Raw genomic sequence first — 288,188 nt, 5'->3', positions numbered from 1 at the left:
CATCCTTATCATCCTTCCTTACATCTCTCTTATGTCTATAATGGGCTCATCAGTCAAAATTGAGGGGAACTCACTCACCGCTGTTTTTTAAAGAGACTGAAATAATTTTATGTAGATTTTAATATTAGTTTAGAATCCAGTTTATAACAGGATAAAACCAAAGGAACTTCTTTACCACAGACCAACAAAACCACAAAAAACAAACAGCAAAAAACAGGAACAAGATCAAAGTACATTCACCCGCAATCCGTTGACTATTTTCACCATTTTTTAAATTAAACAAAAGGCACAAACGGGCACGATTTTTTGTTGATATGAAATATGACATTCCATACTAAATACAAAATTAAAATTTTAAGACCTTCTCGATTTATTTTTTTTAAACTCCACATACTTTCCGATATGGCAAAAAATATGTTATTTTAAATTAATTTGTAAAATATTTTTTACATCATTAGTTTTAAAACTTTTTTTCCTAAAACGCTGATAACTACCTATATTCGATGTTTTAATTTTAAATAATACTTTTGATGAAAAAAAAACTAATTATTGTACTTCAAAAAAACAAAGACAACTTTTTTCCTTCTTCTTGCGAAAAGTCCACTGTGTAATTAAAAACTAAACACGTATGACTTTGAAATTTTCGGTGCTGAAGTAAATTTAGTGTTCTATAGAGTTTAAAAAACATTTAATTCCAAAAGACGAATTTCATTTTTCAATTAATCTCCGTGTTTGTGATTCACCCCTCTGCGCGTTGGTGGGACCCAGTATATTTAATCTTGGAACATCTTTCAACATTTTAACCAATGCATCCAAAAAAGTCACATTTTGGAGCGGTTTACGGGCTGGTGGCATCATTTTACGTACTGTAAATGGGTGCATTACCATGAGATGGTATCCACTTTTATATGCCTAAAATTCCAGAGCTTGATTTGCATACTGAACAAGACAAATTGGCATGAAATAACTTCTAAAAACAATGAGACATTTATTTCAGACTTAGGTGCAGAAACATACTTTTTTGGCATAACCCATAACTGACGTTTGTTTAATTTGGTCCTAAGTGTAAACTATGTAAGGTCACCTTAATTACTTTGTTCAGTTACGAAAACTCCAGCTGGTGACTTACGTCCGAAACAAATGTCGTCGTCGTTTATTGCAAGTCGGTGTTCTTAGCCCATCATGGTATAAAAAATACAGGTAGATGCGACAACGCTTGGAACATTGATATGTCAAAAAAATTTAAATGTCTTTTCAAATTTAGTAGAATTTATATGTTTTCTTCTACGACGTCATTCGGAGATTATTATAATACGCGTTTCCAAATTTTTGCAAATTTAAATATTTTTCATTCATATTTTCAATTCCAAAATTGGTTTGACAGTTCATTGTCCCAGCAGATGTATCGATACGTCTACCTATATTCTTCTACCATGGCCGCAATATTACGATTCACTGATATTTGTGAGGTTTTTAAGAAAATGTGACGACGACATAAACTTGTATTGACTCTGATTTTGTCGTTAGAATTTTTTGATGTCGAATAGTATTCGTTTGCTTTTTACAAAATAAAAATAAAAATGGAGAATCCCAAAATAAAAATAAATTGAAATCAATTTAATAAGTTATTGAAGATTTGGTAAAAAATCCGTCTCTTGCGAGGAGAATTTGCAGAGGTACCATTCCAAATGGCGTTAAGAAGCAATGGAAAGTGTTGCGAAAGTTCTAAACGCTCTTGGGTCACCAAAAAGGTCAAGTGGTAGATGGCAAAAGGTGAAATCATGGTAGAAGAATTCAAGTAGTCGCATTGTCACAGCTGCTGTGACAATGAACTGTCAAACCGATTTTGGAATTGAAATTCTGAATGAAAAATATTAAAATTTGTAAAATTGAACAGTGTTGGCTTGTTTGTTCGGGATACCGTAGTATTTTGTTGCAAAATGGTCAGGCTTTATCCTGACAGAGAGAAAGATGAAAATGTTTATAAGTGCGGTTGTAGATTTAGAAGACCTTCCAAAGAATTTTAGTTTTATTTAATTCTTTGGTTGCTCTTCTATTGTGCTTACGATCTCGTCACTTGGTAAAAATGTTTTTTGTCATAGAAGTTATTTTTAAAATAACTTCTGGGGATATCCCAGACAAAAAACAAGGGAACTGATGAGGATTGGTGGCTCTTTCCGAAACCTAGGTATTCCCTGCCTTACCCCCTGGTAAACATTACCATCGTTCTCCACTAATAAACAAACGTTGTTTTTATAAAAAAAACAACATAAAGGGATAAGCCTGACCATTTTGCAACAACATTTGTAAAATTGTTAAAATTCATATATAACAACCTCTGATTTGCGTCGTATAAAAAAATTTAAAAATCCACTTATTTTTCATAAAACATTTTAAAATTTTGACATATCACTGTTTCCAAGCGTTGATGCATCTACCCTATTCTTCAACCATGAGTGAATAAAATATTTTAGAACCTAAGCTGTTAGAGGTTAAAATGTAAAGTTAACAAGAAATGGTTAACACAAAGCCAAAAGTACGGCTACTGAATGCGCAATATTGAAGCTGCTGACCCTTAGTCCCTTGGAAGAAGCTGAGGCAATCTGCTCCAATTCCACAAACAAATTAATCTTGGGGTGTTGTTCAGAGAGTGCAATGTCAAAGCCAAAACCAGAATGCGAGCTTGTAAATATGGCATTTGAAACGGCTGACAATTTTGTTTTGGCAAATATGGTAGATAGTGAAGGTCGACAACTGGCAATCAGTCCTACGCGAAAATATCCTTTTGAATAGAGATACTGACCTTCTCCACAGGCAAAACACCAGGAAATTCCGTAGCTTAGGTTCAGTTTTTTTTTTTAGCTTCCGGCATTTCGAATTTTATCCATTGTGGAAAAGCTGTATTTTCCATTACATGCAGGGTCTCAGACAGTATCTTTGAAACGACTGGCTGAGATAGTCCCTAATTCAAATCATTCCCGTACACAGCCTGTACGATTCATGGACTAAAAAAAAAACAAAGTTGCTACCGATTTGATTGTAATGTTTTGCTTGATCGAGGAAAATGCTGCAACAAATATGAATTTAAAATGCTAATTATAGATATTTTTTGGGTGGTACCCAATTGTCCTTTTATTCCCTTTTGTGCCTTTTAAAATCAGCCTCTCTTAATGAGTGCCATTTAGGGTATTTTAACTTTTGTTGTCCATTAGATGTTCTAGTTCTTCCACCAAAGAAAAATTAAAGAATGCTCTTCGTTTTATTTTTTATCTCTTTTTTTTTCGTAGTTATATTCATTACGTTTATCTCTTTGGAGAACGTGTAGCTTTCAAAACTAATCTCAAATTAGCAATCGATTCTAATAAATTCCATTAATTCGTATTAATAACATCCTCTGCTAAACTTTTAATGATTTCCATAATATTTTAGATATTATCTAGATTTAATTTTATTTAATGCTGCTGGAACTGTATGCATTTCATTGGCTGCCTGGCGGATGATGGCTGGCTGCTGGCTTTGTTACTTCCACATGTGATATATTTTCAATTAGCGTGGCTGATATTTAGTTCCTTTTAATGAATGATGGACGGATGGATCGATGGATGGTTGAATGCTTCAAAAGGTACATAAATGTATGTTAATGCATTTTAAGTTCCATGTCCATTCACATTTACATAAGGACAGGCAAACATACACACACATGCATGCACATTTGTATAGTAGAGTGTGTGTGGTGTTTATAATGCACAAATGAAGGTCTGCATTTTCAAGCTTTTAAATTGTTGTTTTTTTTTTCGTTCTGTTGCCCTATGAAAATCTCTTTGATAATATCTGATAAATGTACGCTTTGAATGTATGAACCATGTATGTGTGTATGTATGTATGTATGTACATATCACATGTATGTCATCATCATACTTATAGATACATACGTACATATTTCAAATGTGTGTGTGTGTGTGTGCATCAAATGACTCCATTGCCATTATGACCAAATATCATAGATGGTTTCATTTAACTCAATGACAGCCACAGGATAGGTGTCGACGAATGCACCAAAGAGAACATATAGAACAGGTGTTTCTATATATACGAAATATGTATATTCCGATAAGTAAATGCCTTACCCCCTGGTAAACATTACCATAAACATTATTTATTTTTTTGTAAAAACAACAATAAAGGGATTAAGCCTGACCATTTTGCAACAACACAATACAAATAAATGGTATCCCGAACCAACAGGCAACACTGTTCTGTTTCCTTCATCGGAAAGACGTTATATTCCGTCTGTTCGGAATTCTTTTGAGAGAGACCTAGGTCTTTTTGGACCAAATCCGTTTTAGAACATTTGGAGTCGATCTAGCGATGTCCGTCCGTCCGTCTGTCTGGCAGGTGCGCACGATAACTCTCGAAGGGAGTATCCGATTTAGTCCAAACTTGGTACATCGTATATTTTTGTCAAACTTAGATCGAATTCAGAGATGGGCAATATCGGTCCACTCCTTTTGGTACCTTCCCCACAAAAGGTCAAAATTTTCAAAAAATATATATTTTTGCACACAAAGAGCAAGGATAATCCGATTTTGCTCCAATTTTGCAAAGCCTTATATTTGCGTTAGTACTAGGTCAGGTCTGAAAATGGACAATATCGGTCCACTCTATCAAGTATCGGTCCACTCTATCAAGTCTAAAAGGTCAACATTTTGAATAATTACAATTCTTATAAATGTGAGGTAAGAGTCCAATTGTCTTCAAATTTCACACATCCCAGTAATTATATTAACCCAAGGTCTGGTGTTAAGGTGGAATACAACGGTCCACTCCTTCTGGTACCTCGCCCACAAAGGGTCAAGTTTTGAATAACAAAAACGATCATAAATTCGAATAAAGCATCAGGTTCTGTTCAAATACATACATCCCAATATTTTTATTAATCCAAGGTCTGGTGTGAAGATGGGATATATCGGTCTATTTGCTCTGGTACCTCCCCTACACAGGGTCAAAATTTTGAATATCCATGAAGCTCATTAAACGGAAAAGTAACATCCGATTCCATTCAGACTTGACAAATTTCAATATTTCCATTAACACAAAATCTGTTATGAACCCCAGCTAGGGTTCAAGATGGTCAAAGCGAGATAAGCATCCAACTCTCTTCAATTTCAAACACTCCGTTATTTTGCTAACCCAAGATCTGTTGTGAAGATGGTATATATCTGCTAATCCGGCTGATACTATTTTACTTTTTTTATGCCTTGAGCCATAGGGCTACAAAGTCATAATGTTTTGGACCATAGGTCTCTTTGACGGCAACAGTTTTAGGATGCTTAGAGTCGATTGTACCAATTCCACATGTCCTTACGAGTGTTCTGTCTTCAGAGATTCCGTCCTAGTTGTGTGCATCGGTAACAATTTGGATTGAGTTGGATTGGCCAACTCTTTCCGGTATTTAAATAATTTACCTTATAAAGGGTAAAGAGGTTATCCGTTGGTTTAAAGTTTGAACAGCTCAATATTTGAATAAGAATTAGAACAGATAAAAAATAGACGAAATCGCTTCACCCATTTTGGCACTTCGTATATTTAAACAACCATAGATCTAGTGTCAATATGGGGCTCACTTCTGGTTTCCATTGTTTGCTGTATCTGATGTCCGGTATCAAATCGCATTGCTGGGGAGTGCATAATACGCATGTGAGGGAATTTAACACAAAATCGGATGAAACGTATATATGGGAGCTATAGGTATATCTGAACCGATTTTTCACCATTAGTTGAAGTAGTTGTTTCTGGGCTGAATTCCGTCGGAAGTGCCAAAATTCAGTCCATTTGGGCTGATATTGACCATTTGGTGCTCAATAAACCTGAAATCGAATCCAAATCTGAACCGATCTCGACAAAATTGTAGGTATTTATTTCTGAGTTGTATCTGATATCTGGTACCAAGGATCATTGTTGTTGAATGCATATTACGCATGTGAGGGGCTTAAAACCCCAAATTGGGGTGAAACAATTATATGGGAGCTATAGCTATATCTGGACCGATTTTCGCAAAATTGATGTACTTTCTTCTAGAATGAATTGAGTCGGATGTGCCAAAATGCAGGTCATTGGACTGTTATTGGCCATTTGGTGCTGAATAAATCTGATATCGGATAAAGATATATAGGAGATATATCCAAATCATCAGATGATTTGATATATCCAGAAATCACCAAATGATTAGATTCGATAAGATTTGACAGAGTTATTTTTGAGCTCTACAAGTTATATGGTATCAAATATCATCCTTGTGGAGTGCACATTACGCATCCCCAAATCGGATGAAATTTGATGTACTTTCTTCTAGACTGAATTAAGTCAGATGTGCTAAAATGCAGGTCATTTGGACTGATATTGGCCATTTGTTCCACAATTAACCCCAAATCGGTTGAAAATATATATGGGAGCTATATCTAAATTTGAAACCGATTCTGACCAATTTCAATAGGGTTTATCCTTGGGCCAAACAAATATTGTTTGGAAAATTTCATCTCAATCGGATAATAAATGTGACCTGCAGATTTTTTTCACAAAAATACATGGACGGATAGATGGACTGACATACATAAATCGACTCTGAAAGTGGTTCTATGAAGATCCTCAGAAGTAACTATGGGTCTATCTCACTCCCTTCTCCATGTTACAAACAAATGCACATACCACTTCGTGCTGTAGGATATAGAAATGAACTCTTTGAAATAATCTAAAATTTATGATGTACTTTGCTCTGACGATGTAGCGGGCATTTGCTAGTCTCTTATAAAACGAGTCGAGTACCCGTATATTGTCCATGCTTGGCTCGCGTAAAATCATTATTAGACTTAGGTCAGGAGCTAACTGGGCGGATGGGTAACCCCCACAGTCTTCTCAACAGCGAAGTTATACTGGTCCACTGACATAATGAGAAGTTCTACTGGTCCACTGGCGTAAGGAGTTCTCAGGGAATCAAGTGATTTTTGACTCATTAATTCCAGTAGTGCTTTTGAACCAGAGCCAGTAGCTATTTATTCTTATTTATATATGACAGGTTCTTAGCGTGAGCGAATCTAGTAAAGATCCTCCTTCAGCACTCACATGGCATTGAATTGATATTCTTCCTAAGTTTTATCAAAATCGAACTTTGATCAAAACCAAGTTTGTGGAGGTTTACATTTACCTTTATGGTTATGGTTGCACATGTGGAAATTCGACTTATATGGACACACAAACACACACACCGATGTGCATTTTGTAAACCTGCATTGAGGCAGCAGGATAATTGACAAATGTATGTGTGACAGTACATATGTATTTATATGTTTGTATGTAATCGTACAAATGTACTGCAGTATAAACAGTCAAAGACATATACACACACATATATATGTACTACATATGTATGTGAGTATGTGTGCATCATACAGAACTCATATGCGGAACGACACACATTAAGCAAACCTCAAACGTTGATGTATCTGTGGTATTTATTGCCAATTTTACTAACTTCACAACATGAAAATTGATTTTGCATTTTCGAATATTTCTCGTGTGTTTTTCTTTTTGTTGTTGTTTGTGTATGATGTTGTTTCTGTTGTTGTAGTTTGTGCACTGTTTGTTTTTCAAAATGCAAGAGAATTATTAAAACCGTAATCATGTTCATTGGGTTTTTGACTAGTTGTTCTGTGCCATAATGCCCAAGTTCATTTAATTGCGCTGGAATGCCAAGTGGAGTAACTAGTAAAGTAATTTTAATAAGAGAAAGAAATTGCAATTTAGAGAGCATAGACAAGAATTAGAATCTCTCGGAGTATACTTGCTTGGCAATTTTTACGCCTAAAGTATTTTCCGTACAAAACAAGTTAAATAGTATCAGCCGGTTTTGCCGACAGATGTATAACCTCAGCTAATATTCGATTATTTAAATATATTTTGACTTCTGTGAAGTAGATTCCGAAAGAATGGGTCAATATTGTCCACTTCGTATCGGACCTAAATAAAAATAATATAAATATTCCGACGTGTCAGGTTTGGACTACATATGTTACTTCCTTCACTTTATATGGTCGGACATCGCTAGATCGATTCCAAATGTCTTGAAACGGATTGGGTCTAAAGAGACCTAGGGTCTAAAATCGATATTTCGACTAGGCACTTTTTGGAATCAAATGATTTATACCCTCTCTAGCCACATGGCTGAGGGTAAATTCAGTTCAGATATGGCTATAGCTCCCATATATATGTTTCATCCGATATGGTGTTTAAGTCCCTCACATCCGTAATATGCATTCTACAACGATGATGTTTGGTGTCAGATATCAGATACACCTCAGAAATACCTTTGTCAAATTTTATCAAGATCAGCTCAGTTTTGGATATAGCTCCCATATATATCCTCAACCGATTTCGGGTTAATTGTGCACCAAATAGCAAATATCAGTACAAATGACCTGAATTTTGGCATATATAAACGAATTCAGTCTAGAAGCAAGACATTACATCTGGTGAAAAATGGTTAAGATGTAGCTATAGCTCCCATATATGCAGGGTGAGATGAAAAAACTGTAACCAACTTCAGACTGCTGTCATTTCTAAGCCACTCGTCCGACAGCTCGTCCAGTGTCATTATATTATTTACGAGCGTACAAAAGCGTTTTGGTGAGAACTTTTCAGAAAAAAAGTTATTTGGTGCGGAATTCAAGCGTGATAGTGTGATTCCTTTATATTTGGCTGGAAAACCACAATGAGGTTATCCTTAGAGCATTCCAGCATTAAAATATGAATAAATCCTTTGGGTCTCGTACCATCGCTCGTTACCGTTATACTGGTAACGTAGCCCAACGTCAAGGAAGTGGACGGAGAAAAACAGCAACATCAGAAGAAATGGTTCGAAAAGTAAAGAAGCGATTTAATCGAAACCCGCGCCGCAGTTGCCGAAAATGGCTCGTAAGCTGAACATATCGCAATATTCCATTCGGCAAATATCTAAAAATGAGCTCGGGATAAAGTCATTGAAATTCCAAAAAGTACAAGAACATACAACGCAGTAGAAAGAAAATAGACTCAAAAGAGTTAAAGAGTTGCTTCGCTTGGCCGAAAGTCGTGAACTGCCGAATTTGGTTTTCTCTGATGAAAAAACATTAATGCCGAATATTATCGCGAAAATATTCTGGAGGGTGTATTAACCAGACCTTGGACCTTACAACAGGACTCAGCACCATCGCACTCAGTACGCGCCACCCAGTAATGGTTACAAAATGAAGTTCCTCGCTTCATTTCCAGCGCACAATGGCCACCAAAATATCCGGGTACTAATCCGTTGGACTATTGTGTCTGGAGTATTTTGGAAAGCAAGATTGGCACTAAAAAATACGAAAGCGTCGATCACCTCAAGCAAGCGCTTCGCCGGGAATAGGCAAAATACCGCAGAGCAGCATTCGGGAGCTTGTGACGGTTTCATTGGCCGTTCGTGCCAAAGGTGATCATTTCGAACAAATCTAAACTTATTCTAAAATTTGATGCTATTTCCGACATTTTTCAATTTTTTTTTCATTCAATTAAATTTAAAAAAAATTGTAAAAATTATGGCGTTTGACTTTGTTGCAGTTTTTATCTCACCCTGTATATGGGAGCTATATCCAAATCTGAACCGATCTCTCATAAAGTTTGGCAAAGGCATTTCTGAGCTTTATTTGATATATTTCCCCAAATATCGTTGTTACAGAGTGCAGATTACGGCTGCAGAGGACAAAGACAGCAAATCGAATGAACGATATATATGGGAGCTATAGCTCCCATATAGTATGGTATTTTGCACATACAACCAAATTAGGCCTGAAAATAAGTATGGCAAATTTGATCGAAATAGGTTCAGATATAGCTATAGCTCCAATATATATTGTTCATCCGATTTGTTTTTTAGTCCTCCGCAGCTGTAATATGCACTCCGTAACAACAATATTTGGGGAAATATATTAAATACAGCTCAGAAATGTCTTGGCCAAATTTTATCGAGATCGGTTCAGATTTGGATATAGCTCCCATATATAACTTCGTCCGATTTACCTTTTATTGTCCACCAAACGTGTAATATTAGCCCAAATGGGATGGAATTTAGCACTTACAAACAAATTGAGTCTAGAATTTGGTGAAGATCGGTTCAAATTTGGTGAAGATCGGTTCAGATATGGCTATAGCTCCCATATATACTGTTCATCCGATTTGTTCTATTTGTTACCCACGGCCGTAATATGCACTCCGTAACAACGATATTCAGGAAAATATATAAAATACAGCTCAAAAATATCTTTGCCAAATTTTATCGAGATCGATTCCGATTCCGGTTCCCATATATATTTTTATCCGATTTCAAATTAATTGTGTACCAAATGGGCAATACAAGTTCGAGTTTAAAAAATACAAATGTTTCGGCATATTTAGTCCTTTGAACTTTAAATAATAATTATAATCATAGCGTGTATGATTGAATTCTCCCATAAAAACATTTAATTGTTATGCGCAGCTCTACTAAATTAGCAAAGTGGTGTAGGGTATCATAAAGTCAGCCCGCCCGACTTAAGGACTTTCTTTACTGGTTTTATTACTATAGTTTATGAACTGATTTCCATAGTCAATGTTTTTCCTACATTTGTTTCCTCGACCTCCATTGTCAAAATAAACTCAAATTTGCCAAATGATATAATTGCTATTATTATTGTTATTCACTGCATAATCACATTTGTTCTGCCAATTAACATTAATCACCGAACGTCCAGCAAATCAAGAACCGGTGCACCCAGCACCTGTTAAATCGAACATTTTTTTAATTAAATTCCTTTTTTTATTTAGGAAATAAACCAATTTGTCCGACACACGACACATTTATGGGTTCTTCGTGGCCAGTAACTGAATCGTAGGGATTTATGGACGATCTCTTAATCATAATTCACAACAAACAAATAACCAACAACAATTAGCGCCGGTCAAAGAAGAAGTCCAAGTCCAATTCCAACCAAAAAAAAAGAAACTCTGCAACAAAAAGAAGACATTCTTTAAAAATAACATTTTCATTAAAAACAACAACAAAAAACATTCATTCTTGTGGTGACCGCCGACACCAATGTCAGTTGGCCGAACGGACAGTTGATAAGTCCGACTGTCGCTCGGTCGATAACAGCACACTTGAATGAATTTCATGTGGATAAACAGGCAGGGAGACAGCCACACCGACTGACGGTTGGTTGAATGGACCGACCAAAAGAAATCTTCGACTTTCGGTCTTGCTAGCCCCACGACTAGCTGACTGGTCGGCTGTCAGTCAGTCTGTCCTTCTTTTACGCTTGGCATATGTTTACCTGGTCATGAAGTACAACTTTGCAAAATATTGACGAAGATGTTGACAAGGATGAAGGTAGTCGTCTTATTTTATATGAGAGTGTCCATGTGTGTGTGTGCAAAAAAGTAAAAAATATGAAATCTCGTCTCCTTCCATGCAGAACTCTTTCCATGCCAACAGCGAACCCACTAATCCACTCATTTAGGTCGAAAACGAAATCAGCCAACATCAAGTCAAGTTTATTCTTTACTTATGTTAATAATCAGCATTATGCCGATGATTAGAGAGATTCCATCCGCATACGAAACAATCTCGAAACGCACGAATATTCGATTGGGGTGAACAAAAGGGGGAACCTTTTATTTTATTTTTATTATCCTAATTTTCGAACTTTGGCCTCATCGAAAAGTCGATTTTTCGATCGTATCTAATCCGCTAAAAAACGATTTTAATTTTTACACCCTCAGGGTTACGCCTTTTCCCGCTAAAGTCTTCTAAAATCGATTTTAGATTTTTGTTGTCGACTTCAGCTAACAGCAGACCAGTTTAATTTTTCGTCTTTTTGGGGGAATTGTTATTCAAAATTGGAATTGGATATTCAAAATTTTGACCATTTGTGGGGGAGATTCCAGAAGGAGTGGACCGATATATTCCATCTTTACACCAGATCCAGCACTGATGTAAATATTAGGATTTGCAAAGTTGGAGCAAAATCGGGATAACCTTTCTCTTTCTGTGCAGTAAATATATTTTTTGAAAATTTCGACCTTTTGTGGGGGAGGTACCAGAAGGTGTGGATATATTCCGACTCTCAATCAATCGATATTCCGACTCTCAATCAATCCAAATGTAATGTGGGCTTCGCTTTGGCAATGTTTAGGATGATTTAAAGGTAATCGAAAGCTCTGGTGAATAGATGTCGAACATTGAGAAGATGTAGATAATTGGGATGTTCGATATCGATGTTTGTCGATTTGAAGGCAATAGGAAAGTCTACCAAATGTTGGGGGTTATTAACGAGTTGTATGCAATCGAAGATTATGATGATGTTGGGGTTGTAGATGATTTGAAGGTTATTGGGAACTCCGATGAATTTATCGCAGATATTCGGTTCGTGTATGATAGATAGTTGCGCGTTGATTCGGTTCACAGCTGTTACGTTAGTGCTCAATGGATTGTTAACCGAAAATTGTTGTATAGCTGTTCGAAGACACATTGTATTGGCGATGGGAGAATAGTGGATCGAGTTATGCTACGGTCTACTCCAGATTACTGGTGGAACGGTGAGACGAATTCCCTGTTGGATCGGTGAAATCACGCGACGCTACTGTTGGAACTGTGGACCGTGTGCATATCAGGACACTCAAATTAATGAAAGTCAGCTCCAATTTTTTTTCTAGCTAGCCATTATGCTATACGGAAGACAGACAGCAAACCTTTAAGGCAAGCTCCCTGTAGACCTACCTATCACACAACGAACTCATCAGTATGTGTGACAAGAACCATTAGGTATTTGAGGACTTAATTTCAAATTTCTGCTAAGAACAGTTACATGTACAGGGTGAGATAAAAAAAAACTGCAACAAAGTCAAACACCATAATTTTTACATTTCTTTTAAATTTTATTGAATGAAAGAAAAAAATGTCGGAAATAGCATTAAATTTTGGAATAAGTTTAGATTTGTTAGAATTGGTCACCTTTGACATGAATTATGGCCTTAAAACGGCCAATGCTCTGTGGTATTTTGGCCCATTCCCTGCGAAGCGCTTGCTTGAGGTGATCGACACTTTGGTATTTTTTAGTGCCAATCTTGCTTTCCAAAATACTCCAGACACAATAGTCTAACGGATTGGTATCCGTAGATTTTGGTGGCCATTGTGGGCTGGAAAAGAAGGGAGGAACCTTATTTTGTAACCATTCTTGGGTGGCGCGTGCTGAGTGCGATGGTGCTAAGTCCTGTTGGAATATCCAAGGTCTTCTGGCAAAATGTTTGTGTGCCTAGGGCTTTAATACACCCTCCAAAATATTTTCACGATAATATTAGGCATTTGTTCTGATGCCACGGTCGATTAATACGAGCGGAGAGCGGCCATCGGCTGTTATGGCGGCCCACTCCATCACCATGGCTGGCGCTTGAGTTCTGATGGCCAACCGAACGTGTGCATTTTCAGCTGACCTCTTTGGCAAGTAAACACGATAATTTTGTTATTTACAAACTACTGGACAACGAATGTTTTCTCATCGGAGAAAACCAAATTCGGCAGTTCACGACGTTCGGCCAAGCGAAGTAACTGTTTAGCTATTTTGAGACTATTTTCTTTCTGTTGCGGTGTAAGTTCTTGCACTTTGTAGAATTTCAATGGCTTTACGCCGAGCTCATTTTTTAATATTTGCCGAATGGAATATTGCGATTTGTTCAGCTCACGAGCCATTTTTCGGCCATTGCGACGCGGGTTTCGATCAAGTCATTTCTCTACTTTTCGAATCATTTTTGCTGATGTTGCTGTTTTCTTCCGTCCACTTCCTTGACGTCGGAATACGCTACCAGTATCGCGGTAACAAGCGATGGTACGAGACACAAAAGATTTATTCACATTTAAATGCTGGAGTGCTCTGACGATAGCCACTTGTGGTTTTCCAGCCAAATATAAAGAAATCACACTATCACGCTTGAATTCCATCACGAATAATTTTTTTCTGGAAAATACTCGCTAAAATGCTTTTTACGCTTGTACAAAATATAATGAGCTGTCACTGGAATAAATTTAACAGCTGGCGGACGAGTGGCTTAGAACTGACAGCAGTCTGAAGTTAGTAGCAGTTTTTTATCTCATCCGTATATGACTATTTTTACAGACTACAGTCATCGGCTGGCTTCTCCGTAAAAGAACGTTTTTTTTCTCATTTTAACCTTTTTTGGCTGATTTTCTTCTTTTAATTTTTTTTTTTTTTTTGATATTTTAGTATTGTTTTTTTTCTCATATTTTCCTCTTTAATTCCTATTTTTATACCCTCCACCATACTATGGAGGGTATATTAATTTTGTCATTCCGTTTGTAACTCCTCGAAATATTCATGTCAGACCCAACAAAGTATATATATTCTTGATCAGTGTAAAATTCTAAGACGATTTAGCCATGTCCGTCTGTCTGTCTGTGTGTCTGTCTGTCTGTCTGTCTGTCTGTCCGTCTGTCTGTCTGTCTGTATGTCTGTTGTAATCACGCTATCTTTCGAACAAATTGAGATAGAAGGCTAAAATTTTGCACACATGTATTTTTTCCCAGGTTATGTTCGTAAATGGGCCATGTAGGTCCAAGTTATCATATAGCCCCCATATAACGGTACCTCCCGATATTCGGTATTTTGATGATTTTAGCGACATTATTCACCGGAATTGTTTCAAATTTGGCATTTGAAGTTTGTAATGGATGCTACAGCCTAAGACAGAAAATTATCTGTGCAGGTCCACGTCTTCCTGTAGCCCCCATATAACGGTACCCCCCGATATCCGGTTTTTTGATGATTTTAACGACATTGTTTACCGGAATCGTTTCAAATTTGGTATTTGAAGTTCGTAATGGATACTTCATCCAAAGTCAAAGAATGAGCCATGTAGGTCGACGTCTTCATATAGCCCCCATATAACGGTATCCCCCGATATTCGGTATTTTGATGATTTCAGCGACATTATTTACAGGGATTGTTTCAAATTTCGCATGCGAAGTTCGTAATGGATACTTCAGCCCATGCCAGAAAATTGTCTGTGCAAGTCCACGTCTTCGTATAGCCCCCATATAATGGTACCCCCCATATTCGGTATTTTGACGATTTTAGCTACATTATAAACAGATTTTTCTTCAAGTTTCGCATTTAAATATTGTAATAATTTATGACAAAAGTTGCCTATGCAGGCCCACGTCGTCGTATAAACACTCTATTTTCTATTTTTAAGATTTTAAAAGAATTTTTAACGGGTTTTATTTTTTGGAAATTGCCAAATTTGTACCAAATGGTGGAGGGTATTAAAACTTCGGCCCGGCCGAACTTACAGCTTTTTTACTTGTTAATCATTTAAAAATTCACCCCACTCTAATACACCGAAGATTTACATACTTAGTGACATTTTTGGTTCAACTTTTTAGTTGTGATCATATGGAGTGTTGCGAACGGGCGCGTTTTTCTTAAGCTCCTTAATAAATTGCGATTAACAATGGAAAAACAAATTAATTTATCAATAAAATAATACAAATTACAATAAAATCTAAAATGAATTAAAGTTGTTGGTGAAAATTCCAAAAAATATTAAAGCAAATTAGAGAAATGGGAGCGATTAACAACTTAATATGTATAATAATCTCTTCCTTCCATTATCCATAGCCAAGGCTCCGGTGTCAGTGTGTTTGTGTGAAAGTGCCAATGGAGTTCAGAGAACCTTAATGAGTGAGGATTATGAGTTATAACTCAAAACGGTTGATAATTATCAAAAGATCCTATCTCCTGAGAGAGATAGAGAGAGAAATTGCGGTTCAATAAAAAAATATAAAGAGAGAGAGAGAGAATGAAAAAAATTCAAGTGAAATTGGTTATGCCGCCAAAAGTTTGTGAAGAATTGAATGTTTGGATAATTAATATTTTATATCGAAAGTTAAAAAAAAATAATTATGTAAATCCTGACCAATATCCACATATAATGTTTATATTTTAAATATTATATAAAAATTACTGCATATGGGAGGGAGAGAGTTCCTCCTACAATTCCACATTTCAATGGAATAATAAATACCATAGGAAAATATTTAGTGAAGTTTTAATTAAAAATCAATGAGATATTGAAAAATTAAAGTGCTAGATCGGAAAATTGATGTTAATGAATCGAAAAATAGTGTTCCACTACTTTAAAAGCATAAAATAAGAGAATGTAAATTCTGTATATGTATCGAAGTTAAACTAAATGTTTAATATGAGTAAGAAATGGAATGGAATAAAATAAAATCAATAAAATATAATAAGTAATATATGTAAATTGCTTTTAGTAATATTTATTACAACATAAAATGGTATTGAAAATTTTAAACTGATTTCATAAGAAAAGATTACAACCACTTCGGCTGGAAATGGTATCAAGGATCATCCAACCATATGGCCGTCGGTACTCCATATGTTTTTATGTCAAAACTATATTGGAACTATTATCAGAACAAGTAAATAACATTAAGTTCGGCCGGGTCAAACTTTTTATACTCTTCACCATTGGATAATTTAAACATTTTTATATAAAAGTATCTGAATCAAACGTGTTCCACCGTAAATATTACAAATACCTGTAAGACCGTTGGTATAATGCTGTTTAACCATAAAGCGGGTGAGCCCATTATATGGGGGCCATACCAAAACGGGAACAATTTTATACTTCAAGGATTGTCACCCACCAAATCTTTTTAAATACCAAATTTGAAACAATTTCTTGGATAAATGTGACTAGGATTATCAAAATACCGAATATCGCTGGGTATCATTATATGTGCGCTAAACGAAAACTTGATACTATGTTCCGTCACAGTAGCTAGAACCCATTTCGAACCACAAATACCAATCTTTGGACAAATCCATCGAAAAATGTGGCAAATATCGGGAGGTACCATTATATGGAGGCTATACCAAAACGTGGACCTATACATAATATGTTCCGCCTCCGGAACTAGAACCCATTACGAACTAAAAATACCAATTTTTAGGCAAATCCGTGGAAAAAATGTGGCAAGCGTCATCAAAATTCCGAATATTGAGAGGTACCATTATGTGGGGTACCGTTTTTACTCAGTTGTGTGTTTGATCTACAGGACTTTTGGTATTGAAAATGAGCTATATAGGTCCACGTTTTGGTATAGCCCCCATATAACAGTATATCCCTACATTCGGTTCAACAAAATTGTTTATATTTCGTATTTGTAGTTTGGTGCTACTGTCTATAACAGAAAATTGAATATACGAGTCCGCCACTTCGTATAGCCCCCATGTAACGGTACCTCTCAATATTCAGTATTTTGGTGATTTTAGCGACATTATTCACCGGAATTTATTCAAATGTCGTAATGGGTACTACAACCTGTGATAATAAATTCGGCATGTAGGTCCACGTCTATCTCCATATATCGGCACCTCCCCATATTCGGTATTTTGATGTTTTTACGATATTTTTCACCGGATTTTATTAAGCTTCGTATTTGAATATTGTAATGGACTATGGACAGGACCACGTCTTCGTATAGAAGATTACGATAACTCCCTATATTCGGTATTTTTTATAATTTTTAACGTATTTTTTATATCCTCAGCTATATGGCTAGAGAGAGTGTATACCATTTAATACGGTCAAAACGTGCCTCATCAAAATACCGGTTTTAGACCCTAGGTCTCTTTGGACCAAATTCGTTTCAGGACATTTAGAATCAATCTCGCGATGTCCGGACGTCTGTCTGTCTGGCTGGTGCATACGATAGCTCTCAAAGAAAGTATTCGATTTGACCCCAACTTGGTACATCGTAATATTATTATCAAAATTAAATCGGGTTCGGAGATGGACAATATCGATCGACTCCTTCTGGAGGAAATTAAAAAAAAAAAAAAACAATCAAAAAATATTTTCTGTACAGAAAGAGAAAGAATAATTCGATTTTTCTCCAGCTTTGCAAATCCTAATATTTCCATCAATGCTAGGTGAGGTGTGAAAATTGACAATATCGGTTTACTCCATCAAGTACCTACCCCACAAACGGTCAACATTTTGAATAATTGTAACTCTTATAAAATGTGATGTAAGAGTCCGACTTTTTAAAATTTCACACATCCCAATATTTTGTATTAACCCAAGGTCTGGTGTTAAGATGGAATATATCGGTACGCTCCTTCTGGTACCTCCCTCACAAAAGGTCGAAATTTTCAAAAAATATTTTTTGCACAGAAAGTGAAAGGATAATCCGATTTTGCTCCAACTTTGCAAATAATTATATTTACGTCAGTGCTGCGTCAAAAATGGATAATATCAGCCCACTCCATCAAGTACCTCCCCCACAAACGGTCAAAATTTTGAATAATTGTAACTCTTATAAAATGTGATGCAAGTGTCCGATTGTTTTCAAATTACACACATCACCATATTTTTATTAACACAAGATCTGGTGTGAAGATGGGATATATCGGTCCACTCCTTCTGGTACCTCCCCCACAAAAGGTCGAAAATTTTGAATATTTATTAAGACCATTAAACGCGAAATTACCATCCGATTCCATTTAGACTTGGCATAACTGAATATTTTCATCAACGCAAGATATGTTATAATGATGGTAGAGATCAGAATACTCCTTCTGATACCTCCCCCAGAAAGGGTGAACGTTTTGAATAACCAAAACGATCATACAATCCGAAAAAAAGCATCCAGTTCTTTTCAAATTATCACAATATTTTTATTAGCCCAAGGTCTGGTGTGAAGATGGTATATATCGGTCTACTCCTTCTGGAACCTCCTCCACAAAGGGTCAATTTTTTTTAATATTCATGAAGATCATAAAATGAAAATGAAATGAACCTCCGATTCGATTCAGACTTGGTACACAAGATCTTTTGTAAAGATGATATATATCTGCCAGCCCCTTCGTGTTCCTTACCCACAAAGGGTCACAATTTCCAATTTGTATATCTGTCATAACTTGCGAAACAAGTCGGCGATTCTTTACAATTTGCTATATTTAAATACTTCTCTTAACAAGAAATCTGATATAAATAAGTCTGTTCACTTTTCTTGAGTTGGCAAAAATTATTGCGATGTACTAAGTTTAGACGAAATCGGATACTCACTTCGGTCTTGTAATGATCTTAATGCGAAATTTCTAATTTTTTTAGTAAGAGTTTGCAAAACCCCTGCCTTTTCGCCGACGTTGATTCGAAATTCTGCCAAGTTGTCAATGCGATGTAGTCAAAACCAATTTTCCGACGGTCAAAATGTATGATTTTAAATTGTGTGAATTTATCCAATGTTAGATCAATATAAATACAGGTCAGTATATGAAACAGATTTTTTGACCAATTTACAATCAACGAGTTTGATCTGCCATGGGGTCGAATTTTCGTTGGATTTTTGAAGTCAGTCAATTATTATTGTTAATAGTTTCCAGCCTCAACTGGTCCATGTCCTTCACGAAAAAACAGTGTTTTAAAGCAGGTTAGCGATGCCCTGACGTTCCACAAAAGCGATCAGTCACAAATGTTAGTTTTATTTCCCAAAATGATTAGGCCTCAAATTACATTGCGACATGTTAATTTGAACGGCCAGGCGACACCACCACCAACAACAATAACAACAACAACACAATGTCCGAAACTAAAATAAATTCATTTGTTCTCCGTTTCAAAATACACTTTGGAATAAATTTGTCGGTGCTCGGGGACCAGTCGTCTGTCCGACCAACATTATATTCCGCATAAAAATACATAGCAAATAGGTCTGGTGGCTGGTGACACCCCAAGGTGTTGGCAGTCATTTGGAAACTGCAAATCAACACAGAACAGTGAAAAAACAACAACAAAAACGGCAAATTCAGAACCGAAAGAGGCCAGCCAGCGTGGAATAGATTTTCAGCAACATTCGTTTTGTTGAAGGAAAAAAGGCACTGGCTGACACTGGAACTGGGTGCATGAATGAATGAACGAACGGGCGAAGAATTCAACAAACAGACAGAGAGACAAACGAACGAGCGAACGACTGAATTAAAGGACAAATGTCGTTGTTGTGGATATCTGCTCAAAAAAGGGTAGATGAAACAAAAGGGGCGTTTAATTGCATACTCTCGTGTCGTTGTTGTTGTTCTACGTGTGTGTGTGTTTTTGTCGATGCTACTCTTATGGTTGCAGTCTTCAACAAAACGGGGGAAAAACAATGCCGAATTTACCATACGAGTCGCCATGCATGCATTCCCTGCGTTTGTGCGTTGGTTTGGCCAGCAAAAAAATCCATCATTGAATGTTGGACTGCCTGCCTGGCTGGCATTTGTTTGTGGTCTACAAAAGTCGATCGGATTTTCTCAGTCGACCGTATGTTGGTATATTTGTTGTTGTTGCTGTTCATACCAAAATGTTGCCGGTGTTTTGTTGCAATCGAGTCAGTCCCAGTTTTAAACACCATCCATTGTGAAAACGCCCTCTCCTTATGTTTGAATTCGTAGTGACAATAAAAACAAGAATTGTGAGAGGGGTGGTATGGTAATTGGGGAACAGGACCACAAGGTGGTCAGGGTATTATGTCTTTGTGGATTTGTTTGTAACAGGCAAAAGGAAACGAGATAGACCTATAGTTCCTTTTGATGATCTGCATAGAATCACATTCTGAGTCGATTATGCATGTTCGTGCGTCTGTCCATTTATTTTGTAAACAAAGTACAGTTCGCATTTGTTACCCAATCCAGGTGAAATTTTGCACAAATCATTTGTTTGGCCCAAGGATGAACCCTATTGAAATTGGAGATAATCGGTAAAAAATTTTTATTAATTAGATATAGCTGCTCTTCGTCCGATTTGCCTTTTATTGTGCATCAAACGTGTAATATCAGCCCGAATAGTATGGAATTTTGCACATACAACCAAATTAGGTCTGAAAATAAGTATGCCAAATCTGATCAAAATCGGTTCAGATATAGTTATAGCTCCAATATATATTGTTCATTCGATTTGTTAATTTAGTCCTCTGCAGCCGTAATATGCACTCTGTAACAACAATATTTGGGGAAAAATATATCAAATGCAGCTCAGAAATACCTTTGTTAAATTTTATCGAGATCGGTTTAGATTTGGATATAGCTCCCATATATAACTTCGTCCGATTTACCTTTTATTGTGCACCAAACGTCTAATATTTGCCCAAATGGAATGAAATTTGGCACTTACGACCGAATTGAGTCTAGAAGCTATTACGTCAAATTTGATCGGTTCAGATATAGCTATAGCTCCCATATATTTTGTTCATCCGATTTGTTATATTTGTTACCCACATCCGTAATATGCACTCCAATGATAACAATGATACAATGATATTCAGGGAAATATATGAAATACAACTCAGAAATATCTTTGCCAAATTTTATAAAGATCGGTTCAGATTTTGATATAGCTCCCATATATATCAAATGGGCAATACAAGTCCGAATTTAAAAGATACAAATGCTTCGGCATATTAAGTCTTTTGAACTTTAAATTATAATATGATTGAATTCTCCCATAAAAACTTTTAATTGTTATGTGGAGCTCTACTAAATTAGCAAAGTGGTGAAGGGTATCATAAAGTCGGCTCCGCCCGACTTTAAGACTTTCTTTACTGGTTACAACTAAATATGGCTGAAAGGTCATGGTAAAATAGATTTCACTCAAAAATGCAGGTACATTTATACTGCCATTATAGGAAGGCTCCAAAAGCTCCTTTTTCGTGATTATAGTTACAACGTTCAGAGTACGACTTCAGATTAAAGGGTGAGATGAAAAACCTACAACCAACTTCAGACTGATGTCATTTCTAAGCCAGTCGTCCGACAGCTGTTAAAATTATTCCAGTGACAGCTCATTATATTGTTTTGAAGCGTACAAAAGCATTTTGGTAAGAATTTTCCAGAAAAAAAAGTTATTCGTGATGGATTTCAAGCGTGATAGTGTGATTTCTTTATACTTGGCTGGAAAACCACAAGTGGCTATCGTTAGAGCACTCCAGCATTTAAATGTGAATAAATCTTTTGTGTCTCGTATCATCGCTCGTTACCGTGATATTGGTAGCGTAGCCCGAGGCGAAGGAAGTGGACGGAAGAAAACTGCAGCATTAGCAGAAATGTTTCGAAAAGTAAAAAAGCGACTTTATCGAAACCCGTGTCGCAGTAGCCGAAAAATGGCTCGTGAGCTGAATATATCGCAATATTCCATTCGACAAATATATTGAAATGAGCTCGGGGTAAAGCCAATGAAATTCCAAAAAGTTCAAGAACTTACACCGCAACAGAAAGAAAATAAACTCAAAATAGCTAAAGAGTTGCTTCGCTTAGCCGAAAGTAGAGAACTGCCGAATTTGGTTTTCTCCGATGAGAAAACATTCGTTGTCCAGCAGTTTGTAAACAAACAAAATGATCGTGTTTACTTGCCAAAGAGGTCAGCTGAAAATGTGCACCTTCGGTTGGCCACCAGAACTCAAGCTCCGGCCATGGTGATGGTGTAGGCCACCAAAACAGCCGATGGTCGCTCTCCGCTCGTATTAATCGACCGTGGCATCAGAATAAATGCCGATTATTATCGCGAAAATATTCTGGAGGGTGTATTAAAGCCTTGGGCATACAGACTGCACTCGGCACTCGCCACCCAAGAATGGTTACAAAATGAGGTTCCTAGCTTCATTTCAACAATGCCACAATGCCTACTAAAATCTCCGAATACCAATCCGTTGGATTATTGTGTCTGGAGTATTTTGGAAAGCAAGCTTGGCATTAAAAAATACCAAAGCGCTTCGCCGGGAATTGTCCAAAATAGCGCAGAGCAACATTGGCCATTTGAAGGCCATAATTCGTGCCAAAGGTGATCAATTCGAACAAATCTAAACGTTTCCTAAAATTTGATGCTATTTCCGACAATCTTTGCTTTCATTCAATAAAATTTAAAAAAAAATGTAAGAATTGTGGCGTTTGACTTTGTTGCAGTTTTTTTTCTCACCCTGTAGTTTATTGGGTTTATGAAGCACTTTAATACTTCAAACCAAACTTGAATTGCACAGAAATTTAGCACTGATATCTGGTGAAATAATGTAGTTATATTACTTTTTCGTAAAATTCATTTATATTCACAACAACTAATATATTTTAAGTTTTCATTTCCCCTTAATTATTTGTGTCTACCTCGTACAAACACGAACATTTGTGCATTTTTCTTCCTCTCTCTCTCCCTCTCACTCTCCCCCCCTCGTTCCGCACTGGTCTTGTAATCATTTGCAATTATTTTGTTGTCCAATAATTACTATTGTATCTTATGCCCACATATTTCCATTCAAATGCCGGGCATGTTCAATTGTGCGTGTTTGTTTCTTGTTTCGATATTTCCAAATATTTATCAAAAAAGTGGTACAAGCAACCCCTGGCAACTAACTACCCTTCGTGTGTTGAGACAGAGAGAGAGAGAGAGATGTGCACCCCATCCCCTTTACGCTACGTTGTATTGTTTGCCGTTTGTCGGCGGGTGACAGAATCCTCTTGACTTAATGAGGCTTTTTACTCTGATCGATTTTCAATTGATGTTAACACTTGTATTGTGTGTGTGTGTGTGCGTGTGAGGGTGTGAGGAATTTGGAACACCAGAAAAGTGGGTGATAACCTGCTGTTTCCTGTTAGCAAGCCCAGGCGGGTATCGCTAATGAGGAGGGCAGAATCCAAGCAAGTGTGGCATGAGCTTTTGATGTCTAATGTATTTCTTATTTAGTGGGTATTAAATGTATTTTAGAGATTTCCTTTGTGCGTTTGTTTGTCTGTTGTTTTTGTGTTGCAACATTGGCGAAAGGATTTGATATTAATGTTGTTGTTAATATATTTATGATATCAGGATGCTGTTGTAGCTAATTGTGCATTTTGTAAGCTTTGTAGGATCCTTTGGATGCATAATATAATTAGAGGTAAATATGGGAAATTTGAGACCTTTAGATATTGGTATTATCGATTTTTGCACAAAGGTCAATACATTTTTTGTTTTCCACCGACTTCTTTAACATTTATTTGGTGATATGAGCGTAGCCATATGATTAACTTTTACTACTACAAATAAATAGATTTTCATGAACATCAAAGTGGAGACAGATTCCTAAAAGTTTAATAGGTTGAATCCTAAAAAATATTAAAATTAAGAGAGCCAAAAAATATTAAATAAAAAAAATAAAAATTTAAAAAAAAAACTAGTAAAGAAAGTCTTAAAGTCGGACGGGGCCGACTTTATGATACCCTACACCACTTTGCTAATTTAGTAGAGCTCCACATAACAATTAAAAGTTTTTATGGGAGAATTCAATCATACACGCTATGATTGCAATTATAATTTATAGTTCAAATGACTAAATATGCCGAAGCATTTGTATCTTTTAAATTCGGACTTGTATTGCCCATTTGGTGCAAAATTAATTTCAAAAATCAGATAAAGATATATATCTCGATAAAATTTGGCAAAGATATTTCTGCTGTATTTGATATATTTCCCTGAATATCGTTGTTACGGAGTGCATATTACGGATGTGGGTAACAAATACAACAAATCGGATGAACAGTATATATGGGAGTTCTAGCTATATCTGAACCGATCTTCACCAAATTTGACGTACTAGCTTCTAGACTCAATTCGGTCGTATGTACCAAATTCCATCCCATTTGGGCAAATATTAGACGTTTGGTGCACAATAAAAGGTGCATCGGACGATCTTATATATGGGAGATATATCCAAATCTGAACCGATCTCGATAAAATTTAGCAAAGGTATTTCTTAGCTTTAATTGTTATTCTTCCCCAAATTACAGAGTGCATATTACGGCTGCGGAGGACAAAAATAACAAATCGGATGAACAATAATTATGGGAGCTATAGCTATATCTGAACCGATTTCGATCAAATTTGGTATACTTATTTTCAGGCCCAATTTGGTTTTATGTGCAAAATTTCATACATTTCGGGCTGATATTACATGTTTGGTGCACAATAAAAGGCAAATCGGACGAAGATATATATGGGAGCTATATCTAAATGTTTACCGATTATCTCCAATTTCAATAGGGTTCGTACTTGGGCCAAACAAATGATTTGTGAAAAATTTCATCTGGATCGGGCAATAAATACCAACTGTACTTTGTTTACAAAAATACATGGACAGACAGACGGACGGACATGCGTAAATCAACTTAGAATGTGATTCTATGCAGATCATCAAAAGAAACTATGGGTCTATCTCGTTTCCTTTTGCCTGTTACAAACAAATGCACAAAGACATAACACCACCTGGTGATGTAAGGCATAAAAATTAACTTCGGCCGGGCCGAACTTTTAATATCCTCCTCCATTGGGTAATTAAAACATTTTCATATAAAAGTATCTGAATCAAACGTGTTACACTTTAAACTACAAATACCAGTTAGACCGTTTGGATAATGCCGTTAAACTTTTCAAAAAAACCATAAAGTGGGCGAGGCTGCTGTATGGGGGCCATACCAATACGGGAACCTCCATAGATAATTTTATACTTCAAGGATTTCCTTAGTATTCCAAATTTGTAACAATTTTGTGGTTAAATGTGACATCGATACCGAGTATCGATGAGTATCGTTATATGTGCGCTATAGGAAAACGTGGTCCTAAATTTTCAATGTTCTTCCGCCGGAGCTAGAACCCATTATGAACTACAAATGCCAAATCCGTGGAAAAATGAGGCAAAAATCATTAAAACACCGCCGAATATAGTGATGTACTGTTATATGGGGGCCATACAGGGTGGGATAAAAAAAACTGCAACAAAGTCAAATGCCATAATTTTTACATTTCTTTTTTAATTTTATTGAATGAAAGCAAAAAATGTCGCAAATAGCATCAAATTTTAGAAAAGGTTTAGATTTAATCGAATTGGTCACCTTCGGCATGAATTATGGCCTTCAAACGGCTAATGAAACCGTCACACGCTGCCCGAATGTCGTTCTGCTGTATTTTGGTCCATTCCCGGCGAAGCGCTTGTTTGAAGTGATCGACATTTTGGTAGATTTTGGTGGTCATGGTGCTCTGGAAATAAAGCGAGGAACCTCATTTTGTAACAATTCTTGGGTGGCGCGTGCTGAGTGCGATGGTGCTGAGTCCTGTTGGAATGTCCAAAGTCTGCGGACAAAATATTTGCGTGCCCAAGGCTGTAATACACCATCCAGCATATTTTCGCTATAATATCGGCAAATCTTCTGATGCCACGTGTCGATCGATACGAGCGGAGGGCGACCATCGACTGTTATGGTGGCCCACACCATCACCGAACTCATTTTCCAATATTTGCCGAACGGAATATTGTGATATGTTCAGCTTACGAGCCATTTTTCGGCCACTGCGACGCGGGTTTCGATCAAGTCGTTTCTTTTCTTTTGGAACTATTTTTGCTGATGTTGCTGATTTCTTCCGTCAACTTCCTTGACGTCGGGCTACGCTGCCAGTATCACGGTAACGAGCGATGGTACGAGACACAAAAGATTTATTCACATTTAAATGCTGGAGTGCTCTAACGAGAGCCACTCGTGGTTTTTCAGCCAAATATAAAGAAATCACATTATCACGCTTGAATTACATCAGCAGTCTGAAGTTGCTTGCAGTTTTTTCATCTTACCCTGTATGGCCATAAAGCGGTAACGAAGGGTTTTAGGTGTTTTGAAGATTTTAGCCATACCATCCAGCTGTCATAGGAAAATAAAATATTTAAATAAAAGTATGTTAATTCAAACGTGTTCCGCTTGAAGCTGCATGTTCCGCCACTGCAGCTTGAACCCATTACGAATAACAAATAACAATTTTAAGACAAATTCGTGGAAAAATGTGACAAAAATCGTCAAAATACCGGTACAGCCATACTTCGGCTATACAAAAACGTGGATTTACACATACAATGTTCCGCCACCATAGCTTGAACCCACTATGACCTAAAAATATCAATTTGTTGACAAATCCGACAAAAAACGTGGCGAAAATCATCAAAATACTGAATATCGGGAGGTACCGTTATATGGGGGCTATGCCAAAACGTGGATCTATACATACTATGTTCCGCCACAGAAGCTAGAACCTATTACGAACTACAAATAACAATTTTTGAACAACTCCGTGAAAAAATGTGGCAAAAATCATCAAAACACCGACTATTGGGAGGTACCGCTATATGGAGGCTAAACCAAAACGTGGACCGATATATCTGATTTTCAATACCAACCATCCTGCACAAATCCATAAATATTCATTAGGCTAGGTTTATATCAATTATTTTCCTGTCACGAGAGAGAGAGATACCATCGTACCCTTCGGATTGGAACATATGAATGATAATTATATGTTCCGACCAAGATTATATCCTTGAAGGACATTGCTTTTCAACATGTTCCATGTTCCACTTAAACTAAAAGATATTTTCATCAGAAATAAACAAAAAAATATAATTATAGTATTTAGTAAAGCAAATTCATTAGGGTTGTCGTTCTGATGGACGAGGCTGAGTGGTTGTTGGGTGTGGGTATGGTATGGGTGGTTATTTAACGCTGAAGATTTCCAAAAAAGCAAAAACAACAAATTCTCCCCATTAATTTTTCAATTATGCAACATTCAAAGCAATCCAGTCAAGGACCATTGTGACAACAGTAACAACAACGACAACACCGCCAAATGGGAACACTTGTGTCAGAGAACGAGAATAATCAAGTGCACGCCGTAGTCCTGCCAGGGCTACAAACCTCAACTGTTTTGCCACCCAGCGTAGCACAGTTTGATGGCAAACTTCCCAGTTCTCCGCCAATGCAATGGCTGGCCGTCATCGCATCTTTGCCCCTTGGTGGTTAATGGGACGAAAATGCTTGAGGCGCACATATGTCAACTTTTTATTTAGATTTTCCTCTCGGCCGGGTAGCTGGCTGATGCTTTCAAGCGATATTCTAGTTTCGTGTTTTTCAATTTAGTTGGGTGTGTTTGTGTGTGGTCGCCTTGCTCTTGAGTTTAAAATGACACAACATCGCCAGCCAGCCAGCCCGCAGTCACTGACAAAGCTATGGCAGTTTCAAACAACATTTTGAAATAGAAAAAAGCAACAGCAGCAACAACAACGTCACTTGAAACTTGAAATCGGAAACTTTTCGTTCTTTTTTTCCCCCGCTACGAAATGTCCTCTTATCAAAATCATATAATTTGAATGTAATTTGCAACTGCTGGCTTGACTGACTGACTGTCGGAATAGGTTGGTTGGTTGGTGGGTGGTTGGTTGGATGGATGGTTGGTTGTCTGGCAGGATGGCTGCAAGACGAAAAGACTTACTTGTCTGTTTGATGAACTTTTTTTTGGGTATCTCCTGCTTCTTGCCAGTCTTAGCTGATGTGCCCATTCGCAGAAAGCACCGAAAAAAGTTTCAAGGATAAATGGAATTTCAGTTAATATTTAATGCAGAAAAAGAATGCCCAACATGGAATAGGGGGAATGGGATGCAGCATGGAACAGTGTCTTGAGTAGCAGTTTAACACAAGCTTTTCAAAATTATTCCAACTGTTTGTGTTAGACGTCTTTGATATTCAAAATGCAAAAATTACTCAATTTGACAACTTTTTTAAATCAAAACTTCATGCATCGCACTACATTTTCAGATTTTCAAGGTTTTATATATTATTCTCGCATTACGGCGAGAGGGTATACATCATTTGATACGGCCAAAACGTGCCTCAACGAAATAACGGTTTTAGACCTAAGGCCTCTTTAGATCAAATCCGTTTCAGGAAGTTTGGCGTCGAGCCAGCGATCGAAAATTTGCGCATATCACATATAAAGTATAGGAAGTAGACGATATAGTGCCAATATGGCATATTATAATATTTATTTCAAACTTAGGTCAAATACGGATTATATAATATTGGCCAACTGTTTCGGAACCTCCCCAATAAATAGGGCAAAAAGTTTGAATAATCATAACTCAAGACTGGGGGTACACATTTGTTAGCAAAATCGACTGATAGGGTAAGTGCGCCTAAGTTCGGCATGTCCCAGTAGTCGGCAGTTTTGAAATTTAAACTTAAATAACTAAAAATGGAATCGACCAAATAATGAAATAATTGCAAAAAACGTCAGCAGTGTTCTCTGCTCTCTTTCTGTAAAAAAAAAAAACAATGAGCTCCGATCATTTATTACGAGAGAATAACGGATTTCGTCAGTGAGTGTCTTCCAACGCGTGCGATAGTGCTTGTTTGTAAAGAAAAAATTAGTGGTGGCGTCAACTTAATAATCGATTTTTAGAATCAGAAATATTTTATAATAGTAAATAACAGTTTAAAGATCATTTTATAACTTAAAAAACATACATAATCAAGCATTTTTATCTTATATTATTTAATGCCGACATTACGAACAGAAAAAAAGAGATTTGCCAGTAGTCGGCAGGGGGTGCCTATTACGAGAAAAATATCATTTTTGACCTATTTCACCAAAACTTGAGAAAAGTATTAAAAAATAATCCAAAAACTACTCAAATAAAAAAATTGTTTTGAGTCGGCAGTTGCTTTTATTTGTGCTTTTTGACCAACTTTTCTAAATTAAGTGGCATTTAAAAAAAATGTTGGTTATCTAAAGGAAAAAGATCAATTCACAAATTCCAAATATAAGAAAGGTACTTTTTTATTTAATCTCATTTTTATTTTAATTGAAAATCCATACTATTCTTGTTTTTCTACCTATATTTGGTTTATAATGATAATTAAATAAAACACTATTTAAAATCGAAATTAGTTAATTACAGCATTTTTTATACTATTTGAAATAAAAAAATATACAAAATAATGGCAAATAGACATGCCGAGCATTGGTAAATGGTGCCGACTACTGGCAAAAAACTACTATTTTGGTAAAATTGCAAATTTTGCCAATTTAATAAAAACAAATTTAATTGTTGTTTATTATTTCGAAAACTAAACAAAATATGGAATCTGAACAACTTTATTTTTCTGCAATTGAAAGATTTCACTCAGAATGTCGAAAAATTGAAATATTAAAAAGCCTAAAAATGCCGACTACTGGTACACTTACCCTACTTCTTAACTTGTTTTAATACTAATTTGTAAAACCATTCCAAATCTCAATCCTAGACACCATCAGTTATCGTAATATCAAATTTCAAGGTTCCAGCCCTATCAAATACCAAACTTAGCACCATTTAGTACTTTTCGTACAAATATAGTACGTATTTCTAAAACCACCTCCATATTAAAAAACCAACAGAGACATCGATATCTAATTTTAGAATTTTATCTCTATCTCTTTACCCAATACAAAACTATTTTTTGTTTTACAATTATAGCAAACAATTTTTAAACCATTTCCATGTTTTACCACAGATACCAACAGAGACATCAATATCAAATGTCAGCTCTATTCCTTCATCCAATTGTACTTTTCGTACAATTATAGTACACATATCCGAAACCACTACCATATGTCCAGGCTACACATGAACAGCGACCCTCATACTAAATTTCAGATTTAGAGCACTGCTCACCCAATACCAAATTGTACCAAATATATATTTAGTACTTTTCGTGCAACCAACTTCAGCTGTTCCGATAGCTGTTAAAATTTTGCAGGAAAAAAGTTATTCGTGATGGAATTCAAGCGTGATAGTGTGATTTCTTTATATTTGGCTGGAAAACCACAAGTGGCAGTCGTTAGAGCACTACAGCATTTAAATGTGAATAAATCTTTTGTGTCTCATACCATCGCTCGTTAGCGTGATACTGGTAGAGTATCCCGACGTCAAGGAAGTGGATGGAAGAAAACAGCAAAATCGGCAGAAATGGTTGATCGAAATCCGCGTCGCAGTGGTTGTCTGAAGTATTTCTTAGTCTTTCTTTCCAAGGATTGTGGATTTTGAAAAGTAAAGAATAGGTTTTTAAAAATATTTTTCCAGTACATACTTCCAGCCTGTAAATCAAAGTACAATTCAAGGACTTTTCTTTGAGTAGCTCTTTATCAAAAATCGTGGTTTTCTCAGTGACTTCCTGGAATAAAGTGTTAGACTTTTAAGAAATATTTATTTCTGGCCAAAAATCCAGAACTTTTCAAGGTTTTCCTGTTAAAAAAATACAGTTTTCAAGGACTACCTCACAAATGATTACGGGTTCTCATGATTTTCAAGGATATCATGCCTTGTTAGAATATTTTTCAAAATCGTCTTAGGACTTCAAGTCTATAAATCGAGGCTTTTGGTGGTCTTCTTTTTCAGATTCTTTTAAATCGTTTATAGGATATTCCAGTAATAAATGGACGATTTTTTAAAAATATTTTTTAGGCATAAATCCCGGACATTTTCATAGAACTTTTCAAGGACTTCGTAGTTAAACTATAAAACTTAGATTTTTTAACCAATAATTAATAATCCTCAAGTGAAGTGATAAACCCTATCTTATATATCCCCCAATGAGGATGATACTTGCTTCGAACTTAGAGAATTGTTATATTATTATTATTATTATTATTATTATTATTATTATTATTATTATTATTATTATATATATTTTATAATATTTCGAAACCGAAAGGAACTAATATATCGGAGGTATATCCTCCTCTTAATCAATTTATACTTAATTTGCGTTTGAATAAATAAAAAGCAAATCGGAGGAACTGGAAAAAGCAAACCGAACAAAGTTATATATGGAAGCTATATCTACGTGTTGACCAATGATTAGCAATTTCAACAGGGTTCATCCTTTGGCCAAACAAATGATTTGTTCAAAATTTCATCACGATCTGACGATAAAATGCGACCTGTGCGTTGTTTGCAAAAATACTTGGACAGACGGTTGTACGGACATGCATAAATCGACTCAGAACCCGTCATTTACAGTAATACAACCGATCCTTTCAGAAAACAGAAAGATAACCCAAACAACAGGCCCTCAAAATAGACACCCTTAAAATATAGGAAATCCATTCTCCCCCTACTGTTCATCGATTCTAAGCACTGTGGCCAAAATAAGCTCCTAGAAATGTTGAAGTTCAAATGGAAATGGGAAGTTGATAACAGTTTTGTATGTGCTGTGTTCTCGAGCTAGTGAGCCAACCAGCGAGCGAGCAATGCTTTTTTTTTGCACTCGACTTTTTCCATCCTTGCTTCATTCCTAGATTCCTTGGTTTATAAATTTAGCTCTTCTTACGGCTTTGATGTTTAAATTCATGGCAGACAAAGAGGGAAAACAGCGGCGACAAAAACAACAAATGTTAACATACTTTGCCAGTATTTCATATATTTCAATGTATGAATGTATGTTTGTGTTGTTGTTGTTGTTGTTGCTGTGTGTGTGTGAGTATTTTTTGTCGTTGTTGTAACAGGATATCAAAGTTTTTGTAACGTTATCTATCTATCCCGTTGGCATAATTGAATCAAACAACAATTTTGTTGTCATTTTAAAGTTTTTTTTTTTTCGTTTCGTTGAGACTTAAATTTTGTTCCTCTTTTTGGAGCGGGAGAACTGTGACACAAAACAAAAACCCAATTCATTGGAAAACTGAAAAGCGAATGTCGCAATGTTGGCTGAAAGATGGATAAAAAAAAAAGTTAATAGCTTTACATGTCAGCTCTGGTAATGTGATACGAAGCATTAATGCTGCTCTAAAATCCTAAAACAAATCTAAATTTCAAAAACAAAAATATTTTTGTAATTTTCTATCCCATTAAGATGTATGTATGTATGTGTGTGTGCGTTAAATTTTCAAAACAAAAATGTTAAATGTAACATGTAATTTTGGTACCATGCATTTCAAATCTGTCCAATTACAAGGTGGGAATCACAACGTATGCTTTACCTTCTGCGCCTATTAATAAAAGTAGGAAACGGCTGAACAATATCTTTAGGGCATAAATATCCTTAATGAGTTTATCAAAATCCAATGCTCATAATTTTTATAAAATGCGGAAAAATTCACCGATTTTTATCAACCTTTAAATATTTCTCGGTAAACATTTTGAAAAAGAAGTAGAACTCTTAAAATGTAAAGGGTGAGATGAAAAAAACTGCAACCAACTTCAGACTACTGTCATTTCTAAGCCACTCGTCCGACAGGTGTCAAAAATATTCCAGTTACAGCTCATTATATTGTTTACAAGCGAACAAAAGCATTTTGGTAAGAATTTTCCAGAAAAAAAAAATTATTCGTGATGGAATTAAAGCGCGATAGTGCGATTTCTTTATATTTGGCTGGAAAACAGAAAACCACAAGTGGCTATCGTTAGAGCACTCCAGCATTTAAATGTGAATAAATCTTTTGTGTCTCGTTACCGTGATACTGGTAGCGTAGCCCGATGTCAAGGAAGTGGACGGAAGAAAACAGCAACATCAGCAGAAATGGTTCGAAAAGTTAAGAAGCGACTTAATCGAAACCGGCGTCGGAGTAGCCGAAAAATGGCTCGTGAGCTGAACATATCGCAATATTCCATTCGGCAAATATTAAAAAATTAACTCTGGGTAAAACCATTGAAGTTGCAAAAAAGGCAAGAACCTTCACCGCAACAGAAAGAAAAAAGACTCAAAAGAGCTAAAGAGTTGCTTCGCTTGGCCGAAAGTGTTGAACTGGCGAATTTGGTTTTCTCCGATGAGAAAACATTCGTTGTCCAGGAGTTGGTAAACAAACAAAATGATCGTGTTTACTTGCCAAAGAGGTCAGCTGAAAATGTACACCTTCGGTTGGCCACCAGAACTCAAGCGCCGGCCATGGTGATGGTGTGGGCCGCCATAACAGCCGATGGTCGCACTCCGCTCGTATTAATCAACCATGGCATCAGAATAAAAACCGAATATTATCGCGAAAATATTCTGGAGGATGTATTAAAGCCTTAGGCATGCATACATTTTGGCCGCAGACCTTCGACATTCCAACAGGATTCAGCACCATCGCACTCAGCACGCGCCACCCAAGAATTGTTACAAAATGAGGTTCCTCGCTTCATTTCCAGTGCATAATGGCCACCAAAATCTCCAAATACCGATTCGTTGGACCGGGAATGGGCCAAAATACCGCAGAGCAACATTCGGGCAGCTTTGACGGTTCCAATGGCCGTTTGAAGGCCATAATTTGTGCCAAAGGTGACCAATTCGAACAAATCTAAACTTATTCAAATATTTGATGCTACTTCCGACATCTTTTGCTTTCATTCAATAAAATTTAAAAAAAAAATGAGAAAATTATGGGGTTTGACTTTGTTGCAGTATTTGTACCAATTAGAACTTTTCGTACCCTCCAAATTTGAATTCCAATAAAAAAACAACTTATATTCACTCTCTACACCAAACTAGACTCTCTCATCAAAACTTCAAGGTCATAACTGTTACTGATGGCAATGTTGTGCCATTTTGTACCCTTTAGTACATATTGTTCCCTTAACAAACGGATTTTCTAAAATCCAAGCTTATTTCACACCATTGCAGCAAGAGTATACATCGTCATAACGCTTAATATCAATATTTTACTTTTTAATAAATTTCATACCCTTAAAGTATAAATTTTAAAATTCCATCCGCATATGACCGTCACAAAAATTGTTAAAACCCTTATCTTACCGGTCACTTGATAAGAGTGCCGCATCATAGTACCTTTTTGTACCTTTCTACCACTAAAATACAATTTTCTAAAAATCCCGCTCTATCTTATCCCTTCTTACCCTACCAGTGATCCTGATTCCAAATTTTCGAATTCAAAATTTTAATGGTAAATGTATTAGTCTTTGGCTTCAGAACCACATTTTAGTATATTTATATATTTACTATTAAGTATTTAATGCTGTTTAGTTTAAATTTTTACCACATGCTGCAGATTATGACCCTTCACACCAAAAGTGATAGCACGATTAACTAAAGGATTCTAGTTGTTCTCATTCATATTTACTACCCTTCTTTTGTATCACCAAATTGTCAAAACTCTTTTTTGGCTCCAGAACCACATTTTAGTGTTAAGTACAAATTAGTACTTATTACTTTTTTACTATTTAGTATTTTATTTTAAATTACCAAAGTTACGGCCGATATCCTACACATCAGATAAATTGAAGAGTTTTAGGTATTTAGTACATTAAATATATTTTAGTACCAAAAATGTATGATTTTTAAGAACGATTTCAGCAGAAAAAGCGGAGAAAAACCACATTATCTAATATCCCGCATTGTTGGTGGCCTGCATGAACCTTTTTTAGTAGGACTCTCCAGAATCTCCATTATATTTTAAGTTTCTAGCCCCAACCGTTTCTTCTGGTTGCCAGTCACATGTCAAATGTTTACGTCACATGGGCGCCACGCTATGATTTTGAAAGACATTTTTATTACGGAATTCGAATGAGTGGAAAAAAAGTTCACTGGAGAATATAAGTATCTTCATTCCCCATGGAATAGGTATCGGTCCGATGAACAAACAATTAGTACTTGTGTTTTGCATAAAATACAGGGTTCGCCAAATAACTTAAAAAAATCCTTAAAAAATTACTAAATATTTTCTCAAAATTCTTTTTTTTTATTTGAAAGTTCAATCTTCGCATTCAAATGACCACGTCAGCTGGTCATGGCCTACACATTCAGTCCATTTTTTAGCACATTATCGATTGTGTGCAGCTGTATTTCAGCAATGGGTTCACGAATATAGTCTTTTAAAGCGTCAATTGTCTCTGGTTTGTCAGCGTAACCTTTATCTCCAACGGCACCCCACACACAATAGTCCAACGGTGTCAAATCGCAGCTCAGAGATGGTCAACTCTGCGCCTTTTTAAAAACAGGGCACGAAAATTCGACCGTGTGGCACATAACGCCGTCCTGTTTAAACCAAATGTTGCCAATATCCTTCTCTTCAATTTTTGTGAACAAAACGGCCTTTGCTCATTTTCGAAGAAAAATGGGCAAATTATGTCTCTGCATCCGAACAAAACAGTGACTCTTTTTGGGTGCATCGGCTTGTCAATGTATGTGTGCGGGGGTTCTGTACCTCAAGTGCGACAATTTACCTTGTTTAAACACGGAGCTGGCGGTGCTTCTATTATTCCAAAATCCATACCAAATTTTCGCACACATTTTGCAACCATAATTGCGACCATAATGTAACAATATTTCCGAGCATTGTTCAAGCGTATATCCAACTGGAACTAATTATTTTCAAATCAGAAACGAGTGAAGTGTTATTAATCATGAAATTAGCGCTCTTTATTTTAGAATATATTTTAGAACACTTTGGCGTTGGGCGCCACGCTGCAGTTTTGAAATAATTTTGTAACCTTAGTCATATGGCTACAAAGGGTTTATATAATTTGATTCCGCGAAAACATTCCTTATCGAAATAACGATTTTAGACCCTTGGTCTCATTGGGCCAAATCAGTTTCAGGACATTTGGAGTCGATCTAAGGGTGTCCGTCCATCTGTCTGGCTGGCTAGTGCGTACAATAACTCTCGAAGGGACTATCCGATTTGGTCCAAACTTGGTGCATCGAAATATTATTGTCAAATTCGGAGATGGGCAATATAGGTTCCGATACGTCCCCCACAAAAGTTCAAAATTTTCAAAGAAAATAATGTACCTGTACCTGTAAGGGACACCCAATTTTGTGCAAATTTTGCAAATCGTAATATTTACATCAGTGCTAGGTCAGGTTCGAAATCGGAAACCATCAAGTACCTGCCCCACAAAAGGTCAACATTTGGAATAATTATAACTCTTATAAAATGGGATAATAAGAATCCGATTGTCTTAAAGTTTCGTACATCTCAATATTTTTCCTAATACAAGAACTGGTGTAAAGATGGGATGTATCGGACCACTCCATCTGGTACCTCCCCCACAAATAGTTTCAAAATTGTGTATACTTATATCTCTCATAACTTGCGAAATAAGTCAAGTATGCTTTTCAATCTTGGTAAATCTAAATACCGCTCTCAACCATATATCTGATTTGAATATGGAATCTCTCGCCTAACTCCTTCTGGTAACTCCCCCCCCAAAAAAATCAACATTTTGATTATGAATTTTTAGGTAATTCTTTTAGAAAATATAATTTTTCCCGGTTGGGTGTTCAACCTATTTCCTCCTTAATTTAAATCCCAGCTTTTACGGAAAATTTTGAAAACACAAATTTTACAAATCATGAATAAATAATAATATTACAACTTTAGGCACTCCAACTTTTCTACGAAATCTTTAACATCTTTGCAAGGTGTAGACCTACAAACCAATTTTTGTCTTCTAACAAAAAATAAGCTCTTACTCTAGTGAAAAAGTCGCCATCCATTCTTTGGTTAATAGTCATAAGTAGATGGATGACTAGCTAGGAGTATGGTTGTAGGGGTGTATGTGTTTGTGCGGAGAGAAGGGGAGGCGAACATGTAATTGTTTTCCAGACCAGAAGTAAATATCATTCGGTTGTTTCCTTTTCTCATTATGATTATTTTTTTTCCAAAGAGAAGACATAAAAACATTAAGGATAAAATGAAGAGAAAAAAAGAAAATGGCACAGACACACACACACTCCCGTACTTGGACCCAGGCAGTCAGCCATCCAGCCAGCCAACTAGCTAGCCGACCAGCCAGCCAGCCAGCCATACGCACTCAAGGATGGATGGATGGATACTTTCTACAAATGGATTGATGTTAAAACGTAATGGGCGTTTTGATGCTTCCACCATTTTTTCAGTTGTTTTACTGCTGTCATGGGGGACACGGAGAGAGTGAGAGTCAAACGGGTGTCGGTTGGGGGGAAGGGAAATTGAAACGGAAGGACAAACGCATTGTAAAATACATTTGATGTTGGCTGTTTTTTTTTTCTTTTTTGTTATTCTTTTGTTTTTGTTGTGTCGACAAACCGGAAAGACCTCATCGACTTAAAGAGGAAAAACAAGAGAATGGGAAAAAGAGGGAGAACAAGAAGAGAAAAAATAATGCCAAGCAAAAAACACAACAATTTTAAAAGAAGCTTTTAGCGGTAAATAATGAAAAGTTAAAAAGCCACATCAATCTTGTGGAGCAAACGCACACACACACACACACATAGAAAGAGATACACAAACATAAGTACACTCTCCGTTTTAATGGAGACACACACACACTCTCGTACTATTACTTATTTACAGATCCCTCCATACATTATTATTTAAGTATGTATTTTTTGCTGGTGCTGTTGTTGTTGTCCTTTTTACCTTTTTTTGCCCTCCACGCATTGCTGTCGCCGTCGTCGTCCTTATCATTGTTGTTATTGCTGTTGTTTATTTACAATTTACTTTGGGTTTCGTTATTGCTCTTCACGTTTAGCTATTACAACCTTTTTATTAAACCAGGTCTTCTGTTGTCGTTTTTTTGCTTCTTAGCCAAATGCTTTTTAGCTCATCTGCGGTACTCTTGTCATTGGACGATATCCTTAAAAGTGGTCCTTGGCGTTTGTGTGTGTGTTTTTTTTTTTCAATTTAGTTCTAGTCAATTTCAGAGGGGGGTTTCCCTTCCTATCCTCATGTCATGTTAATGCCCACAACCGTTTTCCCCCTCCCCCCATTTTCATAAACAAAGTTGTGGCAAACATTATATTGATATCTTCGTCCTGGCTGTCATCGCTTCTCACATCGAAATCCATTTTTATGATTTTGTTTATGCTTTTCCTTTTTGGTATTGTTGTTGTTGCTGTCGTTGGCTGAGTGGTTAATAGTTTTCTAATAGAAAACCTTGATAGTTTTAGTGCGGCTGCTAAGCTGCTTAAAAATGTTAATGAAAATCGATGAGGTTTTCGGTGCAGACAGCAAACACATACATGGGCACATCCGTAATAACGAGAGGCAGAAGGATAATGTGGATTTTTTACTTAACAAAAGGTCACTTTTATTGTTAGGATGTTAAAAAATAAGTTAAAAAGTATCGGTCGGGTTTGCCGACAGATGTATACCCTCAGCCAATGTTCGGTTATTTAAATGTATTTTGACCTCTGAATACAGCCAAAGAGAATACAGCCTTCATTTCAAGAAGTTGGAAATTTTCCTGGAAATTGACTAGAGTCCTTCAACTTCAAACAATCGCAAATATCTCGGAAACTAACAGACTTAGGACTCTGGGAATGGTTCCATTGTGTCGAGGAACATTCTGATGATTATTCAAATTGTTGACCCTCTATGGAGTAGGTTCCGAAGGAATGGGCCAATATTTTCCATTTCGTTTCGGACCTAAATAAATATGATATAAATATTACGACGTGCCAGGTTTGGGCTATATTGGTAACTACCTTCACTTCAATTTTAGAAAATGTTAAAATATGAGTGAGACGACCGAAGTATTCCATTTTCATACTTCATATAATACAGACAAAAATATTGGTATGGGAAAAATTACAAAAGAATCGAACATTTATATCCATTTTTATGCGAAATCATACATTTCGTTGAATTCCATATTCATATCAGATTTTTGGTTAAGAGAAATATTTAGGTAGAGCAAGTTGCAAAGAATCACTGACTTGTATCGCAAGTAATGATAGATAAAAGTATTGAAATTGTTCATCCTTTGTGGGTGAGGTACCAGAGGGGGTTCGCAGATATATATATATCAGAACAGATCATGTGTTAGCAAAAATATTTGTATGTGTGAAATTTTAAGGGAGTTGGATGCTTATTTCACCTTCTTTCAGCATTTTGTTTTTCAAAATCTTGAACCCTATATGGTGGAGGTACCAGAAGCAATGGACCGATCTCTACTATCTTTATAACAGGTCTTGTGTTGATTGAAATATTGAGAGTCTGGAATGGAATCGCTTTTATGAGTTTCATGGATATTCAAAATTTTGAGCGTTTGTGGGGGTGGTACCAGAAGGACTGGACCGACTTACCCTATCTTCACAAGAGATCTTGTGTTAGCAAAAATGTTTGCATGTGTGAAATATAAAAAGAACCTGATGCTTATTTCGGATTTTATAAACGTTTTGGTTACTCAAAACTTTGACTCTTTGAGGGGGAGGTATCAGAAGGAATGGTCCAAAATATTCCATCTTACTACCAGATCTTGAGTTCATAAAAATAGTAGGATGTGTGTAATTTGATAATCGGACTCGTACATTTATTCAAAATTTTGACCCTTCGTGGAGTGGACCTATATTATCCATTTTTGCGCCTGACCTAGAACTGACGCAAATATGATTGCAAAATTAGAGCAAAATTATATGCTTCCCTTTCTGTGCAGAAAATATATATATTTTATTATACATATTATACATTTTATAAGAGTTGTAATTATTTAAAATTTTGAAAATTTGACCTTTTGATATTGTCCATTTTGCGCATCTGACCTAGCGCTGACACAAATATAAGGATTCGTAAAGTTGGAGCAAAATCGAATTATTCTCTCTCTTTCTGTGCAGTAAATTATTTTCTTTGAAAATGTTCACATTTTGTTGGGAGGTACCAGAAAGAGTTGCCCGATATTGCCCATCTTCGAACTCGATCTAAGTTTGACAATAATATTACGATGTACCAAGTTTGGGACAAATCGGATACTCCCTTTGACAGTTATCGTGGGCACCTGCCAGCCAGGCAGACAAACGGATGGAAGGACATCTTTAGATCGACTTCAAATGTCCTGAAACGGATTTGGTCCAAAGAGACCTAGGGTCTATGACCGTTATTTCGATGAGGCACGTTTTGGCCGTAAAAATTATATATATCCACTGTAGCAAAATGGCTGAGGGTATAAAAACGGGATTTGAAAATTCGTATTGGTACTATTACGTATTAAAGTTAGAACTTTACAATTTGTAAGGGGTTTGTTTTCGAAAATCAGACATGTTTAATAGCAAGTAAAAACGAGTAAGAATATTTCAGCATTTCACTATCTGTTTATGTATACCCTTTTTGGGGGATATACCAAAAAATAGGACCCAACTTTACACTAGATATTATCTACATATGTAAAAGAGTAGTAAAATACCTAACTGACTGAGGTTTGATCGAAACCTGCGTCGCAGTGGCCGAAAAGTGGCTCGTGAGCTGAATATATCGCAATATTTCATTCGGCAAATATTGAAAAATGAGCTCGGGGTAAAACCATTGAAATTCTAAAAAGTGCAAGAACTTACACCGCAACAGGAAGAAAATAGACTAAAAAGAGCTAAAGAGTTGCTTCGCATGGCCGAAAGTGGTGAACTGCCGAATTCGGTTTTTTCCGATGAGAGAACATTCGTTGTCCACCAGAACCAATCCGTTGGCCTATTGGGTCTGGAGTATTTTGGAAAGCAAAGTTGGCACTAAAAAATACCAAAGTATCGATCACCTCAAGCAAGCGCTTCGCCGGTAATGGGCCAAAATACCGCAGAGCAACATTCGGGCAGCGTGTGATGGTTTCATTGGCCGTTTGAAGGCCATAATTCGTGCCAAGGGTGACCAATTCGAACAAATCTTAATGTACAAAATACTTTGTACATACTTTTGAGTGCGATTGAGGCGCTGGGAAAATGTAGCAATAAAAAATAAATGTTCTAAAATTAAATATTTCCCAGCCGCCATAAAACATCACATGTGAAGAATTCGGTGATTTTGTACGCTGACGCATACGATAATGTGAGAGATAATAAAGGTTATGACCCACACGGACAGATATCGATGCGCTCAGTAGATGTGCAAGACCACTTGAATGAAATGACAAGTAGCCCTGCAATGTTCTCCATTCAATATTAGAATAGATAAGAACAATTGTGTGGCTGCGACTACCTTAAGTTAGATTAGTTTCAGTAGTACTTAAGAAAAATATTTTCATAATAAAATCAGAATTGAATCAACAGCCAAATCTTTCGGTTGGTGTTCTCTTCTCATTCACTTAACTTATTCTAAAAAAAATATGGCGTTTGACTTTGTTCTCACCCTGTATAGATAGATAGATCAAAAAATTGACATAGCCATAAGGCTGAGAGCATGACCAGCAAGTAGAGGATACAAGTCTGGCGCGGCCAACCCTATATCGCTATGCAAATATGCAGAGCGGAGCTACCCATAAAAAAGTTAAGACTACGGACGGAGTCGTATGGTCCTCTATAATAAATAGATTATGTTACAACGTTAAGAAGTACATATCAAAATTTGGGTTCATTCATCTCTACTTTTAATAACAAATGATTGATGCTTTGTCAAAGAGACCAATATGACGTTTCAATTACACGAAATACACATACATACAAATCTAAATATCATTATTATTCTTTTTATACCCTCCACCAAAAAAGGTATGGAGGGTATATTAACTTTGTCATTCCGTTTGTAACTCATCGAAATAATCATTTTAGACCCAACAAAGTATATATATTCTTGATCAGCGTAAAATTCTAAGACGATTTAGCCATGTCCGTCCGTCTGTTGTAATCACGCTACAGATCTCTCTTTTGTCTGCAGGCAGGTCAAGTTCGAAGATGGGCTATATCGGTCCACGATAGCGTATAGCCCCCATATAACGGTACCCCCCGATATTGGGTATTTTGATGATTTTACCCACATTTTTCAACGGAATTGTCTGAAAATCCACACAAGGAGTTCCTTGTGGGTACTTTATACCTCGGCAGAGAATTATCTATATAGGTCCACGATATCGTATAGCCCCCATGTAACGGTACCCCCCGATATTCGGTATTTTGAAGATTTTACCCACATTTTTCAACGGAATTGTCTGAAAATCCACACAAGGAGTTCCTTGTGGGTACTTTATATTTCGGCAGAGAATTATCTATATAGGTCCACAATATCGTATAGCCCCCATATAACGGTACCCCCCGATATTCGGTATTTTGATGATTTTACACACATTTTTCAACGGAATTGTCTGAAAATCCACACAAGGAGTTCCTTGTGGGTACTTTATACCTCGGCAGAGAATTATCTATATAGGTCCACAATATCGTATAGCCCCCATATAACGGTACCCCCCGATATTCGGTATTTTGATGATTTTACACACATTTTTCAACGGAATTGTCTGAAAATCCACACAAGGAGTTCCTTGTGGGTACTTTATACCTCGGCAGAGAATTATCTATATAGGTCCACAATATCGTATAGCCCCCATATAACGGTACCCCCCGATATTTGGTTTTTGATGATTTCACCCACATTTTTCAACGGAATTGTCTGAAAATGAAGTGTCTATATAGGTCCACGATATCGTATATCCCCCATATAACTGTAACCTCCGATATTCGGTATTTTGATGATTTTACACACATTTTTCAACGATGATGAACGATGAACGATGATTTGATGATGTTAGCCACGCTTTTCAATGGAATTGTCTTAAAATCAACACAAGTAGTTCCTTGTGAGTACATCACCCCCCGGCAGAGAATTATTTATATAGATCCACGATATTGTATAGCCCTCATATAACGGTACCCCCGATGTTCGGTATTTTGATGTTTTTAGCCATATTTTTCAACGGAATGGTCACAAGGGGTTCATTGTAAAAAAAAAAATAATATATTCAGCAAAATTAACATTGCCCGGAATTAATGTGGAATCGTTTATAAATTAAAAAATGTTAATCGTTGGAATGAAATATTTTTTTTTTTTCACAAATTACTTAAGAGATCTCTTCAATTATTTAAAAACTAATTCAACATTTTAAATGTGAACTAATTTTTAAAACCTTGTGCCGTTTAGGGGAATTAATTTCATGTTTTTCCCTCGTTGTTGTTTTCGGTTTTAATTATTCCTCTTCTATTTGGGAGTGAATGAATGAATTCAGTCAGTCAGTCAGTCCCCCCTGGTGTGTTTTCAAATATAGAATTCTTTTTCATTTCGGTTGTTATTGTTGTTGCTGTTGTTTGCGTTTTGTCGTTTGTTAATTTATTCGCATTGTAGTTAAATTTGAATTTTTTATTCTCTTCAGTTGTGTGTGAGTGTTTTTTAGACTTGAGTATTTATTTTTTTGAAGCTCATTTTTTTAAGAGCGTCTACATACAAAGTAACACGCATGTAAATACAAATGATGAGGGGTCCATATACGTATACATACATATGTATGCGTAGAGCAGGGGAATGTATGAAGCAACAGTGCTTCAAGTGGTAAATCGACAAATTTACAAAAATTTATGACAGTAGCACTTACAATATAGTAAATTCATTGGATGGATATAGGGTGAGATAAAAAAACTACAATAAAGTCACACGCCATAATTTTTACATTTTTCTTAAATTTTATTGAATGAAAGCAAAAAAAATCGTAAATAGCATCACATTTTAAAATAAGTTTAGATTTGTTCGAATTGGTCACCTTCGGCACGAGTTATGGCCTTCAAACGGCCAATGAAACCGTCACACGCTGCCCGAATGTTGCTCTGCGGTATTTTGGCCTATTCCCGGCGAAGAGCTTGCTTGAGGTGATCGACACTTATTTTTTAGTGCCAACCTTGTTTCCAAAATACTCCAGACACAATAGTCCAACGGACTGGTATCCGGAGATTTTGGTGGCCATTGTGCACTGGAAATGAAGCGAGGAACCTCATTTTGTAACCAATCTTGGGTGGCGCGTGCTAAGTGCGATCGTGCCGAGTCCTGTTGGAATGTCCAAGGTCTTGCGTGCCCAAGGCTTTAATACACCCTCCAAAATATTTTCGCGAAAATATTCGGCATTTATTCTGATGCCACAGTCGATTAATATGAGCGGAGAACGACATTTGGCTGTTATGGCGGGCGGCCCACACCATCACCATGACCGGCGCTTGAGTTCTGGTGGCCAACCGAAGGTGCACATTTTCAGCTGACCTCTTTGGCAAGTAAACACGATCATTTTGTTTGTTTACCAACTGCTGGACAACGAATGTTTTCTCATCGGAGAAAACTAAATTCCGCAGTTCACAATTTTCGGCCAAGCGAAGCAACTCTTTAGCTCTTTTGAGTCTATTTTCTTTCAATTGCGGTGTAAGTTCTTGCACTTTTTGGAATTTCATTGGCTTCACCCCGAGCTCATTTTTCAATATTTGCCGAATGGACGAGCCAATTTTCGGCCACTGCGACGCGGATTTCGATCAAGTCGCTTCTTTACTTTTCGAACCACTTCTGCTAATGTTGCTGTTTTCTTCCGTCCACTTCCTTTACGTCGGGCTACGCTACCAGTATCGCGGTAACAAGCGATGGTACGAGACACAAAAGATTTATTCACATTTAAATGCTGGAGTGCTCTAACGATAGCCACTTGTGGTTTTCCAGTCAAATATCAAGAAATCACACTATCACGCTTGAATTCCATCACGAATAACTTTTTTCTGGAAAATTCTCACCAAAATGCTTTTGTACGATTGTAAACAAAATAATGAGCTGTCACTGGAATAATTTTAACAACTATCGGACGAGTGGCTTAGAAATGATAGCAGTCTGATATTGATTGCAGTTTTTTCATCTCACCCTGTATATATTCATGATCAGCATAAAATTCTAAGTCGATTTAACAATGTCCAACTGTCTGTTTAAATCACGATACAGCCCACATTATTTGACGTAGAGCTTCAAAATTGGGCACCACAATTTGTTTTGTGTCTAGGATGGTTGGTATTGAAGTATCTCGGTCCACGTTTTGGTATATCCCCACAAATAACATTACCTCCCGATATTCGGTGTTTCAATGATTTTTGCCACATTTTTTTAGGATTTGTTAAAAAATTGGCATTTGTAGTTCATTGGGTTCTAGCTCCGATGGCAGAACATTAAATATTTAGATCTACGTTTTCCTATAGCGCACATATATACCCATCGACATTAGGTTTTTTCGAGAATCCTAATCACATTTTTTCATGAAATTGTTTCAAATTTGGTATTTAAGAAGATTTGGTGGATGACAATGCTTGAAGTATAAAATTGCCTATATAGCTTTCCGTTGTGGTATGGCCCCCACACAACGACCTCACCCACTTTATGGTTTTTTGAAAAGTTTAACAGTATTGTTTCGGTCTTATTGGTTTGAATTCGTTTAAATTCAGATAATTTTATATATAAATAATTTTAATTTATAATTTTATATATATTTTTTTACCCAATGATGGGTAAAAAAATTTAATTTTTTTACTTGTTGAAATTTATTTTTATCCCTTCACCCCCTGCCAAATTTATTACCATTTGGCACTTTTCATACAATTATAGTACACATTTCCTACACCACCTCCATGTGAACAGTCTACATATGAACAGCCCTAACACAAAATTTTAAACCGCAAACACTATTTCTTCACCCAATACCAAATTGTACCAAATATAGTAGTATTTCGAATTTCTCTTGCATTTGTAGTACACATTTCCAATTTCAAATTAATGCGAATTTGCAAAAACCCAGCAAACAACCTGAACATATTCTCAAACCCGCTTTTAATCTTCTAATGTTTTTTAAATCAATGCGATCCACTTGTCCATCGCCTTTAGCCTTGTAGCTGCAATGACTGTCTTAAACCTTATCTGAATTTCAATTTGAGAAATATAAAGATCCTGAAACCACTGTACGATGTATGAATGTATGTTAATATCAACTGTGAAACCAAGCGGATAAAAATATGTATGTATTATGTTTTTGTTTTCTGGAAACACATAAAATTTTACAAACCAAACAAAAACGAATATATCCTTAAAATGGTTTATAACAAAACGAAGGAACTTCTTATGCCTTTCATCATGTGAAAACTTCAATTAAACTTGAAATCGCAGAATGCATGAAAATACTAAATATTATTGTAAGATAGAACAAGTAAAAAAGCTGTAAGTTCAGCCGGGCCGAACTTTGAATACCCTCCACCATTTGGAACGAATTTGGCAATTCTCAAAAACATTAAAATCCGTTAAAACTTCTGTTAGAATCTTAAAAATCCCGAATGTAGCTATTATATTAGGGTCTATCCATAGTGGTTATAAAACATGAATCTGCACAGACAAATTTCTGTCATAGGCTGTAATATCCATTACGAACTTCAAATGCGAAATTTGAAACAATTCCGGTAAAAATGTCGCTAAAGTCATGAAAATACCGAATATCGGGGGTACTGTTATATGGAGGCTATACTAAGGCGTGAACCTGCACAGACAATTTTCTGTCATATGTTGTAGCACCCGTTACGAACTTCAAATACAAAATTTGAAACAATTCCGGTAAATAGTGTCGCTAAAATCATCAAAATACCGAATATCGGGAGGTACCGTTATATGGGGGCTTTACGAAGACGTGGACCTGCACAGACAATTTTATGTCATAGGCTATAGTATTCATTACGAACTTCAAATACCAAATTTGAAATAGTTCCGGAAAATATTGTCGCTAAAATCATAAAAATACCAAATATCGGGAGGTACTATTATATGGGGGCTATACCAAAACGTGGACCTGCACGGACAATTTTCTGTCATAGGTGGTATAATCCAATACGAACATCAAATACCAAATTTGAAACAACTCCGGTAAATAATGTCGTTAAAATCATCAAAATACCGAATATCGGGAGGTACCGTTATATGGGGGCTATACGAAGACGTGGACCTACATGGCCCATTTTTAATACCAAAAGTCCTGCAGACATAGTACACATATGAGTAAAATTGTATCAACCTACTTCATTTCGTTCCGAAGCTAGAGTGATTTCCACAGACGGATAGACGGACGGATAGACGGACGGATATTGATAAATCGACATAGAATTTTATGCTGATCAAGAATATATACACTTTGTGGGGTCTAAAATGTATATTTCGAGGTATCACAAACTGAATGACAAACTTAATATGCCCTCCATACTATGGTGGAGGGTATAAAAAATCTAAAAAATGTCATCGAAATATGTAGGACATTCAAAATGCTAGTACTTAGAGGATATCATTATATGGAAGTTTATTCGAACCCTTATTCGAACATTCGCCAATTTTTGCGAGGCTGCGTTTAACCTTTTATGATTCCAAAATATCAAATTGAAACTTCGTATTTACCGCTATATGGGGCTTATGTGCAAGTGCAAACCGATTTTAAAATATTTTCGTAGATCGAATTCATTCAATGAGACCCCAATTTGCCCAATAATAGCCAATTGGTTAGAAAATTGGAGCTGAAAAAACTTATAAACCTAATATCAAGAGCTACAGCTATATAAAGGCTATACCAAATAGTCGATCCACACTGAACTTTATCTGTGGGAATGGTGGGTTAATATAGCCAAAATGCCATATTCAACAAATTTGGTTGAAGATGCGTCTTAAACTCTAAATGTCAAATTTAAGCTCATTCAATTGTTAAAAAATACCGAAAATCAGGAGATATCGTAATATGAGCGCAATATCTAGACATAAGACAGCATAACACATTTTTAATACCAAACAACCAAATTTCTCTTAAAAAAAAATATTGTGATCTCTATATTCATTTAAACAAAAAACAAGTCGACAGACAGAAAAACAGTCGGACAGAGATAATTCTACTCAGGATTTTATGCAGCCTATGAGGGGTCTAAAGCGAATATTTCAAATTGTTGTGCAAGTAATAACATATTAAATATATACCTCTCTACAACCTCCTGATCAAAAGATATAAAATAACACATAACAACATAAAAAAAGTATGAAGAGGACAAAATGTCGAGCTACGACGACAATACAATACCCTACTTCATTACAGATATTAAGTAGAGCTACCCGTAACAAGTGAACAATTACAATGGGAACTAGCAAGTGCCCGATACTGCGTTAGTGAAAAATGTACCCTAATATTTAGATTCTTTCCAAAATTTCCGTTTGAAAAAAAAATCAAAACTTAATATATCATATTAAATTTTCGGACTTTCAAGGTTTTATATTCTATTCAAGTTATTCCTTTTTCCGGAAGAAAAAAGGAAAATGTTTACGTTTTACACCAAAAAGCCGTCAAAATAGTTCATTTTGAAGTTTATTGCACAATGGTTCCCCATCCAATTATTCTGTCCAAGACTTAAGTAACATCTTCATATGTAGACCCTAGAAATCAACAGTGAACTCAATATCAAGTTTCAGAATTTCAATACCTAATTTAGAAACATTTTGTATGCATATCCAAAACCATCTACATCTCTCCATCCTAGACCACCATCAGTGATACAAAGGTAGTACCATTTAGTACTTTTCGAACAATTATGGTATACCTTTTCAAAACCACCTCCATATCTCAATCGCAGATACCAACATAGACCTCAATATTAGATTTGAATCTTCCAGCCCTATTCCTTCATCCAAAACCAAATATAGTACCATTCAGAACTTTTTGTACAATTATTGTACACATTTCCACAACCACCTCTTTATCATAAACCTACCAACGACAGGGACTTTGATACACAATTTCAAAATTCCAGCTTCATCCGTTCAATTCGGCAAATATTGAAAGAAAATATACTCAAAAGCGCTAATGAGTTGCTTCGCTTGGCCGAAAGTGGTGAACTGCCGAGCAAACATACGTTGTCCAGTAGTTTGTAAACAAACAAAATGATCGTGTTTACTTGCCAAAGAGGTCAGCTGAAAATGTGCACCTTCGGTTGGCCACCAGAACTCAAGCGCCGGCCAAGGTGATGGTGTGGGCCGCCATAACAGTAGATAGTCGATCCCGTTCGTATTAATCGACCGTGGCATCAGAATAAATTCCTAATATTATCGCGAAAATATATTGGAGGGTGTATTAAAGCCTTGGGCACGCAAACATTTTGACCGCAGGCTTTGGACATTCCAACAGGACTCAGTACCATCGCCCTCAGCACGCGCCACCCAAGAATGGTTACAAAATGAGGTTCCTCGCTTCATTTTCAGCGCACAATGGCCACCACAATCTCGGGTTACCATTCCGTTGGGCTATGGTGTCTGGCGTATTTTGGAAAGCAAGGTTGACACTAAAAAATACCAAAGTGTCGATCACTTCAAGCGCTTCGACGATAATGGGCCAAAATACCGCAGAGCAACATTCAGGCAGCGTGTGACGGTTTCATTGGCCGTTTGAAGGCCATAATTCGTGCCAAAGGTGACCAATTCGAACAAATCTAAAGTTATTCTAAAATTTTATGCCATAACAGTCGATGGTCGTTCTCTGCTCGTATTAATCGACTGTGGCATCAGAATAACTACCGAATATTATATTAAAGCCTTGGGCACGCAAAAATTTTGGCCGCAGACCTTGGACATTCCAACAGAACTCAGCACCGTCGCACTCAGCACGCGCCACTCAAGAATTGTTACAAAATGAGGTTCCTCGCTTCATTTCTAGCACACAATGGCCACCAAAATCTCCGGATACCAATCCGTTGGACTATTGTGTCTGGAGTATTTTGAAAAGCAATGTTGACACTAAAAAGTACCAAAGTGTCGATCACTTCAAGCAAGCGCTTCGCCGTGAATGGACCAAAACAACGCAGATCAACATTCGGGCAGCGTGTGACGGTTTCATTGGCCGTTTGAAGGCCATAATTCGTGCCAAAGGTGACCAATTCGAACAAATCTAAACTTATTCTAAAATTTGATGCTATTTCCGACATTTTTTATTTTCCTCCAAAAAAATTTAAAATTATGGCGTTTGACTTTGTTGAAGGTTTTTCATCTCACCCTGTAGCTCTGGTATAGTTCCCATATACCTCCAGGTATTCGGTATTTTGATTATTTAAATTCGTATTTCGTAATGGATACTACAGCCAATGACAAAAAAATTGTATATGCAGGTCCAGGTTTTCGTATAGACCCCATATTATGGCAGTAAGCAGTAGCTTTTTTACTTGCTAGAATTAAATTATTTTCCTAAAAATGTTGACCTTTTGTGGGGGAGGTACCAGAAGGAGCAGAGCGATATTTCCCACTGCCGAACTTGATCTAAGTTGATAATAATACTACGCACAAGTTTAAGCCAAATCGAATATTCCTTCCGAGAGTTATCGTGCACATCAACCAAACAGACGGACGGACCGACAGACACCTAATTATTTTATACGATGACCATTCAAAATAGAGGGCTCCTGCCCTATCCTAAATCCCTAAACCCACGCAAAATAATGCTTCCATTGGTTTATGCTACTTAAAAATCAGCAAAAATGGGTTTTTGCTTCATTTCATTCCCTTAATATTAAGCGATCATCTCCCCCAACAACAGGCTTCTATTCTGACCCTAAAGTCAACTACGTGCTAATGTCGTGGGGATCGGACCATAATTGTGACCTGTAGCATGATTACAAATGTACATGTACAGACGTGCGGACGGATGCATATAACTAATTGGTCTCATCTTGGCGATATACGAAGATTGTTATATAATATTTTGAGGTGTTACAAACTTTTTGACCCAATCAAAACTTATTCATAAAATCATTTTTTTATTTTTTTTTTTTTTTTTTTTTTTTTTTGAAAATCGAGTGCAGGTTCGACTGCGTGGCACCTGGTGCCGTCCTGTTCAAACCAAATGTTGCCAATAGCCTTCCCTTCAATTTTTGTGAACAAAAATTCATTCAACATGGCCCGATAACGTAACAGCCACTCCCTGCGTATTTTCAAAGAAAATACCCCAATTATGCCTTTGGATGAAAATCCGCACCAAAAAATCACTCGATTTCACTTGACATCCGCTTTTCTAAGTATGCATGCGGGTTTCACGAAATAAGCAATAGATGAAAGAAACGTTAGGGCGAGCTTAATGATCTGAAATTTGCAGTGAAAAGGAAAGCCAGATAGACACTATCACACACTCGCTCAATATATACTACTTTCCAGAGAACGTCCCTTGTAAGAAATCATCCACACCAAATATGCCTGATGAGCCGCTTTACCAACAGCGAAACGCGTAGCATAGTGGTGAGTGTGTGATAGTGTCTATCTGGCTTTCCTTTTCACTGCAAATTTCAGATCATTAAGCTCGTCTCGAAAGAGAAAACAAACACATAAATCATATGATCTTCGCCTTAACAAGGCAAAACTCAAAAACGTTAGATTTGTGGACCCTTTAGAACACGAGATGTGATATAACTTGGACTACCTGTCATTTTTTATAAATTTCCTTTCACCTATACTAGTTTGTTTAGAAGTTGGAGTGATTACGAACGATAGGTGATGAAGAATTTATGGAGCTTGAAGTGAAAATTTTGAACAGTAAACCCTCTTTTGATTTAAGTTATTGTACTCTCCCAAAAAAAAGAACCACCATGATGGAGGATATAAAAAGATGAACATTTTCCGTTTGGTGAATGCATTGGAAATGTCATTTCTTTAGGCAGCGCTGAAATTTTGTTTGTTTCTGTTATGGGTACAATGTGCCAAAGAGAGTTGTACATACAAATATATATATATATATATACATGCATGTATGTATGAATGTACACACAATTGTCATGCCACTATTACGAGAAAAAAAAACAGACACAAAACTTCAATGGCAACAACATTGTGCGGCAGTGTGGAATACAACGAAACGAATGACAAATTAAGATGGAATACAAACGAAATGAATAAACGCATCAGAACCAAAAAAAAAACACTAGTCCTCAAAATACCGCCAACAGCAACAACAACAATGATGATGATGATGACGATGATATGGCCCCCGAGTACACCCACCAACAACCATGGCTCAATACCAATGCACTGCACTACACACAACACCCACGCACACACACACACACTCATTGCAACAATAATGGTCTCGTATTGTTTTAAGGATTACATTAAATGCTCTTGCAAAACGTTTTCAGAGTTCCAACCATCCATCCATCCAGTCAGCCAGCCATCCATCTGTCATTACCATCCACAACGCTGCCGTCGCCATGACATTTCCAGAGCAGAATAGGGAAAAAACGATGATGTCTTTTCGGTCATCTTTTCAACAATTCAGAGTGTGTCAGGCACACACGCACACACACAATGGTATAAACAACGAATCAATGATTTGCACTGCGCAAACTCGTTGCATGTTCACGAGGGATTTATTTTTGTTTTCTTTACTCTCTTTTGATTGGTAGATGATCTCTCGAAGGGGTTTAGCCGTGTGTTAGAAGAGTACAGCTAGTGAGTATGCGTGTGCTGGCAGCAATACTGCAGTTAAATATTTGTACTGTACAAACAATGTTGAAGCTAATATGGTGTTATGGCGTCCAGTTATTTTCAAACTGTTCAATGGGGAAAAAGAACTCACCTGCAGTCACTCTAACAAAACAGATATTTACATTTTTCTGTGTTTTCTATTCGTAATTAATTCTGTAACTTACACCAAATATTGTCTAATCGATATTATAATAATGTCCCGTTTCATTGCATCTATGTAGGTATTAAAAGAAACAAAAGTGCAAATTCGACGGCTTGTAGATAAAAGGCGAATATAAATACCAATATCATGGCAATTCCCGTTTGAATAGATTTTTAAGATTCCAGCCTAACTTGACCTTTCCCAAAACAAATAGAAAAGTGCATAGACGTGAATATTTTTAATTCTTCGGTTATGCCTGTCAATGATTACGATCTATTTTTGTATTGGGATCTCTGCTGGTGAATAGTGTTAGGACAAAGAGTTGGGTTTTTGGAAATGCGTTCAGCAAGCTTACTAAATTTGGTCTGATTTGAACAGATACTACTTTAAATCTGAAATTTGGCATTAGGATCACATTCGTGTGATTTTTGTTTATACCTGACAGGGAGAGATTGAAAAACGTACAATAAAATACGAAAAGTACTAAATAGTATTAACTTGTTTGGTGTTTGGGGAAGGAATAGAACTGAAAATCTGAAATTTGATGTGAGAGTCTTTGATATTATGTAGGATAGACAAAGTAAAGGGTTCTCGTGTACGTGTACCAAAAAGTACCTAAATGCACTAAGTTGGAACCTAAATGCACTAGTTGGTGTTAAAATCTTGAAGTTTGGTATGAGAATGAAATTTTTGAAAAATGAGCTGAGGTTGTGGTTTTTAGAATCTATGCTAAGTGTAAGAACTGTACTAAATGGTACTAAGGTCTCTGCTGGTGGGTTGGGTTAAGATAAAGATTTGGGTTTAAAAATGCAATCAACAATGCGTACAAAAGGTAATAAATGGTACCAAATTTAGTATTGCCAGAACGGACACTACTTGAAATCTGAACGGACACTACTTGAAATCTGAAATTGTGTAGGATAGACAAAATCAAGGGGTTTTTGAAATTCTAATAGTACGTGTACCAAAAAGTACTTGGTACAATTTGAAATAGTGGAAAAATCTTGAAACTAGGCATGAGAATAAAATTGTTGGAAATTAGGTTGATGTTAGAAGGTGGTTTCGGAGATGTGTACTAAGTTCAAGAACTGTACTAAATGGTACTAAATTCGGTACAATTTCGATTTGGATGAAGAAAAAAAGCTGGCAATTTGAAATGTTGGTGGCAGGTTTGTGATAAAGAGGTTGTTTTAAAATCGTGTACTGCAAGTTTACGAAAAGTACTAAATAGTGCAATTTGGTATTTGGTAAAGAGATTGCTTGAAATCCGAAATTTGGTATTACGTTCTTGTGTAGCCTAGACATATGGAGGTGGTTTCAGAAATGTATACCATAATTGTACGAAAAGTACTTAATGTTAACGTACTTGGTATTGGGTGAAGGGATAGAGAAACAATTCTGGAATTTGGTGCTATTTGTGTTTGTGATTTGGCGGTTGTTTGGAAATGTGTCCTGTATTTCTACGAAGAATACTAAATGGTACTACATTTTGTATTGGGGAAGGAATAGGGCTGAAATTCTCAAATTTGATATCAAATTAAACTAGATTTGGTTTTGAGTGAAGGGTTAGAGCTGGAATCCAGATATTTGATATAGATTTCAGTGTTGATATCTGTAGTAAAGATGTGAAGTTGATTTTGGAAATGTGAACTAATAAAGCTGAAAATTTTGTATTGGAGTTCCTGTTGGTGGTTGGCTTGTGGTAAGTAGGTGGTTTGAAAATGTGTACTACAAGAGCACGTAAAGTACTAAATAGTACTACAGTTGGTACAATTTGGTATTGGATTAACAGTTAATGCGTGAAATCTGAAATTTGGTATTGGGGTCGCTGTTCATATGTAGCCTGGACATATGGAGGTGCTTTCGGAAATGTATACTATAATGGTACGAAAAGTGCTAAATGGTACTATGTTTGGAATTTGGTGAAGGGAAAAAGCTGAAATCCTCAAATTTGATATTGAGGTATCTGGAAATGGGGTATGGAGGCGAAAAGTAATAAGTGATACTAAATTTGGTATTGGTTGAAGGAATAGAGTCGGAATCCTGAAATTCGATATATGACTATGAACGAACGAAAAGTGCTAAATTTTACAAAATGCACTGTTGGGCGTTGAAATAGAGCTGAAATTCTGCAATTTGATATTGTGGTCATAACTGTTGGTTCTTAGGGTTTACATATGGTGTCGTTCAAATAATTTTGGACAGAAAAATTTGATGTGGGCCCATTGTGCTATGGTTTTCTAGTAGCCTTCTCGGCAAACTTCAAATAAAAGAATTTGAAGACTTTTTGGTGTAAAACTTAATCATTTTCCTATTAATCTTTTCGAAAAAGGAAAGACTTGGATGATATATGAATCCTTGAGAGTCGGAAAAATTTTGTACGATGTATGAGTTTAATTAAAAATCTTGTCAAACAAAGAATTCAACCATTTTGACTACTAACAAGTAAAAAAGCAGTGAGTTCGGTCGGACTTTGAATACCCTCTACCATTTGGAACGAATTTGACAATTTTCAAAAAATAAAATCCGTTAAAAATTCTGTTAAAATCTTAAAAATGCGGTATGTAGCCGTTATATTAGTGTCTATACGACGACGTGGACCTGCATAGGCAACTTTGTCACTAGCCATTAAAATATTCAAATGCGAAGCTTGAAAAAAAATCGGTAAATAATGTAACTATAGGTAGGTACCGTTATATGGTGGCTATATGAAAACGTGGACCTTGTAGTTCGCATTACGAACTCTAAATACGAAATTTGAAACTATTCGGGTAAATAATGACGCTAAAATCATCAAATACCGAATATTGGAAGGTACCGTTATATAAGGCTATACGAAGACGTAGGCCTGGACAGACAATTTTCTTTCATAGGCTCTATTATCCATTACGAACTTCAAATGCCAAATTTGAAACAATTTCGATAAATAATGTCGCTAAAATCATCAAAATACCGAATATCGGGAGGTACCGTTATATGGTGGCTATATGAAATCGTGGACCTATATGACTCACGGCAAAATAAATATGTGTGCAAAATTTTAGCCTTCTATCTCAATTCGTTCGAAAGATAGCGTGATTACAACAAACAGGCAGACACACAGACGGATGGACATCGCTAAATCGACATAGAATTTTACGCTGACAAAGAATATATATACTTTGTTGGGTCTGACTTGAGTATTTTGAGGTGTTACTAACGGAATGACAAATTTAATATACCCTCCAGAGTGTGGTGGAGGGTATAAAAAGGCTTAACACGAACTGTTGGAACGAATATAACATCATAAGGTGGACTTTTCGCTGGCGAAGTATCGGTCACTTGCTAGTATTTATATAAAACGTAGGTCAGCACTGCTTCTCGTAAATTCCCCCAAAAGGTTAAAATGTTGAACAATTCAAACTCTACACCCTTTTCAGGTGTAATTCAAAATATTTTTATTGTAATTTGAGAATTCGATTTGAAATTTGAATCATTCGGATTGTAATTTGAATTATTCCATTTGTTCGAATTGTTTTAATTAAAAAATCGAAACTATTTGAATTACAATTGGAATAGTTCGAAACATAAATGGAGTCATTCGAACTACAATTCCAATAATTGAATTACAAATGAAAATCTCAAATTACAAATGAAATGTTACGAATTAAATCAAAAATTATTCGAATTACAACAAAAAAAGGTGTAGTATAATGAGGAATCAGTTTCAGATTTTCTGCAAACTTCGAGGGTATATATCTGATGTAACACAAACTAAAACATCCTAACATTATTCGACCTCTTTTGGCTATAATAAAGTACGGCAACTCGCTGCAAAGAAGGTCAGACTTTTCGAAGGTTACTTCTGATTTTTATACACTACACCACAAGGTGGTCAGGGTATTATGACTTTGCGCATTTGTTTGTAACAGGCAAAAGAAAACGAGATAGTTCCTTTTGATGATCTGCATAGAATCACATTCTGAGTCGATTTATGCATGTCCGTCCGTCTGTCCATGTATTTTTTTAAACAAAGTACAGTTCGCATTTATTACCCGATCCAGATGAAATTTTGCACAAATCATTTGTTTGGCCCAAGGACAAGCCCTATTATAAATTGGAGATAATCGGTAAAAATTTAGATATATCTCCCATATATAACTTCGTCCGATTTGCCTTTTATTGTGCACCAAAGGTGTAATATCAGCCCGAATAGTATGGAATTTTGCATATACAACCAAATTAGGCCTGAAAATAAGTATGCCAAATTTGATCGAAATCGGTTCAGATATAGCTATAGCTCCCATATATATTGTTCATCCGATTTGTTATTTTAGTCCTCCGCAGCCGTAATATGCACTCTGTAACAACAATATTTGGAAAATTATATCAAATACAGCTCAGAAATACCTTTGCTAAATTTTATCGAGATCGGTTTGGATTTGGAAATATCTCCCATATATATAACTTCGTCCGATTTACCTTTTATTGTACACCAAACGTCTAATATTTACCCAAATGGGATGAAATTTGGCACATACTACCGAATTGAGTCCGGAAGCTATTATGTCAAATTTGGTGAGGATCGGTTCAGATATAGCTATAGCTCCCATATATATTGTTCATCCGATTTGTTATATTTGTTACCCGCAGCCGTAATATGCACTCCGTAACAACAATATTTGGGGAAATATATGAAATACAGCTCAAAAATATGTTTGCCAAATTTTATCAAGATCGGTTCAGATTTGGATATAGCTCCCACGTATATATCAAATGGGCAATACAGGTCCGAATTTCAAAGATACAAATGCTTCCGCATATTTAGTCTTTGGAACTTTAAATTATAATTATTTCATATCGTGCATGATTAAATTCTCCCATAAAAATTTTTAATTGTTATGTGGAGCTCTACTAAATTAGCAAAGTGGTGAAGGGTATCATAAAGTCCGCTCCGCCCGACTTTAAGACTTTCTTTAATGATTTGGTATTTGTAAAGGTACGTTTTCATTAAACTTTTCGATATTATGTCACCATCCGGCTTTCAAAAACAATCGTATTGGTATTTTTGATTGTTAGAAAAAAATTTCAAAATTAATCGGAATAGTGTCTTTTGGAAAAGCGCTGGATGTGACACCTATTTCGGGTTTTTTTCTATGGAGGATAAAACAATTTTCATCCAAGTCTGTATCACGTCTATGTTTTATTTATATCCCAGAGCCTGAAAGCTGGAAAATCATTGAAAATAACTAGCAAAAATTAATCATCATTCCTCGTATCAAATTTAAGGCCATTAAATTAAAAAAGTTAACTTTTTTTACCAAACAAACAAAAAAGATAAGAATACCTACCTATTTTCATTAAAAAGAACTTCAAACGATTTAAGCGAACAGAAAAAAAAAACAAAACAAAAAAAAACAGAAACACACTTCAATCCTTACAACTGCCTGCTTGGCTGACTGACTGACCGTTCGTTGTCTGAACGTTAGCACGCTATGCTAATTTAAAGAGAATATAATACTTCTTACACAATTCTATTACTTTCACTGGTGGACGCCACCAAAAAAAAATCGAAAAAGCAAAAAACAAAAAAGATTAAATCGAGATGCTGGCAATTTACAAGTTGAATAACATTCATTGCCGCCTTCCCTCCAATTTTGTTTTGCATGGCAGCGACATCAAGCCAAGGTATAGACAGACAGGCATACATACACGTATAGAACTTACCCCAACTTCCTTTCACTCCGTCGTGGGCTCCACTACAAAGTTGCAAAAGAAGAAAATTTAAATTGCGAACATGTGGTGGCTGTTCAGCCTGACTGCCGTGTTGGCTGCCTAGCTGGCTGGCGGACTGGTTGGTTGGTTGGCCTGCAAACTGATCGAAGAGATTTACGTATACACACACACAACCATGCATACATCTTTGACGTTGTCCTCGTCATCGACATCATCATCGCCATCACCATCGCCATAGCCAGCATCAAACAAACGGAAAAAGTGTGTCAGACATTTTATATTAACATTCAATAGTATTTTCCGCTTGTACGCATTCTTGTTGTTGGCACTTGTCTTTTTGCTGGCAAAAAAGTTCTCCTATATGCAGCTCACACACCTTCGCACATCTGCATACATATAAAAGGGAGTCCCTTCGTTTACGTGCTTGCAATATCGAATACAATTTTGACATTTTGCTATTTACACAGAATACAAATACACAAAAACGACAGAGTTGCCGGGCGAATATATTTTTCATAAATTTGGTCGAAATATTTGTAGAGCGCAAATACAATGGCAAAATTAAAAGGTAAGATGTTCGTCAGTGAAAACGTCCCCCTTAAAATTGTAGATTTATTCCAACTGTTTGTGTTAGGCCTTTTTATGCCCTACACCACAAGGTAATCAGGGTATTATGTCTTTGTGCATTTGTTTGTAACATACAAAAGAAAACGAGTTAGACCCATAGTTACTTTTGAGGATCTCCATAGAATCACATTCTGTGTCGATTTATGCATGTTCGTCCGTATGTCCTCCTGTCTGTCCATGTATTTTTGTAAACAAAGTACAGGTCGCATTTATTGTCCGATCCAGATGAAATTTTGCACAAGTCGTTTGTTTGACGCAAGGACGAACCCTATTGAAATTGGAGATAATCTGTCAAAATTTAGATACAGCTTGTTGCGTTCATCCTCATTGTAAAATTTTTGTAATGTGCAATTTAATGCACCGAACGTGCTGAACGCCAGCCAAAAAAGAGAACCGGATACGCAGGGCGGCCGGCTAAATTTTAAAAAGTGATGCCAAGTTTCATGTTGTTTATTGTACAACATGAGAGACGTGTTGCAAAAATACAACACTGGGGATAATAGCGGGTAGGTAGAACACCTGATAAAGGTAAATAATAAATGTCAGGGAAATTGTGGGAAAATCTTGGAAAAGAGGGAAAGTTTGGTTGAGCGTCCTTGGTGGCCGTATATAAAGCACAGAGAGGGCGAAAAGCGCCATTATTTCAAAGTGGTGTGGAACAGAAACAGTTCAGTCAATTTTTAAATGTTTTTTTGTGAATATAAAAAGGAAATACTGAATTGGCAGTTACAATTTGTGTGTTTTATTGTTTTATTTGTGTGGCGTATCTAAACAATTTGTAAGTGTTGATTTGTAAGTGGTGTTATGTCGGATGTGTTGTGTTAAGTTTTTGTGTTCTATTTAGGAATAACGCCGCGCATAAATCCACAATTGGACAACGCCATCCGACTTGGACGAAAAAGAAGCGGGCATCCCCAACAATTATTTTTGTATCGCCAGGTGCGGCACAGGGGTTCCAGGCAACGAAAAGGTTCTGGAAACGGCCAAAAGACCTGGGAAACTGCCAGTGGATAGCCCTTGGAACAGGCAACAGTACCAATCCGGGAAGCTAACCAGTAGATCCCACCTAAAAATCTGTAAAAAGAAGATAAAAAGTTGCCTAAGTATGCCGTTGTGAAGGTAATGTAATTCAAAATTTAAGTTACTTACCAAAGAAAAGAAAGAAAGCCAAATCCCGCTGAAAAAAGTCATATGAAGTTCCTTTTCCTTTGACGGAAACACCACTGAAAAAAGAAAAAATATGAAATTCATCAATTAATCCGAATTTGACAAAAAAAAAAGAACCTATAAAAAATATTTGTTTGTTAGTGTGTAGTTTAGTATATAAGTTAAACGTATTGTTTGTAGTTAGATAAATAGTGCTTAAGATACAAATGTGAGGAAAATTAATGCCCATTAAATCTTATTTTTAGTGAGTGTAGGGTTGCCTCAAAATTTTACAGCTAGAAAATTTCGATTTTTCTGTTTGGGACAAGGATTTGAAATGCCCAAAAGATTTGTCTAAGTGAGCTCCTTTAGGCAGAAATTTAAAGTACTTGTATTGGCCAAAATTGGCGCTTCTAGCAGGGTAATAAAAAAAAGGTAATCTGAGTATTGACTCACAATTTTTGTTTTTCGTTCGGGTGTTAATAATCCAGTTTTTTTTATGAGTTCGTGTTGAAATTAGTTTTAAGAGAACGATAATGATTCTAATAAATAAGCTTAATGTCTAATTGTCTAAAGAAATAATATGTTGTGCTAAATTTTGTTTGTGAGAGAGGAGGTTAGGCGTTGTAAGTGAGTGTGTGTGGCTTTTTGGGGCCCTTTTTACATTTTTTTTTTTTGAGTGTATTTGGACTAAAGGGTCAAGGATGGGTGGGCATAGTGGGGGAGCAATAATATCAAGCTCCTGTGTCATAGGTGTATGTTGTGTATGTTTGTTTTCAGATTTTCTGTGTTTGTGTTTATTCCAGTACAATTCTTTAAGTGTTCATTCCCTAGGGTTGATGGTGGCAGGGTTGAGAACCCCCTGGATTAACCGCTCCCTCCTGAGCTAGTGCGGAACCCCACCATAACGCCGAGTAGGCAGAATGTAACAAGCTCCCATATATATCTTCATCTGATTTGCCTTGTATTGTGCAGCAAACGTGTAATATCAGCACATTTAATGCACAATTTTATCAAAGTCGGTTCATATATAGCAATAGCTCCCATATATATTGTTCATCCGATTTGATGTTTTTGCTCTCCGCGGCCGTAATATGCACTCTGCAACAACGATATTTGGGGAATATCTCAGAAAATACCTTCTCAGAAATACCTTTGCCAAATTTTATCGAGATAGTTTCCTGTATCCAAGTTCCCATATTTGCTTTTTATTGTGCACCAAGCGTGTAATATAGGCCAAAATGGGATGGGATTTGACAATTACGACCAAACTCAGCCTAGAAACTAGTATGTAAAATTTAGTGAAAATCGGTTCAAATATAGCAATAGCTCCTATGTATATTGTTCGTCCGATTTTTTATATTTTTTATTTGTTATATGAAGCTCTACCAAATGTTCAAAGGGGTGTAGGTTATCATAAAGTCGACCTCGCCCGACTTTAAGACTTTCTTTACTGGTTAGTACTCAAAATGCACAATTTGTACAGTTTATAAAGATTTTTAAATCAAATATTCTTACATCGCACTAAAATTTTCAAACTTTCAAGGTTTTATATATTATTCAGATTTTTTTGTTTTTCGGAAAGATTAATAGAAAAATGTTTACCTTAGACACCAAAAAGTTTTCTAAATATTTAATTTTTAAGTTAATTGAGGAGAATATTTTTGTAAAACCATTGCACAATGGACCCACATCCAATTTTTCTGTTCATAACTATTTCGACGTCTCCATATGTAAACCCTAGATTCCAAGAGTGACCTCAACATTACCTCCATTCCTTAACCAATTACTAAATTTAGTAGCATTAGCTACACATATGCAAAACAATCCGCATCTCCATCTTAGACAACAGTGATCCAAAATTAATACCTCACCAGACACCAATAATGACATCTATACCAAATTTCAAGATTTCAGCACCATTTAGTATTTTTCGTACAATTATAGTACATATTTCCAAAATCTCAATTCCAGATGCCAACGGAGACATCAATATCTAATTTGAGGATTCATTTAGTACTTCGCGTACATACATAGTACACATTTCGAAACCACCTCCAGATCTCCATCCCAGATACCAACAAAGACCTCAATATCGAATTTCGGGATACCAGCTCCATCCTTTCACCCAATAACAATTTTAGTACCACTTAGTACTTTTAAAACAACTATAGTACATCTTTTCAAAACCAACTCCATATGTCAATCACAGGTACCAAGGCGGGCATTTATATCCAATTTGAGAATTCCGGCTCTATCGCTTCATCCAATACCAAATTTAGTACTATTTAGTACTTTTCGTACAAATATCGGATAAATTTCCAAACCGCCGCCAAACCTAAACATAGATCGCATCAGTAATCTTAATATAACCTTTCTAAATTTTATCTCTATCCCTTCGCCCAATACCAAATATAGTAGCTTTCTGTACTTTTGGTACATTTATCTACACATTTCCAAAACCAACTCCATATCCCAATTCCAGACACCAACAGTGACATCTATATCAAATTTCGGGATTCCACTTCTATACATTCACTCAATGCCAAATTTAGTAAAATTTTGTACTTTTCCTAAAAATATCGATATCGCCATCAAAATCGACAATGCGACTATTTTGGTTGGACCTATGTTCTACGCGCTATTTAGGTATAGGGAAGGGTTCAGAAATGCATCCGTTAATAATATTTCGATGGCGGATTTTAAAATAACAAGGGGAATTTGCCACCTAAATGGCGCCCAATAAGGTAGTTTAGGTCTCTGAAGTTGTTGAAAGCGGAAACCACCAAAAATTGATTTGAATATAGATAGCATTGAGGAAGGATCTGAAAATCGATTAGTTAATAATCTTTGTACAAAATGTACCTGGCTAGTGGCGATAGAATACCCAGTAAGAATCTGGGAACAGATGAATTAAGGATAAATAATCTCTACAATAATATTTTCACGATAATCGCCCTTCAATTGGCGCCTGATGATATAGTAATGATCTCTAAATATAATACAGATCTCCGAAATCTTCATTAGATACAATCAATACTAAAAATGAGTTTGAATAATTTTAAGCCGGATTTGCTGTAAATTGGCAGTCTGTGTTCCCAGTATGTAGGAAACGTCCTTGCATAGAACCGTCTATTTATGTCAGAAATTTGGTATAGTCCCCACATAACTGTACCTTCAGATATTCGGTATGTTGATGATTTGTGTTAAACTTTTCTCTGCAATTGTTTCAAATTTGGTATTTGGAGCTTGTAACGGGTACAACACTGATGATAGAAAATTACCTTACAGGTCCACATCTTCATATAACTCCCATATAACTGCACTTATATTTGGTGTTTTGACAATTTTTTAAACACCAGAATTATTTCAATATCGAAATTCAAATTCGCATTGGGCCCAGCTGGCTGTGAAAAAACATTGCCCTACAAATGCACGTCTTCGTGTAGCCCACACATAACGATGCTTCCCACTATTCGATATTTCGAGGAATTTCGCTACATTTAGTAACAGAATTATCCGAAGGTTGGTGTTTGGATCTCGTAACTGGCACCACTTCTCTGACAGATAATTGACTGTAAAGTCAACGTTTTCATATAACCTAATTGCACAATCCTTCTATATTTTGACCCGAAACTTAGCTACTTTTTTACTTGTTAGACAATATTTCTTTTTTTGGAATGATACAAAAACGCAGCCGATAAAGCCTTCAACTGACGATCGATGTCACAGCAAAGATCTCTCAAATGAGTCCGAAAATCTAAAAATGGGTTCGAGACTATTTTACATTAAATTGGGATGATTCGGATGATATGGAAGGATTTAAAATAACTGAGGTAATAACATTTATGCTGAATGTACTTCGGAAGCAGAAGTTGTTGAAAACATTTAAGCTGATAATCAATTCGAACCTCAGTCGGCAAAAAACTAATATTGATGTGCAGTATACCTCAAAAGTGGCTTGCAAAATGTTGTGCCAAACGGTCATTAATTGTACTCGGACACATAGCTAGATCCACTCAAATAAAATACGGAAAAATCCCCTAAATAACTTCAATTTGATTTTGAATATAAAAAGACGCCGCCGTCAGATTCAGGAAAAAGGCCCTGACTCTAAAACCAAGAAATATAATCCTATTAAATCTTTACTATTCAATGAATTCATTGACAATTTAATGCCCAATAAAATCAGGCGACGGCAACACTGTTTACCACACACACAAGCACCTACTTTGTATGACTGAGGGAGAAAAAAAACGACAATAATAATGTTGAAGAACCATAAAAAAACCAGAGAAATCAATCATTTGTTTTGGTCATGCTTTCTAGCAGAGAGACAAGTGTGCGGCAGCAACAACAAACACGCACACACAAACATACATTTTAACTGTGCAAACAAAGTTGTTATTGTAATAAAGCCCGTCCAGTAGCAGTAAAACAAAACGCAAATAAACAGGGACACACACTCACACATTGTATGGAGAACAGTTAGGCATGGCATGTTCTCTTTTACTCCTCAAGAGTTTTTTCACAGTTTATGGAGAATGTATGGTGTGTGTGCAAGAGAGAGAGAAAAATTAAATCACTTGATGTGTGCTTTGTGTGAGAACGAAAGAGCAATTGAATTCATTGCAGTGGCGAATGCGTGTGAAAGAAACAGCAAACGAAGTTGATAAAACCGATTACTTGGTAACCGCTCGTTTGTTTCAAATGGGGGGTTGTTTAGTGTTTTTGTCTCGTTTTTTTCTGTGGCATGAAAATAAAACATCCTTGTGTTTGCAAGGGATGCTGAAGATGCCATCGAATACATCTCCCCTCTTTTCCCTCCCACCCACCTTCTTCCACCACCTTTCCTCCCTTCCGCTTTAAACAAAACCTAACGAAATGAAATGATGATAATAACCATAAGCAAATCCGGTCGTCGTTCTGTTGCCACCACCACCGTCGCCACCACATTAGTTAGAAAAAAACCGTTAACATTCTCTGCCACTGCCACTGCCGCCGCCACTGTCTCTGTCAACGTCGACATCAAAGTTTTCGCTGAGACGTTGGTTTTCATGATCCTTAATTTGGTTATGTTTTATATCATGCTCTACTCTTGGCCTGCATATCATTTCAAATCAGATCGAACGCGTCGACAACGAGGACAGACGTAGCTTATCAAAACTCACGTTTTTCCTCGATTATTGCGAAGTCTTTGTTATTTCTTTTGCGCCTTTTAAAAAGGGAAAATTAATTAAATTATTTTAGATTTTAAACGTTGCATTTTAAAGTTTCGTGGCCAAACTCAAAGTTTAACCCAGTATTGCGGGAGAATAGAATCTGCAATCCTCTGCCACGGGGACACGCAGACGTTGACGTAGCCGGGCATCTCGTTTTGGTTTTTTGCTCCCCTCCCCGAAAACAATTTTCCACAGCAGACAGACATTGTCGTTGCCATCGCCATTGCCATCGTTTGGGCCACGTCCGAAGTTGGCATATGTTGAACTTTGTGTATGTATGTTTTCTGTAACTTTCTATGTGTGCGTGTGTGTATGTGTGTGTCTCTGTGCGCCTTGGTACTATTCCGAATATTCCTTTGCCGCAGTCTATCATCATTAGTTGACGCTGGATCGAGTTAAATGAAAAACGCAAATTTCATTATTCGCCAAACAGTCGTCGGTGTCATCGTATTTATTATTGTTGTTGGAGTTTTCCTTGATTAAAATTAACTCACCAGCAGCCAAGCCCAGCCAAGTCAAGCCAAGTGTATTGAAGTCAAGTCAAGTTATCCTGCCAAGTAGTCCCATTTCTATGCACCTTGAAATCGTGTTTGTTTTCTTTTCTGTGGACCGATTCATTGACACGCGTCGCAGTTAATTCCGATTTGCCAAAGAAAACAAAAAAACCAAAATCCGTAACGGAGTTTCAAAACTTGGTCTCGGTCGTTCGCTGGATACGTGCATTGAACGGAAATTAAATTTTCTATTATTTTTGTAAACATTAGAAAGTGCCAACGTAAACTCCACTCGAAATCGTGGAAAAAAAAAACAAAACTAATTATTCAAGCCAAGAAAAGTGAAAATATTCCAAAAAAAAAAGAAAAATTTTAAAATAAAATAAGTGTCTGAATCAAAAAAATAGTGTGTTGAAAAAAACCCAGATTTTATCCTTCCAAACAGCCAACACATAAATCGCTACAACGAAATCTCCCACACCGCATCACCTAACCTCAGCTATTAACGACCTCAACGCGGACAGTGTCAAATACTTCCCATTGGATTATCCTGGTGACTTTTTCAAAACGTATATCGATTCGAGATTTTACGCCGGCCACAAATTGGATTTCAAACAACAAAATTGTGCCGGCGGCCCGGGTTCTGGTGGTGGAGTCGTCGGCAATAACAACAACAGCCATCCAACAGCGGCGGCCACAAATCATTTGTCCGCCTCAGCGTCGGCACCGTTGCACGGTCTAGCGGCCCATACGGCGGCCCATCAGTCGCATCACTCCCTCTTGAATACCCATCACGCATTACAACAACATCACCAACAACAGCAGCAGCAACAACAACAACAGCAGCAACAACATCAAACCACACCATCACCTTCCATACAATCCAATCAACAGCAACAACAACAATTGCACTCCAGTGCAGCGGCCTCAAATAATCCCACATCTCTGGGTTCGCTGAACCCCTCCATTGCCACCAACGGTAGCGGTAATCCGCCGGGAGCCGGCAACAGTTCACCTGCAACAGCCGGTATCCATCCCACCCAGGATACCCACTCCTCGTCGTCGGTACCACCCGTTGCAACCTCACTGAGTGCTCCCTCCCTGCCGCACATAGCACCCACTTCCCTGGGTCTCAGTCCCCAATCCTCGGCCGATTCCCAGCAATTTAACATCTTCCCTGCCATCTTTAGTCGACAATTGAATTTTTCGGCCGCCGCTGCCGCCGGAGGCTGTGGCCAGGGAAAACTCACCATGGATGAGCTACGACCGAATCTAGTCGGTGGCCTTTTGGGCCTGCAACAGGGTCTGCTGGAGGATCATGCCGCCAGCATGCAACATGGTGGCGGTGTGCCCCAGGACACCAAGTTCATGTCCTTTCAAGATAATCGCCTAATGGGCATTGGTTCCTCACACGAAAATCGCCTTCTGGGACTAAGCTCTTCGGTACAAGACAGCCGCTCGCCCGCCGCCACCACCTCCATTGACAAGAATCCCCTCAATCATCAGCGGAAGTGCAGCAGTACTCCGGAGGATTTTAGTTCATTGTATTCCGGATTACCCACACCTGGCATTGATTCGTCGTCGCATCATCACACACCCGCTCATACGCCGCCAACAAGGCTGTCGGACCACACGATATCTGGTAATTATGCCTCTATCCTCAAACTTAATTCATTCATTTATTCTTTTAATCCTTTCATTTGTCCACGTGGAATTTGCCAAAATGACCATCGGCTTCTGAATGGTTTTTAATCCCAGCATCAGCTTCTAAATGCTCCCCTGGAAGGCTGTTAATCCGTTCAGGCATCTAATTACAATAGTTTGCATTCTCTTCTTGCTTTTCTTTTGTGGTTAACTCTCTTTATCCCGAAAAACATATGCCTTCCCTTCAATGCTCCCATAGAAGCGTGTGCGTGTGAGTCTGTGTGTTTGTTTGTTTATCCATAATAAAGTGGGCACACGCTTCAAGGATTATGGCGAGTGCCAATATTTGTATGACTTTTGTCGTTTTATGTGTTTTGATGAGTCAATTGTTTGTTGACATTTGACACTTAATTGTTTTGCGTGACAATGACGGCAAAAAAGGTGTTAAATGAGAGAATGGAGAGCAATTAGCAAATGCTGGTCTCACAGTTGACAATTCAGTTTTAGGTAAATTAAATAGGTTACTATATGGGTTGGTGGATCTCAAGGGCTCCTTAATATGAAAATATAAGTATAAACCTAGTACGATAGACGCGAGAAAACTTAGAGAAATTATCATTTCGAATTTATCTCTCGCACCCACAAAACTTCCATTGTTTTTTTAAGCTATCTTCTGACCCGAAATCAAAGTGGAATTCTAAGCTTATTTAACCAGTTTCACTCATCTCTTGTAGTTAGGATACTCTCCAAAAAAGAAAAATAAAACTAAAATACTCCTTCCAACTTTCCAGGGCGCACGAGTAAATATTTACCCGGCGGGTAGCGCCCAATATCATAGAAAAACTTTGAATTGATCCTATGTACCATTTATTAGAAAAGATTGTGAAATGAATTCAATAACAGTATTTCCATGAACTCTCCATGTGAACATCTTGAATTTAACTAAGTGACGTTTTTAAAATTGACGAAAGCATTTTTATTTTGTTTGATACAACAACAGCTGAATACTGATAGAATCCTCTGTATCATTAGGGATCTGATTTTCGAATTGGTACCTAGAAATCTTTGGGGGGCTATCACCCTCTAAGAAAACTATGGGTAGCCCAATAGCATAGGAAAACTTAATGCAATTGTCAAGAAATTAAATTGATCCTATTTACCATTTATTAGAAAGAATTCTGGTACGAATCATATAAGAATACTTTATGGTTTACCTTATGGAAGTTGATGGAAGCATTTTTGTTTGATGCAATGACAACTGAATCACTAAGGATCAGATTTTCGAATTGGTGCCTGCGGAATAGACCTGTGGAGGGCTATCACTCTCTAAGAGTACGCTGGGTAGTCTTGAATGGGCGCATTGTATCACGACCCGGGTGCAATGGTTGGAGCCGTCAAGGTGAAAATCATGTGAAACTCCCTCGACTTCATATAAGTGGCGCCCGATAAGTGGCGCTCATCTTCATACGAAGTGCCATTGAAATCTTGGGAAAAAGTCTTTGTTTGGTATTCTGATAATTGGTTCTACCCTTTATATTATATATTGAAAATGATTCAGAAATATATTCAATTATAGAATTTTCATTGAAATCACGCTTTAGATGGCGTCCAATTGTAAAAGGATTCAGAAATTAATATGAAAATAACATTTGCACAATATATAGAAAGCCTAGGCCTTTTTTTTTGTAAAACTGACTCCAATATTTCAACGGAAAGTGGTGGACGAACTTTGGTAATTGGAAAGCAGTCACAAAAGATTGAGGTAAACATGTTCGTGCTAATATACATAAAAAGTAGCGCCCAACTGTATTGGAAGTACATTTGAAATTTTGGGAAAACTTTTTTGTTTGGTACAACCACTACTGAAAATTGGTTTGATAGTCTCGCAAATGTGGAGCCCAATTGTATATCAATGGCCGCTGGAAATGTGGAGAACATTTTTGTTTGGCATATTCTCAGTGAATAATTGATTCGAAACTTCTTCTTATCACTTTCGGACTTATTTATTATCGAATTATTCGATAATAATATTTCCCCGGAAATCACCTTTCAAGTGGCGCCCAACTGTTTAGCGTCTGGAATTATAGGGAAATTTTTTAGTTTGGCGTCACCACAGCTGATAATTATCTATTATATTATTTATCGGAAATGACTAAGAAATATATTCAATAATAAAATGTTCATAGAAATTACGCTTTAGGTGGCGCCCAATGGAAAATTTCTCTAAAGTTGTGGTAAGGGAGGATTCAGAAATTAAAATGAAGATAACATTTGAACGTGAAAAATTGCACACAATTATATACAATCATAATCATAATTGTGCGGAGTGTACCTGTAAGTGGATCCCATGTGTATAGGGAGTACTTGGAAACTTTGGGAAACCCATTTTGTTTTGTACAACCACTGCTTAAAATTAGTTCCATAGTCTCTGAAATGTGGCGCCCAATTGTATATTAATGGCCTCTGGAATTGTGGTAACATTTTTTGGCCTATCCTCAGTGTATAATTGATTCGAAACTTCCTATCACCTTGTGACTTATATATTATTGTATTCGATAATAATATTTCCCCGGAAATCACCTTTTAAGTGGCGCCCAACTGTTTAGCCTCTAAAATTGTGCGGACATTTTTAGTTTTAGAAATTAATATTAATGATATAATATTTGAACGTGAAAAGTGCACGCAATTGTATAGAAAGCTTGGGGAACGTTTTTTGTTTAATGGAAATTCGAGTTAAAAACTGACTCCAATATTTCAACGGGAAGTGGCGCCAGATCTTTGGTAATAATGAGAAGCATTGATTGAGGCAATCATATTCGTGCAGATATATATGAAAAGTGGCTCCCAACGGTGTCTTTTTTTGGTTTAGTACAACACCTGCTGAATATTGAAATTTTGCGCCCAGTAACATATCAATGACCTCTGGAATTGTGGGGAACATTTATGTTTGATCTATCCCCAGTGAATTTCAAATTGATTCGAACCTTCAAATTACTTTCTTACTTAATGTGTCAGTAATAAACAGCTTGCCATCATGGCTAGGCATACTAATGTCAAATTATAAGAAAAAACGACAGCAGGATTCGAGTGAGGCTCTGGCATCCCTTTATGATATTTCCCAAACTTTGCCTTGCGAAGACTTCATGAGTTAGTTTGGTCCAACCAGCACTCAAAATTAATTCGTATCTACATATCTGATTTCTATATTATTATAAAAAACTAGATGATCATTGTTCCGTAGAAATTGCCCTTCAATTGCCGCCCGGTAGTTATCATACTATCGTCTCCGAAATTGTGTGTAAAATCTTTGTTCGATACAACCAAAGCTTAAAATTGGTTCGAACCTAATTGGGAATAATTCGTCTAACAAAGAAGTATTCAGAAATTATTAAGGGAATATTTGTGAGAAATATAAGTTAGAAGTGGCGCCCAATTTCATATCAAAGGCATTAGAAACAGTGGGGAAAACCACAACTGAGAAGTTATTCAAGTTAGGATGCTAATATAGTTACGACGGACGTTTTCTGTAGTTTGTTAAAAGAAAATTCAAATCTGTCTAGCCCGCCTTCTTTTTCTTTCCGACAAGAAATAATATTTTCTTTACAAGTAATGTGTTATTTTTATACCGGAAGATCTGTCGACAAATATCTCCATAGAGTTTCATTCATGGTAGAATTAAGAAGTAAAACTCAATTCAAATAATTATATACAGTTCTGCATTTTCTATAATTTACCTTGTCAAATATCACTGAGTAGAAAACAGGTTCCCATCTCCGATTTGTGTATATACAATGGATTTATAAAAATAAATGAGATGATGTCAAATTAACATTTTTGAAAAAAATTGTGATTGCTTGATTTGGCATTCTTAATTCTACAATGGTTTGATTCAGTTTGATGTTGAAAAGTTACATCAAAAGACTGATCAAAGTTATTTTTGGAAATTCAGTCGTCTGAGATAGTTGTTATATATTTTGTGAGATTCTGTAGGCTCAGTCTTACCGGTTTATATATATGCATTACATTTCCTTCAATGCATATAGTAGAATATTCATAATTGCACTGAGGGCTTTCGTATGACAAGTACTCAATGCCCGGTCACCCCATGGCCTTCGAGATCCTTAAAGGAATCCATATGGGAGTTACCTTTCAAATAAATAAGTTAAGAATACTGTTTCGAACACTCCTGGGCGTTAAAGTACAAGTTTACCCGCCTTGTGGCGCCCAATTGCATAGAAACTTCCACGAACATCATCGTTGCTCGCCATTTTCAAATTCCACACTACCGAAAATTGTAGAAAACTTGTTTCGCTAAATAGAGACAGATCACTTAAGAAACCATTTAATTATTTTTTGTCAAAATGTTGAGGTCGTGGTGCAACACAAAGGCATGTTATTATTTTTAAAACCACACCACTGTGATAAGAATTGCTATTTCGATTATATTATATTAGTGCGTTGGTAATTATATGCAGCCTAATAAATAGAGAAACCTCAGAAGATCCTAGAATTATTAATTTTCGTTGCCAGTGACCGGTTAGCACCGCATTAGTCTTGGGCTAATCAGGAACTTTGTATGTTTAAAGTTGTAATGTGGCTATGCAAATTTTGATATTTTACAAGTGTCAGTCTTGTCCAATCTGAGCTCTGCTTGTGAAAGATAGTATTTGAAGATATCACCTTTAGCTACAGCCGGCTTTGGAAGCTAGTTAGTTCGCCTTTTCTTTATCAAAGGACCTTATGACCTGGGTTCCAAGTTATAACTATTATGGTTAGACGACCTAGCCGAGCAGGTTCTTCTTTACTTTCTTTTCCTAGCTTTGATGTGACAATATTTGAATTCAATACTAGGAGCGCAGTTTGACTGTCGACAACAATTTCCATTGAATCTGGTTTTATGACCATTATCTCCCTGGAAAATACTGCAGTCTTTAGATAGCTTTGTGGATCTACATATGTTTGCTTCTTCCGACTAGACACCAGGGCTGACTCCATAGTTCATCTGTCTCTCCACACTATCCCCTTCTTGCCAAAAAAATAAAATTGAATCTCTGGTTTTATATTTAATTCTACAACATTGTCAGATATAGCTCGAAACATTTTATTTCATATTCGAGAATTCTTTTTGTAATTCGTAACATTCCATTTTAATTTCGAATTATTTAATTTGAAATTAGTTTTTTATATTTGTAAATTCCAATTATCTTATTTAAAATTCGAATTATTCCATTTGTAATTTCAATTACTCCACTTGAAATTCGAATAAAATCGGTAACATTTTTTGAATTGGTTTCATATCTGCTTTTTGCAATAACAAATAAAAGAATTCCAATTACATGTAAATAATTCAAATGGAATAATCCAAAAAATGAAAAATTCAAATTAAAAATGAATTATTTCGAATTTTAAAATACGATTTTAAATATACGAATTACAAATGGAATTCTCGAATTACAAATGACAAAGTTCCGCTTTCAAAAAAATAATCTATTAACATATTTTGAATAGTTTTTTTTTCTTATTTGTTCTATCAAAGTTATGCGTTCAGCACTTTCACCAAAATTGTGATAACAAATAACAAAAAGAAATGCAAACATGTAACATAGTTAAAGCAAGTTACTGTAGAAGTTTCAACCGTTTTTGAAAAAGTCTTATACACCGAATAAAACTAATTCATTGTAATGGCGCCCAACGTATGTATTAATGTTCCATAGTTTGCTAACGAACTAGTTCAAAAAACAATTCATTGAAAAGAGCATATAAACTAGGACACAGAGAGAAAAGATAATCCGATTTTGTTCCAACTTTGCAAATCCTAATATTTGCATCAGTGATAGGTCATGTGCGAAAATCAACAATATCGACTTACTCCATCAAGTGTCAAAATTTTGAATAATTATTATATTAATCCAAGGTCTGGTGTGAAGATGGAACATATCGGTCCATTCCCGTTGGTACCTACCCCACAAAGGGTCAAAATTTTGAATAACCAAAACCATTATAGATTATAGAATCCGAAATAAGCATCCGGTTCTCTATATATTTCACACATCCCATTATTTCTACTAAAACTAGATCTGATATGAAGATGGGATATTTCGGTCCACTCCTTCTGGTACCTTCCCACAAAGGGTTAGAATTTGGAATATCCACGAATATCGTAAAACGAGAAATAAGCATCTGATTCTCTTCAAATTTCAAACATCTCAATACTTCTACTAACAAAAGATCTGCTGTGAAAATGAGATATATCGGTCCACTCCTTCTGGTACCTCCACCACAAAGGGTCACAATTTTCAATATCCATTAAACTTATAAAACGCTAAATTAACATCCGATTCCATTCAGACTTGGTTCACCTCAATATTTCCGACAACACCAGATCTGTTGTAAAGATGGTAGAGATCGCACCATTTCTTTTCGTTCCTCCTCCACATAGGGTTCAAAATTTTTGAAAAACAAAACGTTAAAAAAACCGAAATAAGTATCCAGCTCTCTTCAAATTTCATTCATACAAACATTTTTGCTAACGGAAGATCTGTTTTGAAGATGATATATAACTGCGAACCGCTTCCTGTACCTCACCCTAAAAGTGTCACAATTTTTAATATTTTTATCAGCGATTCTTTACAATTTGCTATATCTAAATATTTCTCTCAACCAGAAACCTGAGATGAATATGGAATTTATCATTTCGTAAAAAATTGGATATAAATGTTCGATTTTCTTATAATTTTGCCCATACCGATATTTCTTTCTGTATTAGATGGAGTATAAAAATGGAATACTTCGATCGACTATATCTGGTACCTCACTGACATTTTAACATTTTCTAAATATTATCACATTTAGGTTTAAATGCTTTTAATGTCGAATACACAAAAGTGGCGCCCAATATAGCATTTAACAATTCTTGTCTATATATTTTTTTCCTCAAAAAGTACGACTATTTTTAAAACTCTTTCTACTTCTAATGGCAAACAAATTCCTTAGAATATCATAAATGTCCTCGTTTATGGAAAAATTCCCAAAAATAATTTTCTCGTTATTGCAAAATGCCAGCTGACAAAATCAAGGTTAAAATCCTGAATTTTAATTGGAATAAAAATGTTACCTCGATTAATGAAAATATTTGCATAAATTATCCCAAATGTGACCTACACGAGCCACCAAAGATCTAAGTGCAAATTGAGTGTCTGTCTGTCCGTTCGTCCGTCCATCTGTCTGTCTGCTAGTTCTGTCAGCAGTCAATTTTTATGCTTTTCATTCATGCCAACACCATCTTGACAAGGCACATTTTAACCTGTGCGCAGGACAAGTCTGTTGCTGTTGTTTTTGTTCGTTCATGTTCCAGACGAAAATATGGAGAAGAAAAGAAAGCAGAAGAAGAAGTAGATATCCTGCCAAAAATAAGTATAACAAACAAATGATGCCACTTTGGCTGCCTGCGTAGCAAAAATATTAAATAGTGAATTCGCCGAAGACCAGTGGCGAACATGAAGAGCCCATTCCCGGCATTCCCTTGCCAATCTTGTGGCCGCCATTGAGGTTGGTTAGTCCTAATTATTCATAATGTGTCCCGATTTTTTGCGTGTTTTGATGTTGTAATTAATGCAGGGTCAGTCGCCGCTTGAAGGTGACTCTTAAATGCCGAATGAATGAATAATAAGTTTGTTTAAATACATTTAGGTGAGACCGAGTCAACAAGGTAAGGATATTGAATAACACGGTTATGTTGTTAAATACCCTGAAAGTAGTTATGGAAATGCTACTTCGACGGTACACCGTGATAAGGTTATGGCAAATTTCACTTTTATTTAATATATTCGGAAATTTTCCAACTGAATATCATCATCCATCCTCACATTCCCATAATTACATTTCAACTCTCTCTCTCTCCCCCCCTCTCTCAACCTAATTTGCCTAATTTCTTATCATGTATAAATATTCATGCATATGTATGTTTGCCTCTCTCTCTCTCTTTGCATGTGTGCCGCAGCGGAAGGTGCTTTTAAGAAACTGAAACCTGAACCAAGCACGGGCCTTTCATCCGTTTCCAGCGGCATAACATCACCAGGAAGTGGTCTATCATCGTTAAGTCACCATGCCGGCCATACTCCAACCACAGCATCATGTCCAACGCCAGCGAGACGAAGACATCGAACGACATTCACACAGGTCAGTACTTTTGTTAATAACTAAATGACGTCACGTCACTTCAACTCTTGGCTGGATGCATGCCGCACATGTGGCCACGTACAGAGCATATGAGTTTTGAAATCGACATCTGACTTGAGAAGTGTAGAAAACTTCCGTCAACTTAGATTCCCTAAATAACTATCAGGGCGATATGTGTGCCTTAAGTTTTCCGTGTATACATGTACAGGTGATTGTGTGTGCGTGGGTATTTTGCATGGATCGTGTAATTGAAGTAGGAGACATGTGAAATGTGTGAGGAATATAGATAAGCTATTTAAATTATTAACGGATTAAATTTAAAGGAAGAGAAAATAGGTCTTGGAAAAAAATAAAAGATCCAACTTCAACGGAAAACACCCAACGATATTTAAAATATCCAACCGTTAGTAATTGTAAAAATATTTAAAAAAAAACCATCTTGGAAACCATTTTAGACCTCAAAAAATATTTCTTTAAATCAGTACCGAAATGAAACTGAGTCAACCGAACACATTTATTCTTTTATGAAAAAGACAGCCGAAGACTTAATTTTCTAAACCTGTCTTATTTAAAAAAAATCTAGAAATTTTTCCTTAAATTTCCGCAATAGCATTCCAAGCATGGCAGAAAATACAGGTAGATGTATCAACACCGGCGGACATTAATATGTCAACATTTTGTATACAGGGTGAGAGTGAGCAAAAAATGTCAGAAATAGCATCAAATTTTAGAAAAAGTTTTCTTTTGTTCGAATTGGTCACCTTTGGCACGAATTATGGTCTTCAAATGGCCAATGAAACCGTCACACGCTGACCGAATGTTGCTGTGCGGTATTTTGGCCCGTTCCCGGCGAAGCGCTTGCTTGAGGTGATCGACACTTTGGTATTTAATGCCATTCTTGCTTTCCAAAATACTCCAGACACAATAGTCCAAAGGATTAGATTCCGAATATTTTGGTGGCCATTGTGCGCTGGAAATGAAGCGAAGAACCCCATTTTGTAACCACTCTTGGGTTGGGGCGTGCTGAATGCGATGTTACTGAGTCCTATTGGAATGTCCAAGGTCTGCGGCCAAAATGCTTGCGTGCCCAAGGCTTTAATACAACCTCCAGAATATTTTCGCGATAATATTTGGCATTTATTCTGATGCCACGGTCAATTAATACGAGCGGAGAGCGACCATCGGCTGTTATGGCGGGCGGCCCACACCATCACCATGTCCGGCGCTTGACTTCTGGTGGCCAACCGAAGGTGCACATTTTCAGCTGACCTCTTTGGCAAGTAAACACGATCATTTTGTTTGTTTACAAACTGCTGGACAACGAATATTTTCTCTTCAGAAAAAACCAAAATTTGGCAGTTCAGCACTTTCGGCCAAGCAATTCGAAGCTACTCTTTAGCTCTTATGAGTCTATTTTCTTTCTGTTGCGGTGTGAGTCCTTGCACTTTTTGACTTTTCCCCGAGCTCATTTTTCAATATTTGCCGAATGGAATATTGCGATATGTTCAGCTCACGAGCCATTTTTCAGCCACAGCGACGCGGGTTTCGATGAAGTCGCTTCTTTACTTGTCGAGCCATTTCTGCTGATGTTGCTGTTTTCTTCCGTCCACTTTCTTGACGTCGGGCTACGCTACCAGTATCACGGTAACGAGCGATGGTACGAGAGACAAAAGAGTTATTCACATTTAAATGCCGGAGTGCTCTAACGATAGCCACTTGTGGTTTTCCAGCCAAAAATGTAAATAAATCCCACTATCACGCTTGAATTCCATCACGAATAACTTTTTTTCTGGAAAATTCTCACCAAAATGCTTTTGTACGCTTGTAAACAATACAATGAGCTGTCACTGGAATAATTTTAACAGGTGTCGGACGAGTGCCTTAGAAATGACAGCAGTCTGAAGATGGTTGCAGGTTTTTCATCTCACCCTGTATATCATTTGATACGACCAAAGCGTGCTTAGTCGAAACAACGGATTTAGACCCTAGGTCTCTTTGGACCAAATCCATTTTAGCTCATTTAGAGTCAATCTAGCAATGACCGTCCGTCCACCCGTCTGTCTGGCTGGTGCAGAACTTTCGAAGGGTGTATTCGATTTGATCCATACTTGATACTTAGATCAAGTTCGGAGATGGGCAATACCGATTATCTTCAAATTACACACATCACATTCTTTATAAACCGAAGGTCTAGTGTGAAGATGGAATATATCGGTCCACTCCTTCTGGTACCTCCACCACAAAGGGTCAAAATTTTGAATATCTATGAAGCTCATAAAACATGTAATTCCTTCTGACCATTTCTTCCGGCACCTACCCCACAAAGGGCCAAAGTTTTGAATAACCAAAATGATCATAAAATCCGAAATAAGCACCCGGTTCTTTTCAAATTACACACATCGCAATATTTTTATTAATCCAAGGTCTGGTGTGATGCTGGGGTATATAGGTCCACTCCTTCTGATATCTCCCCCACAAAGAGTCAAATGAAGCTAATAAAACTTGGCACATCTGAATATTTCCATCAACACAAGATCTGTTATGAAGATCGTAGAAATCGGACCATTCCTTCTGGTACCTCCCCCACAAAGGTCAACGTTTTGAATAACAACAACGATCATAAAATCCCAATATTTTTATTAATCCAAGGTCTAGTGTGAAGATGGAATATATCAGACCACTTCTTCTGGTACCTTCCCCACAAAGGGTCAACATTTTGAATATCCATGAAGCTCATAAAACGGGAAATTAAAATCCGATTCCACTCAGACTTGGTACATCTTAATGTTTTCATCAGCACAAGATCTATTATAAATATGGCGCAGATCGGACCTTTTCTTCTGGTACCTCCTTCGCATAGGGTTCAAGATTTTTGAAAAACAAAACGCATAGAGAGCGAAGTAAGCATCCAACTCTTTTCAAATTTCACACATACAACACAAGATATGTTGTGAAGATGATAGATGTCTGCAAACCCCTTTTGGTACCTCACCCACAAATAGTCACAATTTCTAATACTTATATCTGTCATAATTTGCGAAACAAGTCGGCGATTCTTTACAAATTGCTATCTAAATATTTCTCTTAACCAGAAACCTGAGACGAATATGGAATTTATGATTTCGCATAAAATTCGATATAACTGTTTGATTTTCCTGTCATTTTGCCCATACCAATATTTATATCTGTATTCGATGAAGTATGAACATGAAATACTTCGGTCCGCTATATCTGTTACCTTGCGCATATTCCCACATTTTCCAAAAATTTGCATATATCTCATATAAAGTATACGGAGTAGTCGATGTGGTCCAAATCTGCCATATTGTAATATTTATATCAGTCTTAGGTCAGATACGAATTGGTCAATATTGTCCACCGGCTTCGTAACTGCCCCCAATAAAGGTTTAACAGTTTTAATAATCATAACTCAAGGCTGGGGATATATATCTGTCGGAAAACCGACTGATACTATTTTACTTCTTTTCTTTTAAAAAGTCCTCCATCAAAACCAGCTCATTACCAAATTTTATGTCAATATGCCATATTAAAGTCAACTAACCATTTTGTTTTAGCCTTACTTCACATTATAACATAACTATTTCATCATTTTTCTCTTCTCTTTTTAAATTTCAGGAACAATTAGCCGAATTAGAAGCAGCTTTTGCCAAATCGCATTATCCCGACATCTATTGCCGAGAGGAATTGGCGAGAACGACAAAATTGAATGAGGCAAGAATACAAGTAAGTCAAAACATCCTTTTTTCAATTTTCCAGCATTTGAGCTGAAGGAATAAAAATCGTAGCAATTTAAAAAAAAAAAAAGTCCAACAAATGGTCACATTCAACAAAATATCAGATTCCTTGCTAATGATGGGTGAACTGTAACCGATTAACAAACGAGCCTTGTTTTGTCGAGGCATGGCAAAGGGGTGTCGCTGTAAAGTGCATTTGTCAACAACAATGGAAACTAAATACTTCTTTAGTATTCCGCAGCATCAGCAGTAACAGCAGCAAAAACAAAACAATACAAACAATTCCTAATCGACTTTTATCAGTCCCAAGGGTGGTCATGGTGGTGTTGGTGGTGCTGGAATCCCCTCTGGCATTCCTTTTTTTACAAAAAAAAAGAAAACAATTCCAGCATTCACTTGGCTTTCATGTGTGCGTTTTCCCCGAGTACTGCTGCAGTATCTTGTTGTGCTTTTCTCTTTCTCTTTTTTTTTTCTTTTGCAATGCCCATTCAATTCAGTCCGACGGGGGAGGTGGTGTCCTGGCAGTGGGTTGCTCATGTTAAAAGTCCCTTTGCAGTCGGTAATTAATTTATAGTTTTATCTGAAATTCAAACATACTTTGGCGACAAATAAGCCAACTTTGTCGTCACATACTTATTGTCAGATTAGAAGCGAGCACTCAACACTGGGGCAACACCAATAGCACCACCACCACACCACCTCTGCAAATGAGATGGAATGGCATTGTGCTGCTCTTTGCCCTCTCTATCCCCGCAGCTCTAACGTTTCGGATTAGAGGGGAGATTGTTGTTGAGGATGATGGTTATGTTTTTTTTTTTCTAGGACTAGTTTATCGGTTGGCTTTTGCGGTGTACAATTACAGACAGAAATGACAAATGACAGCAAATAGGAATACATCTCCTTTGTGTTATATATGCAGTTTGTAGGGAGACAGTGGTTTGAGTGCCATAATGTCATCTGACAATGTAAGCAAAACTAGGAAGGTACTACAATTTTGGAAAATAAAAACCATTAAAGGTGGGAACACATAGAAAAAAATTTCAAGGCTCTATCAGACCATATGTTTTTTACATATCTAGTATCAAATTTTCTATGTATAGAAGTTGCACACATCGTGTGATCCATGGACGACATTTCCGTGGACCTAGTCACTTATAAAGTATTATAATTTTTTTATAAAATACAATATAATCACAATGTAACCAAATGAAAAAAAAAAACATGTGCATGTGTGTAATAACGAGAATTATGAGTCATATGTAAAATGACAATTTTGACATACAAACAGAAATACACATGGATAATAAAAGTGAGAAACATATAGGGTAAGATAAAAAACTGCAACAAAATCAAACGCCATAAAAAATGTCGGAAATAGCATCAAATTTTAGAATAAGTTTAGATTTGTTCGAATTGGTCACCTTTGGCACGAATTATGGCCTTCAAACAACCAATGAAACCGTCACACGCTGCCCAAATGTTGCTCTGCGGTATTTTGGCCCATTCCCGGTGAAACCCTTGCTTGAGGTAATCGAAACTTTGGTATTTTTTAGTGCCAACCTTGCTTTCCAAAATACTCCAGACACAAGAGTCCAACGAATTGGTATCCAGAGATTTTGGTGGACTTTGTGCGCTGGAAATGAAGCGAGGAACCTCATTTTGTAACCATTGTTGGGTGACGCGTGCTGAGTACGATGGTGTTGTGTCCTGTTGGAATGTCCAAAGTCTGCGGCCAGAATCTTTGCGTGCCCAAGGCTTTAGTACACCCTCCAGAATTTTTTTTCGCGATAATATTCGGCATTTATTCTGATGCCACGGTCGATTAATACGAGCGGAGAGCGACCATCGGCTGTTATGGCGGCCCATTCCAACACCATGGCCGGCGCTTCAGTTCTGGTGGGCAACCGAAAGTGCACATTTTCAGCTGACCTCTTTGGCATTTTGTTTGTCTACAAACTGCTGGACAACGAACGTTTTTTCATCGGAGAAAACCAAATTCGGCAGTTCACCACTTTCGGCTAAGCGAAGCAACTCTTTAGCTCTTTTGAGACTATTTTCTTTCTGTTGCGGTGTAAGTTCTTGCATTTTTTGGAATTGCAATGGCTTTACCCCGAGCTCATTTTTTCAATATTTGCCGAATGGAATATTGCGATATGTTCAGCTCACGAGCCATTTTCGGCCACTGTGACGCGTGCTTCGATCAAGTCGCTTCTTTACTTTTCGAACCATTTCTGCGGATGTTGCTGTTTTCTTCTGTTCACTTTCTTGACGGCGGTCTACGCTACCACGGTAACGAGCGATGGTACGAGACACAAAAGATTTTTTCACATTTAAATACTGGAGTGCTCTAACGCTTGTGCTCTTGTATGCATGTAAACAATGTAATGAGCTGTCACTGGAATAAATTTAACAGCTGTCGGACGAGTGACTTGGAAATGACAGCTGTCTGAAGTTGGTTGCATTTTGTTTCATATTACCCTGTATGTAAACGCTTTATCGTCTGATAGCAGCTTTGGAGGTTCAAGTCATCGTCTAGTATCTTCGGAAAAGAACAAGTAAAATAGTATCAGTCGGTTTTGCCGAAAGAAATTGAAATATTATTACTGAAACTGCTGACCCTTAATTTGTCGTGGTTGCGAAGCAGTTGACCAATATTGACCAATTCGTATTTGACCTAAGACTGATATAAATATTGCAATGTGTCAGATTTGGACTATATCGGCTACTTCCTTCACTTTATATGAGATATGTACAATTTTTTGGAAAATATGGAAATATGCTTGAGCTAACAGATATAGCGGACCATTTCATACTTTTTCATTTCAATTCTGGTTAAGAGAAATATTTAGATATAGAAAATTGTAAAGAATCGCCAACTTGTTTCGCAAGTTATGACAGATATATGGATTGAACATTGTGACCCTTTGTAATTGAGGTACCAGGATCTTGCTTTAGCAAAAATGTTTGCATGCGTGAGATTTGAAGAGAGTTGGCTTATTTCGCTTTCTTTGAGCGTTTTGTTCTTAAAAATCTTGAACCTAATGTGGAAGAGGTACAAGAAAAACGGTTCGATCTCTACCATCTTTATAACAGATCTTGTGTTGAAGGAAATATTGCGATGCGCCAAGTCTGAATGGAATCGGATGTTAATTTTGTGGTATATGAGACTTCATGAATATTCAAAATTTTGACCCTTTGTTGGAAAGGGCCGATATATTCCATTTCTAGCACTGATGCAAATATTAGGATTTGCAAAGTTTGAACAAAATCAGATTATACGTTTTCTTCCTATGCGGTAAATTATTTTCTATGAAAATTTCGACATTTTGTGGAGGAGATACCACAAGGATGGACCGATATTGTCCATCTCCGAACTCGATCTAAGTTTAACTATAAAATTACGATGTACCAAGTTTGGATCAAATCGGATACTCTACTACTACTCGGATACTCTACTATTAGAGAGTTATCGTGCGCACCAGCCAGCCAGACCGACGGACGGACGGACATCGCTAAATCGACTTCAAATGTCCGGAAACGGATTTGTTCCAAAGAGACCTAGGGTCTAAAACCGTTATTTCGATAAGGCTTGATACGTGCAAATACGAAATCTCAAACAATTTCGGTGGGTATTGTACCCTAAAATCGTCAAAATACCGAATATGGGGAGTTACTGACATATGGGGCCTATAAGGAAACCTGGGCCTGCATAGACAATTTTCTGTCACAGACTGTAGTACCTATTAGGAACTTCAAATACGAAATGTGAAACAACTCCAGTGAATAATGTAGCAAAAAACATCAAAATACCGAATATATGGAGATACCGATATATGGGGCCTATACGAAAGCCTGGACCTGCATAGACAATTTTCTGTCATAGGCTGTAGTGCCCATTACGCACTCTAAATACGAAATTTGAAACAACTCCGGTGAATAATGTCGCTTAAATCATTAAAATACCGAATAGTGGGAGGTACCGTTATATGGAGGCTATACGAAGACGTACAATTTTCTGTCATAAATACGAAATTTGAAACCATTCCGGTTAATAATGTCCCTAAAATCGTCAAAATATTAAATATCGGGGAGTACAGTTGTATGTGGGCTATACAATGTCGTGGACCTATATGGACTTTCTCTTTCAGGGGGGCAAAGTGCTTAGAAAGAACTTCTGGTATGGATTTGTAGACAATTCAATTTCCTTGAACAATTTTGCTACAATCATCAAAATACCGAACATCGGTAGTACCATAATATGGAGGCTATACGATACCATGGGCCGATATAGCCCATCTTCGAACTTGCCCTGCCTGTAGACAAAAGACTGGTCTGCGCAAAATTTAAGCTTCTTATCTTTATTCGCTTTGCCTCTAGCATGATTACAACAGACGGGCAAACGGGAGGGAGAATTTTACGCTGATCAAGAATATATATACTTTGTTAGGTCTATAATTATTATTTTGATGAGTTACAAATGGAAAGACGGACTTAATATGCCCTTCATACTAATATGATAGAAAACCACTATGCCAACACATTTACTAAATATTTCGATCTTCTAACCACTGTTCTGTGATAAGATATCACAACTTGTTCAATTGATTTCAAAGCCCCCTGTTCTACATACATAGTGTCGGCTCGTCCTTTTTCAAACAGATGTATATTCCTAGTTTTTGACATTGCAATTCCACACCCAAACCAAATGACATCCTCATTGAAGCGTAAAAGCCACAACAAGAAAAGGAAAATTGCAATACAATTGTCCTCTCGGCCTATCGAGGAAGAAACAAAAAAAAGGAAACAAGCTTACAAGCATTCATCATCACACATCATCCCCGCACTAGCAGCGGAGTAAATTAAAATGTAATCATGACAGAGGAGGCCTCGCTCGCTCTCTCTCCACTCCTCAATTTACTGTCAAATTACAGGGGTTGTCACTTGATTCGGCAAACCTACCGTATGTTTGAATATCGCAACACTCTATTAAGGACAAATTATTTGAACATTTGTTATAAAAATATGTTTTATGCTCATTAAAGTGATTTGAAAACGTGAGGGGAAGGGGAAAAATGGAAAATTATTTTCAAATATTTCAACAAATATAGATTCATAAATGGAAAGGGTGTTGACAGCCACCAGTCAAGAGTAAGCAGTTTGGTGTCAACTCTGTTCCATTTTCGTTCAAGGAAAGGGGGGTGGTGATGATGGCAAGGTTTTCTTTTGATATCAGATGGCGATATGATCTCCGATTATAGTGTTGTGATAAGATTACAGCCATTTGTACTTTTGTGCCTAATTATCTCCCCACCCCTTGAATCTGGTGGCATTATAGATTATGTGTGTATTATTATCATTGAGGATAAATGTCACTAGTTGTCAAAGGTATCATCAGGTTGTGATAATAACAAGTGTTTTAGGGATTTGTAGAAAAGGAGGCGTAAGTCTAAGAAATTCAAAATCAGGTCCAGAATGGCCTTGAAAAAATTCTGAAAAAATAGAGATGTTGAACATTTTTGTTATTATGTTATTATTGGCGACAAGAGTCTGAAGACTGAAGAAGCAGGGAAACGAATGGCGTTGCCATATGAGAAAAAAATGTAAGCTGTGTTCAATGGTACAATACTAGCCTTTTAATCAACTCTGTGTTAAAGAGGCATTTAGTGGTCTGTGTACCATTAAATAAATATAAATGACGATTATTGTAAATTTGAGGAAAATGAAGATTTTTTTTACGAAAACGTCTTGCGGAGCCCCCAGATACTAAATCCCAAGCAAAAACGAGTAAAATAGTATCAGTAGGTTTTGCAGACAGATGTATACCCCCAGCCTTGAGTTATGATTATTCAAACTGTTGATCCTTTAGGTGGGAGGCTCGGAAACAGTTGCCCAATATTATAACGTACCATTTGAGCTATATCGACTACTTCCTATACTTTATATGAGAAATGTTCAAATTTTTGGAAATGTGGGAATATGCGTGAGTTAACAGATATAGCGGACCGAAGTATTCCATATTTTTACCCTCCACCATAGTAAGAAGGATATATTAAGTTTGTCGTTCCGTTTATAACACCTCGAAATATACATTTTAAACCCCACAGAAAATTGTCTGTGCAGGTCCACGTCTTCGTATAGCCTCCATATAACGGTACCTCCCGATATTCGGTATTTTGATGATTTTAGCATAATGGCTTATGACAAAAGTTACCTATGCAGATCCATGTCGTCGTATAGACCATAATATAAAATTTACATTCGGTATTTTATGATTTTAACAGAATTTATAACGGATTTTATTGTTTTTGAGAATTGCCAAATTCGCTACAAATGGTGGATGGTATTCAAAATGTGCACTATTTGAAAATAATCGAACATTTATATCCAAGTTGATGCAAAATCATAAATTTCGATAAATCTAATATTTATATCAGATTTCTGGTTAAGAGCAATATTTAGATATAGCAAGTTGTAACCCTTTGTGAGTGGGTCATCTTCACAACAGAAAATATTTAATTGTGTGAAATTCGAAGAAAATTAGATTCACTTTCTTTGAACGTTTTATTTAAATCTTGAACCCTATGTGGGAGAGGTACCACAAGAAATGGTCCGATCTCTATCATCATAATAACAGATCTTGAGTTGGTAGGAATATTGAGATGATGGAAGTGTGAGATGTGAATGGAATCGGATGTTAAACTTGCGTTGTATAGTCTTCATGAATACTCAAAATTTTGACACTTTGTGGAGGAGATACCAGTGGGAGTGAACCAATATATCCCATTTTCACACCAGACCTTGAGTAATTAAAAATATTGTGATATGTGTAATTTGAAGACATTCGGACTCTTAAATCACATTTTATAAGAGTTATAATTATTCAAAACTTTGACCTTCTGTGCGGGAGGTACCAGAAAAAAATGGTCCGATCTCTACCATCTATTATAAAAGATCTTTCGCTGATAGAGATATTAAGATGTGTCAAGTCTGAATGGAATCGGAAGTTAATTCCGCGTTTTATGAGCTTTATGAATATTAAACATTTTAACCCCTTGTGAGGGAGGTACCAAAAGGACCGATATACTTCATCTTCACACCAGACCTTGGGTTTATAATAACATTGTGATGTGTGTAGTTTGAAGGCAATCGGACTCTTACATCACATTTTATAAGAGTTATAATTATTCAAAATTTTGACCCTTTGTGGGGGAGGTACTTGATGGATGGATGAACCGATATTGTCCATTTTTCGCACCTGACATAGCACTGATGCAAATGTTAAGATATGCAAAATTGGAGCAAAATTGAATGATCCTTTCTCTTTCTGTACAGTAAAATATTTTTATACCCTTCACCATAGTATGGGGGGTATTTTAAGTTTGCCATTCCGTTTGTAACTCCTCGAAATATGTATTTTAGACGCCACAAAGGATATATATATTCCTGATCAGTATAAAATTCTATGTCGATTCATCGGAATTGTTTCAAATTTAGTATTTGATGTTCGTAGTGGATGCTACAGCCTATGATGCAGGTCCACGTCTTCGTATAGCCCCCATATAACGGTACCTCCTGATATTCGGTATTTTGATGATTTCAGCTACATTCTCAGATTTTTTTAAGTTTCGCATTTGAACATTGTAATGGCTTATGACAAAAGTTACCTATGCAGATCCATGTCGTCGTATAGACCCTAATCTAACAGCTACATGCAGTATTTTTAAGATTTTAACATAATTTTTAACGGAATTTATTGTCTTGAGAATTGCCAAATTCGTTCCAAATGATGGAGGGTATTCCATGTTTGGTCCGGCTTACAGCTTTTTTTTATTATACCCTCCACCTTGGAAAGGAGGTGGAGGGTATAATATAGGCCCCATAATGTAAATATATTCATAATCAGCATAAAATTCTATGTCGATTTCACGATGTCCGTCTGTCTGTCTGTCTGTTGAAATCGCGATACAGGCCACATTATTTGACGTAGAGCGTCAAAATTTAGCAAAATAATTTGTATTGTGTCTAGGATGGTTGGTATTGAAAATGACATATATCCGTCCACGTCTAAAAATTGGTATTTGTTGGTCATAGTGGGTTCCAGGTGCGGTGGCGAAACATTGCATGTATAGGTCCACGTTATGGTATAGCGCCCATATAACGATACCTCCCGATATTCGATGTTTTGATGAATTATAATATACAATTAACCTATAATATACAATTGTATAAAAGCAATATTGCTGAGGGTATAATAAAACACAAAAGGAATTACACGTGGATTTCCAATAAAAGAAATTTTTCCCATTCAGCATACCCCTCTATTAAAAGAGACTTGACTCAAGTAAACTTACCTAGTGTATATTTGGACTATAGACTTTAACGAAGTCCTCTTTACGAGGTTTTAAAGACGACTTGAAATGAGCCCTAAAAGTCGACTTAAAGAGGTCTTTACAAACAAATTGAGATTAGAGAAAAGTTTTTTTTTCTTGACTCCATAAAAGGAATCCCTAAAGTTGAGAGGACATAGAATGTTTTTTTGAGTCATCAACTGGATTTTTCGCTGAGGAACAAAAGAATTTTAGGCTGACTTTAGTTGTGTTCCAGTACTTTTTTAGTAGTAAAACTAGCAGAAGAGAGAACAGTTCGAAATGTCATTCTCAATAAGGTGTGCTCAAAAAATAAGGGAACGGAAAATTAGCAGAAATGCGATAAAATGTCAAAATTCAAAATTCCAAGAGTAAACAGTCCAAATCGGACTGGTGAAACCTTACTGAAACGGACGCCAAAATTTAAAAAAATTAGTATTGAAGACGATACGTTAAAATTAATAATCTATAATAATAATTAATAATCTGATTCATCATTCAGCCAGTCCTCTTCACTACTGGAATCATCCAAAAGTGCTCCATATTTTCTCTTTTTGTTTTTTTGCACTACAAATATTAGTTTTTCCTTTAGTTGATCATTTCTTTATTTTTGTTATGACGCGGGAACATTGAAATGTATCAATACATTTTTCAACCTTGTTAGCCCTGCCAATTAAATGTCAAATTTACAATATGCACATTTCTGCTCGGCCAAATTCATGTAGCTAAAACAAGCAGAAATGTGCACCACTCAGCGCCATTTTTTTCTCGAGAGAGCTGCAAGTTTTGCTAGTTTTTGCAGTACGGGAACGCGTTGTAGCAGAATTAGTACTAATTAGTACTAATTTGTAGGTTCTGGAACACAACTTTAGTTCGATTTTGGCCCTACGCATTATTGTTCTTTTCCGAAGGAGTCGAGGACTTAAGCCAGTCAAAAAAGTGTTTTATGTATTCTCACCTTTACAGGATTACTCGGAGATGCTCTGTTCCAGAACCTGCAAGAATCTACTATTTTTTCAATTTTTTTTTTAGTATAATAAGGGAAAATCGATTATCGTCGTAAAAACTTTTACATTCTTGCAATTCTGAAACAGATCAGGTTTGTTATAAAAAAAACCATAAATAGCAAACCCAAAATCCTACTCGGTATTGGAAAATTTTTCAATTTTCGAAAATTTCCATTTAAAATGGCTTTAATGCGAAGTGGAAAATTAATGAATATCTTGTTCTATGCTTAATATATATATATATATGTACATTAAATATATATTTCGCTAAATTGATGTACATTTGTATGCACATACACACACACATACACATCCACACACAGATAGAACAGACACTGATGTATGGAATTTCTGTGAGCAGCATCAAATGGATCCTTAATTGAGTTACTCCGCCCACATTGCATGACTTGGTGCGGTACAAGGATATTACACACATACACAAACAAACGTACGTACGGACGTACACACATACATACATATGGAAGATGATAACAAACAAAAATGAAATGAAAATGGTAAAGTAAAATAAACATGTTTTTTTCTCGCAACTACGCCATTCTCCGACCAACCAAACAACCAACCACTACGAACAGGCATTCAGTCAGTCAGCCATTGCCACCCTCATTTCACAGTTTCAGAGGCTTGTACCCCATTCCTCCACCAAACTCCCACACACATTCACATCCACCATCATTAGTTTGGAGCAGCAAAACAAAACACAACCAAAGGCATGGCAATGGCGGCAACAGCCACCAACCACGTAAAATGAACCACTATTTCAGCTGGTGATGGCAACGTGCTGACGTCGTGTAGCTTGAAAAATAAACCCAAACATTCCATGGCTAGTATAAAATAATGAAGGTCTCCCCCAAATAAATATCACAGCTACCCTCTTGGAAGATGTTCCAACAACTAATGGGCGGGGAGCTCTTCGTAACAATCCCCCCTCTAACCTAACCAAAAATGAAATAGAACTTCTTATGATTCAGATGATGCCCCGCAACAAAGTAGACAAAAAGAAAAAACACGAAAAAACATGAAAGAAAATATACAATCCTGCCACTTGAATAACCAAAACACATACACAATTATAGAAACAATGGATGTAACGGAAAGTGGGGTTATGGTACACGGAGGAAAATTGAAAATTAGAGAAAAAAAACAGACAGCCAAAAGGAAGACTTGGAGGATATCAAAATGGGAGGCTCACATCCAACAAAAATTTTGGACGGACGGAAAGACGGACCCCCAATCTTATTACAGGTGGAAGCTGTTTAAGAGAAGTCTGTAAAGCTTACAAAAGAGAAGTCATTCGACTGCGCCCAAAAGTCATATTTCTAGACGACCAGAATGAAGTATTTCAAGACCAAAATAAAACATGTTTAGTTATTTGAAGTAGATCATACCATCTATCAACATTCGGCTTTAGAGCAGTTATAGTTTGGTTTCAGAGGGAACTAATATATAGCGGGGCATATCCAATTCTAATATATTAAAAAAAATATATCGGAGCCGAGTTCCACAAAATGGAAACGTACATTCCGAAATTCACTCCATTTGGGCTGATATTCGCCATTATTTGCACAATTAACCCGAAATCGGTTTAAGATATATATGGGAGCTATATCCAAATCTTAGCCGATATTGATAAAATTTGGCAATGGTATTTCCGAGCTCTATAAGATATCTGGTATAGAAAATAGGGCTCGCTGTGATCGAAAAATTGCATAGGTACTTTACTCATGCATTTCACAACTGAAATGTTTTCCATGTGTCACACGATGTGTGACTTCTACATATGGTGAATTTGACACCACATATGTAAAACTCTTGTCGTCTGATAGCAGCTGCATTAACCACTCAAACTTCTAGCTCAATACAAGGTTGGTGAGCAGATGATTGCTTGACTGGTTGGTTAGTTGAATAATAATATGAAATATTTGTTTTATTATTTTTTGCCATCTTTTCGATAATCCCATTCCTTCTTCTTTGCCTTGTCAGCCGCCCTCGAATTTTATTTTTCCAAAAATGTTATATATTTTTCTTTGTATATTATATACACATACACCTTCTTTGTTCAAGGATTTGTACGTTCGTGTGTGTATAGCGTACGCATACATAGTTGTAGACAAAAATAATGATGCTTAAATGAAATTGTAAACTCCTCAACTTTAAGGGTCTTCTTTTTCGTACCATTCCTATTTTTCCATCTTAGTCGTGTATCTTCTTTTTTCATCGCCTTCGGGCATTTTGCCTTTCGCCTTGCCTTCAAATGGTAAAATTATTTTTTTAAGGTTTTCATCTTTTGCTTATTTTTTGTTTCTTCATAACTCCCCCAACCACCCTCTTGCTGTCATCTCGATGTCCTTAAAGGATGTCTTTCCTTTCTTACCAGTACCACGAAAAATATAATTTTTAAGGATAGAAAGAAATAAAAAAAAAACGCAATCATCTTACAGAACCGTTATGCTGAACGTCTATCCCCAACTAGAAACGTCTTAGGAAAAAAATACATTATTATTTTTCTTTTGATGAAATGAGGTAATTTCAAAGAGAAGAGGGGGCAGATTTCTATTTAAGGATATTTGCTTTAAAGGCTTAAAGCTTACATAAGAAACGTAAATTATTAGCCTGCGAAATAATATCAGATTTAAGCTTAAAATCCGTAGCTGGTAGAAAAAAACTTAAGGTGAGAATACATAAAACGCTTTTTTGACTTGTTTAAGTCATCGGCTGGAGCATAGGGTCAAAATCGAACTTAGTCAACCTAAAACCGCTTTGTTTTTCTACGAAGAAGCCAGCCGATGACTGAAGCCTGTCAAAAAAGCGTATTATTTCTTCTCACCTTTACTCTTTTCTCTATTATCACACGAAAGAGAAAAAACTTATAGTACGTTATAAGTCACATTAATCGTCATATGCTCTAATGTAAACGTAATATTAGTCTTTAAACATAACCATTGTAGAAGAATACAAGTAGATGCATCAACACCTGGGAAACGTTGATATGTCAAAAAATTATAAATCCTTGTTCGAAAGTAAGTAGATTTATATATGTTTTCCCATACGCGACTCCAATCGGAGGTTGTTATGATATGCATTTTTACAAATTTTAATAGCTTTTCATTCACAAATTACAATTTAAAAATTTGTTTTCTGGGACAATGAACTGTCAAACCAATTTCGAAATTTCAAATTTTTAGTGAAAAATTATTCAAATTTTTAAGAATTGTTGATAAATGCATATTATAGCAACCTCCCATTGGTGTCATATAAGAAAACTCAAAAAAATATACTTATTTAAAAAAAATAAAATTGTTGACATTTCAATGTTTCCAAGCGTTTATGCATCTACCTGTATTCTCCATCATGCCTTGGTGCGTATACGTCGTCGTACAAGAATACACGTAGTTGCATCGACACAGCTGCTGGGACAATGAACTGTCAAACCGATTTTGAAATTGAAATTTTTTAATGAAAAATTATTCAAATTGGTAAAAATATAAATAAAAATCTACTTATATTCGAAAAACATTTTAAAAATTTTAACATATCAATGATCTCAAGCATTGATACATCTACCTGTATTCTTCTACTATGGTAGAATAATATCCACTGGATTTAAGAATATGATTTACGCGAAGTATACGCCATGGTAGAAGAATACAGGTAGTCGCATCGACACAGCTGCTGGGACAATGAACTGTCAAACCAATATTGGAATTAAAAATTTTGAATGAAAAATTATTGAAATTTGTAAAACTTCTTGAAAAAAAAAAACGCTTATATAAATATAAATAAAAATCCACTTATATTTGTAAAAAAAACTTAAAAATTTTTACATATCAAAGTTCCCAAGCATCTACCATGGTATACGTCAAATAATATCCACTGGATTTATGAATACGATATACGTGAAGTATTCGCCATGTAGTCTAAACGTACCTTAAGAAGTTTCTCAAATCAGGTGAAATGTCAAAATTTGTTTACTGTTTGTTTATCTTTCGTACCATGGTAGAAGAATACAGGTTTGATAACATTGATATGTCAAAAAATATATATTTTCTTTCAAATATAAGTAGATTTTTATATGTTTTTTTATACGACACCATTCGGAGGTTATCAAATTATTATTAGGTTATTCAAATTTAAATAATTTTTCATTTAACATTTTCAATTCCGAAATTGGTTTGACAGTTCATAGTCCCAGCAGCTGTGTCGATGCGTCTACCTATATTTTTCTACCATGTTTCGTACTGTAATTCAAACCACAATAAGAGTTTCGACAACTCATCCAGATGATCAGCTGGGGCAAATCCACTACCTATTAAAGCTGCAATCAAGCGATACATTTGTATATATGTGTACTTCCGTGTGTATCTCAAAATTGCAATTTTACATATGACTTATTTTTCTTGCTATCACACACTTGCATATGTTTCTCATTTCCTTTGGAAACATTGTGATTATATTGTATTTTCTAAAAAATATAATTCTTTATGGATGACTTTGTACCTTAAATTTAATTTTCTACATATTAACAATTTGACACTACATATGTAAAACCCTTAATTGTACCATGGGCTATTTATTAGAAATAGCTGATCTCTCTTCCATTTGTCAAAATAGAGAAATGCTATTTTGAATATGAACAAAATATTTCATTAGATTAATATGACATCGCAACCAATAAAACCACAACTTTCTTAGTGTTGTCCGCGGTCTCTGCGTCGGGCGTCAATGAAACGGACTTGTTTCGCAAATTGTGCATCAAAAAAATAAACGAAGATTCAACTATTTTTTTGGGTACACTCACAGCAGTTTTATTTGGTGGTTACAATGTAACATGTTAGAATGAAGTTCGCTGAATGAGTATAGCTTTATTCTCTGTTAACGCTTACAGCATTCTTATCTGATGGTTGCAAAGCAACATGTTAGAATGGAGATCGCTGAATGAGTGATTTATTCAAAATTATTCTTTCTCAGCTTGTTTGAAAAGCGAAACTGTAGCCTAGAACACAGTTATTTAATAACGTAAAAGCTAAGTTGTCTATAATAGTACTAATTCAAATGGAATTCAAGGTTGCATTATTTGTGATTATATATCATGGTAGAAGAATATAGGTAGACGCGTCGACTCAGCTGCTGGGACAATGAACTGTCAAACCAATTTTGGAATTGAAAATGTTGAATGAAAAATTATTTAAATTTGTAAAAATTGTTAAAAACGTGATTTATAATAGCCTCCTAATGACATAGTATAAGAAAACATATAAAAATCTCCTTATATTTGAAAAAACACTTAAATTTTTTTGACATATCAATGCTCACAAGCGTTGATGCATCTACCTGTATTCTTCTGCCATATATTGTAACTAAGGGTATGTTTACATTAGTTTTTGTAACGGATAGATAATGAGAATTAATACGTACATATAAAAAAAATACAACGGGTTGCTTAAAACTTTATTAATCAACTAGGTTTTAATAAAACACGTCAATTATACAAATAATAAATCCAATTGATTTTTTCCTGAATATTTTTTAACATTTGACATTTACTTCATTACAGGTTTGGTTTCAAAATCGTCGCGCCAAATACCGCAAACAAGAAAAGCAATTACAAAAAGCATTGGCACCATCTGTGATCCCCTCATGCAATGGCATGATGAGAAATATCCAAGGCTACAGTGTATCACGTGGCTATCAACCATATCCTCATCATAATTCAATAAATCGTTATCCTCAGGTACTACTTCTTTCATACTGACAATTTTACGTGTCAAGTTCAAGCATATTCAATTTATTAAATCTCAATATTTTTTAGGATCTTTTCCAAATGGGAGCCTCATCATATCCGGGTATGTCACAGCCATTCTCAATGGCGCACGGTACCAATATGGGTTCCGTTGGAGTTCGTCAAGATTCAATGGGTATGTATTGATATTTGATTAAGAGCTTGTTTACACGAGCAGAATCCACCGTTTTATTAATTTTCCTGCTTGTCCAGTAAGGAAAGTAAGTCTATTTTATTTAATTTTGTAAAAGAAGGGTTAAAAGTAAACAGAAAGATTCCCTATAAAAGTCCACAAAAAAATCCGCTGATTCATGAAAAAAAAAACGTTTCTGTAATTTTTTTAAAATTGAAAAATATAATGAGTCAAAAAAGAAGAATTATCCATTTTGAAACTTTGTCCTCCAAAAACAAAACAATTAGGTTTGATTTTTATTTTTATTTTTTGTAAACAATATGTTTTCAGATAGATTAACAAAAATAAATCACCTGATAATCAAAAACAGCTGATTGTCTCAAAAAAAAGGGTTGTCAGAAGAAATTTGTCCCGTAAGAATTTGCAAATTCTCTCAAATGTCTATTCCATAATGCATACGACAAAAATTATCCACTGAATTTATAAATACGATTTACGTGACGTACACGATATGAAATTATAATTTGAAATCGTATGGATCTAGTAATATAAACCATCCTAGAAGAATACAGGTAGTCGTATCGAACTGCTGGGACATTGAACTGTCAAACCAATTTTGAATTAAAAATTTATTCAACCTTGTTTAAATTGTTAAATCATAACAACCTCCAGTTGGTGTACTTTAAGAAAACTTATAAAAATCTGATTTTTTTTAAAAAGAAAAAAAAAAAAAACATTAAAAAAATTAACATATCAATGTCCTGAGGGTGGAAATACATAAAGCGCATATTTGGCTGGCTTCTTCGTAGATGAACAAAGAAGTTTTAGGTTGGCTTAGTTCGATTTCACCTACATTTTCGAAGAAGCAACCGATGACTTAAGCCAGCCAGGTAAGCGCTTTATGAACTCCCACCTTAAGTGTTGATGCATGTACCTTTTTTTACCATGTTCTAAACTTGCTCCAATCCACTCTAAAGGTGAGAACACATAAAACGCTTTTCTGACTGGCTTCTTGGTAGAGGAACAAAGGAGTTTTAGGTTGACTTAGTTCGATTTTGGCCCTATGCTCCTTTGTTCTTTTCCAAAGAAGCCAGCCGATGACTTAAGCCTGTCATAAAGCGTTTTATGTATTTTCACCTTAAATCCCCGAAATACACTATAGTTGTTCACATATATATTTTGCGATGACGTAAAAATATGAGAGAAATTTTGACAGTTGACTCGATGTTGTTAAAGATAAAATTGTTAATGGTTTCTTTGCTAAAAGTACATTAATAATAAAACATTTAAGGCTCTATCAGATGATATGTTTTTTTACATATGTAGTGTCAAATTGTCCATACGTAGAGATTGGACGACATTTCTGTCGGACACCATTCTCATCGGAAAAATGTAATATAATCAAAAGTGTTGCTTGTTTATTCTATTATATTTTTTTATAAAATACAACAATCAAAAAAATAAAATAAAAACATATGCAAGTGTGAGATAGCAAGATTTATGAGTCATATGTAAAATGACAATGTTGACATACACACGGAATTACACATGGATAATAAAAGTGACGGCACATATGTAAAGCCCTTATCGTCCGATAGCAGCTTTCGTCAGATTTTCAATAATACTGTTGGCATTTGGAAATCAGTTAATAATGATTGTGGTCATGCTCATGGCCATGGTCCATTCAATAGGTACTCCAAATAACACAAAAAAAAAGAATTTGCTGCCTTGCCTTTCTTGCAGCTTACCATCCATGGTAGAAGAATACAGGTAGACGCATCGGCACAGCTGATGTGACAGTAAACTTTCAAACCAATTTTGGAACTGAAAATTATGAAATTTTTCGAGTTTGTAAAAATTGTTGTAAAGCGTATATTACAATAACCTCTGATTGACATCGTATAACATATAACAATCTACTTATATTTAAAAAAAAAAAAAAAACATTTTAAATTTTTTGACATATCAATAATGTTCTAAAGCGTTGTTGCATCTACCTGTATTGTTCTACCATGTTACCATCTAGACTTATTGTGATTGGAATCACAGTACAAAAGTTAAATAGAAACAAAATGTAAACAAATTTTGACATTTCGTCTGATCTTGTATAACATGTTATTATTGCGCCATGGCACTCCATTTACGGCAGCTGATCATCCAATGAAATTGCCTCTCAAATCCAATGGATTTCACTTGACTTATGCGCAAGGGAATTGAAATCCATTGGATTTAAGTAGTCTGAACGTCTCAACAAAAAGGGCAATCACTCCCACAAATGGCCACAGTTGCATTTACTTTAGTGCGGGACCCAATAAGACGACAACTCTTCAAATGACATCAGTGAATAAACTAAATATGTACAGATTTGAGATATTATTCATATTTTTCCGAATCACTCTAATACACTGATTCAGGTTAGCTTATCAAACTTTTGCGACGGTAGCTTAAGAAGAAAAAAATTATTGGCTGCTCCTTAAGAAACGGAAATTATGCAATTACTGTGAAGATGTTGTATAACTTATATACATTTCCTATAGTTAAAGGCATGAGAAATACTCACACGAAAGAGAGGAAACGGGGAAGCTGGTAAATTATTACAGGCACCTTTAAGGAGTCTGTCAAGATGTTGGATGGCAAGACAAAAACTATTACACATACCTATATTGGCGAACTTATACATGCATATATATTTTTGCAAGAATATTACTACGACGACGACGAGACCCTAGCAACCCAATATGAGACAGTTAATAACATTGTACGAAGAAGGAGGAAATAAATTGATGTAATCGAAAAAAAAAGAAACAGGAGTCTAAGTAAATATTAAATAAAGAATAAATTAAGAAACTGAAATTAAAGAGGAAATAACAACATAACCGTCCTTAGTAATATATGTATAATAAATCCGGAAATCTTATCATATGGATAGTTAATAACTCATATAATCGCAGGGGGTTATCATGAATTCCAAGAATTTAGGAGCACCAAGGAAACCGACACTAAGCATAAAAAACATGTAACCCATGTGTTCCATTGTCAGATTTATTGTTATGGGTCCAAATAGCAGGGTCAACGATTTGCATGTAAACGTACTTTTATCAAGCGTTAGTGTCATGGCAGAATAATATAGGTAGACTCGTCGACACAGCTGCTGGGACAATGAACTGTCAAACCAATTTTAAATTGAAAATGTTGAATGAAAATTTATTTAAATTTATAAAATTTGTTGAAAAATGCGAATTATAATAACCTCTGAATGTCGTCGTATAAGAAAACATATAAAAATCTACTTATATTTAAAAATTTTTGGCATATCAATGTCCCCAACCGTTGATGCATCTACTTGTATTCTTCTGCCATGGTTAGTGTGGAAATAAATAAAACCCATATTTGGCTGGCTTAAGTCATCGGCTGGCTTCTTCGTAGATGAACAAAGGAGATTTAGATTAACTTAGTTCGATTTTGGCCCTAGGCTCCTTTGTTCATTTCCGAAGAAACCAGCCAAATAAGCGCTTTACGTATTCCCACCTTTATTTACGTAGAGTAGTTTATCATGGTAGAAGAATACAGGTAGTCGCATCGACACAGCTGCTGGAACAATGAACTGTCAAATCAATTTTAAAATTGAAATTTTTGAATGAAAAATTAATGAGATTTGTAAAAAATTGTTGAAAAATGTATATCATAACAACCCCCGATTTGTGTCGTATAAGAAAATATAAAAAAATCTACTTATTTTTGTTAAAACATTTTAAAATATTTGACATATCAATGTCCCCAAGCGTTAATGCATCTACCTGTATTATTTTACCATGCCATGGCCTATCTATTGAGACATCCAATTAGATCAGCTGATTTCATCCCCATTTTCCATGGTAAAAGAATACAGGTAGCTGCATAAACGCTTGGAATATTGATATGTCAACAATTTTTCATCAAAAATAATTAGCATTCATTTCAAATTAGCATTCCCAGCTCTGCATGTTCTGTAATTTACCTTGGATTTTGACAATGAGATGTTGTCAAATGTATAAATTTGAAAAAAGTTGTAAACATATGATTACATGACTTTACCTTCTTAGTTCTACCATGATAGGTAAATTCGTATGTTTTCCTACAGGACGCCAATCGGAGGTTGTTATAATTTGCATTTTTTAATAAATTTGAATAATTTTGATTCAAAAATTGAAATTCCAATTTTTTTTTTGACATTTCATTGTCCCAGCAGCTGTTTCGATGCGGCTATCTGTATTTTTCTTCCATGACGTATACGTTACGTAAATGGTATTCATAAATCTAGTGTATATTCGAATTTGCATTTGAAATCGAGTTGATTTCGTAAATCTAAACATACTTTTATGCAGATAATAGATCATGGTAGAAGAATACAGGTAGATGCAATGGGAACATTGATATGTAAATTTTTTTTTTTTTTTTCAAAACGAAATAGATTTTTATAAGTTTTCTTATACGACGCCTATCGGAGGTTATTATAGTACGTGTTTTTCAACAATTTTTACAAATTGAAATAAATTTTCATTCAACATTTTCAATTCCAAAATTAGTTTGACAGTTCATTCAATATAAATTTTTTCATTCAACATAAATACTTATTTTCTTCTTCTTCCTTTCATTTCAGGCATGTCACCCGAAGATGAATGGTATAACAAAAGTTTATCAGCGTTACGCATGAACAGCTCACATCATCCGAACCTTTCTGCACCAATGCTTCAGTACCAAACATAATCGAAAACATTTGACGATTTCTTTTAAAATGTAAAATATTATTGAAGAACCAGAAGAAGAAGAAGAGAAAAAACCTAACCAAAAAATTTGTTGCGCACATTCAAAGTTACTACCGCTGGACCCACACAACTGAGAATATTTTACAATTTAAAAGAGATGCGTCAATGCCAAAACGGCTATGCCACGAAAAAAAAAATACAGAAGAAGTAAAAGCTTGAATTTTCCTTCGATCAAGCCACAGCAAGAAAATAATATTTATAAATATCCTCAACAAGAAACAAACAAAAACAAAAAAAAAAATACATAAAACTAAGAATTAAAATTTTATTGTTAATAATATCGTAATAGAAGTAATAAAATTAATTATTATTATTATTACAATAATATCTAATCTTAAGACTATGAACAAATTGTAATGTAAAATTTAAAGCAAAAACAAAAAAAAAACACAAAAACTTTGTAACTTCAATAGCATTCAAAAGTTGTTTCCTAAACAAAATAATATTTCACAACAACTCTCTTCTAAACTCTTAAGAAAAACATGTAATTATTATTTTTGTAAATATTTTAATGTTTCTATATCACAACAACAACAAAAAACGAAAGAAAAACAAAAACACATCTGTAGTAGTAATGGACCCCAATGGTGAATACAACCATGGCAGTGTAAACAACATTGCATTACCATGAGATCACTGCTGCAGACTGCATCTAAATTGGTACAATAGCTACAAAATGGAACTGTAACATTGTGACACCAGTGATCCAAGGGAAATGCAAATGTCAATATTTTGCCCAAAGTTCGAAAATATAACAGTTCACAATTTGAATATTCAATAGAGATAGAATCCTCAATTTGTTTTAATTTCTAATAAAATGTATTAAATATATCTAAAAAAATCGTTAAGTTGTTTTCTTTCAACAATTTTTACAAATTTTAATAATTTTTCATTCAAAATTTTCAATTCCAAAATAAGTTTGACTTTGTGCATTTGTTTGTAACATGGAGAAGGAAGAGAGATAGACCCATAGTTACTTCTGAGGATTTCAATAGAATCACTTTCTGAGTTGATTTATGCATGTCAGTCCGTCTGTCCATGTATACTTGTGAACAAAATGCAGGTCGCATTTATTATCCGATTGAGATGAAATTTTCCAAACAACATTTGTTTGGCCCAAGGACGAACCCTATTGAAATTGGAGATAATCGGTAAACATTTAGATATAGCTCCCATATATATCTTCTGATTTGCCTTTTATTGTGCACCGAACGTGTAATATCAGCCCAAATAGTATGAAAATTTTGCACAAACGACCAAATTAGGCCTGAAAATAAGTATGCCAAATTTGATCGGTTTGATTTGATTGATTTGATTTGATCGGTTCAGATATAGTTATAGCTTCCATATATATTGCTTATCCGATTTGTTATTTTTGTCCTCCGCAGCCGTAATATGCACTCTGTAACAACAATATTTGGGGAAATATATCAAATGCAGCTCAGAAATATCTTTGCTAAATTTTATCGAGATCGGTTCAAATTTGGATATAGCTCCCATATATAACTTCGTCCGATTTACCTTTTATTGTACCCACAGGCGTAATATGCACTCCGTAACAACGATATTCAGGGAAATATATCAAATACAGCTCAAAAATATCTTTGCCAAATCTTATCGAGATCGGTTCAGATTTGGATATAGCTCCCATATATATCTTTATCCGATTTCAAATTAATTTTGCACCAAATGGGCAATACAAGTCCGAATTTAAAAGATACAATTGCTTCGGCATATTTAGTCCTTTGAACTTTAAATAATAATTATAATCATAGCGTGTATGATTAAATTCTCCCATAAAAACTTTTAATTGTTATGTGGAGCTCTACTAAATTAGCAAAGTGGTGTAGAGTATCATAAAGTCGGCTCTGTCGTGAGCTGTTACTCACTCTATGGATTGTAGACACAAACCATTTGCTCAAAATGCATCAAAGACAAGTAAAATGGTAAAGACTAGACAAAAACATCACTTTTTTATCTATCGGAAAGATGTAATAGCAAAGACCTAAAATCGAAAGACTAGACAAAATGCATTCTGACCAAATGGTTGGTGTCTATACTATCTAGATAACAGCTCATGACAGGACAATGTTAATATAAAAAACACATTTATAGAAAAAAATGACAAACAAAAGTTTGAAAAATTCAAAAATCGGGTTTCAAAATTATATTCTATAGACTTTCCCAATTATTGCATATTGCCTAAGCGGTTTTAATCGCTTAACATTGCTAACTATGTTGTTACGATATCATAACAACAGAAGTATTTTTACAGGGTTGCCATATCTTGACTCTGGCTTGTCCCATCTTTATACTTCTATGTCTTTGGTAATAGCCGGCCCATGTCTGTACAAGTATAAAGATAGAAAAATACAGAGTCCAAATGTGGCAACCCTGTGAAAACACCAATGTTATGCGATTTAAACGGCTTAGGCAATATGCAATTAATTTGGAAAGTCTTTGGAATAGAATTTTGAAACTCAATTTTTGGTTTTTTCAAACGTTTGTTTGCCATTTTTTCTATAAATCTGTTTTTTTATATGTCATGAACTGTTATCTAGATAGTATTGACACAAACCAATTGCTCAGAATGCATTTTGTCTAGTCTTTACCATTATAGGTCTTTGAACATAGTTCTCAATGTTATATTGATTTAAACTGCTAAAGCAATATGCAGTTTTTTAGGAAATGTTTATGGAATAGAATAGAATTTTGAAACCACATTTTTGGATTTTTCAAACTTTTATTTGTCATTCCTTTCTGTAATTTATAGTAACATCTGTCATGAGCTGTTACGTTATGTTTTGTGGACACAAACCATTTGCTCAAAATGCATTTTGTCTAGTCTTTAGCATTTTAGGTCTTTGGAAGAAGTTCCGGTGAAAAGTGGAGCTAAAATCACCAAAATACAGAATATAAGAATCCGATAATCCGAAATTTTCTTTCATTAGAGGTGTCATCCATTACGAACTCTAAATACCAAATTTGATGCAATTCCAATGAAAAATGTGAAACTCAAAATATCGAATATAGGGGGTTATATGAGGACTATACCTAAACATGGATTATGGGAATAAAAACTACCAATTTATTGCAAATTTTGTGGGAAATTTTGATCGAAACTGCCAAAACACCTTAAATCTGGCGTACAGTTATATGGGAACCATATCAAAATAAGGACCTATATGCCGCTCCTATATGCTCCACCTTGAAAAGGAGAGTATATTAACTTTGTCATTCCGTTTGTAACATCCCTAAATATTCGTCGTAGACCCCATAAAGTATATATATTCATGATCAGCATAAAATTCTAAGTCGATTTAACGATGTCCATCTGTCCGTTTGCCTGTTGAAATCATAATACAGTCCACATTATTTCACGCAGCTTCAAAATTTTTCAGAACAATTTGTACTGTGTCTAGGATGGTTGGTATTGAAAAGGAGATATGTCGGTCTACGTTTTGTTATAGCCGCCATACCTCCCGATATTCGGTATCTTGATGATTTTTACCAAAATTTTCCACGGATTTGTCTAAAAATTGGTATTTGTAATTCATAATGGGTTCTAGCTCCTGTGGCGAAACATTGCATGTATAAGTTTACGTTTTGTTGTTGCAAAATGGTCAGGCATAATCCCTTTATTGTTGTTTTTATAAAAACAACGTTTTTTTATTAGTAGCAAACGATGGCAATTTTTACCAGGGGGTAAGACCAATCCTCATCAGTTCGGTTTACGTTTTTGTATAGGGCTCCATATAACAGTACTTCCCGATATTTGGTATTTTGATGATTTTTGCAACATTTTTCCTCGAATTTGTCTAAGAATTGGTATTTGTAGTTCGTAATGGGTTGTAGCTTCTGGCGGAACATTTTGATATAGCCCCTATATAACGGCACCTCCCGATATTCCTTATTTTTATTATATTTACCATTTATTTTCACGGATTTGTCAAAAAATTGGTATTTGTGGCAGAACATTTAGTATTTAGGTCCACGTTTTTCTATAGCGCACATATAACGATTTCCGCCGATATTAGGCATTTTGATAATCCTAGTCACATTTACACACGAAATTGTTTCAAATTTGGTATTTTAGAAGATTTGGTAGATGACAACCCTTGAAGTATAGTCTAGTCCAAGGTAGATCTAACAGGTAACCGCATAGGCGAATTGCTACAACAAAGCAACTTTTGTGGTCCCCTCAAATGTCAAAATTGGCATCTAAGGCGAAAAAAATTAGATTCGCCATGACATTTGAAGGTTGCGGCAAATTTGTTTCAACCAATCAGAAACGAGGTGTTTGTTTACATTTTATTTTGTGTGCCTCTCGTCGTAAACGAACGTCGCAATAAATTTTTTATTGTAAAACAAATAAGAGTAAAATAAGTATTTATTGTAGTATTGCGATATTTTTTAAACCAAGAAACTTATAATGACTATCTTTTACTGGTTTAAACTGAAAGTTTTCCGGAAATGCAAATGACAAGAGTCGAATTCTTGCACTACTTCCCGTGATGTGCTTTGGGAATCTTAGATGTTGAGGCTAACTTAATTCTTAAAGCTGCACTCCATTCTAACCTCCTTCTTTCATTTTCTTTTATTTTTTTTACTGGTTTCACTCTTAACTTGCTCTTAAATTATTTGAAATATTATAAAAATGTACTTTTAGGGAAGACAACATAAACAAATTTGTTGTTGCGTTCATTTAGGGCGAATTCTTCATTACAACAATTTGTTTTGACATTTAATGGTGCCGTCAGCTGGGCTGATGCGATTACCTTGTACATCTACCTTGGTCTAGTCTATAATATGGCAACCCTGTGAAAATACGTCTGTTGTTACGATATCATAAACACATAGCTACAAATGTTAACTGATTTAAACCGCTGAGGCAATATGTAAATTTTTGGAAGGTCTAAATTTTAAGACCAAAATATTGAATTTTTCAAATTTTTAGTTATTCTTTTCTGTAATTGTGGTTTTTATAATAACATGTCTCTGCCATGAGCTGTTACTCTATGTATTGTAGACACAAACCATTTGCTCAAAATGCATTTTGTCTATTCTTTACCATTTTAGGACTTTGTCTTTACCATTTTAGGTCTTTGTATCAAAGACATAGAAGTATAAAGATGGGACAAGCCAGAGTCAAGATATGGCAACCCTGTAAAAATACTTCTGTTGTTATGATATCGTAACAACATAGTTAGCAATGTTAAGCGATTAAAACCGCTTAGGCAATATGCAATAATTGGGAAAGTCTATAGAATATAATTTTGAAACCCGATTTTTGAATTTTTCAAACTTTTGTTTGTCATTTTTTTCTATAAATGTGTTTTTTATATTAACATTGTCCTGTCATGAGCTGTTATCTAGATAGTATAGACAACAACCATTTGGTCAGAATGCATTTTGTCTAGTCTTTACCATTTTAGGTCTTTGTTTGTATAAGGTTCCCGTTTTGGTATGGCAACCATATAAAAGCTCCACCCCTTTATGGTTTTTTGAAAAGATTAACTGCATTATCCAAATAGTCTTACTGGTATTTGTAGTTTAAAGTGGAACACGTTTGAATTCAAATATTTTTATATAAAAATGTTTTCATTACTCAATGGTTGGGGTAGTATTAAAAGTTCGGCACGGCCGAACTTACTGTTTTTATACCCTACACCACATAGTGGTAAGGGTATTATGTCTTTGTGCATTTGTTTGTAACATGGAGAAGAAAGCGAGATAGACCCATAGTTATTTTTGAGGATCTCCATATAATCACTTTCTGAGTTGATTTTTGCATGTCAGTCCGTCCGTCCGTCTGTCCATGTATACTTGTGAATAAAATGCAGGTCGCATTTATTATCCGATTAAGATGAAATTTTGCACAAATCATTTGTTTGGCCCAAGGACGAACCCTATTGAAATTGGAGATAATCGGTAAAAATTTAGATATAACTCAAATATATATCTTCGTCCGATTTGCCTTTTATTGTGCACTAAACGTGTAATATCCGCCCGAATAGTATAGAATTTTGCACATACAAACAAATCAGGCCTGAAAATAAGTATACCAAATTTGATCGAAATCGGTTCAGATATAGCAATAGCTCCCACATATATTGTTCATCCGATTTGTTATTTTTGTCCTCCGCAGCCGTAATATGCACTCTGTAACAACAATATTTGGGGAAATATATCAAATGCAGCTCAGAAATACCTTTGCTAAATTTTATCGAGATCGGTTCAAATTTGGATATAGCTCCCATATATAACTTCGTCCGATTTACCTTTTATTGTGCACCAAATGTCTAATATTTGCCCAAATTGGATGGAATTTGGCACATACGACCGAATTGGGTCTAAAAGCTAGTATGCCAAATATATTGTTCATCCGATTTGTTGTAATTGTTACCCACAGCCATAATATGCACCCCGTAACAACGATATTCAGGGAAATATATCAAATATAGCTCAGATATATGTTTGCCAAATTTTATTGAGATCGGTTCAGATTTGGATATAAATTAATTTTGCACCAAATCGGCAATACAAGTCCGAATTTAAAAGATACAAATGCTTCGGCACATTTCGTCTTTTGAACTTTTAATTATAATTATAATCATTGCGTGTATGATTGAATTCTCCCATAAAAACTTTTAATTGTTATGTGGAACTCTGCAAAATTAGCAAAGTATCATAAAGTCGGCCCGCCCGACTTTAGGACTTTCTTTACTGGTTTTTAAATGTTAACTTTATAATTTCAACAGATTTTTGGCAAGGCCATTATCCCGATGTCAGTGGGTTTGCTTTTGTTACTAGTTGGTGCTAGAGGGCTCTAAATGTTGCTTATGAGCATACTATTAGACAGCCAGCGTAATCGTTAATTTGAATAACAAATTATTCCTTCGACATTTTTATGCAATATTAAACAACACGATAGAAAATAATACAAAAAAATAATAAATTATTTTTTAAGTCCAATAACATATTTCAAGATATTTTTGAGGCTTACTCCTTTGTTTTACATCACCTTTAACTTTGCGAATCAATCCAACCAAAAATAAAATGACAGGTTTTGTTTTGTTTAGGTGAAAATAAGAGATAACACCATTTGTATTTATTTATTTTTATATATTAAACTCAATTCACAGGTATTTTAGTGAATATTTTTTTTTAATTCTGCCTTCTGCATTCTTTTTCGTATTTATATTTGTTTACGTTTTAACTGTTGTAGCAGCAAACCATAAGGGGAATTTTGGAGTATATAATTTATATATATATATATATATATATATATATATATATATATATATATATATATATATATACATATATATATATATATATATATATATATATATATATATATATATATATATGGTTCATAGAAAAGATATATAATAGTACGAATAATTAATTATGTGTTAATGAAAAATAACATAATTCTCATTTAAGGGATTGAGAGGGGGAGAATTAAAATGAATTTTATTAATTTCTCCTTTAAATATTACTTATCATATTTTTTATTAAAACAAAGGAAAATACAAAAGTTATATAAAATGTATGTATTTAAAATAAAAGTAATAACAGGAAAGAACACAAGTAGTTATAATATGTATAAAAAAACTTAAAAGGAAGAAAAACTAAAAGTTTATTTCATTGATCATGCCAAAATTTGTGTTAAACCGCCAATGAAGATCTACATCATTGACATGTAATTTTAGGGATTTGTTGTATTCTGTTTTTTTTTTTTTTTTTTTGAGACTGAGAAAAAGATCTTGATATTATATATATTTAATAATTTTGGGCCGTTTTCAAATTTAGGAAAAAAATTTCTTTGTGTTATATGCCGAATGAAGGGGTGTTCTCATATTTAATTGTCCATATTTGAGTTTTTTTTTTTGTATTTTGATCCAGCAATTTAGCGCTTCCTTTCTTAAATTAAAGAACACATTATCCATGTTGTAATTTTTATGAAACGATGTCTGTTTTATATCTAACGTATTGAAATTTAGTATTGGAAAAAAATTAAATAAATTTATTTGAAAATCTATACAGGACTGGATTTAGGAAATTCCTGATTAGAAACACTCAGCGCCATCTTTTTGGCTGGTGGTGGCTGTGGCACTACTTCGGGTTGGTCAGCATCTAAATCAATCTGAAAAAAAGTATAAAAATATAAATGGATGTTGAAATGTTTATAAAAATGTCAACGATTTATAACAAAAGAAAATTTAACAAAATAACTTCCCTGAAAAGTACCTACATTTAGACTAAAAAAAACTCAATGGTTTGTACAGGGCGAGATTAAAAAACTGCAATCAACTTCAGACTACTGTCGTTTCTAAGCCACTCGTCCGACAGCTGTTTTAAAATTATTCCAGTGACAGCTCATTATATTGTTTACATGCGTACAAAAGGATTTTGGTGAGAATTTCCCAGAAAAAAAGTTATTCGAAATGAAATTTAAGAGTGATAGTGTGATTTCTTTATATTTGGCTGGAAAACCGAAAACCACAAGTGGCTATCGTTAGAGCACTCCAGCATTTAAATGTGAATAAATCTTTTGTGTCTCGTGCCATCGCTCGTTACCGTGATACTGGGAGCGTAGTCCGACGTCAAGGAAGTGGACGGAAGAAAACAGCAACATCAGCAGAAATGGTTCAAAAAGTAAAGAAGCGACTTGATCAAAACCCGCGTCGCAGTGGTCCAAAAATGGTCGTGAGCTGAACATATAGCAATATTCCATTCGGCAAATATTGAAAAATTACCTCGGGGTAAAGCCATTGAAATTCCAAAAAGTGCAAGAACTTACACCGCAACAGAAAGAAAATAGACTCAAATGAGCTAGCAAGTTGCTTCGCTTGGCCGAAAGTGGTGAACTGTCGAATTTGGTTTTCTCTTTGGCACCCAAACATTTTGGCCGCAGACCTTGAACATTCCAACAGGACATCACCATCGCACTCAGCAATTACGTTTATGAAAAGCAGGATGAATCTTCACGTCATTGGTACTCTGGTGTCCCCTGTTGTATTTCTCAGGTCGGCTATCTAAATATGTCTCCATCACCAACCACGGACCATTCACACTCATTACAAGAGATCTACAATTTTGTTTTGCACCATTAGTATTTAACTTGACTGTAACCTCAAAACCCGAGGGACACCTGATTGGGATTCGAATTTACTTTTTGAGATTGTTGAAAACGTTTATTGTGGGAAAAGTTTATATTTTGTCCGATGGACCCTGCGAAAATGATTGTTCTTATTTCTGTTATCGACATTCCAAAAATATCCCATTAGATCACCTCAATACTTATTCAGATTTAATCACACATACAGAGCTGTGATGAAGCCTGAACTAGGATGCTAACCATAATTCAAGAGAGTATCGCACTTTTAAAAATCCAGGAAATAAAATAGACCAAATACGGAGTTTTTTTTTCTGATTTTGCAGTTGATCTTCTGGTTACAATTATGGGTCGATTGACAACACCTGGTTAGAGTTTTGGACTGGGTAGAATGACCATAATTTTGGTTCAGCTTTGAATTCTAACCCATGGTTTCTACTAATACGAAGTCCGACTCCAATGTTTTAAAATTAACAATAAAACCTGAAAACATACTTCACCTTTAAACCAAAATTAATTGATTAATCTTACCTCCATTATAACATTATCCTTGGGCATATTGCCAACACTTAGGCTACTTTCACATTTACGCTCATCCGATGTGGTTATTGTGGAAATAGTCGATTTAGATATGGCCGTCTCACTTGAGGTAGTATTATCGGATTCGTCAATAACACTTGGTGGCAAATTGGCTTTCTTCGTTGCAATTTGTGAGACTTCATCTTTTATTGTGGCCGATGACAAATTATTATTGCTGCCACCATCTGCTCCAGTCACATTCGCTGGAACATTTGCACTCGAAGATGCCGACGATGTGGTGGTAATTGTCGAACTAGCCGATGAAGCAGCATTTGCTTGATTTGTAGAGTTAGACGTAGCACTGGCTGCAATATGTTCTTTTTCGGCTTCGTGTTTCTTAATCAATTGATCCAAATTATAACGACGACGATTGTTCAAATAAAATGTACGAACAAGAGCTTCAGTTTTGGTACCCAACGTTTCGGCAATGACCTGAAATATCATCATCATCGTCAAAATTATGATTATAGAAAATGTGTTAAGTTTTTAGTCGCCGCCATCTAGACTCACCTGAAAGTCTTTGCCATATTTTCGCACACCATTGATGGCCAATAAAATTTCATCGTTTGTCCAGCGCGCATTAATACGATTTGCATTTTCCGTTGGACGTATATCATCCAAATTATCGGAATTTTTACGTTTCAAAGCTGAGATATTCTGCTTATTTAATTGAACCTAAAAGCAATAGTTTCATATTTTTTTGGTTTGATTACATGTTGCTCCAAGATACCCATAAACTTATATACTCATGAAGGATACATGGGATGAATGATGATGATGATGAATGAAAATGGTGATAAAATTTATTTTACGAATGAACGATTGCTGACAGAAACTAATGTTACATCACATCCTTAATGTGCGCTTTATCCTCCAAAGATAACATACAAATTCTAGTAGATTCCATTTATTAAAATAACAAAAGTTTAATCTACATACGTCTTGAAAGTTAAGATACTTCGTCTGTATTCCGACAGATTTATACCCTCAGAATTTGATTTCTTGTTGTATATCCATACCCACACATTCCAGCATCATAAGATACTTCGGAATCCGTACATTTTAGGTGTCTTCGTCAATATTGCAGATAAAAATATTTTGGTCGAAAGCAAGTCATTTTTTTAATTTGATAAAAACTCCCTTTAAACGGAATCGTAGCAAATCAAAATATTCTACGAAATAATTTGTCATAAAATTCTACTTTAGTCTCTAAAAGACATCAAGAGAAATATACTCTCACCTATACGCCAGGAATACATATTTATAAAAAAATACACAATTTAGGTTGAAGCCGTAATTCGTGTGAGTTTGCGCAAAAATCTCCAACAAATCATCATCTATGAAGGAATGGCAAGACACCAAAGAAAATAAATCTCTACAGGGTGAGATGAAAAAACTGCAACAAAATTCAGACTGCTGTCATTTCATAGCTGTTAAAATTATCACAGTGACAGCCAACGTACGAAAATAAATGCTATCAAACGTTTGCAATCGTTTCGTTCTGCATTTTTTCGAAGTACCAAAGGTGAAGCCAAATGGTGACCAATTCGGAAAAATCTAAATCTAAATTTATTCTAAAATTTGATGCCATTTTCCGATATTTTTTGCTTTCTTTCAACAAAATTAAAACCAGTAAAGAAAGTCCTAAAGCCGTGCGGGGCCGACTTTATGATACCCTACACCACTTTGCTAATTTAGTAGAGCTCCACATAACACTGAACCGATCTTCACCAAATTTGGCATACTAGCTTCTAGACTCAATTCGGCCGTATGTACCCATTTGGGCAAATACTAGTCTTTTGGTGCACAATAAAAGGTAAATCGGACGAAGTTATATATGAGAGCTATATCCAAATCTGAACCGATCTCGATAATATTTAGCAAAGGTGTTTGTTACAGAGTGCATATTACGGCTGCGGAGAACAAAAATAACAAATCGGATGAAAAATATATATGGGAGCTATAGCTATATCTGAACCGATTTCGATCAAATTTTTCGTACTTATTTTCAGGCCTAATTTGGTTGTATGTGCAAAATTCCATACTATTCGGGCTGATATTACACGTTTGGTGCACAATAAAAGGCAAATCGGACGAAGATATATATGGGAGCTATATCTAAATTTTTACCGATTATCTCCAATTTCAATAGGGTTCGTCCTTCGGTCAAACAAATGATTTGTGCAAAATATCATCTGGATCGGGCAAAAATTGCGAACTGTATTTTGTTTACAAAAATGCATGGGCAGACGGACGGACGGACATGCATAAATCGACTCAGAATGTGATTCTATGCAGATCATCAAAAGGGACTATGGGTCTATCTCGTTTCCTTTTGCCTGTTACAAACAAATGCACAAAGACATAATACCCTCACCACTTTGTGGTGTAGGGTATAAAAAATGTAAAAATTATAGCGTTTGACTTGGTTGCAGTTTTTTATCTCACCCTGTATTTCGATAAAAAGAGAGTGAGGACACACATGCAACATAAAAATCAGTGATATTTAGTAGATATCAATTCAGATTAAGATATAGCTCTCATATATATGTTCCATTCGATTTCAAATTTAAACCGCATCCAATCCCTAGTTCGCATTCAATACAGCCTAGTTGGTACGATTTACTTTACACAAATTTACAATAAAAACGTATAGACATAAAGTTGTGCATAGTGATGCAGAATACTATATAGTCGAGCGAAAACAATGGAGTACCACTATAGCATAACCAAAATTATATTGTTTCGCCATTTTAAGGGAAGAAAACTCATTGGAGTAGCGACTTTACATTCACTTTTTGGATATTTGTGGATAAATTGATACAGGCCCTTAATTTTTGGGAGCATATAATATCTTCATTTTAATATCATTTTTTAAATGAAGCGGATGTTCCCCTAATGGATTTTCATGTTTGTTAGTATGTATATATGTGTTAGCTTAAAAAAAACAATAAAACTATAATAAAAACAATAAACAATACAGCTACGTTATATTGCAAAATAACAAAAATCTTACTTGACTCAAAAGGGAAACAATTTCACGATCGATATTTGCCAATAGCTCATCCTGGTTATCGTTTGCACTGGCCAATGCGACAATATCATCATGATTGATATACATGCCACGCGGAGGTTTGCGTTTGTGACGATCTGCATTACGATCGCGAGATCTTTTGCCGAAAAATGGTCCAGATGTGGGACGTTTATTGCCGGTGCGTCTAGAGAATGTTAAGTTATCATGGGGGGAGGGGGGAAGGAGGTATGAATATTAAAAAATTGGTTTAATAAAAAAACTTTAGCCAATCATACCTCCAATGATGATGACAACTAAAACACATTTTACCATGTGGCGAATTGTGTAGCACATTACAGGCTACACCACAATTTGAACAATAACCACCGCCACCAATGACACTGCCACCGCCCACTATGGAAGATGTTGCATTTGTTGTTGCGGCAATGCCATTTGAATAAATCGAATCGGAATTTGTAATGATGGACGGTGTTGTTTGAGATTGATGTTTATTGTTATTGTTGTTGCTGCTGTTGTTGTTATTATTATTGTTGTTGTTGGCGGCATTTGAAAACTGATTTTCTACATCAAGACCACCACCACCGCCACCATCATGTATTAAACTCGAATCGTTTGTTTGCTCATATAAAATTCCTGCATGGCTTGACAATGTTTGATCCTAAATTATTCGGTTTGCAGCAAAACCAATGGAGAGAGAGAGAGGGCGGGCGAGCGAGCGACACACACACAACACAGCGGAAAAGAGACAAGAGAGAGAATAAGAAAAAACATAAGATTTTGCTTGATTTTTTGTTTTGTTTTGGTTTTTTAAAATTACTACTTAATTTCTTTGCTACAACAATAAAATTTAGAAACTCTTATGAATACAACATTCATGAAAAATAGATTTGGAGAAAAAAAAAACAATTAATTACACAATAGTGGGTGTGTGGTGGTGATCAAACAAAATTTATGTAATTTCTTTTTTTTTCAATTGTAGATTCAATACAACACCTTGTGTGTGTTTCATATTTAAAAACGGCCGCCAACAACTCTCTTCCAGCGCAATGGGTGGGACGGGACTCTAACCCCCACCGGATATAGAAAATTACCTTCTTTTAAGGAATAGTCGAGGTCAAAATTTTCAAGTAAAAGTAAAAATTTAGCCCTTCAAGTAAAATTGTTTTTTGCAATATAGACGACGACGAAAATAGAATATAACAAATAGCAACTATTTGCAAAAAAATATATATGTTTATAAAAAGAGCGATAAGAATATGAATGAGACGATCGATGTGAACAAGAAAGTTAGTAACAATGATTTAAGGACACTGAGTATTTTTTGTGTAGTAAAATGCAATTCAAGATAATATCTTTAATGAAGTTTCTATTTTTTTGTTGGGGGACAAAAAGCAAGTGGCACAAATCGTTTATATTTAAAGTGGAAGCGAATTAGCTACGGAAAAATTATCGTGTGTTTTACAAACTACTAAAAAGGCAAGACCGAATGGCGACATATGATATTTGCCACAAAGAAATGTCCATCTGCATTTGGTGGTATTGTTTTATTGGATAGCAGAAAACCATAAATAATTTAAAATTTGAATTAAAATTAAAATTTGTATTTTAGGACACACTAAAAAGGCAAGATCGAAAGGCGACATATGACATTTACCATAAAGAGATTTCCATCTGTGTTTGATGGTATTGTTTTTTTTTTTTTTTTTGGATGGCAGAAAACCATATATATTTTAAAATTTTTAAAAATTTGAATAAACAGTTGCAGGCGTCATGCCATCTCGTATCCAAAACGGCTTGAAAGCCAACGAACTCTAGTTAACACTTGGGCTCGTCATAAATCATAGGATTTGGTTGATGATCTCAGCTGAACCATATTTTAAGACACACGGAAATGCAATATGAAAGACTGCAAATTAAAGCGTTAACGGCAGTTCCATGGTGGCCAAAGAGGTCATCAAGGCTTGATGCGATGTCAGAAAAAGTAAAAAGTTCATTCTAGTTGGCTATATGAGACCATTTGAAAGTCTTCTGTCTATGTCTATCTAATGTCTTTTAATTTGCAGAAGTCCTTTGGAAGGTATTGTATCTATAGTAGGCTTCTTGGAGGTATTCTATCTATAGAAAACCTGCTTCTGCAGGTCTTAAGTTAATAGAAGATCCGCATTCTAAAGATGAACTTTTGAATGGCTTCTGCCTATAGAAGATACTGTGAAGATCTGCAGTATACAGAAAACTTTTTAAATGTCTAGAAGACATTCTAAAGATCTAAAATCTATAGAATACCATTTAAAGGTCTTCTGTCTTCTATAGAAGAGCTCTCTATAGAAGAGCTCTCTATAGAAGACCCCTTGAAGTTCTTCCGTATAAAGAAGACCTTTTGGAGGTCGTCCATATATAGATGAACTTTTGAAGGTCTTCTGTCTGTAGAAGATATGATGAAGCTTTACAGTGTAAAGAAGACCTTTTAAAGCTCTAAAGTCTATAGAATACCCCTTGCAGGTCTTCTCTCTGTAGAAGACCTTCTGAAATTCTTCCGTATCACAAAAAGACCTTCTAGAGGTCTTCCAAATATAAGACCTTTGAAAAGGTCTTCTGCCTATGGAAAATACTGTGAAGGCCTTCTGTATATAACATTTCTAAGAGCTATTACTCTTTTTGAATTTTTAAAATTGTTGACAATCTGGTCTCTTTAGAAGATCCTTTGATGGTGTTCTGTCTATAGAAGATACGGTGAAGGTCTGCAGTCTATAGTTCTGTAGATAGAAGACCTCTTGAAGGTCTTCTATCTGAAGAAGACTTTATAAAATTTTTCCAAATCAAAAAGACCTTTTAGAGGTCGTCTTCCATATATAGAGGACCTTTTAGAGGTTCTCCAAATATAAAAGACCTTTAAAAAGGTCTTCTGTCTTTTGGAAAATACTGTGAAGGCCGCCTTCTGTTTATAACATTTCTATGAGCCATTACTCTATTTAAAATTTAAAAATTGTTGAAAATCTGGAAGAAGTTCCGCCGGGATAATGTGGTGTTCTTTTAGAAAACTGTGTGATATTACCACAGAATATGTTTGTGTGCTACCGCTTCGGAAGTCTCTGGTTAAAAGAAAGGAACTTGGAATCCTTGAATTTCATTTGGTTTCTGCTTTGGCGAAAAACAATGCTCCAGACATGGTAAAAGTAGTTCCACAAACACTTGTCAGCCACACTTGCCATTTGTTTATTATAATTAAATTAAAGCATTATTAATTGTACTTCATCAAAGATATATTGCATTGCATACAACAAGCCTTAAAATATGAACATGTTATGGAAAAACAAAAATAATTTTAAAACAGTGAATTTTTTTTCCGACTTCACTTCTGTTTGCAGTTATATTTGTTTCTTTTTTTTGCGATTCTGTATTCTTACCCAAAGGTTTCGTTTGTTTGTTTTATATGCCAATTATTATTCTTTAATACTGACTTTCATTCTATCTTCTATGGGTATTTTTTGTGGGTAGGTGGTAGAAGAAAAGGTTGTATTAAAAAAAGAAACACATGAATTTTGTTTAATCTTCACGCAGACAAAACATGGATTTTTGTTTTTTCTTTTATTATTTTTTTTCTTCTTCATCTTCTTCTTATGATTTTGGTTGATATGAGTTTATATTATTAGATTATAGTAATTTTGTTTTGTTTTTTCTTTTCTGCTACTTTTTGAGACGTTTCATTGTTGTTTTGCAGATGTTTATGTTAGTTAATAATAATAATCAAATAAAAGAAAACATTTATATAAACAGTCTTGTACTAAAATCTAGTTTTAATTTAAAATAGCTTATAATTAATTTCAGAATTTCGTTTAAAAAAAATAGAGCAGTGTGGAACAATAATTATACTATATACTATAAATGATGAGTTTGATGCTTGCTTAAATAATGAAAAATATAGTATTACGTCATTGTTACATTCATCAAGGACCACCACACCACAGTAGGTGGCCACCATATTGTGGTGGTGAATGGTTACATAAATTATTTTTTTAAAAACTAAATCTGTTGTGTAATTGAAATGGAAAATTGAATATAATATTAGATGATTATCAATAGGAACCAACAGCGGCAGCAAAAACAAATGTTTATGGCATTTTTATTCATTTGAATTTAGCCACAAAAAGCTTCATCGTTTAATATTATATTCAATTTTGTGAAAAGTAAAGTTTTTGGTTTTTTGTTTTTTAGGAAAATAGCCAAATGTTGGTGCGGCACAACAATAGTATTTCTTAATTATTTTAGGGGCTGTCGTGAAAGGGACTTCAGAAAAATCGACAAGACTAGCATTGTTGACATTACAAACTGTCACGCACTCGGGCGTCTAAAATCCATACCCAAGAAAAATTGTGCTCAATTTGATTAGGGTATAAAAATTAGAGGTAATTACCAGACCTCCAAAAATTTGTAAATTTGGGCTTACTGGCCGACATTTTGTAGGTGGTCATGGACCTAACGAAAATAATTAAAATATATAATGAAACAATAGAATGTCTCAAGAGAATCAATACCACTAATCCCTCCCTAATTCTTTAAAAAGAGTTTTGCCAAAATTTGGACTAAGCGGCTGGACCATTTGAGGCGCAGCTGCGGTCAACATTTGCATGAAATAATCTTTAAAAATTAAATTATGTGGAGCATACTATCAAATTCAATTTTCTTAAACAGTCATCAAAAATCACGGTACTATAGCTCTCAAAAAAAACATACTAGGTTCTTAACAAACCACTTACATATCGCATTTCACAGGAATTCCTAAATGTTTCCTGCAACTTAGTTGGTGACCGAGAATAATATACCTCCATATTATTCTCGGTTCGGTAAATAGTTTATTTTAAATGTTTTTTCTCCAACTTAGTTTGTGACCGAGAATAATATCCGTATTAATCTCGATTCGGTAAATAGTTAATTTTAAGTTCGGGACCGGCAATTTAACGCCGTTTTGGATATTTTCTGCGGGACTATTTCAAATAACCGGGTATTTCACTCACGAAGAAATTACTTTCCCCTAATCAGATTAAAAATGGCCGCCTAATGATCCGAGCATAGACCCTTAACTCAACTTGCTCCAGATGGCACCAAATGCCACACAGCACGCATAGCTAGGGACTAATTGAGGGACCGGTTCGGTAAAAAGTTTATTTTACGTTCGGGACGGGCATTTTAACGCCTTCTGGTTATTTTCTATGGGGCTATGCCAAAGCTCATGTCTATACAGACAAAACCGCTTCAATTGATGCATTGGAAAGCAGACATTTAATCGAAAGATACCGACCGTAATGTTGGAAAGAATATGGACTAAGCAAATGGACCTGCATAAACGTAATTTGAAACTACTCCGTTGAATAATGACGCTAAAATCATCAAAATTCCGAGTATTGGAAGGTACCGTTATATGGGGGCTATATTAAGACGTGGACCTGCATAGACAATTTTCTGTCATTGGCGGAACTATCCGTTTTGAACATCAAATACCAAATTTGAAATAATTCCGGTGAATTATTTCGCCAAAATCATCAAAATGCCGAATATCGGAAGGTACCGTTATATGGGGGCTATATGAAGACGTGGACCTGAACAGCCAATTTTCTGTCATAGGCTGTAGTATCCGTTACGAATTTCAAATACCAAATTTGAAACAATTCCGGTGAATAATGTCGCCAAAATCATCAAAATGCCGAATATCGGGAGGTTCCGTTATATGGGGGCTATATGAAGACGTGGACCTGCACAGACAATTTTCTGTCATGGACTGTAATGCCCTTTACAAACTTCAAATACCAAATTTGAAACAATTCCGGTGAATTATGTCGTCAAAATCATCAAAATCCGAATATCGGTATAAGGTACCGTTATATGGGAGCTATATGAAAACGTGGACCTACATGGCCCATTTACGAACTTAACCTCCCTACTGGTAAACTATGCATGTGTGAAAAATTTAGCCTTCTATCTCAATTCGTTCGAAGATAGCGACATTACAACAGACAGACGGACATCGCTAAATCGACTTAGAATTTTACGCTGATCAAGAATATATATACTTTGTTGTTGAGTCTGACATGAATATTTACCCTCCATGGAGGAGGGTATAAAAACACAAATATGCCAAAGAATGACAAATAAAAGTTTGAATAATCCAACAATTTGGTTTTTAAAATTCTATCAAATACCTAAAATGGTAGACTAGACAAAATGCATTTCGAGCAAAAGGCTTGTCTCTACAATACATAGAGTGTTAATGTAAAAACCACAATTACAGAATCGTATGACAAATAAAAGTTTGAAAAGTCCAAAAATGTGGTTCCAAAGTTCTAGCGGTTTAAATCAGTTAACCTTTTGTAACTATGATGTTATGCTATCGTAACAACAGAGGTATTTTCACAGGGTTGCCATATATTGACTCTGTCTTGTCCCATCTTTATACTTCTATGTCTTTGATTCTATTCCATAGACCTTCCCAATTAATTGCATATTGCCTTAGACGTTTAAATCAGTTATCAGCAACAGAGTTTTTTTTTCACAGGGTTGTCATATTTTGCCTCTGTCTTATCCCATCTTTATACTTCTATGTCTTGGAAGGAATATGAACATTGGTGTTAACCAAACTTCATATAGTTATAGGTATTCACTTCAAGTTTACATTGTTTAGAAATATATTTTATCACGTTGTGCCATTTAAATAAACATTTCAAATTTACAATTTAGCTATTTTCTAGAAAACAAAAATTACAAATAATATGTTGCGTGTTTAAATAAATAAAGAAAAAATAAAGAAAAATCGAATTTTCTTTTCCAAGAAAAATAAACTAAAACATGTTTGCACTTATAATATAACTTTATGGAGAATTTGTTTATGTATAATTTTTACAAGTTGTGTTGTTATGTTAAACATTTTTTTCGCTCAAATTTGAAGACATACTTGATTATTTTAATAAAAGGTATACAAATATTGTTTGTTTTGTTTTTTTAACATAAAAATGGAACAATGCGCCAAATAAAATTAATATTCAATTGAAATTTTGTTTTTTGAAAAATCAATTTACAATTGCCATTTCATAGTCCATTTAAATGTATTAATGATTTGTTTTTTTAGAAATATAAATAAATTTGAATTTTTATACTCAATAATGTTTTTTTTCTTTTATTTCTTTTTTGTATAAGAGTATGTGAGTTTAAATTATTATTTTTGTTATATAATAGCCACAGTATATAATACAAATAAACACATTTTTAAATTTATTTGGTTTTTGTTTTATATACTCTTTTTTATTATAATTTGTTCCAAAAAAAATATATATTTATTTAAAAGAAAATAAGGAAAATTGTGTCTAATTAAAAAAAAAAGCTGAGAAATAAAATGTGTGATGGATGGTTTGTTTTCTTTTGTTATTATTTTAATGTTTTCTTCAAAACACTACACCTACATTTAAGCCACAACGTAACTATTTTTATTTTTTTAAAAGCCAAATTACGAGTTAGGTTTTTGTTTGTTGGGAAAAATATAAAAATAAAAAGATATCAAAAAATCATTAAATAACTAAACTCTGCAATCAAGTGTAAATCATTAGAAGAAAAACAAACAAAATAAAGCACGTGTTTAATGTAAACGAAATCGAAATTGAAATTGAAAATAATCATGAATGAGTTACGTACGTACTATTGTTTTTTGTTTTTTTTTTATTAAATACATATATACTATATTATAATATATACCTAATTCTAACTAATAATTACCTTGTCATCATTGTCGGATTCTTCATTACTGCCATTATCACTGCCATTTTCTGAAGAACCTTCTTTGCTAGCCTTAACTTTTTCCTGGCGATCCATGACACTCTGACGATGTCGTGTCTTTTTCCAGGAATAATAATATTTCACCAGGCTAGCAATGGACTTGTCAGGCAACTGTAAATAGAATATATTAATAATTTCAATGAGTCAGAGGAGAGAGTTATATGCCTACCATTTGACGGATACGATGAAAACTTTTGCCATGGAATTGAAATGCTTGCTCAAATAACACTTTATCTTCGACGGTCCATTCGTCGGGAAATGGTGTGAAATTTGACAAATCCATAACTGCTCTTTCAAGATCGTGTTTGTGCCAGAAGAGCATTCCCAATGCCTGTTCTCCATTATAACCATATTTCTCTTTGGCAACTGATATATATTCTTCGACTGTAAAGAAAAAAAAAATAAAAAAAATTCAAAATGGGTTTGAGCAGATAATACTTTCAATAAAAGAATACATACAGGGTGAGATAAAAAAAAACTGCAACTAAGTCAAACGCCATAATTTTTTTTTTTAAATTTTACTGAATGAAAGCAAAAATGTCAGAAATAGCATCAAATGTTTAGATTTGTTCGAATTGGTCAACTTTGGCACTAATTATGACCTTCAAACGGCCAATGAAACCGTCACACGCTGCCCGAATGTTGCTCTGCGGTATTTTGGTCCACTCCCGGCGAAACGCTTGCTTGAAGTGGTCGACACTTTGTTATTTTTTAGTGTCAACCTTGCTTTCCAAAATACTTCAGACACAATAGTCCAACGGATTGGTATCCGGAGATTTTGGTGGCCATTGTGCGCTGGAAATGAAGCGAGGAGCCTCATTTTGTAACCATTCTTGGGTGGCGCGTGCTGAGTGCGATGGTGCTGAGTCCTGTTGGAATGTTCAAGGTCTGCGGCCAAAATGTTTGCGTGCCCAAGGCTTTAATACACCCTCCAGAATATTTTCGCGATAATATTCGGCATTCGGCAAAAAGCGACCATCGGCTATTATGGCGGCCCACACCATCACCATGGCCGGTGCTTGAGTTCTGGTGGCCAACGGAAGGTGCACATTTTCACCTGACCTCTTTGGCAAGTAAACACGATAATTTTGTTTGTTTACAAACTGCTGGACAATGAATGTTTTCTCATCGGAGAAAACCAAATTCAATAGTTCACCACTTTCGGCCAAGCGAAGCAACTCTTTAGCTCTTTTGAGTCTATTTTCTTTCTGATGCGATGTAAGTGCTTGCACATTTTAGAATTTCAATGGCTTAACCCCGAGCTAATTTTTCAATATTTGGCGAATGGAATATTGCGATATGTTCAGCTAACGAGCCATTTTTCGGCCACTGCGACGCGGGTTTCGATCAAGTCGCTTCTTTACTTTTCGAACCATTTCTGCTGATGTTGCTGTTTTCTTCCGTCCACTTCCTTGACGTCGGGCTACGCTACCAGTATGACGGTGACGAGCGATGGTACGAGACACAAACGATTTATTCACATTTAAATGCTGGAGTGCTCTAACGATAGCCACTTGTGGTTTCCCAGCCAGATATAAAGAAATCACACCATTATGCTTGAATCCCATCCCGAATAACTTTTTTACAGGAAAATTCTTAAATGTTTTTATGCGCTTGTAAAAAATATAAAAAGCTCTCACTGAAATAATTTCAACAGCTCTAGTACGAGTGGCTTAGAAATGACAGCAGTCTGAAATTGGTTACAGTTTTTTCATCTCACCCTGCATAAAGGGTTATTTTTTAAGCTATTATCTTTTTGACAACACTGGTTTATACAGCCCATGCCTGTTTCGTATTTTGTTTCACTATCAAACATCTTCAGTTTTAGCCATGACTGGTCTTGTAAAACATGAATCGTCTCAGAAACGAACAACGCTTGCAAATAATTGAATTTTATCATCAAAATGTGTGCTCTGTTAAGACAGTTTTTCGCACACTTCTTCAATTTTATGATGAAGCTCATCTAAAGATGTCTGTCCGTCTGTCTGTCCACAGGAATCACGATACAGCCCACATTACTTAACGTAGAGCTTCAAAATTTAGCAGAACAATTTGTATGGTGTCTAGGATGGTTGGTATTGAATATGAGATATATCGTCTAAAAATTGGTATTTGTAGTTCACAATTCTAGCTACGGTGGCGGAAGATAGTATATATAAGACCAAATTTTGATATAGCCGCCACGTAACGGTACCCCCTATTACTCGGTATTTTGAGGATTTTTGCCAGATTCTTCCATGGATTTGTCTAAAAATTGGTATTTATAGGCCATAATAGGTTCTAGCTGCGGTTTCGAAACATTGTATTTATAGGTCCACATTTTGGTATAGCCCACATATAACGGTATCTCCTAGTATTCGGTATTTTGATGATTTTTGCCCCATTTTCCCACGGATTTGTCTAAAAATTGGTATTTGTAGTTCGTAATGGGTTCTAGCGGCGGCAGAACATTGAATATATAGTTCCACGTTTTCCACATTTTTGATAATCCTAGTTTTCAAATTTCGTATGAAGATGTGGTAGATGACAATCCTTGAAGTATAAAATTGTCTATAGAGATTCTCGTTTTGATATGAACCCCCATACAACGGCCTCACCCACTTTATGGTTTTTTTTGAAAAGTTTAACAGCATTGCCCAAACGGTCTTACTGGTATTTGTACTTTAAAGTGGAACACGTTTGGATTCAGATACTTTTATATAAAAATGTTTCTTTACCCAACGGGAAAGTGTAATAAAAGTTCGGCCAGGCCAGAACTTAATTTTTTTACTCGTTTATGAATGGAAGGGTTCCTAACGACCAGTTTTTGCCTATCGATTTCAGCAGCAATATAGTGTGTTTTTTAATGTTTTCTAATCTCAAAATGATGACACCCTCTAGTGGAGAACACCCAGCAATGCTCTCGAGGTATTAACCCTAACAGGACTTGTTTGCATAATTCTCGAAATGGTGTCTGGAATATTTTCATTATCTATCAGAACTAGCATGGTATCTGCTACATCTTTTTAACAAGACCTTCAATACCTCAAGTAGTCCGTTTATCATCAGAAGCCATTGATCCATTTTATAAAATCATGAATTTTGATCCAACACAAAATCATACATATTCATTTTCTTCTGGCAATATTATGTAATAAAACGTTACCATTTTAGTAATAAATATGGATCACAATGCTTCCGGATCTTTGCTCAATTCTTAAGTAATTACTATTTCTACTCACGTTTTGTGTCTGGAATCTCTTTTGTAGGGGACCACACCAGCAAAGCGCGATCATTAAGGCATTCAGGTTTACGCTCTTGTTCAGGTATTAAAGGAGGACACACAGCTTGGTAATCGCGGCCAACACGAATTTTTTCTATCAAAGACAACGATATATGAAAAAATGATCGTATATTTTACATATGTTGTTCCTACCTTCATATTCGCTTTGTTTAGTTTTGGATTTTCCATTACGTTTTATAGCTAGAAATAATGAGAAATCGTTATGAGCCAAGGGCAAAAAGAGGTTTTTTTTTTTATCAAATTAATTACAATTGTCATCATCCGATGATGTCTCCGGTGTTCCAGTTCCACCCGGTGCTGCTGTACCACTGGCACTTCCCGAACTGGCACCATGACCATTTGGACTGGGACCACGGGATCTTCTTCCGTTGCGTACTAACTCCGAATTTCTTTCAGCCAGTACCATTTTTGTATTTTTAATCGTTTGTCACTTTCTCCTTTGCCGAGAAAATTATGAATCACTATGCTGCCGTTCCGCACGCAAAATATAGTTAATCAATTGTTTGTTTCTTTGAATGCCAACAACAACCCAAAGCCCAAAGGATATGTGCGAGGCAAAGTTTCAACACACAATGCCTCTTGGAATATTCAACTGAAATATAAAGCATACAAATATTTATTAGTTCGATAAATTTCAAATCAAATTATTATAGAAATTTCGAAAAAAAAAAATTACACATCCAAAATATTATTCCATATCCCTGAATAACCCACCAACAATCGCCAGAGTGCAGCGCTACTCTAGACAGACAACTTGAATGAAAATGAGAAATTCAGCGTTTGCTACGCAGCAGCAAGCCAAAGTCTTTTTGACACAGAGCACTTTTGTGCAAACGACCGTATACCGTAGAAACGTTGCCGCTGAGCTGTCCCTTCGTAGAATCAAAAAAATCAAAGTTAATTTGTCAAGTAAAAAATTCACTTTTGATTTAGTTCGCTGACAGAAGATTCATTAATTCGCTAAATAATAATTATTGCTCAGCAAATTCACACAAAAATCATTAATGCATTTTCACCAAAAAAAAATAATTTTTTTACTTTGTATTGACCATTAAGTAATTTCATACACTTCAAGTCTTCGATTATGTTCGACTAATCATATCACATTACAATAGTTATTCTTCACCTTTAATGCGTTTAACTATATTTAAAACGTATAAAAAGACTGCAACTATTCCTGAATTTTACACTCAACTGGCATCTAGCCTTTAAGAGTTTACACTTCAACAACAGCAGAATGCTGGGTAATGAATGGGCAGGTAACAAAAAAAAACACAATAAACCCCCAGAGTTGATTTCGATTTTCTCTGCTGAATTACTTATACAGCGCACTTTGTGCAAACGACCATACTTTTCCGCAAAACCTCTTCGTTTGTCATTCTCAGAGCAATTTAACAAAGTTACCAAAAATTATTGATACAATTTTTACAACAAACTTACTCTATAGGATACTAATACACTTTTGCATTTAATTCAATGACAATTATTTATCAATTTTTTCACTTTTCCCCCCAAACACATTCGAAGGAATGAATACAAGTCTTTGCGTTCTATTCACAGTGATTTGTTGACACAATTTCAAACTGTGATGCATGTTTCGTAAGCATTCATTTGTCACGTATTCAGCTGTTCAACTGGGGATGTGTTCAATAGTACAAATGCTGCACGAGTAATCGCTTTGTAAATGCGGTTACTCGATGCATCAATATGAAAAAAGATAACAATGCAATAGATTTTAAAATTTTAAAGTGAAATATCCGTGCTTGGAATAAGAAGATAACATCAAACAAATATATTTTCAAAATTACGCTCAAGGCCTATATAGAGGCCAGTACTGGAATTCTCTAACCTTAACAAAAGTTGGTCTCTTCCAGAAATACAAAAATGTAAAAATTTTTATTGCGATAACCGATATTTCCTTTATGAAATCCAAAAAATTCAAAACTAGTACCATGAACTGGTAGATCCTTGCATGGCACAATAAGAAGGTAGAACAGCTTATTAGGTTTAAACAAAATTTGACATTCTTCCTCATTTTTGAAATTAGTTAAAAAAGCTAAAAGAGCCTGGATTTTCTTTAAAGACGTGATTCAATATTTCAATACTATTAATATTCCTATTGTGCGCTACGTGCGTTCTTGTCAATGATTTTGAAAATGTTTTGTTTTAATTATTTTAAGCAATTACTACAAAAAAGGCCAGCTGGTAAATTGACGTTTCGTGTTTATTTGTTATTTGTGGTCGGAGCTATGAATTTCAAGAGTTGAAAGTTAAGCTGAGAATGCATAAAACGTTTTTTTGACTGGCTGGCTTCTTCGGAAAATAACAAAGAAGCATAGAGCTAAAATCGAACTAAGTCAACCTAAAACTCCTTTATTCCTCTACGAAGAAGCCAGTCAAATATGCACTTTATGTATTTCCAACCTATAAAAAGCTTGAAGTCATGGCTTGGCATATTAATGTCAAATTATAATGCAAAACGACGGCAGGACTTTACTGCGACTCTGTAATCCTTCAAGCTTCATATGTACTTGCATCTTAAGCTGTTTAAACAAGCATGGTAGAAGAATACAGGTGGATGTATCAATGCTTGGGAAGATTGATATGTAAAAAATTATTATTTTTTTAGAATACAGGTAGATGTAGCAATGCTTGGGAAGATTGATATGTAAAAAATTATTATTCTTTTAGAAATTAGGAGATTTGTAAAAGTTTTCCTATACGACGTCAATCGGAGATTGTTTGATATGCATTTTTGTTAACAATTTTAACATATTTGAATACTTTTTCATTCAAAAAATTCAGTTCCAAAATTGTTTGCGATGCGATAACCTGTATTATTCTGCCAGGAAGGAAAGTTAGTAATCGCCTTTGTTTATTTTCCTCATTCCTTCCTCATTCTTTTTTTCATTCTAAATTTGAATTTTACCCGCCATTGTTATGCCAGCTGTTGCTGCGCGTTGCCTCTTCCACTTTCTATACATTCGTGAATTCATTGTGTTGCTCCTTCCTTCATTCGCTATTCTCTGTGTGTTAGGTGGATTGGTGTATTTATGTATGATAGTTGTTAATGTGTTTGTGTGCAAAATGCACAGAAAGCACAGCGTGGCAACTCTATTTCTTTATTTGAATTTAGCCGCCGCCGCGTCTTTTTTGTTCTTTTATTTAATCCTACAATTATATCCATAAATAAGAAAAAACGAACTTATTGTTAAATCTTGTTTGTGTTATTACTAAAATTCGTCATAAATTGTCATTAAAGTCGCGTATTGGGTTGAGGAGGAACGTCCTTCGGACACAATTGGTGGTACAGCGAAGCAACAAGAGATTCTTATCACAAAACTTTATTGGTGAAAATATAACTTATTGTAGTTAGCAGTGTCTTTCCAATTTGCCCATCAAAAATGAATTTCGATGAGGCAAAAGAGAATATACAACCCTTGGCACAGGGACGAAACGCAAGTATATTGCAAGCTTCCCTTAGAGTGGAATCTGCTCAGGAATTAATGGCCCAAAGACATGAATTGGAAAGAGAGATACACAATTACACTGGCGATGATCCCCTTAGTGCGTGGTATAACTACATCGAGTGGATAGAGCAGAGTTTTCCATCGGGTGGTAAAGAATCTGGATTACAAGAGGTTTTGGCCAAATGTTTGTCGCGATTTGAAAGCGAAGAAAAATATAACCAAGATCGACGCATGATCAAGCTCTACATTAAATATGTAAGTTATCGTATAACTTTTCATTGATTCAAACAACATAACTACTGCTGTTACTATTTACAGATTGATAACCACAAAGATCCCGCCGAATGCTATCAGCAGTTATTTAATGCTGGCATTGGAACAATGGTTTCCGATTTGTATATTGCATGGGCCTATTGTTATGATCTTGTCAATAACACACGTAAAGCTGATGAAATATTTCGCCGCGGTATTGCTTGTCGGGCCCAGCCCTTGGAAGAACTACAAGAGGCACATCAGCATTTCGGTTTCACTGTGGCCCAACGTTTGATGTACAAGGATGATGATAATGTTCAAGAAGAGACTAATCGGCAGATACAGGAACGTCGTCAGGCATTATCATCGTTGAGAGGACATCGCCGCAAACAAATGGTTGGTAGTGTAAGAACAGGAACAGCCATTAAAAGTATTGTGCCAGGAACAGTTAAGGTAAGAATTCAAAGGAAGAAAAAGAAAAAAACCCTGTTTATGTGTTTCAAGAAATTCTCTAATTTAATTATGCATTTTAGACCGAGGCCGCAAATTCGTCGGCTCGAGGTAATGTCCGTGTCCAAGTATTCAAAGATGAAAATGTAAGCCCCAACTTAGTAGTTACGGATCCATCTACTGAATCAGCTGCTGATACAACATCGAAAGATGATGGAAAATCGGTGGTGCGCTCTATTATAGACGCACAACGAGAACAAGAAAATCTCAAGGAGCCTGGTCCCTGGAATAAGCCACATGCAAAAGGGAAACTTTTTTCCAAAAAAGTACCAACGAATGAATTAGGCTTTGAGATACACGAAGATGAGGGAATTAAAGACGAAGATAAAGAAGACGATCAGCTATTGCCTATAAAAATATCATTTGAGGAATCCAAGTTTGACAAACCTATTAAATTGCCGCAAAACTTTTGTTCTCGAAATAGACCCAATCACGATTGGATAGTCCCCGTAACGACTGAAGAGCGTCCAGACAAAAATGTTCTACCACTATACAATAAGTGTAAAATGTATCCTCGTCCGAATGTCGAGTTTCAACCAGAAGAACTGAAGGCTTATGCGTTCTTTAAAAAACGAAACATAGAGAATTCGTTTGTGACCAAACGTGATAAATTCTGGGGCCGTGGTCCACTCTATAATGTACGGCAATTTCCTCATTTTGCCAAGCAATCTAAGCCTCAGGAACCAAGTCCCATGGATGATTTTTTTGCACCGCCAATCATGCCAAATATATTGGTGCCGTACAAGGAAATCTATAACGTGGAAGAAAAGATTGAACGTTCATTCGAAGAAATTCTGGCTCAAAGAATTCGGCGCAATGAAACCATTATTCAAACAGCAGATATGGAGGAAACCATTTGCGCAACTAGCGAAAAAATACAAAGACGTAAAAGCTTTTTCCCCATGCGCAAATCGATTGCTCCCTGTCCCAATAGAGGAGGAGCTGGAAGAAAATATTCTATAATGCCAAGTATTGCAGCGGAAGAAGATGAGGACAGTTGTGAGGCTAAGAAGCAGGATAATCAGGGTGCAGAAAAATGTTTGCCCATCTTTGAAAATTGCGAAGATATACAGTTTCCTAAAATACTTTCCAAGTTGCATGCTACTAAGGAACCATCTACAGAGATGATTTCCAAAACAGAATTACCCAAAATTTTCTCAAAAATCCAGAGTCATCAGGAGGAGTCTGCATCAAAACCTGTTAGTGTAGAATCACAATTACCCCAACAAAATTATGGAAATCCCGATTCAAAAGATATAGCTAAGAAAGCTGTTATGGCTGACTGTATGGAAAAACCAACAAGTGCAGATGCAAAACCCCCACCAACCATACGTATTTTTGAAGATTCGGTTAAACTGCCAGAAGCAGCTAAAGTTTCTAATATTGTCGACAAACCAAAAGCAGAAGAACTGACTTCAAAACCGGTAGAACGATTTGAAATCTACCAGGAAGAAACTAGTTTCATTAGCCCTGTCCCAAAGACGTTGCCATTAGAGGCTGAAACGACAGAAGGTTTTCAATTTAAAACCCCTTTGCCTCCTTCAACAACAGCAAGTCAACCCAAGTCAAATAAACTACCATTTGAGATTTTCGAAGACAATGGTACTGCATCTGCACGCAAATCTCCCGATATGGCCTGTGGTTCTGGAGGTTTCTTTGATGCTGACGAAACTTGCTCAACACAAACTTTCAATATATTCCTTAAAGCTCAAAGTGTTAGTACGCCCAAAATGAAACCGGAACCTCAGAGAATTTTCGGCAATGTATTGAAGGAAACGGCACCTCCACCGGCGTCAGCTGCTCAGGCTGTACCAAATGAGGAGGAAGCAAAACACGTTAATGTAGGTGGTGCTGCTATAGCTTTACCTGAGATTACGAACGATGAAAATTCGCCAGCCCCCGCTACTCTGTTCTCCCCGCAACGTAAACAACTATCAACCATTTTGGAAACATCAGAACATGGAACTACACAAAGTACCCATACGACCGGAGCAACTACAAAGTCAACAATTAGTTCCCCAGAATTAGATCAGGAATCCCAGGCGCAAGCTATGGCCAATACGCAGCACCAACCTACACTTGATACTGTCAAGGAACGTACAATAGAAGATTCTATATCACCAACACCTCCCCAGGGTCCCAGTTCCTCGGACAATATTAAAAAAGTCGAAAAACAGCAAATTATTGCCGCAGAAAAGGAGCCAACAGGTCGTGGACTAGAATTCTCAATTTTCGAAGACACTGCCATTGACCGAAGTGTGGGACAAAAGAAACTGGCTGACCAAGAGAAGGCACAGTCAAGGCCGTTGGCTACTCCGGGAGTTGCGAGACATGAATCGTCGGTACAAAAAAGCGGTCGAGGAATGGGTCCATTGAACTTTTCCATATTTGAAGATAGCATGGATAGAAATAGTAAAAAGCAAAATGTCGGAGATTTTTCTCGGCTAGAAGAAAGGGAAGACACCGATGCGGGCTATGTTGTTAAACCAGTACGTTTCCAGGATGATAAAACTGAAACTATATCTAAAATGTTATTGGCGCCACAGAATCCAATTAAATTCCAGGAAGACAAAACGGAAACTATAACGAAAATGTTGATGGCGCCACCTCAAGTAGTAAAATTTCAGGAGGACAAGACCGAAACCATTTCCAAAATGTTATTGGCTCCCCCAGCACCCGTCAGATTTGAAGAAGACAAAACAGAAACCATTACAAAGTTCATGCTGGCTCCGCCTCAACCGTCAAAAATGCCCGAGGTTGAGCTGTTGCCAAATTTATCAATGAAAGACAACAGTTTGGCTGCATCCAAAAGCCAAGATAACTTCTTTGAATTCTTTACTCAGTCGCCGCCAAAGGCCTCTAAAGGCGGGCCTAGTAAGAAGCTGGAGAAGCCTTTAATGGGACAGCTGCGTATGGCAGCAGATAGTATGACACCTGTAGCACAGAATCCGAAACGTGTTTGCGATATGGAAACCCCAGATCAATTAAAACAAAAATCCAAACCCTTGGGGTTGTTTAAGGAGTCAAAACCCAGCAAAAGTGTTTTGCGAGATTCATTTATTCCAGATTTCAGCTTGACTGACGACTCTGCGCCACCAACAAAACCGCAACAAACAAAAATTGCTAAACCCAAATCCGTGCTGAGGGACACTTTTATACCGGACTTTTCACTAATTGAAGATAGTCAACCACAGCAGAAAACATCCCAACAAAAAGTCACAAATGATTCATTTTTGCCAGACTTGTCACATATTCCTGAAACTCAACAACAGGGCCACGACTCCATAATACCAGATTCTCAGCCCATGCAGACCTCAAGTAGCAGTCGATTAAAACAAAATTCTCTTAAGCCGACAATGCAATCATTTTTGCCTACTTTTGCCGATGAATCCATGGTACCCGACTCACAGCCAACCGAAAACTCTTCCATGCGAAGGAAACAACAAAATTCAATGAAATCTTCGTATGTCTCTGATTACCAAATGGTCACCGAGAAACAGCCTTTATCTAATTCGGGAGAAGGCCAACCGGCATCTATGAGGAACATACTTACCGACACATTTATGAAAGACTTTTCAGAAATCAAGGAACCACCACCCATGCCGATGGATGTTAATGAAATGACTCTAATACAACCAAGTAAAAATAACACCACACTAAAGCTTCTAGAGGAAACAATAAGCCATAAACCTAGTGAATCCATAAATCGGCCATTGAGCGGCAATGTGAAATCAGCTGCATCTGGCTCAGGTGAAAAATTAAGTTTCTTGGCCTCTAATCCCACCATTCAAACCTCAACCATGGAAAACAAAAAATCCTCTGGCAACAATGAAAAATATTTTGAATTAAATGCCGAGACGGAAATGTTTGGCACCAACATTAGCATGATTAAAAACTCTACATGGCTACCAAATCATGGTCCAATGTCGTCGAGGAATTTATCACATATTCAAGAAGACTCTTTACACATTAAAGCAGAGGAGTTATCAGCCGAGACTTCGTCTAAAACAAATTCACGCACACTGATCAAGGACGTATCTAGGACACAGACATCGATGTCGTCACAGCGCAACGATGCGGGAGCAAGAGAAATGCCTCCCCCACCACCAGCTATCCAAAGCAGTATGATGGATTTACCTAAACCAAAATTAAGCTTTCTTGACAACACCTCCAAAAATATAATGACTGGTGGTGGTATATCACGTTTTAGTATCGATGTCAGCCAATCCGAATGGGCTGCCATACAGGCCCAAAAACAAAAGCAACCTACAAATTCAACCAGCATCAGTACACGTCATATCGAGGAACGCAATGAGAACGATGACGACGATGATTACGGTGAAATGAGTATTTACTATAAACAAACACCCAAAACTCCCAAGGCACAAGTTCATGTATGGGAAGTGGCCGAAGATGATGAAGCCTTTAAAACGCCCAGCAACAATCGTTACATGCATGCCGATACAGATCTTAATCAAACTCAACATTTAATTGAAAATATATGCGAAGATCCGCATGTTAATCCGTTCAAAGTGGACCTGATCAATGCCTTTCTGGAGCAAATACACTTCTCCACCTATATACAGGAGTTGACGCACTGCATGATGGTCCGTAGTATACATCGTTTAAAGCCTTCGTCGAAATTCAAAATTAATAGCGTGGAATTTGAAGTTATGAAACTGATAGGTGAAGGTGCATATGGTGCGGTGTTTTGGTAAGTTGAAAGATTATCCTATCCTATGTGTGGTTAATTATTTGTGTTGTTTGTTCGACTTTGTGGATCAGTCCTGTTTTTGGTTTCGACCTCTTGTAATATATTCAAAAAAGTTAAGGATTACAAGAAAATTGTAGAAATTGGGAGTAGGGAGAAGCATTTTCCGATACCATCGCGAATTTAGTTTTCTGACATCACATTGTATTTAGAAACTGAAAAAGGTAACATAAGTAAATCGTTCAGAATATCGAGATGTCATATATTTACCATGCAAATAGTACAAAAAATATGCCAATAGTAATCGTTTCGGAATGGGCCCAAGACCAGAGCTACCACTTGCATTCTTCACTGCATAGGTCTATATCAAAACGAAGTCTTATGTAAGAATGCTCTTCAACTTTGAATTAATTTTGACATTTAATTATACCCTCAGCCATATGGCTAGAGAGGGAGGGTATATATCATTTGATACGACCAAAAAGTGCCTCATCGAAATAATGGTTTTAGACCCTAGGTCTCTCTGAACCCAATCCGTTTCAGAACATTTGGAGTCGATCCAGCGATATCCGTCCGTCTGGCTGGCTCGAAGGGAGTATCCGATTTGAACCAAACTTGGTACATCGTAGATTTATTGTCAAACTTGTATCGAGTTCGGAGATGGGCAATATCGGTCTACTACTTCTGGTGCTTCCCACACAAAATGTCAACATTTTCAAAGAAAATAATTTACTGATTTACTGCACAGAAAGAGAAAGTATAATTCGACTTTGCTCCAACTTTGCAAATCCTAATATTTGCATCAGTGCTTGGTCAGGTGCGAAAATGGGCGATATCAGTCCACTCCATCAAGTACATCCCCCAAAAAGAGTAAAAATTTTGAATAATTATAAATATTATAAAATGTGATGTAAGTTTCCGATTGTCTTCAAATTACACACATCACAATATTTTTGTTAGTCCCAGGTCTGTTGTGAAGGTGGAATATATCGGTCCACTCCTTCTGAAGCTCATAACACACGAAATTGACATCCGATTCCATTCAGACTTGGCACATCGCAATGCTTCCATAAACACAAGATCTGTTATAAAAATGGCAGAGATTGGACCATTCCTTCTGGTACCAACCCCACCAGGATTCAAAGTTTTAAATAACCAAAGCGATCATAAAATAAGAATCCGGTTTTCTTCAAATTACACACATCAAAATATTTTTACTAAACCAAGGTCTGGTGTGAAGATGGAATATATCGGTCTACTCTATCTGGTACCTCCCCCACAAAGGGTCAACATTTTTAAGTATCCATGAAGCTCGAAATTCACAACCGATTCCATTCATTTCTATGTTTCCGTAAACACAAGATGGTAGAGACTGGGCCATTCCTTCTTGTACCTACCCCACAAAGGGTCATAGTTTTGAATAACCAAAACGTTTATAAAATCAGGTTCTCTTTGTATTTCACACATTTTATTATTTCTACTAACACAAGATCTGCTGTGAAGATGGGATATATCGGTCCACTCCTTCTGGTGCCTCCCCCCATAAAGGGTGAACATTTTGATGAGCATCCATGAAGCTCATAAAACGCGAAATTAACATGAGAATACACTCAGGCATGGTACATTTCGCTATTTCCATCAATACAAGATCTGTTATAAAGATGGTACAGATCGGACCATTTCTTCTGGTATCTCCCCCACAAAGGGTTAGCGTTTTGAATAACCAAAGTGATCATAAAATGCGAAATAAGCTTCCTGTTCTCTTCAAATTACACACATCATTGTATGAAAATGGGATATTATTCGGTCCACTTCTTCTGGTATCTCCCCCACACAAGGTTTTGAAAAATAAAACGCTCAAAGAAAGCAAAATAAGCATCCACCTCTCTTCAAATTTCACACTTCCAAATATTGTTGCTAAGGCAAGATCTGTTGTGAAGATGATGTATATTTGCAAACCCCTTTTGGTACCTCACCCATAAGGGGTCACAATTTCCAATATTTATATCAGTCATAACTTGCGAAACAAGTCGGCGATTCTTTACAACTTGCTATATCTAAATATTTCTCTTAACCAGAAATCTGATATAAATATGCAGTTTATAGAATTTTATGATTTCGCATAATATTTGATATAAATGTTCGATTTCCTTTAATTTTTGCTCATATTTTTATCTGTATTAGATGAAGTATAAAAAATGGAATACTTCGGCCCGACAACAACAACATTTTCCAAAAATTTGCACATATCTCATATAAAGTATAGGTATAAAGTATAAGATTTATATCAGTCTGATGTTAGATACGAATTGGGCAACTGCTTCGGAACTTCCCCCATAAAGGATCAACAGTTTGAATAATCATAACTCAAGGCTGGGGTTATACATCTGTCGGCAAAGCCGACTTATACTATTTTACTTTTTTCTTTTTATATATCATCATTAAAACTGAGAGATCCACGCCAATAAAGGAGTAAAACTAAGGAAGGATCTGCTTTATATAGGAATATTTAAATAATTTTTATTTTTTGTTTATTTACATTGATTCTAAGTTATCGTTCCATTATGCACATAAACAAAATTATTCTTTCCTATCTTTTAGTGGCAAAGAAACAGTCGGAGGCAAACGTTGTGCAATGAAACAAGAAAATCCGGCAAACCTATGGGAATTTTATATATGCCTTGAAATACACGATCGCATATTGGTCGATGAAATGGTAAAATGCAAAACAAAAAAAATGCAGATTATTTCTTAATTATTTTTTTTTTTAACAGCTGCCAGCTTATATGAACATAGATTACGCTTTAATTGGCAACAATTCCAGTATACTTATATCACAATTTTCACCGTACGGATCTCTTATAACGGTTTGCAACAAAATCAAAAAACACACCATGAAAAACGTGGACGAATATGTGGTGATGCTGATGGCCAATGAGCTATTGGAAATAATAGATCACTTGCATGCTGTCAATATTATACATGCCGATATCAAAGCGGATAACTTCTTGCTAATGAACAAGTAATATTTTTTTTTATTTGATAAACTTAAATCAGACGTCGTTAAGTCCTTTTTTATTTACAGATTACAATACCCCAGCAAGGAACGCTGTATACAGCTAATTGACTTTGGAGTCTCCATAGATATGAAACGTTTCAAAAAGGGTCAAACATTTTCCTTCATACACAACGACAACAGCTTCAAATGTATCGAGATGCGTGAACAGCGTCCATGGACCTATCAATTGGATTTGTATGGTTTGGCAGGTGTGTTGCATGTACTGCTCTTTGGAAAATACATGGATGTTGAGAAAAAGACTAATGGCATTTGGATGCATAAGACCCATGTACCACGGTATTTCAACAGGAACCTTTGGGATGCCATCTTTAAGGCCCTACTGAATATACGTGATTGTAATTCAATGCCCAATCTGCAGAACTTGCGAGCAATGTTAAAGGAGGAAATTGTCGAAAAGGAAAAATATGTTCTAAGAATGGTGAATGAATTCAATCGAGCATTAGCTTGATGTAGCTAATGTTCACTAGCAATCCTAAATGAATGTTGTGTCATCATGTCAGGAAAAAATATCTTAAATTAATTTCGCGTTTTTTTCGAATGTTTTACTTATTTTAGAAAACATTGTTTGAAAACAATTTTAGCTTTTATGTTATTATTTTATAAAGTACCATTTAGAAGCACGCAATTAACTAAGTATTTACAATAAATTATTTTTAACAACAAAATTTGTAATTACACCCACCATAAGCTTTGGGTCAGATTTCGTCAAGGAGATGAGACCATATTTTCTTAGAGACATTACATCCCTTCGAATCAGCCAATTCTGATTGTATTACTTGGAACGTGACATAGTGGTGACTTCACTGAGCTATCAATTTCTAGATCTACCGACTCAGATCCGCTTCTGACCAATTCATCTGCTGATTCATTGCCAGATATGTTACAATGACAGACGACTTAAACTTTTGTAGACTATTTCTGCATACCAGAACTGCCATAGATTTAATTGTAACCAGATTAAGAGCCTTTAAGGCCGCCTGACTATCGACATATATGACCATTGGTCCATTCAATTAATTGATTCTGTTTTCCAGCAGCTCCATTGCTTTCCTGATAGCACTGATTTCTGCCTGAAACACGCTGCAGGATCTCCGGATATTCAAGCATTCACAGCTCCCATTCCACTTATAGTTGATTATGCAACGTTTCAAACTTGACCGGAGGGAAGTTCTCTCCACATCCTCAAACAGTGTGGCGTATCAAATACCTTTGATAGTTCAAGGTTTACCAACACTGTTCTATGACTCGGCTTGTTCTGGCTTCCTCTTATACTGGGGAGGGTTAAAGTCTCAAGTGTTCTTGCTACTGGCGACAAAAGTCTGTATATAACGGATGACATTTGCAACATCACCCCATCATAAACTGAGGCGTTGCCTCCTCGGCGGGAAGAGATCTGATGCGACGTGGCACTCTTCCCTTCGCCCTACCTCTCTTGGGGTGCTCGACACATTGTCGGTTAAAATATTTAGCGCACCTATTCGAATTAGTCTCCATTGCGTCGTTAAAAGGTCCTATCATATTTCTTTTTCAGAGTTCGATAGCGATTTAACAGCTTACTCACATCGGTTCCAATGTTGCAACACTTCAGATGGTCTAAACACTTACCTCTTATGCTCCTGTAACAATCGGTTGATTTGCACTGTCAGTTTACGGTTCCGGGATCAGTAGGGTTGAAACGACGGAGATAATCACGCTCACTTCCTAATCCCGCTGCCTCTGCTGGGAAATTTTCTCGGATATTCGACCAGCAGGTATATAGCGAGCGTCTGCAGCTACCCGAACATCAGAAGGGTTGGGCAATTCTCTGAAGCGACGGTTGGTGAATTCTCTGAATTCTGGTCAGTGAGCTTTTCCATGTTTAAGGAAAGTCCGGCGTTCAAAGGATATAAAATAGGGCGATCTTTTTATGGAGACGATTATCGGGAGATAGTCTGAGCCAAGAGAAATTACGGGTTGCCAAGTCACGTCATTTATCAGGCCGGGTGACCAATGGTTAAATCTGGCGAACTGTGACACTCTTCTCTTACCCTCGTTTACCGCGCAAAATGTGGAGCAGTCAATCTGCTTTGCCAACACTGATCCCCTCTGATCATTACCTAGGACGGAATGCCCCAACTCATGGTGGGCATTGAAATCCCCTAGTACCAGGCGGGTATTGCCTGGTACTAGGACTAGGACCGACGAGACATTCCGGACTATGCTGCTTCCAATGCAGAAAAATAGACAAACACAAACATGTATATACTTGATTGGCAGCCGCGTGCCGAAACTAGAATGTCGTTGTTTGGGATCAATCCGGTATGGTAGAACCCGCTGCCGTGGGATTGACTATGCACTATGATTAAGTTTGGTGAACTGTGACACTCTCCTCACAATTCCACGCAGCGGGTATTGACCCGAGACAAGAAAATCCCATCTTCGGCTAGCGTCTGCCACCCTAGGGTATACATTAAAGTATACATGCTCGTGTTTGTTTAGAATCAGTTTTCATGCTTGCCGTGTGGATTCGGGGTAGTCGTGGAGCCGACAAATTTTCACCTCGTGAATCATCGGGTAGACCCTGCTAAAGATGAGAAATGTTAATAGCGCGAGAGAGCATATAAAGAAGAGGATACTAGAAATCATTCCAGAATACTAATATATTCTCTTTAGATTTGGAACTTGGTAGGTCAGCTGCCCATCCAATTCCGAGTCAATTCTAAAGCCAAGATAATGACAAGTATCTCTGCCTTGATTCAACTTTTTATGGGAAGTAGACCCGCCCCAGTCTTCATATTTTTAGAAGTGAATGCTTTCAAGGCCAATATAAAAAGGTCATACAGGATGTGAAGTTAGACATAAGTCTCCCCTTGCCCTCAAAACTTGTTTTGCTAGAAATTTGTCATCAAATGTTGAACCGATTTCACCTTGGTTCCATTCTTATTCATTCTGGTCATATACTTCTCATCCTCTTTATACCATCCGGATGTGTTCTCTGCGTTATCCAAACCCCATTTCACATGTATAGTTTGAGTCTTATGTCCGGGTTTAATGCTTCTTTCCTTATTTGTAACAATACAAAGAAAAGTCTAGATCGACTTATGTTTAGTTTTCTCAAGAAATCTGAGATTTATTTGTACGGCATAAAGTTAAGGAACGGAATTGAGGAATTTTATTATGGGGCTCATTCAGTTTTTACTATTTACATGGACTATATGTGACATTTTGACATCTACTGTATACAGTAGTTCTTAAATTTCGTAATTTTTCATCTACCGACTTTTCCGTTTCTTTGGTAATTTCTGCTTGAATTTTCTTCTCAGCAGCACACATTAAACGCTCTTTTATATAATTGTCCACGTCAAAATCGACTTTTATGGGCTGACTATAGTCGGCTCGACGAGTTGAAGCCGAGTCCAAGGCTTTTATTATTAAGCTGAGCAGAGCATGTGACAGCCTGTGGTAAACTTCATATTCATTGCCCTCGCTGGTGTTATAGTAAATTGCAGCTTGACTACTCGGTTGGACTCCAAGGGCCAATAAAATGTTACAGAATATGCCACGCTGCATGCGAGCATATGGATCCACAAGTGTGGCTGGAATACGCATTGTAGTTGCCAATTTTGCAATAAAATCGCCAAACTTGTTGACAACAACATTTAAGTATTGCAAGCGAGATTGACGCTCCAATTTGCTTAGCATGTTATAGTATATTTCTTGTTTCCTTTTTTGTATGTCGCCCCTTTGTGTATCTTTGGCTTTCTGTTGGCGTATGCATTTTTCCAATTCCCTGTAATAGACAATATTAAAAACAAAGAAACCTCTCAGCATAGACTAATATTACTCCGTAGTAATTGTACAAAATTTGTCAGCTAAATGTTTTAAACGTTGGCCTCGTTCAGGGGGCTCAACAACATTTGCAAACTCCTCAGCTGTTTGGATGATATTCGTCTTCTTTGGTCTGGCCAAATTCTCCGTATATGGACTTGCGTTGGGTGCTTTAACTGGCATATAAGACATTCTATCGACATAGGATTTTAATTTATTCATATTTTCATTATAACGATGTTCTTCAAATGTCTGGTCATCAGTCGGGTCATCTTCCTCTGAAGAGGATGGCAAAGGTTGATCCCACTCATTGACCATGTTATACAATATATAATTTTGAATATTTCCCTTGGCGTACAAAATGTTGAGAACTGTTTGAAAATTCTAAAATAAATTTACAAACATTTCAAGGCCTTTTTTATTTATTTATTTTAATACACATCCAGTGTTCTGGTATTTCAAAACTATCAGGTACATGTTGTTCATATTCTTGTTTATAGGGTATATGCCAATGATCTTGGACCTTGTGGGCACATATAAGATACCTTATAGGCTCTTTTACAAGTATTTTTCCAGTTTCGGTTTGTGTTATCAGCGAATACTGATGTTCTTGCTGCCATCGTCGAAATATGAGCTTCAGATCTGGTCCCAGCAAGTGGGCATGTTGTCTCATGAAATCCCGTGAAAAGAAATCTGTTGTTTGGCCACTCTTTAATGTGGCATACAACATGAATGGATCATCTTGAGATCTATATGTATATGGAGGTAAGATGGGGTTTTATTTATATGAATGTGTACGATACGAGAAGATGTATGTGAACTTACAGATCATTTGCCAGAAATACAGCTGCATTATTTTTTACATATTGCATTGCCTTTTGGGGCCATTTATTCATATGATTTCTTCCCAAAACTAAAACATGTTTGTTTCTGTTCTTAAAATACTTGACAACAGATGCTAACTGAAAAGAGGAGAAAACTCAGTCATTATGTGTACCCAAAATAATTCCTACTCACCAAATTTGCTAAGGCTTGAGGTGGCTTTTTGCTACCCATGGAATAGGCCACATTCAGACCATCAATAACACAATCATATGGTCCAGTCCTTTCAATATATTCAGTGAAACGTTTCAACTCCTCTGGTGTGGATTTTTGAAAAACATCCTTTCGTATTAGCACTTTTTCCAAAAAGACATCTTGCAATCTATGAAAGTCTACATCGGATAACGACACGTTTTCCAAGTGAAGACCGCACGAACCACATTTGCCCTGACGTTTCAGATTTGTCAGTGTGCAAGAGAACAATTTATGGTGCTTGCTGGCCAACTCATTGATTGCATTTGCCGTCTTTGTGGTTATAACCACATCGTGCGTTTTCAAGAATATAAAGAATTTATCCAATTCCCCCGGCAGTGTTTTCAAATCTTTGGCAATTATATCGAGGTACGTTAGAAAGACTTCACATTTAGGCTGTTTACGTTCGTCTAGCATTTGATGCAATAACTTCCACCCAAGTTCTATATCTTGCATTTTAAATGCTTTCATTGTCATTTCATTCAATACCGGCAGACTTGGTGCTGCTGTTAACTTCATCATTTCCATTAGCTCAAGGCCATCCCTCCAGTGGGTGGTGCCAACCAATCCCAGAATAAGATTCTCACAGGATAAAGAATCCAGCACCTCATGTTTTCTACGGATATTTCGATAAATCTCCAATATTTCATTCTGTTCCTCCAGCGTTAAGCAATCCTCATTTCCGCCCCTTGCATGATAAACGCTATTGTAAATACGTAACAATTTACCCAAAGTGGCATCATTCGGTTCAACACCATTAGCCCTCAAATGGCTGAGATAGCTTTTGGCCAGTGTCAACTGTGCCGATTCATTGCATATGCCCACAATAATTGCATCTACATTATTTCGATTAATATGTTTGTAGTTTTTAATTAATAAATCCTTTAAATTTTGCCACTCCAAATTTGTTAGTTCGGAACGATTTTTGAAGAAAGTTCCTTTGACTTCAGCCAATTGGTCAACTTTGACAATCACATTTGGCTTTCTGAAATTGCTTGCGCCACGTACGGCCGTGGTCTGGAAGACACTTTTATTAAAGAGTAAGCTGTATCGTAAAAACCTACTCATAACTTTCATAACTTAGTAAATAAATAAATTTTATTATAAACTAACTTGAGTGTTTATTTTGAGGTTAGAGCCATGGCGCTCTCAACTCAGCTGTTCAACATCTAAATGTCAAGATTTGTTTACATTTTTTGTATTTGTTTATCATTGGCATGACTAGCCAGGGATGTCATGTAGGGTGAATTTTCGCCAAAAGTGGCGATTTTTAATTCCTTTGGTAAATTAATTTTATTTTTTTTAACATGGCGATTTTTTTAGTCGCATCGATACAGCTGCTGGGACAATGTTTGAAAGAACGTAAATTGTGGGACGCGCATTATAGATATTAACTTGTTTTGCCTTGGATTTTTTTAAGAACAAACGTAAATTTTGAACCATTTAGATCATATCCTTGAAATAAATCCAGACCTTTAATTTATTTGTTCATATAAAAAATAAGGAAAAATAATAAATAAATGATAATAATTTGTTGCATATAATTTTGGTTTGTCCATCAAGCTCTGTTGGGTTTCTGGCCATTACCATATTCCAGGCAACGAGATTGCAGACGAATTGGCTAGGCTAGGATCCGAATCAGCTATCATTGAAGTTCAGAACTCGGTCAAACCACTCCTGTGCCACTTATTTCAGGTAATTCATAGACTTTACTCTGAGATATATTAGAATCATGGTAGAAGAATACAGGTAAATGCATCAACGCTTGAAAACATTGATATGTCAACAATTTTTAAATGTTTTGTCAATAATAAGTAGACTTTTAAATGTTTTCTTATACACAATTTTTACAAATATAAATAATTTTTCATTCAACATTTTCAATTCCAAAATTGGTTTGACAGTTCATTGTCCCACCAGCTGTGTCAATGCGTCTATTCTTTTCCATGCTCAAAGACACCACATGCAACAAATAGATGGAAACCTATTTTTTATCTAGTGAAATTTGACAAGGTAAATTACAGAAAATGCAGATATGGGTATGCTTATTTGAAATGACTTTACTAACTTAATTTGACCATGATTTGTTTACAAAACAACATATTATTTTGTAGCTGATGTTACAGCATAATTCTTTCTGAGAATATTTTTTCAGTAAGATTTTGCAAACTCTCAGTAACTCTAATGCCAAAATGTCTCTCTCACTTCGCTCTCAGTTACGGAACTTTTGGATAAACGAACTGTTTTCAGTTAAATTTTGTAGATATTATCGAGTAAACGAACACTCCTAATGTGAACGAGAAACCACTATTGTGATTGAAAACCCCTAATGCTACCAATTTGTTTACGTTTTCATATGTACGTACCGTTTGACAATTTAGCATAGATTAGAACAGCTGTTTGGAACATCAAACATTGCGCCATGGTAGTTAGTGCGTTTGTTTGTGATCAGTAACAAACATTTGCCAAAGGAAGTCGAGAGTGCTAATTTTAAGAACAATAAACAAAAACATTTGGTGCATTGGGGCCAGGCAAACATCGCGAAAGAAACAGATTTCCAAAGAGTCGTAATGTGTCAATTGTAAATAAATAACAGAACAAAGACATGAACTCGTTGCGTAACTTCTTTAGTTCGCGTACACTAAACTACCTCAGGCAAAATGGACAAAATGCCCTCATTAACATCACACAACCGGTGGACAATGCAGCCCCCACTAATCCACCGACTGGTGCTGAAGTGAAGAAAATCGATCAAAACAGACCCAAAGAACCGCTGCTAATACCAAAAACGATTCTGGATGCCACCATCTTTACGGGAAAAAAGCTTCCAGCATGTTCTTCGGGATCAATCTCACCAACAACCCTTAAGCAATACCGTCGGATGTCACGCAAAATCGACATAGTCTACCGTTGTAAAATTTGTAATACCCGCAACAGCAAGAAAGTCTCCGAGGAGGCATACAAAAGTGGTGTTGTTATCCTGCAATGTGATGGCTGTTCTGTTAACCATTTGATCATCGATAATGTGGGATGGTTTACGAATACCAAGGGCAAGACATTTGATGAGGTGCTGGCCGAAAATAGCAACAGTGTCAAAGTCATTAGAGTTAATGAAAAGGGTGAATTAATTTAGTTTGGAAAAATGGAACAAGAAATAAAGTTATGTACTTATTTAAGTTTTAATATTTTTCTCGGTTGTTATAAATGTTGAACATAATATTTGGTTCGTTTATTTGAACTTTTGTATATTTTCGAATATATTTTCGTTGTTTTTTAAGTTACTCATTGGTAAAACAATTGTTTGTTTTTTTATTTTTTGTACAAATGCAAAATGTTTTTAAATACCTGTTTGAAAATTAAACAAAAAAGAATTTTATCAAGTGATCATGATATTTGTGTGTGTTTCATTTTTAAGTTTCTGAGAATTGGTACACCCCTTGCCGCGTAAATTAGCCATAAATACGCGTGGCACTTCTCACCCACTTTTGTTTTATCATTTTTTGTTGTTGGTTGGTGCGTGAGGCCACGACAGACAAAAAATAAAATTTGCTTATCATAACGAGTTATACGAAAAGAAGTTTTTGTTTATACCTAAAGGTACTTTTTTATAATCAGTAGTTGGAAACTGTGACGTCACATTAACATTGTGAAATCTAGTTCTTGACTATATAAATAGCTTCTTGTTGTAAACAAGACAAACACAATTGCGTTTTAAAATAATTTGAGTTTTTATGACTACCCTTTATAGGTTAAGAAAGCGTATTATCGGTATTGATAGTGATTGCTTTTGACCTTACCAAATTAAAATTGATTTGTTAAGATGGCATAACGGAGGTTTCGATTGCTACAGGCTATACGAGGACAAAAAAGAAGTAGGGGCGATTGGACATCTACTATGCTGTCAGGCAAGAGACATAGTCTGTTCATTAGGTGGAAGATAGAAATTCTAAAGTTCATCTCAGACGTATATCCCATAATTAGGTTGGATGGTTTGCTAAAAGCATATGTCCAGGCAAAACTTCATATTACTAGATCATTCTATCCCTTCTTTTCTTCTCAGTTTATATCTTTCTTATCACCACTAATTCTTCCCAGGATGAATAACTCTCATCTTGTCTCTTCTCAAGACCAATTTCCATATCTCTCATTATACTCTTCAATGCTTTTAGTCTACTAATCTCTATTTATCTTGATATAATAGTAATTTAAGCAAGTTATGGTACTCTGTAATTGCTTAAATTTTCAGCATAATATGGACAATTTTTATACCCTCAGCCATATGGCTACAGAGGGTGTATATCATTTGATACGGCGAAAACGTGCCTCATCGGAATAACGGTTTTAGACCCTAGGTCTCTTTGGGCCAAATACGTTTAAGGAAATTTTAAGTCGATCTAGCGATGTCCGTCTGGCTGGCTGGTGCGCACGACAACTCTCGAAGGAAGTATCCGATTTCGCCCAAATTTGGTACATCTAAATATTATTGTCAAACTTAGATTAATTTCGGAGATGGGCAATATCGGTCCACTCCTTTTGGCCTACCCCACAAAAGGTCGAAATTTTCAAAAAAAATATATTTTCGGCATAGAAAGAGAAACGATAATCCGATTTTGCTCCAACTTTGCAAATCCTAATCCAATATCGGTCCACTCCATCAAGTAACTCCCCCACAAATAGTCAACATTTTGAATAATTACAACTCTTATAAAATGTGATGTAAGGGTCCGATTGCCTTCAAATTTCACACAGCCAAATATTTTTATTAACCAAAGGTCTGCTGTTAAGATGGAATATATCGATCCGCTCCATCTGGTATGTTCCCCACAATGGGGCATTATCAATGAAGCTAATTAAACGCGAAATTAACATCCGATTCCATTTGCACATCTCTCAACACTGGATCTGTTATAGAAGCGGTAGAGAATGGACCATTTCTTCTGGTACCTCCCCCACAAAGGGTCAACGTTTTGAATAACCAAAACGTTTATAAAATCCAAAATAAGCTTCAGGTTCCCTTTATATTTCACACATCCCACACATCGGAACACTGTTTGTGGTACCTCCCCCATAAATTCTCAAAATTTTGAATATCCATATCCATAAAAAGCGAAATTAATATCCGATTGCATTCCAGACTTGGTACATCTCAATATTTCCATCAACACAAGATCTGTTATAAATATGTTAGAGATCGGACCATTTCTTTTGCAACCTGTCCCACATAGGGTTCAAGATTTTTAAAAACGTAGACCTGCATGCCGAATTTTTTGTCGCAGGATGTAGTAGGCATTACGAAATTTGAATAAATTCCGGTGAATAATGTCGCCAAATTCATCAACACACTGAATATTGGGAGGTATCGTTACATGGGGGCCATACGACGTCGTGGATCCGCATATTCAATTTTCTGTAATAGACAAAAGCATCAAGAGCGAACTAAAAATACGAAAAATTAAACAATTTTGGTGAATAATGTCGCTAAAATATACAAGGAGGTACTGTTATATGGGGGCTATACCAAGAACGTGGACAAAATTTTGTCAACCTACTTCAATTGGCTCGGAAGCTAGAGTGATTTTCACTGACGGACAGACATCGCTAAATCGACTTAGAATTTTATGCTGACTAAGAATATATACTCTGTAGGGTCTAAAATGTATGTTTCGTGGTGTTACAAACGGTATGACAAACTTAATATACCAATCCATATTATAGTAAAGGGTACCATGGCTGATAGTATACATCTCTCGGCAAAACCGACTGATTTTTTAACTTGTTTTAATAAAGACTAATTCAGAGGGTTTTGAACCTTCTGTGTAATGACAGTTTCTAGAAGACATTAATGCACAAGGCCGAGATATAGAAGCAAGAAGAAGACGAAAAGGTTTATAGAAAGATGAATAGTTCGATTGTCTGCCTAGCCAGAGAGTGTCTTTGGCAAACTTGAGTCTTTTGTTGGATATGGACATGGGACATCTGTTTTGTGGCTTTTCAATCGTCTTTATCTCTTCTTCATCTTCACATAGTCTACAGTAGTCAGGAACAGTGACCAGTCACTACGTCTACCACGATTCTACGAAATGCTAGAAGAGAGCTTCTTTTTCTTCTCGATATTACCGGTCAGATGGCCTTAAATACCCTGCAATTGGTTTCCAAGTGGCAGTTTCTTCGATGAGATATTTTTGAAGCAGCTGACATAATTGCTTCTTATTTGTAATTTAACAGTTTTATCATTCTACTAGGAACCCTCCTCGAGCTAATCATCAGCCACTTCATTCCCCACTATTTTGCTATGTCCTGGAACCTAACAAAGCTAATTGAGACCACGTGTTTTAAGAAGGGCTTACTTGCAGTCATGAGTGGCTCTCGATTTAATGGCTCATGACTTGTTAGCATTAAGAGCCGTCTGACTATTGACATATATGCTATTGCAAAGTTCTTTTACCATTTTGGCCGCCTTCTTGATGGTAAGAATCTCCGCCTGAATAACGCTGCAGTTGTTATTAAGCTCATATCAATCTTTAATCATTGGGTTAGGGCCTTTATCAGCCCAGTAGAGGTTTATATATTTTTTCCATTTGAGATGTATTTTGACAAGCCCTCACAATAATGATGTACGAACATTATGCAACAATTTAAAACAATCTATCCAATCAAGGCGAAGTTTTACACCGAACAGAAAAAAAGTTCTGAGATTTTGTTGAAATCAGTTCATATTCAGATACACCTTCAACATACAGGATGAGATGAAAAAACCTCAACCAACTTCAGACTGCTGTCATTTCTAAGCTGTTCCTAACTGTTAAAATTATTCCAGTGACAGCTCATTATATGGCTTGGTGAGAATTTTCCAGAAAGAAAGTTATTCGTGATGGAATTAAAGCGTGATAATGTGATTTTTTAAATTTGGCTGGAAAACCACAAGTGGCTTTCGTTAGAGCACTCCAGCATTTAAATGTGAATAACTTTTTTGTGTCTCGTGCCATCGCTCGTCACCGAGATACTGGTAGCGTAGCCCGACGTCAAGTAAGTGGACGAAAGAAAACAGCAAGATCAGCAGAAAAGCTTCGAAAAGTAAAGAAGTGATGACTTGATCGAAACCCGCGTTGCAATGGCCGAAAAATGGCTCGTGAGCTGAACATATTGCAATATTCCCTTCGGCAAATATTGAAAAATGAGATCGGGGTAAAGCCATTGAAATTCCAAAAAGTGCAAGAACTTACATCGAAACAGAAAGAAAATAGACTCAAAAGAGAGAGTTGCTTCTTTCGCTTGGCCGAAAGTAGTGAACTGCCGAATTTGGTTTTCTTCGATGAGAAAACATTCGATGTTCAACAGTTTGTAAACAAACAAAATGATCGTGTTTACTTGCCAAAGAGGTCAGCTTAAAATGTGCACCTTCGGTTGGCCACCAGAACTCAAGCGCCGGCCATGGCGATGGTGTGGGCCGCCTGGAGCGTGTATTAAAAATGTATTAAACATTTTGGCCGCAGACCTTGGACATTCCAATAGGACTCAGCACCATCACACTCAGCACACGCCACACAAGAATGATTACAAAATGAGGTTCCTCACTTCATTTCCAGTGCACAATGACCACCAAAATCTGCGGATACCAATCCGTTGGACTATTGTGTCTGGAGTATTTTGAAAAGGAAGTTGGCACTACAAATACCAAAGGGTCGATTGCCTCAAGCAAACTGGGCCCAAATACCGCAGAGCAACATACGAGCATGGTGTGACGGTTTCATTGAAGGCCATAATTCGAGCCAAAGGTGACCAATTCGAATAAATCTAAACTTGTTCTAAAATTTGATGATATTTCCGAGATTTTTTGCTTTCGTTTAAAACTATTTAAAAAAATGTAAAAATTATGGCGTTTGACTTTGCTATAGTTTTTTTTTATCTCAACCTGTTTGTTTGTAATGGAAACCATTTCGACTCGTTGTGGAATTAATCGTGATTGAATTTTGAGAATATAATATCATAAGCGCGGTCTACCAAAGAAATATCTATTTGTCATCAAGAGTTTGTCAAACTCTGTTGTGTCCCTGGACACTGCCACATATCTGGCAAAGAATCTGCTGATGAATTGGCCAGACGGTGATCTGAGTCTGAAGATCTAGAGATTGAGAGCTCAGTGAAGCCACCCCTATGTCACTTCTTCCAAGTACTTCATAAGCATTCAGCAAAACTGGCTAAGATTTGGCCGGTGAACTCTGAAAGGAGATCAAGGCCACTCATATCCATGGCGAAGTCGGACTTGAAGCTTGTGGTGGGCCTAATTACAGGACACTGCAACATAAAGTGGGGGTTGACGATACTGAATACTGCAGCCTTTGTCAGGACGAGGAGGAAACTGAGACGGTGGAGTACTTACTCTGCCAGTGCCCAACTCTTATCGGTGTGATACAGAGGCTACTGGGTAAGCAAATTCTTCCCGACTTGTCCTCCCTCTTCGAAACCGAGCCAGCGGTCATTCTTCCGTTAGTCCGAAGACTAAAATGGCTAAGGACGAAAGATGATTGCACCGTGGATACCAACCTACTAACTTCTCTATTCCTATCTTCAAATTCTCGCTACTTCACTATTCGTTTCCTTCCCTTTCATTACATTGTTCTTCCATCTTCCCTAAAGTAGCATGATCAATAGGTCACCGAGAGTTCTTCGTTTGTAATTCAACAGGTCCTCCTAATGCAATTCGACAAATCGCATATTTTATATTAAAATCAAACACTTGTTTGTTTGTAAAGGTAAAATTAAAATTTGATTTATTGTCGCATGGATACAAAACTTGGTACATTTCAAAATAAAATAAAGAATTCATTTTGTAGATGGATAGAGCATGGTTTCATTAATAAATCAATTGTTAAAAATAAATGGTTAAAATATACATAAAAGTTTTTAATATATTATATATATATACCAAGTAATGAGAATATACATTTTAATACCTTTTTAAAAGGTAAACCTGTAAAAAAATTAAAAAAAAATAATGGAAAAAAACAAATATTAATAAAATTCAGCATACCGTCAGTCAGTATAGAATAGATTTGTGCGATGTAGATTTGTACATTTTAGTGTCTTTTGGGGGTTGACATTTGTACTTTTATTTACTTGTTGCCATTAGACCAAGACACTTCAATAGGTTCGGCGAACATAGCATGGGCAGTTCATCGAGATGTACTGTTTGGACACATTTGAAAAACACTTGATTAAGTTGTACGAGATTACTGTTGCTACTGTTCAATAGCTCGGTAGCCATTTCCTCTAGTACAGGTATGCGAAAATGGTATTGTTGATTGTCCATCGTAAAGCCTTCAATGTAATCGGAAAACATTGCCCAACCTGTCTTCATTATAATTGCGACCAGCGCATCTATGACCGGTGTCGACCGATCTCGACTACGTTTCAGCATAAGGCGACAGGCATTTGAGGGACTTAGACCACATTTAACCAAGGCATCGAAGAGTACAATTAGATTTTCTGCTTGTTCCGGATAACGTTCGCAATCGTTTACCATTTTCAGGAGCACCATGCGATTGTTGCGTTGTGTGTAAATGTTGCAAAATAAAATGAAAAATTGTCGATATAATTTGTGATGGTTATAGGCAAATGAATATGCCACATTTAGATCGGAGACATTCATGCCATTTAGACTATTGAATACCGTGTCTAGGTCATTCATTTGATGTGACATTTTACAGAGCAATGGTGGGTGGTGACATAAATTCTCGAGATGTGGCAGACAGGTTATGCCAAAAATTGCCGCTACTTCCTTTATGCCGTATGAAGAGCAATGCTGTCGATTGGAATTTTGAATATGTACTTGTCCCTGTGTACAACTAGGCAGCTCTTTACTGGCTAGTATGGCAGGCACATTGTTGAAAGTACATCTAAATATTGGTTGTTTTGTTGTGGCTGTTGTAACAGGGTTTCCCTGTTCTGGGACAGGATTTTCCTTACTTGTCATTACTTTTGGTTCACTATCAAGTTTTCTCTTTGTTACATCTGTTTTGTCCTTCGATTTTATTATGGCATAAAAATCTCTAATGTGTATGCTATTGTCCTTGATCAAAGGAATTCTTTCCAAGTGTACAATGGGATGCAAATGCGCGTCAGGTATCCTATTATTATTGTCATTATGAATTTTGGTTTTGTTGACTGCTTTTAATTTTTTCGGTATTTTGAAATGTTTAAATATCTCGACTGAGGCTGAATTTGGATTATCATTTATTTTCAAAATATTGTCTAAATTTGGAAATTTAGGTACCTCTGTTGAACGTTGAACATTGGAAAAGTCTGTCGGAGTTGATGTTGTTGGGGAGATTTTAGGTAACTCTTCATTTGTCACCTTTGTTGGCTGGCTAACACTAATGTCGTCTCCTAACGATAAAGATGATGAGTTTTGAAATCGATCCTCATTTGGCGAGCTAATAAAAAATATTACATTTATTAATGCTTGTTATTGTCAATAAGTTTTGTGGTTATTATTTTTTTTATTTTGTTAGTATTTAATTTAATTCAAATTAATTTAATTGCTACACCTAAAACATCAAAAAAAACAAGGTCTTACTCAAAACCACAAGATGATGTGTCCAGCACAAGAGCATCCAAATCTTCATCGTCAGCCTCAAAATTTAATGCATCCTCTTCTTCAAGTTTACATTCGAGTTCCAGTAGAGACATTTGTAATTCTGGTGGCTTATTGTTGGCAGCCTCTAGAAAATATTTACTTATTTAAAAGGTGTTCTAATATATATGCAGGGTGAGATGAAAAAACTGCAACCAACTACAGACTGCTATCATTTCTAAGTCACTCGTCCAGTGACAGCTCATAATATTGTTTACAAGCGTACAAAAGCATTTTGGTGAGAATATTCCAGAAAAAAACTTATTCGTGTTGGAATTCAAGCGTGATAGTGTGATTTCTTTATATTTGGCTGGAAAACCACAAGTCGCTATCGTTAGAGAACTCCAGCATTTAAATCGTTACCGTGACACTGGTAGCGTAGCCTGACGTCAAGGAAGTGAACGGAAGAAAACAGCAACATCAGCAGAAATGGTTCGAAAAGTAAAGAAGCGACTTGATCGAAAACCGCGTCGCAGAAAAATTGCTCGTGAGCTGAACATAGCGCAATATTCCACTCGGCAATTAGTGAAAAATGGGCTCGGGGTTAAGCCATTGAAATTCCAAAAAGTGCAAAAACTTACACCGCAACAGAAAGAAAATAGACTCAAAAGAGCTAGAGTTGCTTCGCTTGGCCGAAAGTGGGTAAACTGGCGAATTTGGGCTTTTCCGATGAGAAAACATCCGATGTCCAGCAGTTTGTAAACAAACGAAATGATCGTGTTAACTTGTTAACTTGTTAACTTTCCTGTGGATTGCTGACCTCCTGAAACAATATATTTGTTTTTATTAATTATTTCATATTTGTTTTTATTAATTATTATCCCATACCTTGAGGACATCTTTATCTGCATCCTTCATGTCTGTAGCAGTCTTTTCAGCCACTGTTTCTTTAGTTGCTTTGTCTTCTTCTGACGGATTTTCGTTATCCTTTATTAAAAAAAGATGCTATTTTATTTGTATTCCAGATACATACATAGTATGAAGGGTGTATTAAGTTCGTCATTCCGTTTGTAACTAATCGAAATAATAGTTTTAGATCCAACAAGGTATATATATTCTTGATGTGAAATTCTTAGACGATTTAGCCCTGTCCATCCGTCCGTCCGTCTGTTGTAATCCTAGCGTGATTCAAAACGAATTAAAATATGAAGCTAAAATAAAATTGTAAATTGTCTGAAAATCCACACTTTATCCCCTGGTAGAGAATTCTTCTATTATAGGTCCACGATATCGTATAGCCCTCATACAACGGGAAACCCCCGATATTCGGTGTTTGGATGATTTCAGACAAAATTTCCAATGGATTTGTCTTAAAATCCTCAAAACGGGTTCATTCTGAGTACTTTACCCCCTAGAAGAGGATTGCCTACATAGGTCCACGTTTTAATATAGCCCCCATATAACGGTATCCCCCAGATATTCGGTATTTTCATGATTTTTGCGACATTATTCACCGGGGAAATGTTTCAAATGTCGTATTTGAAGTGGGGAATCGTTACTACAGCCTATAACAAAAATTAATTATGCAGGACCGTGTCTTCGTACAGCCCCCATATAACAGTTTTCATTTGAGCGGTATTTTTCGACGGAATTTTTGTGAAAATTTTCAAATTTCTTTCATATGGTATGGAGGGTATAAAAAGTTCGGCCTGGTCGAACTTAACTGATTTTTTACTTGTTGATTATCTTACCGTTCGAAGACTTCGATCAGAATGTATTGTTTCCGCCTCCTCCTCTTCTTTATTAGCGCTCCTACCCTCATCCGTTGTTGCTGTTGTTGTTGTTGTGGAAGTCAATGGTTCTACATCGAGTAATTGCTTAAATATTTCTCTGGTCGATTCGTCTGTAAAATTATAATCATCACCCAAACTGCAGTTGAGAAAACTTGATGAATCCTCAGGCATTGAGGCATATGTGGAATCATTGTTAGTTACAATAATGATGTACGAACATTATGCAACAATTTAAAACAATCTATCCAATCAAGGCGAAGTTTTACACCGAACAGAAAAAAAGTTCTGAGATTTTGTTGAAATCAGTTCATATTCAGATACACCTTCAACATACAGGATGAGATGAAAAAACCTCAACCAACTTCAGACTGCTGTCATTTCTAAGCTGTTCCTAACTGTTAAAATTATTCCAGTGACAGCTCATTATATGGCTTGGTGAGAATTTTCCAGAAAGAAAGTTATTCGTGATGGAATTAAAGCGTGATAATGTGATTTTTTAAATTTGGCTGGAAAACCACAAGTGGCTTTCGTTAGAGCACTCCAGCATTTAAATGTGAATAACTTTTTTGTGTCTCGTGCCATCGCTCGTCACCGAGATACTGGTAGCGTAGCCCGACGTCAAGTAAGTGGACGAAAGAAAACAGCAAGATCAGCAGAAAAGCTTCGAAAAGTAAAGAAGTGATGACTTGATCGAAACCCGCGTTGCAATGGCCGAAAAATGGCTCGTGAGCTGAACATATTGCAATATTCCCTTCGGCAAATATTGAAAAATGAGATCGGGGTAAAGCCATTGAAATTCCAAAAAGTGCAAGAACTTACATCGAAACAGAAAGAAAATAGACTCAAAAGAGAGAGTTGATTCTTTCGCTTGGCCGAAAGTAGTGAACTGCCGAATTTGGTTTTCTTCGATGAGAAAACATTCGATGTTCAACAGTTTGTAAACAAACAAAATGATCGTGTTTACTTGCCAAAGAGGTCAGCTTAAAATGTGCACCTTCGGTTGGCCACCAGAACTCAAGCGCCGGCCATGGCGATGGTGTGGGCCGCCTGGAGCGTGTATTAAAAATGTATTAAACATTTTGGCCGCAGACCTTGGACATTCCAATAGGACTCAGCACCATCACACTCAGCACACGCCACACAAGAATGATTACAAAATGAGGTTCCTCACTTCATTTCCAGTGCACAATGACCACCAAAATCTGCGGATACCAATCCGTTGGACTATTGTGTCTGGAGTATTTTGAAAAGGAAGTTGGCACTACAAATACCAAAGGGTCGATTGCCTCAAGCAAACTGGGCCCAAATACCGCAGAGCAACATACGAGCATGGTGTGACGGTTTCATTGAAGGCCATAATTCGAGCCAAAGGTGACCAATTCGAATAAATCTAAACTTGTTCTAAAATTTGATGATATTTCCGAGATTTTTTGCTTTCGTTTAAAACTATTTAAAAAAATGTAAAAATTATGGCGTTTGACTTTGCTATAGTTTTTTTTTATCTCAACCTGTTTGTTTGTAATGGAAACCATTTCGACTCGTTGTGGAATTAATCGTGATTGAATTTTGAGAATATAATATCATAAGCGCGGTCTACCAAAGAAATATCTATTTGTCATCAAGAGTTTGTCAAACTCTGTTGTGTCCCTGGACACTGCCACATATCTGGCAAAGAATCTGCTGATGAATTGGCCAGACGGTGATCTGAGTCTGAAGATCTAGAGATTGAGAGCTCAGTGAAGCCACCCCTATGTCACTTCTTCCAAGTACTTCATAAGCATTCAGCAAAACTGGCTAAGATTTGGCCGGTGAACTCTGAAAGGAGATCAAGGCCACTCATATCCATGGCGAAGTCGGACTTGAAGCTTGTGGTGGGCCTAATTACAGGACACTGCAACATAAAGTGGGGGTTGACGATACTGAATACTGCAGCCTTTGTCAGGACGAGGAGGAAACTGAGACGGTGGAGTACTTACTCTGCCAGTGCCCAACTCTTATCGGTGTGATACAGAGGCTACTGGGTAAGCAAATTCTTCCCGACTTGTCCTCCCTCTTCGAAACCGAGCCAGCGGTCATTCTTCCGTTAGTCCGAAGACTAAAATGGCTAAGGACGAAAGATGATTGCACCGTGGATACCAACCTACTAACTTCTCTATTCCTATCTTCAAATTCTCGCTACTTCACTATTCGTTTCCTTCCCTTTCATTACATTGTTCTTCCATCTTCCCTAAAGTAGGATGATCAATAGGTCACCGAGAGTTCTTCGTTTGTAATTCAACAGGTCCTCCTAATGCAATTCGACAAATCGCATATTTTATATTAAAATCAAACACTTGTTTGTTTGTAAAGGTAAAATTAAAATTTGATTTATTGTCGCATGGATACAAAACTTGGTACATTTCAAAATAAAATAAAGAATTCATTTTGTAGATGGATAGAGCATGGTTTCATTAATAAATCAATTGTTAAAAATAAATGGTTAAAATATACATAAAAGTTTTTAATATATTATATATATATACCAAGTAATGAGAATATACATTTTAATACCTTTTTAAAAGGTAAACCTGTAAAAAAATTAAAAAAAAATAATGGAAAAAAACAAATATTAATAAAATTCAGCATACCGTCAGTCAGTATAGAATAGATTTGTGCGATGTAGATTTGTACATTTTAGTGTCTTTTGGGGGTTGACATTTGTACTTTTATTTACTTGTTGCCATTAGACCAAGACACTTCAATAGGTTCGGCGAACATAGCATGGGCAGTTCATCGAGATGTACTGTTTGGACACATTTGAAAAACACTTGATTAAGTTGTACGAGATTACTGTTGCTACTGTTCAATAGCTCGGTAGCCATTTCCTCTAGTACAGGTATGCGAAAATGGTATTGTTGATTGTCCATCGTAAAGCCTTCAATGTAATCGGAAAACATTGCCCAACCTGTCTTCATTATAATTGCGACCAGCGCATCTATGACCGGTGTCGACCGATCTCGACTACGTTTCAGCATAAGGCGACAGGCATTTGAGGGACTTAGACCACATTTAACCAAGGCATCGAAGAGTACAATTAGATTTTCTGCTTGTTCCGGATAACGTTCGCAATCGTTTACCATTTTCAGGAGCACCATGCGATTGTTGCGTTGTGTGTAAATGTTGCAAAATAAAATGAAAAATTGTCGATATAATTTGTGATGGTTATAGGCAAATGAATATGCCACATTTAGATCGGAGACATTCATGCCATTTAGACTATTGAATACCGTGTCTAGGTCATTCATTTGATGTGACATTTTACAGAGCAATGGTGGGTGGTGACATAAATTCTCGAGATGTGGCAGACAGGTTATGCCAAAAATTGCCGCTACTTCCTTTATGCCGTATGAAGAGCAATGCTGTCGATTGGAATTTTGAATATGTACTTGTCCCTGTGTACAACTAGGCAGCTCTTTACTGGCTAGTATGGCAGGCACATTGTTGAAAGTACATCTAAATATTGGTTGTTTTGTTGTGGCTGTTGTAACAGGGTTTCCCTGTTCTGGGACAGGATTTTCCTTACTTGTCATTACTTTTGGTTCACTATCAAGTTTTCTCTTTGTTACATCTGTTTTGTCCTTCGATTTTATTATGGCATAAAAATCTCTAATGTGTATGCTATTGTCCTTGATCAAAGGAATTCTTTCCAAGTGTACAATGGGATGCAAATGCGCGTCAGGTATCCTATTATTATTGTCATTATGAATTTTGGTTTTGTTGACTGCTTTTAATTTTTTCGGTATTTTGAAATGTTTAAATATCTCGACTGAGGCTGAATTTGGATTATCATTTATTTTCAAAATATTGTCTAAATTTGGAAATTTAGGTACCTCTGTTGAACGTTGAACATTGGAAAAGTCTGTCGGAGTTGATGTTGTTGGGGAGATTTTAGGTAACTCTTCATTTGTCACCTTTGTTGGCTGGCTAACACTAATGTCGTCTCCTAACGATAAAGATGATGAGTTTTGAAATCGATCCTCATTTGGCGAGCTAATAAAAAATATTACATTTATTAATGCTTGTTATTGTCAATAAGTTTTGTGGTTATTATTTTTTTTATTTTGTTAGTATTTAATTTAATTCAAATTAATTTAATTGCTACACCTAAAACATCAAAAAAAACAAGGTCTTACTCAAAACCACAAGATGATGTGTCCAGCACAAGAGCATCCAAATCTTCATCGTCAGCCTCAAAATTTAATGCATCCTCTTCTTCAAGTTTACATTCGAGTTCCAGTAGAGACATTTGTAATTCTGGTGGCTTATTGTTGGCAGCCTCTAGAAAATATTTACTTATTTAAAAGGTGTTCTAATATATATGCAGGGTGAGATGAAAAAACTGCAACCAACTACAGACTGCTATCATTTCTAAGTCACTCGTCCAGTGACAGCTCATAATATTGTTTACAAGCGTACAAAAGCATTTTGGTGAGAATATTCCAGAAAAAAACTTATTCGTGTTGGAATTCAAGCGTGATAGTGTGATTTCTTTATATTTGGCTGGAAAACCACAAGTCGCTATCGTTAGAGAACTCCAGCATTTAAATCGTTACCGTGACACTGGTAGCGTAGCCTGACGTCAAGGAAGTGAACGGAAGAAAACAGCAACATCAGCAGAAATGGTTCGAAAAGTAAAGAAGCGACTTGATCGAAAACCGCGTCGCAGAAAAATTGCTCGTGAGCTGAACATAGCGCAATATTCCACTCGGCAATTAGTGAAAAATGGGCTCGGGGTTAAGCCATTGAAATTCCAAAAAGTGCAAAAACTTACACCGCAACAGAAAGAAAATAGACTCAAAAGAGCTAGAGTTGCTTCGCTTGGCCGAAAGTGGGTAAACTGGCGAATTTGGGCTTTTCCGATGAGAAAACATCCGATGTCCAGCAGTTTGTAAACAAACGAAATGATCGTGTTAACTTGTTAACTTGTTAACTTTCCTGTGGATTGCTGACCTCCTGAAACAATATATTTGTTTTTATTAATTATTTCATATTTGTTTTTATTAATTATTATCCCATACCTTGAGGACATCTTTATCTGCATCCTTCATGTCTGTAGCAGTCTTTTCAGCCACTGTTTCTTTAGTTGCTTTGTCTTCTTCTGACGGATTTTCGTTATCCTTTATTAAAAAAAGATGCTATTTTATTTGTATTCCAGATACATACATAGTATGAAGGGTGTATTAAGTTCGTCATTCCGTTTGTAACTAATCGAAATAATAGTTTTAGATCCAACAAGGTATATATATTCTTGATGTGAAATTCTTAGACGATTTAGCCCTGTCCATCCGTCCGTCCGTCTGTTGTAATCCTAGCGTGATTCAAAACGAATTAAAATATGAAGCTAAAATAAAATTGTAAATTGTCTGAAAATCCACACTTTATCCCCTGGTAGAGAATTCTTCTATTATAGGTCCACGATATCGTATAGCCCTCATACAACGGGAAACCCCCGATATTCGGTGTTTGGATGATTTCAGACAAAATTTCCAATGGATTTGTCTTAAAATCCTCAAAACGGGTTCATTCTGAGTACTTTACCCCCTAGAAGAGGATTGCCTACATAGGTCCACGTTTTAATATAGCCCCCATATAACGGTATCCCCCAGATATTCGGTATTTTCATGATTTTTGCGACATTATTCACCGGGGAAATGTTTCAAATGTCGTATTTGAAGTGGGGAATCGTTACTACAGCCTATAACAAAAATTAATTATGCAGGACCGTGTCTTCGTACAGCCCCCATATAACAGTTTTCATTTGAGCGGTATTTTTCGACGGAATTTTTGTGAAAATTTTCAAATTTCTTTCATATGGTATGGAGGGTATAAAAAGTTCGGCCTGGTCGAACTTAACTGATTTTTTACTTGTTGATTATCTTACCGTTCGAAGACTTCGATCAGAATGTATTGTTTCCGCCTCCTCCTCTTCTTTATTAGCGCTCCTACCCTCATCCGTTGTTGCTGTTGTTGTTGTTGTGGAAGTCAATGGTTCTACATCGAGTAATTGCTTAAATATTTCTCTGGTCGATTCGTCTGTAAAATTATAATCATCACCCAAACTGCAGTTGAGAAAACTTGATGAATCCTCAGGCATTGAGGCATATGTGGAATCATTGTTAGTTACAATAATGATGTACGAACATTATGCAACAATTTAAAACAATCTATCCAATCAAGGCGAAGTTTTACACCGAACAGAAAAAAAGTTCTGAGATTTTGTTGAAATCAGTTCATATTCAGATACACCTTCAACATACAGGATGAGATGAAAAAACCTCAACCAACTTCAGACTGCTGTCATTTCTAAGCTGTTCCTAACTGTTAAAATTATTCCAGTGACAGCTCATTATATGGCTTGGTGAGAATTTTCCAGAAAGAAAGTTATTCGTGATGGAATTAAAGCGTGATAATGTGATTTTTTAAATTTGGCTGGAAAACCACAAGTGGCTTTCGTTAGAGCACTCCAGCATTTAAATGTGAATAACTTTTTTGTGTCTCGTGCCATCGCTCGTCACCGAGATACTGGTAGCGTAGCCCGACGTCAAGTAAGTGGACGAAAGAAAACAGCAAGATCAGCAGAAAAGCTTCGAAAAGTAAAGAAGTGATGACTTGATCGAAACCCGCGTTGCAATGGCCGAAAAATGGCTCGTGAGCTGAACATATTGCAATATTCCCTTCGGCAAATATTGAAAAATGAGATCGGGGTAAAGCCATTGAAATTCCAAAAAGTGCAAGAACTTACATCGAAACAGAAAGAAAATAGACTCAAAAGAGAGAGTTGATTCTTTCGCTTGGCCGAAAGTAGTGAACTGCCGAATTTGGTTTTCTTCGATGAGAAAACATTCGATGTTCAACAGTTTGTAAACAAACAAAATGATCGTGTTTACTTGCCAAAGAGGTCAGCTTAAAATGTGCACCTTCGGTTGGCCACCAGAACTCAAGCGCCGGCCATGGCGATGGTGTGGGCCGCCTGGAGCGTGTATTAAAAATGTATTAAACATTTTGGCCGCAGACCTTGGACATTCCAATAGGACTCAGCACCATCACACTCAGCACACGCCACACAAGAATGATTACAAAATGAGGTTCCTCACTTCATTTCCAGTGCACAATGACCACCAAAATCTGCGGATACCAATCCGTTGGACTATTGTGTCTGGAGTATTTTGAAAAGGAAGTTGGCACTACAAATACCAAAGGGTCGATTGCCTCAAGCAAACTGGGCCCAAATACCGCAGAGCAACATACGAGCATGGTGTGACGGTTTCATTGAAGGCCATAATTCGAGCCAAAGGTGACCAATTCGAATAAATCTAAACTTGTTCTAAAATTTGATGATATTTCCGAGATTTTTTGCTTTCGTTTAAAACTATTTAAAAAAATGTAAAAATTATGGCGTTTGACTTTGCTATAGTTTTTTTTTATCTCAACCTGTTTGTTTGTAATGGAAACCATTTCGACTCGTTGTGGAATTAATCGTGATTGAATTTTGAGAATATAATATCATAAGCGCGGTCTACCAAAGAAATATCTATTTGTCATCAAGAGTTTGTCAAACTCTGTTGTGTCCCTGGACACTGCCACATATCTGGCAAAGAATCTGCTGATGAATTGGCCAGACGGTGATCTGAGTCTGAAGATCTAGAGATTGAGAGATCAGTGAAGCCACCCCTATGTCACTTCTTCCAAGTACTTCATAAGCATTCAGCAAAACTGGCTAAGATTTGGCCGGTGAACTCTGAAAGGAGATCAAGGCCACTCATATCCATGGCGAAGTCGGACTTGAAGCTTGTGGTGGGCCTAATTACAGGACACTGCAACATAAAGTGGGGGTTGACGATACTGAATACTGCAGCCTTTGTCAGGACGAGGAGGAAACTGAGACGGTGGAGTACTTACTCTGCCAGTGCCCAACTCTTATCGGTGTGATACAGAGGCTACTGGGTAAGCAAATTCTTCCCGACTTGTCCTCCCTCTTCGAAACCGAGCCAGCGGTCATTCTTCCGTTAGTCCGAAGACTAAAATGGCTAAGGACGAAAGATGATTGCACCGTGGATACCAACCTACTAACTTCTCTATTCCTATCTTCAAATTCTCGCTACTTCACTATTCGTTTCCTTCCCTTTCATTACATTGTTCTTCCATCTTCCCTAAAGTAGGATGATCAATAGGTCACCGAGAGTTCTTCGTTTGTAATTCAACAGGTCCTCCTAATGCAATTCGACAAATCGCATATTTTATATTAAAATCAAACACTTGTTTGTTTGTAAAGGTAAAATTAAAATTTGATTTATTGTCGCATGGATACAAAACTTGGTACATTTCAAAATAAAATAAAGAATTCATTTTGTAGATGGATAGAGCATGGTTTCATTAATAAATCAATTGTTAAAAATAAATGGTTAAAATATACATAAAAGTTTTTAATATATTATATATATATACCAAGTAATGAGAATATACATTTTAATACCTTTTTAAAAGGTAAACCTGTAAAAAAATTAAAAAAAAATAATGGAAAAAAACAAATATTAATAAAATTCAGCATACCGTCAGTCAGTATAGAATAGATTTGTGCGATGTAGATTTGTACATTTTAGTGTCTTTTGGGGGTTGACATTTGTACTTTTATTTACTTGTTGCCATTAGACCAAGACACTTCAATAGGTTCGGCGAACATAGCATGGGCAGTTCATCGAGATGTACTGTTTGGACACATTTGAAAAACACTTGATTAAGTTGTACGAGATTACTGTTGCTACTGTTCAATAGCTCGGTAGCCATTTCCTCTAGTACAGGTATGCGAAAATGGTATTGTTGATTGTCCATCGTAAAGCCTTCAATGTAATCGGAAAACATTGCCCAACCTGTCTTCATTATAATTGCGACCAGCGCATCTATGACCGGTGTCGACCGATCTCGACTACGTTTCAGCATAAGGCGACAGGCATTTGAGGGACTTAGACCACATTTAACCAAGGCATCGAAGAGTACAATTAGATTTTCTGCTTGTTCCGGATAACGTTCGCAATCGTTTACCATTTTCAGGAGCACCATGCGATTGTTGCGTTGTGTGTAAATGTTGCAAAATAAAATGAAAAATTGTCGATATAATTTGTGATGGTTATAGGCAAATGAATATGCCACATTTAGATCGGAGACATTCATGCCATTTAGACTATTGAATACCGTGTCTAGGTCATTCATTTGATGTGACATTTTACAGAGCAATGGTGGGTGGTGACATAAATTCTCGAGATGTGGCAGACAGGTTATGCCAAAAATTGCCGCTACTTCCTTTATGCCGTATGAAGAGCAATGCTGTCGATTGGAATTTTGAATATGTACTTGTCCCTGTGTACAACTAGGCAGCTCTTTACTGGCTAGTATGGCAGGCACATTGTTGAAAGTACATCTAAATATTGGTTGTTTTGTTGTGGCTGTTGTAACAGGGTTTCCCTGTTCTGGGACAGGATTTTCCTTACTTGTCATTACTTTTGGTTCACTATCAAGTTTTCTCTTTGTTACATCTGTTTTGTCCTTCGATTTTATTATGGCATAAAAATCTCTAATGTGTATGCTATTGTCCTTGATCAAAGGAATTCTTTCCAAGTGTACAATGGGATGCAAATGCGCGTCAGGTATCCTATTATTATTGTCATTATGAATTTTGGTTTTGTTGACTGCTTTTAATTTTTTCGGTATTTTGAAATGTTTAAATATCTCGACTGAGGCTGAATTTGGATTATCATTTATTTTCAAAATATTGTCTAAATTTGGAAATTTAGGTACCTCTGTTGAACGTTGAACATTGGAAAAGTCTGTCGGAGTTGATGTTGTTGGGGAGATTTTAGGTAACTCTTCATTTGTCACCTTTGTTGGCTGGCTAACACTAATGTCGTCTCCTAACGATAAAGATGATGAGTTTTGAAATCGATCCTCATTTGGCGAGCTAATAAAAAATATTACATTTATTAATGCTTGTTATTGTCAATAAGTTTTGTGGTTATTATTTTTTTTATTTTGTTAGTATTTAATTTAATTCAAATTAATTTAATTGCTACACCTAAAACATCAAAAAAACAAGGTCTTACTCAAAACCACAAGATGATGTGTCCAGCACAAGAGCATCCAAATCTTCATCGTCAGCCTCAAAATTTAATGCATCCTCTTCTTCAAGTTTACATTCGAGTTCCAGTAGAGACATTTGTAATTCTGGTGGCTTATTGTTGGCAGCCTCTAGAAAATATTTACTTATTTAAAAGGTGTTCTAATATATATGCAGGGTGAGATGAAAAAACTGCAACCAACTACAGACTGCTATCATTTTTAAGTCACTCGTCCAGTGACAGCTCATAATATTGTTTACAAGCGTACAAAAGCATTTTGGTGAGAATATTCCAGAAAAAAACTTATTCGTGTTGGAATTCAAGCGTGATAGTGTGATTTCTTTATATTTGGCTGGAAAACCACAAGTCGCTATCGTTAGAGAACTCCAGCATTTAAATCGTTACCGTGACACTGGTAGCGTAGCCTGACGTCAAGGAAGTGAACGGAAGAAAACAGCAACATCAGCAGAAATGGTTCGAAAAGTAAAGAAGCGACTTGATCGAAAACCGCGTCGCAGAAAAATTGCTCGTGAGCTGAACATAGCGCAATATTCCACTCGGCAATTAGTGAAAAATGGGCTCGGGGTTAAGCCATTGAAATTCCAAAAAGTGCAAAAACTTACACCGCAACAGAAAGAAAATAGACTCAAAAGAGCTAGAGTTGCTTCGCTTGGCCGAAAGTGGGTAAACTGGCGAATTTGGGCTTTTCCGATGAGAAAACATCCGATGTCCAGCAGTTTGTAAACAAACGAAATGATCGTGTTAACTTGCCAAAAAGGTCAGCTGAAAATGTGCACATTTGATTGGCCGCCAGAACTCAAGCGCCGGCCTTAGTGATGGAGTGGGCTGCCATAACAGGCGATGATCGCTCTCCACTCGTATTAATCGACCGTGGCATCAGAATAAATGCCGAATATTATCGCGAAAATATTCTGGAGGGTGTATTAAAGTCTTGGTCACACAAACATTTTGGCCGCAGAACTTGGACATCCCAACAGAACTCAACACCATCGCACTCAGCAAGCGCCACCCAAGAATGATTACAAAATGAGATTCCTCGCTTCATTTCCAGAGAACAATGGCCAACAAAATCTCCGGATACCAATCCGTTGGACTATTGTGTCTGGAGTATTTTGGAAAGCAAGGTTGGCACTGAAGAATATCAAAGTGTCGATCACCTCAAGCAAGCGCTTTGCCGGGAATGGGCCAAAATACCGCAGAGCAACATTCGGTCAGCGCGTGACGATTTCATTGACCGTTTGAGGGCTATAATTCGTGCCAAAGGTGACCAATTTGAACAAATCTAAACTTATTCTAAAATTTGATGCTATTTCCGACAAATTTTGCTTTCATTCAAACAAAATTTAAAAAAATGTAAAAATTATGGCGTTTGACTTTGTTGCAGTTTTTTTTATCTCACCCTGCAATTCCCCCTAGCATTGTAGAACCATTAATCTGAATACTCTTTTTGATTAAACTCAATATTTATGTGGTGGCATTTACTTACTTTCCTCATTTTCGAATTTTCCATTATTTTCCAATTCTTTCGATTTCCCTACAAAGTTATCTTTCTGCAATCCATTTTCCTTGGAGATATTCTCATCATCAATGTGAAGTTTTTCATCAATATGTTCAGGAATTGAGTGTTCGGTTCCAATCTCATCTTCACTTTCGGATATTTCTAATGTTGGAAATGTATCACTACTATCTTTCTCAAACGAATTAAGCCGATCACAAATTTCAATTTTACAGATGAGATCAGCGGGTTGTTCTTGGCAGTTTTTTTCATGTGATGATTCATACAATGGTTCCTGATGAGATTTTCTGTCCACGTTATCGCTTTCATTTGTATATGGGTAATCAAACTTTATGTTTTCATCACCATTTTGGTTTAAAGTGTTTACTGGAATTGCATCAACCTTCTGTTGTTGTTCATGAAACGACGAAATATTCTCCTTATCTTTATCGGTGTTAATAGTTTGTTTTTGTTGCTGCTGCTCGTTAGAATGAAAATTGTTTACGATACTTTGAATTTTATTGGCCGATGCCACAGGTTCGGACTCTTTGTGTTCTGTCTGAGGCTCAGGTATATTCTCGAGATTTAATGGTTTACAAAGATCAATAATAATATTTTCCTCTGTTATATTCAAGCAATCCATCATTTCAACATCTTCTTCGCCATCATCATTTCCGGTTTGTCGTGGTAAACAATTGTCATTGGTCAGTTTGTTTAAATTTAAGGAGACAGCCGGTTGGTCTATTTCTTGAGTTACGTTGCAAATATTAAAAGAAGGATCATCGACATCATCGTGTTTCAACTGAATTGTGTTGTCTATGTTGTCATTTGAACAATTGTTGTTATTGTCCTGTGCTATATCCAACATTGAATCCAAAGATTTGCTTATATCCTTTGATTTTTCTGCACTAGTATTTTGCAATGAAGCCGTCGTATTGTTGTTGGATTTTTTCACATTTTCTTTTAGGGATTTTATTATATCTGTTGTTTTGGTCGTATCGTTACACTTCGTTGTTGTTTCACAGGTTTCATTTTTGATTTTCTTATTGGACTGCATTTTGTTAGGCTCCTCCTGCTCCTCCCCTGCGCTTTCCATGTCTTTAGTATTACAATGGATATCTGGGTGTTCTGGTATTGTAATAACAATGATATTATTAGTTTCATTATGCTTAATCTCTTCACAAATGCTAAACATTCGAGGTTTGGCTTTGTTAATGAACTTCGTGGTCGCATTAACAACTACTCCACCATCAGCATCTTTCTTGTGACTTGTGGACAATTCTTTACATGCTTCTTGCACAACTTTTTTCTCCTGCGTAAATTTATTTTCTTCATCATCAATTGAACACAACGATTTCGAATTATCCTGAATACTAGGTGATATATCTGATTTATTTGTATTCAATTCTTTGATGCAAATTTCGTTTCGACATTCTGTAAAAGTAGTAGCTCTGTGTTCGGTTTGCTTTTTCAAATTTATGGGCGCTGTATCAATATTCTTAGATAAATCTAATTTTACTTTGCCTTCATTCTTGTCATTGAAAATGCTTTCGTTTTCCCCTCCGGAAGTAATGGTTATGGTAATTTGCTCTCTTTGCATTTTCGCGAGTTTGGGTGATGAATCTGCCGCACTTGTTACAGTAATACGACGCTTACGTATTTTCCCCGCACAATTTATGATACTTGAAGTGCTCATATTAAGTCCGGTATTTTTTGGAGATGGAAATTGTTCCTTTTCCATTGCAACTTCTGGCTCTTTCTGTCTCTGGTTCTTTTCCTGTGGATTGCTGACCTCCTGAAACAATATATTTGTTTTTATTAATTATTTCATATTTGTTTTTATTAATTATTATCCCATACCTTGAGGACATCTTTATCTGCATCCTTCATGTCTGTAGCAGTCTTTTCAGCCACTGTTTCTTTAGTTGCTTTGTCTTCTTCTGACGGATTTTCGTTATCCTTTATTAAAAAAAGATGCTATTTTATTTGTATTCCAGATACATACATAGTATGAAGGGTGTATTAAGTTCGTCATTCCGTTTGTAACTAATCGAAATAATAGTTTTAGATCCAACAAGGTATATATATTCTTGATGTGAAATTCTTAGACGATTTAGCCCTGTCCATCCGTCCGTCCGTCTGTTGTAATCCTAGCGTGATTCAAAACGAATTAAAATATGAAGCTAAAATAAAATTGTAAATTGTCTGAAAATCCACACTTTATCCCCTGGTAGAGAATTCTTCTATTATAGGTCCACGATATCGTATAGCCCTCATACAACGGGAAACCCCCAATATTCGGTGTTTGGATGATTTCAGACAAAATTTCCAATGGATTTGTCTTAAAATCCTCAAAACGGGTTCATTCTGAGTACTTTACCCCCTAGAAGAGGATTGCCTACATAGGTCCACGTTTTAATATAGCCCCCATATAACGGTATCCCCCAGATATTCGGTATTTTCATGATTTTTGCGACATTATTCACCGGGGAAATGTTTCAAATGTCGTATTTGAAGTGGGGAATCGTTACTACAGCCTATAACAAAAATTAATTATGCAGGACCGTGTCTTCGTACAGCCCCCATATAACAGTTTTCATTTGAGCGGTATTTTTCGACGGAATTTTTGTGAAAATTTTCAAATTTCTTTCATATGGTATGGAGGGTATAAAAAGTTCGGCCTGGTCGAACTTAACTGATTTTTTACTTGTTGATTATCTTACCGTTCGAAGACTTCGATCAGAATGTATTGTTTCCGCCTCCTCCTCTTCTTTATTAGTCCTCCCACCCTCATCCGTTGTTGTTATTGGTGTTGTTGCGGAAGTCAATGGTTCTACATCGAGTAATTGCTTAAATATTTCTCTGGTCGATTCGTCTGTAAAATTATAATCATCACCCAAACTGCAGTTGAGAAAACTTGATGAATCCTCAGGCATTGAGGCATATGTGGAATCATTAGTTGGTAGTACCGACGAGGTTTCTGTAACATAAAAACAGTATATTGAATAAATACATCAATTAATTATTCTCAAAATCACAATCACTTACCTTTTAACATATTATTTTCGCCGACATCGTCTATGGTGTCCAGCAACGGCATGTCCAGAGCAGCTTTAAATGAACTATTTTCATTTCCCTCGGGCAATTGATCGAGGCCCAAATCAAAGTCACTTGTTTCGATAAGGCGTCGTATAAATTCATCATCCTGGCCATTATCAACCTCAGTACAACATTGAGTTTCAGTTAGAATACCATATTCCTGATCACACGAACTTGTCGAATTATTTTGATTTGCATTTATGGATAGATCTAAAGGTGAATCGTCATTTTCATTTTCAGCCATAATTGCCATTGGACAACCAAACGAGACATCTGCATGAACAATGACATTGTTGTGAACGCTTGAGATTGGGTTGGATGAAAATTGTGAGCTTGTTTTGATCGATAAATCGAGAATTTCGGAAGATTTGTGAGCCGGTGGTGGTATTGATTCATTCCTTGCTGTTGCATTTGTTGATGTCGGTAGGGGTTGTAGTGCTGTTGTAATAAAGCCCTCAGTCATAACCGGCAGCACAATGGAATTATCCAATGTGTTATGTTGTCGAAATGGTGTAATAATTGGCAAATTTATGCCCGCAACACGTGCCTGTGGAAAAAAACCAAATGGACAATTTAACGTTTATCTAATAAATATGCAAGACAAAAAAGACTGCCAAAAATTGGATATTGCAATCACAACAAGGAAAAAAGCTGTAAGTTCGGCCGGGCCGAACATTGAATACCCTCCACCATTTGGAACGAACTTGGTAATTCTCAAAAATAATAAAATCCGTTAAAAATTCTGTCTACAGGACGACATGGGCCTGCATAGGTAACAAAACTTAAAAAATTGATAATAAAGTAGCTAAAATCATCCAAAGTGCCCAATGTCGGGAGGTACCGTTGTACGGGGACTATACGAAGACAATTTTTTGTATTAGGCTGTAGTATCCATAACGAACTTCAAATACCAAATTTGAAACAATTCCGGTGAATAATGTCGCTAAAATCATCAAAATACCGAATATTGGGAGGTATCGTTATATGGGGACTCTACGAGGACGTGGACCTGCACAGACAATTTTCTGTCTAAGGCTGTAGTACCCATTACGAACTTCAAATACGAAATTTGAAACAATTTCGGTGAATAATGTCGCTAAAATTCTCAAAATACCGAGTATCATGAGGTACCAATATATGGGAGCTATGCGAAGCTGTGGACCTGCACAGACAGGTTTCCGTCTTTGGCTGTAGTATCTATTACGAATTTCAAAAACAAAATTTGAAACAATTCCGGTGAATAATTTCGCTAAAATCATCAAAATACCGAATATCGGGAGGTACCGTTATATGGGGGTTATACCAAAACGTCGACCTACATGGCCCATTGTCAATACCAAAAGTCCTTCAGACATAACATACATTTGAGCAAAATTTTGTCAATCTACTTCAATTCGTTCGGAAGCTAGAGTGATTTCCACAGACGGACGGTCATCGTTTAATCGTCTAAGAATTTTATGCTGATCTAGAATATATATAGTTTGTGGGGTCTAAAATGTATATTTCAAGATGTTACAAACGGAATGATAAACTTAATATACCCTCCCATAGAATGATGGAGGGTATAAATAAAAATAGTTAACCTTTTATTGTCCTTTAAATTACTACGCAACTCTCACTTCTGCAAGACCAAAGATTTCCAATTAATTTTCCACCATGAGAATATGAGGCGCTCCCAAAATGGCACGCTAATCAATCACATCTGGATCGACTGCAATCCACTTTGATACGGCAGCCCCCATTCTCATCTTTACAAAAATTACGCACTGGATATGCAAAGCCATACCCCACTGAAGCATTCAACCATTCACATGAACTACAGAGACAAAGCAAAAAAGCTATGCCTAGTCCAATCAATTGAACGGCAATGCTGCAATGCGTCCGCACACAGAACAATGTTCTGTGATCTTTTGCATATTAGTAAGTGCAAAGACGAGCGCCCTTTTTGAAGTAATCAGCCAGCAAACTGAACTACTTTAGTATATACTTCAACAAAGTGATTCGGAATTAAATGCAAAATCGTAAAGTGAAGAAAGTGACGACAAACACCGAAGTAAACATTTCTGGTGCAAACGAGTGAAAAAATAAACACAGCAATATGGCACACATACACACACACACACATTGCCACCAATACCAATTTGTTTTGGGTGAATCGATGACGAGTTGTACTGTTCACACATGCAACAACAAAAACAACTACCTGTACTTTTGTTGTTATATGTCACTGAACAGTGGTGTCATAGCAGAATCCTAGTTTATATGGACATATAACGAGGAAAAAATTAAAAAAAATAATTTGAGACTAACAAAATAGGATTGATTTTTTCATAACCTCCACCTTGAAAAGGAGGTATATTAACTTTGCCATTCCGTTTGTAACATCCCTAAATATTCGTCGTAGACCCCATAAAGTATATATATCCATAATCAGCATAAAATTCTAAGTTGATCTAACTATGTCCGTCTGTATATCTGCCCGTCTGTCTATCTGTCTGTATTTGACGTAGAGCTTCAAAATTTGGCGGAACAATTTGTATTGTGTCTAGGATGGTTGGTAATGAAAATGAGATATATCGGTCCACGTTTTTGTATAGCCCTCATGTAACGGTACCTCCCGATATTCGGTATTTTAATGATTTTTGCCACATTTTTTTACGGATTTGTCTAAAAATTGGTATTTTTAGGTCATAATGGATTCTAGCTTCGGTGGTGAAACATTGTATATATAGGTCCACATTTTGGTATAGCCGCCATATAATGGTACCTCCCGATATTCGGTATTTTGATGATTTTTGCCACATTTTTCGATGGATTTTGTATAAAAATTGGTAGTTGTAGGTCATAATGGTTTCTAGCTCCGGTGGCGAAACATTGTTTATATAGGTCCACGTTTTTGTATATCCCCCATATGGTATTTTCATGATTTTTTGCCACATTTTTCCATGGATTTTGTCTAAAAATTGGTAGTTGTAGGTTATAATGGATTCTAGCTCCCGTGGCAGAACATTGAAAATTTAGGTCCACGTTTTCCTATAGCGCACATATTACGATATTCACCGATATTCGGTATTAGGTGGTATTTAAGAAAATTTGGTAGATGACAATCCTTGAAGTATAAAATTGTCTATAGAGGTTCCCGTTTTGGTATTGCCCCACAGTCTCACCCACTTTATGGTTTTTTGAAAAGTTTAACAGTATTATCCAAACGGCCATACTAAACGGCCAAAGCTAGAATATTGAAATGTTGCGTAGGCGTATGATACGGATGGGTTTTTGGAAAGATAAAAAGTACTAAAATGTACTAAAAATGTAATACTTTGGAAAAACGGAATGAGCTAGAATTTGGAATGAGAGTCACTGATGGAGTGCAGGATAGATGTACCAACTTACGAATTTGAAGGTTACGAAAAGTTCTAAAATGGTACTCAACTTCTAAAACGGTACCCGTTTGTTATCATGTATACGGATAGAGCTAAAAAATTGAAATTTGATATGAGAATTAAGGTAAGAAAGTAAGTTTGATATTTAAAATGTGTACTAAGTGTGCGAACTGGTACAAAATTTGTTAAGGGTGAACAATTGAAGCTGGAATTTTTAAACTTTTTTTCATTTAAACACAACAGGTACCTTTATTCGTGACAATAGAAGAGAGTATTTAAACACAATATAAAGAGAGGATAAAATTTAACACCACCTCGTTACTTAACAGTTAAAAAAATGTTGCCAAACTGAACAATTTGCACATTTTGAGAACTAACCTGTAAGGAAAAGTCAAAAGTCGTGTGGGGCCGACTATATGATACCCTACACCACTATGCATAATTAGTAGAGCTCCCGTAACAAAAGAATTTATTTGAAGCAGATCATTCACCAACCAACATTTGGCTTTAGAGCAATTACAGTTTGGTTTCAGAGGGAACTAATACATGGGAGGCATGTCCAATTCTGAATCAATTTTCACTAAATATGAAGAGATATTTGGCTATTTGGTCCATAATTAATCCGAAATCGGTTGAAGATATATATGAGAACTATATGCAAATTTGAACCGATCTTGATAAAATTTGGCACAGGTGTTTCTGGGCTGTATCTGATATCTGGTACCAGATATCATTGTTGTCGAATGCATATATTACTAATGTGAGGGACTTAAACATCAAATCGAATGTAACATATAAATGGGAGCTATAGCTATATCTGAACCGATTTTCATAAATCTCATGTACTTGCTTCTAGACTGAATTCGGTAGGATGTACCAAAATTCAGGTCATTTGGACTTATATTGGCCATTTTGGTGCACAATTAACCTGAAATCGGTTAAAGATATATATGGAGATACATTCAAATCTGATCCGATTATCACCAATTTCAATAGGTTCGTCCTTGGACCAAAGAAATATTGTTTACAAAATTTTAACTCAATCGGGTATTAAATGAGACCTGCATTTTGTTCATAAGAATACATGGACAGACGGACATACAGAGGGACCGACATACATAAATCGAATCAGAAAGTGATTCTATGAGGATCCTCAAAAGTAATTATAGCTCTAACTCGCTTCCTTCTCTTTGCTACAAACAAATGCACAAAGAAAGGTAAAGGTATTACCAACTCAACTTGCCAACGTTCATTTAAAACAAGGATACTGCAGGATACAATTTTGTTATGGCTAAACTAAAATGACCACTTCATACCAAACGGCACTGTTTTCCAAAAATTAAGGATTATCAATTAAAGATAGGAGTTTTTGAAACACTTTTGAACACACAAGTGGCAATAGTAAACTCTATAATCACAGTTGCTTTGTAATTGAGACCATCAATCACTCCTAAATTCGGCTTATATGTTATTCTTGATAAATTACCGCAAACTCAAATACTTTCCAAAAAAAAAAAGCTTTTTTCAACAAACTAGTTACTATAAATTCATATAACCCATTTAACAATATACAAAGAAAATTTAATAATATTCAACTTACCGACTCATCGTAGGAAATATTTAAATTATTCGTTGGCAACTGAGAACCAGCAGTTGCCAAGTTTACATCTGTTGTCAACAATTGACATGGATCACCGCTCTGCCAATTCCCATGTAAATAGTACATAACCGGGCTCGGTTCATGCTGTTGATCGACAAGTTCGAAATTTTGCGTTGTTGAAGACACTAAAGGTTGTGATCTTGTCGAAGATCCGGCCGGAGTCTGTGAACCACGCATATCGCATTCATTTCCAAAACTTTCCACATATGCGGCTAAATTGCTCTTTGTCGGTGGTTGTGAGAAATATTGTTGGGTCTTTGGTTTACGACCACGTTTCTTGGGTGGTTGCTTTTCTTTGATGGCTTTGTTTGACGATTTCGTATAACGACGTTTTGCTGATTTTTCATTGTCAAACCCCAAGAACTCCGGTTGCGAGTGAGTGCTGGTATGTGGCAAGACACTGTAATTATCAATTATTTCGTTATTAATATTTTCCAAAGCATTTGTTGCTCTCCATGTCTCCTCCTCGCTACCAGTTGTACCGATTACATCGTTAATTAACTGCGACAATTCAGCTTCTTCTCTCTCTCGTTGGTCACTGCCACTGTCCGTGATACTTGTCACCATGGAGATGGATGGCCTTCGCTTGTAGGATCTTTTTTTCTTACTGTGTGGTGGCGGGGGATGTAAGGATTTCTGCAGAATTCTTTCTTTAGCAGCCTGTGCACGTGCATCAATAACCCTGCGCGTTATTTCAAGTTCACTGAAATTTATTTCGTGAAAATCCGAATTAAAAAGTGATGGGATTTTCAAATGGAAAGTTCGTGATGATGTGCCTTGTTCGGAGAATACATTCTCCTGTTCGCAATGATGAATTATCCCAGACGTAGAAACCGTTGAATCTTCCCTAAGGTTTTTGTGGTGGTGATTACCTTTCCTGTGGAAACTCACACTGTTATTTGAATGGTAACTTCTCTTTGATTTCGCCGGTGATATATATTTGGACGATCGTTTGCGTTTCCGCGGCGTTCTACGCAAAGAAAGCGGAACGTCTTCGTATTTGTCAAAAAGGTAACCTCGCTCGCTAGATTCATCCCTAATTCGTTTTGCGTTTCCGTTATGATGCCGTGATCTGCGAATTATAAGAGATTCATCGTCATCACTTGAACCCCTCTGTATCTCCTCTTTTATTTCTTCATCGCTTGCTTTTGTTTGACTTTTGTTTTCGTCGTCATCTTCTTTTAAAAAACGTTTGAGGTGGTAAATTTGTTGCTTCACTCTTTCCTCCCACTTATCATAAAGGGGCTCCATATGCTCAATTTGTACCACTGCCTCGCCCAGCAGTTGGTCCTCCATACGCTTACGCAGAACTGACAATTTCTCTGGTTTATATTTTAAAGTTGGATTGAGTAGCACGATTTGTTCCAGCAAACGCTCTGAATTAATACCAGAATTTGTATTGTCCATCTTATAGAAAACCCTTTGGATTTCAGTACTTTTTTATGTTATGTTATATTTAATAATTGTCAAAGGCACAAATGAATTGTTTAATCGTTTGATAGATAAATGTCTGTTTTAAAGAAAACCCATTATAATTTAAAGTTTTCGCAAAATTTAATAATAAAATAGGACGCTAGGAAAATAACCAAATTAAAATAATCAATGCGGAGGAATTCGAAATCCCGTTAGAATTTGTGCACGCGTATCCAACTATTTGCAATTCTGTGTGGCAACTCACAGCAACAGCCGGTCGACCTGAACAAATGCGTCAATGCGAACGTATAACGCAATATCATAGTACGTTCATATCATGGCTCAATAAGAAAGTTTGCTCAACAAAATTGAATTTGAAATACACAATTTCAAATTATTTTTCTGTTTATTCAAAACAATACACACACAAATACAAACTGTGTATATGTTTTGACAGAGTAGAGGCACCCAAAGAAAAAAATTGTATTTAGGGAGTAGCTTTGTTCTTACTTCTGTAATTATGTCATGGGTGTATCCATGGTAAAATAATGAGGTAGAACACCTTCGTAAAGCTACAGAAATACAGCCCTGAGGCTATACACGCTTCCTGTCAAACTCATTCAAAATTATATGCAACAAGTTGTTATTTGGCTGGCTTCTTCGTAGAGGAACGAATGAGTTTTAGGTTGACTTAGATCGATTTTGGCCCTAGGCTCATTTGTTCCTTTCCAAAGAAGCTAGTCGATGACTTAAACCAGCCAGATAAGCTCTTTATGTATTCCCACATTAAGGGTGGAAGCCAGCCGCTTTATGTATTCAAATCTTTATTCTTTTTTGAACTTGTCTTCAAGGCAATTATTTTCTGCAATTTTCTTTTTCATCCTTGTCTTTTCTGACATTTTTAATTAAATTTTTGTATGAAAATAAAAACATTCGGACTTTTAAAGACAAGAATTTTTTTATTTATATCTTTTATATTACCAGTTTCTGGCTACAAAAACGAGGTTCAAAAAACATAAAAGTAACAGCCTTGGGTTTTTTAAAATTTTAACATACATTTTATTATTTAACAAATTAAAGCTTTTAACAACATTGTATCACAACACATGTCAAGTTATATTACACTGTTCACATATTAAAATACTGTCTATAACAAATTTATGCATTTACTTCATAATACACAACAGTCTGTTCATGGGCATTATAGTAATCATAAATTGTAATTGGAGCCGGTTTTAATTTATCCACAGCATGAGATTTGTCTGCTAAAATATCTAACGAAACGGGTTCTCCAGTACAAAGTTGTTCAAAATAGACAACTATAACGGTATCATCGTTTTTAGTTTCTACCCTTTGAAAGCGAGAAACTTTACGAATTGGTTCTAAGCTATCATTGTGTGTGGTATATCCTGAGGGCAAAGCAATTTCCATGACAACCATATTTGAACTTTTCACATCATCCGATTGCGATTTATATTCAGCGATGATATTCATTGACAGTTGACCTGGAGCTGATGATGATGCGTTGACGGTGTATTCAAGTGCAAAACTGGGCTTGGTGTTTTGAGTATTGATATTATATTGATAGGATAATTGTATCAATGCAGATCCTTCACCATCACCGCTAACGCAAACTTGTCGAGTCGATTTGGGTAACTAGAGGAGAAGTAGACATAACGAAAAAGTCAATAAACATATGGCGAAATGGGCTATAATTGAGTTTCTAACATACCAAATGACTTTGTAAAATTAGCGAATTCTCTTGGTCGACACTGAAACTGCCCGATGCGGTTTCAATTCCCTGCTCATCAACACCTTGGAATTTAATCATGGCGTGCCCATTACCGGCTGCAGCATATTTTTCTGCAAATGCCACCAATGCTTTGAGACCAACAACTGTGTCCTGTGTAGAGTCGAAACCTCCCAAATTATTGCGTTGACCTATCAACCATTTGAGAATGGGTAAAAGCTTTCCTGGTTCTGTTTCTGTCTCCAATAGAGATTGCAAGATGTACGCTGTCACCTCGATGTCATTGTTGTTATATTTCAAAGAGTTGGACCACCATTTTAAATTACTGCCAAATTGCGATTTACTTTGTATTTTGTCAATGATACTTGATGCCAGAGGATGATTTACTTTTTGGAATACCAATAGTATGAGGGACAGCGAATAAATATTGTCTTCTTTTGCCACATTCTCCGCAAGATATTTTACAGATTTGTCGATTTGGGGCTTATACTTCAGGGCATAATCCTATAAGCAATGAAAAAAATTAGACCATTCTTACGTATTTTTGGGGGCTATTCTCACTTACCTTATCTTCTAGGAATGCTAGCAATATAAAAGCGGACACTCCCAACTCATTCTGATTCGAAGAATGAAACAATCGACCCGTCTGGGGAAATTGGCCATTATCCTTTTGCGTTCCCAATAAATACTCTAAGGCATCATCAATAATTTTACTGTCGATTGTCATGAACTTGCGAGCCTGGATAAACGAACGGGCCACATAGGCTGTTAACCAGCTGTTCGATTCACTGGAGCCCTCGCCAAAAGCACTGTACGAACCATTCTTATGCTTATAGGTTAGTTCCCTTTGAAAGCCAGTCTCCATATAGTTTTTGGCTTTTTGTACCAGCGATGGCATGTCACGACCGGTGGCCTTCAAATACTCCAACACCAAAATATTTGGTACGAAATTTATCATATTTTGCTCGCCACAACCGAACGGCATGCGTACCAATTTATCGATATTTTTAATGGTGGGTCCCAAAATATCTCCCACAACCATAAATTCCAAATATTCCGAATCCAATACGACCTCCTTGGGAATATTGGCTTTCAATTTATGCTCCACAGCCTGTCCGTTTGGTATGGTCATGAAATGACATTGATTTTCATATTTTGTCACACCCTCCGGTTCTACTTTCAATTTTTGATGCATTGCATCTCCGGCCAGCGGCGTAAGGGCTTTGATTTTTAACATAATATCGCCAACAACTTTTGGTTTAATTGAAAATGTTAGGGTTTCGGCCCCATTCGAAGGTACAACTACTTTCTTTGTAAGTGTGTTTGCACTCGAATCTTCCATAAAATCATATTCGTTGTCGTCATTTTCCATAGTAACTTCTGTTTCCAAATCATGTTCCATGTAATTGAATACCACTATGGGTATGGCAATAATTTCTCCTCGTTTAATTGAGTACGGTAGGTTAGTGCTTAGAAAGAATGGCTGAAAGACACGTATTTTGGTTGCTTCTTCTGTCAAACAGAATCCGGTTTTATTATTTATTGCAAATCCAGTAATAACCCATGAAGTAATCGTATCGGGAATCTTTTTGCTAAAGCTTGCCGTACCATTAGCATCAGTGCTGAAAATGAAATGTATTATTTTGGGGGGTGCGGTGTTAAACGATTCTGACTAAAATATTCAAACTACCTCTCTATGTTGTCAAATATCCAGTTTTCAACAAAATCTTTTCGTATTTTTGGAGGTTCAATGAATGCGCAAGTTTCCTCAATAGCTTGAGCCTTTAAAGACCTTTGCATAAGCATGGGTGCTGCTCCAAAAAGTCCTCCCCGAGCTTGTCCGCCAAATGCCATGGCTGGTGCTGCCGAAAAGCAAGTTGCATACATAGGAGGAGGGGCTAGAGAAATAATAAAAGTTTGTTATTTTCTAGAAGTCATTCCATTACTTTAGATTGACAGTACTTACGTGGCTTCGGTAGTGAGGCATTTGTCAGTGTAACAAATCCCGAACTGAAACCAGGAGTGTCCCACGAATGAAATGAGAAACAACCAGGCTTTGAGGAGATTTCATAACAATTTAAATCGCTCAAAATCTGGTTTTTATCGAAATCATTGCCGGTCTGCAGTAACAAGACGCTCTGATCAACACCCAAAAGCCCAATAAAAGAGTCTGGATCACTTTTGATACTTAAATTGATGACATCACTTGCTTTTGCTTGTTCTGGGGCCATAATTTCAAGCTAAAATTTTGAAAATATATAAAATTACTTTTCAATATACAATTAAATCGGAATTCTCACCTTATTCTCGAACATGTTGCAAACATTTATTGTGGTCTCATCGAAACGCAATTCTCCATTTTCAATGAAATAAATGAATATTTTTGCGCTCGGCATCATGTCGAATGTTGCCTTCAGATGTAGGGCATACTCGTATTTGTTTTCCCCCTCGACATGGATATATTTATGCTGAATGATTCTTCCACGAGCCTTTATTGTATAGACCAAATAAGATAAAGGACTTTTAGATTTAACAGCCAGCGTGAATTCTTCGTGAAGTTTGGGACTATTGGCAAAGTAATGGGTTAGTTAAAAATCGAAGAAGAAGTTGAATTATATTTTTATACTCACTCCTTAGTCAGAGGGCATATTTCAAATAGCTTAGTCGAATTTATTGTTGACGCTGAAGACTCTGAGGATAAATCTTTCCCAATTTCAAATCCGGAACAATGCTGAGTTTCTTCTTCAAACATGATCCGCACATTGTCATAGTAGCCTTTTTTCGATAATTTCAATTTGAATACAGCAATGCCACATTCATTGATATCACTTTCGAAAATCAAATCCGCTCCCGAACCACCGCCGTAAAAAGGTCTCCGGAAACAACCCCGAACTACATTTCCATTATTCTGCCCAATCATTAGTTTAGCAGTCGATTTTGCATTGGATACTGGCAAGCCATTAAGCCGTTTAACTATGGCCTTAATTTCAAAATACTTATCAACTTCGTATTCCCCTTGAATGTCCGGTGTGGTAATGGTAAAACGTGAACGCCTCACTCTAATGGTCGTCGATGTGCTCTGTTGCAAATCGGTAAGCTCTTCAGTCATGGTGGCCTCAACATTAATTTCAGGCATATATTGATCCAAATAATTTTCCAATTTTAAGTCGTCCATTAGACTGAACTCAACCTGACCTTTGCCAATAATGTTGAGGCTTTTCTCCACTTTTTCCAGCTGGCCATCTCCAAAATTTGATTTAAAGTTAACAGCCACTGTTGCCTTACCCTTGACTGGCTTGCCGTACGTGTATTTGGAACGAACTACAATTTTCACCACCTTATCCAAAATTGCAACCTCTTTGTCTGTTTCAATTTCTATCGTAAACTTGGGCAGAACATATTTGGCAACTTCAAAGTGCTTTTTGGTTTTATCTTTGTTTTCCGCACCAGCTGTTATATCAATATACCAATTTCCCAATACTGGCTGTTCGGACAATTGGAATTTTCCACTGTGCACACCTTTGACGAACTCTATATCCTTGATGTATTTGATTTGGTTGTCCGCGCCATCGCGTATGCCAAAATTAAGAGGTTCCTTGAGTTTGGCTGGTCTGAGATTTTCATCCAAGGCCAGAATTCGATATTGCACTAGATCGCCGGGTTTATACATGGCTTTGTCGGTTTGTATATACACTTTTGGTTTGTTGTAAGCCACACCCAAAGTCTCCGATTTTTTGAAAATGAGACCAGCCACTCCTTCTGTGTGTAATTCATATTTGCCTTCTTCCAAAAATGCGGGAATATTAAAATTTACAATTTCCGAGGTTGATGGTTGGACCTCAATGGTTTTGATGTCCGTATAAGAAGGACCTAATATACCGATTTTAATGCGGGCAGCTTCTTTAATTTCATCAATGGTTATGGTGACCGAATAATCCATGTCCGCCTGTATTGTGGCGGGTGCAACAATTGTGTAGAATCTGAAAAAAAGATGTCAAAGAAAAAAATAGTCAAATTTAGATAAGTTTTGAGTTTGTTTTTTATTATTAAGGGTCGCAGGGTAATTGCATGTTTTAGAGTGTAAAAAGGAGACAACTTGGTATTCGCCACTCCCACTGCCGCAACTTTTGTTTAAGTATCATTCTTCATAAATAATCTCAAGTTATAGATAATTAAGATACAAATTGAATTCGACCCATAGCGTGAATGAACAAGGCGTAGCCCAACGTCAAGGAAGTGGACGGAAGAAAACAGCAACATTTGCAGAAATGGTTCGAAAAGTAAAGAAGCGACTTGATCGAACCCCGCGTTGCAGTGGCCGAAAAATGGCTCGTGACCGCAATACTCCATTCGGCAAATATTGAAAAATCAAGTCGGAGTAAAGCCATTAAAATTCCAAAAAGTGCAAGAACTTACACCGCAACAGAAACAAAATAGACTCAAAAGAGCTAAAGATTTGCTTCGCTTGGCCGAAAGTGGTGAACTGCCGAATTAGGTTTTCTCCGATGAGAAAACATTCGTTGTCCAGCAGTTGGTAAACAAACAAAATGATCGGTCAGCTGAAAATGTGCACCATCGTGATGACGTGGGCTGACATAACAGCCGATGCTCGCTCCCCGCTCGTATTAATCGACCGTGAGTGGCATAGGAATAAATGCGGAATATTGTCGCGAAAATATTCTGGAGGGTGTATTAAAGCCTTGAGCACGCAAACATTTTGGCCGCAGACCTTCCAACAGGACTCAGCACCATCGCACACAAGAATAATTACAAAATGAGGTTCCTCGCTTCATTTCCAGCGCACAATGGCCACCAAAATCTCCGGATACTAATCCGTTGTACTATTGTGTTTGGAGTATTTTGGAAAACAAGGTTGGCATTAAAAAATACCAAAGTGTCTATCACCTCAAGCAAGCGCTTCGCCGGAAATGGGCCAAAATAACGCAGAGCAACATTCGGGCGGCGTGTGACGGTTTCATTGGCCGTTTGAAGGCTACAATTCGTGCCAAAGGTAATCAATTCGAACAAATCTAAACTTATTCTAAAATTTGATGCTATTTCCGACATTTTTTGCTTCCATGCAATAGAATTTAAAAACAAGAATGTAAAAATTATGGCGTTTGACTTTGTTGCAATTTTTTATCTCACCCTGTCGATTGATAAGTTTTTGTAAATAGCGGATCTACAATACAAGAAATGAAAATTCCAAAATTTGGCAAATTTAAATGAAAAATACCTGAATTCGAAGTTATCCTCACATGGGGACTATTCCAAAATGTGGACCGATATGACCCATTTTCTTTACCAATGGTCCTGGATGTAATCCAAAGATCTCTATCCCAACAAATAATTTTAACTTTTAAAACATAAATTTTGAATGTAATTTTCATAAAAACTATTGTACCTAGATATATGGCTTATCCTGAGATTAATAGTGAAATTTCGTGTCCGTTCGTCTGTTCCTCTGTCCGTCTGTGGAAATCACTCTAGCTTCCGAACGAAACGAAGTAAGTTGATAAAATTCTGTTCAAATGTCTGCAGGACTTTTGATATTGAAAATGTCCGTGCAGGCCCATGCCTTCGTATAGCCCCCATATAACGGCACCTCTCGATATTCGGTATTTTGATGATTTTAGCGACGTTATTCACCGGAGTTGTTTCAAACTTGGTATTTGAAATTCGTAATGGATAATGCAGCCTATGACAGAAAATTGTATATGCAGGTCCACGTTTTTGGTGATTTTAGCTACATTATCTCCGGTTTTTTTTTTCAAGTTTCGCATTTGGATATTGTAATGGCTTGTGACAAAACTTGCCTATGCAGGTCCACGTCGTCGTATAGAGCCTAATTAACGGCTACATTCGGTATTTTTAAGATTCTAACAGAATTTTAAACAGATTTTATTTTTTATTTATTTATTTTTTTTGAAAATTGCCAAATTCGTTCCAAATGGTGAAATGGCCCGGCCGTACTGACAGCTTTTTTACTTGTTTTTTTGATACAATAGAAATGGAGATTTCTGTTCTTGGCGTTGAACAAGATATAGACTTTTGACGTCTTCTATGTAGTAAAATCTTATGACAAATAATATTTTAAAATACTTCGATTTGCTACGATCCCATTTTTTTAAAATGGACAAAAAGACCTCTTTGTTGACACGCTTGAGGGTTAAAATTTTCGAGCAAAATATTCCTCGTATTTTTATCTGCAATATTGCGGAAGACGCTATGTACCAAAAATGCACAGATTTTAAGGAATCCTAATCCGAAAATTTCAAAAAGTGGGGGAAAATTCCCCCCTCTATTTTGGTTACTTTTCGACAGCGTAATTTACAGTGCAGAGCTGGATATGCTTATTTGAAATGAGACTAAATTCAAATAATGGTAACGTGAAAAACTGTGAATGTTCGGAACTTGAAAAAGTTAATTATGGAAGGTTTTCAGCAGTCAATTCCATTGCTAATGCATTACAGGATTTGAGAGTCGATTTCATGTACGCACATGCAATTGACAGTTCAAATCCACCCAATTTTGGTAAATTGTAAACGTAATTTTATTTTCGCTGTGAGGATGCAACAACACATGGTAGAAGAATACAGGTAGATGTATCAAGGCTTGGGAACATTGATATGTCAAAATTTTTTGAAATTCTTTTCAAATACGAGTCATTCGGAGGTTATTATTCTTAATTCGGAGGTTATCTTTCTTATACGACGTCATTCGGAGGTTATTATAAACGCGTTTTTCAACAATTTTTACAAATTGAAATAAATTTTCATTAAACATTTTCAATTCCAAAATTGGTTTGACAGTTTATTGTCCCAGCAGCTGTGTCGATGCGTCTACCTATATTCTTCTACCATGGATGTGATGATTTCATGTACGCACAGACAATTAAACAGTTTAAATGCACTCAATTTTGGTATGTGTTAATGTAATTTTATTTTCGCTGCGGGGATGCACCCAGGTGAATGAATACTTTATACCGTGTTTACACTATATTATTTTTGCAACTTTTACAATTTCGAAACGTAAAGGAAGGAACGTAACGCTTATTTCCACCCAGTAAAAAAATAAATACATGTTTTATATATATACTAATAACTATCATGAAACAATTAAAATTAATTTCAAAAGTAATTTTAAATGCCACGTATAATAAAGATATTGAAATATAAAATTTATTATTATCTATTATGGTGAAATACCATTAACAATATCTGATGATATCAAGTAAGTAGTAAGTAAGTAATCGATTTATTGAGACTAATTTCATTTCGATAACAAGATATGTACAGAGAATGATTAGCTTAATTTAGAACTATTATTGTCTTATTCTAACACGTATGTATTGTGAGATGCTACTTGCAAAAGAGACATGTTAAAGTTATATATGTATAGAAACATGTACGAAAATGATTAAAGGCTTGCTCCCGGCCTGAACATTTGCTGACAGCGCTTCTGACGGCTGTCAAATAAATATTCTCTTAAAACTAAATAACAAAAACAATTCGAATGTGTCTGCTTTGCAATGGTAAACAGAGCGTTTACAATTATAAACATAAACAATTGTAAATAAATATAATAAATGAGTGATTAAAGTGTATATAGTAAAATAAGATAAATCACAGCGAATTCCAATTAAGCATAATTTGGATATTATAAAATATAAAAATTAATTTATCACAGTTATAACGAATTCTCACATGTGGAGACAACTCTAAGTTTTAAAAAATATTTTTTTTTGATTGTTAACCCCTATGGGTACCTGGTGTAGCTTTTATATAAAAATGTGGTGTTGTATTGCCTGGAACGGGCTCTATGTTTTCATTCAAGATTCCAATTGTTGACAGATACTGCGACGATGACCAAGAAATGTTTTTATCTCTGTCATAGATTTCATTCATCAATACGTTGTCGTGGTTGGGGAGTTTCTCAACGAATCTCTTTTGGATGTTTAGGGCGTATAGACAGATTGGTTCTATTCCTGAATTGCTATATATGTAAGTATTGGATAACATTTTCGTGGGATTTTTATATTTCTTATTTATGCATTTCCGTAGGATTTTTCGTTCGAAGATCTCCAATTCCTTCATGACCGATGGCGAGATGGAAAACCAAATTGGAAATCCATACAGCAGAATTGGACGAATGGCTGCCTTGTATAGTAGGAGTTTAGTCTTTTGTGGTAAGTACTTATTGTTAAATAAAAATGAAAATTGTCCAACTACTTTATTTGCTCTTTCTATGGTAGATCGAACGTGTGAATTAAATTTAAGCAGCATATTAAATGTTACTCCAAGGTACTGCATGTTTGCTTTAAAAGGGATTTCCACACCTTCTAACGCCGTTCGTAGCAGCTTACTTTCCGGTACCACATGTTTTGGACATTTTCCCGATGCGTTCCTTATGCAGATAGCTTGAGACTTGGCAGCATTAATGCATATACCCCATTTTTTATAATATTGGTGTATTATAAATAAGTGCTCCTCTACGTGACGTAGTGCATACTCCGGTGAAGCATTATGTGCATAAATTAGACAATCGTCAGCATAGAGAATTGCTTTTGAATGAGATGTTGAGTGAGGAAAGTCATTTAGAAATGTGTTGAACAGAAAAGGTGCTAAGACACTCCCTTGAGGAACCCCACTGTTAACTGAACCTTGGATTGACTTGTCGTTTCTTATTTGTACAAAGAATTTACGATCGGAAAGGTAATTTTGTATTATTTTGATTAAAAATGGGTCCACACCCAGTTCAATGAGTTTATATACAATTGTTTTGTGGCACACGGAGTCAAAGGCTTTTTCTATGTCCAAGGATATGGCTACAGTACTGATACGGTTTTTCAAATTTGCTGTAGTGTCGTTGTGGAACTTTAAAAGCGCGTGCTGTGTTGAATGCTTTCGTTGGAAACCAAATTGAAAGTTAGATATATGATTTGTAATGAACTCATTTTCTATTTTTTCTTTTAGGACATGTTCAAAGATTTTACCGAGATTTGATAAGAGAGAGATCGGACGATAATCAGCAACACTTTCGCTATTGGCCTTTTTTTGGACTGGAACAATTTTTGCTAGCTTCCACATTTTGGGAAAGTAGCCATTATTGATGGAGTTATTACAAATGCATGTTATAATTCGCAGAGCAGTTTCAGGAAATTTGCGCATAACAAAATTTGAGATTCCATCAACTCCACTTGACTTTTTATTATTGGCCTTTTGCATAATTTCTTTGATTTTTTCAGGATTGGCGAAATGGTAATTATCTGTATTTGATATTGAGTTGAACTGTCTGTCGAATGAATATATACTTGGAGATATGGATGTGAGACAAGAAGAAATTCTAGATTGAAGAATATCCGTTGGAAGTCCAGTTATAGTTTCTTGAAAGGAAGACGTATAGTACTGGTGGAAATGATTTGCAATTTCAGAATTATTAAAAACAGTGGTGTTATTGACCTGCAATTGCTGGCAGAACGGGGATTTCTTTCTGCCGCTGAACTTATAAATCTCTTTAAAAGCAGATGGGCCAGGTTTAATATCTTGAAGACGATTGTTGAATGTGTCAGCTTGTTCGATGCTTATTGATTCTTTTATTACTACTTTCAGAAGCTGAATTTGTTTGGATAATATGCGGTAATCGCTGCTCATTCTATTTCCTGTTCTATGAAATATCTTTTTTAATTCTTTCTGCCATTGATGTTTTACTTTGTAAAGCCGTTTGGATCTCTCAGAGAGAGGAAAGAGGCCGTTGTTGATTGTGATTATCTGTGAGTGGGCATCGTGGATTGAGTTGAAACAGCTGTTGAAGGAGTCAACTAATCCATCAATATCTTCATTACTAAGATTAGTTTCTGCTGAAGGTAAGATGTGTTGAGAAGCGTTTTCAAGATCCCTACGGAAGTTCTCCCAATTTGTATTTTTGTAGGAAATATATGAAGGAGGAGCATTTAAAATCAAGTCGGTACAATCCATTTTTATTGACATTTTTAACGGGAAATGGTCCGAAAATGATGGTAATGAGGAAATTACGAAGTTTGGTGTTATGTTGTCCAACAGATTGGAGCTGACAAGAAAATGATCCAAATAGGAAGGGCCATTCGGATATGACGGTGACACATCGCATACTCGAACTACGTCTAATATGTTTGTTTGCAGCCAAGCTTTCAAAGATTTTCCGTTGGTATTCTCTGCAGAGTCACCCCAGTCTGGGTTTCTTGAATTTAAATCCCCACCAAAAATAAAGCCGTCATAACTTGCACACACTTGCATGAGTTTATCTAGATCAGCTTCCAGCTGCTGAGCAGGATAATTGCAAGGGACGTATAATGATCCCAACGCGATTTTTTTTCGAACTGAATTTTGTAGACATTCAATTTGAATCATGCATGTTTTTACGCCGACATCACTGATAACAATTTTTGTGTGCAATATGGACTTTTTTATTAAAACGGCTACGCCAATGGGTGAGTTATCATTAACAATATCATATCCATCTATTCTAACTTTCCTGCTTCTTCGTAGGTGGCACTCTTGGATAAATCCCACATCGATGTTATTGGCCGAAAGCGTTCTTTGCAGGTCTATTTGTCTACTTTTGTCATTAATAGATCTAACATTGAATGTCAATAAATTAAGCATTCTATGGATCATATTGCTGCTTGACTTTTTTAAGAATTCTAAGGAATTCTACTCTGGCTTTTGATTTTTCCATGTTTTTAAAATCTTTTAAAAATATAGAAATTTCTTGTTCAAGTGACATTTGTTCAGGTTCCAAAAAGTAATCAGCAAGTTTTAAGAAATCTGTCACTATTGGTGGTTTCTGAATGGTTGAGTTGTTTTCATTCTGTCTAAAATGACTAGCAAACGGTTTGTGTGGCGATGTATATGCCATACTAACGGCTTTAACATTTCTGATAGCTGTGGCTTTTTCTTCCTGCATTTTACTTATTTGAGTCTTTTTAGATGTAATATATTTTTTGTAAATTGGGCAACCCTTAAAATTCGCCGGGTGTCCAAAAGCTTGGCAATTTACGCAATATGGATCTGAAGATTCAGATCGTACTCTCTGGCAATTACCAGGCTCGTGGAGTTTGTCGCATTTAACGCATTTGAATTCAGAGTTGCAGTTACGCGAGATATGACCCCACCTCTGGCACCTGTGGCATTGGGTCTCGCTGTCTTTTCTGTTGGGTTTTTCCCAGTATACGTCCTGGTACCAAATGCTTTCAATGTGATTAACATCTCCAGGTTTCTTTCCTGGCAACAATGACACTAAGAATAAACCTGTGTCAACTCCCTTTTTAACCGAAAGGGGAGTGGTGAAGTTTGTGACTGATGCCACAGTGTTTGGGACAAGTAAGTCTAACTCGGCTTTAATTTCATTTCCGTCCTTGTAACAATAAAGGCCCCTCAAAATTAAGCCAACCTGTTTTAATTCCTTTGGAGTAAATGAATACGAGTGAATACCTTTCTCTCTCAAGAGGGACATCATTGAAGTGTGCACCTTGTGGTCAGCAAAGTACAACTTGCTTTTGTTTTTGTTGACATTTTTCACTTTAAACCCAGATTCTGGGACAGATTCTTTGAGAGTATCAACTAGTGTTTTAATGTTGACGTTGAATACAAAAATGGGGGGACACCATTTTGTTTTTGGTTGTGGCTGTGGTTTTCCTTTTGGCGGGTTTGGTTTGATTTGTGTTTCATTGACAGTAGAGGAACCTTGTATATTGACATCAGCTAATACACTAAGGATGCCAAATCTGTTTTGGTCTAGAGGTTCGTGGTTAGTCAATTTTTCTTTCAGTTCAGAAATGTCGATGTTTAATGGTGAAATCTCGTTGTCAATTCGCATTCGTTTGCGTTCTTTTGCATTAACTAGGTTTGTTGTTGTTTTACCTGGCTGTGCCAAAAAATCAGTGTTGTTGGAAGTTGACGCCACCTCTTCCACCACGTCAAACTCCATATCTGGTAAAGATGTAGGCATCATTCATGCACAGGAGATGCAATTCTGATGCCCTAATGTTGAAATTTCAAAAAATTAATTTAATTTAAAGTTTGATTTATTTTCCGCTTTAAAACAATGCGTCTGATTTGTTTAAGGACTTTGGGCGTAAGCAATCTGATGATATCAACTAAGTGTTTTATACACGAACACATATTGCAAATAATAGTTGTGTTCCAGTACTTTTTTAGTAGTAAAACTAGCAGAAGAGAGAACAGTTCGAAATGTCATTCTCATTTAGGTTTGCTCAAAAAAATAAGGGAACGGAAAATTAGCAGAAATGCGATAAAATGTCAAAATTCAAAATTCCAAAAGTAAACAGCCTAAATCGGACTGGTGAAACCTTACTGAAAAGAGCGCCAACATTTAAAAAATGAGTATTGAAGACGATAAGTTAAAATTAATAATTTATAATAATAATTAATAATCTGATTCCTCATTCAGCCAGTCCTCTTCACTGCTGAAATCATCCAAAAGTGAATACACCAGTTGCTCCATATTTTTTCTTTGTTTTTTGCACGACAAATATTAGTTTTTCCTTTAGTTTTCAAGTTGATCATTTTCTTTATTGAAATGTATCAATACATTTTTCAACCTTGTTAGCCCTGCCAATTAAATGTCAAATTTACAATATGCACATTTCTGCTCGGCCAAATTCATGTAGCTAAAACAAGCAGAAATGTGCACCACTCAGCGCCATTTTTTTCTCGAGAGAGCTGCAAGTTTTGGTAGTTTTTGGAGTACGGGAACGCGTTGTAGCAGAATTAGTGCTAATTAGTACTAATTTGCAGGTTCTGGAACACAACTAATACATGCAGTGAAATCTGCATAAAAACAGAAGGTTTGGGCCTTTAATTTAATATTTTTTTTAAAGTAAACCAGAACACTAGTCTTCTATTTTAGAGAGTTAAAGAGTTTCAACTGTATAATTTGTAATTTACCCATTTTTGCTGTCCATTTTTTTGCGGTATGAATATTCAAACTTTACTTGACACTGTTAAAAACACTTCTGATCTCAGCGATTGTTAAACAACAACTAATGAAGTAGTGAGTCATTTTACCAGAAGCCAATAGCTGCCGGGCAATCAATTTGAACTTGAAAAAACAAACAACCAAAACAATAATACACAACGTAAATATAAACAAACTAGAATCAGCTGTTTAAGGAATTCGACTTGCGCAGTTGCATTTTGCTTTTGTTTTGATGTATTAGCACAGTTATTTGACGCGGTATCGTGTTTGTGTCAACTGTTAGAAAAGAATCTAAAATTTTGAAATAACAATCATATGGAAATGCAAACGTCACCTAAAAATTGGATATTAATGCAAAACATGGCAAAAATCAAAGTATAATTAACAAAATTTGTAGAACCGAATCTTTTATATCAGTAGCGTGTCAAAACAATAGAGTTAGACTCATTTGCTAAATCGAATATGACAACCCTTTCTTAAGACGAACACTACAGGGTGTGATGAAAAAACTGCAACCAACTTCAGACTGCTGTCATTTCTAACATTTTTCCAGTGACAGCTCATTATATTGTTTACAAGCAAAAGCATTTTGGTGAGAATTTTCCAGAAAAAAAGTTATTCGTGATGGAATTCAAGCGTGATAGTGTGATTTCTTTATATTTGGCTGGAAAACCACAAGTGGCTACCGTTAGAGCACTCCAGCATTTAAATGTAAATAAATCTTTTGTATATCGTGCCATCGCTCGTTACCGTGATACTGATAGAGTAGCCCGACGTCAAGGTAGTCGAGGGAAGAAAACAGCAACATCAGTAGAAATGGTTCGAAAAGTAAAGAAACAACTTGATTGAAACCCGCGTCGCAGTTGCCGAAAAATGTCTCGTAAGCTAAACATATCGCAATATTCCATTCGGCAAATATTGAAAAATGAGCTCGGGCTAAAGCCATTAAAATTACAAAAAGTGCAAGAACTTACACCGCAACAGAAAGAAAATAGACTCAAAAGAGCTAAAGAATTGCTTCGCTTGGTCGAAAGTGGTGGACTGCCGAATTTGATTTACTCCGTGTCCAGCACAAAATGATGGAGTTTACTTGCCAAAGACGTCAGCTGAAAATGTGCACTTTCTGTTGGACACCACAACTCAAGCGCCGGCCATGGTGATGGTGAAGGCCTGCATAACAGCCGATGATTGCTCTCCGCTCGTAATCATCGAATCATTCAGAATAAATGCCGAATATTATCGCGAAAATATTCTGGAGGGTGTATTCGGCACGCAAACATTTTGGCCGCAGACATTGGACATTCCAACAGTACTCAACACCATCGCACAAGAATGGTTACAAAATGAGGTTCCTCGCTGCATTTTCAGCGCACAATGACTACCAAAATCTCCAGATACCAATCCGTTGGACTATAGTGTCTGGAGTATTTTGGAAAGCAAAGTTGGCACTAAAAAATACGAAAGTGTCGATCACCTTAAGCAAGCGCTTCGCCAGGAATGGGCCAAAATACCGCAGAGCAACATTCGGACAGCGTATGACAGTTTCATTGGCCATAATTCGTGCCAAAGGTGACAAATTCGAACAAATCTAAACTTATTCTAAAATTTGATGCAATTGTTTCTATGTGTACCCGACTTCTGCCTTTTTTGTGTATGTATTTATTGTTTTGAAAAAAAATATATATATATATTTTCAAAATCAATGTTTGGAAGAAACCTAAATTGCGGGGCGCGCATTAATGAAATTAACCAGATTTGCCATGGAGTTGAAAGATTGAACACTTAGGATTATATTTTTGAGAGAATATCCAGGTATTTAATTTATCATTCGCGCTATTTGACTCATTTTGAAAATGAACAAATAATGTCAAATAAATGAAAAGAACTTGTGGCATATAATTTTGACAGGAAGCGGGTTCAGCCTAAGGACTGTATTTCTCTAGAAGCTGTTCTACCTCCTTATTGTACCATGGATGGAACTTGTTTTCTATGCAGCGAAATTTGACAAGGTAAAATGCAGAGATGGGTATGCTTATTTGAAATGACGTTAACTTCTTAATTTTACCATGGGATAATCGCTAACCGCTTATTTTATATTGAAGAACTGAATTATAAATTTATTTCACGAAATTAAATACAAATTCATTTTGTTTATTATTTCTAAACAAAAACAAGTAAAAAAAACATTAAGTTCGGCCGGGCCAAACTTTTAATACCCTCCACCCTAGGGTAAAAGAACACTAGAAGAAATGTGGCAAAAACATTAAAATGCCGAATATCGGGAGGTACCGTTATATAGGGGCTACACCAACACGTGCACCTATAATTACAATATTTCGCCACACGAACTAGGACCCATTATGACCCACAAATACCAACTTTTACACAAATCAGTGAAAAAATGTGGCATAAATCATCAAAATACCGAATATCGGGAGGTACCGTTATATGGGGACTATACCAGAACGTGGACCTATACATGCAATGTTTTGCCACACGCTCAGGGACCCGTTGTGACCTACAAATACCAATTTTCAGACAAATCCGTGAAAAAATGTGGCATAAATCATCAAAATACCGAATATCGGTAGGTACCGTTATATGGGGGCTATACCAAAACGTGGACCTATACATGCAATGTTTTGCCACACGCTCAGGGACCCGTCATGACCTACAAATACCAATTTTCAGATAAATCCGTGAAAAAATGTGTTATAAATCATCAAAATACCGAATATCGGGAGGTACCGTTATATGGGGACTATACCAGAACGTGGACCGATATATCACATTTTCAATACCAACCATCCTAGGGACAATACACACACTTGTGCCAAATTTCAAAGGTCTACGTCAAATAATGTGGGCTGTATCGTGATTTCAACAGACAGACAGACAGACGGACAGACAGACAGACGGACATAGCTAAATCGCCTTAGAATTTTATGCTGATTATGAATATATATACTTTATGGGGTCTACGACGAATATTTAGAGGTGTTACAAACGGAATGACAAAGTTAATATACCCTCCTACCCATGGTGGAGGGTATAATGAAGATGTCATTGCGAAAAAAAAAACTCAGCGATTATCAGTTGCTTTTACAAAAAGCTTGCCATATCTCACAAAAAATCACTTATTTTAACGGAAAGATGTAATAATGAAAACCCTATAATGTGAACTTCATCGTTCACTTTTCCTAAAGTAAAGGTAAAAGTACATAAGAAGCTTGAAGTCATGGCTAGGCATATTTTGTGACAATTCATAAAGGGATTATAGAGCCGCACTAAAATCCTGCCGTCGTTTTCCATTATAATTTGACATTAATATGCCTAGCCATAACTTCAAGCTTTTTTTGTACTTGCACCATTATCCCAATAAGCGTAAACTTTATCCCAATATTATATTCTTCCTCTATGCATCGAATACAAATAACTAATTGTCTAAAGCAATCAAACCAAATGTGTATCATCTTTAATATTATTTTTTTTAATATTCAATTGTGTGTTAAAATATCAAAACAACTCAGCTTACTCTCGAAACACAAAGCTTGTGATCATAAAATGAACATGTCGCCATATTCAAGCCATCATCACCTTCGTCGAAATTCAAATCCCAATCGGCACCATAACAAATGCTTGTATGCTCACCAAATTCACCCGTCAATGTGGGTGCATTCAAATCGGCCAGATGAACTATGCTGAAGTTGTGATACATGCAGGCACACAACATTAAATTGTGTTCTCTCGGGTCGGACTTTATACGCCAGATTCCACCTTGCAAATTAATCTCACTCAATGGGGCCCTCATTGCTCTGGTATCGAATGTTCGCAAATGTTCATCATAACTACCGGTCAATAGCACATGTTCACGTACGGGATGGCTGAGTAAACAAGTGACCCCAGCTGCATGGGATTTATTGAGCAGAATACGTGACTCAGTACGTAAGTCGTAGACATTAAGGAAGGTATCATCGCCGCCCGTATACACACGATTCTGATCCCATCTATCGAATGCACATATCCAGGCTTCAAAGTTGTGCGCATGCCAAGTTTTTAATATTTCCATATTTCGTTCGTTGGTTCGATTCAACAATGATATATTTCCCTTGGAGTCTGAAACCAATATTTGGTTTTCATTATTTTCACCACTACCCTGTTTCCAATCGAGCGACAAAGCCAAAATATTATCGTCATCCGATTTGAGGTGTATTGAATCGATTAGTTTTAGTTCAGGATCCTCCAATTGGAACAATTCTACTTTACCCAGTGCGGTAGCGGTTGCTAATATGGGCAATTCATTGTCGTTGCAATTGATCCATTTCATATCTAAAATGGCAGCAGTTTCAATGCGTTGCAGTTCTTTAAGAGATTTTGTATGCTTTTCAAATTCATACAAATATATACGTCCCTTTCGCTGGCACGGTTTTTCTTCTTCACCCTCTTTGTTTTCTTCAAGCTGATATGTACCGCAGGCGAAAATGTCGCGAAAATTCTTGTGGGGGCACCATTCTACAGAGTCGGCAGAATATTCTGTATCAACATTGTGTATAAGTTCAATGTTCAACATTTTCTGAAATTAGACAAAAAAGAGAAACAATATTAGAGGTATGAACATATATGCAATATATACCATAAGATTATGAGTGAGAGGTGAAAAAACTCGGTAGATGCAATAATTTTTCATTCACAAAATTTCAATTCCAAAATTGGTTTGGCAGTTTCCTGTTTTCTTCTACCATGCGTAAAATGAATATCCGCTTTCATTTGACGTATAGCATAGTAGAAAAACGCAGGTAGATGCATCATTGATATGTCAACGTTGTTAAATTGTTTTTTTTTTTTTTCAAATATAAGAAGATATTTATAAGTTTTTCTATACGACGCTAAGTGGCTATGATAAGCATTTTTCAACAATTTTAACAAATTTGAATAATTTTTCATTCAAATTTTTCAATTTCAAAATTGATTTGACAGTTCATTGTCCCAGCAGCTGTATCGATACGACTACCTGTCTTCTTCTACCATGACGTATACGCAATGCAATTGACAATTTAAATCGCAATGCAATTGACAATTTAAATGTACTTTAAAACATGAAATCAGTGGTTTTGTCTGTTGTACACTCAGAGTTTTGGTATAAATACAGTGTGAAATGAAAAAACTGCAACCAACTTCAGACTGCTGTCATTTCTAAGCCACTCGTTCGACAGCTGTTAAAATTATTCCAGTGACAGCTCATTATATTGTTTACAAGCAATAGCATTTTGCTGAGAATTTTCCAGAAAAGAGTTATTCGTAATGGAATTCAAGTGACTTGATCGAAACCCACGTCGCATTGGCCGAAAAATGGCTCGTGAGCTGAACAAATCGCAATATTCCAATCGGCAAATATTGAAAAATGAGCTCGGGGTAAAGTCATTGAAATTCCAAAAAGTGTAAGAACTTACACCGAAAAAGAAAGAAAATAGATTCAAAAGAGCTAAAGAGTTGCTTCGCTTGGCCGAAAGTGGTGAATTGCCGAATTTGTATACATTTTGTATGTATACATTTGACAACATCTCATTAGGTGTGTCTGGTTACCCTAAAATTTGTAACAATTGTTACTGGAAGTCGTCTGTTAACCCGAAAGTTCTGCAAAAGAGAGCAGTTGGAGAGAGAAATTTTGACAGTTCTTTCAGTGAGAGTTTGCAAATTCTTGCTGGACAAATTTCTTCTTGCAATCTCTTGCAACTCTTCTCCTTCTCATTCATCGGCATTCAATCAGATGTTTTCTATTGTTTATTTATTTCTTTTTGTGATTTTATTTTGAAAATATTGTTTTGGAATTAGCAAGACTAATTGTTTTTGGAGAACAACTTTACAAAATGTGAAAAACGTAAATGTTAATATGTAATAAGAAAATAAAAGACTATTTCCAACATTTTTAGACAAATGCCATTAGCAACAGGTTTAAAAGATTCCGCGGAACACATTATATCTATCTTCCTTTAATTGCTCATATTTTTATTTTATTGTCAATTTCCTTTTTATTTATAAAACTTGTGAAATTGGTGGTGGTTCCTTTCGTTTAATTCTTTTAATGGGGGACAAATTGGCTTGTTTTGACAAATCAGCTGATTAGTTGCAAGCTTCTGCAGGAATACCGTCTGTTTACTTTTCGCAATTTCCTTGCAAAGGAGAATAAAACTACCTTACTCTCTCAGCAAGATGTTGCTGGACAATTCCTGCAGGAAAAGTAACCAGACATACCTATTGTCAACATCTATATTCATAAATCCATTATATACACACAAGATCAGAGATGGAGACTGTTTTTATGCATTGAAATTTGACAAGATAAATTACAGAAAATGCAGAGTTGGGAATGCTAGTTTGAAATGATGCACCATGGAAATAATTAAAAAGTTTTTTTTTCGAATAAAATGCAAAAATAGGATTTCACTGTCAATTCGATAACGTATACTATAATGTGCGTTATATTTCGAAAAACCGAACAAAATAATAATAATTCCTTGATAGGGACAAGATCTATAGGTGAGAATACATAACACGATTTTTTGGCTTCTTCGAAATAGAACAAAGGAGCGTACAGCCAAAATCGAACTAAGTCAAACTAAAACTCCTTTGTTCCTCTACAAAGAAGCCAGCCGATAACTTAAGCCACTCAAACAAGCGTATTATGTATTCTCACCTTTACTGTCAATGCAGTTAATCTTATCAAAATCCATAATTGAGCGAGGCCGTTATATGGGGCCATACCAGGGTGCCTATATAGACAACTTTATATTACAACGATTGTTATCTATTACGAGTCTTAAATGACAAATTTGAAAAAATGTAGTGGGTAAATGTGACTAGGATTATGAAAATACCGAATATCGGTGGGTACCGTTATATGTGCGCTCTAGGAAAACATGGATCTAGATATTCAATGTTCCTCCACCGGAGCTAGAACCCATTATGACCTACAAAAAACAATTTGTAGAAAAATCCGTGGAAGAATGTGGCAAAAATCGTTAAACTACAGAATATCGGAAGGTACGTTATACAGGGGCTACACGAAAACGTAGACTGATATATCTCATTTTCAATACCAACCATCCTAGATACAATACCAATTGTTGTGTCGAATTGGGCTGTATCGTGATTTCAACAGACTCACAGACGGACAACGTTAAATCGACTTAGTACATATTTTATGCTGATCATGGGGTTTACGACGAATATTTAGAGGTGATACAAACAAAATGACAAAGTTAATATATCCTCCTTTTTAAGGTGAAGAGTATAACAATGGATGCCCTTAAATTTGTAACAATTTTTGCTAATTGTTGCTGGAAGTCCTGTGTTAACAAAAAATATCTGCAAAAGGGAGTGAGTCGAGAGAGACTCTTGACACATATTCACTTAGAGTGTGTAAATTCTTGCCGGACAAATTTCTTCCCTACAATCACAACTATTCTTTTTCCCCTTCCGGTGTTTTATATTTGGCCAAGTAATTACAAAACATGTTACTTTTCGAACTTTTCGAAATCGCAATTTTCCATCTCAATTTTTAATTTTTGCGTGTCTCATTCCTTTTTATGGAGAGTAAATTGCTTTTGCTAGGATTCCGTCTGTTTACTTCTCACAGTAAACGCGCTATTCTCTCACAAAGAAGCAAAAGTAATCAAACGGACCTAATGTTGTTAACAGGAATTTATTTTTTTATGAACATTTTGCTTTTGAAAATTAACGAAAGCTTGTCTTTAACGCCAATAAATTTAGAGAATCCCACTGATAATCGATCGCATAATTGGTCCCATGATGTAATAAGCAGGTTTGTGTATGAATGACAATAATTACTAATTTTACAAGAACAAAATTGTATTTGTCGAATTGTAGTGTTACTAATCATTCTGTAATTGTAGAACTAACAATTTTAATCGGCCCTATTACGGTCGTCGTTACGGTTGCATAGAAGCGACATAGACAGTTTAAAAAAAAAAGTTGGCAACACTCTTTGTTGTTGGTAAGGAAGATGAAAAAAATTGTATTTTGAATCTTAAATTTCTTCTCTTTCGGAAAGAATAAATAAAAAATTGAAAACAAATATAATAAATGCTTTAAATCTGTAGTGCAGCGACGTGTGCTAAGGCAGCAAACATACATATTTGCATTGTCTGACTCCAAGTAAGTACATGTTTTAATTAATTTAATTAAACTTAAGGTGTAAGTACATAAGAAGCTTGAAGTCATGGCTAGGTATATTTTGTGACATTTAATAAAGGGATTACAGAGCCGCACTAAAATCCTGCCGTTGTTTTCCATTAATATGCCTAGCCATGACTTGATGTTTTTATGTACTTGCACCTTTAATGTGTTCTTTTAGATTTATAAATTACTTCACAATTAACAAGGACTGTTTTCACTGAAATTTTACTGAAATTTTCACCAAAGCTGCAAAGTGGGCACCGGTCATTGGCTCTTGGGCCTCAATTTAAATTGACCACAGCATTGAGTTTTTTAGCGTAGGATCTTATCAGACCAGTGTCGGAAATGATTTCAATATTTCCCAATTGTTTTGCTGTTGTTATTTTCATAGTCAAATACCAAATATAAAATGGTTTCAATATTAACGTCGACTGAAAAATACAATGTCGCCAATTTTTTTTACGGAGACAGATATTCTCTAAAAACGACTGTTGTATCGACATTGATAATAGCAGCGGTGCCCAAAAAGAAATATCTCTTTTCATTCAAATTTCTCTTTGCTTATTTAAATCAAGAACAAAACAGTGTTAAGTCATTATTTATACAAATATTTTTTATCCATTTGCTTTATTAATTATTTTGGCAAACATTCGTGTTTAAAAACAATTAAATAAAACCGTAAATTATAAAGAAAAACAGAGTTTTAATTTTCTCTTAAATTATCTCTTTTTTCTCTTCATGTTCTAGAACACGGTTTTGAGCACCACTGATAATAGCAATCATTCATCGCTATCGACAAAACACCACAACCCTAATACTCTTACTGTCGCCTTGACTTCATTTTGCGACGACGACGACAACCGTAATAGGGCCGATTGACATACAGGGTAAGATGGAAAAGTGCAACCAACTTCAGACTGCTGCAATTTCTAAGCCACTCGTCCGACAGCTGTTAAAATTATTCCAGTGGCAGCTCATTATACTGTTTACAAGCGTACAAAAGCATATTGGTGAGAATTTTTCAGAAAAAAGTTATTCGTGATGGAATTCAAACGTGTGATTTCTTTATATTTGCCTGGAAAACCACAAGTGGCTATCGTTAGAGCACTCCAGCATTAAAATGTGAATAAATCTTTTGTGTCTCGTACCATCGCTCGTTACCGTGATACTGGTAGCGTAGCCCGTCGTCAAGGAAGTGGACGGAAGAAAACAGCAACATCAGCAGAAATGGTTCGAAAAGAAAATAAACGACTTGACTGAAACCCGCGTCGCAGTGGGCGAAAAATGGCTCGTGAGCTGAATATATCGCAATATTCCATTCGGCAAATATTGAAAAATGAGCTCGCCGGCCATGGTGATGGTGTGGCCCACCATAACAACCGATGATCGCTCTCCACTGGTATTAATCGAATAAATGCCGAATATTATTGCGAAAATGTTCTGGAGGGTGTATTAAAGCCTTGGGCTCGCAAACATTTTGGCAGCAGACCTTGGATATTTCAACAGGACTCAGCACCATCGCACTCAGCACGCGCCACCCAAGAATGGTTACAAAATGAGGTTCCTCGCTTCATTTCCAGCGCACAATGCTCACCAAAATCTTCGGATACCAATTCGTTGGACTATTGTATCTGGAGTATTTTGGAAAGTAAGATTGCCACTAAAAATACCAAAGTGTCGATCATCTCAAGCAAGCGCTTCGCCGGGTATGGGCCAAAATACCGCAGAGCAACATTCGGGCAGCGTGTGACGGTTTCATTGGCCGTTGAAGGCCATAATTCGTGCCAAAGGTAATCAATTCAAACAAATCCAAACTTTTTCTAAAATTTAATGCTATTTCCGACATTTTTTGCTTTCATTCAATACAATTTAAAAAATCGTGAAAACTATGGCGTATTTCTCTGAAATTACCTGTGAAACCGACTTTGACAAAATAGAGAACACACTTTTTTACTACTTTAAAAAATTATTGACTTTATTGTGTTCTGTTTTATTTTTCATTTTTTTGTTTTGTTTAGTTTTATCATAATAATAAATGATACATGTTTTTAGGTTTATTTTCTCGTTTTCTTCTCATGTATACAAGTATTTTAATATTATGTGTATGTATATGAATATTATGTTTTTTTTTTTTTTTCAAATATATATATATTGTATAAATATATATGTATATAGCATTCATATATAGTTATGTGTTCTTGTTCATATTTTTGCGTTTTTATTTTCATAAAGTATATGTTTTTTGGGGGGTTTTTGTGTAAGTTTTGTATTTAAAATTTATTTGTTGTTGTTGTTATTACACAGTAATTATTATTATTATTAGCTTAGTTATTATAGTTTTACAATCTTAGGATTATAATAATATATAGTATGTTTATGTATATATAAATTGATGTTGTTGTTTCCTACTTGTATATATGTATACATTTTCTTTCTACATAAGGGGTGGTTGGTTCAATGAAAACAGTGTATTTACGCTTAAACATAAGAATTAAAAAAAGAATAATAATTATAATATAAAAAAACAACATTTTTCTTTCAACATATAAACTATATAAGGTTAATAATGATAATATTATAATTGTTAAATCTACTCCACGCAGATAGTCCGGCATTGTTGGCTACTACTTCCATCGTCGTATGCTGCTGAATTATAAAATATATTCTAATGCTATTGAATTTGTTGCTTGATTCTGATTGCTAAACTTAAATGTTTTCTCTTTTCCTCTTTTTATAAATACATTATTTATTGCATATTGTATATTTTATAATTGGGTTTCTGTTATTTTTGCCTTTTTTGTATAATGTAATAGAATAATATTCTATTATTTGGATATATGAATGTGTTTTTGTTATTGTTTTTGTTACATAAGTATGTGTGAATTAGGCTCCCCTCATCACATTTCCATATATATAGATATTGATGTTTATTATTTTTTCTGGTTGCTAGATTTATAATATTACATATTCCACTACAATTACTTGTTCAACTACATATTATTTATATGTTTGGATTTGTATTAAACCGTCTTGTAATAGTAGTAATCTAAGAATTGTTGTTAACTTTTAGGCCATGGGGCCTTTTCCTTTCTATGACAAATCAAAACATTTTGGGTTTCCATACTAAACTAACAAATTGAAGAGCGAGAGCCTGAAGGGAAAATGATCTATTATATTGTTTACAGTTGTTAGTCTAAACAATGTCAATAACTTTTCTGAATATCTTACAAACCAATCCTCCAGCCTAAAAACCTAAAACAAAATTTGATATATTTTTTTAAATAGTTTTAAAGGTAGCTCAGCAAAACAAGGTCTGAGAAAGTTGTCTTCGAATTAATAAAAAAAATAAGAGGACCTTAAGAAATTTGAAAGGAACATTTGGAACACCAAAAATAATTTGTGGGACATACAACTATAACATGAAGGCGAAACTCGGCAATAATTATCTGAAGATACAACGGCATTGAAATATTTGAAGAAGAAGCTAGGAAAACATTAAATATTTGGACTGTCTGATTACTTTTCCTGCAGGAATTGTCCAGCAGCTTCTTTCTGAGAGAGTATAACGATTTGTTTTCTTTTGCAGGAAAGCTGTAAAAAGTAAAAAAGACGGAATTCCTACATAAACTTGCCAGCAATCTGATCTTATTTGTAAAAATAAAAAAAATTTCGTCAGTAAGGAAAAGTCAAAAGTGGCGGGCCGACTATATGAAACCCTACACTACTATGCATATTAAGTAGAGCTCCCGTAACAAAAGAATTTATTTGAAGTATATCATACCACCAATCAAACTTTGATTTTAGAGCAGTTATAGTTTGGTTTCAGAGGAAAGCTAATATCCAATTCTGAATCGATTTTCAATAAATTTGACGGAGACATTTTAATCTTTTATACCAAATAACATTGCTATAGAGTGCATGAGAAGGACAATATAAAAAAATATATAGCGGAGTTTCACAAAATCTAAACGTACGTCCCGAAATTTTCTCCAATTGGGCTGATATTAGCCATTATTTGCACAATAAACCTGAAATCGGATTAAGGATATATATATGAAGCCATATCCAAATCTGATCCGATCTCGATAAAATTTGGCAAAGGTATTTCCGAGCTCTATAATGGATATTACGAATTTGGGGGACTTAAACACCAAATCGGATGAAACATGTATATGGTAGCTATAGCTATATCTGAACCGATTTTCTCCAAATTTAATGCACCTGCTTCTAGACCGGATTCGGTCGGATGTACCAAAATTCAGGACTTGGTGCACAATTAACCCGAAATCGGTTGAAGATATATATATGGGAGCTATATCCAAATCTGAACCGATCTTGATCAAATTTGGCAGAGGTATTTCTGGGCTGTATCTGATATCTGGCAACAAATATCTTTGTTATGAAGTGCTTATTACGCATGTAAGGGAATTAAACACCAAAATCGGATGAACCATTTATATGGGACCTACAGCTATATCTGAACCGATTTTCACTAAATTTGATTTACTTGCTTCTAGACTGAATTCGGTTGGATGTGCCAAAATTCAGGTCATTTGGACTTATATTGGACATTTGGTGCACAAATGCGACTGACATTTTGATCGGATGGACGGACAGATTGACATGTATAATTCGCCTCAGAAAGTGATGATCTATCTCGCTTCCTTCTCCCCGTTACAAACAAATGCACAAAGACATAATACCCCTACCACTTTGTGGTGTAGGGTATAATTCCAAAATACAGATGTTTCAAAATTGCTTACCGAAATATAAATAACCGAAAAGAGAAGAAGAGCTACAAGCAAAGACGAAATTTGTCCTGCAAGAATTTTCAAAACGTGACTAAAAGAACTGTCAACTTTCAGTAATAATGTGCAACAATTTTTAAAAATGTAAGGATAACCAGACACATCGAATGTAACCAATAGTAAAAATTTAACAACTGTTATCAAGGCCTATATAAAGGTGGGAATACGTAAAGCGCTTATTTGGCTGGCTTCTTCGGAAAAAATGAGCCTATGGTCAACGTAAAACTCCTTTGTTCCTCTACGAAGAAGCCAGCCGATGACTAAAGCCAGCCAAATAATCGCTTTATTTATTCCCACCTTAAGGTCGGCCAGGAAGACTACATTTGACAATAAACATAGTAGTTTTTGTACTAAGTTTATTGTCAAAAATAGTCTGCTTGGCCGATCTTATGTGGGCCATGAGTTTTTTTTTTAAATTCTCATTTTTAACCCAATTGCCTTGTCTTTTTTTAAATCTCATTTTGCATGATTTTAAAAGGTAACTCGCTTACTCTCGCTTTTTTACAAGACGGTTCAATTAATATGTTAGTAAAAAATATATATATATCTTCAGTTTGAGAATATATAATAATTAGTGGTCGCATTGTCTAGTGATTGCTGTTTTTAGTGGTTTGCATAAATATTTATATATAAGTGTGAGTGTGTGTGTGTGTTTGGGTCTATATTTATGGTTATTACTATTTCTTTCTTATTGTTGGGGGTTTTGGTTATGTTAAACATTGTATCACCACTGTGACCACTTTAGGATCTAAACGAAAACAATTCTTTGGCAAAGGACATTGTGTAATTCATTCGGTTTTGAATTGAATTGTGAAACTTTAAAGCAAAACCAAATCCATTCTCAATTGGCAATTACTACCCGAAAATATAATTAATTTGGGTGGATACATATTTGCAGAAGAGTTCAAAGATTGGTTTATATAGTTTGAATATCAACAAAAAAAAACATTATTTTATCCAAAAAGCTTTTAAATTAGCATGGTTAAACACAAAAGATGGCCAGCCACCTTAAAACGAAAATTATTGAAATGGAACATTATGCGGATTTGAACAATTTTTTTTTATTTAATTAATTAATTTTTATATTTCAATCAAGTCTGAGCACAACACCAAGTACCAACTACGGAAATAGTTTAAACAAAGTTGGAGATGCAAAATCTTAGAAGATTGTCATTATGTATCTCCACGAAGGATATTGTTTCCGAATTTACATACCGAGAAGGAAATCACATCCATCCATACCCATCTTATGTTCGTGACTAAGTTTAAAAGAACTAACTCAAACGCGAATTCTTGAACGCGTAAGCTTTTTTTAATTTACCCATTCAGTTATTGTCACAGACAATAGAAATTTAACAAATTTAGGACACTTAGAAAACAAACTTTAGGGAAAATCGATAAAATTTGTTGCTAATGTCTCTTTTTTCAAATAATTTCCTTCCGTATTTCATTTTTAAAAAATAATACAGGGCCGTGAAAAAAGGCTTTCTGTGTTTTATATTTCAAATACATCTGTTGTGAATTTTGTATGAAATTAAATGATTTTGAATATTTTTGTTATGTCGTAAAAACAACATTCTTCAAAATACATTTGTTTTGAAAGAAGGCATGAGGTAACTTTGCAGAGTCGTGAAAAGGGCATTTTGTGCTTTATATTTCAATAGCATCTGTTATGATTTTTTTATGAAATTAAACGATTTTGAATATTTTTGTAATGTCGTAAAGACCACATTCTACAGAACCCATTTGTTTTTCAATTAAAAACCCACTGACATGGCATGAGATATGGTTGCAGGGGGTGTACCCGGAACCATCTTTTACGAAATACTTCCTAGTTTCACTAAATGTTTCAACTGCTTCTTTGGCATTACTTGTGTCCCATTACAATAACAAGAGAAAAAAACAGCTATACTTTTTTTATACCCACCACCATTTGAAAGGAACTTGAAAATTTTCAAAAAAAACTTCCGGAAACTACCACTTAAATGAAAAGTGTTATATGGGTGCTATACGAAGACGTGAACTAGCTTACGAAATTTTTTGTCATAGGCTGTAGTACCCATTACGAACTTCAAATACCAAATTTGAAATAATTCCGGTGAATAATGTCGGTAAATTCATGAAAATTCTGAATATTGGGAGGTACCGTTATAAGGGGGCTATACGAAGACGGGGACCTGCATACAACATTTTTTGACATAGGTTGCAGTACCCACTAAGATCTTCCAAAACGAAATTTGAAACGATTCGGGTGAATAATGTTGCTGAAATCATCAAATTGCCGAATATCGGCAGGTACCGTCATATGGGGGCTATACGAAATCGTGGACCAACATGGCCCATTCACGAACTTAGCCTGCCTACTGTTAAACTATGCATGTATGGAAAAATTTAGCCTTCCATCTCAATTCGTTCGAAAGATAGCGTGACAGATGGATAGACAAACGGACATCGTGGATCGTCTTAGACTTTTACGCTGATCCAGAATATGTATACTTTGTAGGGTCCATTATGAATATTTCGAGGAGTTACAAACGGAATGACAAACTTAATATAACCTCCATAGAATGGTGAAGGGTATAAAAACAATTACAAAATGTCCTGCCATAGAATACAAATCATTTTGAAAATCTCACCAAAAAAACAATTGGCATAACATGTGTGGCCTGGTCGCTCTGTCGCTCTCTCTCTCTCTCTCTCTCTCTCTCTGTTTAGTTGCCTCATTTGTTTACTTTGTTTTCATAACAATTATGGGTTCGAGAATTTTCAACATATCATTATTGTTTTCGGATTGTTGTTGTTGCTGCGTGGTTGAATTTTGCTGTTGATTGTTAAAGTCCTTGCCTTGTTGTTTTAAAAAATTATTACCGTTATTATTATTATTGTTGTTGTTGATGTGATTGAGTAGATTGGGTGTTTGCAGCATCCGTTGTTGCATTAATATTTGTTGCTGTTGATGTTGTTGCTGCTGCTGTTGTTGTTGCTGTTGTTGTTGTTGTAATTGCTGATCCTGACTATTTGATGGACTGCTCTCCTGCGATAAGCTGCCGCCACTCAAACTTCCACCGCTATGTAGATCAGCAGTGATATTGTTTTTGGTATCATAGCCATCTGTGGTAGAGGCACCGGTTGAATTGTATAGATCCGCCGTTGAGGGAGATGCAACACCACCCCCAGCATCAACATCATTTTCAACCTTTACCCGATTGTAGTGCGGTGTGTGGGTTCGTAGACGTCGCATTCTTGCATATTCAGCCTGTTTGGCTAGGCGTATCTTCCTCTCCTCGGGCGTTTCGGTGGCACGTATTTCAGCACGTTTCTGGCGTGCCCGTTCACTTAGCTTTTGTAAACGAACCGCCCTTTGCTCGGGTGTTTCATTGGCTCGCGCTGCCCTTTGGTGTGCTGCCATTTTCTCCAAACGTTTCCGTTTTTCATCGTCATTTTCATATTTAATTTTACGTGGCATGGGAGACAATTGGGAATGTGGTTGTTGTTGTTGCGGTTGTTCTTGATGTTGCTGAGGCGGCTGCGGCTGCTGTGGGTCTTGATGTTGCTGCTGTTGGTCTTGATGTTGCTGCAACTGTTGCTGCTGCTGCTGCTGCAGTTGTATTTGCTGAGGCTGCTGCTGTAGTTGTTGTTGTTGTTGTTGCTGCAACTGTGCCAAGTGCTGATATGATTGACCACGTCCGCGTCGCTGTGCCAATTGTGGTGATGCTAACATTTGACTGATCTCTTGCTCCAACAACGCACTCATTTTCTGTTGATGCTGTTGCAGCAGTACATCGTCCTGCGACGTATTCAATGGATCTTTACTGTTGTTGTTAAATATCAGCTTTCTAGGACGACCGCGGACCGATTTTGGAAAATCCTGTATGACATGTTGTTGCTGCTGCTGCTGCTGTTGCTGTTGCAGCTGTGGCTGTTGCTGTTGACTGGCTGCTGCCATACACCAAACCAATACCAAGGCGACGATTTCGAGACAATAACAACAAAGTAGATGCAGTTACACAAAAAAACAAAAAGAAAAACAAAGCAAAACACAAAAGAAAAAAGAAAAAAGATTACGTTAGTACAATAACAAACAGTCAAGTTCTATGGCGAAGAGGAGCCGCCGCTCTCCTTCAGCATTTTGCGCGTACCCGAATTAGGTGGCGATGATCCTGTCGCGGATCCTCCCACTGCATTCGATGCGGTCGTAAAATGCACAGGGGTAAATGGTGGCGGCACAGTATTCGGTGCTATACCCAATTGAAAGCCATTGTGATACATGGGATAGTAAGCTGTGGCAGCGGCTGCTTGTGTGGGTGTGTTCGGCGGTGTGGTCACTGCAACCGTTGTATTTGCCGCCGTTGCAGCTGCTGGAAATGTGGCCAAATAGGGGAATTGATTGTAGAGCGGTGTGGGAGGATTTTGTATCTGTGGATGTGTTGTCTTCAGTTTTTGTCCCTCGTTTTTCTCATTCTGACTGGAAGCGGCGGCAGAGACTCCAACAGACCCGCTGTTGTTGATATTACTGGTTGGTGAGTGGTTGTTGTTGTTGTTGTTTGTCTAAAATAATGCACGCATGTAACTCTTGCTTAAGTATTTATTGGTGCAATAAGGTTTTGATTTGAAAAAATGATATACGTGCGTGTGGCACATGTATTTTGAATAATGAACCAAAAATTATTAAACAACAATTTGCCTAAGTTTTTTTGTTTTTAAATGGAAAAAGATAACAACAATTAAATGAATTGATATAAAACAAAATACATATTTTTTGGCATCGGCATTTAAATAATTCTTCAACTAATTTGCTATGTTTATGGGGTGGGTATGTGGATGTTGATTTTTAGTAATCTCTCGAAACTTTTATCCTGAAACTGAACATGTTTCTAAATGCACTAATTTCAATCTATTTCGACTGTCGCCTATCGTCTTCTTATTATGGATATAAGGAAATAAAGTTAAATGGATTTAAAGTAGTTATTAAATTTTTAATTTTTAAATTTCAACGATCCAAATTTCCTTATATCCACTATCCTAGTTTGTTATCCTTTTCTTACCTTTAGCCTACGCTTGTCACTTTTGCACACCTCCACCATTGAGCCTAAATCGTTGGCTACAAAATAAAAACAAATAACAGAAGCTAACCAATAGTTTGAGTTCCTAACGATACGTAAAGTATTTAGTTTTTTTGTGAAACGTAATGGGATTTATATTCCCTTACATTTGAAAATCTCCTTTCGTAATTATTTTTCACGTTGTCCTCATCAAACAACCAACTCAAAATAATCAACGAGACTACAATTTTGGGCGTGTAAACGTGAAGAAACTAAAACATGTTCAGTTCGACACCATACCCACCTGTTGAAGCTCCTGCTTCTTAGCATACTTATTCTGTTGGTATAAATCTAATGAGCTAGCGATTGTGCTGAAATGAGGAACATTAGCTGCTGTTTGTGGCAGTTTAAGGGATACCTTTTGTGATGCCTCATCGTACAGATGCTGTGAAAAGAGATTTGATGCCTCCGATTCGACAAGCAGACTGGCACCTACTGCTCCACCCCCCGTTTGCTGTTGGTGTGGTGTGCCAAAGCGATTTTGTTGTAGGCTACTAGCAGATTGTTGTGTTTGTGGTTCCTGCTTCAAGATGGCACTACCTGTGCGTAGCGTTGTGGGATTAATGAACATGTTTTGATAGTATTCAATGGGATTGGCTGCCAAGGCGGCAGCTGTTTGATATGATGCCGTTAATTGATGTTGCTGCTGGTCCCCTCCGTTGGTTGTTCCCGAGTTGCCTTGACGAGAAAGCTCCTCGTTACCGGTTGGCGTTACAGAGTTACCGCTACCATTCGTTCCGCCTCCGCTGCCACCACTGCCTGGTGTTGCGGTTGTTCCAGATGACGATGCCGGTGCCTGATGGTTTAGATTTAAAGAGTCATTATTACAATTAGTTGTAGCGCTTTGCGTCGTCGTATTCGAATTCTGGGTGGAATTCGGAGTCTGCGCCGCGCCAGATTTTAAAATTTTTTTCTTTTCTCTGACCTTTCTTGCATATTCATTGAGTTTTTTCAGTCGTTCCTTACGCGATTCCGGCGATTCATTGGCAATACGTTGACGGGCGCGTGATGCCATTTCGGCCAGCCGTATTTTTCTCTGTTCAGGAGTCTCATTGGCTCGATACATACGCATACGTTCCGCAAGTTTGACCAGTCGTTTGGACCGCTGATCTGGAGATTCCATGGCGCGACGCAGACGCTGCCTGGCGGCATTACGCACTAGACGCATTGCCCGCTCCATTTCCGACTCGTTTTGCCTACGCAAGCGATTGGCTTCGGCATTGCGGGCCAGCCGCTTACGATATTCTTCTTCGGTTTCGCGATTACGACGTTCCCGCATTCGTTCAGCGTTACGAGCTAGGCGTCTAGCTCTAGCTTCGGGACTTTCATTCCAACGATGTCTAACTGCCGATGAGGTTGATGAAGTTACAGAAGCTGGACCCAAGGTAGTGGTGTTTACGCCACTCGTGCCAGCCGGGACAGCGGCAACACTGGGTACGGCATTGCTAACAATTGGTGTAGGAAGGGGTTGTTGTTTCAGAGACAAAGGCTGTGGATAAACCGCTGTTAATTGTTGTAATTGTTGATGTTGTTGCAATTGTTGCAACTGCTGTTGTTGATCGACCTGTTGCTGTTGCTGCTGTTGTTGTTGTTGCTGCTGCTGTTGTTGCTGCTGCTGCTGTTGTTGTGAGGCTAACTGCTGTTGCAGTTGTTGCTGTTGCAAATGATGTTGCTGCAGCTGTTGTTGGTGTTGATGCTGTTGTTGCAGCTGAAGTTGTTGTTGCAACTGTTGCTCGTGATGCGACAATGGCACCAACAGCGGATGATCGATGAGTAAGCGTGCATTCGAGCCATTGAGAGCTAAAAGATTTGTAGCATACTGCTGATGGTGATGATGCTGCTGTTGTTGTTGCTGCTGATGCTGCTGTTGCAGATGTTGTTGTTCAAGTGTAGGTTCAACTTTTATCCCATTGGGACCAGATTCCATTGCTTTGTACAAGAGCGCCAAGCAACCACAGATTTACAAATAAGGAACAATTGTTGCAGTCGTATGTCGTCACTGGAGTGGACGACAAAGATTGTTGTAATGAGTTGTGTGCGTTTATGGAGCACTAAAGCACTTTTTCTAACAATGTAAGCGTAGTACGGCTCTTGCTACACGTTAAAAACAACACCAATTGACAATTTTGTTTTTGCCGAGGGGAACAAAACACGGCTGATTGGTGATAATGCTGGTCCTACTACTCTCGTATTTATTGAAATAGACGTCAGCGGTGGTGGTGGCAGCACAATATGTTTTCTTTTATTCCACATTGAATATCAAAACTCTTTCCGCAGTCTAATAGGAATAGTCATTGTATATAAGTTAGACAAATTTCCAATTTGATTCCGTTTCGCCTGCTACTTTTTCGCTGTTTTATTCCTACTTATTTTCTTTTAGATGTTGTTACTTCTACCATTCACAACGACTGATGTCACTTCGTTAAGGCTTACAACAAAAACACACTGTCAACAATGAGAATACAACCATCTATCAATGAATAAATTGCGCTTTTTGGCCAGTGCTAACATTTCACAGTGAATACGTATTTTTTATGCTCGTTCTTCTTCTTCTTCTTTACGCGAGTTTCTTTGCAATATGAACAAAATACGCGTGTGCCCGTTTTGAATGTGTGTGCGTGTAGTAATTCCAATGTCATCTACATGGCATTGGAAGGGAGAGACTCACTCGTTCTCTTTCTCTATTGTCTCTTATTGGCGCGCTAGTCCTCTCACTCTACTTTTTGTATGTATGTATAGGCGAATTTCCAATCGATTTTTTTCAGATTTTCACATGATAATGCTGGGCCCAAATGGAAATTTCATCTAATAAACCATGACATTATGGCAAATACACTTTTAACAAGACACTACACCACATTAAACGTCTTATTTAATTATATTCTTGCTTATTGCAAATTGTTCTTAGGTTTATTTTGTTTTGTCTGCTACCATTTGCTTCTTCTTCCCTCTGCTGCTCACAGTAATAAAGTTGTTCTTTCTATTATCGATGGTGGTGGTGCATTACTTTTTCCACTTGACTTTTTATTTGCCTTTTTTTAGCAAATACTTGAATATTTTTCATGAATTTAATTGGTGTTATTGTAGAATATCACTTATCTCGAGTAAATAATAAAAAAATTCGGCTGTTTGTTTTCTTTTTTCCACTAATAAAAATATTTTTTCCGCACAGTTAACGAAACGAGTTGTCAGTCGTTGACAAAAAATGTAAATAAATTCTTATTGGAAAGCGGTACGTAAATTGGAACGAGTAAATGACACTGGTGCAAAAAATGTTAGTCCAACTTGCGGGTATTTCGTGTTGTGTCATAGAAAATGTTTGTACAGTCATACGATAGAAACATTCAACAGTTGTGGTGGTCACCGATCCTTTCTGTGGCAACTGATTGATTTTACACATTTTTTTTTAAATATTTAACATTGAATCAATGTATGTATCAATTAGTAGTGATAATGAGCGTACATCAGAATAGAGAGAGATTATTTAAGACGAAAATAGCATTGTATCTTTCATTATGTTTTAAGATTTTTTAAAATAATTTTTGTTAAAATTATAAATAAATAAATAAATTACACATGAAAACTAATTTTTTGTGATTTGAAGTAAAGTTAAATAAATAAGACAGATGCACAAGAAACCATTACCGATCTGTACTTGCTCACATACAAACATGTGCTAAGACATACAACCCTATTTTTGAGATCGTGTTAGAGATGTCGCTTTTGCCAAAGATAATGTAGCTTTGCCAGAAATGGCATATTTAAACACATTTCACGGAAAAGAGTTTTGTTTTTAATTAGTTCACAAGCATATTTAGATCTATGCGATTACCATGTTAATATACATTATCGTGGAGTATTTTTTAACACAGGTAAATTTGCCTCAACTTGTTATTCAAAATACATCATTTCGTAACGCGATTCATTTGAAATTTCTTGAAATTAAACATGTAATTTTTTTTCAAATGCATTCTGTGTAAATACATTTATCCCTTTTCCTAGCTTCAAGTTTTGTCTACATATAATAAAACTAGTGGATTTCAGCTGTTGTACAATGAACTGTCAAACCAATTTTGGAATTGAAAATGTTGAATGAAAAATTATTTAAATTTGTAAAAATTGTTGAAAAACGCGAATTATAATAGCCCCCGAATGACGTAGTATAAGAAAGTATATAAAAATCTTCTTATATTTGAAAAACCCATTTAAATTTTTTTGACATATCAATGCTCCCAAGCGTTGATGCATCTACCTGTATTCTTCTGCCATGATATACAGGTTGTAAAATGAATAAATGTAAAATTTTCTCCGAGAAAACAACTTTAGGGTGCAAGTACATAAGAAGCTTGAAGTCATGGCTAGGAATATTTTGTGACATTTCGTAAAGAGATTACAGAGCCGCACTAAAATCCTGCCGTCGTTTTCCATTATAATTTGACATTAATATGCCTAGCCATGACTTCAAGCTTTTTATGTACTTGCACCTTTAAGCTGCAAGTACATAAAAAGCTTGAAGTCACTGCTGGACAACGAATGTTTTCTCATCGGATTTGTCATCGGATTACGATTCTCCGTTTACTCCACGAGATAAATGTTGGTGTTATTTCACACATTAAAATGTCTATTTTAGACCTAAATCTACTTCATTTCCCATGTCTAACAAAAATAAAATAATCGCCATTTCTGTGCAATGAATTGACAACACTGTTGTGAAGAGTAAACACCAGACAAACTCAAACACGCACCAAGTCACCCAAGTAATAGCCATGACGCAGTAATGGAGTAATGGCAATGACTGCTGCACAAAAAAGGGGTTGTGTGTGTATATCACAAAAAAGGATTAACTTCCAGTGCTGCCAGACACACTCATTCCAACGAAAGTTTCTCTTCTGAGAATGGCATGTGTGCGAGTGTGCATGTGTGGAAATAAATAGTAATGAACGTGGAAACACATTGGCAGGGGTGTTAACACATTACAGGATTATGTGTATGTGTCCACACACAGAAACACACACGTGTATGTGTGTGTGAATGTGTATAACATTTCCTGTTTTACACTCTACATATATGTATGTATATAACTGAAGGCATTTTTGCTAGAAAAATCGAAATGATTTACGTTGTCCGTCCGTGTGGAAGACTAGAGAAACGTATACACACACGACGAATGATTTTATTATAAAGGACATCTAACAACATAAATTTATGATACACACATGAATACATGTATGTATGTATATACATATGTATGTATGCATATGTAGATACACACACGCCTGAGTGTAGTTAAACTACTTGCAATTATTTCCCGTTTGTTGTTAAGTAATAAATATTGCAAACAACACAAACTTCAAATGTCAAAACAATTGTTTATATGCCTTTGAACTGTACAAAAAAATGGCGCGAAAATGCCCACCTTAAAAAGTGCTCAGAAAGATTTTTGTTTTATACGTTTCTAGCGCACTATCTGTTGAGGGTTTTGCGGGTAAATCGTTTTTCTAGTTAAAATCTTGCGGAAAATAAAAGCTTACATAGAAAATTTTTCGGATAAATTCTTTATTATACCCTGCACCATACTATGGAGGGTATATTAAGTTTGTCATTCCGTTTGTAACACCTCGAAATATACATTTTAGACCCCACTAAGTATATATTCTTGAACAGCATAACGTTCTATGTCGATTTAGCGACGTCAGTCCGTCTGTGGAAATCACTCTAGCTTCCGAACGAGTTGAAGTAGATTGATAAAATTTTACTAAAATGTATATAATGTCTGCAGGACTTTTTGTATTGAAAATGGGCCATATAGGTCCACGTTTTGGTATAGCCTCCATATAACGGTACCTTCCGATATTCGGTATGTTGATGATTTTAGCGACATTATTCACTGAAATTGTTTCAAATTTGGTTTTTGAAGTTCGGAATGGATTCTACAGCCTATGACAGAAAAATGTCTGTGCAGGTTCATGTCTTCATATAGCCCCCATGTAACGGTTCCTCCCAAAATTCGGTATTTTTAAGATTTTAGCAACATTATTTACCGAAATTGTTTCAAATTTGGTTTTTGAAGTTCGTAATGGCATATGACACAAAGGTACCTATGCAGGTCCACGGTATTTCTAAGATTTTTTAACAGAATTTTTATCGGAATATTTTTTTTGAAATTTGCCAAAATAGTTCCAAATGGTGGATGGTGGGTATTCAATGTTCGGCCCGGCCGAACTTACAGTTTTTTTTACTTATTCCAGTTAATTTTTATAAAATTTATAAATGTGATTTTATAAAATGTTGCATACAACTTGATAAGCATCCTATTAAAATTACAAAGTTCCACAATAACAAAACACTCAAACTTTAAAAATGTGAATGCAACTTTATTCATAATTTTTGTTGTTGGTTTAGAAAGTGTACAGTTATTATTATTATTATTATTTATAATAATTATTATTATTATAATTAATTATTACCTTTAATTCAATACAATTACATATTTGATTTGAAATTAATGATTACATTATTATATAATTATAAATAAAACAATTTCTTTAAATTTTAAAGTTATATGATAATTTCTTTTCGTCCGCTAGGTTGTGTATTGTTTTCAGCATTTCTATTAAAATTTTCCATACTTGTTTTCGTTAATTAATTTTGACTAGAACTAAATTATACAAAAGACAAGGGAAATGAAAAAATAAAAGTTGTAAAAATTTAATGAAAATACAAATAATAAATCAAATTGTTTTTGTTTTTCAACTTAAAATATATTAATTTTATGTATATATGCATGTGTGTTTTTGTTGTTTTTTTGCTTGTATATATGCATTGCTTATTTTTTATTTATATTTTTTTCTGTTGTTTTTTACTTTGATTTCTCTACAAGAATATATTTGTTTTGTTATTATTATAGGCTGATCTTGGTTTCTTGTTTAGTAATCTAATTTATTTTAGAGCTGTGGAAAGGATTGAAAAGCAAATTGCTTATTTATCAAGACAAAACAAAAATACAATATGATGCTTACTAAATAATGTTTAATATTAAAATAAATGACAAAATAAACTTGAGAATTGTTTAAAAGAGATATATGAATCGAAAAAATTTCCAGATCATGGAAAAACGACAAACGTAATGATAAGGTTATGATAAAATGATCGTGGATCAGTGTTAAGTAAGACTAAAGCATTGGTGATGATATTGCCGCGCACTTATTGTGAGTGATATAATTTAAAAGTTTCCGATTGCATTTGTGGAGTTTTAGAAGTCCTATTTTGTAATACAGACACATTCTTGAGAAAGTTATGCATGTTTGAAATTCCAATTTTGTATAGCATTTTCCATTGGAATCATTTGTGAAAGATGTGATATAAGGGAACTTGGATTGCCATGATCAATATTTTGTGGATCGTAATATTTTCCATAGAAAATGTTGTGGAACGCAATATTTTCCATCGGAAATGTTGTGAAACGCAATATTTTCCATCGGAAATGTTGTGAAACGCAATATTTCCCATAGAAAATGTTGTGGAACGCAATATTTCGCATATAAAATATTGTGGAACGCAATATTTCCCATATAAAATATTGTGGAACGCAATATTTCCCATAGAAAATGTTGTGGAACGCAATATTTTCAATAGAAAATGTTGTGGATCGCAATATTTTCCATAGAAAATGTTGTGGATCGCAATATTTTCCATAGAAAATGTTGTGGATCGCAATATTTTCCCTAGAAAATGTTGTGGAACACATTATTTTTCATAGAAAATGTTGTGGACCGCAATATTTCCCATAGAAAATGTTGTGGATCGCAATGTTATTCATAGAAAATGTTGTGGATCGCAATATTTTCCATAGAAAATATTGTGAAACGCAATATTTTCCATAGAAAATGTTGTGGATCGCAATATTTTCCCTAGAAAATGTTGTAGATCGCAATATGTTCCATTGAAAATGTTGTGGATCGCAATATTTTCCATAGAAAATATTGTGAAACGCAATATTTTTCATAGAAAATATTGTGGAACGCAATATTTTCCATAGAAAATACAATATTATCCATAGAAAATGTTGTGGATCGTAATATTTCCCATATAAAATGTTGTGGATCGCAATATTTTCCATAGAAATTTTTGTGGAACACAATATTTTCCATAGATATTTTTGTGGAACACAATATTTTCCATTGAAATGTTGTGGAACGCAATATTTTCCATTGAAAATTTTATAGAAAATACAATACTTTCCATAGAAAATGTTGTGGATCGCAATGTTTTCCATAGAAACTGTTCTGGATCGCAATATTTTCCATAGAAAATTCCGGTACGTCATTTTTAAAAATTCCTAAATCAGAACTTTTTCAATACATACTAATTAAGGAGGAGGAAATGTCCTCTCTAACTCTTACCCTCCTGAATTGTTTTTAAAAATTTGTGCTTTATTGTTGTTTTCTTTTTTTTTTTTCTTTTGAAAAACATTCTATTGAACATAAAGAAGAAATGTAACATTTTGTTTTTTTTTTCTTTTGTAAGGATTTTATCTGGTTGTTTTCTATGTGATATTTATTATCTTAAGGTATCATCATCATTCATTTCTTATATATATGTATGTATGTACGCATGTATGAATGTGTGTGTATATATAAGATATTAATTTCTTCTACATCTCTTCTTCTTCTAGATCTTTTTGTTTTTCGGTTTATATGTAACTCTTTGAAAAAAGTATAAAAATTTTTATGTTTTTTTATTATAGTCTGTTAGATTCCCAATTGTTGTTATTTTCATTCTCCAAGTTTCCAGTCCTTGTTATTTGTCACAAAATCAAAAAAAGGTTGTGCAAAAAAGGATTTGTTTTGGTTTTGTGTGTGTGTGTGTGTGTGTTTGAGGTGTAATGGAGGGAGGAGAAAGTTTAATGTCTTAAATTGTTGATACTGAAATAGATGTTGACGTGTGGTGATTGGGGAGTTGAAGAATATGCCCGGATGTGTTAATGATGCTGGAAAAAGTGTTTAGATTGAGTTGAGTAAATGACTGGTTAATGTATGTGTATGCGCGTGTGTGTGTATGTATGTCTTATATGGTTGGTTGGTGTTGTTGTTTCCTTGTAAAAATTTACATACGCAAATTGTTATTGTAGCTTCGGCTACAGTTATATTGTTTGTTGTTGTTGTTTCTGTTACATATTGGTTGATTTACTTTTTTTATTGTGATATTTTCTTTCTTAAATTGTGTGTTTTTTTCTTTTCATTTCTTGTTTAAATATAATTGTAAGCATACATGTATAATGCATGTGTTATAAAAATACTTTTATTTTGTTAATCTTAAAACGATTTCTTATTAATTTTTGTTTAATATGTTAATGCTTTTGTTGTTTGTTAATAGTAATTTACTTATTTTCTCTCTTTTTTTGTTTATTAATGATTTTCCTTTCTTTTGATGAGGCAAAGTATTACTTTAAGTTCTAGCTTTGCGCGTTATTCTTCCTTTATTATTATTATTACTATTATTATGTATGTATATATATGTTAGTATTTATGTATATATATGTTTCCTTTCATTATAAGATTTTGTTTTTTTTTTAATCTTAATAATATTTGTTTGCTCTACTCTGCTACAAAATATTTACTGTGTTTTTGTTTTCTCCAACCTCTACTACTGTTGTTTTTTTATTTTTTTTTTTTAATTTTTGTATTTTTTCTTTAAATTGTATGAATATGTCCATTTCTTATTGATTTCTATTTCATCTTAGTGTGGTTGATTTTATTTTTTTTATTATTAGTTATCACCGCCAAGTGATAATCTTGTGATTGATTTTCTTGTTTTTTTTTTTGTCATTTTTTTATTATTTTATTTAAATATGTATTTTTATGCATTTTAACTACAGCTACGAACTACAGTTCTTTTATATGTATATATGTATTATTATAACTATTTTTTCGATTTATATATATCTTCATTTAGCTTTTGTGTGTTTGATTTTCAAAATTATTAAAATTACAAAAAAAGGAAATTTGTTTTAGTTTTGTTTTTAAAGGCTAGAAGGCAATGTTTTGAAACTTTCCTATGGTTAGAGATCAATTTAAAAAGGAGTTACCCCAAAAGGCTTTCTTGACTTTATGGTTTGGTAGCTTTTTGCATTTGCCACTTGCCAGAATCGCAGATTGATAGCAAGCCACAAACATTGCACCAAAGTACTGAAAGCAGGAATTCAAAAGAATTAGCAGAGCTCCTTTATTTCTTTCTTATCAATATTAAAAAGGGGTGATTACCATTAGATTCGTTTTCCGAAAAGATTTTAAATTCCCACACCTTTACCCCTTATCTGGGGTAAATAAGATTTTCCCAACGTCTTCCGTAACATGGCCTGAATAAAATAACAGTACCCTTGAAAAGCCTTATTCACAATATATTCCACAAAATCTTCTGCTGAAATCAGGTGTAAGGGAAATTTTCTACAAAAAACGATTTTTAAAATAATTTTGAAAGTATATATTTTCCTCGATTCTATTGCAGTGAAGTAAAAGCTATAGCCTACAATAGATCATGGTACTAAAAAGGTAAGGTAGAGCTACCAGCTGATTACATTTTTTTCTAAGTGTGCCCGACTTCTACAATTTTGTGTAGGTATTTACTGTTTTGAAAAATAAAAACAAAATATTTTCAAAATCAATTGTACCATGCAATAGATTATATCGAGCTTTCAAGGGATTGCATGCTTAAAGTGAATAAAGCGTAGCTCCGTACCTCATTTTCGAAAAATTCTTGAAATTGTGGTTATGTTGGAACACTGTAACGACAATTATCTGTAACCAAAAATTGTATTATTTGTTTCAATATTTTAGAAAAATGTTCCATAAGTCAACGGCAAGTAAATAAAATTCCACTATTGATCTGCTGGGTTTAAAAATATATGGATTTTACTAAAGACCATAAAACATCCCTATTAAATATGGGTTATGACAAGAGGGTTCTATAGGAAACATTCAAAATGATATGTAGAAAAATATAGGGCACTTTCAAACATGGAATCTAAAGTGACTCAAAAAAAAACACAACCTCTTTTCCCGCTATTCAAGAATATCAGATACATTTGTCTTATTCCTGGATATGTGTTCTACAAAATGTAACTTTATGACTTCTATGGGTTCAAAGGACCCCAGACAACGATTCCCAAAAAACAGAAATTATAGGAATATTTTGTTATGGCAAATAAATCTGTATTTTTGACAAAAAGAAAACATAAAACATACTTTTTCAGAAAATTCTTTCAAATATAGAACCTAAAGAGACTCAATCCACATTGACGCTCTCTACCTGGTTGTTATGAATGTCTGATATATTTGTCTTTTTCCTATACGGGTTCTACAAAAAGTGGACTCAAAAACAGAAGTTATTGGAATATTTTGTTATGGCAAAAATAAATCTATATTTTTGACAAAAAAAGAAAACATAAAAAATACTTTTCCAGAAAGTTCTTCATTAACGGTATCAGGTGTTTAAATTGAAATACGATACCCTAAAACTTGCACTTCACGAGAGTTGCTGAGAAATAGACTGAAAATTCTTTACAAATACCTATTTCGATATCGGTATGCCATACATATTCTCTTTCATGCCATACATATCCTCTCATCCTTAACAGCTAACCAATATTGAATTTGTATAAAACACAAAAAAAGGAAAAGGCCACTAGCTTAAAGTATAGGGGTAAATTTAAAATAAATATTCTTTATTTATAAACTGAGATATATATATAAAGGACACTGGTAGCTTTTAAGAAAAAAAAAAAATAAAAAAACAATTATTTGAAATTGAATGGATCCCTAAGAGACTGTAATTTTACTCACTGATAGTTATGGTAAGGACAATGCTTCAACGAAAGATGGATTTTCTTTTTTTGAAACCTCACAAACAATGCAAAAGGGAAAATAACTAGGCATATGTTTTGTTCTGGAAAATTTTTGTTGGGGGAACATTCAAAATATTGTTAAAATTCTTATTATATTTAGTTTATCTTTGTTGTTACTTGTTTTTCTTTTTTTTTTTTTTTTTTGTTGAAAATTGTTTTTTGACAATACATAGATGTTGAATATTCCTGTTAGTAATTATTGTGGGGGATGGATGTCTTGTGGTACAGGATAAAAACGGCTTCTCTTCTTGAAATGTTGAAAAAACTCTGAACCTTAAGGTTGATGAAAGATGCAGCTCGTCAACGAAAACGACAATAAAACCATATCAATATTACACGCATTTTGTTTCATAATAACATCATTGTGCTCCAATTGTTGTTGTTGTCATCCTGATCCTGATCATCATCATATTATTATTATCATCTTCATTAACGTACCCCCATCACCCACATCTCTTTTCAGATCTTATTCGGTTTGCTAGCCATTTAAGTACTCCGGTAGAATGAAGGGAGAAAGCCTTTCGCTTGGGTCACAAAATATTTTGGGAATTGTTTTGACTTGAATTTGAGAAAATAAAACAAACAAACAAAACTTTGCCTTCTATTGCCTTTAACAAAACTAAAAACCAAACACATTTTTAATTCACACAATCAATGAAAATGTGGTATCTTCTAAACATCTAAAGGTGTGCGGAGACGCCTCTCCTTTTAAAGACATGAACATTTTCTTTTCCAAATTTTAAATATGCGAAAATGGGAATCAATTTTGAAGGACATTCATGAAAGGAAAAGGTGTCTGCCTTGACATTTGTTTTCCTCCATCTCTGGCTGGGAAACAGGGAGCGGGAGCGCCTTGATCACAAAAAAGAAACGTTTTTTTTCTTTCGTTCGATTTAAAAATGAAGTTCCAAAACTTAAGCATTAGTTGGATAGAAGAAAAAAAGTGTGGGTTTGGGGTGGTGGAGGTGCCTATTATTGCTAATGTGCTGGTGTTTTGTTTTGTTTTTCTTGTTCTCTGAGTGTAGATTTTTGTGTGTTTTATGTTTGTTGTTGCTTTGCGGTATTGTTTCTTTACTTTTGTTAAATATATTTCTATATATATATATATATGTAATGTTTTGCTGTGCTGCCTGGCTGTCGTCACCGTCGTCGTAATCGTCGTGGTCCACGTCTAACAGTCCTTTAAACTTTCCCGCCCCCTCTCTGTTTTCCTTTTCGCTTTTCGCACTAACTGCGGCACAGTGAAGTGCGCCTAGCTCCCTGGGTCTTGAAAGAAGCGCAAAGCTCCTAGGCTTGCTTGCTGTCAATGGATGGGGGCAGAAAAGTTCAAATTACTGTTGGGCGTTGTTGTTGTTGATATTGTTGAGGTTGATGTTGCTGCTGTTATTGTTGCAATTGCGTTGGCGCTTTTTTTCTTTCTTTCTTAGCGACATTGATGGCGGCTCTTTCGCGTTTCGTTTTTCGTATTCCTTTCATGCTTTAGTAACCCTTAAGACGATCCTCCAGAGGCGGCTTAGGTATTTTGGGTTGTTTGGCACGCGCTATACGCATACGCTCAGCTGCTTTGGCCAAACGCTTTTTTCTTTCCTCGGGCGTTTCACTGGCCCGTCGTAATCGTTGACGAGCAGCATTTTTCATCAGTCTTAAGGTTCTTTGTACTTCATTTTCATTCTGACGTCGTATACGATTCGCCTCGGCATTCTTGGCCAGACGCAAGCGATACTCGGCTTCCGATTCCTTGGCGCGTTTCTCGCGCATCCTGGCGGCGTTTCGCTCCAGTCTTCGTTGGCGGGCCTCCGGTGATTCGTTACTGCGGCGACGGGCGGCTTTTTGGGCTCGTGTTGACTGTGTTGTGGGTGTGCTGAGGGTATGATGCAGCGGATGTGCTGTGGTTGTGGTGTTGTTACTGTTGTTGGTATTGTGGGCGTTAGTCTGTTGTTGCAACTGCTGCTGCTGGACCTGGGCCTGATGCTGGAAGGTATTCTCTAGATTAAGGGCTACAGCTGCTACTACAGTGGTGTTGGCAGCGGCGGCAGCAGCGGAGGTGGAATTGTTATTGGTATTGGTGGCGGAGGCAGATGTTGTATTACTGTTGGCGTTGTTGTTAGTGCTGTTGTTCGCTGAGGAGGCGGCTGCCACTGCATTTGCTGCTGCTGCCGCTGCTGTGACCGTATAATTGTTGTAGTCTATAAGCCCCCTATTGCTTGGGTACAGATGATGCATGGGATTATCATAATTGAGGTATTCGGGTTTGATTAAGAAGGGGTCGCGTGCGGACAGTGGTGCCGTGGGTGAGTTGAGGAAATACAGGCGGCTATGATGATCTGTCGTTATGCTCCCTCCACCTCCCACTCCTGTGGACATCTGTAGTGGTGGTTTGGCGATGTTGTATCAATCGCTGCCGTTTCTGTTTTATTTTATTTTTTTTTTTGTTCTTTTTTGCTTGCTTCAGTTCGTCTTCTTCGTCTTTTGCCTTATTTTTTTTTCTTGCTCACTACACTCACTTTACACTTTGGATTCGCGCTCGCATAAAAAGCACATTATTCTCACATTTAATGCAAATTCTCAAAGCACTTGTTTTCGTTTGTTTTCTACTTTACAAAAGTAATTCCTTCCAAAAGATTTTACACAAAATTTAACAAAAAAAACTTTGAGTAAACAATAAAAGCGACATAACTAATCAATATGGAAAAAATATTTCCAAAATCTGATTGGAAGAGAAGAAAAAAGTGCGCAAACGTCATTTCCAATGAAAAGTCGTCAGCGACCATTACAGGGTTGCAACGAAAGTGTATGCATGGGAATAGTTAGTAAACATAGACATTTTACAAATATTAAGGGAAATTTCTGAATAATTCAATGGAAATGGGTATTTCAATAACATAAATAAAATTTTAATGTTATTTTTATCGAGTATATTAAAAAAATATTTATTAGCATTTATGTGTGTATGTACACTGTAATGCAACCATGTGTGTGTACAAATCTGTGTGCTTCAAGGCACATGCATGAGGTAGCCATCGTTGAGATTTTAAGCAATTTAATTGATTTCGATGATATTTATAAATATAATATAAATGTTAATTTTAATTTATATTATTTTAATGAAATTTAATTAATTTTTTTTATAAATATTGTATTATTAGAAAAATATATAAATAGAAACATAAATATCAGAAGTTGTGTGTAAGTGGACTTAAAATATACATATTTCACAACCTGGTTACCAAGACCTAAAAGCCGACTATATTGAAGAAAAACGAGTTACGTCGATCCTAAAGGCACCTATATTAGAGAAACAAGAGTTACGACGACTTTAAATTTTTGACGTATAGTCAAAGGTATAGACAAACTAAATAGGTTTAAATAAGGCTTAAAAAGTTGTTTGCATAAAGATCTCGACCAACTTTGCACTAATTTTAGAGACGTCCTCGTATGCGCACTAATAGTTGTTTAGGCGATGAAGAACAAATCATAATCAAAATGTAAATTATAATAAAAATTAATAATATATTTTAAAAGATGAGAAAAATATTTAATGGATTTTTCCTATATTCCTACCTAAAAATTTCCAAATTTGGTAATCAAAAAACAAAAATTTTGGCATAATATACAAAATATGAATATAATATACAAAATAATTTGGAAGTTTTCAAACTCTGTTGAGATTTGAGTGCATATCTACAAAACAGCAGATAGAACAAATATTTACGTTTCGAAATGAAGAAAACCCTAATCATACGAATACATAAACAGCTTGAAGTCTTCACATGGCATATTTTGTGACATCTCATAAAGGGGTGTCAGAGCCAAATTCAAATTTCGTCTTTGTTTCCCTTTATAATTTGATATTAATATGCATAGCCATAATACCAAGGAGATTATGTACCCTCACCTTAAGACTAATATGTCTGGATTCAACAAATGTGTTGAGCTTAACGACGGTGTCACGCTACGGTATCATACAGCCGTTAAGGTGTGGGAAGTCTTCGCATCGCATATTTTGTGACGTATCTTGAAGTAGTACCAGAGCCGCACTCGATTTCTGCCGTCGTTCCACCTTATAATTTGGCATTAATATTCCCAGTCCTGATGACAAGCTGTTTATGTGCCCTCACCTTTAGAATGCATACCCTAAAACTCATGCCAAAAAACAATACGAGGAAATCTCATGCTAACATAAGATATAAAATTCCTACCTTCAAAATTAAAAATTGAAATGTTCTCTTTCGAAATGTAAGAACGACTTGTGTTATTTAAAATTCCTGGTATCCATACACCATAAAAATAACATATAACATAAGGTGGCGATCACAATGTGTATCGTAGAATACATGGTAGAATGAAGAAGTTAAAGTCATGATATCATATGTTTACAATTTTTTTTTTTTTCAAAATTATTCGTTTGACATCTTATTTTCAAAATATAAATTTACAAATCCATTGTATATACCCAAATCAAAGATGGAAATCTTTTCTCTATTCAGTGAAATTTGACAAGGTAAATTGCAGAAAATGCAGAGATGTGTATTATTATTTGGAATTACGTTACCTTCTTAATTTTACCATGGTAGGATAGAAAAAATTATTATTTAACTTTGATTTTTTTTGGTGTATTAATGTCAATAGACACATGCATATGTAAGATATGTTTTTTTTCTTTCACTCAACGCGACAACGTCTAAGGCTGCAAATACATAAAAAGCTTGAAGTCATGGCTAGGCATATTAATGCCAAATTGTAATGAAAAACGACGGCAGGTTTTTAGTGCGGCTCTGTAATTCCTTTGTGAAATGTCACAAAATAGGCCGTGCCATGACTTCAAGCTTCTTATGTACTTAGCCCTTAACTGCTTTACTTTAAAATTTTATAAAAATATGTCACTCGTCTTTTATAAATTGTGATGGAATAAATGTTAATATTATTTGAAAATGACAATAGATAGGTTTCGAGAATTTTTCTTTAAAATATATTTTTCTGTCAGTGGGGCCCCCGAAATCGTTTTGAAATACGTTTTTGATAACGTGGGGATTCCAATATAAACAAGGATTGCCATTACTGATTTTTGCATTTTGCTATGCCTACAACTACAATAATTGCATATTTTTACTAAAAACATTAAATCCGAAAACTGCAACTAACTCCTCATTCTTAATTGTGCCTCTTATTTATTTTGCTTCCAACGTTGTTTGGCATATGCGATAGATGTGCCTACTTTATTAGTCTACCTTGTCTCACATGTAGTAATTCTAATTGTTTTGTTTACCACCCGAAGAGCTTGGAATTTGAGTTTCCGTATATTACATCTAATTGATTCTTATTGGAACTTACCCTTTTGTTCGTTAATCGGGTAGACGAAGTGAAAATTTCCAGTTAAATGTCACAGTGTCACTTTATTTTATGGAAAATATTTGGCTTTTTAATTTTGTATATTTTGTTGTGTTGATGGGTATGTTCAGTGAATGAATGTCATGATTAGACTGTCGTTTAGTTGTGGCGTTGCCAGATAGTATAATATTTTAACATGGAATTCAGAGTTGCAATTCTGAAAGCAAATTTAAAGTTCAGTTCTTTATTTGAATTGTGTTAAAATGCAACAATAGGCTTTGTTTATTTTATATATTTTTCACAATTATTATTATATTGAGGAAACCCTATAAAGCATTAATGGAATGTTGTTTTATTTTAAAATTATAAATTTTGTTGCCCGTTAATGTGGAAATATGCACATCGATTGCAACTGAATTGAAATAATTCCAAATTATTTTCATTTGTATCCAAACTGGGTACATATTTTGACCTAATAGGAACACCAAAAAAAAATATATATATATATTTAGGAGGTAGCTTTGTTTTACATTCTGTAATTGTGCCATGCTATCATTTAAATTACGAGTTTTATGAAAACATGTTCGGCGTAGATAAGGGCTTATAATTTGCATTTTAAATTTAAATGTGAATAAATCTTTTGTGTCTCGTACCATTGCTCGTTATCGTGATACTGGTAGCATAGCCGGACGTCAAGGAAATGGCCGGAAGAAAACAGCAACATTAACAGAAATGGTTCGAAAAGTAAAGATGCGACTTGATCGAAACCCGCGTCGCAGTGGCCGAAAAATGGCTCTTGAGCTGAACATATCGCAATATTGCATTCGTCAAATATTGAAAAATGAGCTTGGGGTAAAGCCATTGAAATTCCAAAAAGTGCAAGAACTTACACCGCAGAAGAAAGGAAACAGACCCAAAAGAGCTAAAGAGTTGCTTCGCTTGGCCAAAAGTGGTGAACTGCCGAATTTGGTTTTCTCCGATGAGAGAACATTCGTTGTCCAGCAGTTTGTAAACAAACAAAATGATCGCGTTTATTTGCCAAAGAGGTCAGCTGAAAATGTCCACTTTCGGTTGGCCACCAGAACTCAAGCGCCCATCAACATGGGATGGTGTGGGCCGCCATAACAGCCGATGTTCGCTCTCCGCTCGTATTAATCGACCGTGGCATCAGAATAAATGCCGACTATTATCGCGAAAATATTTTGGAGGGTGTATTAAAGCCTTGGGCACGCAAACATTTTGGCCGCAGACCTTGGACATTCCAACAGGACTCAGCACTCAGCACTCAGCAAGCGCCACACAAGAATGATTAAAAATCAGGTTCCTCGCTTCATTTCCAGCGCACAATGGCCACCAAAATCTCCATCTCCGGATACCAATCCGTTGGACTATTGTGTCTGGAGTATTTTGAAAAGCAAGGTTGGCACTAAAAATACCGAAGTGTCGATCACCTTAAGCAATCGCTTCGCCGGGAAATGGGCCAAAATACCGCAATGTAACATTCGGGCAGCGTGTGACAGTTTCATTAGCCATTTGAAGGCCATAATTCGTGCCAAAAGTGATCATTTCGAACAAATCTAAACTTATTCTAAAATTTGATGCTATTTCCGACATGTTTTGATTTCATTCAATAAAATTTAAAAAAATGTAAAAATTATGGCGTTTGACTTTGTTGCAGTTTTTTATCTCACCCTGTACAATAGAATTTTAAATGAGATATTGTAAAAATAATAATTTTGAAAAATTTGTTATCGTATGATTGCATGACTTTACCCTCTTAATTCTACCATAGCCAAAGTTATAGGCGTGGGTACATAAGCAGCTTGGCATAATGACTAGGCATATTAATATCAAATTATAAAGGAAAACGACGGCAGGATTCGAGTGCGGATCTGGCATCCCCTTACACAGAATATGATTGTACTAGTTTACCTTCTTAAATCAACCGTGTGTGAATCTTGTTAATGAAAATTTATGATGGAATCATGGTAGAAGAATATAGGTAGACGCATCGACTCAGCTGCTGGGACAATGAACTGTCAAACTAATTTTGGAATTGAAAATGTTGAATGAAAAAATATTTCGATTTGTAGAAATTGTTGAAAAACGCGTATTATAATAACCTTCGAATGACGTCGTATGAGAAAACATATAAAAATCTACTTATATTTGAAAAAGACATTTAAAATATTTTGACATATCAACGTTCCTAAGCGTTGATGCATCTACCTGTATTTTTCTGCCATGGATAGAATTGTCTTTCGAGATACCTATATAATATTTGCACCTAAGAAAACAATTTTATATTAAATAAATAAATAATTAAATATGTAGCGCAAATTTGAATTTTAAATTTGAAAAAGTGGGCGAAGTAGCGATTTTCACTTAAATTGGCGTTCAACTAAAAGGATTCCCTATGATAAGGTATTATATTTTCTGTGAGTTGCAATTTGGTTTGACATATGTACCTATTTCTAAAACTTTTCGATTTTCCGACTTCAAAGAATGAAAAAAAAAAAAAAAATCTGTCGTAACTATCTCCAGTAAGTGATTTCGAATACAAAAGTTTTATATAGCAAATCACCATAATGCCAATCGCTCTCACACACCTTGCTCCCTTCACGATTCTTCGTAGCTACTCCGCATTTGCGCCACCTCCGCCAGCACACGAACCATTACTTTGGACCGACCGTAAAATAAAACTTGCAATAAATATTAATAATGATAAACAATTTTATATGGTTTCATTGTGTACTTAATATTCTATTGTTGTTTTTCATTCATTTATATTACCTACTTCGCCCCTCCCTCTCTCTCGCTCTCTGTGCTCCTTCCCACATATCTTTTGTGAGTTTACATTTCCATTCAATTCAATTTACATTTACAATAAATACTTAAATTACGTTCATATTTTGTGTTTCGTACGAGCTGTGTGTGTGTGTGTAGTGATGATGGTTTCCATTCCGAGTTTTTTTCTTTTTTTTGCTTGAGCTTTGTTATTAAATTTTATTCATTCATTACCGTTAAGGTGATGATGGTTATTTGTAGTTGTTGTTGCTGAATTTATTAAGGTTTTTATGGTGTTTTAAAGTACGTATTTTATTTGTGTGTCATATCCGGCGAATGTTTCTTTTATTTCCTTATTATCTATGAAATGAAGCAGTGATTGGAAGCATAAATCAGCAAGATTAGTAGTTTTCTTCAATATCCATAAATGTCTGGACGAATTTTAGTTGGGTACAGTACTTATTTTGTGTATGTACCTTGGAATATATTTAATCCATGGTACCCTCAATTCAAAACATCTAATTCTGTATTTTTCCATAATTTACCTTGTCAAATTTATTTTCAGTGAAAATAGGTTCCCATCTCTGCTTTCTGTATATACAATGGATTTGTAAATAAACATTTTGACAATTATATGTTGTCAAAAGAGTAATTTTAAATAAACATATGATTGCCGTCACCTTCTTAATTCTACACTGCTAAAGCTTTTAGAAAAAGAAAAATTCATGAAGTCAAACAGAAGTAGAATGTTTTCTGTATTTCATATATTTTCATTCATTGTTTCCATTAAAAACCCTTAACAAATCAAGTTCAAATGCCCATGTGAACATGGCATGATATGATTACCCAGCAGCTAATGCTAATTAATAGCAGGTTTCCATTGGAAACCGAACAACGTTGTTCGCTCTCAGAATTAGGTACACGAATTAACCCCTTCATACGGCACGATTCGTAATTCATTGTAAAATAATTCTTTTTTTCAAAAATTTTGTTTATTGATTTTAATGGGAATTTATACTAAAATACATGAAATTCTCACTAATATGAATAGAAGAAATTATTGTTTTCCTCCCAAAGAGTTATTATATCATTAATTTTACAATTTTCATTCACTTTTTCAACTTTTTGTGTAAATATTGACATTTTGAACATATTTTTGTGTTTTTCCATTTTTAAATTCTGCTGGAGAGACACTTGTCAAACATTTTTTCTGCCGATAGAAACATTTTGAAAATATTGCCTCTTTTGTTTCCAGTTTTCTGTGGAAATTTCAACTCGTGGACCAAATGCGTACGAGAAAACAAAATTTACTTTCGTTTGAATGTACATACGCCATTCAACATTGTAGTTTTCATTCATAACTTTCAGTCTTCCCAAAAATTTTTAAAATTTCATTACATTTTTCTATTTTTAATTTTTAAATCATAATTTATTTTTTCGATAAATGCTCTCATTTGTTAGGGATGGGACACATTTTTTCATTGTTCTGAGAGTGATTTGATTTGAACAACGCACAAATATGTGTTCGCTCAGGAAATTTTGTGTGACGAATTAAGTAGTTTTTTCATAGTTAAGGGTCAAACAACGAATAGAGAGCGAATCAAGTGCAGTGGAAACGCCACATAAGAAGTATCTACTTAATTCCCCACAAAAAATCGGCGAATTGCTACAACAAAGCAATTGCTACAAGTGGTACCCTCAAATGTCAAAATTGGCATCTAAGGCGAAAAATATACATTCGTCATGACATTTAAAGTTTGCGGCAAATTTGTTTCAACCAATCAGAAACGAGGTGTTTGTTTACATTTTATTTTGAGTGTGTAAATTAAGCTAAGTAATAATACGACTCTAGGGGACCATTGCAACAGCCCTAAGTTGATAGATAGCCCCAGAAATATTTATACAAGCCCACAACTGCCATTGAAATTATATCCATGGCAGAAAAATACATTGTTTCCATTAAAAACCCTTAACAAATCAAGTTCAAATGCCCATGTGAACATGGCATGATATGATTACCCAGCAGCTAATGCTAATTAATAGCAGGTTTCCATTGGAAATCGAACAACGTTGTTCGCTCTCAGAATTAGGTACACGAATTAACCCGTTCATACGGCACGATTCGTAATTCATAGTAAAATAATTCCTTTTTTCAAAAACTTTGTTTGTTAATTTTAATGGGAATTTATACTAAAATGCATTAAATGCTCACTAATATGAATAGAAGAAATGATTGTTTTTCTCCCAAATATTTATTATATCATTAATTTTATAGTTTTCATTCACGTTTTCAACTTTTTATGTAAATGTTGACATTTTGAACATATTTTTGTATTTTTCTATTTTTAAATTCTGCTGGAGAGACACTTGTCAAGCATTTTTTCTGCCGATACAAACATTTTGAAAATATTGCCTCTTTTGTTTCCAGTTTTCTGTGGAAATTTCAACTCGTGGACCAAATGCGTACGAGAAAACAAAATTTACTTTCGTTTGAATGTACATACGCCATTCAACATTGTAGTTTTCATTCATAATTTTCAGTCTTCCCAAAAATTTTTAAAATTTCATTAAATTTTTCTATTTTTAAATCATAATTTATTTTTTCGATAAATGCTCTCATTTGTTAGGGATGGGACACATTTTTTCGTTGTTCTGAGAGTGATTTGATTTGAACAACGCACAAATATGAGTGTTCGCTCAGGAAATTTTGTGTGACGAATTAAGTAGTTTTTTCATAGTTAAGGGTCAAACAACGAATAGAGAGCGAATCAAGTGCAGTGGAAACGCCACATAAGAAGTATCTACTTAATTCCCCACAAAAAATCGGCGAATTGCTACAACAAAGCAATTGCTACAAGTGGTACCCTCAAATGTCAAAATTGGCATCTAAGGCGAAAAATATACATTCGTCATGACATTTAAAGTTTGCGGCAAATTTGTTTCAACCAATCAGAAACGAGGTGTTTGTTTACATTTTATTTTGAGTGTGTAGATTAAGCTAAGTAATAATACGACTCTAGGGGACCATTGCAACAGCCCTAAGTTGATAGATAGCCCCCGAAATATTTATACAAGCCCACAACTGTAATATCTACTACTTCATCGACAAATACCACTAATATTCCAGCCAATGTTGGTAACCGGAGGTTACACCGACTCCAGCACATGGCACAACAGTAGCTAGTGTTCCCTATCAAATGGTTTTAAGGAAAGAACACCAATATCGCCACCAGTAAAAGCCCTTTAAGAATGCCCAGCAATCAAGCTAGTAGACACTTGGTGGCAAGGTAGATCTAACAGGTAACCGCATCGGCGAATTGCTACAACAAAGCAACTTTTGTGGTACCTTCAAATGTCAAAATTGGCATCTAAGGCGAAAAACATAGATTCGCCATGACATTTAAAGGTTGCGGCAAATTTGTTTCAACCAATCAGAAGGTGTTTGTTTACATTTTATTTTGTGTGCCTCTCGTCGTAAACGAACGTCGCAATAAAAGTTTTTATTGTAAAACAATTGTAGTATTGCGATATTTTTTAAACCAAGAAACTTATAATGACTATATTTAACTGGTTTATGCCATGTTTACGTTAGAACTTTTTGTAGGGTTAATCTACTTTGAGAGGATTTATTTGAAGTAAAAGTAATGGATATGAAAATTTAAATCCAAATCCAGTGGGTTAACCCTCATATATATAAACGTACTGTTAAACCGAAAGTTTTCCGGAACTGCAAATGGAAAGAGTCGAATTCATGCACTACTTCCCGTGATGTGCTTTGGGAATCTTAGATGTTGAGGCTAACTTAATTCTTAAAGCTGCACTCCATTCTAACCTCCTTCCTTCATTTTCTTTTAATTTTTTTACTGGTTTCATTCTAAACTTGCTCTTAAATTATTTGAAATATTATAAAAAGGTACTTTAAGGAAGACAACATAAACAAATTTGTTGTTGCATTCATTTAGGGCGAATTCTTAATTACAACAAATTGTTTTGACATTTAATGGTGCCGTCAGCTGGGCTGATGCGATTACCTAGTACATCTACCTTGCTTGGTGACTTTAGTGAATAATTTAGGGCGAATTCAGCATTACAACAATTTGTTTTGACATTTAAAGGTGCCGTCAGCTGGGGTGATGCGACTACCTGCTTTGTTCCATTCAAATCACTCTCAGAACTAAGATTGAATGTGTGCCATTCCTAACAAATGAGAGCATTTATCGAAAAAATAAATTATGACATTTAAAAAATTAAAAATAGAAAAATTTCATTAAATTAAATAAATTAATAAATATTTTTTGGAAGACTGAAAATTATAAATGAAAACTACAATGTTGAATGGCGTATGTATATTCAAACGAAAGCAAATTTTGTTTTCTCTCTCATCCGAGGTGCACATTTTTTCCACGAGTTGAAATTTGCACAGGAAACTGCAAACAAAAGAGGCAATATTTTCAAAATGTTTGTAACGGCAGAAAAAAATGTTTGACAAATGTCTCTGCAGCAGAATTTAAAAATAGAAAAATACAAAAATATGTTCAAAATGTCAACATTTACACAAAAAATGGACAACATGAACGGAAATTGTAAAATTAATGATATAATAAATCCTTGAGAGAAAGACAATAATTTCTTCAATTCATTTTAGTGACAATTTCATTTATTTTCGTATAAATTCTCATTAAAATCAACAAACAAAATTTTTGAAAAAAGGAATTATTTTACTGACGTATGAACAGGTTAATTCATTTTGAGAGCGAACAACGTGATTGAAAGTGCAATGAGAACATAGCATAACTCTGCTCTTGCAAGAATGTTAAAATTAATGGTAGAAGAATAAGGGTACTGGCATCGACATTGAACTGTCAAACCAAATTCTGGAATTGAAATTTTTGAATGAAAAATTATTAAAATTTGTAAAAATTGTTGAAAAATGCATATTATAACACCTCCGATTGACGTCTTATAAGAAAACATTTAAAAATCTACTTATTATTGATAAAGCATTTTAAAAATTTTGACATATCAAAGTTCCTAAGCATTGATGCATTTACCTATATTCTTCTACCATATTAAAATTTTACTACGATAACCTATTTATACCGTGGTAGAAGAATACACCATAAACCGATGAAACCAATATTGGAATTGAAAAGTTTCAATGAAAAATTAGTCAAATTTGTAAAATGCATATTATCCAATTGACGTCGTATAAGAAAAATCATATAAAAATCTACATATATTTGGAAAAACATTTGGTCGAATTTATTATCCAATTGTTTGGCCCAAGGACGAAGCATATTAAAATTGTTGAGAATCATGAATTCCGTAAACTTTACGTTAAAAGATAAAGGAAAGATGGTTTGACTTTTTGCTCATGGTAGAAAAATATTGTTAGGCGCATCGACACAACTGCTGGAACAATGAACTGTCAAACCGAATTTGAAATTGAAAATGTTGAATGAAAAATTATTTAAATTTTAAAAATTGTTAAAAAGCGCTTATTATAATAACCACCGAATGTCGTCGTGCAAGAAAACATATAAAAATCTATTTATTTTTGAATAAACATTTAAAAATTTTTGACATTCTTCTACCATGCCTTTTGCTTATCGGACAGTTAATACTTAAATGAAAATTGTAATAACGAAAATAACGGTTTATGTATGGTAGAAGAATACAGGTAGAGGCATAAACGCTTGGGATCATTGATATGTCAAAAAATTTTAAATGTTTTTTTTTTTTTTCAAATATAAGTAGATTTGTATATGTTTTCTTATACGCCGTCATTCGGAGATTATTATAATTCGCGTTTTTCAACAATTTTTACAAATTTAAATAATTTTTTATTCAACATTTTTATGTGTCGATGCGTCTATCTATATTCTTCTACCATGGGTTTATGCGTCTGACAACATCACTTTTATAAATAACTAGCTGAACCCGGTGCGCTTCGCTACCCCTTTTGATTTTATATGAATTCAAAATTTTATTTACGAATATATGTTGGATAAAGAAAAACAAATTTAAAAATTAAAAAAAATATTGCACTAATTTAATGCGTTAATAAACAAAATCATTACAAAAGCAGTAACATGACATGCATACACGAAGGGTTTGTCCTTTGGATTTATTTATTTCATAGCAAATACCAAGCGTGCAGGAAACTGCAATTTTTTTAAGTAGAGTGGCATTTCTATTGCAAGTAGTGAATTCGAGATAGCAACATACTTCGCCGTAATAAGCGTATTTCAAATAAATTGTTGTCTTGTTTTTTAGTGTTAGCCTAAGGCGTTGTGGGTCAATGGTTCTTATTAAAATCATATCCCAATCTGATCCGATTTAAATATAATTTAAAAAAAATTACTTTTACACCAAACTCCGCCACACCTTTCATATTTAATTGAAATTGGTGCGTCAAATATGTGAAAACGGCCGAGAATATATATATGGGAGCTATATCCAAATCTTTAAATTTCCAATTAATTTATCACATTTATTATTATAACAAAATTCCGCCACACATTCTGAATTTCATTGGAATCGGTCATATATATCGTGTTTGGTGCATAATATGTATGAAATCGGCCGAAATATATATGTTAGCTATATCCAAACCTCAACTGATTTCAATACAATTGTGCAATTTTTGCTGGTGCCAGATTTTGTCTCTCTCGCTTTGGGTGCATCAAATATGTGAAATCGGCTGAGTATATATATGGAGCTATAATCACATCTGAGCGTATTTGAATATAATTTGTCAAATGTGCATCAAATATGTGAAATCGGCGGATAATATATATGGGAGCTATATCCAAATCTGAACCGATTTTAATATAATTTGACTAATTTATTTTCTAATCAAAATCCCGTTACATATTCCAAAATTCTTGGAAATCGAACATACATATCGTGTATGGTGCATAAAATACATGAAATCGGTCGAAAATATATATGAGAGCTATATCCAAATCTGAACCGATTTTAATATAATTTGACAAATGTATATTTGTTTTAATTTCCGCTACACATTTCAAATTTCATTGAAATTAGAGATACATAGCGTGTTTGGTGCATCAAATACATGAAATCGGTCGAAAATATATATGGGAGCTATATCCAAATCTGAACCGATTTCAATATAATTTGGGAAATAAATTTTTTTAGATAAAATCTATCACACGTTTCAAATTTCATTGAAATTGGGGATACATAGCGTGTTTGGTGCATCAAATGCTTGAAATCGGCCGAAAATATATATGGGAGCTATATCCAAATCTGAACCGATTTCAATATAATTTGACAAATTTATTTTCGGATCAAATCCCGTCACATATTCCAAATTTCATTGGAATCGAACATTCATATTGTGTTTGAGGCATCAAATGAACGAAATCGGTCGAAAATATATATGGGAGCTATATCCAAATCTGAACCGATTACAATATAATTTAGCAAACTTATTTTTGTTCCAAATTCCGTGACACATTCCAAATTTGGAGACTGTATCTTTCACCGATCAATAGATATGTGCATATAAAATCTAAATTTTTGGGAGGTACCTCCGATTCTGATGCTATATCTCCAGTTCCAAGTGGAAATTCAAAAATGTATATAGCCTATGTTACTTTCAGGCGATGTTGCAGTATATATGGAAATTTTCAGAAAAATCTATTCAGCAGTTTTCGAGTCCATAAATTACAAACAAACAAACAAACAAACAAACAAACAAACGTACAAACATTTTCCTCTTTTATAGATATAGATAAAGGTAGACTCATTTGCTAAATTGAATATGTCAACCCTTTTCTGAAGAGCCCACGTTTTCGTATAGCCGCCATATAAGGGTACCTCCCAATATTCGGTATTTTGATAGTTTTAGCCACATTTTTTTCACGGATTTGTCTAAAAATTGGCAGTTGTTGTGACAAAACAATTGATCTAAATTTCTTGCCAGCTGTACGTTCATATTCAAGGAAGAATTAGAAAATTTTATTTTGATAATTTATGGACAACAAATAAAAAAAAATTTAATCGTATGATAGCATGAGAATACCTTGGCATTTGTGCCATGAATTTCGATATAAATATTGAAAATCTACTGTGCAGTCATAAAGTATTTATGTACGTACCTATATAACTTCCATAATTTTTCGATGATGAAACAACAAAAATTGGTGGGTACACCTCAAGACACAAAAGAATGGAAATTGAAAAAGAAAACAAAACATAAAATACCCTATTTTGGCCCTACCTTTGTGTACGTAAAAATTACTAAATTTTCCAGTTTCGTGTTTATTCTTTATTCATTGAATGTAACAGAAAACAACAAGCAAAACAATAAAAAAACAAATTTCATTATGAAATTCATAATTGTCGTTGCCATCATCGTCGTTATCGCCGTGTTTATTTTTCGATTCGTTGAAGATAATGATCATTACTATAATAGTTAAAAAAGTCATTGTATTCCATATTTTCATCGAAATATCTTTATTTATTCATTCACTTTGGGTGTGTGTAAATGAGCGTGTTTGAGTGTGTGTGTATGTTTGTGCACGTTTCCATTATAATCCAGCTATAGACGTTTCATATTACGAATAACAATAATGAATAATAAAATAAAAATCGTTTCAATTTTCTTGTAGTCAAATGAATACAGAAGAAAAAATCACACATCTTTACTAATTTACACACGCACACACACACACACTCACTCATACCAAATGAGAATACTTGTGGGCAAGGATGAGGGTTTTGTTATCGGGTGGAGCCGGAGAGTGTGAAATAATAAAAATACCTACTACCAATAACAACAAAAGTTAAATATTAAATTAAGAGAAACATTGCAGCAGCAGCAGCAGCAACAACAACAACAGTGCCAATTTAAGAAACATAAATTAAATAACAAAAGAAGAAACAAACAAACTGACACACACACACACACATAGAGACAAAATGTACCATTCCATTTTGAAAAGTGCAGTTCCGAAAATTCACAAGTGCCAAACACACACACACACATCATTGAATTGAATTTTTAATTTTATTTTTTAATGAACTCTTTGCGGAGTTCAAATACTTGTTGTTCTCTAGCTCTCTCTCTCTCTCACTCTCTTTCTCTCAGTAATGTCTTTTATAATTATTACTATCGTTGCCTCATGCACGTTAGTGTGCTTCCGCTGTATAGCTGGTGTTGGTGTTATTTTTACTACGTACTCCACACATTTTTCTGCCAACAAATATATTTTAGAAAAATAAAAACTACAGTGGCTCCATATTAATTTTATTATGTTTTGTATAATTAAGACAGAGAGATATGCAAACATAATTTTACTCTATGTTCCAAAAGACAAGACAGTCAAAATACCAAATGACACAGACGTCCCGACAATTGCAGAATTATTGATAAAAATTTAAATTTCTATACCCTTTCACCATACGTAGTATTACTATTAACATCGTCATTCAGTTTGTTATATATACAGGGTGAGGTAAAAAAAACCGCAACAAAGTCAAACGCCATAATTTTTACATTTTTTTAAATTTTAAATAAATAAAAGTAAAAATAGCATAAAATTTTAGAATAAGTTAAGAATTGTCCGAATTGGTCACCTTTTGGACCAATTATGGCCCTCAAACGGTCAATGAAACCATCACACGCTGCCCTAATGTTGCTCTGCAGTATTTTGGCCCATTCCAGTCGAAGCGCTTGCTTGAGGTATTTTTATATCCTCCACCTTGGAAAGGAGGGTATATTAACTTTGTCATTCCGTTTGTAACATCCTTAAATATTCGTCGTAGACCCCATAAAGTGTACATATTCATAATTAACATAAACTTCTAAGTCGATTTAACGATGTCCGTCTGTCTGTCTGTTGAAATCACGATACAACCCACATTATAAAGTTAGCAGAGCAATTTTTATTGTGTCTAGGATGGTTGGTATTGAAAATGAGATATATCGGTCCACGTTCTGGTATAGTCCCCTTATAACGGTACCTCCCGATATTGGGTATTTTGATGATTTATGCCACATTTTTTCACTGATTTTTCTGAAAATTGGTATTTGTAGGTCATAACGAGTCCCTGTGCGTGTGTCAAAACATTGAACCTATACATTCACGTTTTGGTATAGACTCAATATAAAGGTACCTCCCGATATTCGGTATTTTGATTATTTTTGCCACATTTTTTCACGCATTTGTCTAAAAATTGGTATTTGTTGGTCAAAATGGGTTCCAGCTCCGGTGGCGAAACATTGCATGTATGGGTCCACGATTTGGTATAGGCCCCATATAACGGTACCTCCTAATATTCGGTATTTTTATGGTTTTTACATTTTTTCACTGATTTGTCCTGAAAATGGTATTTGTGGGCCAAAATGGGTCCTAGTTCGTGTGGCGAAACATTGTATGTATAGGTCCACGTTTTGGTATAGTCCCCATATAACGGTACATCCCAATATTCGGTAATTTGATGATTTTTGCCACATTTTTTCACGGATTTGTCTAAAAATTGGTATTTGTTGGTCAAAATGGGTTCTAGCTCCTTTGGCGAAACATTGCATGTGTAGGTGCACGATTTGGTATAGCCCCATATAACGGTACCTCCCGATATTCAGCATTTTAATGGTTTTTGCCACATTTCTTCTAATGTTTCCTTTACCCTAAGGTGGAAGGCATTAAAAGTTTGGCCCGGCCGAACTTAATGTTAACCTTGCTTTCCAAAATACTCCAGACACAATAGTCCAACGGATTAGTATCCGGAGATTTTGGTGGCCATTGTGCGCTGGAAATGAAGCGAGGAACCTCATTTTGTAACCATTCTTGGGTGGCGCGTGCTGAGTTCAAGGTTTGCGGCCAAAATGTTTGCGTGCCCAAGGCTTTAATACACCCTCAAGAATATTTTCGCGATAATATTCGGCATTTATTCTGATGCCACGGTCGATTAACAGGAGCGGAGAGCGGCAATCGGCTGTTATGGCGGCCCACACCATCACCATGGTCGGCGCTTGAGTTCTGGCGGCCAACCGAAGGTGCACATTTTCAGCTGACCTCTTTGGCAAGTAAACACGATCATTTTGTTTGTTTACAAACTGCTGGACAACGAATGTTTTTTCATCGGAGAATACCAAATTCGGTAGTTCACCACTTTCGGCCAAGCGAAACTCTTTTGAGTCTAAGTTTTTGAACCTTTTGGGTGTAAGTTCTTGCACTCTTTGGAATTTCAATGGCTTTACCCCGAGATCATTTTTTCAATATTTGACGAATGGAATATTGCTATGTGTTCAACTCACGAGCCATTTTTCGGCCACTGCGATGCAGGTTTCGATCAAGTCGCTTCTTTACATTTGGAACTATTTCCGCTGATGTTGCTATTTTTTTCGGTCCACTTCCCTGACGTCGGGCCACGCTACCAGTATCACGGCACGGTAACGAGCGATGGCACGAGACAGAAAAGATTTATTCACATTTAAATACTGGAGTCCTCCTACGATAGCCACTTGTGGTTTTCGAGCCAAATATAAAGAAATGACACCATCACGCTTGAATCCCATCACGAATAACTTTCTTTTTCTGGAAAATTTTCACCAAAATGCTTTTGTACGCTTGTAAACAATATAATGAGCTGTCACTGGAATAGCTTTAACAGCTGTCGGACGAGTGGCTTAGAAATGACAGAAGTCTGAAGTTGGTTGCAGTTTTTTCATCTCACCCTGTACATCTGTCGACAAAACCGACTGACAATATTTTACTTCTTATATTTAAGAGAAGCTTTTTTGGGACCACTAGATTACATTTTGAACACCCATTCGAAGGTGAATAGTGAGCTATCCCACAAACGAATGATTTTGCCGGAACATCACAAAACACAGCTTTTATTTTATTTTTCTCATTTCTGAATTGGATTTTCCTGTAAATCTCAAATTTTTTCAACGATTTTTTCTAGAAACTGACTAATATCATGAGGCCTCTGCTTGCTCTTGTAAATGCCAACAGGAAACACCATCGTCATAATAATCATAATATTAACTTTAATTAATACTGGCCAATGGTGCAGATTTAAGCTTTTAAACATAGGTAAACCATGTGTGTGTAAAACATGTGCAGGTTCATTAAAAGCTGGAAAAACACTTGTCAAAATTATATTTGTCAATACATAAATTTGCAAATGTATTACGTTCCGTGTAAACTTAGTATTAGATTTTTTTTCACGATTTTTATCGCATTACCGTGGTAGAAGAATACAGGGGGGAACATTTTTTTAAAATGTTTCTTCGAAAATAAGTAGATTTGTATATGTTTTCCTATACGACGCCAATCGGAGGTTGTTATAAAATGATTTTTTTTTAACAATTTTTACAAATTGGAATAATTTTTCATTCAACAATTTCAATTCCAATATTAGTTTGACAGTTCTTTGTACCAGCAGCTGTGTCGATGCGACTACCTTTATTCTTCTACCATGTCGCATTACAATGTAATCAAGAACAAAACAGTGTTAAGTCATTATTTATACAAATACTATTGATCCATTTGCTTTATAAATCAATTTAGCAAACATTCGTGTCTAAAAACAATTTAATAGAACCGTAAAATATAAAGAAAAACTGAATTTTAATTTTCTCTTAAATTATCTCTTTTTTCGGTTCATGTTCTAGAACACGATTTTGAGCACCGCTGCATTACATTTACATAAGGCTTACACGAAATGCTGAGTTTACTCTCTCATTTGTTTTGTCGCAATTTTTTCTCATTCGTATAAATTCGATATGGAGCCACGGTACATAAGAAATAAGCATACAACACAAGTAATTAATAAAAACTAAATCTCATCAAAATGCAGAAGAAGCAGACCATTTATTTATTGGCTAATGAGGTGCTGAAGAAGGAGGGAGTGTACTCTGACGTCGACTGCGAATTAGAAAAAAATCGGAATTTGTCACTGCTGCTGCTTCATGATTCTCGGCAAACGAACCAGGCAATCAGAAATACTTGAAGAAGTTCCAATTGTTTTTCTTGGATTTTGAGACTTCATTTGTTGCTCGTCGCTGGTGGTGGTGGTTGGTGATGATGATGGTGTTCCTCTGCTCACAAAGTGACTGTTTTCTGTTTACCTTTTTTTATTTATTTATTTTGCTCCAATACGAAGAAGAAGAAGAATATCATACATTCAAACAATAACAATGACGGCGCAGCGCTGCTGCCACAACCGTCAATAATAAATTCTTGCATATCCGTTCGTAACATAACCAAACCGAGCACGCCGCAGCGTTTTAACTATGCGGAATTTCAGCGTCGTTGTTGTCTTCCAGTTTCAATGTTGTTTCCTTTCTTGGTGGTTGTTGTTGTTGCTGCTACTGCTGCCGTTGCCACAATCAAGCTCCGTAAAAGATGTTGCTGACTTGAGTTTTCTTTCAAACCCCCATACATGTTGTATGCCTGTGCCTGGGTATGATATCAAACAAAAACAAAACATTTCATATCCAACGACAACAAAAGCATTAAAAACAGAGCACAGAGCAAAGCGAGCAAATGAATGCAGAGTATTTCTTATTTCAATTGATTTTTATTAAATTCGTTGAGCTGTGTTTTTTTTTTTCTTTTGTATGAAACGATTGTTCGGTTGATTGCTTGAATTACTACAGATGGGTGTAAGTGTGTGTGTGTGTGACATAAGTGTGAGTTGACTTGTATTGGTGATACTTTTAAAGGTGTTTGCTATTTTGAGAAATCTGTTGTACCAACCTACCTACCTACCTCTATGGAAAATTTCATATGAATTTTTGTCTTGTTCGCTGATCTTATGGAAGAATATTTCTGTGTACTTTTTAATGTTCACATTTATTAAATTTGAACATACAAAAATACCTAGAGGTAATGAAGTAAATGGTTTAAAATGTGAATTATTTACTATTTTGGTATTTTTAAATAATTCGTGTTATTGTTCATGGCACAATTACAGAAGGTAGAACAAAGCTGCCCGCCTAAATACAATTTTTTATACCCTCCACTATTTTATAGAGGATATATTACTTTTGTCATTCCGTCTGTAACTCCTTGAAATATTCATAATAGACCCTACAAAGTATATATATTCTGGATCAGCGTAAAATTCTAAGACGATCTAGCGATGTCCGTCTGTCTGTCTGTTGTAATCACGCTATCTTTCGAACGAATTGAGATAGAAGGCTGAAATTTTGCACACATGTATATTTTGCCAGTAGGCATTCGTAAATAGGCCATGTAGGTCCACGTCTTGGTATAGCCACCATATACCGTACACCCCGATATTTGGTATTTTGATGATTTTAGCGACGTTATTTACCGGGATTGTATCAAATTTCACATGTGAAGTTCGTAATGGATACTTCAGCCAATGCCAGAAAATTGTCTGTGCAGGTCACGTCTTCGTATAGCCCCCATATACCGGTACCCCCTATATTCGGTAGTTTTATGATTTTAGCTAGATTATAAACAGATTTTTCTTCAAGTTTCGCATTTAAATATTGTAATAAGTTATGACAAAAGTTGCCTATGTAGGTCCACGTCGTCGCATAGGCATTCGGTATTTTTAAGATTTTAACAGAATTTTTAAGGGATTTTATTTTTTTGAAAATTACCAAATTTGTACCAAATGGTGGAGGGTATTAAAAGTTCGGCCCGGTCGAACGTACAGCTTTTTTACTTGTTATTATTCAGATGCGTCATTGGAACATACTCCAGGAACTATGAGATGTACCATAGGAAGGAACACCAAACTATTTTGAGCCAAATCTTCGAAAATATTAGAATTTTTTCTCATAAATTAGTCAATTTTTTCCGATATTCGAATAAAACTATCAAAAATATTTATATTTTTTTCCAAATTTCGGATCAAATGTTCGATTTTTTCCGAATATCGTATCAAACATATAAAAATCTTCCGCATTTTTTTCGAATGCGAATTCTAATGGAATTCGTCCCGAAACTCTAATGTTCTTTCCGAAATCAACAACAACAACAACAACAACAGAATCGGAAACTTATGCAAAGTTATTTTCAGAATTCGGGAAAAAGTGTTAGCTGGGTAAGTACATTTTTTTCGTCTTCGATTGATTTGAATGGAATGATACCTAACATTTTTAGCAGATTTTTTTCCGAATTCGGAAAAGAACTCTGCACAAGTTTCCTATTCTGACGTTTTTTCGGAACGAACATTAGAGTTTCGTTACGAATCTGATTCAAATTAGCAAAAACAAGTAAAAAGGCAATGAGTTCGGGCTTTAAATATCCTCCACCATTCGGAACAAATTTGGAAATTAAAAAAAAAATAAAATTCGTTAATAATTCAGTTAAAATCTTAAAAGTACCGAATGTAGCCGTTACCTTAGGGTCTATACGACGACGTGAACCTGCATAGGCAACTTTTGTCGTAAACCATTACAATACTCAAATGCGAAACTTGAATGAAAAAATTCGGTGAATAATGTCGCTAAAATCATCAAAATACCGAATGTAGGGAGATACCGTTATATGGGAGCTATACGAAGACGTGGACCTGCACATACAGTTTTCTGTCATAGTCTATAGTATCCACTACGAACTTAAAATACCAAATATTAAACATTTCCGGTGAATAATATCGCTAAAATCATCAAAATACCGAATATCGGAAGGTACAGTTATATGGGGGCTATACGAAGACGCGGATCTGCACATACAATTTTCTGTCATAGTCTGTAGTATCCACTACGAACTTAAAATACCAAATATTAAAAATTTCCGGTGAATAATGTCGCTTAAATCACCAAAATATCGAAAAAAGGGAGGTACCATTATATGGGGGCTATACCAAAACGTGGACCTACATGACCCATTTTCAATACCAAAAGTCCTGCAGACATAATACACATTTGACTAAAATTTTATCAACCTACCTAATTTCGTTTGGAAGCTAGAGTGATTTCCACAGACGGTGCAAGAACTTACACCTCAACAGAAAGAAAATAGACTCAAAAGATCTAAAGAGTTGCTTCGCTTGGCCGAAAGTGGTGAACTTCCCCAAATTTGGTTTTCTCCGATGCGAAAACATTTGTTGTCCAGCCGTTTTGTAAACAAACAAAATGATCGTGTTTACTTGCCAAAGAGGTCAACTGAAAATGTTCATCTTCGATTGGCCACCGGAACTCAAGCGTCGGACATGGTGATGGTGTGGGCCGCCATAACAGCCGATGGTCGCTCTCCGCTCGTATTAATCGACCGTGGCATCAGAATAAATGCCGAATATAATCGCGAAAATATTCCGGAGGGTTTATTAAAGCCTTGGGCATGCAAATATTTTGGCCGCAAACCTTGGACATTCCAACTTAGGACTCAGCAACATCGCACTCAGCACGCGCCACCCAAGAATGGTTATAAAATGAGGTTCCCCGCTTCATTTCCAGCGCACAATGGTCACCAAAATCTCCGTCTTCGGATACCAATCCGTTGGACTATTGTGTCTGAAGTATTTTGGAAAGCAAGGTTGGCACTAAAAAATACCAAAGTGTCGATCACCTCAAGTAAGCGCTTCACCGGGAATGGGCCAAAATACCACAGAGCAACATTCGGTCAGCGAGTGACGGTTTCATTGGCCGTTTGAAGGCCATAATTCGTGCCAAAGGTGACCAATTCGAACAAATCTAAACTCAAACTAAAAATTTTATGCTATTTCCGACATTTTTGCTTTCATTCAATAAAATTTAAAAAAAATGGAAAAATTATGTCGATTGACTTTGTTGCAGTTTTTTTATCTCACCCTGTATATATATATGCTCCTCGTATAGCGTAAAAAGTAATGGAATTATTTAAAAAAAAATATTTGAGAATAATAGTGTTCCAATATAAAAAGGGTTGCCATTAACGATTTAGTGAATGAGATTACTTTGTATATTTTGCCATGAAGGTGGGAGGTACATTTTATTTATGTTTATTGATCATTTAAGATGCAAGGTCCTTTCAATGACAATTCGATAGAGAATGCAAGTGTATATATATATATTTTTTTTTTTGGGGAATTTTAGATTTGTTTAGCATATTTTTAAAATAAGTCGATTTTTCCTCCCTTTTAAATTATATATTTTTATACATAAATTGGTCCAAAATCTTTGAAGAAAAATAAATACTCAAACTCTTGAAAACATTTTTTTATTTTCAGTTCTTCGGCTTCCCATCATTCCAATTACTTATACTCAATAGTGATACGAATAAAGACAACGACAACAAATACCAAATACTACATATTTTACCAGGGCATACAATATCTCGTAGATCGACGTAGAAGACCAACTACGTAAATGTATTTCTGGCGTTGTTGTTGTTGCTGCTGCTGCCTTTGCTATTATTGTCATTATTATGGTTATTATGATTATTACAATAACCTCTAAAAATATACATAAACGCACAATATTCACACAAAAGAAAACATCGCAACGACGTACGAATGCAGGCAGCGATTGTGGCCATTGCGATACGATCGATACGCATGCGTTGTGCCTTCGTATTTCACATTCATCAGAGATCGAGAAACAGGCTCAAACAATAATCCATAAAAAATGCTGCACAGAAATACAAAATTGTATAACGAGCAAATTATTGTTGGTGTTGTTGCTTTTGGTCGTTTGGATAGTTATGTTGTTGTTGTTGTACGTTGCATTGCACCTATCCATCCATCCATAGTTTTGTATATCTGTTTTTGAACATGAAAAATAAAACTAAAACTTTAATTTAACTAAAAACAGATACAAGTTTTCATAAATGAATAGAGAAAGAGATGCTGCTGCTGATGATGGCGATGAGGGACATTCAAAAACCTGCATCGGCTGCAAAATAGTAGTAGTGGCAAGAATAAAAATCAGATTTTAAACAGGGAATTTTGATGAGAAAAATATTTCTTTGCAACATATTCTTGATTGTGTCGATGGCCTGTGGATATAGTTTGCCGTGGAACTGTGGATTTCTCAATAGTTAATAATACGCGAAATAATATACGAAAGGTTTGACTATTTTTTATACACTAGGTTGCGGTTTTACCTTTCTTTCTCTTTTATTATAGAAACATGTTCCCCTATCCGTGAACATTCTTGGCAAGGGCAAAAATATCGTCCCACCTCCTTTGTCTGCCGGCTTCAATTTTCAGGCTGAATTCTTTTTATCTGTTGTTTTCTTTCTTCCTGAGGCTCTGGATCGGTTTGTATCTCCCTTCACAATTTTTTCGATAAAGTCAAATGCGCTCTCTATCTCCTTTTCCCCTTCATAGGCTATCCATCAGTACCATGGTATCTTCCATATCTCGTATGATCACTCTAGCCTCTAACTCGATTTAGGTCGTCGACGAGTTTTCAAACCAATCGTCCTCCCGGGAGTATGACCCCACAACCACATCACTTTTGTCTGACGCCTTTTTGCCCAGATTTGAAGCCCCCTCGCTGTTTTTGCTCGCCGCCACCGCCGTTTCTCTTGCTGCAATATCCTTTTGACTCCGCATACCAGGAAAATTCCATTGAATGCTCCTTGCACCCAATCCTACCCTTTCCCCTGATTCCTGAGGTAGGTTTTGAGTTTCCATTCCTTTATCATCCTTGTTGTCTGCCGCCATCAATTTATTCTCTGCACCAGTTTCTTCAGCTTCTGTTGATTCTTCCAACAGCAATTTATGGGATCTTAATTCTGCGGTTTTAATTTTCATAAATTTCCAGCATCACTCCTCGGGTATAGCCGTATATATCCTTTTCGTAATAGCCACCATATTTAAAAGGTTTCGACATTAATATCTCGTGTTTTTTAGGAAAATGTCCCATTTTTCCTCTAGCAGTTTTTTTTCAATACGGACACTCAAGAAGTGCGCATTGGATCTCCAGGTGCTGCTTACTTTTCATCAGACCGTCGACTATGTTTCTTTGGTTCTCAATCATGGCTTCAGTTTTGCCCATTTTATTATATGTTTTATTTATTTTGCTGGTTCTTTTTTATATTAAGGCTCAATGGACCAGATGTACGCACCGTTTGACTATTTTTACAATAAAACATGTTTACTTATCCGTGAACAGTTTTTGATTTTTCGACGTATTTAATTTTGAAATTACTCCTTCGTTTTTAACCATCCACTCTACCTACCTGTCAGGGGGTATGGATTAGGTACACCGGTCTTTATAGCGGAAGATCCCATACATTTTATCAACTTTTACAGGAGTTCTTACAATCGGACAATCATTGATTTATGGAACTGCGCAATCCTTCAAATATTCGTATAGCTGAGATGGAACATTATTACTGCTGTAGCAGTTTTAATTAAAATCCTCCATTTGTCCGAGCGTTCATTCGTCGTCAATGCATCCCGAAGTAAAGAGAGTATTGTTTAGCTCTTGCTTAGCCCTCTCGCCAGGTCTACCATTTATCGGCATTTTTACGATTTTCGAAATTGGAAATGTTGATTTTCCGGTTTTCACCTCAAAAATGACGATACTTAAGCGTTGCAAAAATAGTTTTAGTCCATCTAAGCGAACCAAATAAAATATACAGTTTTGTTAAAAAATAAACAAAACCGACTGTTGCATATTTAAAAATCTATTTGACATGATAAGACTCCAGCACAGAGTTGCATTTTTCTAATTTCTTTGAAGTTGAGCAACATTTCTTATTGAGAACTAATTATACCCTCAGCCATAACGGTTTTAGACCCTAGGTCTCTTTGGACCAAATCTGTTTCAGGACATTTGAAGTCGATCTAGCGATGTCCGTCCGTTCGTCTGTCAGTCTGACTGGCTGGTGCGAAGGGAGTATCCGATTTTGTGCAAACTGGGTACATCGTAATATTATTATCAAACTTACATCGACTTCGAAGGTGGGCAATATCGGTCCACTCCTTCTGCTACCTCCCCTACCAAACGTCAAAATTTTGACAGAAAATATTATACCTCACATAACAAGGAAGGATCATCAACTGATTTTGTCCAAACATTGCAAATCCTAATATTTGTATCTGTGCTAGGTTAGTTGCGATAATGAACAATATCGGTCCACCCCACCAAGTACCTCCCCCAGAAAGGGTAAAAAAATTGAATAATTATAACTCTTATAAAATGTGATGTTAGAATCCGATTGTCTTAAAATTTCACACATCCCAATACTCCATAAAAGTTCGATATTTTGAATGCACATGAAGCTCATAAAATGCAAAATTAACATCCGGTTCCATTTAGATTTGGCACATCTGAATATTTCTAACAACACAGGATCTGTTATAAAAATGGTAGAGGTCGGACCATTCCTTCCGGTACCTCCCCCACAAAGGGTCAAAGTTTTGAATAACCAAAACGTTTATAAAATCCGAAATAAGTATCAGGTTCTCTTTATATTTCACACATCCTATTATTTCCACTAATAAAAGATCTGTTGTGAAGATGGGATATATCGGTCCACCCCTGCTGGTAGCTCCCACACAAAGTCTCAAAATTTTGAATATCCATGAAGCTCATAAAAAGCGAAATTAACGTCCGATTCCATTCAGACTTGGTACATCTCAATATTTCCATCAACACAAGATCTGTTATAACTTAGGTTCTTCTACAATGTTGCGATCGACAGAAAGGTCAACAAATGATGCTGAACAATATATACAAGGATCAGAAGAATATATTAATAATAAGAAAAAAAAAAACAAATTATGATCACATAGAGTCTGCGAATATCCGGCAGCATTTCAGCAACAATATTTACATATACATGACAATTATCTGGCTTATCGAAGCGTAGCCATGTTCTTTTCCCCAAGTTCAAGTAGAATTTCTTCTCAAATTGGTGAACAGCATTTAAGAGTTTGTTTTTCTTCTGCAAAAAATGCGCTGACAAAGTTTTATCAAATATATTGTTTACAGTTTTATTATTTTCAATATTTTTATTTTTTTATTGAATTTTATTAGTTATTTTTTTACTTGTTAGGCTTAAGTTAATAAAAAATATGTTGTTTATTTTTGAATTCTTACTTTTTTATTTATCCAATATTTTGATTTCCTCTTAAATCTTAAAAAAAAAAACAAAAACACATACAAATTGCAAATTAGAATAAAAGTTGATCAATCGTCCAGACGCCGTTGGTTTTTGGTACCAATCCAATTTAAGTTTGCTTCCTTGTCTTATGATTATTGCGTCCAAATAGGGTAGTCTATCTTTTTTCTCTATTTCGTGTGTAAATTGTATGCTCGCTTTCGTGACTTTTTCTTAAGAAGCTTCCAATAATTCCTCCATTACGATGTCTGCAATGATCGGTGACGCTGGTGATTCCATAGGAAGTCCTTTTCGTTGATCGTACACCTTGTCCAAGTATATGAAATATCTAGAATCCTTTATACAAAAGATCAGTACTTCTTTAAGAAGATCTATAAGTATTTTCGTGTGTTTTTGTAAATTATTCCACGCTGGGAAACAACGAAACTACGTCTAATGATATTAATACCTCGTTCCCTTCAATCTCCAAATTCATTATCATTGTTTTAAAATCAATTGCGTTCTTAATGATATATTGTAAATTGTCAGTTTAAAGCACTTAAACTATTTACAATATTCTTGGAAAGTCCGTGGGCTAGCGAATTTATTGAAGAACATATTGTTCGTAGTGGCGTACTTTCTTCATTTTCTTTTAAAATTTGTTTTCTTATTTTTTTTTTCTTTAAAATATTTTTTCTATTTTTCCAAAGGCTTGCGTTTTTTGTGTGTTTCTCTTCCAGCTATTTTAAAATTTCAATAAACGATTAATTTTTATATAAAATTCGAAATTTTAGGTCCGTACTCGTTCTAATTTCTTTATAATGGATCTCCTTATAATCTTTCATATATTTTTTTCTCTATAACCTAACCTCAATTGTTTTTACATCATTTTCAGCTTTAAATGCAATTCCTTGTAACTTGTAATGGCGAAATGCGTTCTCTCTCTCTCTCTTGCATTGCCCAGAGGATTGTAATGGCCTAACATATTTCTTTCTTTCATTTTATTATTATTTTTTTGTTTTTGGTTTTGTTTTGTTTCGTTTTTGATGTCAAATAACGACTTTAATGAACGACAATCTATGCGAATGAATGTTCAAAAGCATAAAGTTTTGTTAATCCCCAAAACAGGAACAGCAACTAAACAGCCAACGAACGACGGCATTGGAACATCCCAGCAAAAATCCCAGAGTCATTCCAAGTCGAGTTTTGAAGTTGGGCTTGAATGCCGGCGCGTTGTCGGTATTTTCAATGTTCCCGATGCAAGTTTGTTGTTTTTCTTTTTATTTTGAGAACTTGAAAAGAATGAAAAGATATATGACCAAATATAAATAGACATACCGGCAGATTTACAACTACAACGAAAGCGACCAGCCGACAGACAGCTAGGCAAACAAACTCCATAGCTCAAGTTGCACATATAGCACACAGCCATCCAGCCACAGTTGAAGAAGACAATCGAACACTGGTTCAGCTCAGCTCAATCCATCCATCTGAAACTGAGCTGCAATGAAACGATGCGAAATGAACAATCGAAAAAATAGGCACACGGAAAAATAAAATCTCATTCTCCGCACAAACAACAAGAACAATAACTGAAGATGGAAACATTCCTCGAAGAAACTAAAATATAAATTTTCAATGCCGCCGCATAGGGGAAGAATATGCCGGGGGGAAGGGAGGCCACAATCAATATCCAGCACCCAACATCGTCATCATAATCATTCTCATCCATTTTCCAAGTCAGCCAGCCAGCCTACATCCGAAAACTCTCCCCGCGCCACATTCAGCTAAACGTTTCGAGTATTTAAACTTTTGTGGCCTCCCTGTTGCCTTCTGCTGCCAGCCTGTCAACGTAAAGTCGTTCGTTCACTTTGTTTGTTTGAAGAGATTCATTCCAGCTAGCTCTGTCTGTATTGCCTGCTGCAGCTGCTGCTGCATCCATCCATTCCAATGCCATCGTTTGTTGACTTTAACTTCGGATTAGGAGTTTGTTTTTGTTCAGAAGGTTTCGTTTTTAGTTCGTTAAAATTTATTATTTGTTTCATTATGATTTTTTGTTTGTTGTCGTGTGAGAATAAAAAAAGTTCATACACTCGCTATTTAGCTAGGTTAGGGTTGCCAGATTTAAATTTTCGGTTTGATTCAACGATGGCATTGCCATGACATTTTTAATTTTGGGAGAAGGAAGCAAAATAGACCCATAGTTACTTTTGAGAATCTTCATAGAATTACTTTCTGAGTCGATTTATGCACGTGAACCCATTCGTCTGACCATGTGTTCATGTGAACAAAATACAGGTCGCATTTATTATCCGATTGAGATGGAATTTTCCAAACAATATTTCTTAGGAACAAGGACGAACCCTATTGAAATTGGTGATAATTGGATCGGGTTTAGATATAGCTCCCGTACATCTTCAACCGATTTTGGTTTAATTGTGCGCCTAATGGCCAATATAAATCCAAATGACCTAATTTTTGGAACATCGCACCAAATCCAGTCTAGAAGCAATTACATCAAACTTGGTGAAAATCGGTTCAGATATAGCTATAGCTCCTATATATATCTTTTTCCGATTTCATGTTTATTCTACACTATATGGCTAATATCAGCCCAAACGACCTGCATTTTGGCACATCCAACGGAATTAAGTCTAGAAGCAATTACATCAAATTTGGTGAAAATGGATTCGGATATAGCTATAGCTCCCATATATAAGTTTTTTCCGATTTCGTCTTTGAGACCCTCAAAATCGTAATATGCACTCCACAACAATGATATTTGGTACCAGATATCTGATAGAGTTCAGTAATACCTCTGCCAAATTTTATCAAGATCGGTTCAGATTTGGATACAGCTCCCATATATAGAATTTCGTCCGATTTGCTTTTTATTGTGCACCAAACGTGTAATATTAGTCCAAATGGGATGAAATTTGGCACCTACGACCGAATTGAGTCTAGAAGCTAGTATGTCAAATTTGATGAAGATCGGTTAAGATATAGCTATAGCTCCCATATACAGGGTGAGATGAAAAACTGACATAATTTATATTTTTTTAATTTTATTGAATGAAAGCAAAATATTTCGGAAATAGGATCAAATTTTTTAATATACCCTCCAGAATATTTTTTTGGCGATAATATTCGGCATTTATTCTGATGCTATGGTCGATTAATACGAGCGGAGAGCGACCATCGGTATGTATTCCTTCAGTTTTTCTTACCATTTGTAGCCTATTTGGCATACCTTTAACAAGTTTAATTGTCTGCCATGCTTCCAACAAAGCTTTCTTCAAATCTTCTTTACAAGATATGGTACGCTGGCGGATTTTTCCATCGAGATAGCTCCATAAATTCTCTATGTGGTCTCTGTCTGTACTCTGGGCTGGTGTATCCATGACGTGGGGATAATTATATATCGAATCATTGTCTTGATAAAAATAATAATCTTCGCCCAGGCCGAGCATTTCTTTACAGAGTGGCAAATTTTCTTTCAAAATGTTAAGGTACATAGTCTGATCCATAATACCCTCAAAAAATGCAATACACCAGGTCCAGAGGCTGAAAATTTACACCAAACCATTATTGACCTACTACCGTGCTTCACTTTAGGCTTCATGTTTTTGGCAAGAAGCGCTTTATTTGCCTTTCTCCATACATAAGGTCTGCCACCTGAACCAAAAAGGTTGAATTTCCTCTCGTCCATGAACAGCACATTCTTCCAAAATGGGAAATCTTAGAAGCGAGAATCTGAATAAAAAGTGGAGAAGTTAGTAGGTTTGCATCCACGGTGTATCAGCGTATCGTCCTTAGTCATTTTAGTCTTCTGGCTAACTCAAGAATGAGGGGACAAGGAGGAGGACAAGTCTGGCAGAATTTGCTTACCCAGTAGCCTCTGTCTTACTCCTATAAGAGTTGAGCAGTGCAAGAGTAAGTGGTCCATCGTCTCAGTTTCTTCCTCGTCCTGACAAAGTCAAAGTATACAGTGTCTTCCCCCCTCCATTCGGATGTCATGGCATTTATGTTGCAGTGTCCTGTAATTAGGCCTACCACAAGCTTCAAGTCCAGCTTCGTCATGGATATGAATGACCTTGACCTCCTTTCGGAGTTCAACAGCCAAATCTTTTTGGAGACATTACATCCCTTTCCAGTTAGGCAGTTCTGTTGAAATTTCCCAAGATAATGCTTATGCAGAACTTGAAAGAAGTGACTGAGCTCTTAATCTCTAGATCTACTGACTCAGATCAGCGTCTGGCCAATTCAACGGCCGATTGCAGTTTGCAGTGTCCAGGGACCCAACACAGTTTGACAAACGATTTGACCTTTTCAGCATTGCATTTCATAACTGCCATAGATTTGATTGTAAATGAATTTAGAGCTTTGACTATCACATATATAGTCACCGGGACGTCGGGTTCATTGATTCTATTTGTCAGCAGCTCTATGGCCTTCCTGACAGCAAAGATTTCTGCCTGAAAAACGCTACAGTCGTTGTTTAGTTTGAAGGATAGTCGGATACTTAGACTTTCACAATAGACTCCAGCTCCCGTTCCACTTTCCATCTTTGACCCATCAGTATAGACAGCTACACCATTAAAAGGTGGAGTGTCGCGGGTCTAGATGTCTCTGTTAGTTATATGGATATCAAGTAGTTCAAAGTTGGTGATATATAACCGCTATCTATTGCCTGATTTCTTATGCTTTCCACATACTTCAGAATGACGGAGAGTCCAAATGGCAGGCTCCGCCATTGTCCCAGTTCATTGAATCGCAGGGCACACCTAGCAGCTTTTTCCTCTACAAATAAACCTAACAATTTTAAGTTGAGTAGAGTGTCTAGTGCGAATCGGGGTGTGCTCCTAAACGCGACTGTAATTTGTAGCGATGCAACTCTTTGGACTTTATCAATGCTTTTACTGAATGTGGTTTTCCCTAAGGAGTGCCACCAGATAGGCCCCTATAGGTTAAAATTGGTTGGACGACTGACTCGTAAAACCATTTGATTATGTGTGGCTTGAGTCCCCAGCTTTTTCCTATGGAGATTTTGCAGGAATAAAGTGCAATTAAAACCTTCTTCGCTCGCTCTTCATTGTTCCTGTTCCAACTTAGTTTCTGGTCTGGGATGGTACGGATATATTTGGCTTTATGTCTAACTCTTCTTCCATTGTAATTCGACTTATGCAGTATATTTCTTATTGTTTGAGGGCAACAGACTTTTCCCAAATTCTCTTCAGCAATTTTTGCGAGCTTCGCTGCACTCAAAAATTGGTCCTTTTCGATCTGCCGTAAAATATGATTTTCATCACGCAACGTAAACATTTTATTATTTGCCCTTTTTATACCCTACACCACAAGGTGGTCAGGGTATTATGTCTTTGTACATTTGTTTGTAACAGGCAAAAGTAAACGAGATAGACCCATAGTTCCTTTTGATGATCTGCATATAATCTTATTCTGAGTCGATTTATGTCCGTCTGTCCATGTAGTTTTGTAAACAAAGTACAGTTCGCATTTATTGCCCTATCCAGATTAAATTTTGCACAAATCATTTGTTTGGCCCAAGGACGAACCCTATTGAAATTGGATTTAGCTCCCATATATATCTTCGTCCGATTTGCCTTTTATTGTGCACCAAACGTGTAATATCAGTCCGAATAGTATGGAATTTTACACGTACGATCATATTGGACCTGAAAATAAATATGCCAAATTTGATCGAAATCAGTTCTGATATAGCTATAGCTCCCATATATATTGTTCATCCGATTTGTTATTTTTGTCCTCCGCAGCCGTAATATGCACTCTGTAACAATATTTGGGGAAATATATCAAATACAGCTCAGAAACACATTTGCTAAATTTTATCGAGATCGGTTCAGATTTGGATATAGCTCCCATATATTACTTCGTCCGATTTACCTTTCATCGTGCACCAAAGTTTAATATTTGCCCAAATGGGATGAAACTTGGCACTTACGACCGAATTGAGTCTAGAAGCTAATATGTCAAATTTGGTTCAGATCGGTTCAGATATAGCTATAGCTCCCATATATACTTTTCATCCGATTTGTCATATTTGTTACACACAGCCGTAATATGCACCCCGTAACAACGATATTCAGGGAAATATATCAGATACAGCTCAGAAATATCTTTGCCAAATTTTATCGAGATCGGTTCCAATTTGGATATAGCTCCCATATATATTTTTATCCGATTTCAAATTAATTGTGCACCAAATGGGCAATAAAAGTCCGAATTTAAAAGATACAAATGGTTCGGCAGATTTAGTCCTTTGAACTTTAAATTATAATTATGATTATAGCGTGTATATCATAGCGTGTATGATTGAATTCTCTCATAGAAACTTTTAATTGTTATGCGCAGCTCTACTAAATTAGCAAAGTGGTGTAGGGTATCATAAAGTCGGCCCCTCCCGACTTTAAGACTTTCTTTACTGGTTTGATTTATTTTTTACACATCCATCTGTTTTGAACCGTGGTTCAGGGATGACGTTTTATTTTAAGTCAGTCTTTAGGGATCAAAAGCCCAGAATAATCGGCTAAAATCCTCACAATTTCTTAAATGCTGGCAACCCTACACTAAATGCATTCTTCTGAAAATCAGTCGACAAAATGTATTATTTATCTCCGCCAGCCTATTTCAAATATATGCAATATGTGTGTGTGCGTGTGTGCTTGTTGCAGATTTTTCTCCACTATTTTGAAGTCAAGAAAGAATGGTAACAACAACAAACAACAACAGCAATAACAATTCGCAATAATGTTTCCGCACAAACAAATGAATCTTAAAGAACGTCACCAAAACTTCAGCGTCGACTTCAGTGGCAATGATTGGACGCGTGTGTGTGTCTGCCTGTGTGTGCATAAGTCAGTGCGTTTGAATCACACAAAACGGCGGAAGCAAAGAATGCTGCCGTCATAAAGTACTTGGCGCAGTCGCTGCATAAATATTATAATTGTTGATGCTGCCGCTGGTGTGTCGCTCGATGCCACCACAAGCGGCGTCGATGTCTTTGCTTGTCATCGTTTGGTGGATATAGAAATAGAGGTAAATTAAGCCGCCCAGACTGCAGCAGTGAAGTGACAGCAACGCGCCAGCCTATTTCTTCGGAGCAAACCAACAAAGTTTAGTTGTTTTCCTTTTTCTTTGCATTTCAACAATTTACAATTCATTTATTATTTTATTTTGTTGTACAAAAATCAAATGCACTCACACACATCTATACACGGGCACTCTGCTCCACACGAGAATGCGCCACCGCTGGGAAGCAATCGTAACCGTGTTCGTGTTTATTTAAATGCAGGTTTTATTATTATTAGTCGTAGGTAGGTAGGTCGGCAGGAGGAGGATGAGAAGGAATATTGCCAAGTTGCATGGATGTAAATCGGATAGTCAAGTCGACTAAATAACCACACACACACATAGAAACACACGATTATCTGGCTGAATGACTGACTGACTGACTCAATATTGGTTGGTTCAGTTCGATGTGTTGTTCGTGTTGTTGTTGTTGCTGTTGTCTCTTGCTGTGCAAAATATTCGAGTTGCATTATTTGATATTTGTGCTGTCGTCGTTTTTGTTGCTATTGCATTTTCTTATACACATTTTCTTCTGTTCGCATGGATTTCTGTGTGTCTTTTTGAGTTTTGCATTTCATTTCGAAATTCGAATCGTCAGTGGTGCGCTGTGTGTGAGTGTGCTTGTTTGATTTTGCATTGTTTGCATGGGTCGCTGCTTGGCTTTGCTAAAAACTTTTCGTGAGAGAGCAATTTTCCTCAGTCGCCGCCAATGGTTGCTGTTGTCGTTGTTGCCATTCAATGTTGGTTATGTGCGGCTAAATGTGTTTACATAAAAATTAAGTTTAAGTAATGAATTATTTTTAAATGACTCTTGTCGTCGTACACTCAGTGTGAAATGTTACATCAATATATTGTTATACCCTCCACCATAGTATGGAGGCTATATTAAGTTTGTCATTCCGTTTGTAACATCTCGAAATATTCATTTTAGACCCCATATATATTCTTGATCAGCATAAAATGCTATGCCGCTTTAGCGATGTCCGTTCGTCCGTGGAAATCACTCTAGCTTCCGAACGAAATGAAGTAGATTGAAAAAATTTTACTCAAATGTATATTATGTCTGCAGTACTTTTGGTATTGAAAATGGGTCATGTAGGTCCACATTTTGGTATAGCCCCCATATAACGGTTCCATTCCGATATTCGATATTTTGATGATTTTAGCGACATTATTCACCGGAATTGTTTCAAATTTGGTATATGAAGTTCGTAATGGACACTACAGCCTATGACAGAAAATTATCTGTGCAGGTTCGGGTCTTCGTATAGCCCCCATATAACGGTACCTCCGGATATTCGATTCTTTGTTGATTATAGCGACATTTTTCAACGGAATTCTTTCAAATTTTGTATTTGAAGTTTGAAATGTAGGTCCACGTCTTCGTATAACCCACATATAACGGTTCCTATCGATATCCGGTATTTTGATGATTTTAGCGACATTATGTGCAGGTCAACGTCTTCGTATATCAACCCATATAACTATAAAACCACCTCCCCATGTTCGGTATTTTGGTGATTTTAGCTACATTATTCACAGATTTTTTTTAAGTTTCGCATTTGAATATTGTAATGGCTTATGACAAAAGTTACCTATGCAGGTCCATGTCGTCGTATAGACCCTAATATAACAGCTACATTCGGGTTTTTTAAGATTTTAACAGAATTTTTAACGGATTTTGAGAAGTGCAAATTCGTTCTAAATGATGGAGGATATTCAAAGTTCGTCCCGGCCGAACTTACAGCTTTTTTACTTGTTAGTACCCAAAATACGCAATTTGTTCAGTTAACCCTAATGTTTTAATCAAAACTTCGTACATTGTACTAAATTGTCAGACTTTCAACATTTTATATATTATTCAAGTTTTTTTTCGGGAAGAATAGGGGGAAACAGTTTCCATTTTACAACGAAAAGTCTCCAAATTCTTTCATTTTGAAGTTTACCGAAGAGGATATTTGGAAAGCCATTGCAGGAATTTTAGGTTGACTTAGTTAAATTTTGATGATGACCGATGACTTAAGCCAGTCAAAAAGCCTTTTATGTACTTTCACCTTTATTCCTTCACCCAATACCAATAACAACATTTAGTACGCATATCCAAAATAATCTACATCTCTCCATTCCAGACACCAACAGTAATCCAATATTAGTACCATGTAGTACTTTTCGAACAATTATAGTACACAAATTATCAATATCAAATATTGGGAATCCAGCTCTAGCCTTTCAGCCTATACCCAATTTAGTACCACTTAGTACTTTTCTCTATATGTCAATTCGAAACCGACAGTGGCCTTAACATTTCATTTTAAGATTCCAGCTCCATCGGTTCAAACAAATCCAAATTTTTTTACACATAAGTACGAATTTCTAAAACTTCCTACATACCCCAATCCTATACTCCAAATATCCAAAACTACCTCCATACTTCAATCATACAATCCTATAGAAATCTCATTAACCAATTTTAGGATTCCAGCCCTATCAGCCCTATTAGGATTCCACACCCATATTAAAATGTTAATAAATTTAGTACTAATTAGTACAGATAAGTACAAATTTCGAAAACTACCTCCATATCCCAATCCTACACTCCAACACTAAACTTGATTTCAAATTTCAGGATACCACATCTAATGGTTCACACAAATGAAAATTGTACCAAATTTATTACTATTTAGTACACATAAGTACAAATTTCCATAACTACCTACATCATACAATTCAATTGAAATCATACTTCTTAATTTTGGATTCCAACTCTACCGGTTCTCTCAAAATTTAAATTGTACCAAATTTCGTCCAATTTGGTACACATAATTACGAATTTCCAAAACTACCTACATCATACAATCTAATAGAAATATTTTTGCCAAATTCGAATTTAGTACCATTTAGTACACACATGTTTCCAAAACATCCAACATCCATCCAGTATTCCAACTCTCCCAAATCGAAATTCTACCAAATTTAGTATCATTTAATATTTTGCGTGTACATAAGAACAAATTTCGAGAATATCGGCCGGTAATGTTAATTTCAGGATTTCAGCTCCATCCGTTTCTTCCAAGTGTACCAAATTTAGTACCTTTTAGTACTCTAAAAGTACCTCTTTACATCGACTCTACTCCTCAACCTTGATTCCCATTCCAAATTTCAAATTTTTAGTTCTAACCGTCCACATGATACGAAATGGTACGCAATGTAGTACATTTTAGTACTTTTCGTACAATTATAGTGTGAATTTCCAAAAACCATTTGGTACATCTATCATACAATCCATCAGTGTATACAAAGGGTACCATTTTTAGTACTACCGTTCCATTTTTTTTTTGAGAAAAAGGCGATGACTTATGCGTGCAAAAAATGTATTTTTTTGTATTCTCACCTTAAAATGTTTTTGAAGAAGCCAGCCGCACCTTGAGGTGAGAATATATAAAAGGCTTTTTTTAAAACAACTATTGTAAACTCGGGGTTACTTTGTTGTCCAAGAAATTCTCTCTTCCAATTAGATTTGACGGTTGGTCCTGATCATGGTAGAAGAATACAGGAGGTCGCATCGACACAGCTGCTGGGACAATGAACTGTCAAACCAATTTTTTTTTTAAATTAGTAAAAAATGGACATCATAACAACCTCTGATTGGTGCCGTATAAGAAAACTTATAATAATCTACTAATTTTTGAAAATACATTTCAAAAATGTTGACATATGAACGTTTCCAAGCGTTGATTCATTTACCTATATTCTTCTACCATGGTCCTGATATTCTCCCATATTATTACTTCTCAAAAATAAGTCGCTCCTTCCACTTGCAATTTAAAAAAAAAAATCATCTACCCCAAGAACCCCGACCTATCTCAAGCGCAACACACAGTTATTTTTTCTCCGAGTGTACAGTATTTTGAACTTACTGTCGTTAACAATGTAACAATATTAATTGTGAGCATAAAATTGCTGTTATAAGAACATTCAACTTAACCTTCCCTTCATTCTGCACTCTGCCCTGGCGAGGCATTAACACCAATACGAACGACAGCAACAAACAAGCGACGAACCATCCAACCAACCAACCAAGTTTTGCCAATCGTTGTTTATTTTGGGTCGATTTTAGTATTTTATTCATCAGGAACACAGTGAGGTCTTGTGTGTGTTTGTGCTTTATCTAGCCAAAAATAAACTCTTTGTTCTCTTGCCCCTACCGTACCTACCTACCGGTATTTTGTTCTCATCTCACCTGCTGACTTTTCAAAAAGAATATATTTTTGAAGTTTTTATTTTGAATTTCTTGTGCTCTATCTACCTTGGTTCTAGTCCTCAACTCATTATATTATTACAACAAGAATTACAGCAACAGCAGCAACAACAATGCTTCTTCATCCCCGTGGTAAGGAATGGCCCGAAGCCAAGCAATGATGGTAAGCAGCAACCATTATTGTGTAGTGTCATTACTAGTTCACACATTTTAAGCTCTCTTGCAAACGAACGAACAAACAAGCACACGCATGCACACACACACACTCGACTCACTCACCTCACAGTCATAGCGCAATCATAGTTGAATTGTAAGTGAGCGCCAAGTAAACGATGACAATGATGAGCAATCACCGCTCAAAGAGAGAGAAAGAGAGAGAGCAATTTGAACTCTTTTTAATTCTATTTGTTGCTCTTGTTGTTGTTGCTATTCGTTTCGTCGTTTTAATAAAAATTTTCTTATTTTGGAACACAACAATGCCTGCCGCCGCACGTCGTTGCGCTTATAAGTTTTCTTCTGGTCTTCAATGGATATTTCATGACGTTTCGGTCTCTGTTGATGCCAACGTTGACGACGCTCTCTGCCGCTGTCAACTGCAACATCGCTGTAAATTTTTAATTTAGTTTGGAATGTTTCTTTGGCTTTATTATTTTGTGTGAGCGCGCAAAAAAAAAAAAAACCAAACGAAGAAATAATTTTATTATAGATTTGTCGATATGGAATTGTAAACTCGAGAGTGTGTAGTTGACTTGGATATGGGTGTGTGGGTGTGTGCGCGCTCGGGTGTGTGTAATATGTGTGATGTTTCAATATTTCTTGAAAAAATGTTGCCTTTTGGATTTAATAGTTAGGTCGTTTATTTTGTAGCGTTATTTGATTATTCAATTATTTTGTTAAAGGAAATGATCAGTTATGAAGAAATGTGTATGTCGGTATATGGCAAGTTGTATTTACATATGTATGTTTATACACCTATCACATGACTTTTCATGTTTCACACATTTGTTTTGAATCTATGCCCAATGATGAAATTCCATAATATTTTCCATAATTATGATCTTTAAAAATAATTGAACGTATTATATTGGTAGACAAACGCGTTAAAGATTTTCTTAGGGTTAAATACCGCAATTCATAAATCCGGGGATGCTAGTTCCAGCAACGATTTCCTGTCCCCTGTATACCTTGGTATAAACCGGAGCTACTCCGGAATTCATAAATCCAGGGATGTAAGTTCTCTCAAGGATTACCTGTCCCCTGTTCAAATTGGTCTAAACCGGAGTTACATTTTTGGCAGGCATGGTACAATTACCAAGGTAATCTCATGCTGTAATACAAATACAATTTTTTTATGTCCCTTCATTGTCAAATTTATTTTTTGTAGTTCTTCCTTAAATGTGGACGTACGACTAGAAAGAAATTTGAATTTATTTCAGACAATTATTTAGTTATTTTTACACCTTTGTGTGGATATAGAAGTCAATGAAGAATATAATCTAAAACAGAAAACTATAATATTAGTCTGAAAAATCATGCTAGACTTAATTCTGAAATTGTATCTCGCCTTGTTGTCTAAAAAAACTGGTAAAAGATTGTCGTCCGTCATTTTTAGTCGAATTGGCATTAAATTTCAGCTGATAATACTGTGGAGTTGATCCTTGCCCGCTTTGCCCGCTTCCTGTCAGAATTATTCAAAACTATGGACAACAAGTTGTTTTCATTTATTTGGTATTTTTTGATCATTTCTAAAACGAGCCAAATAGCGCGAATGACGAATGAAAGCCTGGTTGTTCTCTCGAAAATACGAGTGTTAAATCTTTCAATTCCATAGCAAATCTGGTTAATATTATTAATGCGCGCCCCGCAATTTAAGTTTCTACCAATCATTGATTTTGAAAATGTTTTGTTTTTATTTTTAAAAACAACAAATACATACACAAAATTGGCAGAAGTCGGACACACTTAGAAAAAATTGTAATCAGCTGGGGGCTCTACTTTACCTTTTTATTGTACCATGCGTACAACTGTTTATTTAATATTTTTGAAAAATCTGCCACTCGTCATACGAAAATACCTAAGATATGAAATACATTTTATCAGCGGTGCTCAAAACCGTGTTCTAGAACATGAAGAGAAAAAAGAGATAATTTAAGAGAAAATTAAAATTCTGTTTTTCTTTATATTTTACGGTTCTATTTAATTGTTTTTAAACACGAATATTTGCCAAAATAATTTATAAAGCAAATGGATAAAATTTTTTTTATAAATAATGACTTAACACTGTTTTGTTCTTGATTTAAATCAGCAAAGAGAAAATTGACTGAAAAGAGATATTTCTTCTTGAGCACCGCTGATTTTATTCAAAAAATGACAAGGTCGAGTTCGTTAGAAAAGAGTTGTCATATTCAATTTAGTAAACGAGTTTACCGCTATTGTTTTGCCATGGGTAGAAAATACAGGGTGAGATTAAATATAAACTGCAACAAAGTCAAACGCCATAATTTTTACATTATTTACATTATTTTATTGAATGAATGCAATACTTGTCGGAAATATCATCAATTTTTAGAAAAAGTTTAGATTTGTTCGAATTGGTCACCTTTGACACAAATTATGGAACCGCCACACGCTGCCCGAATGTTGCTCTGCGGTATTTTGGCCCATTCCCGGCGAAGCGCTTGATTGAGGTGATCAACACTTTGATATTTTTTAGTGCCGACCTTGCTTTTCAAATCACTCCAGACACAATAGTCCACTGGATTGGTATCCGGACATTTTGGTGGTCATTGTGCGCTGGAAATGAAGCAAGGAACCTCATTTTTTAACCATTCTTGGGTGGCGCGTGCTGTGTGCGATGGTGCTGAGTCCTGTTGGAATGTCCAAGGTCTGTGGCCAAAATGTTTGCGTGCCCAAGGCAATGTTTGCAAGTTGGCCAATATTGACCGGAATATTTTCGCGAAAATATTCGGCATTTATTCTGATGTCATGATCGATCAATACGAGCTGAGAGCGACCATCGGCTGTTATGGCGGCCCACACCATCACCATGGCCGGCGCTTGAGTTCTGGTTGGCCAATCGAAGGTGCACATTTTCAGCTGACCTCTTTGGCAAGTAAACACGATCATTTTGTTTGTTTACAAACTGCTGCACAACGAATGTTTTCTCATCGGAGAAACCCAGCTCTTTAGAGTCTATTTTCTTTCTGTTGCAATGGCTTTACCCCGAGCTCATTTTTCAATATTTGCCAAATGGAATATTACGATATGTTCAACTCACGAGCCATTTTTCGGCCACTGGGACGCGGTTGCTTCTTTACTTTTGATATCTTAAGCCAGCCAAATAAGCGCTTTATGTATTCCGAACTTTATGAAATCTTCATATAAAATATTGTTACATAATTTTGGTTTAACTTATCCCGTGTAGGCGTTGTTTTATTTTCCTGTGAAATATTCTCCAAATAAAACGAGGATTCCCATTAGATTACGGGCCTTACAATGATTTATTCAGTTTAAAGGAGTGCAGGATAAAAAGTATGTACTAATTATCGGCTAAAATTGAACTGATGATGCAGATACAATTGAAGCTTTTTAAGTGGCTTAAGTAGTCGCTTTTTCGTTAAAGAACAAAGGAACACGGGTTTAAATTATGACTCGAAATTGAACTAATTGTGGGAACACATAAAACAAGTTTTTTATGGCTTAAGCCATCGACTGGCTTCTTCGTAGGGCAATAAAGGAGTTTTAGGTTGACTTAGTTTGATTTTGGTCCTACGCTTCTTTGTTATTTTCCGAAGAATCCCGCCGATGACTTAAGCCAATCAAAAAAGCGTTTTATGTATTCTCACCTTTATGTACTGGCACATTTTCTATTCTTCTACGTATCTGCACTTTTAAAGCTGTCACGTCAGCATTTTATATACCAATAAACTTTATAAAGATTTCTAAATATATATTTCTATTAATTTAATTATACAGCCATGAGCATGTTTAATTTTTCGATTTCATCACTTAATAAGCTTTACGATATCTGTTTGTATTAAATAAAAATACTCATGTGTGTGTCTGATTTTATTCATATTTGCACATTTCATTATGAGTACCCAGTTTTGCTGTTGTTGTTGTTCTTGTCGTTTTAATTCACATTTATTAAATTACAAAAGATACCAAATTGACAACAACAATAGCTACACATCAGCATCGAAAAACAAAATATGAAAAACAAAAAAAAATCACGGAAAGAAGTCACAAAAATGTTTCAGTTTCTTGACATTTCTCGTTATTAAGTCGCACATCAGCAGAGCCACGAACAACAATGGCACTTGAATTTCATTATTTTTAAAGAGAACGGGAGAAGAAGACGTAGAGAGAGTGAGAGAGCGTGAGTAAGATCACAAACAAAATCACTGGGAATTCATGCTCTGCATTTGTTGATGAAATGTCAGAGAAAGATGTGATTTAATGCTTTCTGTTTCTACTTCAGTTTAAGAAGGTGGGAATGCCACACATCAGAGCATGGGAGTACAAATGTAAGCACAAAGCAAATGTGTGTGTTTTAGGATCAAGTCTTTTGGAGTTCATAGTTTTTCTTCTTGTCAAGCAGAAGATGAGTTCAAGTTTTGTTTGGGTGTGCCGTACTAGAGTTGCCTTTTTGGAACTGCCTTTGCCGTGAAAACGATGTAAAATCGATCAAAACAACAGAATTATTATATTTTGGAGTAAGGAGAAAAAGAAGGACTTTTCGATCTTCTATAGAAATCTATTTTATTGTTCCCGAAAATATCATCGGAACTTGGCAATATATCGTCCAAAAGAATAAGAAGACGTCTTAATGAGACAAACTTACGTTAGTGTATTGCACCCACCCGATGACATTTTGGAAATATATACTTTGGAGCGGCGAGTCGGAGTTTTGCCGCTTCGATTTTGATGCGAAACAATACTTATGGCGTCCTCCAAACCTGTAGCATCATCCAAAGTACAGCCTTACAAAGGGTTAAGTATGGAGGTGGTAATGGCATGGTATGGGCAGTATTTTCTTGGCATGGTGTAGGACCCATTCCCAAGATTAAGCATAAAAGTGGATCAGAATATTTACAAAACAAAAAAGGCAGTTCGGCCGGGCCGAACTTTGAATACCCTCCACTATTTGGAACGAATTTGGAAATTAAAAAAAAAACAAGTAAGCAAAGGCTATAGTCGTGCGGGGCCGACCATGTGATACCCTACAACACTACAATATGTGAGAAGCCCCCTCATGTCTAAATCCATTTTGGAAGATTTCGCTTTTGAAATTATAACACGGAGCACTGCCCAGATATTACCCTTAGCATTTTCATCAGGGACATTTTCCCAATATTTATGCACTTCGGCGTGCTGTTAGTTTTTGAAGTCCATTTTCAGCTAAATATAATCCAATGGTCATCCAAAATGCTAGAATTCTTCACTGCGCTCCAGCCATTCTGGAGTTATAAGCATTCTAACTAACATCCCCTTCCTTTGTATATAAACATTGTATATATTTCGCTATATATATCCGATATTGTAACTATTGGCATCTACGTAACGGTCAGAATTGACCTGTTCGTCTATTTGTGATTTCGCCGGCATTAAAAATATTCGCGATTTAGTGGAAAATTTGACTTTTATTTATCACAAATGCTATGGTCTATTTCAACCACTAAATGTTACCCGATGACCATCAAAATTGGAAGGCTTCTGCCAAAGCTCTAGCCCCATGCTAACTTTCGCTTCGATTGGTGTATAATTGTGACCTGTAGAGCAACTTCAAAATCAGGAAATTTTTCAGTTTTTGGTCCATTTCAACCCCTAAATATTAAGCGATCATCTCCAAAAGAAATAGGGTTCTATTCTGACCTTAACCCCACCTTAATTTTCAATTTCGTGAAGATCGGGCCATAATTGCGTCCTGTAGAGTGATTACAAATTAACATGGACAGACGGACAGACGGACGGACATACATAGCTAAATCGACTCAGCTCGGCGAGATAGGAAGATCCATATATACTTTCCTATGTGGGAAATCAATATTTCGTGGTGTTACATTATTTTTGGCTCAATCAAACTTATAATACCCCCAACACAAAGTGTTGTAGGGTGTAAAAAAATAAAATCCGTTAAAAATTCTGTTAAAATCCCAAAAATGCCGAATATGGTCGTTATATTCGGGTCTATACGAATATGTGGACCTGCATATGCAATTTTTGTCATAAGCTTGTAATGGCATCAAATACGAAACATGAAAAAAAGTCCGGTGAATAATGTAGCTAAAATCATCAAAAACCCGAATATAAAGAGGTACCGTTATCTTGCGGCTATACGAATACCTGGATCTGCATATACAACTTTCTGGCAGGGACTATAGTTTGCATTGCGAACTCCAAATATGATTTTTTAAACAAATCCGGTTAATAATGTCGCTAAAATCATCAAAACACCGAATATCGGGAGGTAGCGTTATAAGGGGGCTATATGAAAACGTGGACCTGCACAGACAATTTTTTATGCATAGTAACCGTTACGAACTTTAAATACCAAATTTGAAACAATTCTGGTGAATAATGTCGCTAAAATCATCAAAAGACCGAATATCGGGAGGTACCGTTATATAGGGGTTATACGAAGGCGTGGGCCTGCATACGCAATTTTTTGTCATGTGCTGTAGTACCTATTATGACTTCAAAATACGAAATTAGAAACAACTCCGGTAAATAATGTTCCTAAAATCGTTAAAAATTTCGAATATAGGGGGATATCTTGGACCTATATAGACATTTCCCATCCAGGGGGTAAAGTGCTTACAAAGAACTTCTGGTATGGATTTTTAGACAATTCCATATGTCGCTAAAATCATCAAAATATACCGTTATATGAGGGATGTATGATATCGTGGACCTGTATAGACAATACTCTTCCAGGGGTAAAGTACTCAGAAGGAACTCCTTTTGTGGATTTTCAGACAATTTTTCGTCAAAATACCGAATATCGAGGTGTACCATTGTATGGGGACCCATACGATATAGTATATTTTCGAACTTCTTTGCCTGCCTACCAAAGACTGATCTGTGCAAAATTTTACAGGCCTTGGAATTTTACGCTTATCAAGAATATATTACTTTGTTATGTCTAAAACGGAATGACGAACTTAATATACCCTCGATACTATAAAATCGTATAGTATATGTATGTTGGAGGGTATAAAAATAGCATGCCTCTAATGTGGAGATTTTTGCCTGGTGGGCCATTAAGCACAGTTTACGCCCAGTGAAGAGTTGTTTAGATAAAAACAATATAAATGTTCTGAAGTCTGAAGGATCTCAATCCAATTGAGAACTTGTGCAATGATGTTGAGACACATATGCGTGCAGCTAAACCAAAAAAATTGAATAACTTTTGAAAAGAAATCCAAAAAGCTTGATATGCCATTACAAAGGAACGCTGTATGGCATTCCAAGTAATGTTTGTTTATGAAGCTGAATTTTTAATATAAATCATTTACCCTTATCCTATCTCCTAAATTCATGAGCAGTAGTGGGATTCTCTAACTCATTTTTTGAGTTACCTACAAAAATCGGTAACTTTGAAACCCAAAATTTTGAAATAAAAAGGTTGAAAAGTATCAATCTGTTTTTGCCGAAGGATGTATACCCCCAGCCAATGTTCTATTATTTCAAAATACTTCGACTTTTGTTATGATTATTCAAATTGTTGATCCTCTATGGTGTGGGAATGGACTAATATTGTCCATTTTGTATCGGACCTAAGAAAAGGTGATATAAATATTGCGACGTGTGATAATTTTTATAAAATATTAAATTGTGGGTGAAGTACCTGATATAGTCGATCGAAGTAATCCATTTTCATACTTCCTTCAATTTAATATAGATAAAAATTTTTGTATGGCCAAAATTATAAGAAAATCAAACACTTATATCGAATTTTATGTGAAATCATATATTCCATTTTTATTTCGGCGTTTTGATTGTTTTGCAAGTTATGACAGGTAAAAGTATTGAAAATTGTCACCCTTTGTGGCTGAAGTACCAGGAGGGGTTGGCAGATATATATCATCTTCACGACAGAACTTGCATTAGCAAAAATATTTGGATGTGTGGAATTTGAAGAGAGCTGGAGGCTTATTTGTGAGGGAGGTACCAGAAGAAATGGTCCGATCTATACCAGCTTTGTAAAAGATCTTGTGTTGTGGAAATATTAAGATATGCCCAGTCTGAATGGAATCGGATGTTGATTTCACGTTTTATGAGCTGAGGATATTCAAAATGTTGACCCTCTGTGGGGAAGGTACCAGATTATTCCATAATCACACCAGACCGTAGGTTGATAAAAAATATTGTGATGTGTGTAATTTGAAGAGAACCGTATGCTTGTTTTGGATTTTATGACCGTTTTGGGTATTCAAAAAACTTTGACACTTTGTGGGGGAGATACCTGAAGAAATGGTCCGATCTCTACCATATTTATAATAGATCTTGTGATGATGGAAATATTGACATGTGTCAAGTCTGAATGGAATCGGATGCTAAATTCGGGTTTTATGAGCTTCATGGATATTCAAAACTTTGACCCTTTGTGGGGGAGGTACCAGAAGGAGTGGACCGATATATTCCATCTTCATCTTGTGTTAGTAGAAATAATGGTATGTGTGAAATATTAAGAGAATCGGATGCTTATTTCGAATTGTATAATCGTTGTTGTTATTAAAAAATTTGACACTTTGTGGGGGAGGTACCAGAAGGAATGGTCCGATCTCTATCTTCTTTATAACAGATCTTGTGTTGATAGAAATATTGAGATGTGACAAGTCTGAATGAAATCGGATGTTAATTTCGTGTTTTTTGAGTTTAAAGGATATTTAAAATGTTAACCCTTTGTGGGCGAGGTACCAGAAGGAGTTGACCGATATATCCCATCTTCACAGTAGATCTTGTGTTAGTAGATATAATGGAATGTGTGAAATATGAAGAGAACCTTATACTTGTTTTGGATTTTATGAGGTTCAAAAAAACTTTGACACTTTGTGGGGGAGGTACCTGAAGAAATGGTCCGATCTCTACCATATTTATAATAGATCTTGTGATGATGGAAATATTGACATGTGCCAATGGAATCGGATACCAATTTCGGGTTTTATGTGCTTCATGGATATAACCCTTTGTGGGGGAGGTACCAAAAGGAGTAGACCGATATATTCCATCTTCACACCAGACCTTAGGTTAATAAAAATATTGCGATCTGTGTAATTCGAATGAATTGTGATCTGTGTAATCGGATACTTACATCACACTTTATAAGAGTTATATTTATTCAAAATTTTGATCATCTGTGGGGGAGGGACTGGATGGAGTGGGCCGATATTGTCCATTTTCGCACCTAACCTAGCACTGATGCAAATATTAGGATGTGCAAAGTTGGAGCCAAATCGGATTATATTTTCTATTTCTGTGTAGTAAAATATTTTTTGAAAATGTTAACATTTTGTGTGGGACGTACCGGAAGGAGTGGATTGATATTGCCCATCTCCGAACTCGATCTAAGTTTGATAATAATATTATGATGTACAAAGGTTAGATCAAATCGGATACTCCCTTCGAGAGTTGTCGTGTGCACCAACCAGCCAGATAGACAGGCGGACGGACATCGCTAGATCAACTCAAATGTCCTGAAATGGATTTGGTCCAAAGAGACCCAGGGTCTAAAACCGTTATTTCGATGAGGCACGTTTGGGCCGTATCAATATATCCCCTCTCTAGCCATATGGCTGAGGGTATAAAAAGGTCTAAAGGTGAGAATACATAAAAAGCTCTTTTTTTGACTGGCTTAAGTCATCTGCTGGCTTCTGTGTAGAGGAACAAAGCAGTTTTAGGTTGACTTTGTTCGATGTTGGTCCTATGCTCCTTTTTTTCTTTTCCGATTAAGCCAGCCAACGTCTTAAGCCAGTCAAAAAATCTTTTTTATGTATTCTCACCTTCTGCGCTAAAACGTCGTCAATATTATTTGTGCAAATGTTGTTCGAAACGAATTTCCGACAAGGAAACCTTTTTTTATACCCTCCACCATAGTATGGAGGGTATATTAAAATTGTCATTCCGTTTGCAACACCTCGAAATACACATTTTAGACCCCACAAAGTATATTTATTCTTGATCAGCATAAAATTCTATGTCGATTTAGCGATGTCCGTCCGTCTGTCCGTCTGTGGAAATCACTCTAGCTTCCGAACGAATTGCAGTAGATTGATAAAATTTTGCTCAAATGTATGTTATGTCTGCAGGACTTTTGGTATTGAAAATGGGCCATGTAGGTCCACGTTTTGGAATTGCCCCCATATAACGGTACCTCCCGATATTCGGTATTTTAATGATTTTAGCGACATTATTTATGGTATTTGAATGGTATGTTATTTGAAGTTCGTAATGGCTACTACAGCCTAAGACAGAAAATTGTCTATGCAGGCCCACGTCTTCGTATAGCCCCCATATAACGGTACCTCCCGATATTGGGTATTTTAATAATTTTATCGACATTTTGTAAATGTGTGGTGATTAATGAGCAGACAATGGCTAATGAAACGTGTGTTTAGAATCTACGGATGTTGAGATCGGGAGTAGCGTCAAGTACTTACTTTACAGATGACGATAATGACGACGATGATGAAGTTGATTGTTATTGGGATTCTATTCCATTTCTTAACTACCGGACTGGTGTTATGTATGTATTTGTGTGTGTGTGTGAGAGGTTGAATTGAACTCAAATACACCATTGTCGTTGTTGTTGCAGTTATTTTCTAAATAGTTGTACATTTTTATGGCACTTTTCTTCTTGGCTTAATAATTGTCGACGCCATTGTCAGCGCCAGCGCAGCCACCGGCGTCGACGTTGCCTTTGTCTTCTTCCATTTTCCGCACGTTGTGATTGTTTTTATTATTATTTCTTTAGTCGAGAGTGGGGTGGAGTAGGGTGGTGGTGGTGGTGTTTCGTGTATATTTATTTGTTTGTTCACAAATATGGAATTTTTGAATTTATGTCTGAATAATTGATATTGTATGCCTGTGTACTATTGTTGTAAAGTCGTACGAGTTAACGAGGCAAACAGACCGACCAAGCGACAGATAGACTGACAGACAACCACATCCAGCAACTTGCTGGCTGCCCATTCGTATATGGTAGTTACTTGCTAAGTATAGTATGGTGTTCGTACGTACATACGTTCGGTCGTAAGTATGTAGGTACAACCAACCGACGTCCGTATTAAGTTTATTTGTCCACATATTGAAATCATATATGAATGTTTGTTTTGTTTTGTTGTTTTTGTTTGTGTTTTATTATTTGGTCGCTGTTGCTGTTGTTGTTGTTGCTGTTCATTTTATTTTTCATTTGTTTCTGTTTCTGTTTTTTTTTTAGAAAGCTCAATGAACGAACGTTAGTTAAGATACAATTTTTTTTCTTTCTTTTATTTGAAATGTAATTTAAAATAGAGACTAGGTACGACGATGTAGTCTTTCTGGGCCGCTGTCGTCTTCGCCGTGTGTGTGTCGAGAAGGAGGAGGAGGAGGAAGCAGAAGAGCAAGAGGAAACCACCGTAAACATGTTATAAAACTTTTTGTGTAAAACTGTACTGGCATTTCTCAAAAGCTACCTTCTTCTTTTTCAACGGCTTGCTGATTATTTCATTTGAACTATGGATGGAATTGGAGAAGGCCTTTCGTAGATAAAATAAATAGATCAACGTCAAAAGACAGTGGTGAAAAGGATGCGAAGGATGTAAATGGTGTAGGCAATACGGTATGGCAAATGTGACACAGGGTAAAGATGGGAATACATAAAGCGCTTATTCTTCGCAGAAGAACAAAGGAGTTTTAGGTTGATTCCTTTGTCCATTTCCGAAGAAGCCAGGCGAAAAGGCACTTTATGTATTCCCACCTTAAGTGTACCAGTAATCGGCACTTTTAGGATTTTATATCCTCCACCATAGTATGGATGGTATATTAAATTTGTCAGAATACAGGTAGTCTCATCGACACAGCTGCTGGGACAATGAACTGTCAAACGAAATTTGAAATTGAAAATTTTGAATGAAAAGTTATTCAAATTCGTAAGATTTGTTGAAAAATGAATATCATAACAATTTCCGATTAGGGTCGTATAAGAAAATATATAAAATCTACTTATTTTTGAAAAACAACAAGTTAAAAGCAGTAAGTTCGGCCGGGCCGAGCTTTGAATACCCTCCACCATTTGGAACGAATTTGGAAATTTTCAAAAAATAAAATCCTTAAAAAATTCTGTTAAAATTTTAAAAATACCGAATATAGCCGTTATATTGGAGTCTAAACGACGTGGAGCCACTACTATATTCAAATTCGAAACTCCAAATAAACGGTGAATAATGTAGCTAAAATCATCAAAATATCGTATATAGGGAGGTACCGTTATATCGGAGCTGTGCGAAGACCTGGACCAGCATAGACAATTTTCTGTCACAGGCTATAGCATCCACTACGAACTTTAAATACGAAATCTTAAACAATTTCGGTGGGTATTGTACCTAAACTCGTCAAAATACCGAATATAGGGAGGTACTTATATATGGGGCCTATACGAAGACCTGGGCCTGCATAGACAATTTTCTGTCACAGACTGTAGTTCCCATTACGAACTCTAAATACGTAATTTGAAACAATTCCGGTGAATAATGACGGTAAAATCATCAAAATACCGAATATCAGGAGGTACCGTTATATGGGCGCTATATGAAAACGTGGACTTACATGGCCCATTTACGAACTTAACCTGCCTACTGGAAAAATAAACACGTGTGCAAAATTTTAGCCTTCTATCTCAATTCGTTCGAAATATAGTGTAATTACAACAGACAGACGGACATGGCTAAATCGACTTAGAATTTTACGCTGATCAAGAATATATGTACTTGCCTTCAAATCTCACACATCCCATTATTTCGACTAATACAAGATCTGCTGTGAATATGGAATGCATCGGTCCACTTCTTCTGATAACTCCCCATAATGGGTCCAAATTTAGAATATCCATAAAGCTCATAAAACACGAAATTAACATCCGATTCCATTCAGACATGATATATCTCAATATTTCCATCAACACAAGATCTGTTGTAAAGATGGTAGATAACGGACAATTCCTTCTGGTACTTCCCCCACAAAGGGTCAGAGTTTTAAATAACAAAAACGATCAGAAAATCCGAAATAAGCAACCGGATCTCTTCAAATTACACACATCCCAATATTGTTATTAACCCAAGGTTTGATGTTAATGTGGAATATATAGGTTCATTCCTTCTGTTACCTCCCCCACAAAGGTTCAAAATATTGATTATTCATGAAGCTCATAAAACGCGAAATTAAAATCCGATTCCATTCAGAATTCGTACATCTCAATATTTCCATCAAGACAAGTTCAGTTTTAAAGATAGTAGCGATTGGACCATTCCTTCTGGTACCTCCCACACAAAGGGTCAAGGTTTTGAATATCGAAAACTTTAATAAAATCCGAAATAAGCATCCAGTTCTCTTCATATTTCACACCTCCCATTATTTCTACTAACACAAGATCTGCTGTGAAGATAGGATATATCAGTCCACCCCTTCCGGTACCTCCCCCACAATAGTTCAAAATATTGATTATTCATGAAACTCAAAAAAAGCGAAATTAACATCCGATTCCATTCAGACTTGGTACATCACAATATTTCCATCAACACAAGATCTGTTATAAAGAACTTTGAATACCCTCCACCATTTGGAACGAATTTGGTAATTCTCAAAAACAATAAAAACCGTTTTAAATTCTGTTAAAATCTTAAAAATACCGAATTACATTAGGGTCTATACGACGACATGGACCTGTATAGGTAAATTTTGTCATAAACCATTACAATATTCAAATGCAAAATTTAAAAAAAAAAAATCTGTGAATAATGTAGCTAAAATCATCATAATTCCGAATATGGGAAGGTACCGTTATATGGGGGCTATACGAAGACGTGGACCTGCACAGACAATTTTTTGTCATAGGCTGTAGTATCCACTACGAACATCAATTACCAAAATTTGAAACAATTCCTGTAAATAATGTCGCTAAAATCTTCATAATACCGAATATCGGGAGGTACCGTTATATGGAGGCTATACGCAGACGTGGACCTGCAGAGACAATTTTCTGTCATAGGCTGTAGCATCCATTTCGAACTTCAAATACCAAATTTGAAACAATTCCGATGAATATTGTCGCAAAAATCATCAAAATGCCGAATATCGGTAGGTACCGTTATATGGGGGCTATACGAAATCGTGGACCTACATGGCTCATTTTCAATACCAAAAGTCCTGCAGACATAATACATTTGAGTAAAATTTTATCAATCTACTTCAATTCGTTCGGAAGCTGGAGTGATTTCTACAGACGGACATCGCTAAATCGACATAGAATTTTATTCTGATCTGATATATATGAGGTGTTACAAACGGAATGACAAACTTAATATAACCTCCATACTATGTTGGAGGGTATAAAAACGAAACGTTCAAAGAAAGCGAGATAAGCATCCAACTCTCTTCAAATTTCACACATCCAACGCAAGATCTTTTGTGAAGATGATATATATGCCAACTCCGTCTGGAACTTCAGCCACAAAAGTTTACAATTTTCAATACGTATGCTGAAAATGAACCCCACACCATTACTCACCCACTACCGTGCTTCACTGTAGACCCTATACTTTTGGCAAGGAGCGCTTCATTTGCCGACATACATATGGTCTGCCATCTGAACCAAAAAGGTTGAATTTGCTCTCGTCCGCGAACAGCACATTCTTCCAAATTGAAAAATCTTTTGATATCTACTTCTTGATTTCGCTTGCTCATTAGAGGTTTATGCCTAGCTTTTCTTCTTCTATTGTAATTCGACTTATGCAGTATATTTCTTATTGTTTGAGGGCAACATACTTTTCCCAAACCCTTTTCAGCAAGTTTTGCGAGCTTCGATGCACTCAAAAATTGACGCTTTTTGATCTGTCGTAAAGTATACTTCTCATCACTCAAGGAAAATATTTCATTATTTGCCGTTTTTGACTTATTTTCTACATATCCACATCTTTTCAACCGTTTTATGATGTACTAAACTGTATATCGGCTTCTAAAAACAATCTCAGATATCTCACTTAGCGATTTATGGTTTTTGTAATGTTTAGTTACTAAATTTCCCATTTCAACAGCGGTTTGTCCTCGTTGTCTTCCCATTTTTTTATACCCCCCACCATAGTATGGAGGGCATATTAAGTTTGTCATTCCTCGAAATATACATTTTAGATCCCACAAAGTATATATATTCTTGATCGCATAAAATGTCGATATGCCGATTCATCGATGTCCGTCCATCTGTCTGTCCGTCTGTGGAAATCAAATGTATGTTATGTCAGCAGGACTTTTGGTATTGAAAATGGACCATGTAGGTCCACGTTTTGGTATAGCCCCCATATAACGTTACCCCCCGATATTCGGTATTTTGATGATTTTAGCGACATTATTTACCGGAATTGTTTCAAATTTGGTATTTAAAGTTCGTAATGAATACTTCATCCTTTGACAGAAAACTGTCTGTGCAGGTCCACGTCTTCGTATAGCCCCCATATAACGTTACCCCCCGATATTCGGTATTTTGATGATTTTAGCTACATTGTGAACAGTTTTTTTTAAGTTTCGCTTTTGAATATTGTAATAGCTAATGACAAAAGTTGCCTATGCAGTTCCTCGTCCTCGTATAGACCCTAAAATAAGGGCTACATTCGGTATTTTTAGTATTTTAACAGAATTTTTAACGGATTTTTTTTTTTTTGGAAAATTGACAAATTTGTACCAAATGGTGGAGGGTATTCAAAGTTCGGCCTGGCCGAACTTACAGCTTTTTTACTTGTTAATAATAACGTCAGTAAATTACACAACGAGTGGAAATTTGTGATAAATTAGCTTTTAGGGACTTCCCCAAATTCATTTTCCAACAATCGCGTGAAGTTGGACGCATTTCGAAACAGGGTTGCCGTATTAATGTAAATTGCTATGAAAATTCCAATTAACTCAACTTCGTCAGTCCTGTACTAGTTATAAGCCGTACTGGTAGGAAATGCGTTCCTAAGTAATACGAATGGAACCGATTGACACTTTTTTGACCCCAAGTAGACGAAAAGGCTACAGTTGCGAATAAATAAAAAAACCGCCACCAAAAAAGAAGTCAAACGGATTGTATGCTCGGGACTAGGTAGGGATTAGTCTTTGGTCACTGGTATATGACGGTAAATCTGAAACTGCCATAGTACCATCTTTAGGTGATACTAATGGAGTCAATTGGTTACCTCGTATGGCATCCCCATGTTAAAGTTTACAGCTGTTTGCAGTAAATGCTCGAAGCTCATTGTTCTTTTTACCGAAAGAGAGCAGAGAACATTGTTGTCATTTTTTTGGAATAATTTCATTATTAGGTCATTTCTATTCTTTAAGTTTAAATACCAACACTACCGAGATTGCCAGAAATACTCCTAAATTATTAGCAATACAAATCATCCCGATTAAGTCAGAAAATACATAAATCACATTTCCGACATTTTATTCCCCACGGCCCACTGTGCACTTACGTTGGCTTCTCAATTTAAATAATTATTTGAAATAATGGCAATAAACAATAAAAACATATTTCATTTTCGTTTCCAATGCACATTCACATTCAGAGAGTAATTTATTTTCGACGCTGTCGCAGATGTTGCTGCTGCTGCTGTTGTTGTTGTTGTTATTATTTTTGCATATTTACTTTGGTGACTTGTAACGAACGATTGTGTGCGTCTGTCTATCTCTGTGTGTGTGTGAGTGAGTGTGTGCAATTTGTATTTCTTTACATTCCATGCTTGCTGCCGTCGAACTATTTGCAACAACAGAGACGTTGAGAGTTGCAGCGGCAACAAAACAAACAAACAAACAAACAAATTTAGACTGGGGTTCCTTCATTTATCCACCATCCATGCGACGAAGCAAGCAACCAACAACAATAACGACGACGACGACAATAACTGCAATGCCACTCATTATAATCATTCGAAATAATTCGATTCGTTTCGGCATTTCGCCTATGTTTTGCCCCCGCCGTCACCTTCGAAAACCATTTATCCAACGAATAGATGCAACACACAAAAGACGTCGTCGTCGTCAACGAGCGTACGTATGTGTATCATAGCGCAAAGCGTAAAAAGGCTTGTTGTTGGGAACTATGACGTGCCAGCAGTGTGTTCGACGATTGGGAATCTGAATCCGAACTCAAATCGGAATCTCTTCAATTCGAATGCAAATATGCCGCGTGCGGATGTATGTATGTAGTAAGTCTCGGTTGATCTATCCACTCGCCGCTCGCTCTATGCCAGATTTGTAGTTGTAATATTACGTTTTAAACACTCACAGATGGAGGCGCGCACACACACACACACAGCTTCACACACTTGGCCGCCACGGAGTGCGGAATATCCTATCTTATCTTGTTTCATTTATTTATTTCTTCTTAAAAATTATTTTTCCATATTTTTTTTTTGCTACGACCGACGTAAATTGAATAAAAAGCTAAGCCAAACAAGCCTAGCCGGGTACACTTGACTGTCGTTGTGCGCAGGATTGTTGTGGCTCTAATTTCGTTGGCATTGTTTTGTTGAATATGAAGTTATATTAAAACTTGGTACCTCTGGAGATACGACAGAGTTGACACGTGGTTTCCTTTTGCTCCAGGATGAACTGATTTACTTAACTTAAATTTTTAAGATGTAGAGGTGGGTATTAATTCCACCGAATGGAAGGATGTGTTTGACTACGTGAGAATATATAAAACGCTTTCTTTACTGGCTTAAGTCATCGGCTGGCTTCTTCGGAAAAGAACAAAGGAGCGCATGGCCAACATCGAACTAAGTCAACCTAAAGCTCCTTCTTTTCTTCTAGGAAAAAGCCAGCCGATGACTTAATCCAGCCAAGAAAGCCTTTTATGTACTCTCACCTTAAGGGGAGGTAAGACTTGGATGCTCTGAATCAAACAACAATGCAACAAAAAATTCGCCATGCAGATCCCAAATCAGGAAGATGTCGGCAAGATGGTGGTAATAATGAGCGCTAACTTTACGAAGCTCGTTAGTAACAGTAAGGGTGGAAATACATAAAGCGCATATCTGCCTAGCTTAAGTCATCGGCTGGCTTCTTCGGAAATGAACAAAAGAGCTTAGGGCCAAAATCGAACTAAGTCAACCTAAAACTCCTTTGTCAACCTAAAACTCCTATATGTATTCCCACCTTAAGACATGTTGGTCACATAAGTGTAAAATAGATGCTTATTACACTTTCCGGAAGCGACTAATGGGATCAGATCAGATCTCCTGGAAGCAGAAAACACATTTGAATAACATGACCGCGGTAGCAGAACGATTCGATAAAGAAATTTGGGACTTTGCGGAAGAGAAATGAAAGAGACAGGAACGAGAAGTCCAGCCTCGATTCTGTCATAAGTAATGGGAAGCGACTTCGACTTTTATTCCGACAGCTGACAAATAAAAATGTCGTTGAAGGATCACAAAAGACGGTGCATGACGAATCGCATCGGTGAAAGATTGGATTGAACCAGTAAAGCTTCTGAGTCCTCCTTCCACTTCGTACGAAGCAACGAAGAGGATCAGTTATCCCCCAAGAAAAATGAGCTTTTTGCCATCAAATACATATATAAAATATTTCAAGCTCTGCTCAAGCAAAACCCCCTGGGCCTTGAAAAAGAGAATGATGACTGAAAGGAAGGTTCAACCCCCGACGAAAAGGCGACAGTTGCGAATAAATAAAAAACCGCCACCAAAAAAGAAGTTAAACGAACTGTATTCTCAGGACTAGGTAGGGGTTAGTCTTCGGTCAGTGGTATATGACTGTAAATCTGGAACTAGCATAGTACCATCTTCAGGTTATGCCAAAGGAATCAATTGGTTACCTCGTATGCCACCCCATGTTTAAGTTTACAATTGTTTGCACTGTAAATGGTCTCAAGTGGAACTTGTTACTGTAATCTACTCCAGGTTGCTAGCGGGTCCCTACTCCACGTTGCTAGTGACTCCGATTCTGAATCCGCTGGCAACGCATGAGATCCCGTTGTTGAAAATATTTTCAAGTGTAAACACGTGTAAATATTTTTCACGTTGAGGTCAAACGAAACATTGGATATGTTTTTGCACACCGTTAAATGGAGGCTATACGATATCATGGACTTGTATAGACAATACTCTTCCATAGGGTAAAGTACTCAGAAGGAACTCCTTCTGTGGATCTTCAGACAATTTCATTGAAAAATTTGGCCTTAATCGTCAAAATACCGAATATCGGTGATAACGATATTACAACACACAGACGGACTAAATCGTCTTAGAATTTTACACTGATCAAGAACATATAGGGTAAGATGAAAAAACTGCAACCAACTTCAGACTGCTGTCATTTATAAGCCACTCGTTCGACTGCTGTTAAAATTATTCCAGTGACGGACCATTATATTGTTTACAAGCGTACAAAAGCATTTTGGTGAGAATTTTCCAGAAAAAAGTTATTCGTGACGGAATTCAAGCGTGATAGCGTAATCTCTTTATATATGGCTGGAAACCACAAGTGGCTATCGTTAGTGCACTCCAGCATTTAAATGTAAATAAATCTTTTGTGTCTCGTACCATAGCTCGTTATCGAGATACTGGTAGCGGTAGCCTGACGTCAAGGACGTGAATAGAAGAAAACAGCAATATCAGCAGAAATGGTTCGAAAAGTAAAGAAGCTACTTGATCGTGATCCAAGCGGGTTCGTTTGTATAGATATGAACATATTTTTTGAAACTAAAATGCAATAATTTGTTTGTTTTTCGTTTGTAAGACGATGCATGGCTAATTTAAAGACCAAACTGAAGATGGTTGACAGCATTGGTTATTGCACTCTGCTTCGGCAATAGGAAAGAATTGGGGACTTTCTCACCCTTACATACACTGGTTATATAAATTGGTGGTTTGGCCCATAATTTCTTATAGAAATCTTATATGTTGGCACACATAAAAATTGAAGGTAAATAGCTCGAAACTCGCTAGCGTACAGCGAGCAGTTCCTTAAACGTAATGATAAACATCTGTCTAGTCGAACTTAGTGCACAGTACCAAGCTGCACGAAGTACGGGTCTTCTGTGTACTACTTTACTACTACTACTTTAAAAATGACTTCTATGACAAAAAACATTTTTTACCCAAGTGACGAGATCGTAATCTCAATAGAAGAGGAACCAAAGAATTAAATAAAACTAAAATTCTTTTGGAAAATCTTCTAAATCTTACAACCGCACTTATAAACATTTACATCTTTCTCCACTTGTTATGCTTTCGTTCAATCTGAACGAAGTAGCATATCCATGTGAGTTGGTTTTGTCTGTTGACCGTGCCTTGTCTATTATTCATTCTTTCTAACTTTTAAGGGGAGAACAAAGGAGCCTAGGGCCGAAATCGAACTAAATCAACCTGAAACCCCTTTCTTCCCCTTCGAAGAAACCAGACGCTGAGTTAAGTCAGTCAAAAAACCCTTTTATATACTTTCACCTTTATTCTTTTAATTTTCCACGCAGGATAAGAACAAAGAAGCATAGGACCAACCTGAAACTCCTTTGTTCGAAGACCTAAAATCGCAAAGAGTAGACAAAATGCATTCTGAGAAAATAGTTTATGGCTATACTTTCTTGAATAACAGCTCAAGACAGAGGCATGTTAATATCAACAAGTAAAACAGCAGTAAGTTCGTCCGAGCCAAACTTTGAATAACCCATTTGGAAAGAATTTGAAGATTTTCAAAAAAAAAATGTCAGCTAAAAAATTTGTTAAAATTCTAAAAATACCGAATATAGCTGTTATATTGGGGTCTATACGAAGACTGGACCTGCATATGCATATTTTGTCATAAGTCATTAAAATATTCAAATACGAAACTTGAAAAAAGTCCTGTGAATAAAGTAACCAAAACCATCAAAATACCGAATATGGGGAAGTACTGATATATAGGGCCTATACGAAGTCCTGGGCCTGCAAAGCCAATTTTTTGTCATAGGCTGTTGTACCCATTACGAATTCTAAATACACAATTTTAGACAAGTCCGGTGAATAATGTCCCTAAAATCGGGGGATACCGTTGCACGTGAGATATACGATATCGTGCACCTATATAGACAACACTCTCCCAGGGGGCTCAGAAGAAACAGATATTTTGCGGATTTCGGCAATTTCATTGACAAATTTGGCTATAATCATGAAAATACCGAATATTGGGAGGTACCATTATACGGAGGCTATACGATATCGTGCACCTATATAGAGCCACAGACTTGACCTCCCTGCAGACAAAACACTGATCTGAGCCAAATTGTAGTTTCCTATCTTTATTCGTTCTGACTCTAGCGTGATTACAACAGACGGACATACGTTAGGTCGGAAAGATCTAAATCGTCTTAGAATTTTACGCTGCTCAAGAATATTTACACTTTGTTATACCCTCCACCATACAATGGAGGGTATATTAACTTTGTCATTCCGTTTGTAACTCCTTGAAATACTCATGTCAGATCCAACAAAGTATATATATTCTTGATCAGCGTAAAATTCTAAGTCGATTTAGCCATGTCCGTCTGTCTGTCTGTTGTTATCACGCTATCTTTCGAACGAATTGAGATAGAAGACTAAAATTGTGCACACACGTTTATTATTCCAGTAGGCAGGTTAAATTCGTAAATGGGCCATGTAGGTCCACGTCTTCGTATAGCCCCCATTTAATGGTACCTCCCTATATTCGGTATTTTGATGATTTTAGCGATATTATTAACCGAAATTGTTTCAAATTACGTATTTAGAGTTCGTAATGGGAACTACAGTATGTGACAGAAAATTGTCTATGCAGGTCCAGGTCTTCGTATAGGCCCCATTTATCAGTACTCCCCTATATTCGGTATTTTGACGAGTTTAGGTACAATACCCACCGAAATTGTTTGAAATGTCGCATTTGAAGTTCGTAATGGATGCTTTAGGCTGTGACAGAAAATTGTCTATGCTGGTCCAGGTCTTCGCGCAGCTCCGACATAACAGTACCTACCTATATACGATATTTTGATGATTTTAGCGACATTATTCACCGTTTATTTCAAGTTTCGAATTTGAATATGGTAATGGCATATGACAAACAATGCCTATATTGGGGTCCACGTCGTATAGACCCCAATATAACGGCTACGTTCGGTATTTCTAAAATTTTAACAGAATTTTTTAAGAATTTTATTTTTTGAAAATTTCCAAATTCGTTCCAAATGGTGGAGGGTGTTCAAAGTGCGACCCAGCCGAACTTACTGCTTTTTAACGTGTTTAATTTCCAAATTCCTTCCAAAAGGTGGAGCGGATTCAAGGTTCGGGGAACATCTGCTATCCCAGTATGAACTTTTACATTCTTGCAGTTCTGGAACAGACCAACAATTGTATTTGAAATGTAATGAAAATCAAATCAAAGTTAATTGTCAAAAGTAATCTTCTGGTCTTATCCGACCTTATATGGGCCGCGTAATAACCTTAATATACCTTCCAACCGTTCCAGAATGAATGTAAAAAAGAGAATTTATTTTTTTCCACATCCCAATGTCTGTTACTATTTTACGCATTATTAAAGAGCGCGAGCGTGTGTAATGAATTAAAAACGACTCGTTAAATGGGGCGGAGGTGTAAATTATTCATTTGCTTGAGTTGCTGTAGATGTTGTTGTTGTTCATGTTGTTGTTGTCGTTAAATATTATTCCTGATTTTTAAGAGTATCTTCTAGTTGCTGATGTTGTTTTTTTCGTTGCTTTCATTTCATTTGTTTGTTCTGAGATTTGTGTGCGGCCGAGTGAGAATGCGCGCATGTTGGTGAGTACCTGTGTGGCTGTGTGCAAGATACTAGTTTTATTTTCACAATTATTCTTGTTGTTGTTGTTTGTGTAAATATGTAATTGAAAAATTTTCCTTAAAAACATTTCTTTTTAGCTGTTTTGTTTGTTCTTCTTTTGAATGTTTTTGTTTTTCAATTTTTGATACGTAGCCATTCCATTATTACGAGCTGGGAATAGGGGAATTTAAATTGATGTGTGTGTGTATGAGTGCCGGTGTATGTGTGTGTGCGTTGTTTTATTAATGTTCAAATAGAAACGTTTCTTATTCTTGTTATTCTTCAGCTGTTTGCTTGTCTTGCTGTGTGTTACTTTTCATTTTAGATATCATTTATTTTTCCCGCTTGTCTTCCCCCCTTCCCCTCCCGCCCAGCCACTAACCATCATTACGATTTTCACTCCATACACACACATACCGGTAACTTATTATTTTTATTATTGTTATTATTATTACTATTGATGTTGTTGTTGTTGCTGCTGTGGCTGCTGCTGTAGCAAGACATGGTAGTGACAGCGCAGAAACGGTGGCAGTGGCCCCAAGCCGCTGACGTCGCTGCCGGCAGAGCTCTTAGCAGTCTGGGGTTTTTCTTTTTAGAGTCGCGCGTTGTCGTTGAGCCGCCAGACACAAGACACTCAGTCAGCCGCAGTCAGTTTTCGTTATTGGATCACCGAGTCGGTTGTCGTTACGTGTTTATGACGTTCGTCGTATTGCCGCCGCATAATTCTTCTTCTCAGAGTGGTGTGTGTGTTGTTGTCTTATGGTTCGACAATAATATTTTGGATGTTATTACTTTTCCGGATTCGTTTCCTAGATGTTGAGCTGGGTGTATGTGTGTGTGAACGGTTTTTAATTATTTTTGTTTTAAACAAATTACAACTATTGGGAGTGAATTTAAAATTAAATTAAAAGTGTGTGTGTGTTTATGACTAAATTTAAATATTCCATAGAAAAAGTTCCTTTAAAAAAATGAAATGAAAAATACAAAAATAAAAAGAAAACAAGGAAGAAGAAAATTATTTCAAAATTCATAAGCAAATAAAACAAAAACAAAATTCATTTCTACCAACCCTGCAGAATTGTGTGAAAGATATTTCCATTTCCTATTCTTATTGTTGTTGCTGTTGCAAATATAATTTGTTTGCTGTTGTAGCCATACCATACTTCTTCATTACATGTTGTCATGTATTGATGTTGTTGCTGTTGTTATTGGGTGGCGTGTGATACAAATTTTTTGCCAAGTTCTTTGCCGCAGTAGCAGCAGCCGCAAATGCCGCTGCCGCCGGTTGCTTGCCTTAATTATTTTCGCACAACATTCTTTGGCGAGGCGTTCGTTCGTGTGGCATGTCACAGGAGCAGCAACAAACAACCCACATCCATCCATTGCTGTTCGATTCGTTCGTTGTGTTTACTGTTCGATATGCTGGTTTGATACGCTTTCGCGGCTGTATGACACACACTTGTTGTTGATATTTTGGTTGTATGCCTTGTTCTAAGTGCTGGAGCGTGTTTGACCGGATTTCAGAGATGGAAAAGTGGAATTTTTGGATAAAAATAAACATTTTAATTAAATGAATTTCGAGTTAATGCTGAATTGATAAACTTTTTGAAGCTGTTTAATGAAGAAGAATGAAATAATTATTTTTTTTCTTTTATTCGACCTTTTCATTAGAAGAATGAACTATTTTCAAAATAAACAAATAAAAAGCTGTAAGCTCGGCCGGTCCGAACTTTGAACACCCTCCACCATTTGGAACAAATTTGGAAATTTTCAAAAAAATAAAAAAATAAATAAATAAAATCCGTTTAAAAATTCTGTTAAAACTTAAAAATACCGAATATAGCCGTTATATTGAGGCCTATACGAAGACATGGACCTGCATAGGCAACTTTTGTCATAAACCATCACAATATTCAAATGCGAAAGTGGAAAAAAAGTTCGGTCATAGACTGTAGTTTCCTATACGAAGTCTAAATATGAATGATGTCGCTAAAATCATTAAAATACCAAATATAGGGAGGTACCATTATATGGGGACGATACCAAAACGTGGACCTGCACAGACAATTTTCTGTCATAGGCTGTAGTTTCCACTACGAACTCTAAATACGAAATTTGAAATAAATCCGGTGAAAAATGTCGCTAGAATCTTTAAAAATACCAAATATCGAGAGGTACCGTTATATGAGGGCTATATCAAAACGGGGAACTGCATAGATAATTTTCAGTCGTAGGCTGTTGTATCCATTACGAACATCAAATACGGAATTTAAAACAATTCCGGTTTATAATGTCGCTAAAATCATGAAAATACCGTATATCGGGAGGTACCATTATGTGGGAGATATACGAAAACGAGAATCTGCATATGGATTTTTTTGTCATTGACTGTAGTACCCATTACGAACTTTAAATGCCAAATTTGAAACAATTCCGGTGGATAATGTCGCTAAAATTATCAAAATAACGAATATCAGGACGTAACATTATATGGGGGCTATACGAAGACGTGGGCCTGCATTCACATTTTTTTATAGACTGTAGTACCCATTACAAACTTCAAATAGGAAATTTGAAATAATTCCGGTAAATAATGTCTCTAAAATCATGAAAATACCGACCATCGGGAGGTACCGTTATATGGGGCTATACGAAAACGTGGACCGACATGGTCCATTTACGAACTTAACCTGACTACAAGGAAAATATGCATCTATGCAAAATGTCAGCCTTCTATCTCAATTCGGCAGACAGACGCACATAGCTAGATCGTCTTAGAATTTTACTCTGATCCAGAAAAAATATACTTGTTGGGTCTATTATAAATATTTTGAGGAGTTAAAAACGGAATGACAAAGTTAATATAACCTCCATAGAATGGTGGAGGGTATAACGGTACCCCCCCTATTATCTGTATTTTAATGATTGTAGCCAATTTTTTCAATGAAATTATTTGAAATTCTACACAAGGACTTCCTTGTGAGTACTTTACCCCTGGGAAGAGATTAGTCTATACGTCTACGATATCACCTAGCCCCCATTCAACGTTACTTCCCGATATTCGGTATTTTCATAATTGTAGTCAAATGTTTCAGTGGAATTGTCTGAAAATTCAAACAAAGATTTCCTTCTAAGTATTTTACCCCTTGGAACATAGCTGTCTACATAGGTCCCCGTTTTAGTATAACACCCATGTCTCGGTAATCGGTACTTTCATGATTTTCTTTGGTATTTGGTATTTGAATTTCGTAACAAGTACAACATAACGGTAACTCCCTATATTTGGTATTTTGATGATTTTAGCGACATTATTCACCGGAATTGTTTCAAGTTTCGTATTTGAATATTGCAATGGCCTGTGACAAAAATTGCGTCTAACGCTTTCGTATGGACTCCAATATAACGGTAACTTCCTATATTCAGGATTTTTAGGATTTCAGCAGAACTTATTAAGGGATTTTATTTTATTTATTTATTATTATACCCTCAACATTTTCAAAGAAAATAATTTACTGCACAGAAAGAGAATGAATAATCAGTTTTTGGTCCATCTTTGCGAATCCTAATATTTGCATCAGTGCCAGGTCAGGTACGAAAACGGACAATATCGGTCCACTCCATCAAATGCCTTCTCCACAAAGGGTCAAAATTTTTATAATTATCCCTTTTAAAATGTAATGTAAATGTCCGATTGTCTTCAAATTGCACACATCAGAATATTTTTATTAGCTCAAGGTCTGGTGTGAAGATGTCATACATCGCACCACTCCTTCTGGTACCTGCCCACAAAGGGTCAACATTTTTAATATTCATGAAGCTCTCACATCTCAATATTTCCATCAACACAAGATCTATTATAAAGACGTTCTTCTGGTACCTCCCCCATATAGGGTTCAAGATGCTGAAAAACAAAATGCTCAAAGCAACAAATCCGAATATTTTAGTTAACATATGATCTGTTGTGAAGATGATATACATCTGTCAACCCCTTTGGTACCTCATCTACAAGGGGTCACAATTTCCAATATTTATATCTGTCATAACTTGCGAAACAAGTCGGCGATTCTTTACAACTTGCTATATCTAAATATTTCTCTTAGTCAGAAGTGTGATATGGACATGTAATTTATGATTTCGCATAGAATTGGATATAAATGTTCGATTTCCTTCAAATTTTGCACATGCCAATATTTTTATCTGTATTAGATGAAGAATGAAAATGGAATACTTCGGTCCGCTATCAGTTACCTTACGCATATTTCTACATTTTCCAAAAAATGTGCATATATCTCATGTAAAGGAGTCGATATAGTCCAAATCTGACACGTTGTAATATTTTTATCAGTCTTAGGTCAGATACGAATTGCTCAATATTGGCCAACTCCTTGGGAATCTCTTCCACAAAGGGTCAACAGTTTGAATAATCATAACTCAAGGCTGGGGGTATAAATCTGTCGGCAAAACTGACTGATATTGATTTACTTGTTTTATCTGAGGTATGAAAATGGAATACTTCCGTCGTCTAGGTCCGGTACCACACCCACATTTTAACATTTTCTAAAAATTATCACATAACTTATAAAAAGTGAAGGAAGTGGTCGATATAGCCCAAACCTAGTACGTTGCAACATTTACATCATATTTATTTAGGTCCGATATAAAATGGACAATATTGGTGCATTCATTCGAAACCCACTGCATTTGAATAATCATACCAGAAGTCCCAATACATTGGTCTGTTCCAGAACTGCAATAATGTAAAAGGTTTTACTACGATAAACGATTTTCCCTTAATGCTATCGAAATATATTGTAAAAATAGTAGATTCGTGCAGGCAAAAACATATAATAAGATGGGAGATTACATTGTTAGTTTTCTTCAATAGATGGCGTTAGATGTGGAAAATTATGTTCGTGACATAGCATTATGTTATAATTTAACAGAGCTGACACATTTCAGGGGTTGTTATTGATTTTTAACGATTCAATGTGCAAGGAAATGCTCTGGAATAGAGTTTTGAGAGCATGTCTATCATACCCGACATTTTTTTCCGCGTATTTCCGCCATTTTTCGGCGATATAGAAATAACATATTTTTCTAAAATTTTGTAATGCATTTCTGTTATGTCGCCTGCCATCTATTACCTGATTCAAAAATTAAAACCCATATGCATTTTGTCCAGTCTTTATAGTTTTATGTCTTTGGTGCAGGTTCTGGAACAGGCCATATATAAATAATCGAACATTGGCTGAGGGTATACCTTTGTCGGCAAAACCGACTGATACTATTTTACTTGTTTATTTTTCATAATTTCACAAATCGTTCCATATGATTAAGGGTATATAAAGTTCGGCCCGGCCTG

General features: G+C 35.9%; 14 protein-coding genes, 2 long non-coding RNA genes and 1 other non-coding gene across 32 annotated transcripts; 4 read left to right on the top strand and 13 right to left on the bottom strand.

Annotated features, from left to right (window-relative positions):
* Nucleotides 1–60,195: 60,195 nt before the first annotated feature.
* On the top strand, nt 60,196–60,758 carry LOC131802644 (uncharacterized). The gene is made up of 2 exons (XR_009342313.1): nt 60,196–60,461; nt 60,528–60,758. It is a non-coding gene; the product is annotated as an uncharacterized LOC131802644 (long non-coding RNA).
* On the bottom strand, nt 60,403–61,755 carry LOC131802643 (uncharacterized). The gene is made up of 2 exons (XR_009342312.1): nt 60,833–61,755; nt 60,403–60,757 (listed from the first exon to the last, which is right to left on the bottom strand). It is a non-coding gene; the product is annotated as an uncharacterized LOC131802643 (long non-coding RNA).
* A 5,248-nt stretch (nt 61,756–67,003) lies between these two features.
* LOC101901489 (homeobox protein unc-42) lies at nt 67,004–101,018 on the top strand. The gene is made up of 6 exons (XM_011296661.3): nt 67,004–68,187; nt 76,189–76,367; nt 80,004–80,111; nt 95,068–95,244; nt 95,323–95,428; nt 100,065–101,018. Exons 1-6 carry the CDS (start codon nt 67,797–67,799, stop codon nt 100,169–100,171), a joined length of 1,068 nt encoding a protein of 355 aa, XP_011294963.3. The 5' UTR covers nt 67,004–67,796; the 3' UTR covers nt 100,172–101,018.
* Nucleotides 101,019–107,766: 6,748 nt separating this feature from the next.
* LOC101901107 (REST corepressor) lies at nt 107,767–125,666 on the bottom strand. 5 transcript variants are annotated; one of them, XM_005189416.4, is made up of 11 exons: nt 125,509–125,666; nt 124,318–124,660; nt 124,201–124,248; nt 124,007–124,141; nt 120,955–121,169; nt 120,726–120,896; nt 113,243–113,625; nt 112,950–113,151; nt 110,444–110,608; nt 109,886–110,365; nt 107,767–108,382 (listed from the first exon to the last, which is right to left on the bottom strand). In XM_005189416.4, exons 2-11 carry the CDS (start codon nt 124,472–124,474, stop codon nt 108,275–108,277), a joined length of 2,064 nt encoding a protein of 687 aa, XP_005189473.2. In that variant the 5' UTR covers nt 124,475–124,660; nt 125,509–125,666; the 3' UTR covers nt 107,767–108,274. The 5 variants fall into 5 exon arrangements, with proteins under 5 accessions (XP_005189473.2, XP_019894470.2, XP_019894471.2 ...); XM_020038911.2 differs by lacking the exon at nt 125,509–125,666 and adding an exon at nt 125,195–125,341; XM_020038912.2 differs by lacking the exon at nt 125,509–125,666 and adding an exon at nt 124,783–125,153.
* Nucleotides 125,667–127,136: 1,470 nt separating this feature from the next.
* Nucleotides 127,137–136,755, top strand: LOC101887526 (probable inactive serine/threonine-protein kinase bub1). The gene is made up of 6 exons (XM_011296658.3): nt 127,137–127,793; nt 127,857–128,243; nt 128,324–133,014; nt 135,613–135,727; nt 135,786–136,033; nt 136,097–136,755. The coding sequence occupies exons 1-6, from the start codon at nt 127,473–127,475 to the stop codon at nt 136,536–136,538; spliced, it is 6,204 nt and encodes a 2,067-aa protein (XP_011294960.2). The 5' UTR covers nt 127,137–127,472; the 3' UTR covers nt 136,539–136,755.
* A 2,413-nt stretch (nt 136,756–139,168) lies between these two features.
* LOC101887359 (uncharacterized) lies at nt 139,169–140,348 on the bottom strand. Its single transcript, XM_005189422.4, has 2 exons — nt 139,914–140,348; nt 139,169–139,859 (listed from the first exon to the last, which is right to left on the bottom strand). The coding sequence occupies exons 1-2, from the start codon at nt 140,213–140,215 to the stop codon at nt 139,268–139,270; spliced, it is 894 nt and encodes a 297-aa protein (XP_005189479.2). The 5' UTR covers nt 140,216–140,348; the 3' UTR covers nt 139,169–139,267.
* Nucleotides 140,302–142,061, bottom strand: LOC101901819 (mitochondrial ribonuclease P catalytic subunit). Its single transcript, XM_005189421.4, has 3 exons — nt 140,915–142,061; nt 140,723–140,859; nt 140,302–140,646 (listed from the first exon to the last, which is right to left on the bottom strand). The coding sequence occupies exons 1-3, from the start codon at nt 142,046–142,048 to the stop codon at nt 140,316–140,318; spliced, it is 1,602 nt and encodes a 533-aa protein (XP_005189478.3). The 5' UTR covers nt 142,049–142,061; the 3' UTR covers nt 140,302–140,315.
* Nucleotides 142,062–143,356: 1,295 nt separating this feature from the next.
* LOC101900928 (DNL-type zinc finger protein) lies at nt 143,357–144,114 on the top strand. Its single transcript, XM_005189415.4, has one exon. The coding sequence runs from the start codon at nt 143,577–143,579 to the stop codon at nt 144,102–144,104; it is 528 nt and encodes a 175-aa protein (XP_005189472.1). The 5' UTR covers nt 143,357–143,576; the 3' UTR covers nt 144,105–144,114.
* A 5,611-nt stretch (nt 144,115–149,725) lies between these two features.
* LOC131802650 (uncharacterized) lies at nt 149,726–151,717 on the bottom strand. 2 transcript variants are annotated; one of them, XR_009342318.1, is made up of 3 exons: nt 151,548–151,717; nt 150,003–151,404; nt 149,726–149,942 (listed from the first exon to the last, which is right to left on the bottom strand). XR_009342318.1 is itself a non-coding variant. In XM_059123036.1 (2 exons), the coding sequence occupies exons 1-2, from the start codon at nt 151,658–151,660 to the stop codon at nt 150,081–150,083; spliced, it is 1,437 nt and encodes a 478-aa protein (XP_058979019.1). In that variant the 5' UTR covers nt 151,661–151,717; the 3' UTR covers nt 149,951–150,080. The 2 variants fall into 2 exon arrangements, 1 of the variants encoding a protein (XP_058979019.1); XM_059123036.1 differs by lacking the exon at nt 149,726–149,942 and having other exon boundaries at nt 149,951–151,404.
* A 421-nt stretch (nt 151,718–152,138) lies between these two features.
* LOC131802670 (uncharacterized) lies at nt 152,139–153,519 on the bottom strand. The gene is made up of 3 exons (XM_059123067.1): nt 153,296–153,519; nt 152,433–152,531; nt 152,139–152,367 (listed from the first exon to the last, which is right to left on the bottom strand). The coding sequence occupies exons 1-3, from the start codon at nt 153,506–153,508 to the stop codon at nt 152,341–152,343; spliced, it is 339 nt and encodes a 112-aa protein (XP_058979050.1). The 5' UTR covers nt 153,509–153,519; the 3' UTR covers nt 152,139–152,340.
* A 2,168-nt stretch (nt 153,520–155,687) lies between these two features.
* On the bottom strand, nt 155,688–157,679 carry LOC101901651 (uncharacterized). 2 transcript variants are annotated; one of them, XR_009342317.1, is made up of 3 exons: nt 157,510–157,679; nt 155,965–157,366; nt 155,688–155,904 (listed from the first exon to the last, which is right to left on the bottom strand). XR_009342317.1 is itself a non-coding variant. In XM_059123035.1 (2 exons), exons 1-2 carry the CDS (start codon nt 157,620–157,622, stop codon nt 156,043–156,045), a joined length of 1,437 nt encoding a protein of 478 aa, XP_058979018.1. In that variant the 5' UTR covers nt 157,623–157,679; the 3' UTR covers nt 155,688–156,042. The 2 variants fall into 2 exon arrangements, 1 of the variants encoding a protein (XP_058979018.1); XM_059123035.1 differs by having other exon boundaries at nt 155,688–157,366.
* A 421-nt stretch (nt 157,680–158,100) lies between these two features.
* On the bottom strand, nt 158,101–159,481 carry LOC131802669 (uncharacterized). Its single transcript, XM_059123062.1, has 3 exons — nt 159,258–159,481; nt 158,395–158,493; nt 158,101–158,329 (listed from the first exon to the last, which is right to left on the bottom strand). The coding sequence occupies exons 1-3, from the start codon at nt 159,468–159,470 to the stop codon at nt 158,303–158,305; spliced, it is 339 nt and encodes a 112-aa protein (XP_058979045.1). The 5' UTR covers nt 159,471–159,481; the 3' UTR covers nt 158,101–158,302.
* A 2,165-nt stretch (nt 159,482–161,646) lies between these two features.
* LOC101896903 (uncharacterized) lies at nt 161,647–174,912 on the bottom strand. 3 transcript variants are annotated; one of them, XR_009342296.1, is made up of 8 exons: nt 173,084–174,845; nt 168,050–168,647; nt 167,725–167,981; nt 166,862–166,960; nt 164,993–166,796; nt 163,471–163,615; nt 161,927–163,328; nt 161,647–161,866 (listed from the first exon to the last, which is right to left on the bottom strand). XR_009342296.1 is itself a non-coding variant. In XM_059122998.1 (8 exons), the coding sequence occupies exons 1-8, from the start codon at nt 174,548–174,550 to the stop codon at nt 163,066–163,068; spliced, it is 4,575 nt and encodes a 1,524-aa protein (XP_058978981.1). In that variant the 5' UTR covers nt 174,551–174,912; the 3' UTR covers nt 162,933–163,065. The 3 variants fall into 3 exon arrangements, 2 of the variants coding, with proteins under 2 accessions (XP_058978980.1, XP_058978981.1); XM_059122998.1 differs by lacking the exon at nt 161,647–161,866 and having other exon boundaries at nt 162,933–163,110; nt 163,169–163,328; nt 173,084–174,912; XM_059122997.1 differs by having other exon boundaries at nt 161,647–163,328; nt 173,084–174,846.
* Nucleotides 169,777–170,047, bottom strand: LOC131802677 (U11 spliceosomal RNA). Its single transcript, XR_009342328.1, has one exon. It is a non-coding gene; the product is annotated as a U11 spliceosomal RNA (small nuclear RNA).
* A 660-nt stretch (nt 174,913–175,572) lies between the features above and the next one.
* LOC101897075 (CD109 antigen) lies at nt 175,573–189,402 on the bottom strand. Its single transcript, XM_059122909.1, has 8 exons — nt 189,254–189,402; nt 178,937–180,286; nt 178,607–178,871; nt 178,273–178,546; nt 177,997–178,204; nt 176,872–177,928; nt 176,289–176,810; nt 175,573–176,212 (listed from the first exon to the last, which is right to left on the bottom strand). Exons 1-8 carry the CDS (start codon nt 189,268–189,270, stop codon nt 175,715–175,717), a joined length of 4,191 nt encoding a protein of 1,396 aa, XP_058978892.1. The 5' UTR covers nt 189,271–189,402; the 3' UTR covers nt 175,573–175,714.
* A 3,356-nt stretch (nt 189,403–192,758) lies between these two features.
* On the bottom strand, nt 192,759–224,767 carry LOC101896551 (diphthine methyltransferase). Of its 8 annotated transcripts, XM_011297488.3 has the most exons (4): nt 208,316–210,596; nt 207,635–208,186; nt 206,428–206,836; nt 200,327–206,227 (listed from the first exon to the last, which is right to left on the bottom strand). In XM_011297488.3, the coding sequence occupies exons 1-4, from the start codon at nt 209,315–209,317 to the stop codon at nt 205,017–205,019; spliced, it is 3,174 nt and encodes a 1,057-aa protein (XP_011295790.1). In that variant the 5' UTR covers nt 209,318–210,596; the 3' UTR covers nt 200,327–205,016. The 8 variants fall into 8 exon arrangements, with proteins under 8 accessions (XP_011295792.2, XP_019895091.2, XP_058978970.1 ...); XM_011297485.3 differs by having other exon boundaries at nt 207,635–210,596; XM_011297486.3 differs by having other exon boundaries at nt 200,327–206,224; nt 207,635–210,596.
* On the bottom strand, nt 214,180–222,023 carry LOC101896729 (uncharacterized protein DDB_G0288805). Its single transcript, XM_005191236.4, has one exon. The coding sequence runs from the start codon at nt 221,654–221,656 to the stop codon at nt 220,772–220,774; it is 885 nt and encodes a 294-aa protein (XP_005191293.1). The 5' UTR covers nt 221,657–222,023; the 3' UTR covers nt 214,180–220,771.
* Nucleotides 224,768–288,188: the final 63,421 nt, after the last annotated feature.

This window comes from Musca domestica, unplaced genomic scaffold (genome assembly GCF_030504385.1).
Source record: "Musca domestica strain aabys unplaced genomic scaffold, Musca_domestica.polishedcontigs.V.1.1 22, whole genome shotgun sequence".
NCBI classification, from domain to species: domain Eukaryota; kingdom Metazoa; phylum Arthropoda; class Insecta; order Diptera; family Muscidae; genus Musca; species Musca domestica.
This window is presented reverse-complemented; position numbering and strand designations above follow the sequence as displayed.

Coding starts and splice junctions, on each gene's coding strand:
- LOC101901489 (XM_011296661.3), top strand. CDS start 67,797: ATGGATGAGCTACGACCGAATCTAGTCGGTGGCCTTTTGGGCCTGCAA. Junction 68,188..76,188: donor GTCGGACCACACGATATCTG/GTAATTATGCCT, acceptor TGTGTGCCGCAG/CGGAAGGTGCTTTTAAGAAA. Junction 80,112..95,067: donor TGAATGAGGCAAGAATACAA/GTAAGTCAAAAC, acceptor ACTTCATTACAG/GTTTGGTTTCAAAATCGTCG.
- LOC101901107 (XM_005189416.4), bottom strand. CDS start 124,474: ATGGTACTGGCTGAAAGAAATTCGGAGTTAGTACGCAACGGAAGAAGA. Junction 110,609..112,949: donor TTGTTTCCCTTTTGAGTCAA/GTAAGATTTTTG, acceptor TATTGCTTTTAG/GTTCAATTAAATAAGCAGAA. Junction 110,366..110,443: donor AATATGGCAAAGACTTTCAG/GTGAGTCTAGAT, acceptor ATGATATTTCAG/GTCATTGCCGAAACGTTGGG.
- LOC101887526 (XM_011296658.3), top strand. CDS start 127,473: ATGAATTTCGATGAGGCAAAAGAGAATATACAACCCTTGGCACAGGGA. Junction 133,015..135,612: donor GCATATGGTGCGGTGTTTTG/GTAAGTTGAAAG, acceptor CCTATCTTTTAG/TGGCAAAGAAACAGTCGGAG. Junction 136,034..136,096: donor AACTTCTTGCTAATGAACAA/GTAATATTTTTT, acceptor TTTTATTTACAG/ATTACAATACCCCAGCAAGG.
- LOC101887359 (XM_005189422.4), bottom strand. CDS start 140,215: ATGGTCAATGAGTGGGATCAACCTTTGCCATCCTCTTCAGAGGAAGAT. Junction 139,860..139,913: donor TTTTGTACAATTACTACGGA/GTAATATTAGTC, acceptor TGTCTATTACAG/GGAATTGGAAAAATGCATAC.
- LOC101901819 (XM_005189421.4), bottom strand. CDS start 142,048: ATGAAAGTTATGAGTAGGTTTTTACGATACAGCTTACTCTTTAATAAA. Junction 140,860..140,914: donor CTCAAGCCTTAGCAAATTTG/GTGAGTAGGAAT, acceptor TCCTCTTTTCAG/TTAGCATCTGTTGTCAAGTA. Junction 140,647..140,722: donor GTATTTCTGGCAAATGATCT/GTAAGTTCACAT, acceptor ATATACATATAG/ATCTCAAGATGATCCATTCA.
- LOC101900928 (XM_005189415.4), top strand. CDS start 143,577: ATGAACTCGTTGCGTAACTTCTTTAGTTCGCGTACACTAAACTACCTC.
- LOC131802650 (XM_059123036.1), bottom strand. CDS start 151,660: ATGTCTCTACTGGAACTCGAATGTAAACTTGAAGAAGAGGATGCATTA. Junction 151,405..151,547: donor ACATCATCTTGTGGTTTTGA/GTAAGACCTTGT, acceptor ATTTTTTATTAG/CTCGCCAAATGAGGATCGAT.
- LOC131802670 (XM_059123067.1), bottom strand. CDS start 153,508: ATGCCTGAGGATTCATCAAGTTTTCTCAACTGCAGTTTGGGTGATGAT. Junction 152,532..153,295: donor CTGATCGAAGTCTTCGAACG/GTAAGATAATCA, acceptor TTTTTAATAAAG/GATAACGAAAATCCGTCAGA. Junction 152,368..152,432: donor CAGATAAAGATGTCCTCAAG/GTATGGGATAAT, acceptor ATATTGTTTCAG/GAGGTCAGCAATCCACAGGA.
- LOC101901651 (XM_059123035.1), bottom strand. CDS start 157,622: ATGTCTCTACTGGAACTCGAATGTAAACTTGAAGAAGAGGATGCATTA. Junction 157,367..157,509: donor ACATCATCTTGTGGTTTTGA/GTAAGACCTTGT, acceptor ATTTTTTATTAG/CTCGCCAAATGAGGATCGAT.
- LOC131802669 (XM_059123062.1), bottom strand. CDS start 159,470: ATGCCTGAGGATTCATCAAGTTTTCTCAACTGCAGTTTGGGTGATGAT. Junction 158,494..159,257: donor CTGATCGAAGTCTTCGAACG/GTAAGATAATCA, acceptor TTTTTAATAAAG/GATAACGAAAATCCGTCAGA. Junction 158,330..158,394: donor CAGATAAAGATGTCCTCAAG/GTATGGGATAAT, acceptor ATATTGTTTCAG/GAGGTCAGCAATCCACAGGA.
- LOC101896903 (XM_059122997.1), bottom strand. CDS start 174,550: ATGGACAATACAAATTCTGGTATTAATTCAGAGCGTTTGCTGGAACAA. Junction 168,648..173,083: donor ATATTTCCTACGATGAGTCG/GTAAGTTGAATA, acceptor TTTTTTCCACAG/GCACGTGTTGCGGGCATAAA. Junction 163,616..164,992: donor AAAATTCGAAAATGAGGAAA/GTAAGTAAATGC, acceptor AATATTTTCTAG/AGGCTGCCAACAATAAGCCA.
- LOC101897075 (XM_059122909.1), bottom strand. Junction 178,872..178,936: donor ATATGCCCTCTGACTAAGGA/GTGAGTATAAAA, acceptor CTTTGCCAATAG/TCCCAAACTTCACGAAGAAT. Junction 178,205..178,272: donor TGCCTCACTACCGAAGCCAC/GTAAGTACTGTC, acceptor TTATTTCTCTAG/CCCCTCCTCCTATGTATGCA.
- LOC101896551 (XM_011297485.3), bottom strand. CDS start 209,317: ATGGAATCTGGTCCCAATGGGATAAAAGTTGAACCTACACTTGAACAA. Junction 206,837..207,634: donor AGAAGCAGGAGCTTCAACAG/GTGGGTATGGTG, acceptor GCATTATTTTAG/ACAAACAACAACAACAACAA. Junction 206,228..206,427: donor ATCATCGCCACCTAATTCGG/GTACGCGCAAAA, acceptor GGTGTATGGCAG/CAGCCAGTCAACAGCAACAG.
- LOC101896729 (XM_005191236.4), bottom strand. CDS start 221,656: ATGTCCACAGGAGTGGGAGGTGGAGGGAGCATAACGACAGATCATCAT.